We start from the raw sequence: 244,179 nt of genomic DNA, 5'->3' as shown, positions 1-244,179 counted from the left end.
TTTTCAAGACAGAAGAAGAGCCACAAGTATAACTCTAAATTATATAGTCTGGACAGAAGCAAGTCTTGACTCCTGGAGAAAATAGCAAACGTCATGCAGCACAGACAAGGCCTTACCAAACAGTCTACTGGTGTTCTATTTCTTTTGAAGAATATGGATTTTCCCTATAATACCTGTTAGATTCTTGCTTCTTGACTGTCCAGTGCTGCCTGGTTTTTGTTGTTGGTGGTGGTGGTGGTGGTTTGTTTTTGTAAATGAATAAAGCCCTAACACCAGTGTTAAATGGTTTTTTAAAACCATTTTTGACTGAATAGACCTAATCGTGCAAATCTTGCTTACCAAAACTGTATGTGCTGTAAATTTAGGCTATTTTGTAACAAAGTACATAGAAACATTTTTATTACCTAGACTTAGAAGAACCTGCAGGTTGCTAGTAACTTTTGCAAATTTTAAGCCTGTTGATATGTATGGAAACATACAGTGTTGGGTATCATTTGCACTGGTGCAGAACAAGTACATAGGTAAATCCAAAGTTTACACAAAGTTACGTTTCAAAGTTTATTGAACAGTATGTATGAAAAGAGGCATCTCCCATTGCAACACTTGTTTTAGAATGTCCGCACCAGTGTGTGCAGTCATGTTTAATGTTATTTTTTGCTAAACAAACAAAAGACATTCAACTATATATAGATATATAGATATATACCTAGATCTCTCTCCACACATACTTTTATAATAATGCACACAATCAATATTACAGAGGAAATACTGTCTACTACAGACAATCTAAGAATGATGAGTGGTGCTAAAACTCAAATACAAGATTAATATTTTGTAAGCCCACATATTCATTCATCAGTTTCTGTATTTCAGATATGGTGTATGTATAGACACCTCCAACGTTAGCATAACCCGAACTACATTTACCAATAATAAATAAATAACATCTTTCTGGGCACATAACATTATCAGTATCAGTTTCCTTCTTCTGCCCCCCATTGGTTGACTTGACTGAGGTTGTTGGAGGCACATAGTTTAAACAGTGTTCAGGCAACATGAAGGAATTTCACATAGCTATACTGTGTGCATCCCTACACTGAGTTCTGTGTGTACATACAACAGACAAGAGCATACAATGCTTACTTGTTTTAAGCTCTATAAATCTGTGATATGTTAGCTTGTGACCATGTCTGCCAAAAGTATGTGAAGATCCTTGCCAGCTCTTATAAAAACTTTTACTACACATGTCTATGAAAGCATGGGCCAAAACATCAATGGTGTTATCAAATAATGTGTTCAGAGGAGAATGTCTCCTAAAGGAATTTTTTTTTTTGAAAGAAAAATACTTCTTTTTTTTTTTTACCAAGTACTTTTAGCCAAATATTTAATTAGCTATATTCAGAAGGTGATCAGAAAGTTATGCTGTGAGATTTTCAGTTGCCAAGCAGGTGGATGCTCAATGATTAGGGATGTGGATTTGTGCCTCTCTCTGCTCTTTGCACACACTTTTGTGTGCAGAGATCATTTAATGCTGTGACCGCACAAATGGAGTATATTCCCTGGCTGCAAACACCTCACAGGAGGAGTATTTCCTAACTGTATTCTGTCCAGAAACACTGTTGTTTTTACATGTACCTTAATGAAACCTCACTCTCCTAACTGCAAGTACTTACATGGTGGTATGAATGAAAGTCAAACTTTTTCACTTAAAATGTAATTATTAATAGTGATGAATGTTGTCTGATATCTTTACAGAGGGAAATAATGTAGGGAGAGATTATGTACAAGCATTTATTGGATTTATATATCATTCCACTTGCTTAACTACTGTAGATAATAGTGTTGTCATAGCAGCTTACTGTGAGATTTCTACCTGATTAAGGTGTTCAGAAGTGAAGAAAAGGAAAACCAAACATTCCTGAAAAAATGAGGAATAATAAAACATAATAGATTAGTAAAATATAAATAAATAAGTAAATAAATAAAAACACAGTATCCTGACTGAAGCAGAGCTGTAACCTGTCAGTTTAATGTACAGCTACCTATATTGTTGCTGAATTAAGATTTTTCTCTTTTTTTTTTTACTACCATGTAGTAATCTTAAACTGTCTGTGTCAGTTAAATGCTCTTGAATACTCTCAGTTCTACAATGTAAAGCTTCTACTTTGTAGTTGACATGCTGTAACCTCTCTTGTATATACTTATTTATTTATGAGGTTAAATATGTCAAATATATTTAGCTCTATAATGATTGTTCTTGTTACTTTAAAGGTAAGCTTCTGTTTCATCATAAAAGAAGAGGGAATTCTTTTTTTTTCTTTTTCCAAACACCTTGTGAAACAATTTACTGTAGTTCTGTATGAGGAAACATGTCAACTTAATTTGTAATACTAGTCAGTGGAATATAGTGTAACTGTTTTGAAGAGGGACTAAAATGGAAAGAAACATTTTCAAGTAAACTTTCTTGATGTTAGTGTTCCAAACAATTAAAGTCTTTTAATAGTGAATCGTTGTTTTTTCTTTTTCTTTTTTAGTGTTTAATGGCAAAAATTACTCTGTGGAATTCTGGAAAATAATCTTCTGTTTATTAAGTATGTGAGGCAGGTACATGCCTAGCCAAAATGTTGGAAATAAATGTGCAAGACTAACTTCATTTTATCAGAGGAATTCATTTTGCAGAATATACTTTTCCTTTTTGTGATTAAATTGATGCGAGAGCCAGTGAATGATCAGAAAGTTATGCAAGTTAATTTATTTATGGTGAAAGTTATGTCATAGCAAGAAAGGAAAATCAAGGCAACAGACAATATGCTGGGTTAATATTTTAGAAGTAATACAAATGAATAATTGAAAACTCAGGAGTTATTTCTATTTATATGTTTCTTTCCAGCTGAATTTAGTCCTTCATTATCAATAACTGATTTAACTTGTAATCATACTTTGACTGATCACTGTTATAATATTGTAGTCAGCCAATCAATTAAATATTCACACCAATATATAAACATTAAATGTAACACACTAATGGCCTACTTTTGAATGTTTACCCTTGAAGAACATGGAAACCTGCTGAAATGTGTCAGATCTGCTCCCCTGTTCTTAAGGCTCATCTAAGAAAATGCATAGTATATGAAGATTGGGCAGTAATATTTATAGAAAGCAATGAAAACAAAACACATAATGTCAATGAGGATGCTGGTCATGCCTGTGGGCAATATGTCCTCGTGTGTGTGGACGGTGAACACTGCTCTTGGGCTTTGTACCTTGAACGGTGTAGGAGGACCCTCTGAGCCCAGGCTTTTTCAAGTGGGATCTTGGCAGATGCCAAACCTGTAAGGAGTGATTTGCAGCATTTGGGGGTGGATTTCTTTTTCTCCTCATTTCATCACTTTTTAAATATCAAGAACAATTTTATTTTAATCCTCTACCATTAACAGCTTCCTAATGTAACCCATTGAGTTACATAAAATGCCACTTCGTTTTGTTCTTTTTGAAAGGCTGATCTATAATCAGACACATCTATGTAACTACAAGGATATCTACCAAGTTACAGGGCATCAGTCTGTCATTCTTGGAGTGGTTTCAAAGATTTTTTATATGTTTAGTATATATAGAGATATCTAACCAATATGGCTCAGCAAATCAGGCAAAAGGCTTAGAAGTTAAGGTCAGGCAAACCAGTCTGTGGAACAGCCATTTCATTCCCAGTGCTACAGATACTGCTATGCTAAGGAAACTTTCCCCTTTGTCCTCCTTTTAGTTGGTCTTTGGCTACTTGATCCATGTAATTTGGAGTGTTCCTGGCTTCATCTTCACACTCCCATCCTCAGGACAATTATTTCCTGCAGTGCTGGGAAAGGGAAAGGGAAAGGGAAAGGGAAAGGGAAAGGGAAAGGGAAAGGGAAAGGGAAAGGGAAAGGGAAAGGGAAAGGGAAAGGGAAAGGGAAAGGGAAAGGGAAAGGGAAAGGGAAAGGGAAAGGGAAAGGGAAGAGATGTTGTCAAGGCCTGCTCTACATCTTCTTACACTTTCCATGTGATTTCTTGTCCATTCTCTAGGATATGCAGCCTGACCAGTGATGGAGGCAGGCCACTGGAGTAGGCAGAACATACTACAATGGCTATATGTGCACCTATCAATGAAAACTAATATTTTTTTTACTCCCCAGATTTAACCTGAAGATCTACCATGGTTCTTCAAGGTAGCAGCTCCAGTATTTCCATGTTTGGAGGGTGACCCAACAATAATATCTCTGAAGTTCAGGAAGATACTTATGCCACCCATGATGAGAAATCATCCTGACAAGCTTCAAGCACCATATCAGAAATAATTAAATAAATCTCTCTGAGGCTTTTTTCTGGAAAGGTAGCTCTTCCTCAGATACATCTGCTTGCTCAAATGCACTGCTGCCATTAATCTCAGATTTGGTAATCAAGAGATTCGCTTTGTGGTGCTGTCCATATGGGCTGTATAACCAGCACCACCTAATGGCACTTTTAATGATATGGTTTTCATGAGGAGAGATGGATGACCTACCCTACAAAATAAATGCCAGCTCAAATCTTCAGCACAGAGCAGCCAGCCAAGGACTCAGGCTGCTCTATAAGTCTGGGCACTTTGCACCCAGTCTATGCTAGTAAGAGTTCTCAAAAAACATAGTTTTAGACAGAAAATCGTTCTGAAAAATCCCAACTGTGTTCCGTATGTGAAGTGTAGGAAAAAGAGCGAGTGCTGATAACTCTGTTCAGATATTTCCTTCCACTGCCAGGTCTTTTCCCTTTTAGGAGCCCACAGAAACAGGGGAAGAAGAGGGCAATGGCAGGGCAGTGAATCATGCTCTGCACTGTGGGCAGAGGGCTCTTGTTGTCCTTGTTGTGTCTTTTTGTCCTCTGTATTTCAGCTGCAATGTAATATAACATTTAGGCAATGTTGTAACATTTTCAAAATTCCAGTCGTTTTCCTTTCCACTTGCCTGGCACAATTGCTTGTGATTTTCCAGCAGAGGGCAGTAGCATATTAGTAGACATAAAGCTGTTAAAATCAAGTGAAAAATGCAACAAGATTCTTCCATATGTAAGCACCAGCACAGAGATAAGTAGGAGAGTTCATATCAGGTTTGTCTATTATTTAGTAATCTGTTACATCAGCGGATAGAGCAAACACTCTGCAACTCGGGGAAGTGAGGGGAGAAAGCTGTCTGCCTGCATTTGGGCATATTTACTGGAAAGAATCATACAGAATGTCTCTGTATTTTCTCTTGCTGGTTGCTACATTTTCTCCTTTTTTGCTCTGAGAAGATGTAATGGAATTAGCAAATATTGCACTGCTGTCAGCTGAGCAAACAGTCAGCTCTCCATTTCAGACTTGCACGTTAGCTTGTTCCAGCACTGGGCAAGTGATTTGATCTGCTGGGCTGGCATCCTGTGACTCAGAAATTCACTGTATGTATAATTGTCTAGGGAGGAAAAAAAAACAGCAGAGCTCTGTTGATGGTGGCATACATACCCATACCTCCCTCCCACATTTTCCCCTCAACAACATCAGGACAGAGCTGCACCCAGCTGGTCCCTCTGCTCCACGTACTTTTTCCCTGTGTCACATGTGAGCAGCTCAGCTCAAGTGAGTGCAGCTATATTGCTGCCCCCAGAACTGCTCTCTCCTAGGGCAGGATTGACCAGAAAGCTGCTTCACTGGCAAATGACACCATGTTGAAATTAAAATGTCTCATCAGCAATTCTGGCAAGAACTTCAAGGGAAAAAATATGAAACAGTTTGAATCACCCCATCCATGCTTGTCCCAAGAGACTCTCTGGTCTGGCACATCCCTCTCCCCACACATGCACCAGCTCTTCTCTGCCACCCAGATAAGAGAAGGGGGCTGGTCTCAGGGAGGTACAGCAGGACAAGTACATGCCCAGTTATAGCCTCTCCTAATTTTCAGAGAAACACCATAGGGATGGCAGCCTTGATTGCTGGAAGAAGGAATGGTGGCATTGGAGATCCAGGAACAACCAAGACTTGTAAAGAAAGGGCCATAAGACTAGTATGATGGATGTTATGACACCATCACTGCTCCAAAACATGTTTTATCTGTGTTGCATACATTCAGAGTCACCAACTAAAGGAGCTCTCAAGGGACTTTTGTGCAAATTTGTAGCAACTTAGTATAGGATGGACACAGGTTGCGCTCTCCAGGGAGGGCAGCTCAGGGGTGATGCAGCTCCAGCAGCCTAGCTGGACTTTGACCCATGTATTGCTTCTTCGCTGTTGGTGCAACCTAGAGATGGTGGTAAATGTGAGGCAAGAATTGAAGCAGTCAGGCCAACACCTCTTGCAAGCTGATGGGATGTATGGAGCCAGAACTAAAATAGGATTTAGGCAGGCTAGACCTCAAAATAGTGATCCAAACCAGACCCCGCACCCTGCTCTGGTTAGGTGGCAGCTCTTGATGAAGAAGAGGAACTTACACTAATTTTAGCTACATTACACTAAAGAGGGGCTGGGGTCAAGGCTGCCAGTTCCCAGTAGGTGACTCTAAGGACTACCTTCTGGAGGAACTTCACTGCATTTTCAAATAAAAGGTGAGTCTGTGAAAGCCCCATACCATGTACCTCAGGGTTTTTGCACCAACCAGCCTCAGATAAAGGCATGGTGAAATGAGTCTTTGTTGTGGTGCTTCTGAGGTGGCTGAGCAGAAGGGAGAGAATATCTGAATACATACTTCTTTGCAGAAAAGATCAACTCAAAAAAGATTAACACAGGCAAAAGAACCTGTCCCTGTGAGTATGACTGTTGGATACTGTTGCTGGGTAACGGATAACTTTAACTCATCCCATTCTTTTATTCTTGTTTATTTTTAATGCCTCCTATGGGTCTTTCTCACTTAGCTTTTTGTTTTCACTCAGACTGATGTACTATGGTTCAGCAAATAAGCAATCCTGTGACTATTTTATCCTACCAAGTAATGTATATAATGTTATCTACATTCAAGCAAAGAGATCCTCTGATTACGATCAGGCTGGGCATTGACAAGAGAACAAAAAGGTCCTAGTAAAGGACCAGAGGACTTCCAGGACAGAGGGGACCCTCCATCACTGGAAGGGTCTCAGAACAGGCTGAACATGGGCTTTCTAAACCCACACATGTGGATGCCATCAGCAGCTCAGACAGCAGTATCAGGTAACACAGTCTCCTGCTCTGTGATCCTCTTTAATTTCATGTAACTATTTTTACTAACACACTAAACAGCATGAGGAGGAAGGTGTTCCTACAACAAATTAATATCAGTGCCCTATCTCCACAGCTTATCTTCTTCTCCTTCCTAATCTCTCAGCTGCTAGCCCTTTGTCCACAACTGCCTTATCCACAGCATAGCTTCACTCTCCCAAGCCAGAACCCTACACTCAGCATCTTGCATGCCACTACTGATCACCCCAGCCACCAGCCTCCCCTCACAGAGGCAACAGCCCCCATTTAACTTATCTAAGCCTCTGCTGTTGATTTAATGCAGAGATGGGGTATAAAGCCCCTCCTAGGTCTGGAGGAGTCAGTCACAGGTGCCATTGCCACCATCACCTTTCAGTCCTGGTGGACTGCAAGCATCTGTGTTAGACATGCATATTGCAGGGCTGATTTTGATATTGTTAAGTTTGCCTAAAAGTGGGGAAGAGAATTAAATGACTTCCTGAGAACACTTCTGGTTCCATTTTCATTTTTCACTATTATTCTACTCATATTAACACACTTTTAAGAGTGTTACCATCTCTAGTAGTCTCGTCAGGGCTGTGTATGCTGGACACCAGGGCTTGTGACCGGCACCTTTAAGTACTAGGTCAAAACTGTGCTGGAGGTTCATGTATTTGTTTTGCTCCTTAGCTTTTGTTCTAAGTTCATGCAGTTGTGTGAGCTGCTACTGTGAGCATGCTGGCCTGCTCCTTTACTGAATCTGCCAGCAAAAAGTGACAGGCCCTTTATCTCCCACATCAAGGAAATCCATCCATTACTGAGGATGCTGCAAAAGACATTTCAGTGCTTTCTTTCAGTGAGGCTGAAAAAAGAAGATGAGAAAGAAGCTTCAGGGACAAAGTTAATGTGAAGAAGTTTGACTCAGAGTGTTGACATTTGCCAGGGATGATTAGGATTAGCTCTGGTGACTTGGGAGTGCAGTCACAGAGGTTTCTGTGGTGCTCCCAGTTTGAGCAGCCATTTCAGCAGGTAGGAGTCAGTGGGATAGGAAGGATTTTTAGTAACAATGAGTATTGGTACCACATGTGAATAAGGAATATCCCAACACACATACATACATCCCAGACAGGTCTGAAAAACAAGCCGTGTGTTTCTTTTCTTTTTTCAAACTGCACAGACAATCCAGTGTAAAAGCAAAGCACTAGCTAATATTGTCCTGACATCCAGGATGCTGAAACTAACAGATAGTTTTCCAGGATATTTGCAATTAAACAGATCAACTCAGTTCCACATTTAGGCATTGAATTAAATGGCTCAGTTTTTGTTATTTTTCATACCACAGGAAAAAAGTTCTGCCTTTGGCAGACAGTTCTTCCTCCTTAGATCTCAATCTCTGCCTAACAGAGTTTCCATGTGCACAAAACTTAAATTGTCTTGGTGCATACAAATCACAAAGTTTTGGCTGCCTGATGATAGGAGCTGCGGTGACTTATTCCCGTAAAGGAGACATTTTGGTGTGTGTAGAGCAGTCCTATGATTGTGATTGGCATATGGCTACGTTCAGCCAGCTTGTTTCTCCCATGGCTGGCACAACGCCAACAGAAGCATTTTAATATTGAGGTGGTTGTGGAAAAACAGCAGATGCAATAGCTGAGGAACAAAATAAAATAAAATAAAATAAAATAAAATAAAATAAAATAAAATAAAATAAAATAAAATAAAATAAAATAAAATAAAATAAAAAATATTGCTTTATGAAGTGTTTTGGCTCATTTACCCAATCTAAATAATTACTGATGACTAAGTGCCTGAGTTCAGGAAACAAAGGTTTGGTTTGTCTTGCACAATTTCTTTTCTCCAGTTTGGGCAACTCTTTCAGAAATAATTTTCTTTATATCAGCTAAAATGACTAGTCTGCTTTAGCTCTTTTGCCACACACTTGTGATTTATTTATTAAACCACACTGTTTGGAAGGAGGATGAGGAGCATCAGCCTCACTCAGGCTGAATGCAGCCCTCTTTCTTTCTCTCCCCAGATTAAGCCTGAATAATCTCCCAGTATCACTGTTTTCTAACATGGATGTCCTTTCAGTGCAGCAGTCATTCTCCAGGTTTTGTTCACATATTGAAGCAAAAATGCACAAGATAACCCCTATGGGTTTTTTGCCTTTCTATTTTATCAGGTTGTCACTTAGCTGTACAGGAATGGCTTTTAAATTCAGGTAGTTATGATGTGTCATATTCTCTCTGTTGAGGTAGCAGAAGTTTAAAGCCACAGGGCTGATACTTGGCCATATGCGATCTCTTTGGCTGGCCTCTCACATCCACGGAGCTTGGCACCTTTTCTCCAACACTCAGCTTGCCCTTTCTATAAATCATGGACTAAAAAAAAAATAATAAAAAATAATAATAATAATAATAATTAATAATAATAATAATAATAATAATAATAATAATAATAATAATAATAATAATAATAATAATAATAAACAAGCTATTGCCATTCAGAAAGTTAGCCCAATCTTCCTGAGTCATCAGGACTGCCAAGGTGAACTTTCTTCTTCCACTTCTTTTTCACTCTGACATGTTTTACCTTACACTTGTCACAAGTTCAGAGTTGAGCTAGCTGTGTCCCTGCTCAGCCAAGGGATGCTGAATTGTCAGAACAGAATTATGTGTCTGCACCTGAATGCACTGATTTATTGAGTGTGATGTGTTACTAATGGCTTTTTGTTTTGCCTATGAAGCAGGGCGTAACCAGCCATATAAAAATGATAAACTGCTGCTTGTCTTTGTGAGGATTTTGGTTTTAAGAATAAATTATTTCAGAGAGGTTGAATGAGGCAATTCTATTCATAGCCTTTATAGCTCAATGATTTCTATATGTAAACAAAATGATTTTCTTAAAAAGAAGTAGTAACATCAACTTACAAGACCATTGGATAATGCTTAGTGTTTAAAATATCTGTATTTTTTAGTAGCATAAACTGTGACATGAAAAAAAAAAAAAAAAAAAAAAAAAAAAAGAAAGAAATGAAAAAAAGAAAATAAAGAAAAGGAATTCTCTATCACAGTGGATTTTTGGTATTTTTTCAGTAGAAGGAATGCTGCTTACAGGCTTATGGACTTTTAGATAGAAAGAGATTTCAAAATCCTGAGTAAGTAAAAGGGAGTCCCAGCTGGTCAGTCACTGCATCGGAGTGAATCAACAGCCCATCTCACACTTCCCTGTCTGGGAGGACAGAAAAATATTTGCAAACACACTTACTGAAACATAAATTTACTGTCTCCACTTGTCCTGATAAATCTATCAATTGCAAGAAAGTGTCAGAAAGTTTAAACTAAAAGTAAATTTATAGTTCAGACTCAGGAATGAGTCAAAGCTAAAAATTAAGACAAAGGGTAGACCCAAATTGTGTCACCAGTCTTCTGCAGTCATGAAGCTCTGGAGTAAAAGCCACCCCAAGTCTGGCCCATGAGACTGTCCCTCAGATGCGTGATGGGTGACTCCTGGATCATTATGCACCAGGTGAATGGACCTCTGGGTCACTCTGCTAGAAGAGCACCAGACTTATAACAAGACATCCTGGCTTGAGTGTGGTTCTGGTGAGAGAATGTTTATTTCCAGCTCAGCACAGAGCTTTGCATCTGGCCTGACCCTTGAGGAAGGGACCTGCTGAAGCACCCATCTGAGCTGCTCTTTTTCCAAAAAGCAAGGGGTGAGAATGGAGTTGAACCCTCAGCCCAATATGTGGATGCTGTGTGTCCTTCCTGAGGATCTGGGAGCGTTCCTGCATTCCGTGCCAAGACCAAGAGGAGCCCATCATGAGAGATAGGCACCAAAGCACTGATAGGGCAACGGAGCACTAACAGATCCCTAGTCCTGTGAAACCAAAACACTCCACTCAGTGGGAGTCTTTCCACAGGATGAGAAGCATTTCCCCCACCAGGAAGCTGTACTACAGAGCCAGACTCCATCTCACCTTTCTTTCTCATTCCTGGCCCTTTTCATCTTGCAGTCACTATGCTGTTGAAAACAGAACTCCCTCCTGACATTAAACTTTCAAAGCTCAATTTCTGCAAGTTCCTTAATGTAAGCTTGTCCTCAAACTCCTGGTGATTACTCTGGTGGGTAGTCCAGCACTTGGAGCACACCAAAGCTCAGAGGCAGGCACATGGGAAGAAAGAAGATAGTGCTTTCAAAGCACCCAGCCAGCAGTGTAAGAGCCTCATGGTTACTCTGTGACCCTCAGCAGTTTTTTTTTTGTTGTTGTTGTTGTTTATTTTTGGTTTTGTTTTGTTTTGATTTTTGCTATCTGTATTCCTTCATCTGTAATTTAGAGATGAATCTTGATAACAGGGTGCTATTCTTAGCAGGTGGCAAGGTGGCAGGTGCAGCCGTGGGCACACAACCACGTGTGGGAAGTCACAGATCAATGTGATCCACAGTGACACAATCCCACTGTGCAGCCCTGGGGGCTCAAACAAGTGGGGGGCACTCAGGGATGGGTGGGTGATTAAAAACAAGCTAAATTGGGACCACAGTGCTGAGCAATTACAGAAAATCCTGTCTAGAAATCTAGAGGAATAAACAGTTCTAAGCAACCATGGAGCAAGTTGTGATAAGCCACATGGATACCTTTACCACCAACCATACTGCTGTTTGTAACTCTAGCTGTGTTGGTGCTCTTTGTTGTCCTGTAATCATAGCAGCACCAGAAATAAAAAAGCAGAGGTTTTATCTTTCTTTGAGCTGTTTCCTTCCTGTGGAAAGTGCTGCTGTACATTTGGCTTTATACACCATGGCTGCATGGTAGCCAAATTCAACTTCTGTATGGACCACTTCATTAAAAAGCACAGTAGAAAGAAAGCACTAGAAAAGCAAATGTCATTGAGATTCACCAGTGACACTTAAGAACCACAGGGTCATGAACAAAGGAATTTGGATACAAAAGAAAGTGTTGGAAAGGCTACATATATTGAAATGTGAAATGTTTACAGATATATATCATTAATTCTTTGGCATCTTTTTCCATTTAAAAACTAAAAACAATAAATATGAAAAAAAAAAAAACCTGCAGACTGCCAAATGTTTTGGGTTTTATGCATTTATGTTTTCAATGAGAAAAACAATACTGGAAATAGTGGTCAAAATCAAATTTTATTTTTTTTCAGAAATCATATTTCAGCCCCACATTGGTTTCAAGCCTGTGTTTTAGTGCATTCCATTCTATGCCTGAACAGTGCTACCTGGCTGCAGGAAGACCTGAGGACACTTATTTTTCCCATTCCACGTAATTTATAGGATATTTCCTGCTTAATACAGGGAAAATCCCCTGAAATAAGAATACCCAGCAGAAGATCTAATAACTCAAGTCACCAGTATAACTCCCTTCTTAACTCATCCAGTGCAGCAGTCCGATAACTGAGAACAATATAGGACATTGAGGTCACAGTGTATGACTGAACTGAAAATACTTTCACTGTCTTTTGAGTGGGCAAGTAAGGTTGCTAGTCAATCTGAGAGCTGTCTCTACCTTATACCACCTCCTCAGGCAGCTTCATGAATGAGTTTATCTAGTTTGCATGGTCTCAGATGTCTCCATGCATGCATGGACTTTATTTCACATACTTTCTACCAAATAACTAAGTTACACATTGCACATGCAGATTTTAACTCCCATCACTCCTGCAAAACATCTGCCTGCATCCAGTTTCCCCATAGGGCCAAGGTGCTGGTGGGATCACCTGGCTGCCATGGTAGCACAGTACCAAGACACTCTTCAAACTTTCCACCCCCCAAATACACTTTGAATTGCAGAACATTCTTTAAGGCACTTCTCTTTGGTTCTGGGGGAGCAAGTCAATCCCCTGGCTTCTATCTGCTCTTGAATAACTCTTGGGCTTTGCAAAATTGCAACCTTCTCAATAAAAAATAAAATATCCTCAAACAATGACATTTGGATAGTGTGAATGAAGAACACCTGCAACAGAAATGCCTGATCAGTTTTAGCTGCAAAGTCCTTCTGCTTTGGTGCACCTGGCTGTGAATAGAAAGACCCCAGTGCCAGTTTTGGTGTTTTTTGATGTTCTTTAAGAATACTGGGCAGAGAAGAAGATTTAGATCTTTGTGACGTTCACATACTACATGCGCTATATGTCACATCAGCAAGAATTTCTTTACATTTATGTGGTTTCTGGTGCTTTTAGCATACCAAGTAGAAAGGTCAAGTCTTATATTTTATCTCCCTCAGTAGTGACCACAAGAACATACAAAGCCATGGCATGGTCACACAGGTGTTCAGCACAATGCTGTCACGCTCCCCACCTCTCTCCTGAGTTCTTCATTGCCTTTAGCCTTTGAGCTCACTCTCTCTCAGGTTTGCACTCTGAAAATTATGAGAAAATAATTGCCTCTTCTGCTTCTAGAACCCAGGGGAAAAAAAAAAAAAAAAAAAAAAAAAAGGCTCTAACAAGCAGGCATTCCCTATAGGCTGAGCCAGCAGTAAAACCATAGCTCAGTGGCATCAGCAGATCACCATTAAAGGTAAGCCATAAAAGTAAGAGAAGATTTTGATAGACTTTGTGCTGCTTTGTATCTGGCTGGTGGACAGAATTAATTCTCTAGTGTGATCAGGCCAGAATACTCTACAAATTCTAAATTCATCAAAAAAGTCCTTTTGAAATGAATAAGAAATCTGTAATTAATTTCAGTGTGGCCCTGTATTTCAAGACCTTTCTTTCTACTCATTCAGATGAAATAGGTTTCAACTATTTTGTTGAGAGATTTTGGAGAGAGGTATTTCTAAATTCTAGATTTAAAAAAATCTGGACATCTTTTTACAAGATGCAATCAATCAATTTCTGAAAACAAGTGAGATGTAATTATGTACTACATTCACTACATCTGCTACCATCAAACTTTCTAATTTTTATGTTAAATCTTTCTAACTTTAGGTAATTTTCACTTTCTTTTGGTACTTACTTGAAAGATACACAAAAACACATTGATATCATATCAAACCCCCATCAAATTCTCAAAATAGACTGGGAAAAAAAATAAATAAATAATAACGCTATTAGGTTCTCTCATACTTGTGTTCTGTTTCTTTGAACAATTAGATGTACTTACGTCTCAATCACTTATCTAGAAAAATGAGGATAGGAAATGAATACTTTACATTTTAAAAGCAATGCAGACTAGAAAACAAACCTCAGATCTGACTTAGTCACATCAGTGGGATTATAATCTATGATGAATCACAGTTTTAATCACAGTTAATAATCACAGTTTTTACCATATATTTTCTCATTCTCATTCACTTCAATTTCCTCCTCTCTGCAAAACCTACCTTGGTTTTGGATATGTCACTCTTCTCACTTCTGTGGGTCACTTGGAAGGGCAGGGTGGGGGAAAAACAACACTGGACACTGTCCTGGGAAAGCTGCAGTACATTTGGTGTCCATTTGTATGGGCCTGTTAGTCCATAAATTATTTTATTTTTTGCTTATTTATTCTGAAACATGATTTTTTTGGTAGTATTCCATAGCCAGAAATAATGTAATTGTTTAACTGTCTCTTGGTGCATAGTTGCCAAAGCAGCAGAGCAGTATTAAGTGAACGGCCAATTTTACATTACCCTTAATCCCTTTAAAACTGAGTGCTTCAATTTGTAATTTCCTACACCATACTACTGGTGTTTATTTTTGTTTAAATTTTGTGCTGAAAATATCCTATTTCACTTATTACAGTAATACAATACAAGAGTAATTTCTACATAGGTTTAAAAATTCCAATTGTAATGTAATTTTTAAGAGTCCAATGCTGTTTTATGGTCTGGCTCACTATATCTTTTTTTTTTTTTTTTTTTCTTTCTCTTCTTTTTTCCTTTTAAAAGAAGCAAATTCCAGTTGTGAGTTCATGAGCCGTAATAGAAAGGAAATAGATATCAAATCTTTGTTCTGGGCTCAATAAACTACAAGTGCAATCTACAGCTTATGAAGGGGAATTCTTTCCATAGTGTTTTTTTTTCTACTTTGCCAGACAGAAACAATTTTCTGATTTATTATTCTTCCCTTTCCAGAGATTCTGTTTCAGCAATAGACCAGGCTACACACACTGCCACACAAGGATCACAAAACACTTTCAAACCTTGAGGTTATGATTTACATAAGATAATGTCTTTCAAACATGTGCAGCACATTCCAGTGTAGAACTGATTACAGAGTCTAGGGGAAGAGCAAGAAGGAGCAATGAAAATTAAGAAACAGGAAAAAAATATGACCCTCAGTTGATGGCTTTGCCTGGCCAAGAGGGCAGAGCACAGTAAACAATCAAAAAAAAAAAGGGGGGGGGGGAATTTTAGGGAAAAAAAATAATATTCTCTATGATACCACCTTTTCATCTCTTTTTATCCCTACACTGTACATGGGCAACATCAGAAGGAAAGGGAGAGGTACTCCATCTCTTGAGGACAGTGCTGAGCCAGGACCCTGTCCCCATATCCAGATGGCTTTTGAAGGTCTCCAAGGTGAGAGACTCCCCAGCCTCCCTGGGCGACTTCTGCCAGTGCTCAGCCTACTGCACAGTAAAGTGCTTCCTGATGTTCGGTAAGAACCAACTCTGTTAGCAAACAGAATTAAAGTATGCTCATTTAATATCTTTCCTTTAAAAGAAACATTTCAGTATTTACATATACTTTTATTCATGAGTCCTATTACCTTTGCAACATCATGCTACTGTCCTCTGCTTTTTTGATTGCATGGTGAGAATAACACAATCTGTATATTGTGTAAGTAAATTCTGTCAATATTACAATATTAATGGTTCAAACATATTTAGATAAAATTGGTCATCATAGAGAGTGTAGGAGAACAGAAAACATTTAAGGCATGCTCGTGAAGTCTGCAGCTCTTCTCCATTTTTCATTCAAAATTCTTAATCACAACAAAATGCCAGATGGGTTCAGACTTAAGGTCCATTCAGCTTTGTATTTTGGCTGCCCAGTGGATGCCATCTGCAGATGCTTGGGAAAGAGTACAAAAAAACAAGCTACTTCTGAATTTGTTGCTGGAAACTAATTTTGATCCCACTTACTGAGTCTATAATTTTTCCCCTCTGTTGAGTATTTTACATTACAATTCATCTATCATCTTATTCCCCTGTTGCCCAATACTGTGATATCACATTCCAGCTTCTTACTGTCATCTTTACCACTGAGTGTCCCGAATCATCTTTAAACTTCATCAACTCTCTATTTTCCTCATATTTAACAGCAAAACCTGCTGTTATCTCAGGGGGCATCATGAGTAAACTTGCTCCATTGTCAAAAGCTTTTATTCTTTAACTTTTAGGAGTTACTTAGCCAAAAGGGCCTTCATTTTTTGGTGATTTTTTGAGTGTTTTTAGTTTTTTTAAGACTTATGAATGGTTTTGCTGAAAACTTGTGGAAAGTCCATATATACTACATGTGTCTAGATATGTTACTTACAAAGAACTCTAACAGATTTGTGGTCCATGATTCCCTTTGATTATATCCATATTGCATGTCACTTCCAATTATCCATTATCTGTTTATCTTACTCTTTATTATTATTATTTTAAACTGATTTTCCAGCATGAAAAATTAGACCATGGGTCAACATTTTCCAAGATCACTCTTTCAGTGACTGATGTTACCTTTATCAGTTTTCATTCCTTTGATATTGCTGATGGTTTGAGCTATGCATTATTACCGCAGGGTTAGCAGTTTTCTCTATTAGATTCTTCAGAAGTCACAGCACCAGCATAATCTAGTCCTGGTGATCTCTAAAGTTTTCCCAGCTTCTCCATAATTCTGAAATATAAATACCGCTGAAAAATTCTGTTACAGTTTACACAGCAGCCTGAACTTTTTTCCCAATGTGTTTTTGTTTCTGTTTTTTTTTTTTTTTTTTTTTTTTATTATTTATTTTAAAAAGTCTTTCTTTTGGTTTATGTGCAAGGCAGTATGTTGTCTTGCCAGCAAAAGGAAAATGCATTGTACGTTCTTTTAGGATCCCCCCTTTCTTTAGTCTGTGCTTTAATACACAGATGGGTGGATGTCATCAAAATGACAACAAATGGTACAGAGGGACAGTTCAGTTCTGGATTCCTCACTCTGTCTGTCCAGCCTTCTTTCAGTGGCTAACACCTCAATGTAGGAATAGTTTAATGTCCTTCTCTACTCATCTGAATGTTTTCTGTTTGGGCTATGAACTACATGGGACAGTGACAGTCATTTAACACTACACCTAAAAATATATATAGATCTATATATAATCTATACAGTTCAGCCACAGCATGAACTGTAACATCAATAAAGTCTGTGTCTGTCAAGTTCTGAAACTGGCCCTGTCCTGTCCTATTCTGCAGCTAATGGGGTACTGACAGAATTGTATTCCCTAACAGCTAATCGGAAATATCTATATTTATACATAATTTAAACATTCTCTATGGGGTATGTATCTGAGGGAACAAGATGTACAGGATGATAACACTTGAGGAGCAGGTGAAAAAAAAAAAAAAGCACTCAATTTTAATGAGAAAGGATAATGGAGCTTTCTGCTGGAGCAGGGCACTACATTCCGTTGCAATAAAATTCAGCTTCTTAATAGTTAATCTGGATTCCCACTTTCCATGGTAACAACTCCTAAAAATCAAGAGGAAGTTTAATAAGCTCATAGATATGGATTTAAGCAAGGCTAGATGAGTCATTAGAAACTATCATAAGAGAACACTTCTGCAGTGATAGCTCTGTGAATTAGACAGACTAACAAGATCTTTCTGTCCTTGAGTTCCACCTCTTAGCTAAGATTTTCCATAGTTTACTAAGAGCGTTAATTCACAACTATCCCCCACCTACACTCTCTTCTTTAGCAAATCTAATATTGGCTATGTGAGGAGAAGAATAGATATAAGGGGTTTTCCTGAGTCTTTGGCCTCATTCAGATTCATGTGATCCCTCTCCCTCAAAGGAATGAACAGCAGTCTGTAGCTTGACTATAGATGCTAACTACGCATAGTTTCAAACAACATAGGGGAGATAATTCTATACTTTTCTCAGCTTTTGTGTGTGTGTGTGTGTGTGTGCATGTGCTCTCCTCAATTTCCATGTCATTCGTAATCCAAAATTATCCAATTTTATTTTTAATTGTCCTGTAAACTCTCTTGCTTAGGGAGAAGAAATAATTCATGGCTGGTACATTCCTTAGTGTCTTTGCCAATCAAAACATGCATCTTACCATTTACTGGCAACATGGTTATCATTATTCAAGCCACTTGGCTCCTTTGTTAGATCTCTCTGGCGTGGAAAGGAAAATTCACACCAGTGAAGAAGAAAACCACCGAGTCATTAAATGTTTATTTGAATATTTAAATCTTTGGCTGCAAAGAAGTGTCTAGGGAGAGTTCCATATTTAACAAGGGGGCTTACTGAAACCATGCCTATAGACAACACTCTCAATTTGCTGACACATTTGCTGAACACCTCTCTGTCAAATAAAGATGGAACTCTATGTTATGAAAGATACTTAAATATAAACAAATACTTTCTAACTTGGGATTGTGAGGTGATGCTGGTGGAACAGTAGAATGAATTGCCAATCATATCACTTGTGGTGATGAGGAAATTATTCACCTCTTAGTCATACGAACTTTAGGTAACAAACTTGAAATCAAATACAATAATCCAAAACTTGACTAGAAGTAGACTGTGACCTGTCATGTCACAATAATCAACACGTTGATTATTCTTATACTCAGAATACTCATTCTTTTGGAGCTGTTTTACTTTGTGCTGAAACTAGCTCATTTTCAGGGAAGTCATGTTTGTAGAATGGGTTCAGTGACTGAAAGACGCTTAGCCACAGTGTTAGCAGCGCTACAACAGATACTAAGAACTCTATCTGTCACAGGTTCTGCCTGGTAACATGGTCCCTCGGTGTCCCTGTTCCTTGAGTATGCTATGAGCCAAAGCAATATCCTTTATATGCCATCTTATGTCACTGTCTCCTGTCATGAAGCAGAAGAGACTTTACAGGTCTATAAATAAATTAAAAGTGAGAAAATTAAAAACAAGAGCATCTACTAAACATGCAGAGCAAAGCAAATTTTTTTTTCCATATTTTGAATGAAAAATAGCTATTGTGTCATAAGAATTAACACTAAAAAAAAAAAAAAAGAAAATCAAAACCCAGATAGAAAATACAATAGAGAATTATTTTTTGATCCTTCCAAAAGTTTACCTTTTGAATGGGGTCTTAAACACACGAGTAGGCAAAAAGAATTGGGAAGGCCTTCTTATGATTCTTATGAAGACTTCACTAATTTATCTAGATGAGAAAGAATAATATTATGATGACATGAAACAGTCTTGCTTTTTTCCCTGTTTCCATGTAAGTTCTAAAATAAAGTTTGTTTCATACAATACTGAATGTTAAAAAGTTGTCTACATAAGCTTAAACTGACATGAGTGAGAAACAGGAGTCCCTTCCTGTGAGTTTTTTTCAAGACTCAAATCTCTTTTCCTAATAAGTGTCTTCTTACTAATAATGAGGAAACAAGTCTAATAAGAAAGCCTTTCCCTGAAATAATCAACACCCATTGGTTATGGTACTCAGTTATTCTTAGAAAATCAATCTTGATTTTCTAAGAAAATAGACCAGATGTTGGTCACTGGCACTAGTGAGTTCTTGGTCTCGCAGCTGACAAAGCCCACAGGAATTGTTAGTTTTGTGCTAGACTGACTGATCAAATAATAAAAATGCATTATTTTGAAGGACTCATTACCACACACTTAATCATATTTATAATGCCATGCTGGCACAGCTGTGTACCAACGCAAATAATGCCTTTCAAAAATTAAGTTAAAATAATAATAATAAAAAAGTCCCTCACTAAACAGAATAAAAAGTGTTTTTTTTTTTCTTTTTTCTATTTTATTTAATTCTTGGCAAAAGTCTAGCCTTTAGGATGCCAACAAATAAGTAAGTTTAAGTAAGTTAAATAAGCTTTCAAGCTCCTTAGTTTCTTCATCATTAAGGGCATAGCAAATTAAAATTGGAAAAATTCCTTGCTGCCCTAAAACATCTCATCAATCACAGACTTGTGTATGTGTTGACAACTTTTTGATTTTCCCTCTAAAGAAAAGAAGTTGGCTAAACAGAGCATCTGCCTAGAGCCAAACGTCTCCCCAAAGGAATCTGGTTCTTATTGGACTGAAATGAAACTACTGGTTTCCAACAGATATTTATGAAAGGGGAATAGGAATGAAAAAATGTTTAGCATAAAGTAATTGCTTGATCAATTAAATGTTTGTATAACCCCTCCTCTTTCTCCAAAATGGCAATAATTAAAACTTCAAGTCTCTCAGTAGTATTTCATTTCCCTTACTGCCTAACAATTCAGACTAAAAATACATTACATATTCAACACATGTCAATAATAATAATAATAATAATAATCTCCATCCATGAAAAGAACTTGCAAACATGTAGGGACTTAATTTGAAGAAAATGTGCAAAATACACAGGAAGGACACATATCTGTTTCATTCTGGTTATCCATTGCACTTGAAAGAGAAGTAAACTCAACTGGGGATGGGAAAGAAGGCTTAAGGATGTAGTATCCATCTCACTTGAAGGACCAAATTGTGCTAAGGAATCTAGGATCCTAAATGATTTTCTGGAGCTAAAAAAAAAAAAAATCTAAAAAATTTAGACAAAGATGAATCAGAAACGTAATGCCTCTGTCTTTGTGCAGGAAAGCACTAGAGACAACTAAAAATCTTTTTCTGTTGCTTCTTTTGAGTAAAGAGAAGAAATGACTACAGGCAATGCTGAGCACAGATCAGAGACATAAAGGCGTCTGCACGTCATTTTACATTTCCTCAGCTTTTGTCAGTTACCACCAGGGCCTCTAAATGTATACCTCTGGGCACTCCAAGGCTCCCCAGGCCTTCATCAGACTGAGTTTACCAGTACAGATCTCATTCCCAGGCCCACTGGGGTCCAAAGACAGGTGAGGCAGCACTCCATGCTGCATAGAGTGCAGCATGGCCCCCATAATCTATGTCTGCAGGGAAACGTGAAGGGCTCCTCGCAGGCTCTGACTCACTCTGGCAATAAAAGGACATGGAAAATGTGAGATCATGCTTCAAAGTCCTCTTGGCTTGCACAACATGAAGATCATTTCACTTCAGTCCATGTCTTCCCAGTACTATGTTACCCCAGGTTAGGAAATCTGAGGATTCTATATCTCATCCTGGAGCTTCCCCATTCAACCCATCAAAGTGGTTCACATCCTATTGCCTCCTTCCATTTCCTTATCTTTAATCTATTTCAGGTTTCTGTTTGCCTTTTCTCAGTCTTATGGCTATTTCCATTGGTTGCATACTCTACCCATAAAAATGGCTTTGTCTTCAGTACTCCAAGCTGTGGATGGTGGGGGATGACAAGGGACGGAGATGTTTTCTACTGCTGCTGTCAGCAGCCTGATCTATACTTTCCTCTGTCTCTCCAGTACCACCACCATACCTCCTGGTCTTATCTCAAAAATCCATCTCAACTGAACAATTGTCAGGGAGTTAGGATAACTTCTAGTTTCTCAAACTGAGTGCCCCATTAACATGTTATACTTAAATCTTTTCTCTGTGGACCTGATAAAGGCTGATGTACAGAGGATTCAGAGATTGCTTGTTGAGTTCAGTGAGAGCAACCAGCATGAGCCAGGACTTGGTTCTTTCTGGCCAAAAGTCTGAAAACAAATAAATCTCTATCCACTGATGAACTCATTGAGAAGTTCCCCTTCACATTTCAACATTTCTTGATAAAATCCTCATCATTGCTAGGTTCAAGTCTTTGGAGAACAGGTTCCCTTTTCCCTTTGCTATCAGAAAAGGGCCACCCCATGCCTCCAGGACATGAAAATACACACCGTGGCTGTCTTTTGACAACAGGATGTTAGTCTTGATGAAGACAGACCCATAGTGGTGGACAAAAGGGATTTCTGCCTCTACTGTCCTACCTGTAGCTAAACATCTCCTTTAATATTTTACTTTCCAAGGCTATATGCGTTTGCTACACATGGAGTACTGTCACTTCTCATGTGGTTTGACCAAGAGGAGATTGACACAGTGATCACAGATGACTAAAGGAGACCTGCAGGCATTCATAGTCTGCATTTCAGAACTGCTCTGGCATTTGAAAATTTCTGTGCCTGTCTTTCTAGGGCAGTGACCACAGCTGATACCCCTGTCAAGAAGCACATCCAGACCACTCGCTCTCTGGCCAAGCCATCAAGGCAAAAGCGCAAGTGTGTCAGTGCTTCAAAAAAACATTCCATGTAGTTTCATACCCTGATCATTAATTCTGCATGAGTAAAGGTCTGATGAGCTCTCTGTGAAGCATATTACTCTGCCTGTGTTGGCTGAGTTGAAATTTTCTACTTTATGATGAGGAACAGGTAAAAATTAGTTGCCTTTCTCACTGTGCTTTAAGCCAAGTTTGCTCTTTAGCACGATGTCTCTCTCACTCCAAAATTTGACAGTAAGGGTACTTGCCTGCACATTCATTTTCTTAAGTAGTACCTTTCCTAATCTCCTAGGATGTGTAGTGGCTTTGTTTGATTCAGTCAAGGAATTTGGAAGACCTCCAACTGCAAATGCTATCATCAAGTGACCTTTTTTAGGCACCAGTTGAAATACAGGTTATTCCATGTAAACATTAAAAAAAAAAAAAAAAAAAGAGAGAGAGAGAGAGTGGTGGTTTTCAATGTAAGGTTGACCAGAACCTAGATCACCAGAAGATTTTGCCAAGAGAGACTGTGGAATCTCTGTCCCTACAGATATTCAAAATCTGTCTGGGCATGACCCTGATCTCTCTGCTCCAGCTGGCCCTGCTCTGAGCTGTGGGGGTTGGACTAGTGGATTTCCAGAGGTCCCTTCCCACCTCAGTCATTCTGGGATTCTGTTTTACATGAGTCATTTCCTGCATATTGGACACAAGAAAATATTGTGATAGTCTTTCACAAACTATGATAGTTACTAAGAGTCCAAGATAGAGATTTGACTTTTGCTTGGTGTTGCAGCTGAGGCCTCAGTTGCAGTTTGGTACCAGGAACAGCTTCTAAAGGAACTGGGAGGCAGAGCTGTGTTACAACACAGTAACAAAAAAATACATAAATAAAACAAAATAAAAATCTGATGTAATGATTTCGAAGTCCCTCCTAAATCAGAATGTAAAGCATATGTTGAAGAAGTTTTAAATTAAATAACTTATACATATTCACCACTTAAAAAAAAAAAAAAAAAAAAAAAAAGTTGATTTGTTTTTTCCAGACTAAAAATGCTTTTCCCAATGCCATCAATGAAAAATGCATTAATTAAAATGAATTTCCCATCTAACTTTGATGCCATCTGAAAGTAAGAAGAGAAGTTACTGTTCCTATTCAGATTTTGGTTTCCATGACGCAAGCTGTCACTACTAATGATGTTATACTACTGATTCCACAGCAAGTATTTACAGCAAGTACATCCAGCAATCACATACTGGGTTGTAAAATTCAATGAACTCCTTCTGTATCCTGCACAAAAATGTCAGGGTCACTTGTATTACAAGAACACAATTTCAATTCCTTGCACATAGTTTGTTTCTGCATCTGTAAATGAAATGTAATTCCCCAACCCACACTTTAAAATGTCCACCAAGTTATAGGATAGTAATTTATACTCTTAATATAATATTTCTATTCTCCTGGAATATCTTTGGTAACACTCATATTTCAATGACCTGAAAGCACTTACAGTATACTTTTAATACCAAGCAAAGATGATCATCTTTACAATGAATAGCAACAAACTAGTCTTTTTTAGACTGTGTTAAGATGAGGACAATAATTGGTAAACAACCTATCACTGAAATAAAGTGAAACAGATTTCAAATAGATATTCAACAAGGCTAAATGCCAGGTGCTGCACTTGGGTCACGACAACCCAATGCAGAAGTATGGGCTTGGAGCAGGGTGGCTGGAAAGCTGCCCAGCGGAAGAGGATCTGGTGGTGCTGGTTGACAGCTGGCTGAACATGAGCCAGTGGTGTGCCCAGAGGGCCAAGAAGGCCATCAGACACGTGGAGACACATGGAGACACGTGGACATGGCACTAAAGGGACTTGTTTTAGTGGAGGGACTCAGTAGGCCAAGTTGATGGTTGGACTTGTTCATTGTTCACTGGGAAAATAGGTTAAAATATATTATTTGGTAAATAATCATTCCACCACCCCACCCCCTACCCTCATCTGTATATTTTTTCTCTTGAGTATGATTTTAAATATCTTTGGAAAAATATTTTCCTTCTGTTTATTTGCTTCCCCATCTGTGAAACAGAATTGCTGATTTTATCAGGATAAACTTCAGAACAAAGCTCATTAAATGTTAGCCTAATCTTGCAGTCCCTAAATGACTAAAGTTTCTTTTAAAATTAATGTGAGGTTTCTCTGTGAGAGGACTTATCATTATTATTGTATTGCACTATTCTTCTTTGTTCCAAATGCCATTAAGCACCGTGCACAAGCACATGGTGAAAAACTGCGGAGCATGGGGAACAAGTCCCTGAAAGCCACAGAAATACTTGACAGTGAAGATGCTTCACTCTACCACTCTAATAATCATTATAATGATAAGCACTTGATAGAAATGCTGGTGTATATTTTTTATTGTTAGGTTTAGCACACATCTAATCAAGAGTAATTTTTCCACTCTTGGGGGGAATAAATGCAAAAATAAATTATAAAAAAAAAAAAAAAAAAAAAAAAAAGTTTAAAAATATTAACTTAACTGTAGAAAGAAATAGTCCTTTGCCCCAGCAGAATAGAAAACACAACAGGGAACGGTTTGCGTTTGACACCATGGCATTCAAAGTTGAAAATGGGTTAGGATGAAGGACACATTTATTTACCTAGAGCACTCATAGCATGTAGCATGCTTGTTCCAGTGGGACTGAAACAAAACTTTCAGTAGTTTTCTAACAAATTTATACAAATAGCCCATGGTGTTCCTAAAATAGGATGACCTTTAGTTCCAATGTCTTAGGGTGTAATGAAGTCACCATCAGTGTTGGTGCTTCTCTGTTGCCCTTTGCCTTTTGTACTGCTGCCAGCTCAGGAAGCTGAGCTCAGATTTCAGTGTCAGAGCTCCTGTGAGAACAGTGGTTTTGTTCTGTGTTCTTTCCTCTGAGGTTGATGTTTAAATTGTTTAGATGTTATTTTGGCCCAGAGAATCTGTGCTACTCTAAAAAGTTACATTCTAAAAAGTACATAATGAGAAACCAGAAACCAAAATTGTTTACAAGAACAACTTGAAATTTATTTTATTTGATAATACTTTTATGAAAAAAGAATATTTTCAAGTTTTAAGTAATGCTATATATATTAAATGGTGAAATTACCTTTTATTTAGTAGACAATCCTAAAACTTCTATTCTAGAATGGGTATGGGTTGAAAATATCTCTGATCTGTAGAGTGGGCCGTAAGTCCTTGTCATTGTATTAAAAAGTAATTCTAAATGAAAGGAATTTGTCTCCCCATCTGCCTGTGAAATTCCCATGTATGAATACTTTATACAGCTCTGAAATTCCTGGATGCCATACTTTGATTTCACCGAAATATTAGTTTATGAGTCACAATCTTATCTGATTGTGAGGTATCACAATATCACAAAATATCACCTGGTAATTTGGCTCATTTTAAGATAACATTTTCTCTCCAATATGAATCTCAAGATAAATAAATAAATAAATAAATAAATAATCAGTGAACATACATCTTTGTGCCATTCTTGATGAGAAAACCCTCAGTTTTAAGGATATTGTCTCTTTAACTCATTAGTAGTCACATGCACCACCACCATACATAAAACTGTCCAATGACTTATGGATGAAATGTTACCTATACATATCCATTAAATTATATAACATTAATTTTATAATAAAAATAAAGGGGCTTTATTTTTATTATGGCAATATATATTATACTTGCCATAGAATTTCATAAATCAACACTGAATTAATCCCTAAATTAAAGTAAAGGAAGATACAGAAGTTTTCTGGTTAATCATTTGAGCTTCCAATTAGTTCAATACTACCAGAGGTACTGCTTTATAGTAGGTGCCATGATGAATTCCTTACCCTGTGGGGAAGTTAGAAAAGTTTATTCTGAAAATGCCTTACTGACAAAGAAGGTCCAAGGTCCAAGATAAAGAATTCAACATTTAATATTTTTCCAAGTTAAAGCTTTTATAAATTGATCCAGAGTCAGTGAAAACATTTAAAGTCCTTCCACCACCTGCAGAGGAATTGGGATCAGCTTTTACAACTGGTGTAAGGGTTATCAGAAGTAAGATTTCTTTCAGTAGACAAATGACAGATTGAGAAACTAGGAGTCAGCACTAATATGAATCTGTATTTTTTTCTAATAATTTAAATGGGAAAAGCTTTAAATGGGAAAAACAGTAATTAAACTTAAAACAGTAATTAAATTTAATAGAATAAACAGTAAATAATCTCATTATCAGAATCTAAGCCAAATATCTGATTTGCAAATTAATTGCAAAAATGGGGAGATAGATTTGTAACTGATTATTGTCACTAATTCCAAATTCTTGAACTGCTGCCTAACACATTTTGGACATCGACACTGTATTTTTGAATGGTTTGGGTTTTACAGTTACATAAGCATAACTAAATAAATAAATAAGTAAAAGAAAAAGAAAAATGTAAACTCTGCTAAAAAAGGCTGTACATAGTTTGAAAAATGGGATCAAAAGTTAGCAAATAATGAAGTCCTAGATCTTTTCTGATTGGTAAGCTCACACATAATGCAAATTGATTTTTATCTGTTTGGAACAATTTTAGTTATCATTACTTTTAACAGTCTTTTTACTACAAGGATCAGTTTACCAGTACTAAAAAAATACTTGTGCATTGTTGGGTTTTTTTTGCACAGAACATTTATTTGGCTTCACTACTATCTTCCCCTAGCAAGACACTAAAAAAGGCCATCTAAATTATTCAGGTGTTCTGCAACTGGAACCAGTGTTTTTTTCTAATAATTTCTGAAACTGAATTTCTAGGATATGCAGCTTCAGGATGGCCAACTCTGCAAGGGGTCCCCGGGTTCTCTGCCATGGAGACAGGTGTCTGGGAGACCGCAGACTTTCCTGCTAGCCAGAAAACCCAGTTTTTGGAAAAACAAACCTCTATTTTTGGCCAATTATTTTTAAAAAATAAATCAAAATAACTGACCACCAGAGTAAGCTCTGTCTTCTGCTAAAGAAATGAAGGTTCAGCAGAAACAGGTCTAAAGACAAAGAAAAACACACTTAATCAATACATTCAAATTTACTTAAAAAGTAGAACAGTAGACCTTCATCTACCCATTCTCTTGGTCTGGTACATCATCATCTGGGTTTGGTGAAAATGGGTTTGATAAGCAATGGCACGTGATTCAGTAGGGATTTTTTTTTTTCTTTGCAGTGATTGCCTTTGAAAAGATATCAACATGTATTGGAGGAATTGATTCGAATTTTCATTATGAAAGTTCTACTGCTTCTGAGATAACAAATCCCCATCTCTCTCATCTTTGCAGAAACTGAGATACAGGGAAGGAGGGATACCAAAATTATAGGTTAACCAGCAATAGCAGAATGAAATGATGCAGTTATAGAAGCTGTATGGGACATAAAAGAGTGAGGTAGTAATACATAACAACCAAGTGTCTCTGTAATTTTCCTCCAAAACACTTTCTGTTTGAGCTGGTTCATTGGAAAGAGAATGTAAAAGAAAGGGGCCTGGGTTTCCCAAAATACACTGTCCTTGTTAATAGAAATCTGGATCCTGGATCTTCCTTCCCTTTGCTGCACTTCTTTGTATGTACTCCCTCAAAGTGTAACTCTGGCTAACAGAACTCATTGTGTAACATTGGAGTGCAAATTCCCATATAAGAAATTCCCAGCTTGCATTTTCAGGTAAGACCTGCTAGCAGTGAGCCTTTTAAGGAGAACTGAGAGGCCTCCTTAGTGTCTAATGAAAAACATTTTGGAAAGGCTCTTCTCAATTAACAACAGCCCATATAATCTTAAACCTCCCCCCACCCTAGCCCTCCCAAAAAAAAGAAGAAAAAAGAGAGAGAGGAGAGAGAGAGAACAAAAGAGATCATATCTTGTAGTTGGATTGCTATGTTGGTCTAAATCTTCAGTGTATTAGCATTGCATTTATTGGATAGGATTATTTCTATTCTCACTGCAAAGTAACTCTTCTGAATTTGTTGGAGTTAGTGTAGATTTTTAAAAATATAAATGCTGGGAGAAGCCACCTAGTGGTTCAGTGTTCCAGAATGATAATTTTGTGTTTTAAGTTATTTATTCCAGGAAAATAAGGTGTATGAAAATTTGTTTAGCAACCTAACCTCCTGAGTCATTTCCATGGCATTGTTGATGGATGTTTCTCACTGAGCACTGTAGGAAAAAAAAAAAAAAAAAGAGGAAGAAAATATGATGCAGGCCCAAGAATGTTGCTTAGAAAATAAGTCTGGGTAAAAAGAGCTGTCAAAAGCAAGTGAAATGTAAGTCACAGCTGATTCTGATTCTTCAACCTTGCTGAAAATGTGTATGTGCAGTGCTGAATCAGAGAAAGAAAAACAGAAAATTATTTTATATTGCCTCATCTGTAATATGTTAGACTGCCAGGCTAGAGCATCAAATAACTCAGCATGACCAGAATTTATGCAATGGGCAGTTAAAGCAGATCTTGAACAGTCACTGGGGTGAATAATGAGTTTTGATCTGGAACAAAACTGTTTTCAAGTACTCTTTCTTGTCCACCTGACACAATTTCCTATCCTCTTTCCCCTGCTCCAAGTGAGCTTTCCAGCAGATTCCTTGCATAAAAGTAGATACTCTTGGTATAAAACTGTTTCTTAAATGCAATGAAAGTTATGGCCTTAGCTTCAAAGTAATCAAGACTTTCCCCTGAAATGATGTTTGGATTACTGCGGAAACTTGCAGTCTGGGATAGATCTGAAGCGGGTTATACATCTTACTGATGTCAAGGGAAAATATAAGACAAAATTATGTCTTGGATTTTTATTTAAAGTGTATCCTGCAGCATTGCTGTCTGAAGTATTTTTTAATTTTTTTTCATACCCATTTGATAAAGTCCACTTGTAAACAGAGTTGCAGAGAACTTCAGACAATGGCCATTGAAATGCATTTTAACCTCATTACACACAGCTGGTCACTGTGCAGAGGCTCTGACTTACAACACTGAACCGAATGGGATGAGAAGATGCCATGAGCTCACATGGCAATTATTTGTGCTTGGCTGATTGCAGCTGACTGCAAAGTGCAGTCAAGCTCCCCATCAAGGCTGAGTACCACTGCTGAAAAATACAGTGCAGTGTGTGAAAATACTGAAGAGCAGCATATATGAAAAGAATGAGTACAGAAATGGGAGATAAAAAAACACAACTGTTAATTCCCATTTGGTCTTGGATTTTCATGTTGATTTTGGCAGATTTTCTTAGCCCAGATCTTGATTTCTCCATCTGCAACGTAACAGTTTCTACCTATACCGTTTTCCCAGATGTCGCAAGGAACTCTTAATCCTTGTACAACACTTCAGAGGCATATTCACTTGTTTTATTTATGCTTTTTATTTTTTAATGAAGCTTGCTCTCAGCTACACTGTGTAGTCTAGAATTTTTGAGCATCTTCTTGCCATAGCACTGAATATGTAAAGAAGACCTCAGACAGTCCTCTGGAAATGTGCCCAGATTTGGTCATAATGACAGTCCCCGTATCACAGCTGCACTGTCTGGGAGACAGCTTGAAGGGGACTGAGCATGCTGCACTCCAAAGATGCATGGAGGGAATTGGCCCCTTCTCCAAGGGTATCCCAACTTTTTTGGTAGGAGACTGCTACGGAGACTACACAAGGAGATTGTTGTTTCTATCTTATATAGGACTCATAAAACTGCAATAACATGTTTTATAGAAGTCTGATTAATACATTTATGTGTGTGCATGTGTGACTGTACACACATATAGAGAGAAACAGGATAGATCAGTCTTTCTGAAGGTCTCGTAGCAAAAGAAGACCTACCAGGAAATGTATAGTTTTACATTCAGATTGTGATTTCATGAGCTACACGCTCACTACAACAGAGGTAGAACCACTGCTGAACACATCCACAGAAAAATAATATCTGAGCACACGATCACATTCTAATATAATGATATGGCAGATATAAAGGAAGTTGAACTAAAGCTGGAAGGCCTGTCTCAGGTCAACTATTTCCTATATTTTGAGATTTGCAGTCTTACCATTTATTTAACGAACTTTTCTCATTTGAAATAAATTATTTGCTTAGATAACATTATGTAAATGATTCATTGCAACAGACCCATCACTTTTATTTGTACTCAATATGCTGCCACAATTGCTTCATACAGGCAGCACTCATTGCCTCGTGTGTTACACTTTTATTTAAAGGTCAAAACAGAAGGAAGAGCATTATAATGGTTTGGCTGGCTGAAGTCAGATTTTATACTTTGCAGCTTCATTAGATGACATTACATCACAGGATACAGACAAGCAAAGCCTGAATTGATCTTACTTGACTGAATTCTAAATGAATGGAAAATGACTGCATGGTTTGCCAAGGAACAGAAATGATGGTATGACAAATCTGTGATTTATATAAAGATTTATGTCTTTATAGCACATCTTTTCAGTTTATTTGCTTCAGCTGTGGTCATGGAATTTGAAAAATGAGGACCCTTTTGCAAGATTTTTCAACAAATTGAAAAAATATATTGTTTTATTGGTGTGTAGCTTTAGAGTTTTTTCACTTCACTTCAAAAATTGTGCCTTATTGCAAGCACAAAAACCTTTTGGTATTTCATAAGTTTATTTAATTTTACTCATAATTGCCAGTTATCAAAATGTCTTCTCCATTGACTTCTTGAAAAAGATGGGAGAGAAAAAAATAAAAAATAAAATCAGGCATGTATGTCTTAGGAATGTACCTGGAGAAGATGAGTCCTTTAATGATCTAGTTTGCTGGACAAAGAGTCAGGAAACTAGTTTTGTGAACTTAACTTCACCATGAATTTGAGTAGTTCATTTGACCTTTAGTTCTGATTTTACCCTTACCCAGAAAATGTCATAGGAAGAATATTCTTGGAGAAGAAAATATATATATATATCTTCAGAGAACTTCAGAGGATGTAGATATGATACTGCATCTCATTTTACTACTATTACCACCATAACAATATGATTTTTTTAGGATATTTTGTGCAATAAGGAACATGCTATGTTTTCTTCACATGAACTCTTCAGTGTGTGATGAACAGTTTTCTTCTCCTCCACTTCCAGTCATATTTGACACAATATGGGAGATTCACTTGTAGAGAATTCCCTGAATCATAGAATCACAGAATGGTTTGGGTTGGAAGGGACCTTAAAGATCATATAGTTCCAACCCCCTGCCAGGGGCAGGGACACCTCCCATCAGACCAGGTTGCCCAAAGCCCCATCCAGCCCGGCCTTAAACTTCCAGGCATGGGGTATCCACAGGTTCTCTGGACAGTCTGTTCCAGTACCTCACAAATACACATACAATTACACGTCTGGATAGGAAAAGGCAGAATAAACACATCTTTTGACAAAACTCAGTCTTAGATAAAATCTTCCATTTTTATCTCAAGGAGAACAATAGCTTTTTTTGGAATTGAGGATGCAACACTTCCCATTCTCTAGGAAAGGCAGAGGCCAGTTTGGGAAAAATCAGCCGTTAAAGAACAATTTCACTGCCAAAAGACATGTGCTTGCATTTGTTGGGATTCGATAGTGTAAGATTTTCTTTGCTGGTCTCTCTTAATATATGTTTTGAGCAGCTTGGGTGAAAAGAAGGAACAAGATATCCTCTTGTCATGTTCGGTGGGTGAGCTTTTAATGGCATGGTATTTGTTAATATAAGAGTAATGCACTTTCTTAAACTTTCTTCCTGTTTCCATTTCTGATTATCCCATCTTCAAAACAGATTACTCAACTAGCCAGGCAAGTCTACACTTACGAACAAATTGTATGATTAAAGCAGAATCTGAGTCCACAAATCTGACTATCACTCACAAAGTTTCTGTCTAAGAATAAATTGAAAGGTACCATGACCAGTTGGAGCAATGCCTACTCTTGAACTGGAGAAAGGAGAACATGCAGAGTTGAAGGTGCCCAAGAACTGCACAGTTAAGCCATAACACGGCTAGCAAACGTGACGCCCATCTACAAGAAGGGCCGGAGGGCAGACCCGGGAAACTACAGGCCTGTCAGTTTGACCTCAGTGCCAGGAAAGCTCATGGAGCAGATCCTCCTGAGAGTCATCATGCAGCACTTGCAGGGGAAGCAGGCGATCAGGCCCAGTCAGCATGGCTTTATGAAAGGCAGGTCATGCCTGACGAACCTGATCTCCTTCTATGACAGAGTGACGCGCTGGGTGGATGAGGGAAAGGCTGTGAATGTGGTCTACCTTGACTTCAGCAAGGCTTTTGACACCGTCTCCCACAGCATTCTCCTCAAGAAACTGGCTGCTCTTGACTTGGACTGGCGCACGCTTCGTTGGGTTAGAAACTGGCTGGATAGCCGGGCCCAAAGAGTCGTGGTGAATGGAGCCAAGTCCAGTTGGAGGCCAGTCACTAGTGGCGTCCCCCAGGGCTCGGTGCTGGGGCCGGTCCTCTTTCATATCTTCATCAATGATCTGGACGAGGGCATCGAGTGCACCCTCAGTAAGTTCGCAGATGACACCAAGTTAGGTGCGTGTGTCGATCTGCTTGAGGGTAGGAAAGCTCTGCAGGAGGATCTGGATAGGCTGCACCGATGGGCTGAGGTCAACTGCATGAAGTTCAACAAGGCCAAGTGCCGGGTCCTGCACCTGGGGCGCAATAACCCCAAGCAGAGCTACAGGCTGGGAGAGGAATGGTTGGAGAGCTGCCAGGCAGAGAAGGACCTGGGAGTGATGGTGGATAGTTGGCTGAATATGAGCCAGCAGTGTGCTCAGGTGGCCAAGAAGGCCAACGGCATCCTGGCTTGTATCAGGAACAGCGTGACCAGCAGGGCTAGGGAGGTGATCATCCCCCTGTACCCAGCTCTGGTGAGGCCGCACCTCGAGTACTGTGTTCAGTTTTGGGCCCCTCGCTACAAGAAGGACATCGAGGTGCTTGAGCGGGTGCAGAGAAGGGCGACGAAGCTGGTGAAGGGCCTGGAGAACAAGTCCTACAAGGAGCGGCTGAGGGAGCTGGGCTTGTTCAGCCTGGAGAAGAGGAGGCTCAGGGGTGACCTTATCGCTCTTTTTAGGTACCTCAAGGGAGGCTGTAGCGAGGTGGGGGTTGGTCTGTTCTCCCACGTGCCTGGTGACAGGACGAGGGGGAATGGGCTTAAGTTGAGCCAGGGGAGTTTTAGGTTAGATGTTAGGAAGAACTTCTTCACTGAAAGGGTTGTGAGGCACTGGAACAGGCTGCCCAGGGAAGTGGTGGAGTCACCATCCCTGGAAGTCTTCAAAAGACGTTTAGATGTAGAGCTTAGGGATATGGTTTAGTGGAGGGCTGTTAGCGTTAGGTTGGAGGTTGGACTCGATGATCTTGAGGTCTCTTCCAACCTAGAAAATTCTGTGATTCTGTGATTCTGTGATTCTGTGAACATGATGATATTTTTCAGGATAGAGCCTGAAGAAGACAAAGGAATGCATATAGGTCAGTGGAAAAGAAATGTGGAACAGTTGGGTTAAGTAAGAAAAATAGGTTCTGAAGTTATTAATAAGCAAATAAATGGAAGAAGGAACTCTTAAACTTTGAACTCTTATGAAAAGGATTGCTTTTATAAAATATGGAAGAGTAGAAGTTTTATACTAGAGGGGATTGACATCAGAATGAAGGAGTAGGCTTTGCTTGTAATGGAGAGTAATTTTGATTACAAAACAGATTATAAATTTCAATCTGAATATAAAATGATGTTTGCCCTCCTTTTCAGCGCTCTTCTGGTAGCATCATTCAATAACATCAGTAACCAGAGCCTATTTCTGCGGCATTTGACTGTCTGTTGGTCAATACACATTTGCTGCAAAGAAGCCTTGAAAGGTTTGGGGGTTGGATTTGATTCAAGCAATCACCCAGAAGTCTGAAAGCTTATTCAATCTTTCTACATCTTTCATTTCTTGAAAAAAGAGAAAAAGCCCTTGGAAATTTCATGTAGACAACCCTTCTCTAAGATCATTGCTATATCTGATTCTGCACTTAAATGGAAAAAAATAGAAGGAAAATCCATGTCAAATATTTTAGAAAAATACAAAAACTTGTTTCTTCAAAGGTAAAGTTCTTTATTTTTTTTTCTCTAATTAACGCAAGTGAATGAGCCCATTTTTAGTGTTAAAGACACAAGCAGATGTGGGCAAAATCATCTGAAAAATCTATATCCTAGGTATCTGAAAATGAGGGGAAAGAAAAAAAAAAGGATAAAAATAGAACATTTAGAAAGCAGAAAAAAAAATATTATAAAGTAGATGTAGTTCAGTCATAAAAGGGATCCATTAAATGGGCTTTCTCTAATACCAGATCAAAAGCACTATGGCCACATGATATAAAAGTGGATCTGTTATAAACTCACTCATAAAAAGTCTCATTATTCAGATTTGTATTTTATTACAGGCCTCACTTCAGTCTGAGCATCAGACTTCAGCTCCATCTGTTCTCCTGCAAGTGGCCTGAAGCTGATGAAAAAGTCTCCAAGACAAGGTACAACCCATAGAATTTTATATAAATGAAATACAGCTATGTTCCACTGTCTAACATAGACCAAAACTGGTTGCTACAGTAATGCACAAAACAGATCAGAAAATGTGAAATGGTCAAATTAAGGAGAAAGATGATATGAGTATAAAATACAGAGAAGATTAGTAAAGTGGAAAAAAAAAAAAAAAAAAAAAATTTCCAAACACTAACTCCATCAGCAATTCCCTTTTCCTACTATTCCTCCATCAAATAAAATACTATCTTGTTAGGTGTTGTCAGCATGTCTGGAAAGCAAGCAGTACAAAGCTGTGGCATTGCATAGTAGCAGTCCATTTTCATAGGTGATGCAAGCTGAAATCAAGAAAAGACCTGAAGTAAAAGGTTTCAAAAAAAAAAAAAAAAAAAAAAGAGAAAACAAAACAAAACAAAACAAAACACTATTTTAAACAATTGTTAACTCTCAAACAGATCTGCACTTTCTGTGCAATAGGAGCACAGGTATACAGGTTGCTGTACATGTGGGATCATCCTACTGCTCCCAAGAAATGAGCAGAATACCTTATAAGAGAGGAAAGGGGAAAGGGGAAAGTCCCAAGATCTAGAAGCTGTGGGATTCCATTTTTCCCACAGAGAATATTTTCCACCTTTCCTCATGTTAAAGAAGACAAAATACATACAAGAAAAGTTTAGTCTCTTATTATATTGTCATGAATACAAAATTTTCCCCTTAGCTTTCCAAACTGGAACTTCATCAAGCCTTAAATATTTTTTGAATGGTAAAGTACCAATATGTGCCACCAGAAAATTATCTTATTCATTGATTAAGTCCAAGTCATGACAGCCGTTTTTACTTGGGTTGATGTTTAGTGGCTAACCTATTGCAGTTCAACAGACAAAGTCATTTTTCATGAGAAATCCCTAGCATATTGCTTTCTTACTATATTTTGAAGATGTTTACTTCTCTAGTTTTAACATTTAACATCTAGTTTCTGCCCAAAGGGAGAGATATGGTGATGAATTAGAGAGGCTGGTGGTAAAATATATCTTTAGAAGTTCTGGAAATAAATTCTGCAATACTTGGCTGAAGGAGTCTGTGGTATCAGTACACTGCACCAGTCCACAGAGCAAATATCTATCTGTGCTGAGCTGTTTCATGCCTTGCTGATGGGAAGATGCCACCACTGAAGTGAGATATACTACAGCCTGAATAAGGATTGAGGATCAGCCCCACATTTATGAGATCAGACATCCCTTAGTCTTGCTTTGTTGCTTAGGATGGACAATACAAGGAATACCAATACATTTTGCTGCTAGGGCATTGCAATACCTAAAAGACCCTCTGCATACTAGAGACTTTACCCTGTGTCAAATCTTTTTTGTTACCACCTAAAGTACAGAATACATTCAGCTGTGGTTTATCTCTACTCCAGCTTTGGGTACACAAAAGGAATGAGGACTAGGTTAGATAAATACTGCATCCTTAAGGGAGAATCTAGTATCTTGATAATGTCTGGAATCACTTACCTAAGGTTTCCCTCGGAAGAGCTGGCCAAGCTTTGGAGAGGCCAGAGCAAGGGATGCTGGTTAAACTGGGTCACTGGGCTACCAGTGATGGTAGAAAAGCAGTGTGGAGATCCTACTTTGGGAGATTTGGGGGGATGTTTTCTTCCTCCTCGTCTCTCACAACAAAGAGACTATGAATCTAAACCTTTTCCTGATAAACAAGTCCCTGGCCACCACTTTTCCCCACCCATAAATTATTCTTCTGTGTTCTCTATCCCTACTCAGATCCTCCTTCCTACTCTACTCCCTTCAAAAACTACTTCAAAACCTGACTACCAGGCATCCCCTTTCCATGTTCTATCTAGGTACCAGATGGGCCTTTGGATGTCATCATACAGACATTCAAGTGCCCTGCCAATCTCCCTTCTTCCTGTACAGACCCTCTATCACCTATCTCCAGCCCTTTCATCTGTTATTCATTGTGTAGTATCCTTTTCAAATTTCCAGGACTGGGAAGATAGTTGATAGTTGCCTATCTATTTTCAATCTTTTACCTGAGCTGCCCTGAAACACCTTATAGGTCATTAAACACGTAGCCCTCCAGGGTGTTCCTGCAAAATCACAGGAAACAATGGATACCTGCACCTCCTCCACCTTCTCACAAGATCAAGTGTCCTTCCACTGTTCAGGATATACCACTCTCATCCCTGAACAAAAAAGTTGCAGTACATCTCAGCACAGGGAAAGAATTGTTATGGATTACTAAAATATCTGGCATTACATTTGTGTACTGACTTAGTTTTTGTAATGATTTCTTTTCTGAACCCATAGTGATGGCAAGAACAAGAAGAAGTCTTTGAGTTCTCATCTAAAACATCACTTTTTTGGAAGGCAGTGTTTCCCTTGACAGTGACCAGGATTACTGCCAGCATAAACACAGACTTTATTCATTGGACTGTCTGCGTGTGATTCAGTGAAATGGATGTTGTAGTCTAGAGAGAATTTTAAAACATCAGCTATTGTGCTTCTAGCAGTTTCCTCATTTTTCGAAAGGAACAATCTTAGATTTAGGATTTTTTTACTTTTCTTATGAGTATATTCTTGGTGATGCCTTGATTACAAATCCAGACAAAGAATAGTGTAGAAATGTCTTGCTGATTTTTGAAAGGATTTTTAAAGTTGCAATTCTTTCAATTGTACAGGAAATACGACATATTAAGGTCAAACAACTGGCAGTTGCAACAGTGAGGGGCTCAAGGCACTTACTGTTCTGTGTACCTCAAATTTTTCTGGTGATTCTTGTACAGCAGTAAGATTCACTGAAGTCAGTGCAGTGAAAGGATGCTTACGTAATGCATAATGCATAAGGACAACAAAGTCCATATGGCAATGGTCAATAGTGTTTGATTCAGTGACTTGACTACTGGGTCTTCCCCGTTCATGGAAAAAAAACAAAACAAAAAACAAACAAACAACAACAACAACAACAACAACAAAAAACAACAACACTGCAAGTTCAGAACTTCTGCTTTGAAACAGCTAACCACATTTTCTGGTATGAATATGGTCAGGAAGTTTGTTACTAAGCAAACTGCTATAAATATAGACAGAAAAAAAGAAAAATGATCCTAATAGAATGTGGTTGTTAAATAAAACCAACAGCAGTGTTACAAGGATTACTAAGGAAACTGTTTATTAGAATCAATTGTAGGATCAGCATATAGTCCAGGCTGGAAGAGAACTTGCTCTCCACCAGCACTTACGTCCCTTTCAGCAGGGCTGCTACCCAGCCACATAGATCCTAGCCAGTGCTGTGCTCTCTGGTTGTGTTGTCCCATGTGTAGGACTTGTCTTTGTTAAAATTAATGCAGTTCTTTCTTAGCTGCTCTTCTAGCCTTTACAGTTTTCTCGGTAAGATGGTTTCTCTGTAATTTGGCCACTTCTGATGTGTCCTCACCACCCATTCTAGTGTCATCAGCAAACTTGGTAGGGGGACTTTCAGTCACATTATCTAGGTCATATATGGAGATATTGAACAGTGTGGGGCCAAGTATTGACACCAGAGGATCCTATTTTTGACTCCTGAGTAAAAAACATCAACCACCACCCCCTGGGCTGGCCCCTTAGACTATTTCCTTTCCATTTGAAGACCACTAATCCAGTCTTTATCTTGTCAGTTTGTCTAGGAGGAGGCTGTGGAAAACAGTGTCAAACGTTTTGCAGACATCCAAGTAAACAATACACATTGCTCTCCCCATGTGGGCAGAAAGTGTTACTTTCCTGTTCAAGGTAGTCTGGTTAGTCAGGCGTGATTTGTCTTTGGAAAATCCACATTGGCCTTTCCCAAATACCTGCTTCATTTGGTATCAGTTTATAAGAGGTGGCATTGAACCACTTGTATTAAAACATAACCTGTTTCATAGAGGGTTAACACTGATTTACCCAAGGCTTGCAGAGTTTACTGATTCATAGCTTTAGGTCAAAAAAGACACAGATAAAATATTTCTTCTTTAGTTCGTATTGCATTAAACAAGAATACGTATGCATTTATTTTAACTGACATGTTTATTTGATCAAAGGATTTTTCTGGGTCACATTAATTTATGAATGAGATTCCCATGATCCTTGAGCACTTATGTTAACTGGCTTAATGTAACCTTTAGATGACCTTTGAGCTTGTAAAGATTTTTATTTTTATTTTAGCAAAGTCTTTCTGTGGACTTGTCAGAAATGATTTATGTGTTTTGCACTTTATATGTCTGCTTTTAAGATTTAACATACAAATACCAGTTATGAAGATTTGTGTGTCTGGTACTTCAGTACTTCTTCATATAAGATAAGCAGATGAGATTAGCTCCTTTTTAAAATATGTTATAAACAATTTTGGGTATAAACATATATGTGTAAGTACAGATCCTGAGCTTGCTCAGTTTCAATTACTGGCAATCCATAAGCCCAGAGCAAGTCTTGCCTATGTGTACTTAATGGGTTATGAACTTCAGAAGCAATCAATAAGTTAATTGAACTCCACCAGATTAATTTTCTGGAGTCTTCTTCAATCTAGAAACATCTAATAGGTCCTATTATGATGATCATCTAACCCCAGCATTTCCAGCTTGTAAAAAGTTTTCCCACTGCTAGACTGGGCTGCCTTCAAAAAGCAAACAAACAAACAAACAAACAAACAAAAACCACAACTTATTAGATGATTATAACAGGTAGTGAATTTATCACTATTTACTTGATGAAAATAACAGCACAAGCTCACTGAAATCTAGCCATATCTCTGCATCTCAGCACATTAGTCCAGATGATATCATTCAGTAAGTTATTTCTGTGGGGACTGTATTCTGAGATCTAGATGTACCAGCAAGATTGACAGCAATTCCAGTTGGGTTCCTTTAATACTGGAATCCGGGCATGGTCTTCCAGCACTGTATCTTACCTCTACAAAATTTTTCAATTGTAAAACAGCCTGAACTGAATGCAATAATCTCCATACAGCATGTTATTGGCCAGAAATTGCATAATGATGCTTCTCTTAAGCTACTTGTAAGACTCGGGGAGGGTACTAGACTCTAGCAGGACTCTGTAACTGACCACTGACCAAGCATACGAAACAGAGCTGACAGGGTTGCAAAGTGACAGATCACCCACTGGAAGCAGGACAGATGGACATTCAGAAATGTTTACAACAAAAGATAAAGGTTAGGTAAGCGAAAAGATACAGAGTTGTACATATTACTATCAAATTTTGCTCTATATACTTTTAACCCTTAATGTTTTTTTTGAAAGGTGCTGTTTTGTATGACACAGTTAATGGTACATTAACACTGGTTTTCAAAGGAAATTCTTCCAATCTCCCAAGCTCTGATCATCTTTCCATGTCAATAGTATTCTGAAACTGCACAACACTTTGTATCATGATACTACTCCTTTTCCAGTTTCCATACAAATAAATGTGTCATGGCTTCACCCATAGCTTCATCTCAGTGATGGGATGAAGAGCAGGATGCAGAGCTACATACAAATCCAGAATCTGGAATTTGGTCACCCTATTCCGTGCTTCATTTTTCTGCCCATAAAACAGAGAAAGAATTTTTCTAACCAATCATGGTCTACAAAGGTAAGGTATGGTATGGAGTAATTCAGAGCCTCAATAACAATCATATAAATTAAGAGGGAAAAGGGGAAGAGGTAGTAGAACAACTATATTTACTACTGCGAGTACATTGATCTGGCACAAAAAAAAAAAAAAAAAAAAAAGTGTGATAAGCATGCCAGCTGAAACCCTTTAGCACTGATTTACCCTGCAGTAGGGTAAACACATATCATTCCATAGCTAAAGTAGCTATGATACATATGGTACCTGGGTACACAGGGCTAATTACATACACCAGGTACATGTAGCTCTGGTCTCACTTGAATAGCTACTATTTAATTGTGTCTTAATAAATCTACAGGAGAGATTAGTTATTTTTCATTTACTCGGGAAGCTTTGTCAGCTGAAAGAAATCACTTCATCCTATTAAACCATTTCACAGAGAATATGCACAAAGGATGCTAGAGACTATTTCAAAGCAATCAGCTAAACTGACTGACATCAGACCTGTCTGATGTCATCTCTCTGATAGGTGACACATTCCTTCTTGCAAGTTTCAGAAATTTAACACAGTGCGCAGATTCTTGTTTGATAGTTAGGTAATGTAGGTAATGTTCATAGATCCTAAGGGAAAGACTAGGATATCACACAGAAGGGGAAGTTCTTGTACACACAAAACAAGCCAATATTCAGATTTTGTCAGTATAAATGGGTTGATGTCTGTTTCCTAGTCTGTGGTAGGAAAGAAAAAAATATGCACACAGCCTCTTCTCTGTCATTTCTAACCTCCCCCTTTTCAGCTAGTCAGCAAAAGAAGAGGCAGTACCATGCACAGTGACCTGGACTGATTATTTATTTATGGCAATTGGTCATGTATTAAGCAGCCAGTATGCTTAAACAGTAAAGGTTACTTCCTTCCACAAAATGTTTACAGTCTGAATTAAATGGATCATAAAAAAAAGGATAAAAAAAATATAGTAAGTTTACATAATTTCCCAGTAAAGCTCTGTTTCTCAATGGCACTTAAGCATCTGCTACCAGTGAAAGAAGTGCCTTCCACTATTTACAGATACAGACCAAAGTTTTGGCACATGTACCAGAATACACACACACATCTTATTGGTCCTTCAAAGTAGCTCTCTTTTTAATGTTCTAGTCAGTTGCAATAGAGCAAAGGAATTCTGAAGAGTAGTTTGAATGAATCAAAGAAGGATGTCGGCTTATATACATGTAAGCTCAGCAATTCCTGCTGGAGAAAAACAAGTTAAGAATGAAGAGTTGGAAAAATTATGCCACCAAAAATGGTTCCCCTAAATGATAAAATGATCTCCTTCATCTTCAATTTGGTTTCTATTTCTGACTTTCTGACTCCAGTATGGACACTGAATGAGTCACTTCAGTTCTGCGCTAATTTTCCCCTCCACCTTTTCCTTTATTCAGTGTGGATTTCATCTCTCTCCTCAGGTTTGTTTTTTGGCTGAGTTGTCACACTGCTAAATAAAAATCAAGACAGTATTTACCATCAAATAGTGAGAAGTAATCAAGAAAACTATTCTGTAGTAAAGAGAGGAAATGTTCTGAAACATAGAGTAACAAATGTTCCTGAAAACTTTTTTCCCTTCCCTTCCCTTCCCTTCCCTTCCCTTCCCTTCCCTTCCCTTCCCTTCCCTTCCCTTCTTTTCAAGACAGAGAAAAACAGAAGGCACTCAGCCTATTGTTTGGGCTACTGAAGTCACATTCAGAATATGATGTAAAACTGACCATTAAAGCATAGTCCTTTAAGAGGAAGGAAAGCAGCACTAGATAATCAAAAGTACTCCAACATCTTAGGTACAAAATTAGAAGTTCTTTTGTACGTTCTCAAAGGCTTTATTCAGACAAGCCAACTATTTAAACTAAATTTGTCTGCTTGGAATTACATTTGATTTCATGAAGGTAAAATGTCTGCATGACTTACAGGCATAAGGGATTCAGATGATTACAGCTGGTGACTTCAGTGTCATTATTTTAATCTTCTGGGCAATTTCTTCTTGGAGCAGACACAGATCAAGTTTTCCACCAAAAAAAAAATGCTGGCACTTCAAGTACAGTGGCACCAGCTTCAGGCTGGAGACTTTATGCGGGATACCCTGTGCCCTTCTTTTCTCAATAAATTAGCATTTTTGTCTTTATTTCCAGAAATAATATAAAGTTCCCAAATAGCTGACAAATATTCTTAAGTCAGAAAAGGCCTTTCCACATGGAAAGGACTTCAAGATACATAGGAAAATCTCCTGCTTCCCACAAGGCTGGCAGCCAAGAGTCTCCAGAAGAAGCTAGGAGGCTGAGCTGAGGCTGTCCAGTTATTATTTGACCAAGGCAACAGGGGGGGTCTGTGGGCTTCCTGCACAACAGTCTCACATGTTTTTTCTGGATTCACCATCTCTCTGCTGATGTTTGACTCTGTGTTGCTTGGGTGGATTCACCAGGTCAAGGAGTTGCTTCTTGCTGACAGTATCTAGTTTGGTGCAGTAGAGCAGGAAGAGATACAGACATCTGGGGTTATTGCAGATACAGCTCCAAACCATGAAATGGGGCATAGCCACTCAGAATTCGTGGCTTATCCATAGAATAAATCACTGGGCTTGTAATGGCAAGAAAATCAGAGGAGCCACCCTGGAAAGGACAGCAGCTTGCTCTGGCCAATTCCATCTTTTACCAATCATAATAAAAGATCTCCATACATACAGGCTGTACTCTCACTACATGAAGTCACAGGGACAGCCCAGCCTGTAGATCGTTGACCAGGACAGTAGGCCAGTAGATCATTGACCACACCAGCTGGTGTGGCTGGTGTCTTCCCCAGCTGCAATGACCCAGTGACAAATAAATACATTGAATTTTCAGAAACTGAGTCTCCAAATCTAAATAGTGAGTTCTAAGGCAGGAACAAAGACTGAGAATTCCAGTGATCAGATTAGGTGGATTAATAAGAGAACCATAGAGAATAGAGCTGACCTAATTCATCCAACTGAATGTCCAGGACATTCAGGACAAAACTGTTGATAACAAGCTCATAATGTGTTGGAATTAACTTGATGTGGGGGAGGCAGCTGAGCTGAGCCAGAACTGGTAGAGTTAAACTTCAGGAACTCAGAAGATTTACTGTAGGTGGAATTTCATTACACACAGAAACTCATGGCTAGATAAGCTGCCAAGAGAAACAATAGACGCTACTACTTTACTTTAAAGACTTAAGAAAATATTTAAAAGAAATAAATATTTGGTAGTACATCTGCCATCTCAAAGGATACCTTCCTTTCATCCCTACAGCGTTCTGTATTCCAGCTGAAGTATATTCTTCCCCATTGCACTGCTAATTTTTCTTTCTCTCTCTTTTTTTTTTTTTTTTTTAATAAAAGAAACACCTTTTATCCTTTTATAAGCTAAGCCTAAGATCAGCATCCGCTACATTTTAAATTGGTTCTCTTTGCTCACTTGAGCTACCTTTAGCTCCACTCCTAGCAGAATGCATATGAAAGCAGCTTCACTCTGCCTTTTGCCTCTCCTCAGCTCTGGGACCAAAAAAATAGCTGTGTCAACCTTCAAACAATATCCTAGCAGGCTCAGAGCTGGTCTACAATGTTGTCTGGTAGCTATGGAATATAAGGCACCTCAACATCTGTTCCAGGCTTGAGAATATGCTGACACTTAGCCATCCATCTCTGCTTGGAGAATTACAAGTTGACCTGCAATACCAGAGTATGGCTTACATGTATCACTGACAGGCAATTCATAAGGAACATCATGGGACTGTGAAGGAGGACCATTTAAATGTCTAACCTCAGCTGCTTCAGAAAAACAAAAAAAAAATATTTTTTTATATATATGTATAAATGTAAGTTCTGAATTTGGAAGTCATGATTAATTTCTGTGTGGGGAAAGAGGATTACATATGTATTAGTTTCAACATTTGAGGAACATATTTTTGCCATTACCTAAGTAATGAAGCTCCAAGGATAAGAAAAAGAAACTTGGAAGCCCTATTTTTCCCATCTTGATCCTTGATTGAGCAGTGGGGGTCGATGCCTCCTGTGTCAACTTGTTATAATGAAGAGTTAGTTACTAAGAGTTTTTTCTACTTGTCAGCTTTCTGACAATTCTTGAATGTGGTAAAGGTGGGCTAAGGGATGATTAGTCACCACCTGCCTCTAACAAACATGTTCTCTTGAGTGACTGCTGTGAAATGTTTAACTATTAATATAATCATTTAAAGTGCCAGCTCTCCTGAAGGCTATCGGATGGCAAGCAGGTCCCATTTCTCTTCAGAGGAGTTGTCTTTAACACTGTCCCACAAAGCAGCTCCACAGTTCCAGTCCTGAGCATCTCCAGATGCAAAATGGATAAAGCAAGAGGTACACCAAGTGGTTGATGCTCAACGCGTTAAAAATCATTTTGCACTTTTCTTCATGTCCCATTAGGCCTACTTGGACAATTCAAGAGCACTGGGTACAAGGACCTGGACACCATTCTTTGACCCTCAGCAACTTCCCCATGCAAGGGAAAGGCATGTATCCCACCTGCAGGTGCCTACAGCTGTCATTCAGAGCTATGCCTTGCTTCTTGAATAGTGTAAGGAGCTTCATGTGCTCTTCCTGCAGATTTTTTGTGTGTGTGTGTGCCATTTGTGTTTCATGTATACACATTATGAAGAGGAACAAAAAAAAGAATAATACTTATCATCCTACTACTTACTGATCCACTTTAATTCCTCCTCCCTTCTGAAATTTTAATTCATTGAGTTCCTAGCCTTGTACTTTCAGTCCATTGCATTTCCTACTTTTTTACTCCCATCTCATCTATTTAAGTTCTCCAGTCCCACAGTCCCTCCCACCTATCAATGTAAACATATGTTTTTCCTTCAAAGCCTAACATTAAATTTATAGAGTACCTGAGCCTGTACACACAGAAAAGTACAGAAAGACATACCAAAAAGAAAACTTATGTGTGAAAAAGTCAATAAATATCTCTAGACTTCACACTTTCCTGGCAGAAAATGGTTTCCTAATTTTTTACAATACTTGTCTAATAGTAACATGTAGTCCAAAAGTCAGCCCACACAAAACATTGCAGGCTGAACTGCTGGTACCTAAACTAATTCTTATGCATATTGTGCCTTGGGCTGTATTCAAAAACCAAGTTTGGCAGCATCCCTTTATCATTTAATTTGCAGTGTCTCATTCCTTTCCTTTACTGGACTTGTCTTCTAACACATTTCAGAAATACACTGGGCACTAAGGGAAAGTTGGCAGCATGCATTCAAAAGACCTGCTTGAAAAGAGAGTTAAAGATGTTAATTGATGCCCATGTAAGACGATGAAGAAAAAGCCCAAAGAACAAATGTGATGATAAGCAAAGCAGTAAGTGGAATTAGCTATAAAACTGAGTTTAGTTGTAGTGGTTGAGACAGCAAAAGCTCTGTGTAGCACACCGTGCAGTGATGGCATGACTGTTTCCATTCACATTCATTTAAGATTGAGCTAAATCTTCATCATCCCCCTTCATGGGGAGGTAAACTGTGCTCTCTTCTGGGAGGGGACACATCAACCTGGTGTGATTTTGGGCAGCTTGTTATGTATCCACTTACCTGTATAAAAATAGTGCTTGTGTGGTGCTTTCCTTTCTGAGAAGCTGTTGAATAAGCTAGAAGACTGCTCAATAAATACCCAGATGTGAACTTTAGAGATCTAAATGGTGGGAGATATTCAGCTGTGAAAGAAGATTGTAAGTGTATCCCAGGTGAGAGAAATGACTATCCAAGCATAGGTGCAAAGAATTCACACAGTAAGGTACAAGCAACACAAGTTTCTGGAGGGCAGGCAGACCAGAACCAACATTGTTATTGTAACAGAATCTCCTAACCAGGCTGTTATTCACAGAGCATTTGTTTTGAGAACAAGACATGTTTTAGCAAAGCAGACCTACCCACTGAATATATATCCGGTCATTTGACACAGGGGTCTGCCCCTCATCACTCTAGCTTTTGATTCTCTCCCATTCAGTTCTCCCATATTTTCCTATAAGATGCTGAATAGAAAACTGCCTTCAAAATGTTCACAGTTCCCTGGGATGGCATGGTTTCATTTAAATAAAAAGGCTAGGTGATTTACAAGGGACAAGCAAGTGTCAAATATGCTTGTTGCTCCAATGCCAATTCTTTCTGAAGCACAAAATCTCACATCTGCTGTTCTAAGTTTCCACATCTGCTCTGGGCTGGAAGAGTGTTTTTAGATCATAAAGGAGAATGAATCAGCTAAAGAAGAACAACTTACATCTTTTGGCAAAGATTATAAATGCAGGGTGGGTGGAAGAAGTGGAAGGGGCAGAAAGCTCTATGCCAATTTTTCCATCAAGCACATTTTTATGCCTACCCCAGTCCCTGAAACACTTACCCATGAAATACAGTTTACCATTCATGTTCTGGGAAGCACAATTCTTTGATTACAACATGAAGGTCTGCTAAAAATTTGATGGTATGATTTGGCTTTTCTGTAAATGATTATCCCTTTATATAAAAAATATTTTCACTACTTTATGCATTCAGATCTACAATGGAGTGGGGTTACTGGCTAATAAACTGGACTTTGATGTCTGTGTTTAAATTCTGCAGGACAAGTTATCTGTGAACAATCTATGTTGCATTCATTTTATGACATATTGGGGCAGTTATTCATTTTAAAGGCTTTGTTTCCAGTTTTACCCCCATATAAGCAGACACAGCTGCCATTGAACTTCAAGGGCACATGAAAATCACATGATTTTGACACCCACCTCCCTGTAATCCATCCCCTATCATATAACACAAGACATACAAAACAATCATTGAGTCCACTCTGAGACTAGTCTGCTCTTGTTTTAACAGGCAGAACAATCTGGGTAGCTTTTTCTGAGACTGGACTTTGTATTTTCTAATACAAACAAACAAAAAATAATAATTTCATTCAAAGAAAGCCGACCAAAGAGAAGATCTGCTAAGACATCTTCCTTGCACTGATTAAAACTTTTTAACTTATTGATTTGCTGAAAGTTTCACAGATGCACTAGATAACAACCTAGGTCACAGTACTAGTCTACAGAACCATCTCTGAAAAGATGTGTTAAATAAAGCAGATGAGGTGCTTTCAGTGCTGGTGAAGGAGAATGAATTTGCATTTCTGCAAGCAAGAGTATCTTGAGAGTGAATGGGAACCACAAAGAGAGGAAGGAAAAAGTAAATCAAGAAAATGTCAGTTACAGTTTATCCACAAAAGCTGTGCAGTTTATGGATACATGATGAGTGCTGCAGAGCTAACTATATTCACATTACCAATGAAGCTTTCAAGTATAAAGCTGTCACCTCAGTCCTGGTGTCAGTGAACTAACTACAACAAAAAGCAAAGAAATTGGTTAACATATATAAAATATCACACTGTCCTCCTCTACCAATACTTCCAAGAGAAGAAAAGAAAAACAATCCGCAGAACATCTTTCCTCTCCTCTGTCATTAAGACTGAAAACATTATGGAAGATATGACAGGCCTGCAGGAAATCTTGACAATGAAATAAAATGTAGCATTTCTTTATATTCTACACATTAATTGAACTAGCTGAAGATGAAGAATAGATGAAAAGAATAGGTTTTGTTGAAGGCAAAGGAAGGAAAAAACCTTGCTCAAAATTAATTATAATTTGCAGGTCTGAAGTCTCTGTTTTGGTGTTTCTGACCTGAATTGTTGCAGCTCAGTTGTTGATCTGAAACCAATGCTACCTCGAGAAGAGCTAAAATATATTATTATTATTATTATTATTATTATTATTATTATTATTATTATTATCATCATCATCATCAATAATAATAATTAATTAATTATTGTTGGCTTAAAATCCACACAAAGTATTTTTTTTTCTTTACAATCAAAATATTTAAAGGGATTTCATGTTTCCATCAGAAATTTAATTTTCTTCAAATGTTTTTCATGCCTTAAAAAGTATTGCAGGAACTTAAAAGTAGCCAGTAGATGAGTCCAGGTGTCACAGCTAATATCTGTGAGCCTAGCTCAAAGCCACAGGCTTCAGCAATTTTTACATCTGACTTCGTAAAAGGACAGATCGGAATACAAGTCTAACCTAGACTAAAAGCTAAAGCACAACACATACAACTGGCCCTACACAGCCTTATATGCATAGTTGTATCATCATACTCAGAAATAACACACTAACAATAAATGTGCTAGAATTCAGACGTCTCTTTATTCTTCACCACCCCAACACACTGTGTGCACTACTCAGAGGTGATCAATACCTAGTCCTTGATGCTGAGTGCTTTCAATCTCAGCAGTTAGAAATGACATGCCTATATTAAAGGTGTGCCATTCACCTCAGCACTTTTTGAAATTGCCAGAAAACTGCCCAAAGGTGACAAACATGTAAATTACCTCATTTGCATTCTTATTACAGAAAGTCTCTGTGAAGCTGATTCAAAGTGGTGTTCTCCTCCACAGGGCCAATTTGTACAACAAAACAGACCAAATTATAAATTTTGTAATTCCTAAACTATCCATGTTTCCAAAAGAAGGTTCCTTTTTGTCTTTTTTGTTTGTTTGCAGATAAGTTCAGGATAGTGAGGGAAAGATTTTTTGTACCTGTGCTAGGAGTAACTGGACCCAAAAGACAACCTGATATGTCTGTGCTACAGTAAGACATTTCCATGGTATTTTTTTTCACTAAAGGAAGATGAGGATGGAGAAAAAAATCTTTCTGAAAACAGTGTCCCATCCAAGCCTAGTTAGTAGTGATGGAACAAGTGGCAGATTCTTGGTGGCATTTGAGAGAGTTTTACAAGCAACACAATTCATTACTGTGGACACAGTGTAGTCAGTTGTAGTGAGAGAGGTATTGTCAGTTAAAAAGCCAGTTTAATGACCCACAGAAGAAATCCTTTAAGAGGTGAGTGGTTGGCTGGAGGGAAATGGGGAAAGGGAAATAGTGAAGTCTGCTCTTCCTCCTTCCTTGCTGTACCTGTTTTGTGGATCAATGGAAAACCTGTTTCCAATTTTGCCAGTTTGCCATTTGTCAACCTGAGTAAACAGACCATTTAAAGAAACGTCATTGCATCGCAGGAACCCAGTGCTCGTTCTGCTCTGCTAGCTCTCTCGCATGCCAAGATTAACACCTGTGGTAGGAAAAGTAACATAACCGCTAACACTGTGCCTTGGCAATCTCACCAGCCCAGAACAGGCTCTTGCTTGGTATAGCCAAGTACTTTCTCTTTTCCCCCATCTCCTTCTCCACAGGAAGGAGAGATTTTTAAACATTCAGAGGTGGATGAAGACCATCAGCTAGTGCAAACTGGCATGGCTTCTCTGACTTTTTACACAAGCTAAGGAGCTGGTGCCAAGAGAAAGAGTTATTATCTGTAGGGAAGCAGGAGAATATAAATTTAATCCTCACACTCTGTTCCACTGAAGCTGGCATGAGAAGCCACTGCTGAGTGACTGCTGTTTACGTGTCCCACTTCCAGCTGGTTTTATGAGCATATGTTATATCTACAGGAGATCTGTATAGGGAGCGGAAACAGACACTACGGAGCGATCTGTCTTCACCAACTGGAGAAATGCTTAAAAAAGCACTTTTTACACATGAAATCAAAACTACCCCAGTGCTGAGGAAGTCAGGCAAATTTGGGGACCATGGGGACACCACTAGCAGTGAAACTGGTGCAGTGCTTTTGCTAGGGGTGGTGGAGCACAGAATGGGGATGATCTAACTCTGCCCTGTCAGAAGCCCAGGTTCTTCCATGGAAATCTCTTCTCCATCAGTTCACTACAGGCAAAAAGGTCCAGAAGGTGTGGAGGAGACCTTGAAGCTGCAGGATCTGCAAGGGGACCAGCTACACCTTGTAGCTTGTTGTGGGAGAGTGCTGGCCCCAAAACCCACACAGGTGTCAGAGCGTACACAGTGGTTTTGTGACCTCTACACAGAGCTGCAGGTGGGCCTAGAGAGAAAAAGCACTTTCACAGTCTCTGTGGTAGTGAGCAGCCAGCTGAGAGCAAGGTATTCTGTCTCCTTCCAAGGTCAAAGCTTGACTGCAGAAAAATCTCATTCAAACCCTTACAAGTCATATCAACAATTTTTCTTTCCTATTTCATTAAACTTGTACCAGAATCACTCAAAATTTCATAGTGTTTTTGTTTTCAGTGTTATTTGTCATCTGGAAGCTGGTAACATTTTTTATGTGGATTTGATTTGTATTGTGGTTCCATGGAAAATGGATAATTCACTCAGGATAGTTCAATTAAGATACAAGAATTCCTGCATACCTTAATAAGCCCAAATCAGCAGTTTCCATATTTCTTCACTTCTTATTCCCTTAAATCAGCTTCACAGTAACACAGAGATAAATCTTAAAGCAGAAAACAGTATTCATGTTGAGATCAAACACTTGAATACCACCACTGCTAAGCTCTTCTAGCATAAGGATTTAGTACTGATATCCATTATCCAGCAAATTTTTGGAAGAAGCTTAGGTGAATTTACTAACGCAATGGCTGGCTTCCACATCTTTTGAGCAAACCCATAAAGCACATTTTCAGCCCTTCTTCTCCCTTCTGCCCTCACCAGTGCAAATACTTTCAAGCCCTTCTTGCACAGAGCTAGTTCAGGATTTTGAGAGAGCTAGTGAAATGATTAATTGGGCAAAAACTCAAATGTGGATCCTTTACTTTAGGATGGATTTACAAATGCAGCAAGGGAACAGTGTTCAAACTTCAAAATCAGTGCAGACAAATAGTGCAAGGCAAGGAAAAGAAACAATTGCTCTTTTCTGACCTTGCTTTCCACTTGAGTGGAAAAAAAAACAAAACAACAACACCAAAACAAGGTTTCCAAAAGACACAGAACTCCCAGTCTCTGCTTAGATGATTAATGTAAGAACATTTTTGATATATGTAGAGAAAACTTGACAGATTTATCTTCTGTACCTTTCTAGCAATTGCTTCCAGATATGTAGAATGGCTACAGTATCTGGAAAATGAAGTCAAAAGTCGTGATCAACTGAAAAAAAAAAATCTTCTCTTTTTAAAATGGTTTGTTACAAAGTTCTCTTGCATGAAGATTCACATGTCCTTTAAAAAACCTCAGAGAAATAAAAATCCTGATCCAGGACTGGCTCCAAAGACCTTCAAAATCCTATTAAGGCCCTTACAGTCTGAAATACTTTCCCATACACAGCATCTTTTCTTTCTTCTTAGGAACAACTCCAACATTTCTGTCTACACCTGCAATTATCTGAAATAAAGTTCAACATGGAAAACTCATCTAGAAGGGAAGTATGTGTTTAAAAAATCTAATTCAGGTCATTCACATGCCAAATTTACATTCTCTAATACAATAATACGGTTCACAGGGGATCAAACTTTTAAGCTACATTTACAGATCAAAAGATCTTTTAGAAAACCCCACTTGGCATCCAAGTGCCTCTAGAAATGGACTCTGATATCCACTTTTCAGTGAGCATGAGGATGATTCTTTTGCCTATCAGATGAAGTAACCAGTGACCAAGTGCTTAATTTTCTAAACTCTTTCCAATGAAATGCATTTGAGCCAGAAGATTGGAGTGACAGAAATCAGCTATTAACCTCTGCTACATCAGCATTAGTCTGCAGCTCAGAAGAGTTTAACTCTGAAAGATGATACATCTGTTAAACATCTTGGCATTTCTGAAATGTTCTCTGGGACTGAATTCCTTGAGTCTGCTTCTAGGTACTCATCTTGAGGCTCTCTTAACCCAGTCTGGGTAGTACTCTGAATAGAGCTCATCTTCAGTGAGATATGTCCAGAAGCTCAAGAATGTGATGGAAAGATGTTGACCAAAGGAAAATAACACATCCTGCATTTCTCATTATGTAATTATTTAGACAGAAAATTAAATACTTTGGAACTCTATAATGTCCATGTGCTTCTTCTCTTTTCATATATACCTAGAAAGTAAAAATGTGAGCTGACATTCTCTCATCCTTCAGGATATGAATCACCTGTTGATAGATTTGGAAAGAAAAGTTCCTATACCAGGTATATGCAAATATCCTCTACTTTTTTGTGTGTGTGTGTGTGTGGGTGTGTGGGTGTGTGCTGGGATCCCATCTTATTATTAAAACCAGGACATTGGAGTAGGCAGACACAGGACTTGTCCAGTTTAATAGCTCACATCTTGCTACTGTCAGATGATGATCCACTCTTCTCTGTACAACTTTGCATATTCTCTTGAAAAACTAGTTTTACTTAATCTTTGCATACCTACCTATATTGAAATAGTAGGTATGTGGTTGGTATACTATGCCAACTATTTTTATGGTGTTTATTTAAAGCATGCAACTGGGAAAAAACTTTCTTGATGAAAAATATGGGGAACTCATTAGGTTATGGTCATCAAGCTATTTGATTTTCCACACATAAACCACTATATTGCTCATTTCCCCGGAACAGAACTTCAGTTGGAACCATTACATTTACCACAAGCAACTTGAAGAGAACAGGTGAAATCCTGGTCCTGCAACCTAAGCAAAAACTTACACTGTGTCGGAGGCCAGAACGTTACCTACTATTTCAGCCTCCACAGAGCAACCAGTCAGCAAGTCTTTCTGCTCTCTACTGGGGATTTTTATCCTAATTTTAGGATTGAACCTTTAAATTTCAGGGTAGAAAATAATTCTTAAAACCGAGAGAGTGAACTAAGAATTTACACTACAGTAAAGGGACTGTACTCCTGCCCAATATGACCATTCTCAAACCTGTCTTAGGGTGACTTAAACACCACCTAATTGCACCTCTGCAGGCTGTGGAATAGGCCAAGAACCACAAAGGTATGTGTCAAAGAGACTGCACAAGCACCATAAAGGGAGCTGCCTACGATCAGTCAATAGAAAACACCAGGCAAGCCTGCTGGCAGATTTTAGGATATCTAGATGTGGCCCTTAGTAGCATAAAGGTAGAAGTTGCCTACTTTACTTTCACATGCAGTAAACGAGGGAGGCCTAGACTCTAGCAAATTCACAGCTTGGCTTGCTCATCTGAACTTTGTGACACAAACAAGCGTTTGAAAGCTGGAGCCAGTGAAACCTCTGCTATCCATAAAGTCCATATCCCATAATCTTTCTGTGCTAATGGACTCACAAGTTATAACACATTACATTACTGCAAGATGTCAGTCTTGCTTTCCAACTTGTTATCAAAATTAGATGTAAACAGATTTCTTTTTTTTTTTTTTTTTTTTTTTTTTTTTTCCCCTTCATTACAAGGATCTGAAAGAGACCAAATGAGTAAAATGTATGTTTTCAGACCATATGTCTAAAAGCTCAGGCCTGAAGTAACTCAGTCACTTGCAGTCATCTGCCTTGGTCTTGGGTATGATGAGGCCTTTTATTAAGCCAGGTCTTCAAAACAAGTGTCCAGGATATCCATTAATGCAACAAAAGACTTAATAACATTTTCATTTACTTTGCTGTACGTTAAAGAGTCATTTAAAGAAAGGAAAATTCACATTTGCTCTCTGCCAATGCAGAAAAAACAGCAAGCAGGTGGGTCTGGCCCCAGCAGGGTCTTCTTTCTGCCTGGATGGTCCCCACCTGAAGGAGAGGGCACGTGGCCAGCTCCGGCAATCCTATGCTGCAGCTCCACTGGGAGCTGTACAAGCACGAAGTGTGTGTGCTCCTGCAGCCTGTGGCTGATGGATGGCCTCTGCAGTGCTCTGTGGTGCTGCTCAAGCTAGACAGCTTTTAAAACAACCACAGTAGGAACTTTCTTGCATTCATAGTGATGGTTCAGAGTCATAGTTTACTGATGGGTAGGTTTTTCTAGTTATACTTACTCTTACATACCTTACTCTTCTTACTCTTACTCTTACTCTTACTCTTACTCTTACTCCTACTCCTACTCCTACTCCTACTCCTACTCCTACTCCTACTCCTACTCCTACTCTATACTTACTCTTCATATACTTTACACTCAGTGTCCTAGGCTGCATGGCAGCAAATATGGCTAGCCCCCTACCATAAATCATGCTCACTGACAGGCAAAATCAATGCATTTTTAACCATAGACAAAATCATGGGCTGAAGTGTGAGTCCAGACACTGTGCTAGTATGGGAAAAAGAAATGCATTGCTGTGGCAGGTCATAGGACTGTTGTGTAATTGCTTATGGCTTCTTTCTCAAAGTGAAGGAATACTGACCATGTCTTCACTGCTGAGGTGAACCATTTGACTTGAAGTTAATGCCTTTCGGGCTAGCCTTGCTTGTTTGAGAGCACTTTGTGAAGTAACACCTGTAGTACACACAGTGGTTGGCTTTCTGTGCAGAGATTGGATTAGCAGCTGGGGAGCTGAGCTAATAAACTGTAGCTAATGTTCCCTTGTGAACCCACTAATTTGAGTTAAAAATGCCACCCTGCTCAAAATAAGGGGCTTGCATGTGGAAGGTATTTGTGACGGTAGAAACACTCAGGTTATAATGGCAAATAATCCTGTGGTGAAGACGACAAACTCTCTGACAGTTATTATGACCTTTGAAACTCTGGGAAAAAAAATACAATTAATAAATGAGGCAAGCTTATAAAATGATCTAAATCAGAGGTGGTGTGATATGCTTCTCTGAGTGTCTCTCAGAGACTGGGAGAAGGAAGGAGGAATTATCTTTATGCCACTGTTAGACCTCTCCAGATGAGCAGCCAGCTTGGGAAAAGGAAGGGGCTCAGCTGTTGCTGTCAGCAAGGCACAGCCCCATCTGTAACAGCCTCTCCGTCCTGAGCACCACAGAGCTGTGGTGACAGCCACCACCTCCTTCTTACGTGCTTCAGACACAAGAAGCCTGTAGATGAGAGCCACAGGAGTACTCTTCTGGCCCTTTCCTGCCCTGGAAACCCTACACTTACACACAAGCACAATAGAGGCTTTTCCAAAAGCCTGTTTCAACATCTAAGTCTCCTTGTAGGCAGTAAAGCCAATTTTTAATACTGTTCTCTGTAACTGAAGCCAGAAATATTTCTGTCTTCCAAGACCAGAAGTGAATGCCAGAAGACACTAAGTGTTGCACCTCTGGGATGCAGTGGCAATCCAAGTTTCACTTTACATTAAAACAGCAGGCGAAGTCCCATAGGACTATTCAAGTTCACACAGCATAGTAATACGCATCATACACAGCCCTGAAATGATGCCAACTAGGTCCACAACTGAAGTGGAGGAGGCTGCTCATACCAATCCCCGCTGACAGCACCGTGCTGCGCTAGCACAGCAGCTCCCAGACCCAAGACAGCACTGGACCTATCGCTTCGGGCTAGGACCAGGATGCACAGGGTGCAAAGGAGGCAGGATCAAGCCCACCCTTTGGGTCACTTTTGGGTCACCTACCTGCAGAGATTCCTAAAATTCCAGAACATATAGTGTTTTTTGGTTTTTTTCTCCCGATGTGATATCTTGCTTACCTGGTGTTGATATTGTCTGCTTGCAATTAGAGGATATGGGAATGCATTTATGCCCTTAGGTGAGGCCTATGATTAAAGCACAAAACAGCTTAAAAACATGAAAAAGGCTAGCTATCTTGTTATGCCTACCTTTCATTCACTTAAATTTCTATTATTTTTAATCTATTATTTTAATATAATATATATAATATATAATTTAATATAATATAATTAATATATTTTAATCTATTAATTAATTAATATATTAATTATTAATATTAATATTAATTATTAATATATTAATATTAAATATTAATATTAATATCAATATATTAATATATTAATATATTAATATATTTTAATCTATTATTTTTATCTATTGCTTTTCCAGAAATAAACCTACGTGACTTAAGCTTATTTATGCTCCTCACTTTAATTTCCTTTACTGGTAATTTATTCCAAATAATTGTATTTTTTTGAATTATAGCATTCTCAATTTTTCAGAGCAATTTATAAATTTGAGGTGTGGTCACAGTAGTGGAAGACATACCTGAAAAGGGAAAGCAGGAACTGAAACCAAACTATCTACCTTTAATGTTCTTCAGTTTGACCTCCTTCTGTTTTGTTTGTTTGTTTGTTTGTTTGTTTTTTGTTTTGTTTTTGTTTTGTTTTGTTTTGTTTTGTTTTGTTTTCCAGTGTATGAAACTTTTTTTGCAATAGCTATTGGCTATGGTGAGCCCAAGGTGGATTTTTATTTTTTATTTTTTTGAAACCACATACGTGTTCAGGGGAAAAAAATACCAACTTGGTAACAAGAGAATTTATAAAGACACCAGCCTCACATTTGTCTTTGCAGACATTACTCTTGAGATGTTCTTTGTGTTTCTGAGAGTAAAATGTAGGTGTCACTCATGCTTTCTCATGAAATGGTATATTTTAAAATTAATGTAATTTAGGGGCAGCTTCCTGTAAAGGGAATACAAGATTAGGATTTGCAGATCTCTTCATTTTCCATGCCTCTAGGTCTAATCTCCCAAGGTGCATTTGGCTTTTGGGTTCTAAGTAAAGCCAGTGAAAATATTTTCAGTGATATTTTCTATTTCCAGAATCTCCATTCTTCAAAATCTAGAATGTTTTGGTAATCAAAAAGATTTCCTACGGTCTATGATGGAAGAATGCAGAACAGCCAAAGGTGTTATTTATGAGGTCCTGACCATACCAGGAGTAGCTCTTTTTTTTCCATATGACAAGTTAATGCCAGGCTCATCTTTAAACCAAATTATTGTCAATTGCTTTCTCTCTCCTGATTCTTCTCTGCTTCTTTTTGCTAAAAGACACTGAATTTCACATTTTCATTCCACCACATGTGGACGAAAACCAAATTTCAAAACCTCAGAAATACTCACCAAAAGAAATTGCTGTTTTCTGGCCAGCACTAATCAACAATCCTAACTACAAATACCCTTAACACAATAATCCAATACAAAGTAGGGGAAATCTCAAAATGAGTGTAAACATTCTGCTGTTTGCAAGCCAGTCCCAAATGTATTTTCAAATACATTCCTCTGTCATTGCTCGGGATGCTGCCTAATGAGTTGACAATAAGCCAGTGACAGTCTAGTACAGCAAAAGTTTAGTGCTTCCTTTTTTGGACATTCATGTGTTCTCTATTGTTTCGAAACTGTTAGTAATGCTGCCTCTTTGCCTTTGCCATCCAAGTCCTTCTGTAACTGTGACTCATTCAGGTTCTGGCACCGTGTGGGATAATGGTGAAGCATTAATGGAAAATGCTTAGTGACATAGATAGGACGAGAACGGGGAGAAAGATGCAAGGCAGCATTCTGGCTCTGTTGCGTTTTCTCTAATTTGGTAAGTTATCCACTCTTTTTGGAAACTATACATGCCTAGGGTGACCACATTGTATTCCCTGGATAGGCAGAACACTGAGATCCCAAAGAGCAAAAGTTAGTGAACACCATGTTATTTCATGTTGTTCCTATTAAAAAAAATAATAATTTATTTCAGTGGTATGTTACTTTTGTTCTCCATGTTGCATCTTGGATTGTTTTGCTGTCTTCTATACAGTGAAGCTTCATAGTTATGGAGCTTTGCAGCTGCTGAGAAACTTTGCTCTTCCAGGGATCTCCTAGCTATCTGCTGGTCTGTAATGACTTCACCTCACTGGGGTGTACAAAATCATTCATTTTGAAATGAGATATGATCAGTGCATCTATACTGTGTGTAAAATCTTCTCACATAAAAGACAAGAAGAAAACTAATTGTCTTTAGCTCCATCAGTATTTCACTCTGCAAATTTTATTTTTTAGAGCTCCACGGGATAACTATCTTCTTTGTCCTCCATGGTTTTGGAGCCTTTGGCAAGGCAAATGGACCTCACTAAGAACATACTCTGCCTTTGGGAGTTTTTCTTCTTTTCTTTTCATATCTTCTCCATGCAATTAAAGAATTTAGTCCATTTTCTGCTCCCACATCAGCTTCACACCAGACTAATACTTCCATATTAAAGATATCTCTAATCTGCAAGTTGAAAGAAGCCCCAAAATACTAGTGAGAGAATTTTCAGATAATGTGGACCTGGTTCTCCTTCCTGATGGAGTGCCGACATTTTAATGGAGTCGTGTAGCTAATGGAGTAATATAACCCTGACATTAACAATCTAAAATTGATGCAAGTGTTCTGTATATTTTATTAGCTCTTAAAACTAAAACAGTAAAAGTAGTTTTGAAAAGAGACAGAGAGGTGAAGAGGTCTGAATAAAACTGAGAGGAGACTGAGTTCAGTTTATACAAAGCAATCATTTGCTCATGTATTTCTTGACTATATGTCACCCTGAACTCCTATGAAAAGCTTTTCTGTACTATTGTAGTTTCTCTCATTTCTGCTCTATAGTCTCTTAAGACACCCACTGAAAGCATGCCAAGGGGGGGTGGAAGGGTGGGGGTTTAAATATTTTAAATCTATTAAATAAAATAACACTTTTGAAATACTAAAAAACATATGGAAATGTGTTTCACCCCATATGGGAATTCAGCTGTTCCCAGGAACAGCCTGGGTGTCAGGAGACCAGAGCAACATATGAGGAATGTATTAAACAAATGATGGAAGGAGGATTGAATAGCTCGGGGAGTTGGAAAAAGATTACATAACTTTTCATCTTAAGTCTACCCCAGACTGACAGTGCAAATGAAAATCATTACACTCTAAAGACAGTTTGGTGGTCCATGTGGAATCACTTGGTGGTTTCTCTGGAGTTACTAATAGACAGCTTTCTACATCACAGAAACTTCCATACATTTATCACTCTTTTCAGCAATCTTAGTGGAAGCCAAGAATAAGGGTTTAAGAGAGAAAAACATTTAAGCATATGCTTAAGATTAAGCACCTGCTCAAGTACTTTGCTGGATGAGAGCCTTAAAAACTGCACTGCTAATACATGTGGTAAAAACATGAAGAGTAGAAAGGAAAGCTGGACTGTTCATGAGGTACCTGTTCTGGAAAAATGTTTTATTTTCATTAAATAGCTTTTAGCAACATCACATTGCATTAAAATAATAATAATTAAAAATAAAAAATCAAAGATTTTTTTACAAAGTCTATCAGTAATGGACTACCAGAAAGCAGCAAGCATATCAGTATCCTGTGCTCTCTCTTGAATGCTTCTCTCTCATCAAGTGTTTATCATTCCGAGCCCCCTCACATGCTTGCATTTTGATGTAGTCTCAATTAGTAAATCCCATCATATTTTCCATTTCTCTGTACTGTGCAATGTTACAAATATAGAGGTAACTTCCAGGCAAGTCAGTAGATGCACACAGCAAAGCACTGTACCAAAGATGTCACTTGTGTCCTACCAGCCAATATAATTGTGTTAACCCCAGTGCAGACACATCTACATTGCTTCCAGTTTTAAAGACAGCTGAAGTATTGCAGCTTTCTCTGCTAAGTGCTGCCTCGTGTGGAACAGATATATCTTCCTCTTCCCCTTAGGGAAGGGAATGGACTGCAGGGCCTCACCATAAGTGACAGAAGCTGAGTGATCATCTGTCCTGTTTTCAGAGATGCTCCCCTTTTTTTTTTTTCTTCTTTTATTTGCCATGTAATTGCAAGAAAGTCTGAATTTACCAATCAAGCTTCAGAAAGAGAACACTGAGAAATTTTGGTCAAACTTGCTTCTAGTGCAGAATTTACACTAACACCAAATGAGAAAAAAAAAAAAAAAAAAAAAAAAAAAAAAAAAAGTATTATCCCACTTATCTCACCCAAAGCCTGCACTTAATTACACTCCTGAAATAAAGCAGAAAGGAAAAATTTCAGTCCATGATTATTTTTTGATGGCACTGAAAATGCATTATGTGTATTTATAGAAGTATAAGTGCTGTAGGCCATTCTCTTACCTAAATTTTGTTCTTTCTGCAAGTTAACTAGCAAAAAGATATAACTGCTTCCACCTGACTACTGAGTTCAAATTCTATATTGTGCAGCTAAATACATTAATGATAAGACAGGTTTTGATAACCTTTCCTCACTTTCTCTGCCAAAACTATTTAAGAATCACAGGAGTTACTACATTTTGTCAGCCTGAAATGCATGGAAATATTGAAATATGTCTTGATTGGTTCTGTTCACATGTAACAGCTGTTATAAATTACATTAATGGAAAAATGTCTGCTACAATTTTAAAATTCTTTAAGGACGGTAAAAATTGAGAAGATAAAGCAAGAGAACATGTTTATATTTCTTTTATGATGTGTTACTTTTTTCTGATAACGTTCTAAAATTAGTCTGCTCCAGCATTGGATAAAATTTATGACCTAATACATTAATTACAAGGCAAAGCAAGGAACTGACGACAAATTCTCCGGCCATAAAATGTGATTCTTTATTTAAAAATACATCATGACAAAGCAGAAAAAAAAAGGGGGAGGAGGGGCTATGAGGGACTACTTTGTTAGGCATATATATCACATTTCACCTTCCTGCCTTTTACTTTACCTAAAAAAGTTATGCTATTCCAGGTCAGCCAAATTGTGAAGCATGAAAGAAGCTGAAAGCATGGTGTCACAGCTTGTCTTAAAGAACAAGTCTCGAAAACGTTTGCAGACAGTATTCAGAGCACACAGTCCTCTTGGGTCCCAGTCCAGTTCTGGAGGCTGGAGCATGTGGGTGCAAGCTTTTCTGTCTCCTTGCCAGCACACCCCTTATGCCCAATGCTCTTCAACTTTTTCCTCGTGCACCTCCTGACTCAGGCCCCTCATTCATCCCTGCCTGACCAGTGCATGGTCTACTCTCTGGGTTTCTGGACAAAGTCCTCTTCCCAAACCAAAGATGAGCCCAGCCCCAGACTTTCTCTCTGGTCCTCATCTAATCTTAGCTTCTCCACACCCTCCCTTCCTGGCTTCCCATCCCGGTCTCTTTGCCAAGCTCATGAGTCCCCACGCCGATGTCCCCAATGACATTCCTCCCTCCTTAGGTCAGCTTCCCACTTCCCCGGACTCCAGCTACTCATTTCATTACTCTCCCTGTCCTTATCTGCTCCTTTCCTCTCCACGTGAATTGCACAGCTCCCACCCCTCCTGCTGCCCTGGGCTGACCGCGGCAGGGGAATATGGGGGGCAAAGGCCAAATGCTCGGGGTTTCGCGTCCCGCCCTCCTTGGCGCAGTGCAGTGGGAAGCCGCCTTCACAAGGAAAGCCCAGCTCCTCGGCTGGGAGGCAGGCTGGGCTGCTCGGCACAGTCACTGTGTACTGGCTGCTGGCTCTGAGAGCCTCAGACCTGCTCAGGGCAGCTGCAGCATTCATAGCAGTTGCTGGAATTTATTTACAGAAAGTCTTTAATGAGCAGGCATGGGGAAATATTTATTCCCCCATATCTTACAACTTCACTGATTTTCATGGGGGTTTTACTTAGCATTCGGAATGGGCATGTTCCAGATGTGAAACGTTAGCCCTATACCAAATTTCAGCTTGCTAAAAAAACACCAAAGATATCTAAAAGAAAAAAATTACTTTTTAACAAAAGAGGTTTTATTGCTCATTTCCAGGAACATCCCAAGTACACTGATAGAAATTTTCCTTCAGATTCCTAGTAGCACTTGGCATGGAAAACTTCTCCCCAGCTGCTACTGTGGTGGGCTAACAGCTACTGACTAGAAAATCCTGTAGGTGATGCTACTGATAACGAACAGCCATTCCGGTTTAGCTGGCTATACCCTATGTGCTTGAAAAATGTTGCTTGAGTCCAGAGAACTCTACCAACCTGTCTGCTGCTGCATAGCTTCACGTGGCCAGTGTCCAGGCATGTCCATAGCTCCAGTCCTCACCAGCTTGCAGTATATCAAGGAGATATCCAGAATGGAAATTGTAGTAGGATCCTCATTATCTTCCGTAAACACTGTGACAAGTCTTCATGACTTTAATTACAAAGTCTGAAGCAAAACAAGCAATGCTCAGCCACTGCAGGCTACTCTGGAGGGAGAGGCATGACCACCTGAAGATGGGAAGCTGCAAGTTTCTGGGGTTCATGAGGAAAAGTGTAAAAACAAATAAACAAAACAAAACAAAACAAAACCAAAAAAAAAAAAAAAAAAAAACCCACCCTGATTCTGAACTGTCCAACCCCACTGAACTTTTCACTTTTCTCCTGCGGTTTACATTCAGAAAACTTTCCTGATGCATGCCTATGAGTACTGGAGTTCTACATACATTCTTCTGTAAAGAAGCAAAATGCTGGGTTTCAATTTGTAGATGTTGAAATTGATTATGACTGTCCCACATGAAGATTAATTTGCAGTTTTTATATTGCTAGAAGGGTGTTTGCGGCATTTATCTGAGTTAGCAGCAAAGGGATGGTAATCTCTGAGATAGCAAAGACTGATAGGATGTAAGGCAGTCAATTAATTCAGGCTGCAGATACATGCTTTTGCTACAAATAAGTACCCTATCCTTTCCAAAAAGCCTCATTCACAGAACTCCCCTTTTTGCCTGCCCTTGTCTTGAGAGAGAGATAAGGACCAAACCTTTCCCCAGGAGCTCCGTTGCACAAGCTTGAGGCAGAAGGTGTCACCCTCCTTATAATCACTGTTAGCTGTGGGTCATGTGCTACTGAGAACTTTTGCCAGGCAGCTCAGAGCCACCCAGCTTTTCCCAAAGAGGCTCCATTAGCAGCAGTGGCTTTACCAGCACAGCAAGCACAGGGCATATTCCTGTCAGCCAAGCCCTGCTGGAGTTCACTCTTCAGTTAATTTCTTCCTCTGGGCTTTTGTAGCTGATATTTTGAATGTAGTTTTCAAAACAAAAGACTGTCTTAGCCAAGCAGTGTATCATACCTTAAAATGAGACAGTGACAATAAATAAAGACCTATAGCTGTGGCACAGGATCTCATGGAGCATTTTGGCTTGCACTAGACAAAAATTCATCCACTTGTTTTTCTCCTGGAGAAAAAGAACAGATTCCACATCACTGAATCTTTTCTAAAGTTGAGTTATGTTTTTCTAAATTGTATCAGAATAATAAAACTTAAATTAATGCAGTGAACAATTTCTAAATTGCTTGGGCTTTTTATTCAGACCCACTTTTAATTTATATGTTTATTATTAAAAAACATTTGAACTGAAATATCTTTTGCTTTGAGTTCTTTTACTTTCTATTTGTTGAAAATGTTACAAAAAATATTTTAGATCAACCCACTCATCCTTTCTTAATTTCCAGAAAAAAAAAAACAACAGATAAACACAATGTTCTGCCTGAAATACACACACACTGTTCATAAGACCATGCCGCATGTACAAAATGAAGCTATAACACTACTAATATTAAAGACTGATTTTGCAGTCTTGCAGAATTTGGGTCTTTGGTTTCTCTCAGTTCCCTGGCATGACTCCTAATTTATTCCTGCATGGAGTCAAAACAAGGCAAAATGGAACATGCAAGTGTGCTATAGGCCTGCAGCAGAGCCAGGGATCTGCAGCACTGCCATTTCTGCTACAGGCACCATGTGCACATGATCAGTCAGTCTTCCCTTTCTCAGGCTTAACAGAGACCGCGCATCCTGCTGGTAGCATGCTTGTTTTGGGGGGGATTGTTCGGCACCAGGAGGTATGCATGCCAGCTCCTGCCTGTTTGTTCCCTTCTGTTTTATGTCAAGCTCTGCTGACCTGAACCAGCAGAGCTTCCTCTGGTGGACTGGAAGAAACTGGACTGGAGTTTTCAGAAGGAAGATGGGGAAAACAGTAAGGAAAAGAGTTTAATCTACTGCCAGATGTTAAGAGCACTTCAGCTGACATGGTCAGGTGACTTCCCTCTGTTTCCCTCCTCCAGGTCTTGCCTAAGGGGACAAAGAGTCAATGCAAGTCCCAAAGGAATCAGTTATGAGATATATTCCAGCAAGCTGGCATCCTTGGGGGGGGGGGGAAGGGGGGGGGGGGGCAGTATAATCCTGTGGGAGTGGGGAAGAAGGAACAGGAGCTGGTGAGGCTGGTGAGGAACCAGAGACCTTGGTCTCTGCAGCCCCAGAGGAAACCAAAGACCTGGCAGACTCTAACAGCTCCAAAAGGGAAAAGATGCATTCACAAAGAGGGAGCAATATGGGCCTGTGGGCTGTTTTGTTCCAGTCATGCCTTTCTGGCATTACAGAAATACAGGAAGGACTTTCAGAAATTGCAAATTGTTCAGGAAGGAGTTAAACACCAAACACAAGGGTGCCTCTAGTTTCACTCAGGACACTATGATTTTATTACACCCTTCTTTGAAAGTCTACATGCCAAGCACTTTTAATTTTTATTTTATTTTATTTTATTTTTTACTTTCTCACACACAGAAATTATCCTCAAAACTCTTTACTTTAAAGCTAAGTGCCAAAAAATGTTCAAGTGCCAGCCAATGACTCATCTTTTAAAAGCCTGGCTTTTGGAAGGTGGTTTTCATTTCAGGAACTTAGGATTGCTTCCTGGATACTAAACATTGTGGGATCAATAATTAGGCTAGAAAAATGTAGAAAAAGAGGTAGTTTAAATATTTAAACATCAGTCATCTTTGGGGGTTCTGCTAACTAGAGATATGTGGGAGTTCCAAGAAAAGGAGAAAACAGAAAGGCCAAGAGTTTGGCTGATGACTCAAAACGGCCAACATCCCCTTTATATTTTTTTAATACTAAAACATATTTTAAATCATTTTAATCTCTTTTTAATAATGGAACCAGACACATACATCACATTGCCTTGGAAAGAGTAGAAATATTATCTTTTTTTTTACGTGGGTGCAAATGGAAAGCATATGATGACATTCCATCTCTTCCTCCCTTGTGCTATGTTTCACCCATTTCTCAACATACAACGCAGACATACGGCCTTTATTAGTGCTGCAGTTACATGTCATCATTTTGCCATCATGCAAGCCAAACTTCTGAAGAGCTCTTTTGCTTCTAGGGATTTCCTTGTTTACACACCGCCTAAAGACTTATTTGCACCATGGTGGAGGCGTGTGGGAGCATGGAAGCCTGTACACAGGTGAGGCGTCTGTCAGTAGGCAGGAAGGAGGAAGGGCAAAATCTGCTTTTAATCCTGATGCAAGGATGGATCATTTCTGTCTGGAGGTAATGCTTCATATCAGCCCCAGCAGGACAGTGGCTGGGCACCTCAAGCAGAAGATTACTAGTAGGAATAAACTAAGTGAAACAGGAAAATTTGGAAAGCAGGGGAAAAAAAATGAGATGATTAGCATGTCAGAAACTAGATGTGTATTACTTCTTCCTATGTTTGATGCAGGTTTTTCAACATAATATTCAGGATAACTCTGCCTTTTTCTTCCCTTTTAATAAAGCTAACAATCATGACTTGTGTGGTGCTACTCTCAGAAGTTGCTTATAAACACAGTTCATATCTTATGCATATAACAATCTGACAGTATGCAGGTGCCCTTGTCCAGAGATGCTCTGGGTGAAATATATATAGCTATCTGGTTATTCTGGGATTGGTGACATCCTGGACTGACATTGCAATCTGTTAAGAAGCAGTTTTGAAAGAGTCTAATGGTATAGATTTTCCCAGAGCAAGAATGGCTATCAGAATTCTTTCCCACCTCATCTGCTCTTCTGTATCAAAGAGAAACTAGCACCAAAGGCTTCAAAGAAAGGTCAAGTGTCCTTGATTTAGCTGGTTGCAGAGCTAGCTGCTCCTAGAGAATTATTCCTAACTGCTCAGCTGAAGCATATGGATGTTTAGCAATTAAACTGCACACCACAATTTTGGGCCCTTTTTATTCATTGCTGCGTTGTAGACCAATTGCTAATATAACCATAGCTTATTTCTTCACACAAATCACACCTTATTTTTTCACAGGAATCAACCACAAACTTCTCTTATTCTGACTAAATAAATAAATAAATAAGAAACATTAAACCAACCAACCAACCAAACATACACTGCGTCCATTTAGCCACAGTCCAGTTTTAATTCCCAGAAATGAAGAATTTCAAATCATGCTACTGAGCATCATAATGCAAAAATCCCATGCTATTTTTTTTTCCAACCTGACGAGAGCTGCAGGTTAGGTAACTCTGATCTTTTTTTCAGCTGATATGTATAAAAGCATAGGCCACACAGTCTGTCCTCTCTGAAACCCCTCTGGCTGCCCAGGTCCCGGTGTTGCCATCAGGCACAGGATTGCTGCTTAGCTTCCTACACTAGATGGCATGGAAGGACCAGGTTTCTCCACCCCCACCACCATCCGACGGCACACGATGCTGCTGCACTGAGCCTTACTTGTGTTCTGCAGAAATGTTTATTTCTTAATTTAATCACTTGACAGAATTTTATCAGGCTAAATGCTGAAGCGCTCCTTTGAGGGGTTCCCTTGTGACCTCTCCATTCCATCTGAGAGCTGGGCTTTTCAATGCCTTTTGTGACTTTCCCTCTTCACTTTCCAATATCATTTGACTTTCAGCAGCCAGATATTATATATTCTAACTCTGTACCTTACCCAGTCGAGTCTCAGATTTCCCATTAGTCGTCCCCATTTCCCCATTACTCTACATTTATATATGCCAAGAAACAGCACTGACATCTTTGAACTTTTACAATTCACAGAGGAGGAACATGGAAGCCTGTGTCTGAAAATACTTTTAACTCCTCTGAATCACAGCACTTTAGATGTCTGAAATAGTCAGGCTTCTTGAAGAGGTCAATTTGCTTCTTACCTTGCTCAACTACTAAGCTGATTGCTGCAAATTATTGACCCTATAAAGCAACCAGGCTAGATCCATCAGTGCTGTGACTAGGAAGGGCAGCGTTGCTCAATATTGAGATTGCCTTACCAGCACAGCATGAGCTCTGCCACAGCCCTGCTGCAGCCCTCCTAGTCCTTACCCCTATCTCATGGAAGATACAGATGCATAATGGAGATCTTCTCTGTCAAGCCAGAATGTCCATCTGGCCCTAAATCATTTGGATGAGGAAAACTTCGAGCATAGTCATTACCTTGTATTATTCCCTCTCCACTGTCACCACAAAATACTTAATCTCTACCAGAGGGTTTCCAATCCTGTGTGCAGGCAAAGCCATTCCCATTACTTCACCATTCTCCCAACATGCTACTTACCAGCTTTCCAGCAAACAAACCCTGCCCATGCACCCCCCACCCAGCCCATATATGCAATCTGCCTTCCTCTGCCTGGGGGAACAGCAGGGCTTAGATTACCTCTTGAGGTGCTTTCCGTCCCTCTCTTCTATGATTCCCCGAGGAGAGGCTTATCTCTGAGGCAACATCTTGCAGGACTCCAGGGTTAAACTGGTGAGCATGTTAATGCCAGGAATGGGGAGGGAGGTGTTTAGCACTAATGTCAGAGGCCTGACTTTTCAAAGTGGAAGATTTTCTCATCATGTGAATGGGACTGAGTCATTCAGGTTTTGTCAGCTGGAGGTTCGGGAAAAGAGTTGTCCCAAGACCGTTCACTGTATTTTTTAACCTGATCCTGCAGTCCCAGCTATTTAACTCTGTATTGCCCTACTTTCTGCTTTGTTGTCTTCACTGAGGTGTTTTTCCTTCCCTTTCTCCCTGCTGCACTGAGCTGACACCTTCTCCCTTCCTCTTCGCCTGGCCCAAACCTCCATGACCCTTGCCAGGACCCAAAGAGAACCAGACAGACCACCTGTACCAAGAGTAGGAAAAGAAACCATAAAAAAAAAAAAAAAAAAAAAAAAAAAAAAAAAAAAAAACCACACTTGGAAGGAGGCTGAAGCCAAAGGAGGCTAGAGCCAGGCACAAAGCTCATAAGAACATTTATCCCCTTTATCCCCAGTTTTGGTTCAACGAGACGTCTAGTGAATATACTCCGTGGCCATTATAAATGCCCGTATTTCATCATTTGTTATACAATGATAAGCACCACTAGCACATTTCCGTTTCCATGGTATCCACAGAAATATACTTTCTGGAGGAAAAGAGTTCCTACGAGAAGCTATATATTATGGCACTGTCACCACTTGGCACAGGCAAACCCACCATGTTGCATGAAGGGGAGAAGGCAATGTTACCTCACAGCATCCTCCTGGCTGTGTACTACTTTGTGGTTCAAAAAGGGGGGTGGGGAGGGGGAGGGAAACTGAGAAACTTCAAGAAAGATGAAGGAACAAACAAAATGAAACAACAAAATGAAATTATGGTACTGGGGTGACAGGTGTTGTCCTCAGTTCCACCAGTGCCAGTGTAAATAAGACCTAAAAATTACACATAGAGCACAAACAAACATGACAATGTGAAATGCTATAAAGTTTTAATTGCTGCTTATGTGGTTAAGCCATTCATAACTCTCTGCTCATGAGTCTTTAGCAATGTGGTCATTCCATCCTTGGGATCATAAAAATTTACTGCATGCCTTCACGTGTTCTCCCTATATAGTTCCATTTTATTTCACTGGCAAAATGCAGCCAGCTGGAGTCACAGCTCTGATTAACTGAATGCTCAAGATGCAGAATACAGTATCCAGAATACATCACATTCGCAGCAATATTCTGACTGTAAAAAAGGCTTGACTTTTTAATCTGTTCCAGAGATGCAGATAAATGTAATGTGTCAGAAATAGGGACCACCTACACATCAGATCACACTTACAAGGATAATGTATGCAGGCATATAAAATTGCCAAGGAACACAAAGCCACCCAGAAAGGGGTACTTCCCCAGGCTACTGACTGGTTTATTCCACATTTCACAGACTTTATAAGGCAGCCTGGTGACATTTGGTTTCAGCATAGCCACCTGAAGGGATGAAAATGCACTGTTCTTGGATGGTCAGCACCAGGGACATTATGATTTTCAACAATCTTGCCAAAAGACAAAGCCAGGAGCAAACAGCATTGCAAATCAGAACCTACTTACTTCAAAATCATAAACAAAACTGATGAATGTTAGCTTCCCATTACAGACACTGAAACAGCTCCATTAATTGCCAATTATTAAGATTGCCAAAGCATTTTTAGACAGAGGGAACTGAAACATTTTCTGATGTTTCTAAAAAGGAGAAAAGGGGGGGGGGGGGGGAGAAGGAAGGAAGAAACACAGTTCTGTGACTCAGAGCTGCAACTGAGATAAGAATCTAAATGTTGGCACAAGTGGGATCACTGAAGCCCAAGGCAAAAATCTACATCTCGGAAATCTGCAGAGGATCTTGGAAGAATTCAGTGCTTTTAGAAGAACACCAAAATGAAAAGAATGTCAAAAAGATAAGTTGAGGATGAAACAAGATGGTGTATTCAGTGCTAAGCCTTCACCATTTCTCTAGTCCAGAGAGCAGTAAATACTGCTGAATATATAGCTTGGTATAGGAAACTTGTATTTCATGCTTATTGCTCTTGTTCCACATAAGAAGGAGGAGAAGAAAAGTATGGGCTTCCAATCATCAACATGCTGATATCAGACAATTTTTCATCTTTCTCGGTAACCTCAAACACTGTTCTTGCCTGGTTTCCCAGAGTTTATCTGAAGAGTCCTCAAACAAAACCAGCCAGCTTTGCTTAACTCAAATACGACCCTGTAGTAAGAAACAGTGGGAATTAGAAAGATATAGTAGCACGCCAGCTGCCACCTCAGCCACATATGTCCACCACCATGGACAGTGTTGTCCAGGTGGTCCATGTCAAATCTATAACCCACAGTTATTCTGGTGACTGAAACCCTGTAGAGTACAACTGTGTCATGCTTAAGCCCTGCACACAGAATTGTGCCCCTGTACTTCTCAGGTGAGTGCTTCCATCCCCTGGGAATTGTTCACAGTCTTGCTCTCAGCACTGACAAGGAACAGCTGCAAGAGGAGAGCTTGAAAGGAGCCACCTAAGATTCACAGGTGCCTAGAGGCTCAAATACTGCTGGGGAGCACTAGGGGCCCATTCAAGGCTCTGATGCTTCTATTAGGGGAAGATCTGAGCCTAGCTCTTCCATCTTAGAGATGAATGTCCTACAAAGCACTGTCAGGTCACTATAAAGTCAGGTGAGTCACCTTAGATACTCCAACTGATGTCAATCTATTTGGAATAAAATGCTTTTAACATTTGCTGAAGCAGAAGACAAGTGTGAAAATGACTCATGTGGCTGGGAAGTGGAAGTTTGGTTTCTAGAATGTGTTGCAGTGAATGCAAAATGCTGCACACAAAGTGGTTGTCTCATTGGAAGAGATCAAGGAGCAATGATCCAAACCTTGCATAAACACAACCAGCTTGCAGGGGACTAGTGATAACAATGTGCCGTGTGGCACATGCACTCAGATTTATTGGGAGAGATGGAAACTTAACTAGCTCGCCTATCCTTATGCATGCTCCAGGATACTTGGTAATATATCCTCCCACATCAGCTTTTGTGAATATAGCATTTATTTCATCTGCAAGTACCCAAATGAAAATCTTTTGAACACATTAGAAGTTCTGAGATTTTGCTTCACCAAGAAACACTTTTAAAAATTATTTTATTTTATGGTGTTGATTTGTGTGTGTGTGTGTCTTAGAATGAGGGCGTGAGTTGGCAATGGAGCCAAAAAAATCACTTAAATGCACAGCTCTTCTGGTGGCAGATTGTTCCCTGTAGGAGGTCACTGGTTGTTCTTCACATCTCATGGGTGTTGCAGAAGTAGTTCTCAGGGAGCTATAAAAAAACAGAAAGGAAGGTTGTTTGGCGTATTCAGAATAGAGTGTTCATGTAATCAGAAGAAAATATTGCGTTGAGTTCTGTGAATGGTACACAGATACTATGGGCAATTGGAGCCTTATACATTTATATAACGCATAATTACTTAATTCAATTATTCAAAGAAAATTACTTCACACCCCCACAAAATACCCTGTATCTTGCTAAGGAGACAGATATGCCTGGTTTTACACTCAAGTAATGTCACCTCCAGCAGAAGCTCATTTATTAAAATACCAGAATACTGCTGTATGATGCCTAGCGTAACACCCACCTCCCACGCACACAGGGCAGTGCGCGTCTTATAACAAAGGAGGCATTCATAGCTATTATCTTGAAAGGTAGTATGGGCGATAAATGCATTAAAGGGACCAGAGAAATGTTCATTTCACCAAGAAAAAACTAACATAGCTTAGTGGTGTTTTTACAGGAAGCTGAGGTACATCCATACTTGGTATCCCAGGATCAACTTCCCCACATGCTGTCAAAAGCTTTATTATAATTTTGAAGTTCACCTGTGTTTTACAGCTACCAAGAACCCCAAATCCAGACACTTCACCCTCTGTTCCCAAAAGGTCCAAAACTAAATTTGGGTTTCAGGTCTTTAGCTAAGGCCCTTTGGCTATGTCCGTTGGCAGCTTTACCTAGGCCTGTTACCACCAAGACATCACTGCCAGCTCAAGCTCTCTCACAGGCAGGAGCAGGAGCAGAAGCAGGAGCAGGGCTCCCAAGAGCCCCTTGGTTTGGGTTAGACAGACACTGGCAACTGGATTCACTGCTTCCTTGCAGAAGGGTGCTGGCTGCAACTTCTGCTGTTGTTATTATAACTACAACAGCTCTCAATCTATTAATATGCCTTTTGTGCAAAATCCAGTCTGGCACTTTCAAGAAGGAAAAGGTGGTAATGAAAGGAATCTCAAGTTCCTAAATTTACTCCAAACTATTAGAAATAAATAAATAAATAAAGAGAGAGAGAGAGAGAGAGAGAGAGAGAGAGAGAGAGAGAGAGAGAGAGACTGAGCTATAATTCTTGGAGGAGAACGAAAGGAAGAAATAGAAAAACAAACCAACAAACAAAAAACAGCCTCAGTACTACCAGGTCATTCTATGCAAAGTGAGTTCTCTGATCTTGCCCTGCTCCACAGCTTTTGCTGAGCATTTAAGAAACGATAACAGATTTCCAGTGCAGCAGAGGTCAGCCCTCCACATGGGCTAGGTGAAGTGCGCGACAACCTGCTTGCCCAGTTGGTGGCTGAAGGTGCTCAGCAGGTCTAACTGCAAAGGCGACAGCTTTGCTTTCCGAGCTCAGATTGTGTTATTCAGAGCAAACCGCAACCTCTTGTGTGTTGAAACTTGCAAAGCCCATTGGGACCAAAGCAGGGCACCAGCTGCTTCCAAACAGGAACGGCCAGATTTGGGGGGGTTCACACTAGCCACAGGACAGAGATTAGCAGTCATGAGGTTCATGCAGGTCAGACCTTCCCTTTCCCTTCAGCAAGTTTAACTCCTCAAGCACAGCAGGCTCACACTTTGTCTTCATGCCATGTCCTGACACTGCACACAGGAAGCAGGAAAACCTAACGCGTGCTATATAAAGCAGCACAAATATGCACATTGTGTAACAAAGGTCTGTTGAAAGGAGATAAAGAGACAGCCCAATTTCTTTCCCTTTTTCGCCCGTGTCCTCATTCCCCTCCGCCCTCCTGCCTGGCTGTCTGGGGGAGGTTTCACATTGCATTAGTGTTACCGCCCGTGCGTTGGCCTTTGCTGTGCCACCGCCGCCGGCTGCCTGGCAGCTGGGGCAGGGACAGCCTCTGACAGGCAGGATGGGGACCCCTCTGTGGTGACAGACCCTCAGCCCGAGGCAGATCTGCGGGGCATGGAGCAGCCGCGTGGCATCACCACTCTGTCCGTCACTTCCAGCTGCCTTCAGTTGGGTATCTGGGGCAGATTTGGCAACACAAAAAGGCTAATGTTTTGATGCTGATGGTGCCCAGTTAGTCCTTGACCCTCAGTATTAAAAAGAAGACATCTTTTTTTTTTTTTTTTTTTTTTTTTTTTTCCCAGGGAACTCCATCATACTGCGCAATGCCTCTTGTATCTAACCTCATTAAAGGAACTCGTCTAACTCAGCTGTACTGAGGAAACTCTCACCTCCCCCAAAGGCAATGACTCAAGATACTAATCAGTACAATGAGGATGTCTGAGGGTTTTTCCATCCACTACTTCAGTCTGGGCTATACTTTTCCTTCCTCCACTACTGCAGCCACAAAGGCTGTGCTCACTTTGTAAAGGAAGGCATCCAGCCACTTCTTGTGCTGACCACCTGGGGAATATGTAAGCTTAAGCCAAGTGCCAAACAATTAAAAGTGGCCCAGAGCACACCTAGAAGAGGCTATATTCTGCTTTACCATACCCTTCCCTCTTTACTGCTCTTTGCTTCTGCTTTCTTTGCTTTCAGCCATAATTTTGCCCTTGCAGCCCTTTGGGGTTTGAGCCAAATTAGTAAGTGCCATTTCTGAAGAAGACTCTTAGAGAAAATATTTCTGCTGCATTTGGCCCAGAAACATCTTCACAGCTGCTGACCATCATGGTTTCATCCCTGGTTATTGAAGAGATGAAATAGGAACACCCTCAGGATTCAGAAATATGTCTTCCTAAGGCCTGACCTAATAATGTAACACCACCTGAAGTTGCTCTGCTCACATCTCTGGAAATAAAATTGGTGGGTTCTGACCTTTTGGTGTTATGAGCAATGAAGCAACTGACAGGAGCCATACAGAGGACATGGGGATTTTCTAGAAAACCAAGGGCACCCCCACTGCCATTTACTTTCCCTGGCGGTGCATGCCCCAGTCCCTCAGGCCCACACAGCAAATCCAGTCAGAATTTACTGCTAACAACACCGAGCCATCTCTGAAAGGGTATTATTAAAAGTCATTCATTGCATTAATTCGCAACCCTAATTTAACGTCAGCAGACCTTTATCTTTTAGCCCAGGGGGGTTATGCTAGCTCCTGCAAGCCAAAACCCAATCATAACAAGTGTCTTGGATTGTAATTACAGGGTGATTTCCAGTGATACCAACTGCCTATTTTGCCTCTCTGTGTTTTCAAGGCCAAAGGTTGCCTCCCTATTACAATGCCTTTGTTGTCTATACCAAAAAAAAAAAATAAATCAATAAACGGTTGAATTACTGGAAATAAAATATGTAATGAATAAATGAAGTGGAGCACTTATGGCTGCACTTGATGCAGAAGAAGGGGAGTAGGGCCTTGCTGGGGCTGGAGCAGAGCTCTTGGCTGGCCAGTGAGGAGAGCACATGAGCAACTGGCTGCTCTCTCCTTTCTTTGGAGGGGAAAGGAACACTGCAACTTCAGATCACATTCCTCATTATGTTCAGGCTGGGAGGTGGAAATCAGTTCAGATTCCTCCCACAGCTCTCCTCCGCCACCACCATGCATGAAACCTTCACTTAGAAATAATGCCAGATAGTCCCGCAGCTCCTTCCTGCACCCTTCAGCTGACAAAGAAACTGGCTCGGTGAGGCACTTGGGCAGGTGCTTAAAGTTAAATGTGTAGTTAAGTGTTGGCTGGATCAGGGCAGTCCTACTTTGGAAAAATATGCTTTTGAAAGTGGTGTTTCAGAGATTTAGGATGCTGTTCTGTCCGAGTTCCTTCACAATTACTTAGCACTGAGCTAGAATCTCCAGACCCTTCAAAATATTTTTATTAAGTTCTTTTTTTTCTTCTTCTTCTTCCAAAAATAAATCAAGGTGAAGTAACATTTCAAGAAGCAAGCAAAGGAACTGAAGCATATTTTAATTCTGAATTTGTACATCAATTAATGATAAGTAATATAATAAAATCAAGACAGCAAAAATTAATTCCAGGGGGAGTTAGAGCGGTGGAGGGAGATATGAATTTAATCACTGCTGAAACAATTTTGGTGTACGTTTTCTGGTCAGGAAGAACCTCTATGTTTAACCTGGGACAAATTTCAGGAATGCAATCATTTCTATTGAAAATAACATTGTACTCCACATTAATTTTTTATGTTTATGCAAGTATTTGATGAATACACCACCAATGGATTACAAGAAAGGCAATATTTTACCTGGAGAAGGTGTGCTGAGTCTAAAACAAAATAAGTGATAATGAATGATTATGTTAGAGAGTAATTTATCTTAGAGGTTATATTCTAAAAATTATTATTTTTTCAACAACTTGTCACAAATAGTCTTGTATTCATAGTTTACAAATGTTTTTTTTTAATCCAAGCTGTAAGAGAAAAATTAAAAAAAAAAAAAAAAAAAAAAAAGAAGTAAGAGTAGAGTCTAGAAAGTGGAAATAATTGCAAGAAAATGTTGTTGTTAACTATAAGCATAAGGAATTTGGTCAGATGTTAGAAACACATCCGACAAGACGCTCTCAGACTATTTAAAGGTTGTGGAATGCATCTTTTCCTTCAAAAACACAACTGTTGACAAGCTGCCAAAACTCTGAATTGCAAATCCTCCAACCATGAATAAATCAAAGGAAATTCCAAGATATAACTAAGGCAGCTTAAATGACTTATTTTGCTATAGTAACTGCAAATTCTCCATGAAGATATATTGGATCTGCCACAACAAGTCAAACATATTTAAGCCACCCTCAGCGTGTATTATGACTCTGCTGGTAAAGACACGTTGTATATAATCCAAGCATGTCTGCAAGGACCTGATCCGGTTCCTGCTGAAGACAGTGAATTTTGCTTCAGACTCAGTAAGTTTATTAGAAGGAAATGGCCAGTAGGTTGCAGTGTTGATCTGGGAACACCATGTGCTTTTACTTCAGGGGGTATTTATTTGGCTGGGGAAAATCTTTTCCATCTAGGGGAAGGGACCTTGGGGAATACACTCAAGGAAGGGCATTATTTCTTATTTATCAGGATCTAGCAAGTCAACCTGCCTGCCACCATCCCAGGCTCTGTTTTGGCCTGAGCTGTTAGCAGTTTGGGCCTTGCAGATTGCTTCCATGGGGACAGCAGGCTGGCACAAGTTGTGCTTCTTGGGCGTTGACTGATTTATTTACAAAGAGGGCGCAAAGCCCTGCTTCACTTACAAGGAAAGAAGGAAATAATCAGGAGAGCCACGTAACCCATGAGAAGAAACGAATATGCCCAGTCCCAGAGGTGCAGTACTTGACCCTTATCTTGTGGAATGCCAGGGTGACTGGAGTCGGATGATCCCTTGGTTCTCATAAACTAACTGAATAATTCAAGGTTCAAAACCACCTCTTTACGTGATTTTAACAGAACTGGTCAAGAATTTTATTACTGTCATAGCTTCTTGTCTCCTTCCTGGACAAACTTCCAACCATTTTGTAAAGTAGTTGGCTGCTGACAGCAAATATTGATTGCATGCCTCTGCCTCAAGCAAAGGCTTACACACATCAAAACACAACAAAACAGAACAAAACCATGATCTGTTGATGATCCCATGAGATATGCCTGCACAAGGGCTTCTCTTGTCTTACACAGATCCTTTTCTGCAGCAAATATCACCTCTCCTTTGTCAATGATTTTTACTCTGCCTGCATCTTAGGCAGTCCTTTATGTGAAGGGAAATAACTAAGTAACCACATCAAATTTGCTGTCACTGACGTTTTTTAAACCAGGATGATGAGGGAGGCTGAAGGACAAGGCCACTTCCTACTTCGAAGGAAGACATTTTCATCTCCTTGAACTTTGCAGTTTCCTTATAGATGATCATTTACAAAATCTTCTGGCTCACTTTTTCTTTTTGGGAGTGTCATAGTTCTCTTCTACAACAGAAGTAAAATGTTGGTATGGACCAAAATTATTGCACAAACAAGTAAGAATCCATAATTTGTGAGAACTTTGGTAGCTGAAATCTAAAATTCATCTCTAAACCTGGACCTTAAAACCAGACTCAGCTGGTGACTGCTTTTTCTTTTTTCCACCCTTTGCTAGAACACTATTGCAATATACGATTTATTATGTGCTCTGCTTCCAGTTCTGCAGGGCCACTTTACCACAGCAAACTATTTGCCTACAAACTATTTGCTCAATCCGTTCACATAAAAGTCCTCTTTCCTGACATTTATGACACAACAGCAAAGAAATTCAGACAGCTCCTAGATCATCCGCTGCCCTAGCTATCCAGAGATTATTGCTCAAACTTCAGCAGTCCATTTTCCAAGTTTCCGTAATTTCCCCAGATTTGAACAGTTGCACAACTCCACACCATATTCTGCACCTGAGACTAACTGAAGGCTTCTTTTGGTTCCTTTATTCTCCAGTACTGCCCTGCATGACCCATTTCACTGCAGTCATGTCACATTTGAGCCAGCACGCTCATTCCTGTACAATTCCCAGGTGTTACTGTATCTCAGTTCTCAAATTCTCATTCTACTTTTAGTATACTTCATGTGTCCCATGTTTGCCCATTGTACAAGGGTATGGTTCCCTAAAGTGGCTGAGTGGCCCCCCACTAAACTCTTGGATGTTCGAACAGCTTCAGCCCCACAAAAGTCCTATTATGACCTATTTGTTTTTAATACAACTAGCTGATCCATTTACTTCAAGTTTCTGTATCATTACCAATTTCCATGACTTTACCAAGCAAATGTAGTGCTTTCTGAAAGTCTTCAAAAATATCACAGTCCAGTTTTGCATCCTCCCTTCCCTCATGTTTATTCAACAGAAAGTTGCACTTGTCAAGCTTGTGACGATGGGATGCTGTCTGAGCAGGGGCTCCTTTCACTTCCACTGAACTACTACTGGGATTCATCAATGCATTGCTCACACTGTGGAGCCTCTCTCACCTTCTTCTCACACCCTCTGCTCTGAAAGACAAATCTAGCTCAATACTTACTAGCTATCCAGAGGCTATTTATCCTGGAAACCCTTGCTAAAATAAAGGTATGATCTCTTTCTTGTGCACATGTATGCACTCCCTCATTCTCTCCAAAGGCTGCAAGCATTAGCGGAGACCTAGCCCCTTGGGAGAGGTTTTCCTGTGATGACAAGTATCTCACTCCCTGGAGGAGATCAGCAGCTACATATAATTGTTTTAAGTCGAGTGTATCTAGTGTGCACATCGGTCTCATCATGTCTGGAGCTGCTGTTGCAACATCTGGCACAGTGCACCTTGTCAGCCACATGAGAGATCAAGTCAGCTGCAGTACAGAATCCTTGCATGTCTTCAGCCTTTGGGGGGTAAAAAAAGAGTCCAGACACTTTACCTGTCTCAGGGGTTAGCAAAGAAGTAAATCTTCCCCCTAGCACTATTTCCTCAAGGTTAAGACCCCCCAAAAAAACAAAACAAAACAAAACAAAACAAAACAAAAAAACTACCTATTCCTGGGGTTCAGAGTTCCTAGAGTTTCACTTTTTCCGGAGTTTTACAGGAGAAGCAAACCTACTGGTTTATGTATTAAGTCACCAAGAATACAGATAATACATGTTACCCCATGTGTGCAAAAAAAAAAAACAAAAAAGAGGAGATGCATGAACGTATTTTTTCTTGTTTGTTGGTGGTTTTGTGTTTTTGTTGTTGTTTTGTTTGTTTGTTTTTTGGGGGGTGGGTATGGTGGTGGGTTTTTTTGTTGTTGTTTCTCTCAAATTTACTTGAATTTCAAGGACAAACATCTTCATGGAACAGCTTTTGTCCCTTGCCCCTTGGTTCATCCACCCTCTTGGACATCCCTGGTAATTCATGTGCATTCAACAGTGCTGGGAGTTTCCTGTCTGAAGGATTTCCTCCTGCAGGCTGTTCCTCAGCAGTATAAACTGACTGAGGTTTAAAATTATTCAAGAGGGTACATTCTCTGTCCTCTGTCAGATCAGATCTGATTCACCCTATCTGATGACGACAGTACCCTTGCCAGGTGACAGCATTGCCAAACTAAGTTATGCACTGATGAACCAGTTTGACTTGATGGGATTGCAATAGTATCACTAATTATTGTTGCAAACTCTGTGCCAGGTCCTCCTAGGAACGTTAGTCCAAGCCAGAGGGAGAACACAAAGATCAGCCTTCTGATAAAATAGAGCTTTCTATATCATACAAGTGTACAAGATCTATGGCCCATTAACTGTTCTTAGACAGTTTCCCCAAATCACCATGTCCACCATCTCCCTCCAGCATAACAAAATATTACAGTATTTATTATCTTGTATGTCCTGACTAATTTATCTCACTTGTCTCACTATAGTGCAGTGGATATTAATGTACCACAAATCAAGTGAAATATTCTAAAGAAAGGTTTGGATGTTTACTTCCTTTTCAACAGTAAATTTCTCTATCAGGAACTCTGAATACACCCAAAGCTTCCAAAATGCAACCCGCCCCAAATTAGAAGTTGGTTTCAAACCTTGTACCTGTCCCATTCTCAGAAGCAACCAGCCCCCTACATGCATCTCTTTCCTAGAATTCCTCTCTGCAAGTTTGGGTACTTGGGACCTGCTGCAATTTCATTGCTTCTGTGTGGGACTGATATTTGAACAGGGACATCATAAAAAATAACATAATAGGAACATAACCTTGTACAAGAAGAGATCCTTCTAGCATTTCTAGTTTTTGTTGTTGTTGTGTTTATTATCATTCCCCCCTCTTGCAGTGATCAGCTTGCACTTTAAAAAGACCACTGTCCTGTCCCTGACATTTGAGAAACTGAGCTTTGCCCTTTGTTCCTATCCTTCCTCTGGCCTGGGTGTTTGTAGCCTGGAGCTGACCCCCTCCAGGCTTCCCTGAATGGCCTCCAGATTTGTATGCTGATGTGAAGAAACACTCCAAAGCTTGCATTTTTTCCTGCACCTTATTGCCAGCTGCCAGCAAACCATCACTAAGCTTGAGCCAAAGGATAACCATGAAAAATTGCACCTGTGAAGCAACAGGAAAGTGCTTCATGATTTTCCCTTCATTGACTTAACAAACCCAGCTTTCAGCTCAGCAGCCCAAGGTAACTGAGAGAAAATGTTTTTTCATTCAAACAATAAAATCCAATTTGCCCAGTCAGACTGCCAGAGCTCTATAAGCCTGTGCAATTGCATGCTCCCTCTCACCTGAGCCTGTCAGCAAGTAGCTTGCTTCTCAGTGTGGGTGCTGAATTTTTCTGTGTCTAGTCTGTGTAACATAGCGGATATTTTGTGGGATTATTTTTGTATCATCTCTCATCCTAATGCTTCAGGCTGCTTTACAATCATTAGAAAATTTAAGCTTTCTGTGACACTGAGCTTGCAACACTGAGAGTTACGATAGCAGCCGTCATCACAATATTATATTTGGTGAGATGGAAACAAATAGATTTTAAGTGACTTTCTGACAAGGAAAGTCATGAGAATAAAACTGTATAGAGTTAGCTGAAGCCATGTATAGCATAAGGAGAGATATATTTGCTCCACAAAAGTACAGATATGGTTTTGGTTGCCATTAATACGTTTTGTACACACCTGAGAACCTCAGAAAGTCAAAGCAAAACTCAGTTCAAGGCAGCTTTTTTTCACCAGCTGCTCATCAAAAATCATGCACAATTAGGAGCCAAATACTCTGAATTACATCAAGAAAGTTCTGTTACAGGATTGCCACCAGCATATATGAGGCACTCTGGAGAGCTGCACAGGAGTTAAGTGCTCCCAAGCCCTCCATGGGCTCACGTCTCCTGCAGAGCCAGGAAGCACGCTCAGCACGGAAATTTGGCCTCCAGCATATGGTGGAGGGTTATCTAACCCCAGAGCATGGAAACAACCACCAGGTTTCCTGCACTATAGAAATAGGGTTACCCATTCCACTGCCACAAATGTTGTGCTTGGAAGGATGCACTGTCTGAAACAAAATCTTGGCCAAAGAGGCAGACAAAATCTTTGACTGAAAGAGCATACAAGGCTTAGACCATACAATGATTTTAAATAAGTCAATGGGGCCTCCCTGGCTGTGTAAAGTTAAGCATATACCTCCAGCTTAGTAGGACCAACCCCCCTGAAATTTCTCTCTGTGGGAGTTTGGTACAGAGACACATTTTTTCCATCCTCTCAGCCTTTTCTTCTTATGGAGCATTCGCACACAAAACCTCCCACAGCTCTTCCTGAGGTAGGAAGCCTTTGGAGGGCATGCTGCAAAGCTTGTTTTTTACTTCACAACATTCAAAGCAAGTACTATTAATGCACAGAAAGTAAACCCTTTCCCCCAGGAGCTGGGAGCTCCTTTTCTGGCACTCCCAGCTCTTAGCAAGCTCCATGCATTAGTCACAAGCATGAACTCCCCAACCCCCAGCCCAACCAGGGTGCATTTAATGCTACATAGCACAGCCCTTATTCATGTTAATAAACACCCGCTCACTTAAGTAATCCCATTGATGTCATCAGCATGAGCAAGAATTGCAAAATCTAGCTGCCTTTAAGTAGCACTGTGTGGTATAGGGGAGGGTTGTTTTTTTTTTTTTTGTTTGTTTGTTTTTTTTTGTTTTGTTTTGTTTTTTTCTTTTCTTTCACAGGCATAAATGTTATCCATCAAGATGGCACAACCTGTCTGGTCATCCAACTGATCTCTTGATTCCCCACCAAGGTGACAGATTTGGGTTCACCCCAGAGGCCATACAGTCTCTTTCACCTTCCCAGAGGACTTCTGTGCATGCAAAGCAACAGCCTTAGTAGCAACTCTCCCCTTATCCTCAGTCCCTGGTATCACCTTCAAAATTACTGACAGCCAAGTCTCCTGTATCAATAGAATCCCAGACATCAGCATAAACCAGGTGCAAAAGAAGGAAATAACATTCCAACTCAGATATGCAATCTGAATTCCTAAAATGCAAAGGGTTGCATGTATGGTGTAATGCAAGCCCTGGGAGGTAGTGTTTGCCTGTAGTTCGACTTTTCACTCAGATAAGGAGGGAGGAAGCATACCTCCAAGTTATGAGCTGAGCTGGTTTCCCCTCTTCAGCTGAGCCAGCCTGCTCGTATGTCAGAGTAACTGGGCAGGAGCTTAAACAACAAAAGGAGAGACTGGAGCTGGTATAACTACGTGACTGGACATTTTGGGTGGGCTATGGCCACGGAATGCAAAGGTATTTCTGCTGAGAGAGCCAGGTGACATATTAAGCTTTGTAGACCAAACGACGTCAGATGCTGTGAGATCTGATAACCACTTAATTAATACAGTAGTCTTTTTCTAAGTATACAAAAAGCTTGTCACGAAAAGGGCAGTGTTTCAAGCTGTGCTTCAAGTGCTGAGCTTCCCAGGTGAAGGACGTGAGCAAAGCCCCAGGCAGCTCTTGTACTTCCTGCTGGAAAAGGCCACTGCACAAAGAGGCTGTCTCACAAGATCTCCAAGGACCTTGCCCACCGCCCATCTCCTGTCAGGAGATGCAGCATGGCTGAGCCATGTGAGAGCCTTCACCTGTGCAACCCCCCCCCACAGCAGAGGATCCTTGGCAAAGGATTCGGGGAGAGCTGGGGCGAGGAGGATGCCTGCCGCAGGGCACTGCCTTCCAGCAGGGTTCATTAACACTGTGCTTTTGCTCTGGTGTCCACCACCGGCTAGGACTGATCTATAGCCTAACCTACAGCCTAATGCTTACACCTACACTGCTTGCATTAAGTGGTTTGTGTCATTGTTCAAGAGTATATGACCATTTCCCTCTACAGTGTAAGACATTGTTTCCTTTGCAACTAGGGCTACCTAGGCTTTGCCCCACAGAGATCTCCAGCGTATCTGTCTTAACTCTGTAAGAGGGGATTTTATGTGGGAAGGAATAGGATCTTGCTGACTTAATCTTTGCCAAAGTTCTTGACACCCATCCTTGGAAACAGGCAGTGAAGGGTTGGAGGAGTTAGTAGAGACACACAACAGGAACAGGGTAAATCATGGACACAAGGCTCTGGTGGAAAGAAAATGGTACCTATGGCTCAAGAGCCAAACTCTTAGAAACATGCGGGCCTCTGTACTAAAAGCACACATATTCTGTGGGTATGCAAGGCAGCAATGAGTGCACGTACATGTACATGCAACTTTTACTGTGGTTGCAGAGGGCCCTTTACCAGCAGCCACGCCAGCAGCCTCTGGGCGAAGAGCTGGCAGCCCTACTAATGGTGCACAAATGCCCACAGCCTGCTCATACCCTCTGCCATTCACTGTTCCTGTCTCCCTGTTTACCCGTTGCCTCACTACAGGCTGCCGGAGCTCTTGGCAGAAGATGATCCCTGACAGCTCCTCCACCCGTGGTGATTGTCATTCTCCTGGCACCCCGGCCGGCCTGTGTGTCTGCAGGCACACACACGCAGGCCATCTTCACAGATAGGCGCAGGGTGTGGTGGTGAGGCGTCCACGGGGTTTCTCCCCATGCAAGGACATGTTCCTGCCAGCCTGCATTTCCACAGGGAGCGGAGAGCAAGATGAAGGCCAGCCCTGTGTGTCAGAAGCAGCCCTGAAGGCCACCTGGGGTCTTCAGGGAGCCAGGAGTCAATGCTTGCGTAGGCCCACCTTAAGATATGAACTCAAACCAGGAGACAAACATCTCTGGAAGTCCTGTTTTAATAAGTCACAAGGACAAAATAACTTGTGTAAGGTATTAACCAGCAACAGGAGCAGAGTGAGTGGACCTATGCCATCTAAGGGCTTTGAAACAGACAGTCCGTGCTGGAAAAAAAACTGTTCACTAATATGCACATGTAAATTTTTCACAACGAGGTGGAAACATCAGAAATAACAATATCGGCATCTGCCTGAGGACAGTTGCTACCTTCTTATAACTATATTTTTTTGCATCTGGTTCCATTTATGACTCATACTTCCCAAACAAGCCATATGTTGCTGCAGAAGGCCTTTAACTTTGCTCGATTCGTATTGAGCTGTACTCCTGGCTGTCAGCCAAGTAAATGTAATAAAACCACTTTTTCCATCAAAAATAAAAATGAAATCCCATTTGCAGTGAGATTTAATTAGCAGCCAGTAAGTCATTTTGGTGTTGAAAGCATGCACACTCATGTTTTGTTATAGCCTGATTTGCACCTTCAAACTCCATTGTAGCATTTCAGGCGTTACAGCACAGAAAGGCCTCCTCTCCCTTCCCCCTATTCCTTTTGCTGCAGACTCTGTAGTGTTTGAAATATGGTGATTTTTTGGAAAATGTCACACCCTCTGAGTTCTTCTCTTTGGATGTCACATTTTGCATCACCTATTTAGAACATTGTGACATTGATGATTTTAACACCCCGAACACCAAGCTGACAACAGTAATTTCTGCCGAAATAGGCAGTCTATCAAGAAACTTGTGTATAAAATCAGGAGCTGGCATTCCATTAAAGCAGAATACAGATGACTAAATCATCGTCACTGCTGATGTTTCTGAAACTAACAGGCCAAAAGGGGGGGCGGGGGGGGGGAGGAGAGAGAGATTTATCCTACCCTTTAAAAATGGTTAGAGACTTGCTTCTTCAGTGCCCTTTTTAATTTAGTGAAATTCTCAGGTAGTCTGCATCGTGACAACATATTTTTGGTTCCTGCCCCATGTTCCCCCAGAGAATTGGTAATGTTTGGCACTGTTGGCATTATTTCAAATACCTTAATTTTAAGAAAAACAGCAAACCAAATTGTCAGAGGGTTTAGATTGTCCCCTTTCCTGGAAAATCAGACTGCAGGAGCCAGGAAACTTTGCGAGCTCCAGGACACAGCATTTCCAAATTCTCCTCGTGGGACACCAACCTGCCAGCAGAGCCTGAGCAGCGTGTCCCCCAGAAGCAGCCACCCTGGAGCCCCACACCAGCTCCCTCCTCACAATGCCCTGACCCATGGGCCTGCCCAGCCAGTGGTACCCCACCAGTGGCTCTCCTGGCACCATCAGAGCCAGCGCACAGCTGCGCGGTAGCAGCTAGAGAGCAAGCCCAGCCAAAGCTTAGGCTGCTCAAAGCAGTATTAACTCTCCCTTGGACTTCAACATGGAAATCCAGTGGGTTAGCACAGGGCAGCGCTATAGACGGTGGCTGATCCTTCACTCTTACAGCCTGGCTGCAATCCAGCACTGCAGAGAGACAGCGAAAATGTTTGGTGGGATCCTGTGGAGTGGGGGCGACATGGCGGGGGTGTTATTCCCCTCAGCTTCCCACTGCTGCCTGTGTTAAGTGATGGAGCAGGCAGCCAGGCTCTGCTTACAGCATCAGCCAGCCCCCTCCGCCCCCCACCCTGAGAGATCAGCTGGATCCGAATCCCTTCTGCTCACAGTAGGACGATAGGAAATACAGATGGAAAAAACTATTAGCCTATTTAGCTCATCTTCTGCCAGAGAAAGACAGCTTCCCTCAGCACACCATGCCTTTCCCTCACTTCTTTTTTTTTTTCTTTTTTATTTAAAAGCCCCTCTCTACTGACTGTCCAAACAAAACTTCTGAAAGATTTAAGATGAGTCCAAGATGTCTCTCTGCACCAGTCCCACATTTAACTGTTAAAATGTAACAATGAAATATGAAATGGAGAGGAAAAACTTTGTCACAAAACTGGTCAAATTCTCCACTTTATCATTTTCATTTTTCCTGGCAGCAAAATGGAGCAGGCTATTTGAGCCATGAAAATTTGCTCGTTATTTCATTCATTTGTTTGTTGCTTTTTTTTTCTTTCTTTCTTTCTGGCTAAATATGGATATTGTGGAGGGAAGGAAGATTGTGAGAAATAACAAATGGAACTGAAGTGCCAGACGTCATTAAGTTAGTCATTAAGAAGTTTCTAAGGGCCAGATTTTCCAGCATGCCCAGAATCCAGCAGTTTCTGCCGAGAACAAGTGCTCAGCACTTTTGAAAAATCTGACCACTTCATATGAGTGCCTCCATGAAACACCCCAGCTCTTCAGCAAACCTGGCTTGTGAAATATTTACCCTTTTGAAATAACCCATTGGAGATCACAAGTGTATATCTCTTTAGGAAGAATAAGCACAGAAGTCGTCCCCTAAGCCTTGCAGACTAGAAGATCTCCCTGCTCAGAGGGCCAATGCTAATACACCTGGAGGTTTCAGGACACCAGCACTCAGGATATGGAGAGACCAGCACCCTCCACAGCCTGGAGCTGCATCCCCGGCCCCTTGCCCTGGCAGAGTGCAGCTGAGGCAGGCGAAGACCTTCGTTTCTCTGGGAGCAGATGGGAGCGAAAGAAGTTGAACCGGCAAAGCGCCAAATGTTCTGACATCCCTGCAACTTTAGCAGCAAGATTTCTCATCACCTCATGGAAACAAGCCTTCAGAGACTGAATCTCCTGCTGTTAAAATGAATGTGGAAACTCCATTAGTTTCTATGGCATAGTGTCAGCCTCTTCTTATATTCTGGCAGGGTAGAGGGAAAGGAAACGCTGTTCTCTAGCCCAGAGCCGGAGCTGCCTCCACCTTGCTGGGTGTTCGTGGGGCTGTGTGTGCCGCCATACATATTCATACTGACTACTTGCTTAGCAATACTCCTGTCAGTTATGAGATGTCACTCATCAGGAAAGAATGCGAAAAGGCAGTTTATGTGGTAATACTGTTTTTGTTTTTGATCAGGCCTGCTGCTGATCAAGCTCCCTTCCTCCTGTCAGCTTCGGAATGAATATTCATACAATGCAGAAAAACAGGGAAACGCACTAGAGCAGAAATTTTTACTGCTTTTCAAAAGCACTTTTTTCTTTTTTTCTTTTTCTTTCACCAGCCTGCAAGCAGTCAAGCTTGTGCAGGTTATTTAAATGTTTGACTGGACCTCAGAGGTGTTAGGTGTGCTAAGTCCTTCGGCTGCTCTGCAGCAGAGATGTACTGGTAGCACTGGAGCTAGCTTGATGAGCCTTGGCTGAGGAGCTTGCCTCTAGCTTTGATGTGAGTGGAGAGGATTATACAACTTACAGCAATGCACGACACAACAGGAGGTCATTCTTGTTCCTTAAGCTGCAGGGAAAATGACACCAAGGCATGATGTGCAGCTAGGTGCCAGCACGGAGAACCAGCAGTCCCTGAATGCCATTTCATCCTTTATGGGGATTTCAGTGGTTCATGGTCACTGCAGGGGGCTGATCCCAGCAAGGGGTTTAATCCATCCCAGCCTCCTCAGGGGTCCAGCTCAAGATCATCTTGTATAAAGAAGACAGAGACATTATCTCTTGTTTAAAGTCAATCATGTGTAGTGTCTGCTTATACAACGCCACACATATGAACCATATGTACAGGATACCTCTATACTCACAAGTGAAAGAAACTCTTAAATGAAGTTTTTCTTCCCAAACACAATCATTTGGGAAAATAAATAAATAAATAAAAACAATAAAATTGATTTAAATAAATAATAAAAAAAAAAGCACAACACACTTCTGTACACACAACAAATTAACTGTAGGCATCACAGACAGTCAATATCTGAGTGTTTCACAGGGAAAGCTGTTTCCCACATTCCTGGTGGTATTGGGGGTTGCCTAATCCAGTTGAAAGCAGGTATATTAAAGATTGCAGAAACACAAGTGGCAGATGTAGCATATGTAAAGACCCCAAGAATAATTGCAGAACAAGTCAAACTATCCAGAAATTTCACTTTAAATTGAGCCTACAGTAAGCATGTGTTCAGAGTCCATGTTAGCATGTGTGATCTGTATTGAGAAAAGGGCACAGGGACATCATCACAGTAATAAACCTAATTAGTATACAGACTGCTGATTTTTTTCATGCAGGCAATTTAACTCAAAAAAAAAAAAAAAGTGTCTAGACTAAAATATATAATGTGCTGTGTAGGTTTTGCATTGAATATCCTGAATTTACTTTAGGGACATTCTTTAGAGAATATCGATTGGGGTTTTCAGAGGTGGCTAAATGACTTAAAAGGATAAGTCCCATTGACTTGTTCCACTGTGAAAGGTATTGAATCAATAAGGCTTGTTCTCTCTGAGCTATTTAGGGCAAAAAACAATAAAGGAGTCAAGCATTGCAGCACCTAACTTTTGAGGGCTTGGTCCTCACTCTGAAGCACAGTGCTGTAATGTAAGCCTGTCATCTGGCCTCCATTGGACGTGGGAGAGTCAGCTACCTCAGAGAGCAGCTGGGTGCTAAGCAAGAAGCATATTTGATACCACGCTTTAGAAGCTGTTCAGGTAGCCACAGGCAGGAACATGCATGAGCTCCAGTCCCTGTCCTTCAAAGCCTCTGCCACATCGCTCTAGTCACTGGCCTTCCAGGTGATTCCTTCCCACTGAGCAGGCCATATATTTACATACACTTCTCCAAACAACTTTTTGTCTTGGGGAGCATACACTACAGTCTTGCTGAGCCAATCAATCTTGAATTTTTGGCTTTGCAGTAGCAGAATTTCAACAGGAAAGCAAAGACTCTCCTACTCCTTGTGGGGGTACTTAGGGTTCTCCCAGGAGACTGAACTAATAGACTACCAAAGGAGAGGTTTATAGACAGAAATGTATTTTTAGATACCCAGGGAAGGGTACTAAGTCATTAGGCTAATCTATAAGAGGTGGTGACTGTACTTGTCATAAGTGCAATTCAACAGGGAGACTCATTTCATCATATGTGAGATATTTCCAAAGACCCACTTCAGCAGGGCAGGTCCCTTAGAGGATCTAGGCCAAGAAATGTGTAGTTTCTGGTGTCTAGGTCGGTCTGGGAGGAGAACAGGCCTCAAGCGGTCCTGAGAAGTTCAGCTCGTGCCCAAAAGCAGAACTCAAGGAACCAGCCTCAAGCAAGGTGGTGCCTCCTAAGGTTAGGTGTCACTGGAGTTAAATGGGAGCCAACCCCAGCATTCTTGGACTGAAATTTGTGTAACTAAGTAGCTTGAATCCCCTTTGGGCCTGCTTCAACTAACTGTGTCCTTTATTGGTACTAATTCTTACCCACAGCTGGCAATGTGTCCAACAACAGGGAAGTTCACACAATGGCATTTAACATGCGATAGAGTAGCTACCCATAGCTGGAATCTAAAGTTTCATAAGAGCGTTGTGCAGGCAGCTATGTGAGACTGATATGCTCTGTTTTGCTGACGCAAATAAATCCTGAAGTGACTCTGGTGACAGTATTCTGAGAGAATGGAATAAAGAGAGCTTGCCAGAGCATCTGTATCTCCCTTGTGCATTACAGAAGAGACATATGGATCTTCACAGCAAATTATAACCTCCTTGAACAATGTAATAGGTAATTATATTCCCAACTTAGAAATTCCATAGCATATTGCATATAAAAAATCCTCATTAGGTTCTGCAGTTTTCTAATGTGCCCTGTTAAACCTCCTGTGTTCATCCCATTTAAAAACACAGAACTTTTACAGCAGGGATCTCAAAGTCACTCTTCTTGGTCCCATCCCCCTGTTAAGGACAGAGGCTAGCCGTGAAGAATTAACCAGCTGCTGAGGATGAGAAGAGGCTGTTGCATGAAACAGCGAACAGGTCACTGCCAGCTGCAGTGGTACCAACCACGTTTGGGAACTGGGCCTTGGGGAACTAAGAGCCAGACAATCACAGCACTCATGAAACTCTCATCAGGCCTCTGTGCACCCACTGTAGCAAGTATTTTTGAGGAACCCTCACCCCAGCACCCTTGGAAGAGCTACCAGCACAAGCAGCCCCAGCAGGAGGTCATGAAGTTGTGTTACCGCAGCACTGAGCCGGAGTCTCCAGGCCCAAGGAAAGGTGTGTTAGCTCAGCACAGCGGCACACAAGTGCAGCCCCACACCTTCGTTACTGCTGATGGCTCAGAGCAGGCAAAACACTCAACTATCAATTACTGTGCTGACTTTGTCGGTTCTGAAAGCTGCTTGTGCCTGTGAAATCTTTGTCGGACTTGTTTGCCTTCCTCCTCCACATCCCTTCTAACGCATGAAAAGTAGTCATAATCAATGCTGAGGACTTGCATGAGAATGGTTTTTTTTGTGTTTTTTTTTCTTTTTTTTTTTTTCTAAAGCATTGTATAAACATTAACTCATTAAGGAAATACAATTAAGATTATAAATACCTGAAACCTCTTTAGGGTTGCTCCATTCTAACCCCAAAATATCACATGTAATTTCAGTGATATTTGCTCAATGATTACAAAAAAAAAAAAAAAAAAAAAAGTCCCAAGGCTGAAAAGGTGGATGGTAAATTGCAGCTGCAAATTAATTAAAATAATCAGACAAGCCAGCAGTTACTGCCACAGTAAGGGGGTTGCTTATAAAGGCAATGTTAATAGAACATTTACCATCAGGGGGTTAGCTTGGTTCCTTTTTAATAAAATATCTGTGATTACCTGATTAGCTGATCACTGTGCAGAGCATTCTGTTCTTAATACAGCCATGAAGCCAAGGAGAAGAGAGGTTTTTATCAGATAAGACTTGTTTATTTAAAATGTATAATTGACTTTTTTTTTTTTAATGGAAGCACAATCCAACAAGCTGCTCGCCTCCAACTACAGACACTGCTTCTCTCTCCAGCCTGAGATGAGCCAGCTTTCTTGCATGCACTTATCTTGGTAGGGTTACCATAACAATCTGAAATAAAGGTAAGAACACCCCAGTGGAGATAAGAAACTAATCTTTAATGGTTATAGCTGGTCACAGTCCATTACGGTGTTAGGCTAGTCGTATGCCATGGTGTTAGAATTATGACAACATACCAGTTCTGTGGTTCTGTCCCCACATGGTATTATTGGAGAAATAAACTGGTTTAGTCTGATAATATCTCATGAGGCCAAAATGCGATCCACAATTTAGCTGCTACTCACACTCTTAAGGGTGCTCCTTGTGCAGGAAAGCAGCACAACAAAGATCTTCTGACAATGTACTGGAACGCCAATAAACTTGGAAAATGCAAAGAACACATGAAAACTAGACACCTCATGCATGTAACTGTATATTTATTTCTTTTTAAAGAACACTCCTTAAATGTATTGTAAGTCAATATACAAACTTGGTTTCACAGAATTATAATCCACTAAATAGCACAAAATATAATCCAGATTGTTGGTTTCTTTCATGTGTATGTGTGTGTGTGAGTGTGTGTGTGTGTGAGAGTGTGTGCACACGCACGCATGCTGCTGGTGGTAGTGGTAACCCACCACAGATGTTCAAACACAAGCCTGGGCTCCTACTGACTTTCCTCTGGATCAAACCTTACACAGATGGAGACCCTGCTCTGGAAGACTGTGACTTTCTGGCCCATGAATCCTGCTCCTTGAAGATGCCAGGGTGGTGGTGCTGTCTGCTTAGCTGGAAGGGCCATCATGCTCCTCCATCCACAGGACGAGGAGCCTCCCCTACAGCTGACTCAGGTGTCGCAGTGGGAAGTGACCAGCTGCTGGTGTTCAAGTGTGAGGAAATGTCATTTTTCCCCCTCCGAGTCCCTTGCTCACACTCCGGGGCACCTCTGCGTGACACCTAAGCTCCACGCTCAGCTTGGGCAGAGGCACCGCAGATGCTCGCAAGCTGGGGACTGCTGGGGCTCAGTGTGGTGCCGTTTGTCCGGCTCCTCACCCAGCCCCATGCGGCCGTAGGGGCCTTGCCACCCTGTTTTTGGAGAGGGAGGAGCAGGTGAAGTCGTGGCCTGATGGCCTGCCTGCCTTGGAGCCAGTGGTGCCCCCACTCAGCGCCTGCATGGCACGGCCGACCTGGCGTGTGCGGGTGAGTTACGCAGCCAGCACCAGTGATGCACTTGTACATATCTACATGGGGTGGAATGTTTTCCCATAGCTTTTTAAAGGAGTATCTAGATCAACATGTTCACATAAGACCAAATACTTTTAATATATTTATAACTGTTTTATAAAGCTTTGAAAAAACTCACAATAGCACATTGTTTTACTTTAATGCTTTACGGTACTATCAGTTTAAAATCACAATCAGCACTTAAGTTATAGTCAATCCAGCAAACAAGAGACAAAAAAAAATTACAAGAGTTAAGAACTGACTGATACATCCTTTATCTTTTTTTTTTTAACTAATGCATAAGTGCAGAATAAGATAAGATACTCTAGTTTAAATATCTTGTTTTACAATATACATTTTGTTCTAATTACGCAACAGTAAATCCCATGCTTCACATAGAAAAGCAATCCACAACATTAAGAAAAAAATTTACAATTTATGAAACAAAGTAAATAAATATTAGTATTACAGAATCAGAGCTGTACATAAAAGCTGTTCAGTTTTAATCATATAAAAATATGTTTTAGTGCAACCTCACATATATTGATGCTGTTTTGCTTTACATCATTTAGATCCAAGTGTCCAAAAAAGGAAAGAAATTACATTTATTACAAAGCAGATACACAAATTCTAAAATATGTACAAATTACTGCTAAAAAAATGCTTATAAGAATATAAGCAAAGTAAAGAAAAGGCACAAACATCTGTACAATTTAAAAGTACCAGACCCAATAAGAATTTCAAATTTAATTTTGGTCAGGCTCATGATGACTTGTTATTTTATCTAATTCTTTTGATATAACAAAAGTATATATAATAGCAAACTACTGTAACTTAGAACAGGCATGCTGTAAAGTTGAATACTTCTTCTATCTCTAGAAAAAAAAGTGGGGTAAATGTATGGGTGAAAGTCTCCATGCATCTCAGATCAATGTGGCTTGCTCTTCTCAGACGACGGATCTTTTCTTTCCTGTGTGCTTGATGGGGGCTCATTCCTGCTGTGAAAGCCCATCTGTCGGATGTCCACAAAGCTCTTGTTGTAAAAGGTGGGATGGGCTAGCGCAGTCTGTGATGTACCAAAACTGTCCTGTTCACCACCGTGCAAGTCAGGATGGGTGGCTGAGGCACAGGTCTGGCCCGGCTCAGATCCACTAAAGTGTTTAATGCTAAAATGTGCACTTTCTGAGGGTTTCTGGTGAGGCTCAGAAGGCCTCTGTGGCTGCTCTGCCCCATGCAGAGCGGCTTCTTCTGTGGCGATTCGCAGAGAGGCTATGGCTTTCGTACAAGTCTGTATGTTCTCCTCCTGCTCCCCCTCTGTCGCTATTACACTGTCCTCTGAAGTGCTCTGTGTCAGCAACAGCAACGGAGAGGAGGGTGCACTGGAGGGAGCGGTCGGGTGCAAGCTGTGCGGAGAGGTACGCTTCTCGTGATGCTTAGAAACACCGTATGACTCTTTCGTGAGGATTTCTGCAGGTCCTCTTTGCTTCTCCTCAGAGCCCTCCCTCTGCAGGGCAAGAGTGGACGGAGGATGTAAACCTGAAAGGGCCACAGGTACTGAATGGACCATCTGAATACCCCCAATAGGCATCATGGGGATGGGTGCTCGGATTTGTTGCTGGGAGTGTAGTGGAAGGTGGCTGAAGACGTAGTCATTCGGACCTTCGGGGAATGGGCTAGACCCGTGGTGCTCCATAGCTCCTTTTTCTCCATACACGTTGAAGTAAGGCCCCTGAGACAATCCCCTCCTCTGTAACCAGAAAAACAAAAGAAACATCAGCGCTGCCACTAGCAAAATTCTTGTCACACTGCCAAACCACCTATCTGCTTTCCTGTGCAACACAGCCTCCTGTTCACACAGCACCTTTCATCCAGATGGATCCCAAAGCGTCTGGAAAACTCCACTAATTGCTTATCCAAACAACATAGGAGGTTTTGCTTAGCTCAGCCCTGCAGGGCTCTTGCCTCTGAGGTGAAATGCAGCAGCTAGTTAAGTGTTCAGCAATACAATGCAGCAATTTAGGTCAGGAAGTGAAGAGTATTATATTCAACTGAAACTGCAGAGAGAATTTGGGGTAGATAGAGTTTCATTCCCCAAGAGAAATTTGGCCAGGATATCCATCTTACCCTCTGTTTTGGTAAACTGCGCAAACTGTGCTGGTATTGGCAGTCTGCATTGGGTATATCTCTCTTTTCTGTAGAGAAATGCACATCTGAATGTTCCCTGTTTGCCACCAGTATGGGAAGAATCTGACTGCACATACCCAAATTCTTTCTGTTGAAAAGTCCTGCTCTGAAGCCCAAGGGAAAGGACTTCATCCTCCTACCCCCACTGTTAAGCTTTACCCATCCACCTCCTTGAGAAAAGAGGACAAGTATTTCCAGGGAAGTTCAAATATTTCTGTGCAAAGAAGACTCAAGATTTTATAGTCATTAACACACTGGAGCACCATTCTGGCCTATCTGTAAACAATAAATAATAACAAAAGCACAGACATTAACTGTGAGTGAAAGTGATGATTCTGTAGTTGGGACACTTACCCACTCATAATGGGATTAAGAAGAATGAAGGATTTTGTAATGGCTAATAAAAAACAATCGCACTGTACAGACTTTTTCAGTGTCTTCCCATTAGTTCCTGCCTTGGAAGAATGAATAGCTTCATCTCCACTCTGCATTAAATATGCCTTGGGCGTTTGGGTTTCTCTTTTTTTCATTCTTAACTTTTAAAATTTGTTTTCCATCTGATGATTAAGTATCATTTATTGTTGAACAGAGAAATAACGATGACAGAAGTGCAGGATGACATTTGCATAATTGTATGTGGGATTTGGCCACACAGCTCTCGGGGATGCCCATAGGAAATCAAATGAACACAAATACCCATCTCTGCTCTGCAAATTGACCGAACACCTATCAGTTGCCCAGAGCCCCAGTCCTGGTATGGCAGCCTAAGGACTGTGCTGCTAAATGCCAATGCACTGCAGTGGCAGCACTTCACTGCTGCGAAATCCTAGCTCTCAAAGCATTAAGCAACCTCTTGATCCCATCCTAGGGAATGGGTTTAGGGGGCAATTAAAGATTCAGTTTCTGTGCTACCCCGTGGCTGAATCTCACTGTGCTCAGATGCTTTGTCCTGTTTAATATAAATCAACGCTGAGACAGGAAGGGTGACCCATAATCATCAGACTTGAACTTAAAAGATGCTATTATTCTGAGAATAATCTAATTCTGGGAATTTTCCTATTCAGAAAGCAAGACACTTGAGTCTCATAAAAGAGAAACTGTCATAAGAAAGTACAGTGACAGCACGTTATACTGCTGAAAGGGGAAAAATTTACAGAATAAACTAGAATTGCCAAGCCACAAGACATAGTTCATTTACCCTGTCAGCCCTTCCCATCACTAACCTCACCTCTGCACAGTTATTTGCCCCCCTTTTTTTTCCATCTTTGTTCTGTCAACCCGTTTCTCAGTCATGTTGTCCTTTTGGCTGTTTCCTAAGCCATGACATTTATCACTATTGCATCTGATGTAAACTTGGGCCAAAGGAAATAGAGCAAAAGCAACCAAAACAAAAGGAGTAAAACTCATTGAAGACCAAACTTAGTCATACTCATATCTCTAATTGAGAAAGACACTGTCTTCACGTTGTACCCTGCCACAGCTTTGAAAGGGAGTAAGACATCACTCTGTCCTTGCCAGACAGAGGTAGTTAACATGATAGAAACTGCTATATGCTCCAAGATCAGCAGTTATCATCCAATGTATGTCTCATGCCTTACTTTTACAGAGACAGTGACAGTGTCCACTGGATGCCTTCCAAGCCTGCCTAAGCACGTATCAGATTATCTTTCTCTAGCTCTGGCAGATGAGTTTTGAAAGGGCCATCATAAATGGTTACAGGCATTAATAAGTGTTCACACCTTTCATCCTATTTTTAAAATAGTCACAGCCAACACGGGTTCATGAGGAGAAAGTCTAGTTTAATTAACTTAATTCTCTTTTATGACAAGGTTACCCACCTAGTTGACCAAGGGAAGCCAGCTGATATAATCTTTTGGGATTTCAGCGAAATTTTCAATACTGTTTCTCACAGTATTTTCTGGACTAATGTCCATCATTCAGCTAGGCAAAAACATAATGTACAGGTGTACAATTGGCTGATGTGTCTGGCTCAAAGGCTTGTAGTTAATGGGGTTACATTAGGCTGGAAGCCAGTCACCAGTGGGGTTCCATGGGGCTCCATTTCAGGGCCAGTTCTCTTCAGTATTTTTATAAATGACTTAGATGCATGATACAAAGGTATACTAAGTAAGTTTGCAGATGACACGAAACTGGGAGGAGCTGTTGATTCCCTTGAGGGTAGAGAGTCCTTGGTGAGCAATCTTGACAAATGAGAGACCTGGGCAATCACCAACCACATCAAGTTTAACAAGAGCAAGTGCTGGACTCTGCATCTGGGACAGGGCAACCCTGGATATATGTACAGAGTAGGGGACCAGAGGCTGGAGAGCAGCCCCACAGAAAGGGATCTGGGGGTTCTGGTTGACATCAAGTTGAACACGACCCAGCAGTGTGCTCTGGCAGCCAAAAGGCACAACCATGTCCTTGGGTGCATTGAGCACAGCATGGCTGGCTGGTCGAGGAAAGGGGTTGTCCTGCTCTGCTGTGCGCTGGTGTGGCCTCACCTCGAGTGCTGTGTGCAGCTCTCAATGGCGCCACAATGGATGGAAGGACGTAAAATTGTTAGAGATTGTCCAAAGGAGGGCTACAAAGATGGTAGAGGGTCTAGAGGGCAAGCCATATGAGGAGCAGCTGAGGGCCCTTGGTTTGCTCAGCCCACGCAGAGCAGGCTGAGGGGAGGCCTCATGGCGGCCTGCGGCTCCCTCAGGAGGGGAGCGGAGGGGCAGGCGCTGAGCTCTGCTCTCTGGGGACAGCGACAGGACCTGAGGGAACGGCATGGAGCTGGGACAGGGGAGGGTCAGGATGGGGGTTAGGGAAAGGGTCTGCACCCAGAGGAGAGTCAGGCACTGGGACAGGCTCCCCAGGGCAGGGGTCATGGCACTGAGCCTGCCAGAGTTCAGGAAGCATTCGGAGAACGCTCTCAGACATATGGTCTGATTTTTGGGTGGTCCTGTGCAGACCCAAGAGTTAGACCCTGTGATCCTTGTGGGTCACTTCCAACCCAAGATATTCTATGATTCTATATCCTTTACAAATATCTAACATTTTCATACATACAGACACACAGGGGGTTGTTTAGCCTGGAGAAGAGGAGGCTAAGGGGCGACCTTATCACACTCTACAGGTCCCTTAAAGGAGGCTGTAGCGAGGTGGGGGTTGGTCTATTCTTCCACGTGCCTGGCGACAGGACGAGGGGGAATGGGCTAAAGTTGCACCAGGGGAGGTTTAGGTTGGATGTTAGGAAGAACTTCTTTACTGAGAGAGTTGTTAGGCAGTGGAATGGGCTGCCCAGGGAAGTGGTGGAGTCACCATCCCTGGAGGTCTTTAAAGGACTTCTAAAGATGTAGAGCTTAGTGATATGGTTTAGTGGAGGACTGGTTAGTGTTAGGTCAGAGGTTGGACTAGATGATCTTAGAGGTCTTTTCCAACCTAGATGATTCTGTGATTCTGTGACATACACACATTCACAGGGGAGAGACTGAATGTTAGATGATCTCTTCTTTTAACAAACATTCTAAAAATCCGAAGACCTTATTCTCGTGGCAGTATTAGATCTCAACACTGACTACAGTAAGGAAAGTCATAGTATCTTTTTGCTGTACAGTCAGAATGGATTGCTATCAGCGCAGTGAGATGAGTTCCTCTCTTTGTCAGCCAAGAGGAATCCTTTTAATTTTCTATTAATTCTCATTTGTTGCAGCTTAGTGTATTTCCCTCCAACTCCGGGTGACATAATTTTCAAAACAACAATATTCTGTAGGAGCTTTTTACTGAGCTAACCTGATCATAAAGATAGACCTCCACACCACATGCCTGAGCAAAGCCATATCCAACTTCACAGAGTGCCTCAAGGGAAAAGACCAGTACATCACCTGATGACTGGTACATCACCCAAAACAGGCTATGGGGAATTAAGAGGAAGACCATATTTCTCAGACAAATGCCCTTCACAGACATCCTCTTGGTAGCCCCAGATCCCCTTTAGACTACAACTTGCAAATATACGGTGCATGAAAAAAACAACACTTTGATTACTATATCTTAACATACTTGAGTCTTTTTAAAGTTATAAACTAAAAAACATTGAACTTGATGTGGAAATTTGGTAACAGAGAACATCATTATCAATGTGCTTTCTAAAAGACATGATGCTCAATAAAGTGACTGAAATCTATGTGGACTTCAGTTTCAGGATCAACTTGATTTGCAGTGCTAAGAATGCACTATAGCAGGCGACATACATCAGTGGACCTATTTACAGTTCATCTGGACTTCAGGACTTTTATGCTGGCTTTCTGTACAGGAATGCATTTCACTCAAGACAATAAAGTATTCAGTGTTTGGGAAGGGATCTAATATCCCTATGTCTGGGATGATCAAAGGACCTTAGTCCTAGTGCCTTTCAAGTGTATATTGAGGTGCCTAATTCCCTTCAGCCCTTCTGAATATATTGAGACAGGCATCAGACTTCAAAATGAAAGAAAGGTGCAACAAAATAGCAACACAAGCAGACTCTAGATAAACTTACATCAATAAAGCAAATTGCATTAATTTCCTACTCAGCAACTGCTTGTGAAAACCAGCAAAGGAGGCAAAAAAATCCACTACCTCCTAGAAGCCAAAGAAGTTGCTAGTGTCAAGTATTTGCTGCTTACAGCAAGGTATATTCACAGTCTTGCTGTGGCTAGTCCTGGGACTGGAAGAAAAGGAAAGAGCTTTTGTCCGCATGAAGAGGTAATGGGGTGTACCAGGAGTGGGGAAAAGCAGGAGGAGAGTGAAACGATTGATGCTGCACCTATTGTTCACAATATGTGTATTGTGGGGTTGGAGAGGAAGATTAGTTTGGACTCACCCTATAGTCCCTTCTCACTCACTTGAATGCCCACTCACAGTTTAAGTGCACCTGGTGCACTCCTCGAGCACATTCTTCAGCTTAATGTCATCTGAAAATTATCCAGCTCACTTATTCCAAGAACGCTCTGTGATGTGAGTCAAAGCACAATAAATATGACAATAGAGACATTCACTTCCAAAGCACATTCCTATCCAAACTAAAATGCTAACAGAGATGCACTCAAGCTGAATAAAAGCAGCATTCCCTTTTCTCCTTTTTCCCTCACGACTGGTATAAAATAGACTAGAGAGAAGAATCATAGCCCTGCAATACTGGCACCAGCCTTCTCAGAAAGAAAAGAAACTTCTGCCATTGACAGAATAGAAGATCCCAAATGTATTTAGAGAGAAATGGTGATGTGCCTTTAAATTTAAAGATGGCAATTTAACTTGCCAAAGCCAAACATGCACTCACATCGACAAGAGCCTTGGGCTACTTTGGAGAGAGTATCCTATTGCAAGAGTTCATCTTGTTATTAACTGCCAAAGGAAAAACGATATTTTTCTGTATTGTTGTCTATAGTCTACAAAAATAGTTACTTTCCCATGCTCTTTTCCACTTCCTAAAGAAATAATTTCAACTGCTTTCTATATGGTGATTTCAATGTCAAAGCTCATTGCACAAGACCACCAAACAGCATGAACACTCAAGGTGAAGAAACATGAAGGGGAACCAGATAAGCACTGGCCGAAGAGACTAGAGTAAATACATCAATTTCAATGGAGAAGAAAGAAAAGTGGCTTCTTCTGGTAACTTCAGGCACCAGAACACAAAAATCCTCTAATTCCTACAAGGACTGGGAACCCAATGCAGCTCTGAAACAGGAAGCAGGATTGCAAGCTGGCATCTGTATCACTGATACAGTTGTTAATTATGTTCTGATTTGCTGGATTTCACTTCTCTGAAAGTGAAAAACATGCTTTATTCCTTTATCTTTTCTAACAGTTTCATTTATAGCAAGCTCAGGTGTTATCTGTCTTCCCACGCACTGAGTGCATTAATGTGTATTTCACCTAAACTCAACTTCTGTTTGGCTCAAGTATATCATCTGGAAAGGCTTCAAGAGGCAAGGAATCCATCTTTTTTTCCTCACTGTGTTTGTTGAGATGGGCAGTCATCTTCAACTCTAATTCCCTCATTTAAATTTGCCCAGGCTCCACTTCCAGTGACACCAGTGTTCAGGGTCTAGTGACTGTACTGAGGTCTAGGCTTCTCTCAAAACACTCAACATGCCATTGAGTTGCCAGTGCTTTCTGTAGGACAAATGCCTGATCGTACCTCAAAAATAAGGTAAGTGTTAAGAGCCCATCTGGCATGGTGAAGAGCAATTTCCAAAAGAAGGAGCTAAGGGTGCTAAAAGAGTCTTTGCAATGTGCTAAACGCCTTGCTGGAAGGTGTGCATAACAAGGCAAATATTACAGCAAGAACTGTCACATCGCCAAGGGTGACTGTTACATACCCTTTTGCCAACATCATCACACATCCAAAATCTCTACTACAGGATGACAGTGGAAGTGTCTTATGCAGGACATTAGGGACTTAAACTTTCTATACAATGTCAGCTGTAGCATCTCATAGTGTTAGGTCAGAGGTTGGACTAGATGATCTTGGAGGTCTCTTCCAACCCAGATGATTCTGTGTGATTCTGTGTGTGATATAATCCCTTCCACTCAATACTGAGGCATTATGACTCTTAAACTGGTGGCTGTTTATCCTTTTTTGTACTTACTTTGTCGATATGGCTGATAACTGCATTTGTATCCTCTCTCAGCTACACAGCAATTGTGCCTGGGAGAGCACAGCAGGGTTTCAATGTGCCCTTCCCCAAGGACAGCTTAGGAAGCCACCCCTCTCAGCTTCTCTCTCCAACAACTTACCAGACCATGATACCACATCTAAGATGAGGGAGAGGGACCAGATGTGAGGCCAGGAGGAGGTGGCTGGGGCAAGGATGGAGTTTGGTGACAGAGGCCTGATGTAGGCTCTGGCCAAGGGCAGAATAAGCTCTGCACAGGATTGCAGGAACCTATGTTGTTATCTCCTACATGCCTAGCCACTCATATTGCAACTTCCCTAACCCTCCTGAAAAGACAGAAAGCCACTTTTGGATCTGCCAAGCTGGCACTCCTCAGCACTGTTTGATCCATCCCTGCTCCAGCCACCTTGGCCCAGCTGTGTTCCTCGCTGCGTTGCCAGGTGCAGTTATCAAATCTGCCCAAGCCCAGCTTCCCCAGCCTATCTCTGTAGAGAAATTCAAGCTAGAGCTCTGGAAATGCTAATTCAGATCTTCTCCTCTACAGAGAAGAGCCATAATTACACAAAGAGTAAAGAAGACTGGTGACAGAGAGGAGAGGAGGAGGAGAGGAGGGCAGCCCTGTCAGGGGCTGACGTGGTGGCAGCCTGTCACAACTTCCCTGTATTGGTTCCGCACACCAGTTAGTGAGGTAGGCAGGGAGAGGGCAGCAGCAGCAGCAAACATGGCAAAGGAAGCATACTCCATATATAAATAAACGTATACACAGTAAGGCCATTTCCTAACTCCAAAGACCAAATTTACTTGTAGACAGAGTGCTTTGTGAATGCTAGGGCCTGTCAAAAGAGACGAGTCGGCAGTTTCTGAGAGCTTATTTACTGAACAGGAACAGCACAGACAGCAGCTGTGCAAGTTTTGCATATTTCCATTTCCACTCAGACAGTTGTGTCCCTGCCGAAACAGCCAGTTGTGATGGTGCTTTCTGCAGGGCAGACAGCTGTCTGCTCCTGTCACACAGTAATATCCTTTAAACTTCAGCCACAGATCCTGATTTAGATGGGCACCCTGCTTTTCAAAGGGGTTCCATTTATTTTAGTGTTTTTATTGCATTAAACAATACTTCAGGGATGGGCACCATACTGCAGTATAAGGGCCTTGAGACCTGATCTGGGCTTGATCCCATCTGACAGTCTGGGAGGTAAAAGGTTTTACAGTGCTGTAACAAGCCCCACACACCATGTAAGCTTCCTGGGACATTTTAAAATAAAGACAGGGGCAGTTAATGCAAGCCAGCCTAATTTCATTGAAGCTAATGGAACTACTCTGATGTGCACCAAGTGAAGATTTGACCCTTAGGCTGACTGTATTGCATCTAAATGAATCAGCGTCCTGACTTGGTCCCTGCCTATTCCAAATTTCTTGCATTCATTCCTGGATTTCCCACTCAAGTTCAAAGCTTATGCTTTCTTTTTTTTTTACAAAGCTGCCAAGTTTTTCAAAATACTATATGCAGATTAGGCAAGAGCACTGGTTTTGACAACAGGAGTAAAAATACTCTTTCATACTTACTGAATGCCCCACTGGAATAGATTCAGACTGTAAGTATTGACCCATGGACAACGCTGGATTATGGTATAAGCCCCTCCTGGGAGATGCCGCTCTAACCGAGGCCATGTATCTCCTCTCTCGCCTAGGAGACAAATCTCTTCTAACAGACGCATCTTTCCCTGGTGACATTGGTCTCCGTGGTGATAGGTGACGTCTCGGTGAAACGTCCCGTCTTGGTGATAACTCTCTCCTCAGCACAGCCTCCTTCCGCGGGGAAAGGTGCCTCATGGGTGAAATATCTCTCCGGGGTGACAGATGCCTTCTGGGTGATAAATCCCCTTTTGGCATTAAATACCTCTTTGGTGAGTTATCTCTATACGGTGAAGAATCATAGCCAGGGGATGACTGCCGACTGGAAGGTGAGAGGTCCCTCGGAGATGAACCGGGGTCTAACGAAAGCACATAATCCTCATCCATGCAGCTAGGTATGTCTAACTTGTCTTTGTCGGGCTCTGAATCAGTGCTTTTACTCTGGAAAAACCTCTGGTATTCTGTCATTTGTGAGTCTTCACAGGAGTCGCTTGGTGTTATAAGCTGAGTAACCTGAATGCTAGGTAAGGTGACCAAATAACTGATGAGGGAGGAGTGTCCCACGGAAAGAGAGCCCTCAGGGGAAGCCCCCTGCGATGCCCCAGCCGAGTTCACCGACAGGGAGGAGAACCGAGGAGGCTGCGGGCTGGTGCTTCTTGATCTGGTTTTTGGTGTTGAGTCTCCCTGAGTATCATCAAAGTCATCGTCATCTTCATCATCTTCATCGTTGTCATCACCATCCTCACCATCTGACTCCTCTGCATCAGAAAACTGATGCTCTGCTGACAGGCCTGCCAAGTTGCTACTCTTCTCTGCCTCTTGCTGCATGTCCTCCATGTTTTCTGAAATAGCCACGACAAGTCAAAATGGTGAGCACATGCAACATTTCTCACTCCTGCCACATTCACTCCCCACCCAGAACACCTGGTGCCATCGCTGGATGCTTTTCATCTGGGATGGCTAAATAAAGCCATTCTTAATGGTATCAAAAATATTTTCATATATAATAATATATGAATTATAATGCCTTATAATAATACCTTAAAACTCTACACTCAAATTTATCATGTGAAAAGGAAAGCATACAAAGCAATTTCATCATTCACCTTGTAACTCCACTGAATGTTGCCATCTCTCACACCTAAATTGAAAATACTTGGTACTTTGTATGAGATGCATGACAAATAAGAGGTCATACTTTTATTTCTAGCTTCTCCTCGTGTATCATAATAAAAAACATAACTCAGACAAATGGATCAGATTTAGTTTTTATACTTCCTGTTTGTTAGAAAGACGTCTCTTAATTAAAAAAATGCCCAAAATACTCTTAATATATTTTCCCATGCCAGCCACTGTGCTAAAGTGCAATGAGTCATTTGCATACTCCAGAGGCCATTCCAACTAAATTAAATCATTCTGACATACCTGCTTCTTCAGTTTCAGCATCATCTACAGATGTCATTGATACTCCAAGCTCCAGGCATTTTTTCATGTGTGCTTTAGACTTCATATGTTTTGTCAGATTTCCTATGGATCAGAGATGAGTCTAATTAACTGACAACAGCAAAGATCATTTTCCAACTCAGGTTTTGGTGTATCTTAACTCCATTATTCTGCAGATAGGGTTTTTAGTTTAAAAACTAACAAAAAATCAAGCAAGCAAACAAACAAACAAAACAACACAGACGGGGCTGATTCATCCAGCCTATTGCCCTCAGAGCCTGTTCATTAAGAAACACAGAGAGTGGGTTTTTATATCTTCAAAAAAATAATAATGTTCAAATATACTTAAACTCAGGGCCTGAGAGGTATGTAGGCATCTCTCCAATTTTCCACATTGCATTCAGGTGCCCCAGCAAGCTCAGAAACTCACTTTTCTATGTTATCTACCCCTGAGCTTAGTGTTTCTGATATGTACAGATTGCCTGGACATTGACGTAACACCAATGCACACCAGTTGTTCAGGGTTCAGCCAGAGTTTCACAGTGGCACCTCAAGCTAAGGACTCTCCCATTTACATCACATGTGGGTTCCAAACAATCGTTGTGCTTGAAGCATTTTGGAGCAACAAAAAAGACATTTGTGGGTGATTTCTCAGTGCAAGTTTACTGTCTGGCTGCCATCTCTGAACTGAGAGGAGCTGTACTTAAAGTACTCACCTGGGATGTGGTAAACCCAGGTTCAGTTCCCTGCTATGGAGTACGGATCTGAACCAGACACAGCAGGGATTTGAAATCAGATCTCCCATTCCCCTGAGGGAGCAATCTAACACTAGACTATTGACTTTCTGGAGTGTCTGTCTTGGTCTGTTTTTTCACAGATAAGAGAACTGGGTTGAGACTGGCCCCAAGAGACATTTCATGGCAAAGAACCCTGAGCGCAAAGAGAACAAGCCAGAAAAACAAGAATATCACTCTAATCCATTATCCACTTAGGCCATATCTGCAACATCCAACAGGGAAAGTGACAACCCAGACATGACACTTCTTACTTTAAGGAAAGCACTGAATGTACCTATGCTACTTTTGGGACCCTGACCAGATGGTATGGGTGGCACATGCAACATGGTGGGAGAAACACAGCACCACTCTCTCGGATAGTGAAGAAGTGCTTAGAAGCACACAAGTTGCTTCACTGATGCTCGGTCCTGGCTAGTTTATGTAATTCTCTTCCCAGTAAGTTTCTTATGGTGTCTGTGCACTGCATGAAAAGTCGAACACAGCTTCTGATGCCTCTAGGTGGCTAAACGCTCAGGGTGTACACTGAAAACCTAAGTATCTTTGAAGATCCGTCCCCTGCTGTCCTCAGCAAAATAGCAACAATAGTTATGAGGCTGACAACTGCCCATGAGCAGTAACACAACAGTTGGACACTTCTTGCACTTTGAAGGCTTAGTCTCTTCCTACTCATCCCCCTCTTGTGCAATAGCACGCCACCTCCTCCCTGTTTCTTCTTCTCTGCCAGAAATGCCAGCCTCAGCAAGCAATTTCACATTTATTTCCATGCCATCTCTTCTGCCTGGAATGTCCTCTCTGAACAGAGCTGCAAAACCACAATCCTTCTTCAAGTCTCTCCTCAAGACCCATTTCTCCTGCAATGTCAAATGTAAACAGTGATCTGAGAACAGCTCCACAGATGGCCCATTGGGACTACCATGAGCAGCTCCTTCTCTTTGTCTCTACACCCCGATGAAAGTTCTCATCTTAAATTAGGTTGATGGATCTACTACCATCCATCAGCTATTCCCATCTTTGGCAGAGGAAGAAGTGCTGGAGTCATGGAAACTATTACAATCCTCAATCCTCAAAACAGCCATGAAGCTGTGCTGGGATCTCAAGAGAAATTTCTTTCAGCTTCCTCTCTCCCCCTTAAAGTAAATTCAGTGCAGTGGGACCAGAATCCATTTCCCTTGCCTGTCAAAGGGGAGCTAAGAAACTGAGAACGTAAGGCTCATTTGGGCTGCGCTACAAAGAAATGCTATCAAAGAAAATGATTTTTTTCTTTTAAGGAGACAGCTTCATGGCAAATCCAAATTCCAAAGAATATCATTATCTGTGGCCTCAGGGTGACAAATGGAAGCTTTTTTCTGTGCTGATAAATACATGTGAACACAGGCTATCAGATCTCTATTCATAATTAATGCCGCAGTGGATGGACTTGCCCATCTGGGAGACATACATTATTTATAAACTTGAAACTGACCCACTGTAAAGCCTGTGAAGGCATGTTTTCCTCAGCAGCTGATGCTCTGCTTCTACATTATGTCATAATAAGTGTACTCTCCCGGTAGCATTTGAGTGTTGTTGCAATTAAAATTTGTACCACATAACAATTTTGGCAGAAAGTATTATTTGTAAGGGCAGTTCTTATGCTACTAGATTTTTTCTGCAGACAGATGGACCAGTCAAGAGCCAATAGCTCTTAATGAAACTATCCAAGGAGTCTCTGAGACTCATGAAATTCCTGGGCAAATTCAACAGGAGAGAACAATCTCTCTCATGGAGTCCTGTACCCATAAATACAGCCATTTTATTTTGAAGAAACTTCTTTCCTTGACGGAAAAGGGTGCTTGGATTCCAGATGGCAAAATTGCTCAGGATTTGTTTGGGAAGTGGCAAAAGTTCAGCAAAAAAGGTCAAGTACCTTTAGTTTTGAAGGCAAAATTGCACAACTTGCATACATAAGGCCGGACATCAGTATGAGTGCGGATATGTTTTTTGAGCATGCTTGGCTTTTTGCAGCGAATTCCACATTCTTCACAAATGTACTTTCCTCGGCCACGACCTCTGACATAGACATAATCCTCGTTTGATTTATACCTGTTGGAAGAGAATGAGCATTTAAATCATGCAGCCTCTAGGTAACACACATGCACAAACATTGCCTCTGTGTATCTGATCTGATCTTGTATGTATCTCAACACAAAGCTGCCACAGAATTCCACACAAACTTTTCATGCTGGAGCTCACAATGTATTTTCCTTTCAGGGAATGCACTGGTCCCAATGTGTTTGTGTATCTTAGTTATTTTTAATACAAGACCAAAGGGCTATAGTATGGGCATAGTGAAAACACCTTGTAAGGAAACAGATTATTCCTATAGACAAAGCACAACCTCAAATATGGATCTGTGTGTTGGATTAATTTGTACTCTTGTTTCACACAGGCGTCTACCACCACTGAAGACAGAGCCCTTTTGTGGCATGATTCATTTGACCTATTTTAGTATATTTATCCCTTGGGATCAGATAAATCACATCCTGTTTCTCTCCACTAAGCATAAAGGGAATGCAGATGACTAGCAAGTATGTACGTATTTACACTACAGATGTCTGAACTTCACGAAGATGGAACCCTCCTTAAGGGACACCGTGTTGATCTCATGCAGGTACTTGCTGCTCTACAAACAAAATTGGCAACTTCCAACCTGCTTACTTAGCAGAACACTGTTAAAGGAATTTTTCTCAGCACAGGCGTAAGCATTCCATGCTATTTTTGCTGATTACATTATCTGTAGTTAGATAATAAATAAGATATGCAAATCTATGTAAAGCTGTACATTTCCTTTACTGTTATGCTAAAACGGTAAGACTGAAATCTAAAAGGGCTGAAGAGATCTGCTCCAGCTATTCTGAGGTTTGAAGTTGCTGGGCATTCCCTAGAGGGAGAACTTCATCCTCATTCACCCAAAGTAAAATCCAGAAATTGCAAGAACTGAGAAATAATAAATTTTCTACCCTTTTTCCTCTGTTGTCCTCTCTCTAAGCAGCACAAAGTACTCTCAGTCACACTGTGGATGCAGAGATCACAAACTATCACTGGTACTGACAGTCAGCACTTTACATAAATAAGGGTTTGTGTGGAAGGTTCTATTAATGTGATGATAACTCTACAAGAAGCAGTGGCAATTTTGGGGTTATAGAGCTGAAACATTTTTCAAATCTGCTTTTCTTAGAGTAACACTTCTTCCATATATTCAATAATGCCACCAACAATATAAATACTGAAACTAATATATTACAAATACATAAAACACTGTCCTGTTCTCACATCCATCTCATTATCTATGAAAAACATCAGCTTGTCTTTCAAATGTGGGTGCCTAAATTCAGTTTTTCTCATCTTCTTTCTAATAAAGTTGGCTGTCTCCCTTTTCTTTCATTGTCCCTGGCATCACAGGCAAAACTGATGTAGTTTAATGATGTTTAAGAGCCATCTCTCTGGTACTTTTGGCTGCACATTTCTGGGATTCTGCTTTTCTGTGGGCCCCAGTTCCCACGTTCTCTTTCATCTTCACATCTATTGCTTCATCAGCCACCTCTAGGCCTTCTTTCACAGACAGAAAAAATATTCATTATTGCTTGAAAGACTGCCATCTTCTCTTCATCCCTCCTTATAGTCTGATTTTGCTGGGATGGAGTCTACCAAACCATCCCTGCTTGATACTGCTAAGAAAAATGTTGTTATGACATCCTCTGCCTGACCTCATTCTACTATCTTCTGTCACCTCTCAGGTCCCCCTGGGCACAAAGTCAATTAGACAGGAGTCATCTCTTTGTCACTCATATGCACAGTTCTTGACCACAATTGACCTTGACTCTCTAAGTATGCCCCACCAGCACAACAACTGCAAGAGAAATGACACAGACAATTTTGACATTTAAATATGGTCTGGTCCAAACACTGAAGCATGAGAAGTCTGAGTCTATGGTGAATACCTTTCCTAGCACTCAGGAATATTAGAGCTTTCTACTAACTTCTGCTTCTCTCAAATCATTCAATGACTTTCCCTTTCCCACTACACAACTTTCATGAGACTATGGTCAGTGGTACTCTGAGCTTGATGTGAATGGGGCTCCAGAGCTAAAAAGCATTCATAAACTTCATAGTCATGCAATTTCTACCTGAAATGCTATTTTATTGGGGATTTTCAATTAGAATCTATTACTGATAGATATACAAGAGCAAACATAAAAAAAACTGTGCAATCTTAAGCTGGTAAAGTCATTAAACAAGATGTCAGATGAGCGGGAACATTCTCTATCCCTCCTTTCTTTCAACTTCACACTGTGAGTATCTAACTACTGTAGCAACTACCAAACTGCAACTTGTTGATTTTCACTGAGGAATATTGCTTCACATTGCTCTGAGGTTTGGTAGTCACAGCTAGTGGAAAGATGATTTTGTGATTTAAATAATTTCATTTGAATCAAGCCACCTGCCAGAGGTAATAATATGGTTGTTAGCTTCTTCCTTCAAAAACCCCTCTGCTGTGATGCTTACAAACAGCTCTTGACTTTGGTGCAGCAAGTGATGTGGTGATGTGCTATGCCATCTACTTTTCTGCTGAACTCTGTTCTTTCTGTTACCTCACCTTCTCACGGATCCCCAGTCCCCAGCCCTATTTATTTGTTTTTTAAAACCTACTTGTACCTGTCATACATGCGCTCCACTCCCCTGGCATAGAGCATCTGCATGACTACACTTCCCTGTGTAGTGAATAGACTTTTCCAGGAACTGAAAACTGTGATGGCTGCAGGTCTTTCTCAACTGTGAATTCTGAATTGCCTTCTCCACATTTACAGAACCAAAATAATCAAGAACTATAAGTAAATCCACTCCTTAAGACAAACAAAAACTAGAGGAAAATACCCTGCTGAAACAAGATATCGCCACGCATGCTTGTCTGTCTAGGGGGGGGGGACATGAAACAAACACAACAGACATCTGCTGCATAGTTCAGTGCACTGCTTGTGTGTGCTCAGGTGACGCAAAGATGAGCTTGATGAAAGCAGAAGAGAACAGAGTAGAACAGAACAGCTCTACAGACAAGAGCAAGCAAGCGTGAAAACCCACCCATGTTAAAAAGCTAGCTTTCAGAAGTCACAAACAAAAACCTGAAGAGGAGGACAAACTCATTAGTCAGGACAGAAAATAATGAAAGACATGGTTATAACATGTAAAGGATATTTGATCCACTAAAAAAAAAAACACAACAGCAACCAAACTAATATAAGGAAAAAATCTACCCTTCCAGAAACAATTCCTATAAAATGTACATTAAAATGAAGATCTATAAGGAAAGGGTGGACTGATTAACACTTTATCACCGCATTCACTGAAGCTTTGAAGGTTATATGATCCTATTAGGGAAGTATATTGCACAGATTATTTTTCCCCCTCCCCTCCTCCAACTCTAGAAATTAATGTGTGTATCAAGGTTTCTCTCTTTTTGTTCCACTCTAATGAAGTAAACATAGCCAAGTATTACTAGGAGGTATGTCTGGCTGACGTGAATTATATGCCTTTACACAAATAGTTACATAAACCTTATTGGTGTACAAGGAAACTTAAGATGGTGTGAGTAATGTTCAGTTTCTTAAAAAAAATGCTAGATGGTAGAGTGATCTGTTACAGCCCATGCTAATCTGAATCTTTCTAAAAGTTGCTTTTCTTAACAAACTTTTACTCTTTTGACCTCTCATCATGCGCCTTAGTGCAGACTATCTTCAACTGACTGATCCAAATTCAGAAATGATACGTAGTGAGAAGCAGGCAAATTTTATTCTTCAAAGTGGGTGTGAATCTAAGCAACAGCTCTTTAAATTTCTTATAAACTTAGACTCACCCCTGAATTTGGGTCACTCTCATGTAGCCGCCTTACTGACTGGGGTATTAAGTTCTGTAAAGCTACAGAGAACAGCCACGATCAGGGTGTCTGGGTCAGCATACCTATAACAATCTCCAAAATAACATTTTCAGTCTTTCAAGCAAGATGTAGGCTATACCCTTCCATTGTTGCAGACTAGAAAGAAATGTCAATGTTCATTTCATGGAGACTATCCAAGGGTCCAAGAGGATTCAAAACACACGATGGGAATGAAGGACACCTGAGATTTTAGAGTATCAAATGATGGAGGAATGAAAGGCATGTACAAATTCATCACATCTCCATCCTAACCTATTTAATTATCCCAATAACACATCGCTATGAGACCATTTGGGTGTGGTAAGACTAAAATAAACAGCTTGTTCAGCCACCTGACTATTCACTACTAACCTTTGTCAAATTAATTGCATCTTGGCAGAATTCTTTAAAACAAAAAAACCAATATCTTACATTTTAGAGTATACTCCAAGAGAGGCAAACAACTATCCATTTTTTTTAATTTTTTTTTTTTATAACAAGCTTCATAAGCCTCAAAACATTGCTAATGGGCTTTCAGGTCTCCTTTTTCACTCTCTTTGTTAGTTGTTTCTATTATTACATGAGTAGTAGATGGCCATAGTAAAATTAAGCATTGTTTTATCAACCTTACATGACAGATCTATGGATTAGGTTTAGGTATCATAGATATCATTGCTATCTTGCTTTTACATCTCACATTTTATCTCCAGAATTCAAAATCCAGTAATGTAGTATTATAAGAATAAGAGTAAGCATACCTAGCTAACCCATGCAAGTAAGTGGAGGCACACAGAGTCTAAAAATGAAGGATGTCCTCACAGAAGCCATTAGATTAAAAAAAAAAAAAAAAAAAAAGTAAAAAAAAAAAAAGTATAGAAAATGACAAACTGTTAAGTGTCTATCCATTTATTTTTGACCTAAAGAATGAAAGTGACAATTTGGAGTGAGTGCTCTCACACAGATATTAAAAAATATAATTGTCCTAATAGCAAAGGTTGTGCCAAGAGTAACTAACTATACAGGTATCCTGTAGTTTGTTTTAAGACTGACATATACACAAAACAGAAAGAAGCTTGGGAGCTAAAATACACAGCAGAAATACAGGAGACTGTTTACATCCCAGTTCATTCATGTTCATTTTCAAATCTTTTTAAAACAACAGGCTGAGCTTGACATTTCCAGTTGCATTTTCTTACCCTCCTTCAAAGATTTTAATTCGTATCGGCTCAGTTTGTTTGGATGTAATGTCTTTATCTCCATGAATGTCTCCTTTTACTCTTTCTTTTATAATATTCCCCACTACTTTCTTTTCAAGCTTGCTGCCAAACAAGAAGAATGGCTCGTGTTTCATCTGTAGAACAAAGTCAAGGAACGGTGTTACTGCTGGAACACACAATAAATGCACACTTCATTTCAAGTACTTTTAACATTCCAGGTCAAAGCCAAACTCTCATTTTGGTGCAACTCTATACAACGAATTAATTTGTCCCATTCAATTTGATGGCGAATAAGAGAGGGGGCAGCATGGACAAATTTTTATGAGAGTCTTGACAGAAAAGACAGCACCATATCTTTCCCCAGGAAAAAAAAAATAATCATGGAAAATCGAGATGGAAAAGCCTTAGAAGGTAATTTATTGCTATTACAGAATTTTCCCTGGCACCATTATCTAATGCTTAGTTCATGAGGAAGAGTCAATATGTAAAAGACATTAAAATGACCTGAAAATCCTTATTCAATTTTAACTTAATCTTTACTTATGAACTTGCACGGATGTTTGTGTCTACTGTTTGAATCAGGACATGGCAAAAAGGTAGGAAAAATAAAAGGAGATAATGTATTGGGTTCTGGCACATGTGAAGAGAGGGCTTTAAAAGCCTCACTTTTCACAACTGATTCTCAAAATGGAGACAGAGGCAACAGAAGTATCAGAGTTTGCAGAGGAGTAAATTGAGGCTCATAAGTTGTCATGGGAAGATGTCAAAGCCTGATTTCTCAATGGGGATATATTTATATATATATTATTTTTTTGGGCGGGGGGAACCTTACATTTCATAGTTTACAAGTATTTTCTCAAATAAAGATATATTAATTTAATTTTATTAAAACCTCTTATTTACCTGAGCAAATTGCTTCCATGCACTTGATGATGTCAGTTTACCAGCTCCAGGTCTATGCATAGCAGCCAGAGTGTAGATTTCTGTGGTGTTTTTTTGCTTAGACCTTAGAAGTGCTAAAGTGGTCTTTGTACTTAGCCCAGATGGGTTTGGGTTACATGAACTTATACACCATGAAGCGTAAACAGAAGACTTGAGGGTTGGTTGCTGAATGTAATTGGGTTTTGTATAGTTTAAGAAACACCAGCTCACAGTTGTAGTAGTGCGAAGACTTGGGAACTGAAGGATCTGCTGAAAATCTGCTACATCTGTCAGGAGAATGGTAGAACCTGTGACTTTCCCACTGTTATTGGATGCCATCTGGACTAGCATCCCAAGAGGCATTTTCTGATGTTTCAGTTGGTCTTCCGGCTGAATTTCTCCTGGTGGCAATGAAGACCTCTGTGGGCTCATGCTCATATCTGAGGCTGTTTCATCCACATCCAGTTCTTCTGGCGAGTCTCTTCCTTCAGAAGGGCCACTGGACTTTTGCCCTGGTGATGTGGAATCAAAACTTGAAAGTTTCTCCCTGCTTAGTGGGAAAGCATCAGCTGTCGGAATGCTGACAGGTGGGTAATCTTGAGATGATGAAGATGACAGTGGTGAAGAGGATGACATGGATGGCAGACTTTCTTTTGGCTCAGTAGTACAGCTCTGCCTTACCAGTTGAGGCTTCTGCATTCTTGGAAAATCTTTCTTTATATCGGAGTTAGTTAACTCAACAGCACTTAGCTCCTCAACTATCTGCCCATACATTTTTTCTTCTTTGACTCGTTTCTGTTGCTTGGTCTCCATGAAGAGCTCCAAGCTACTGGCAGGTGAAAGCATCCGTTTGCCTCCTCCCAAGGTAGAAGCCATGTCAGAACTAGAAGTCAAACAGAGGGGAATCGAGGGCTCCAGTCCAAGTGATAGTGTCTGCGGCACTTTCCACAAAGGATATTTTTCCAGCCCTCCATGCTGGCCTAGCATCTGAGCTATGTTAAATCCAATTCCGTGCATTGTTGCATTGGTTGCCAATGTTCTTTGAGAAACAGTCTCATCAACTTTACAAATTACAATTGCGGGACTGTTGCTTTGTCCAAGGATCTGGGAAATGCTTGTGTACATGACACTACCATATGATGGCACATGGGTTTGAATCCTGACGGGAACAACTGTTCCTGGCAAAGACTGTACAGATCCATCAGATGGGGAGTCAAACTCTGGCTGAAGATGCTGTTCAGAGGAGGTATCGGTCGGTTTAATGCTATGATCTGACTGGTACTTCGCAAGAGTACTTTTTGAATACTGCCCAGATGTTCCTGAGTAATGCTGGTATGCTTGCTCTTTAGCATGTACATAATCAGCTGGTTTCTTTCCAATAAACTCTGAATTATGTTCCAGGTGATAACTTGGAGGAACGTCTGTTTGGAAAGGTGGCTTGACATAAGATTTCTGCAGCTGTTGTACAAAATGATGCTGGAAGTGTAGAGGTTCTGAGCATGACTGCCACAGGACTGGCTGCTGAGATGGTGGCAAGTGAACCATGCAGACAGTTGGATATGGGAACTGAAATAAGGCGTTATGAATAGGGGGAAATGGGACCTTATCCTGATGTGCAAATAGCTGCTGCTGCTCTGATGGATGTTTGCTGGAAATATAAGGTGCTTGTTGGATCAAGGGAGTCCTTAACATTTCTGGGCTATCTGCAAGAAGAGCCTGTTGCTGGGCAAGGTGGGATGAGCTATTACTAAGCTGAGCACAAGAGCCAACAGCCTGTTTTCCAGAGTCATCCACCTGAATGGGCTGAAGTACAGAGGAAGGGGAGTGATGCCAGGCAAGCTGGGAGGAGCGGAGACCAGCCTGTGCGTGTTCCATCTGTTCCTGCTTTATACTTTGTTCTGTGCTCTGATCAGTCTGGGAAATCTCTGGAAAACCACTAAAGGAAGCCTGGCGAACCAAGAAGCATTTCTTCCTTTCTCGTGATGGAGATAGTGCAGTAGTAGGTGTCCCAGCTGAAGAGGCATGAGACAGGTTCCCATAATCAAAGGATTTACTTCGGATCTCTGGGATTTCAGCAGCATGAGGACAGGGCATCTGTTCAGACGAGCAGCGTCTCATTTCCCTCTGATGGTGATGCCCAGGGACGGAAAGTGAGTAAGCACCAGCTGGAACTGTTAAAAACTCGGACTGTTTTCCAAACTCATCTTGTTTGGGAGGTGTGATGAACTTCATTGTTTCTTCTCTTTCAAAGGACATTGAAAAACTTGAACTGTGGGATAAATTGCTTTCTTGGCTAGGGCTGCGAGAGAGGCTTGTACCTGTGGACTCAAAGCTAGACTCTCCAGAGGAGTGCTCCATGTCAGCCAGCCGTAAGCGCTTCTTTTTGGGTGGTAGCTTTTCAGCTGGAAGTTGAGAAAGGGTTTCACTTCTCTGGGGCCACTGGAATTCTTCGGTGGGTCTCTCCTGCTCTTTGTTCTGCACTTCTTTTTCTTTTTCAGGCTTATCTGGCTCCTCTGTGACACGAATTTCAGGTACCTGTATGTTGTGCTGGCGAACCAATCTGGGCTGCATATGATACGGCTGAGGTTGCTGGGATGGAGGTGGCTTACTGGTGTCAGTATTTTCTGTTTGTGGAGCTCGGTCTGGGCTCATGGGGGACTCAGAAATCTCACTCTCACATGTTTCAGATGGTGAATAGATCTTATCCTGCTGGCATACAACATGTTCTGTAGATTCAGACCTTTCAAATGAGTTTGGCCTGCTCAGCGAATTTGTGTGCTGAATGACAGAGATGACATTTCCAGGGGGCTTTCTAGTTAGTGATTCTGCAGTCCTTTCTTGCTCTGCAATTAAGGATGAGTCTTCCAGAGAAGCTGCAGGACTTCCAGACTGCAAGTAAGGCCTGCACATTTCAAAACGCTCTGCATGGCAATGGGCAGAATTGTCTAGACCTTGAAGGGAAAATCCACTCCTTGGCACATCCTGAATTTGGGATTTGGGATCAAAGTCCAAAGGCTGAATTCCTCCAGTGGTGCCAGTTGTACTGCTGCAAAGCATGGGACTGTCCTCCTCATCTCCAACACTCTCCTCTTTCCTGCGCTTTCTGTTTTCAAAAGTTGTTCCAAGCATGGATGGCACTGCCTGAGACTGTCCGAGTGGATCAATGAAGTACTCTCCCCCCTTGTTTGCTCCACCTAAGGATGGCGAGTCCCTGTAGTTTTGCTTCTGAGCTTCATATTCTTCCCATTTTCTGTAGTGCTTTCCACTGGCATCATAGTCATAAAAGGTCTTGTCTCCTGCTTTCTTCTCTTTTGAGGATGGTCCTTTGTCACCTGCTGGTTGTCTGCTGGAAGCAATAATTATATTTTTCCCTGGTCTTCCATGATAGTCTGAATCTGAGTGCCCTTCCTGCACAGAGGGCAGTTCAAAGGCAGCCTGTCTTCTCAACATCCTTTGGTGGGATATTCCCACTGTGCCAGGGTAAAATACATCATCTGAGCCAGTCATCTTCTCATCAAATGAATGGCTTCCTCTCAGAGACGGGGGAATACTTAGGCTGTTTGCAGAAGAGGTTGGCATGGAGTTACTTCTAATAAGAGGAGAAGAATCTACTGGGGGCTCTAGAAGGACAGGCACCTCACCCTGCTGACCGGCTTGATACAAGTTGGATTCACTTTTGATGGATGATGCGGCCTGGGATTGTCTAGATTCTGTATTGCTGCCTGGATAAACTTGTGTAGATTTAATAGTGCTCAAATTACTGGAGTCAATGAGTTCTTCTTTACCTGGAGTAAGCTGAGAAATATGTTCCTCAAGCATCTTGATATCCATTCTGTTATTTAAGAGAGGTAATGGCTCTGCTTTACCCTTTCTACCCATTAAACTGTGTTCCTGATTTGTTGTGGCTACTGTTAGTGCTGTCCTTTGATTAATCCTATAAAACTTCCCAAAGATGATCTCTTCGTAAGACTTTGCATTAGTATTTGGTGGGCTTATTTGCTGCTCAGCACTTTCTGAGCGGGAAAAGTAGCCAGAGTCAGTGCTTCCTTTACTGTGTGGGCTCAGGAGGTTTAATGACTGCTCAGAATCTTGCCCTTTTTTCTCTGAGAGTCTTAGTGCAAGTCGCTGTTTAACTGTGTGAGAGTCATCAGACTTAGTACTTAAGGATGGGTTTTGCAACATATCAGAGCCAATATAGGGTGAACTCTCACTGGGTAACTGAATTCCACTTTTAGGGATAATCAAAATGGGCACTTTCATTGGCCCCACCAAGGACTCTTCCATGGAGGAGTGAAAATTGCCTCTGCTAGCAATGTCCAGGGGGAGCTGCGGAACAGGGCTCATTTTGTCAGACCCTTCCACAAGCAGTGAGCTCTCCTCATCAGTGTCTGTGCTCTGCTCACCATCTGAATGTATTTCAGCTTCCACATCAATGTAACTGGCATCTAGGTCCAATTTGGAGACTGCTGATTCTGTGAAAGGTACCAGTCCTGCTTTAATTGCATGGGCATGTGACTTCCTGTGCTTGTAGAGGTTGCTCTTCGTCTTGAAGGAGAAACCACAAGGAACACAAGGGTATGGTCGCTCCCCAGTATGAGACCTAATATGCTTTTTAAGTACACTAGGTTTGGCACAAGCCCGATTACAGTAAGGACAAATGTATTTGCCAGGCTTTTTGGGTTTGTGCTCCTTTTTGTGAGCATCTTCTGATTGTTCTAAAGATTTCTGTGAATATTGGCTGTACGCAGGGTTCAAACTTGAAATCTTCTTCCTGGAGAAACCTCCACTATGGCTATGCATATGAAAAGGAAACAAGTCCTCTGAGGCAACTGATTGCAAGTGGCTAGGAAACTGCCAAGGAGGGCCTTCCAAGCTCTGATGTGGCTTTATGTTGTGCAAGAAGCCTTGTGGCAATGAATGCTGTGGGAAAGAAAGTGAATGTTGACATGAGTAAGGAGTTGGACGATGCTGTGGATATTGCTTCTCCGTGACTTGCTGTGCAGCCTCATTCGATGATACCAGTTTCCCAGAACTAAAAAGTTGTGCTGATGCTGTGTTTCCAATTTGCTCGTGATCTATTTGTGGTTGCCTCTGTACTTCTTGATTGCCAAAAGTGCTCATCTTAATAACAGCTGAATGTTCTTGCCTCCATCTACTTGGTACTTTAGCAGTTTCTCCAGACCTTGAGGTAGCTTTTTGCCCTATAGCTGTGTCCCCAGAGTCCATTTTGTTACACAAGGTCTTAAGTGCTAGTTCACTTGAAAGCTGTGCAGACTCATGGAGTGTGTCCAAAGCTGTGCTTTTTAAAGTTTTGTTGCTCCCATTTTTCCAGGGCTGTTGCAAGTTCACAGACTTTTCTTTCTCTTTGGAACTTTCCACGCAGTAGTCTATAGGCATTAGATTTGTGTCTGTACACTAATGTGATTATTATACAGTCCTGTTCATTGCATGAACTTTCCTAAACAGTTTATTATACATTTGCAAAGACTTGTTATAGCATTTGGACATTTTCCATTGTTATTAAACACTGAGATGCAGAATGACGCAGAGATATTTGTGATCTACTAGAGCAAGGTTCTCTTCATCTCCTCCATGGTGACACAGGTATCTGTAAGGAAAAAGCAAAACAAAACAAAACAAAACAAAACAAACAAAAAAAAAACAACAGTTAATATAGCTGGGCAAAACAACATCATTACAGTTGGTTGTATTTTTATTTTTTTATTGAGCCTTTCATTAAAAATACCAAGAGACTTAAGTAAAGGTAACTGCATTTCACAAAATCCCATTTTGTGAGGAGACACAGTAAAGAATTGTTCCAGAGATTTCACACAAGTGTACTCACTACTCAATAAAAGCCCTAAGAATAGAAAACAGTGATCTACACTTTCCAACCTGAACAGTAATTTTTGAAGGCTTTCTCAGGACAGTTTAAAGAGGTTTGATTCTCAGAAAGTCTGACATCTACTTTCAAAGACCTTTCAGCAATCACTGCTGAAAATACTAATAAAACTCCTAATAATAATAATAATAATAAAAGTCCTAACCCCATCGGCAGGAACTACCTTATCCAGTATTACTCACCTGCAGTTCAGACATGCACTTTAGTCACCTGGCTTTCCTCTTAATTCAGAGGATGGTGATCAGTACTTCCAGAGGAGAAATCTTTCCATATCATAGTGTGTGCTTCAGACGTATGTGATGTCTATGCATATGGCCCTCAACTTTGGAGATGCCTGTTTCTCACTGTTGGCTAGGCAGAAATCCTAGATGACTACTTGGATAATATTCCAAGTTTTAAGATGGCTATAGTGAGGTACTTCTTACCTTATATCATCTTTTTCTTTTTTTTACAAGGAAGTCTTGATCACCTTTTTACACTACTTTTATACAGTCAAAAAAGACATCAGCTAAGCCTTCTGAACACAACAGTATTAGTACCTTTCCACATCTCCATCTTCCAAACCAAAAGGTAAAACACATATTAGAGGAATGAGCTCTGACTGTTTTATGTGCCTTAAGCAGTTTAGATTTCAATGTTCAAACATTTCTATCCAGCTAATACATGCAGTTTTTATGCTTAAATGCAACAGGATCCCAAAGTTCTTTTACAAAGAAGAAAACTTGGAGGTATGATGTTCACAGGTAAGTACAGCATTTGAATTAGAAGAACAATGCAGGCTTCCTGCTTCTGTATTATCCAAATAGAGGACATTTTCTGGATGAAAAAGTGCAAATTATAAAGTCGCTATTTTACAGTAGCAAGAAACAAAGGTTATAAAAAGAAGCAGTATTAAAGATACTTGAATATTTTTAATTCCTACAGTGCAAAAACTGAATTGGGCTTGAAGAAACATTAGAGAAGTACAAGAAAACAACAAGGGAATGAGAATATATGCCTTTTTAGGTATGAAACAATTACCTGCATCTTCTGAACATCTAATAGGCATGACTGTCTTCAGATTTTCTGTAGAAAAAAAAATACAGTCGTAAGAAGTTATTGATATAAAGTATAGATGCTGAAGAAAATTTTCTATTATTTACAGTAGAGGCCTGAAAATTTCATTTATCCACCCATTGGGAAAATGTCACATCGCATCTCAGAGATCTGAGCAAGCACATTTTGAAGAATATGAGTGTGAAGCTTTTTAAAGGTCTTTTAAGGATAACTGCAAATCTAAACTGATGTAGTCTCACGTTCCTGAATCGGTAAAAAGAGAGCTGCCCAATGTTGCTCTTCATTCCTACACCTTTGCTAAACCTGGATTATTCCTGAATCCCATTGGCAAATCCCCTTTCGATACCTCACTCCAGCTAATACTTTTAGGTCTTCTAGGCTTCTCATTAAATGTTTCAGGGACCAGAATGAAATCCTGGCCAGGATGTCACCATTAAGGTACACAAAAAAAAGTAGTGAAAACAAGTAAGCTTCCAGACCAGTTAACACCACTGGGATAGTGCTCAAGAATATGTGGCTTCCTCCTCAAAAGAGAAACCTACAGACCAAATACATATCTAAAAGACTTATGTACCTGCCATAATTTGCTACTGCTAGCTACTCTTTGCATTACAGAAAAGACCAGCACAGGGAATGCATCTGAAAAAGGAAAACTGAGCAGCATCTCTCTAGCTGGAAGATCAGTTCTCCCTTACAGTAAAACGAGGATTCTCCCTTGCGGTTTTCGACAAATCCAATCTTGAAAATGTATTTTGTTTTGTTTTGTTAAAAATGAGGTTTGTTCAATATTCAACATTTCTTTAGAAGACAAAAATCCAGGAGGACAAAAGCCAGAGCATTTCCATTTATTTTTATATAAAATCCTTAGAAATATTGTAAGTATTAGCTGGGATATGGGATAATATAATAACCTCCAATTAGAAACCGTCAGAAAAACTGCCAGTACTATTATGTTTTCTCCACTGAATAAAACCAACAGATGATGAAATAGTAAAGTGTATAAAAGAAAAAATGTATCTAAAAGTAAAAAAATTAGCTCTCTGTAATCACTTACAGTAAGTGCTAAAAATACTTATTTAATAACACTTTCAAAGAAAGAATGGACATTAGTAAAGGCTGATGATTTGATGTTAATAGAATTACTACTGTGCCACCAGTTATCAATTATTTATTTTATAACACAAATAAAGCTAAAAATGTAACTATAGAGGATTCCCATATAGTACAAAATAATAGCAATTTATTAGATGGAAACCACAATATTTTAGGTCATAAAGTCATTCAGCTTTGATGTGTTAATGGATTTTTAAATAGTTTTCTTGTCTGATCCTCCATCAGCAAAAAGACAAAATTTAATTCAAGAAAAACTTTAAATTTTCCTAATTTGCTTCTTCATATTAAAAGTGTCACTACAAATGTAAAAAATAAGCCTTATGCACTATATACAATATATGAGAATTGGTTACAATGGAGCAGATCTGCAGTTCCTTATTAGCAAATGGCAGGCAAAGGGCTAAACATTTTTGGCAACCGAGCTAAACCAAGTCTCATGTCAGCAGTGATGCTAACATACAAGCACAGAAGTAAAGGGAAATATAGCAACTGAGGAGCAGGAACAGGGACTAGAGGCAATGTTCCTAAGTGAAAGAGCATGAAGTTATAAGCCATCTTCAAAGAAAAATACTTTTTTCCGTATTAGGCAATTTTGCAAATGGTGAAGTAGAAATTTCTAGAGGGTGGAAGCATCCTTTCTGTTCCATATTCCCTCTGCCAAGAACATCTTCAGAGAAGAAATCTGCCAGTCACAGAAATGTGACAGCAGTGGTTTTATTTGAGCAAAAGATGATGCTAATATACTTCCATCAATTTCCAGTTCTGGACTGAGATATCTGCTACAGAGTTCAAGTCATTCTGTGGTCCTGCTATTTTCAGAGTGCTCTATATAATTTTTCAACCTACACTATGAAACAGGTATAGACTAATTACAGGGATTATTGACGGCTTAAGTTTGGTCAACGTCACTCTCCTGGGGAAAATAAATCCCTTTCCAGAATCAACATAGCCATTTCTGGTTTGGTTTGAACTCCCATCCATCCTGTGTCAAAGATTGTTTTAATATCCTTTCTTTCTTTTTATTTTTTTTTTCCCTAATGCTAAGTTTTACTGGCCTAAATGGAGAAATCCAACAGGAGACTTCCAAATTTCAACAGATTAATGTTACTCCTTTAGAAAACACTGTAAATATACTTGTCAGCATTGCTCTTTGTCAGAAATACCCTCTTCAATAGACAGAAACTCCCGATATTTCAAATGCTTCATATTTCAAAGCAGGGAACTACGGATGATAAAAATGTGCATTCCCTTTAAAACCTCTGGCACCGTTCGGCTTCTGTGGAGTGGCTTGGAGGAGCCCACCTAGGCGGATCAGACAGTGCACCGAGCTGGGCTGGGCTGAGCACCTCGCTCGCCATCAGCTGCGGAGGCCTCGCTGGATGCGGGCCAGGCCAGGTTCCCGTAGGAGCGCGGCCTGGCAGCCGGATCCCCCCAGCCCCGCCACGCCAACTGCACTATCTGCCTGCTTCAAGCCCGGGCATTTCACTTCTCTGCGGGCTTTGAACATGAGAAGATTACTGGGAGACTGGGAACTGTATTTATGTCAGATGCACCTACTAAATCAAGACTTTTAAAACTTTCTAGAAAAGGAGCATTATTCTGTCACTCCCGTTCCTGCGGTGCCTCTGTGAGTTGCGTGCAAGAGACATAGATCTGGCTGGCTACAGAGCTCCAAGATTCTTCCTTCCTTTCTTTTCTTTCCTTTTCTTTTAAAATTTTTGTATTTTATTTTATTTTTGAGACCATTAAAATGGTTACACTCAACAGCTTTAAAATAAAATTTGGCAAAATACAACTTTTACTACTTCTCAATTTGTAGCTCATATTACAGCTCTTGCAAGTGAACAAATTGGAAGCTTATGTCTTCCCGGCTAAATCCTGAGTGCACCATACAGAATAAATATTGACTCTAGAGTAAGGACTAAGGGTCAGATCCAGCCGTGCTTTAAATCTTTTCTGTCCAGCACTGCCAGCACAAAACTGGCCTAAAACCACCGTAACTGGCCCCTAAGGGATTCTTATTCTATAGGGCAATCGTTAGTACAGACAAGCTGCAGTGGCTCCTATAAAATCCCAATGCTCACTCACAGACCTCTGCCAAGACCCTTATTAGCCAAGTCTAGTTTATGTCTGGGACAAGCCCAGCAGCCAGCCAGCCTTACAGGGAAGGGAGGCCACCTCTGAGCACTTCCCCACCTGCAGCTGAGAATAAAACTCAGCTTCTTGGCCTTTCAAGAAGAGGGGAGCATACCTTTGGCTTGCCATCCTACCCCGTGTTTCCCTCTGTCCCACTAATGATATTCCCCAAAGAGCTGTTTGGTGTTGGCATCCCAGCGGGGAGGAAAGAAAAAAAGGGGGGAGAGGAGAAAGAAAGGAGAAGGAGGAGAAGGAGGAGGAGGAGGAGGAGGAGGAGGAGGAGGAGGAGGAGGAGGAGGAGGAGGAGGATTTGTCCATCCTTCTGTGTAAGGTTACATATTCATTTGTGTGCTGAGTTTGGTTTTGCACTGTAGCAAGGTAACAAAGGAATGTAGTCATTGGGGTATGTTGCTTTGGCATTTTGCACAAAGGAAAAACCAAACCAAACCAACCAAACAACAACAAAAACAAACACGAGACGAGCAAATTCACGCTTTTCATACTACTTGATACCACACTTGATAATGCCATCAGGAAGTGAACTCCCTTTCTTCACTTTTTGACCTATACTTACAAAAAGATAAGGAAAATGAAATGCTTCTTAATTTTCCCAGTTTTGTAAAAAAGGCTACCCACTCCTGACCAGAGAGATTCTCTTCATATTTTAGCAGTCCTTGGCTAGGGGTCCCTTCTGACTGTGGTTTTGTAGCTGGCCTTCTACCTGTCTGTTTGAACACCTCTAGGAATGGCTGTAAATTCCTTTGTCAACCACTGGCACTTGGCAAAATTTTGCTTTACTGGGAACGCAAAGATGCCCGTGCTTTTGCTGCAGCTTGGCAGGACCTGTGAGGCATCCTTTTGCAGACACAATTTCAAGAAGGCAGCCATTTTAAGATAGGTTAGGTGCATTTATTTTAATCTGCTACTTTCTGTACTGTAACTACTGTTGTTACCTCTTCATACTTGAAGACACTACTCTGACTTGATCATTTAATTCCACCCCAGATGTTCCACCTGCCCTCTGGATTTCAGTGTTTTATTGAATGCATTGCCATTTTTCAAAGCTAGCAAGAAAGTCACAGTTTTGAAAATATCCTAAAATATTTAGAATAACACAGATTTTTAAAATTGGACAGCTGAACTAATCTTTACAATATTTTTAAACATTATTTAAAAGTACTAGAAAATATAAAAACACGTACTGCTCAGCAAGCACATACAGTATGCTGTGAATTTACTATTAAATAATCAAACAAATTGTACTAAACTTGCTTAAGGAGAGGCTACAAGGCAGAATCTGTTACTGAGATTAGCTGTTACTCATTTCTTTGTTGGATAAACACTTCTCACACGGGTTCCCCATGAAGTCAGGAACCAAGGAGACTGACTGAGAAGATGAAGTTACAGAAGCATCCAGAGCAGAATATTCTGGCTCTTTGCAACTGCAAGCTCTCCACGATTGAATATGGTTTTAGGCTTTTACTCTCAGGTTTCTAAGAACACACTTTGGTGTCCATGGTACCTACTGGTTCCCAGAGACAGGATCTCTGCAAATAAAACTAGAAGCTGTAAGAAATCTGGTATCCTGATTTCGGTGACTATTATTTCAGTTATCATACTAAATCTGGCCCAGATTTTGAGAAATATTCCAGAATTCCAGCAGTTGAGTGATGTCACACAATGGCACATTTTAGTTAACTGTAGTAGTATTGACTATTTCATTCATATGAAGGCTTTACTAAGCTGCCTTTAAACTTGCTAATTCAGCTAATTAAGACTATTCTGAGACCATTTCCTGAGCATGCTGAAGAAAATAAATGAATCAGTCTGCCTGAAAGCAACCTGAGAGGTGGACCTGCCCATGGCAGGGGGGTGGAATTAGATGTCCTTTAAGGTCCCTTCCAGCCCAAACCATTCTGTGATTCTATGATTCAATGATGAAAACAAAGAAAGGAATCTGTTTTACTCCTGTAATCTTAACTGTAGGAACCTATCTTAGGCATTGCATCCCAAAGTCAATGGGTACATGCTGTGAAGAACAAGACTCTCCTTCCCTCCTCTGAACATGACCCCACCAAGCCAGAAGCCAGGCACACTGGTATAGCAAGATAGAAAACCTATATCCCTTCTGTGGTGACCTTACAGAAAATTCAGGCATGAAACGGGAGTCTCCCATTTCACTTCAGGAGCTTTGATCAGATATGAGGTATGCCTCTGAGTGAGGAAAAGGAAACAAATTATTTCAACAGCAGGTCAAAGTAAGAGCAAATTCTCACAGAATCAGGCATTACTTAGGTTTAGACTTTATCATCCTACATGTATATACTAAATATCTGAGGTTATTTATTACAAACTGAAAATAAACTAATCCAACACCTCTAAGATGTCCACAGAGAAATTCGTAATATGTACCACAATATATTTTCAATTACATGGTATTAAGAAAACACGGATGATTTTCTTTAAGAGATGCTGGCTTGCAGCCTAAATGCTTAGAGCACAGCTGCACTCAGTTTTTGCTATGTTAAGTATCTCAAATATAATCTTAAATTGCCACTCTCTATAGAAAAATAGCATCCCCCAAAAACTTAAATTCAAGTTGAGTGTATATTTTAAGAAGTCACAGAAGGAGCCTACAGCAGAAATGCCTTAACATTGACCTTTTCACTGCAATGACACAGATTGCTCACTTAAAGAACATCACTATTTCCTGTTTCAGCATCATACATAATGTACACATTACTACCGGATGGAAAAAATGTATAAAAAAAACTTTCACGTTGCCAAAGTCCAACTGAACACAGACTTATTTCCACAGGATGACTATAAAATAAAATAAAAAATAAAAGAGAGAGAGGAAAAAAAAAAAAAAAAAAAGCTACACAGGAGCCAAATTCATCTTAAACACTTCCTTTATAGGTAAAAGTTCTGAAACTAACCACAGCTCTTGAATTGAACAAATAACTGCTATCAAAGAGATGCCAAAACAGCCTACAGGACAAACAATCTTGTCAGTCAATTAGTAGCTAATTGATCTCTCTGAGCTCACTGCTTTTAACAGATCAGGTAAATATTTTGATTCTGGATGCCTAACCTTGCTGTGCACATAGGATTTTGTTGGAGGTGCTTCAACACGTCAGGTAATACAAAACCTACCTGTTCTGTCTGACCATGTTCAAGCACGGACAGATTAAACCTATTGTGACACCAAAGCAAAGGATTTGGATAATTCAGATACAAAACTAAACAAGAGAAGTATGTAAACTGTTAGTCTCCTCACACTGCTACTTATTTCCTTGGAGAAAACACTAAGAAACGAAAATGGACCCACATGAACCTTAAAATGTGATGGCACAGCAATGGCAGATCTGACAGCCCATACTTCCAGTATTATTAAAAATCTGGAAGGCAACAAAAAATACCACTGTCATTTTGTTCTTTTCCCCCACTTGTCTTTGAATCAGAGTATGTAGTGACATACAAGAGTAGCTCCCATGCAGAGAACAGTCAGAAACTGTTGTACACCACTGAGGCCCTCTTTAAACACTATTAACGATTGTTAAAGTTAAGTTGGTATGATGCATGATCTTGTTGGTCCCAATCTGTAGAAGAACGAATTTCACTCAAGGGTTAGATAAGTAGTCAGTAAACTGTATTTACTAAATGTGCAGAAAAGATGTATAACAGTATCTGAGAGGGTGCTGAGATACAAATGGGCTCTTAATTCTTGGGCTGCTCTCTTAATCAGCAGAAACTCAGCTCTATCTCACTTTCTTCTAAGCCACAGCAATTGAACAATGAGGATATCACACTAAACTGGAAATGCAAGACTCTATAGGGACTGCAATTAAGTTTTTGCATTTGCAAGAGCTGGTGAAAATTAGTGAGACTAAAGACCTTATTCTTAATTCAACACTTAGAAATGTGTTAATCAGAAAGGGGAATTTTATATTTAATAAAGGCCAGATTAACCAAACTATGAAGTTAGCAACATTTATGAACAATACAGTATATGCAACGGGCAAGGTTCCAGTGTGTGTGCGCTATGTAGTCTTTTCTAGATTCAAAAACACCATAAGGGTGTAAGAAGGGTCAGAGCAGTGCCACCAGACAGTTCAGACTGATAAGGTTGTCAGATATAATAATTTTCCTAACTGAAATTACATGCCATTTCTGAAATTGATTCTTCATTTTCACACAAGAACTGCAGAGTTGGGCAGCAGCTGGGAAGAACAGCCCAGTGTTGGTAAGATCCTGCTAAGGTATTACGAAGGATTTCCCCAAATTTTCCCAGGAAAAAAATATTTTCTTTTGTAAACATTACATCATTTTTAGGGACAAAATAATTGTTATTCTGTTGCCAAATGGAATATTAGAAAAATATTAGGCAGAGCCCTAGCATTTCCATCACAGAGGGAAAATACCACCGAATTTTCTGGGAAGTGATTTTTTTTCAGTTAAAGGTTATGCAATACTAATTATGCAATCACTGCAAGATTTGCAGACAGCTATGCTTCCTTTCATAGTGTGTCAGAAGAAGTCACCTGCACTTCATACAAAAGTATCAGTGTCTTTCAAATATTTTCCTGAATGGGCAAAGGCACCAACTCTGATGGATGCACTCACCCCAGGAAGAATTACATATGAAGACATATATAGTACCTGAACTTGCTTTTGTGTTTCACTCACACCAAGCTTATTATACAAGCTTATTTTAAAACCTTCCATTATTTACTAAACTCTGTGGTCACCACATGCCAAAACAAAAACAGATGTACACAAAGCATCAGTAGCATGTTCCTACAAATTTTTTCCATGATTTGAACCCAAAGTAGAGTGGGGTTTCGTGACGGCTTTATTTCAATCAATACTGAAGCCTTAGTTAAAATTCATCTGTGATCAGATATTAAGCCCAAAGCTCTATACATCACGCAGGTGTCACAACAGTCACTACCCTTCAGCCTTAATGTTTGGTTTTGATTAGTGACTGAACACAGGCATTTTACGGTAGCAAATCTGGTCACTTAGCATTGCCTGAAGACTAATGACCACTGTAGTGGTCACATAAGATACACTAATTAGACTGCACATTTAAGGATGATGTTTTGTTTATAGCCCTCAGGATGTTTAACAGGAGAAAAATAAAAAAGGAAAAAAAAAAAAAAAAGACAAAAAAAAAGCTCTTTTAAATTACCCTAGCTATTTTTTATAGTACTTCCTTCTTTTTATTGCATGAAGTATTGGAAGCCAGTATGCACAATATCCAATTGCATCAGAACACCTCTTAAAAATTTCAATAAAATATGCATACGCTTTCTTGCTGTGTTTTGTAGGTATAGGAGATGTTTCATTCTGTGCAGTTGCTACTTTCTACAAGACACAAATCAACTCTGCTTATTAATGTGATGACCACTCACCTGAGTGAACACTACTGAGAAGAAGAAGTTCTACCAAAAATGCCTGAATCTATATGCCATGCCTTTGTTACTCCACAGATTGATACTTGAGAGGGGAGTCCAAGCTGCCAGCTCAGTTACAGTCTCAACAAGAGAAATACACTAAAAAAAAAAACACAACACAACAAAACTTCTCTTGGGAAAGGCACTGTTCAGGTTTCACGAGGACTTGCTATCAGTCAAGTGTAGACAAGGGAGCATTATTCAGGGCCTCCCTAGTGCAAACAGCTCCTTAGAGTTTCCCATATCACACCAACTTTTGAAATGACTCCAAGGAAGCCTGCAATATGAAACCATTATCCTGTACTTCAAAAGTGGCACAACTGAACACCAAATCTCTCTTACACAGGAAAAGTCTAAGGACAGCAAAAACCTTAATATCAGCCACCAAGTGACACCTCAGCAGGGTCTAAGAGGACATTTTGAGAGCTAATGGTGCACTGAAAGGGAAAGAAACCACTGCTCAGCTCCAGAAAAACCCAGACAACTCCGTACAGGGTTCTCCTCCTACATCATGCTTGGCCCATTCCACCAGAATTAGTTTCTTTCCAGTGTCAGAAGTGGAAGTGAAATCAGCTGAAGATTTGACCCAGAAGTCTCCAAGGGTGCCTGTGATACACCAATGACACTTGTACACTATGAACAAAAGAAAGTACCATCAACACGAAGGCAAAGAGTATATGCACAGGCGTATAGGGCTTCATGTTTGCTAAGTTACAGTAAGACTGATTAATTGGTAAATGCTTCTTGAGATAGCTCTTAGTCTGAAAACCTCCACTGCAAACCAAAAGCACGTAAGCTATTTTCACTAGACTAAACTGCAGTGCTTTGGCACTCAGACCACCTAAGACAATCAACGCTTGCTTATTCAACTGAACTCTTTCCCCCACTTCTTTCTCCCTACCCCACTTGCAGGATTTGAGGACACCCTGTTCGCTTGGAGATGGTGAATCATTTCAAGCCAGAAGGCCCACACAGTTCCTCAAAAGACACAAAAGGTGTAAAAATAGCTCGTACTAATGAAGCAAGCACAGCGTCAGCAGCCAGATGAGCGTGGGTGATCAGATAAGGGTCTGCTGTTGCAAAGGGCAAATTATTAAGAGAATGCTTCTCTCTCTCTTTTTATTAAGCTTTGTTCACCCTTCTCTGGAATCAGCCCTCTGCAAAGTATGATAAATGACACCTGACAAGATTGACTCCTCCTGTAATTGCAAGTTTCATAGAGGCTCAGGAAGCTGTGCCTCACAAGAAGCTGAAGGTACAGTGGAGGTGTCACTAAAAAAAATAAATAAAGAGAGGCAAAAATAAAGCCTAAAAATAGCCAGGACTACCCACTGAGTATGACTGTGTAGGTATATTTAGCTAGTCTAACACCAACTTTACTTGTTAAAAACACAATCTTACCTTTATGCAAAACAGTTTCCTGTTTCTAAACATAACTTGAGAAACGAGAAGATGAGGGGAAAAAACTCAGATTTGGAACAGTCCCTTTTTCACTTAGATTACCAACAGATAAAATACAAAAAGACTGGGTAGAACTTCTACCTGGTGTCTGCATTCCAGCATCACATAATGAAGGGACAAGAGCTTGTTAACTAAGGCATCCTCCTTCAGCCGAAAGGACTAGGAAGTAGATTCAGAAGCAAACATGTTTTCAAGTACTTGCAAGTCTTCAAAACAGTATTGATGGGGTGGGCAGAGTTCCACCTGGGCCAAGACCTGGCAGCAGCACTGTGTTAGGCAGCTACTGTTCTTCAGCCCAACCTGCACCGTCCCCTCCACAATGCCTGAGCCAGCTGCAGCCACGCCACAACATTTGTGGGACCCTACTGCAAGCTGAACCACTAGAAGGATCTCAGAGAAAAGTTGTCTTAAAATTGAAGGGGGGAATGGTTTTCCTTGTTTGTTTTTTCTTCTAATCTGGAGCATTTCAATGACCAAGTTTACAACACAGTTCCTCCTCACCAGCACACAGAAAGCTTCTCCAGGGACCAGAAATGAGGCTCTGGGAGCTAAGGGAAGGTGGGAACTTGTCATGTCAGAGCCATTACCTCAGTCAGCATTACCCTGGAGAGAAGGCTATGCCCCACTAGAAGCAGACACGTAGGCCTGCATGCTAAAAAGAGGCTGTTGCACTTTTACAGCCCTATTCTGCAAATCTTGCCTACTCTGAGGCCAATTTACATCCCTTTTATCAGCACAAAGGAGCTGTTAGAAAGGGTGTAAATATAACTTACTGCCATTTTAAGCACTCCTACAGTGCTTAATAAAGTGGCACAAGTATAAATGACCATCTGGCCAAGTGATACAGTTTAGCATCTTATGAGGAATATTGAGAAGAACCACCAACCACACATGAATTTCTTATTCCCTGAGACCTGTATTTACAGGAATTAATGACTGTACCTCTCCAGTGTTGGTATATTTGTCACTGGGGCAGTAGCGGGCACACGTGGAGGAGTGGAGATGGGAGCTCAAACTCTCCCAGCAGCATCTGGTCCGTGCGCCCAGGAACAGCCCCAGCCCCGGCACTTGCTCATGATGCCATACCTGATGGTGTATAGTTACAGGATGACCAACAGCTAGGCAGTAGCAATATTCTGCAACCTCCGTTTCCGGAGCAACTTCACGCTTCTGCACGGCATTGAGTTTAACACAAAGGGAAAACAAGCCAGGCCCCAAGGACTCTCTGAAGAGTTTCTGCAACTGTTTAAACTACATTACTGCAACATTACTACTGGAAGTCATACACGTGCCAACTTTCTAGTGCTCCATTTGAGCTGTACAAGGAAATGGTCTTTTCTACAATTATGGTTTTTCTATTTAATGTTGTGACTCGTTTGGCTCATGCTTACATGAGGGTTTTGTTTCATTATTATCCATTCTTCCTGTGTGGCTCCAAAGACCTCACATCAATCACTCTGGGGCTGGGGTTACACAAAAATGCACAGGTTTATACCAGACCTTTCTTCTCATTTACAACAGGAAAAAAAGCCCACTGTAAGATACTGTCAACTTCACATGCAAGAGTCAATAAAAATGATTACTCTGGCATTACAATTTTTATTTTGTTCTTATTTTAAAACTAAAAAAAAAAAAAAAGAACACTGTAATTGAAGTTAATAAGATTATATTTTAAACATGAAGTCCAATGGGAAATTGCAAGCATGCTCTTTTCTTGATATGCTATGATTAATTCCCATTGATACAACCATCCTTTGTTCATCATCATAGCATTGCTTTTTCATCCTATGCCTTAGCAGTAAATTTAATAGTCACTGATTTTTTACCAGAATAGATAAACATTGAAGTGCAAGACAAATCAGTTGATACTATTATTCTTCAGACAATTTAATTTTAATCTGAAATTAAGAGTAAATGTTGTTCTACTACATGAAATATGAATGTAAAAATAATTATTAGTAGGTTTAAATACTGAAGACCATACGCTGGCAGTACATTTATATAAAGTTAATGAGGCTATATACCCAAAACCACCATGGGGCTCTTAAATTGTAATGCTAAAAGCAGAATGATCAGAGCCTAAACCTATCCCCCACTTCCAAATTTGGAAAAACTTTGTGTTTGAGTAATACACCACCTATCACCTATCCTTACAAATTTAAAGCTGAGGAAGAAAAAATTCAAAGGAGAAGACAAAATGCCCAATTCAATCTAAACCAAAGAAATGTGCTAACTTAGAAATAATCTGGGGGAAAGAAGTGCTACGTTCTCAGTCGGATCAGCCCCTGCCTGCCAGGGAGGGGATGTGGCAGCAGCTCTGGGTTGGGGAGGAGCAGGGCAAGGGGCTTCAGATTTAGCACGGAGATGGTGGGGCCATGGAGCTACATCCTACCGAATGCCACCTCCAACTCACAGCTCCAGGGCTGCTGGCTCACCTTCTTCTTGCCTCCTCTGCTACCCAAATTGGGCTGAGGGTCTGCTGGACTACTACAGAGCCCACCTATGGGGTGTTCAAGGTCATGAAAACTTTCTGCTTCCAGCATAACATGCAACAGTCACGATACAGGCGAGGTAACGAGCAGAAGTAAAGCAAGACAAGGTGTTATCTTTTCCTTTCGATAAGTTCCTGCTGTGGGATTTCTTCGTCAGCCAATGTTTGAAATGTGGGTGTTGGAAAGTTGTTGTCCTGCATGTAAGTAAGTCCCTAACTGTGGCCTACACAAGCACGTGGCACAGCAGCTCCCGGCACCCCGGGTCACACAGCCAGGATCTCCACAAACCAGCGGCAGCACTCCCGATTTTGCACGAAGGGCAGGCAAAGGCCAAGGAGGCCAAATGGAGGCTGCTGGCGCCACGTGCTCCAGCGAAGGAGAGTGAGGCAGAAGGTGACAGGAGCCATCGGGAGGTGGCAAGAAACGAGGCTGGTAGGTGAGGAGGGGCCGCGCTATCTCGCATCTGCCTGCATCCTGCTGCGAGTGCTCTTCCTGCCGCAGCCGCCCCGGCCGCCCCTGCGCGGTGGTGGCACTTTCACCAGCACCGCTCCCCTCCCACTGACCGGCCCTGAACGTGCACCCTGGTTTATGTCACCTCCCCAATGGGGCCAGGGATCTCCCAGCTGCCAGAGATAGATGCGGTTAGGATTAACGTTTTATTGGCATTTACGGCAGGCAAGCGGCGTGGCTCATAATGCAGTTTTTCTCTTGTGAAGACCTTAGGACGTGGGGGGCGGGTTGCCACCGGTCTGCCTGGTGTTGAGCGCTGACGTAAGGGCAGCTCCGGTTAGGTGCCGTGTGTCATTAACTTTCTGCTGCTACATCTGCTGATCACACACCCTCCTCCCAGCCTGTGTGTTTCGCTGACATCTGCAGGCACTGCTCTGCCGGGGGAAGCTGGCCCGCCAGCCTGGCTGTGGGGACAGGCCAGCTCTCCAGGTGGGATGGCCGAGGAGTTAGGTCGCTTCAGCTAGGATACACAAGTTAAAAGATAAGAAATAGGAGATATCTGCCCTGCCTGGTGTAATAATCACAATGTATTATTAACAAAAGTCAGGTTTCATCATTAACTTGACTCGGGTTTCAAGAACTGATCTCACCCTGATCATCCTCCAAATTGCACTTGGCGCTCTTCTCTTCCCTCAGAGCTGCACCAGTACCAGCTAGGAAGGCTGCTGGTAACAGTACGCGAAACAGAAAGCTCAGGTAAAAATGAGCCACAAATACCACAATGAAACAGGTGCAAAAAACTGCAGACAGATTTTAAATTGCCTGAACCCACTGCAACCTCACCACTTGGGCCTGATCCTGCCAGAAAAATGTGGCCTATTACTTCAAAGCGGTGGAGAGGAAAAGGGCTGACTGTCAGCAGGTGCTGCATGTGGCACAGATGACACAGCCCAGCCTGTTCTCCCCCAAAAGGTGTCAGGGAAGTCACTGCTCCCCTCTTGGATCTAAAAACACGAGAAGAGCCACCTACGTGTTTGCTGTAGTGAAGTAGCCAACTGTCTCAGTCACGACCCATCCGCTGCAACAAAAGGTCCTCGTTTGATTTTGTTCCTCCAACAAGCTCATCATCAGAGCTACTAAAATCTTCCAAAGCTTTTTCTCGACTTCGAAGTGTGAGATGAAAATGCCATTTTAATTGCGGATTAGTGAGGTCTGCTTGAATAAAATAACCCCAATCACTTGGATGAAACTGCATAACAAACATCGCTCTTCTAGCAGGGAGCCTAATTGCTCTGCTCGCACCAACAAAGAGCTGCTGGTTCATTAGAGCAAGCTAGAGGAGCTGCTGTTTGTATCCTTGCAAACTGGGAGTATTTGATTGCAAGACTGCTTATAGACGTTTGAGCCAAAATTCAGCCTCTGATTTCTGATCAGCAAAACTTAAAAAAAGATGCTGCCAGTCTGATTTTTTCTTTATAGCTTTCTTCAGTATAACAATTTATTTGTCACTTTAATCCATTCAAGGATGTCAAATCTAATTTCAAGGTAGGATTCGGACTTCTATATTCTGTGTAAACCCACTTAGCAAAAGACGTAGCAAGGATAGGACTGGTATAAACCTCATTGCTCTGTTTCACATGACATCTGGAAGATGCTGACAGTTACATTGCCATCCTGCAGCCTGATTGCACCAGAACTTTGCCAGAAAGTGCAAAGGGCAGAGGAAGGTCAGAAAAAGGCCAGCAGAGGAAGGCCATGGAAAGCTCAAAGGCAGCCACAGTTCCTGTTGGCTGCTCAGAGCAGATTTGTATGGGAGGGGACCAGGCAGATGGCATGGGAGATACAATTTTGTCTTGTCCAACAGGGTAAAAATTTGCTGAATCACATTAATGGGGACCATAGCAGGTAGTCTCACCATGATGTCCAGGAGCTCCCTTTGCCTGTTGCAGTTGCCCCCAGGTGCAGCCCTGTGCATTCATGCTGCTGTGCTTGGGTTTCTCTTTCCAACCACTTCTCCCCTCATCATACAAATCTGAGAAGCCATTGCTTTATACTTTAGGAACACGTATTTCTGTTTCTTTTCCTTCACCACCATGTTCAGACTGAATGTATTCTGAATGGAAAATATAAATGTAAATTGAGGCAAATACCTGCCTCAGTAAGTCTACCGAAAGCAGCTAATTCTCTCCAACTCATACTCCACATGTGAATGCATCCACATATAGGCTCAGCCGTACCTGCAGTACAGTGTTTGCCAATGAATGTTTGGCAGTCAGGGACGGCACAAGTGCACCCAGCTGGTTTTTATTTTTCAATAAAAGGTTATTTACATTTCTAGATACAAGGCATTGCTGGGACTGCTCATAAAATGTAACACACATGGATTCAAAAAAAAAAAAAAAGGAAAAAGTAAAGGTGCAAAAAAGAATTTTTTTTTTCCTTTTTTTAAAATGCAGTTTGATTCACTTTGTGAGAAAGCTAATAGTAATAGGCCACCAGTGAAATGGAAAGTGGATCAAAACAGCGTAATGTAAGCCTTCAAAGCAGAGGAAAACTCCACATGGGATGTTTTCAGGAAAACCGCTCAAATACAGTGCTACTAAATGTGATAAGGGTTCGGGAAGGTCAGGTCTTTGCACAGCCAGGACCATGCTCTGCCTTTCACCCAAGATGCTCATCAGGACTGGAAACCAAACCTATTTTCCTGACAGGTCATGAATTAAATAGCTGCAGCTGGTTTCCAGGATCTCTTTCCTTCTGCTAGCAATCTCACATAGAAACAATAAAATTACTGGCACTATGAATTAGTTCTAGAGGTATTTTTTTCAGTCACAAAGCTATTGTATGGTATTTCTTCTCTGGCACACATAAATTCAGTAAGCACAGAGCACCCACCAGTATTAAGGGAAGATCACATCTAAAACCACAGGTCCCAGTTATTGCAATGCTGCTTGTTACAGGAACTTCATCTATGCTAACACTCTGCTAGAGCTGTCCAGGTCATAGTAGTAATAACAAACAACACGGGAAAAGTTAAAGGAGAATCAATATAAGTGGGACAGAATTGTTCGTTGACATTTTTAAGCCCCATTACTGTCGATCCACCCATGAACAGGTCTGAATTTATAGCAAAGGAAACAATAAGTCCATGACGGCACTGTAGGAAGTTTCAATCTCAAAAAGTGTCTACCTGAAACTACCTGGAAATCAAGATCACGCTGCTGAAATTCCCACCAGTCCAATACTTTGTTTCATCCTTGGTTTTCTTTTTCCCTCTGCATTCAACTGAGCTGCTCTATGATTATTTTTCTGCAACTTTCAGCAAAAGTAGATACAGAAGGCACAATGGACAAGCACTGAGGGCATCTAGCCCACAGAAGACTTAGCCTTTGTCCCCCTTGAGAAATGGATACAATGCCAGCTTGAGTGGACTCTGAATCCTAGCTTTAATTTGACAGAAGGTGAAATCAGACTTACCTACCTCTTGCTTAAATACTAGTCTTTCCTCAGCGTCCCTCTGTTTTCCACAAAAATACTCTTCTTCCCGTTGGTGACCATCTATGTAGGCACAGGATCCAAACTCTTTCCCACCGTGTCCTCAACATCTGCATGTTGTCTCCCTCTCTATTGACAGCTTCCAATAAAAGCTTCCTTTAATAGAGTTGTCCTGACTCACAGGTGTGGGGGGGAGGGAAGCTGACCTCGCTGCAGCATCAAGAGTCTCTGACGCATTTTGGGAGGCTGTGGTTTCAGGTCTGAAAGAATTCAGCCTTGTTTTTGACTAAGTTTTAAAAGCTCAATTTCCAAAATACCACCCCATAGCTCCGTGTCCGTTTGCAACTCGATCTTGTTTAGTGGCTCTACTTAGCAATATCCAGGGCTTTGGACATACACTTGACAGATTAGCAGTGCTCACCAGCAACAGAGAGTTTCTCAGAAACACAGCCACCCGGCCTCCTCGCTAGCTCCACCTCTTGTCCGCCCACTCCCAGTTTCAGACATTTCACATTCCAAAACTGGAAGTGTCTATGCACCATAAGGTCACAGTATTGCACAACCAGCCCAGCTCCTTCTAAGAGCTACTGCATCCTCAGAAGTACACCAACAACAACAGCAAGAGGGCTGTTTACAGTGAATTTCTATCTGAGTGGGAGTATTTTCTCCAAGAATCTTATAACAAGGACATGAAGTGTATGGCTCTTCCCTGCGTTTGGTAAAATTGCTATTGAGATGGCACTTATTTAATGCTTCCACATCTGCATTCCTTCCCCTTTAAGCTGCCTTTTTAAAATTTGAGAATTAATTTTAACACTTCCCCTAAGTATTTCTGTGCTGGATAATTTTAGGACATGCTAAACAGAACAATTTCTGACTATCTTAAATTTAGAACTGAGGCCGTTCATAGTTTTCGCAATGCAACTGTGAAATACGACTGATTGTCACCAATGTGAGTTTTGCTAAAGGATTTATTTTCTTATAATCAAATGATCTGAATAACTTCTACGATCCCTCCTTCATATAGTCTTTAAATTCCAATAAGTAAATGAAAACTCTGGTTTCAGTTATCACCCAAAAACACCTTATCAAGTATAGCGGACTAAAAGTAAGACAAGTTTTTGGTTTTGTTTTTTCCCCCAAAGGACAGTACATTGGTAGAAATGGTGTTGTCACATTATGTTACCTCTGAAACTGTGTTCAGCATTTCAGCTACAGCTAAGTCTTAGCTGTTAGCACAGAAAATATATTTGGCTTTCCCTTGAATGCCAAAGAGCTGGTAACTGCCAAAGGCATTTTTTGACTTAATTAATTAAATGGCCAGTCCGTATGTGTCACTTCTTTCAATTCAGGTCTGTTCCCTTTTTCCCCAGCAGCCCAGGGCTGCTGAGCAGTAGAGAAGCAGAAGGGCTTGGGGCCACAGCTGCTCCCCAGCACTCTCAGGTGAGAATAGGGCTGCTGGTGGACAACATTCAGAAATCTGATTCAGGCCACTCAGTTAAAAGTATGATGGCAAAACCAAACCAGCGACAGAGCAAGAGGGAAAAGGAAATAGAATCCTGTAAAAGAAGCAGAACGAGGGACGAAGGAGGACCCTTGCTCTTCTCTGTTTCATTAGCTGCACTGGCATACTCTGCTGTGGGTAGCCTGGCACTTGTGTTCTGAGTCATTCATCTGGAAAATATAACGTGATTGAGAATCAACTGCCCTTCGTCCCACGGAAGAGACACTTAAAATGGAGCTAATGGTTTAAAGTTACTTAGCTCCTGTTTGGTCTCTGAGCAAGTAAAAGGTTAGACTGTAATATTTAACCACAACTCCCGTGCCCTTCTGAGAAGCACCGGGGAGACCGCCTGAAGGAAAGTCAGACATCTGACATGCTGTTTCCTGTGCACATGTGGTGGAGAAATCTCCAACAGCCTCCAGTCTCATGTAGACAGAGAGCTTCCTCCCGTGCAGCAGCATGGTCGCTGGTACAGCCCATTTCCTTCTGGGGGACAAGTTTCCCTCAGGGATGGCAGGAGCATGCCACCAGCCACGACCATCAAACCTGAGAGATGGTCACTATTCAATATCATCAAAGGTTTGGTGCATTCAGTATCATTGGCAACACGTCTACATAAAAGCAGGATGTGTGTCCCCACCCACCCCCAAGGAGGGACAAGAAGAAGATTAACAAAAGTCTGGAGACACAGTACTGTAAGGAGAACACCACATTTACTACAAACCTTGCTGAACTATTCAAACTGTTACTTGAAAAAGTAAAAGTAGTATTTGTGATATGAGCATTCATTCATTTTAAATGTTCATCCATAAGAGGTCACTGTGTGATTCAATGAACACCTTGGTGTCAGCAGCATTCCTCTCCCTTCCCACATGCTCCACACCAGATGTCCAGTCATCTTCAGTAATGTCCCAGCTATTATCCAGCTGCCTTCTGTAGGGAAAGCTAAGGCAATAAGGCAAGAAACGTGTAGGCGTCCGTCAAGCGCTTTGATTGTATGACCTTAGCCGATTTTACCATCACTTAAATGTACCTACTTTTCATTCATCATTAATCTCAAATGGATCCAAGAGTTTTACAACTGCTGTAGAAGTTTTAAATAACTGGTAAAAAATACATGAAAATCTGGGAGACTGTGTTTGAACAGCAAAGACAGAAGCTCACACAACAGCTCCTCTGGTTTCCTAGGGACTGTGGCCTCTGGTTTTGAATCTGGCTCACCAAGATACTGTTTTGTTACTAGCTGGTAGATGCTTTCACCACAGTGACTCCCATATACCATGGGACATGTAGGCCTGACAAGCTGACCTGCCCATAGGAACTTTTCAAGCATGAAGCTTTTGTATTGCCATTTGCCATGACATGAGAGGGAGTAATAGACAGAAGTAACTTAACGACAACTGTAACTATGTTAGCTCAGTTCAGCTCATCAAATATCTTCTTGGTGAATTAAGGTGACTTAAAGGGAAGTACTTCGTTCAGAGATTTCCATGGAAAAACAAAAGCAAAAAATAAAAATAGGCAATATGGAAATTTTCCAGTGGAAAACTTGTTCTTGTGGAAATTCCTCTTTCAATTGACAAATTGTGTTTATGGGAAGTTCCTCCGTAGGCATAGACCTCATGCTGAGAAGTTTAAAAGCAGCTCATATTTGACCTGCTGCTCTCGTCAGATAAAATGAGGGACCAGAGCCCTCATCTTTCCCTTTTGCCTATGCACTCCCTGAAGCACACATGCAGTCCCACCACCAACATATTGACTGCAGCCACAGTACTCACCTGGTTACTCAAGCATGTGGAGGGACTCTTGAAGAACTGATCCCAAATCAAGATTAATTACAGGTTCTTATACATAAGCTGTCCCTGATAAAGCTGCCACTGACTTCAGCAAAGTTTTGACCAACACAAGGGATTGCAGGCTTGGGAAAGTCTTAAACAAAGCTCCTTAGAGTTGACTGCGCCACAGACAGGGAACCTGGGCCTAACTTTTACATGATTATGTGAATGGACCTAAATCATGGATGGGACTTCATCACTATTAATTGTTTTACACTGGCTTAAACCAGTAAGAACTACACACTCCACAGCTAACCTTACAGGAAGTAAGACAAACATTTTTAGTGAGCTTCCTGAGGGTCTTCTAAATTTGCAGCAGGAGCACTGAGTAAGCGTCTCCTTTACAAAGTGATATTAGAAAAGCATAAACCATTCATTATAATGTATTTTCTTTCTATCAACCACGCTAGTATGAATCACCATACTGTGTAAACAGGCTAGAAATCATATTTATGGCAGGGCTCAAACTATCTCAGCATGTTAGAAGAAGAAAAAATCTGTTTGAGTAGGCAGGTTTGTAAAACCCCTCACAGTCCAGAAAGAGGCATCAAGTCCCTAAATCATTCACCTGAACTTTTGCGGTGATTTACAGTAGTTCTGTATAAGCCTTGTAATTTCACACTAAGGCATTTTTTACCCCAAATAAAATGTAGATCCCTTTGGGGAAAACCAGTTAATTCTACTGGCAATATGGGACTGAACTTTACAACTTACTCCCTGTGCATCTTGTTTCCATGCTGACTGAACGCTGGCCCATGCAGGCTATCCAACAGTATCTCTGAAACCAAGCCGAGTTGGAAGAGTTTGGGCACTGTGGAGCTGGGGCAGGAGCACCAGCCCCAAGGTGCTGCTGAGGAGGTTGCCGGCAGCTGGCTGCCTGCCCACTGCCATGAGGTGAAGGAGTGGACAGAGGCCGCTGCTCAGCTGCTACAGTGACCTTCAGCTATGCTGATCTGCGATGTGAATACACCCCTGGGCCACGCTCTTGTTTCTAAACCACATGCTTTCTTAGCGATATGCAATGCTACGTACACATACATGGTGTTGGGTTCACATATATAACCCCACATCCATACTGCGCACGAGGCCCGCAGATTTCTCACCGCCCCCAGACACAGAATGGCCAGCCCATTATAGCAGGGGATGCTCTGCACCGGGAGAACGCAGCAACCACACGTGCTCACTAAGGCGTGCTGTGTGGCTGTAAAAATCATATATGCTGAGGTCAACTTGCAAGCAACAAGAATTACAGAGATCAGTTAAAAAAAGATCATGTCTCTCCACCACAAAGAGTTATGCTTTTGGGACACTGCAGTAATAAAACACAGTTACAACGAAAATCTCACTCAATACACCCTTTTTTATTGAAGTGGCATGAAGGGCATTTATTTTCAGTCAGACACTCGAAGGAATACCCCACATGCTAGATAGATAGCGTCATGTCACGCAGCAAGTTGTCTCTTCCAGCATGTTGCAGAGGTCTACTGCACTGAAACGTATGTGATAAGAGCAAAGGGCCCAGGCTCCTTTTCATATTCTCTGCATACCTGTTGCTATCACACAGCTGCTCTCAAGTCTACAATTTCCTGTGCAGTACAAACTGCATACCACTTCCCCTGCAGAAAAAAAAAAAAAAAAAAAAAAAAAAGCCTTGCTTGTTCTTAATTGACGATGGAAATACTGTCATATTTTCCACTAGCCAAGCTTGAAACCATTACTGAACGAACCTTCATTAATTTTTCCACAACATTTTGCAGAAATGTCAGGAAACAGCTGCACCAGAAATGATTAACTGTCCTTATCACGAGGGTTTCATTGGCCAACTTCAAATTATATAGTTTTTCTTCTTTCAAAATTCTACATTCAATGATGTTTTTGTTATTCTTTAGTTGAATATCTCAATACACTACTTTCTTTTCAAAAGTATCCAATTACACAGGTTTAGTGGTGCACAGAAATTTTACGATCAGTGGAAGAATTTGTACAGTTTGGAGCTGCATACTTCTAGGAAAAGATTGCTTCCTGCAGATTGCTCAGCTGTGTCTTTCTTGGATCAAATTCAATGAAATTCACAACTTGAAGTCAGATTGTGTTTGCCAGTCAGACCGAATTCATTATGCAGACAAACTTTTCTTGCTGCGTTTTCTTTCCTCTCCCGTTCTACCCTTTTCCTTTCGCCTTTTCTCTCCCCACATTTTCTCTCTTACCTCTTCTTCAAGCTATACTATGCATCAAAACTTAACATACAATGCACAGTATGTTTACTGGCAAAAACAAGTGGAACAGTGTGTTTCATAATTCCAAACATGCAACCTTTGAGATGCTGAAGGCTTGGTACAAAATAGATTACAGCCATCTGGAGCTAACTGCTAGCACGGATCTGAGATTCCCAACTAACCAAAACTTTTCAGGCTCAGAACTTATTAGCAAAGCATCTGTGAGCAAAAGAATCCTCTAACATGGATTCGCACAATTGCAATGGGCATTATGTATTTTTTCCAAAATGTAAATTCTTCAGATTTCTCATAAGAATACAGCGACAAGAAGGAAGGCTCACAGGATTACTTTTAAAGATCTACATAATCCAAGTTTCTTGTTTGCATTTTGAAATATTTAATTTAGCATTACTACAGCATGACAAGTTAAAACAATTCTGTGTATTTGTCACCAGCAAATTCAAAACCACAATTGTTCATTCTATGTCTGCATTGAAGCTGTGAGCCTTGCATATGTAACCTTAGGATATATTTAGAAAGAGGGAAAAGTGTATGTGAATAGGTAAATGCATGTATTAGAAGTTACATAAAATGAATCTCACTGGGTGTGGTTCAGTGTTAATAACCTTATCACACCCCGTCCATAAAAAAAATAAATTGTCTGTTTGTTGAAATACAGTACATAAATGGAGGTTTATCTAGTTATTATGAAAGGATCCTTCTTGCTGCCTGTAATTCAAAATGATTTGCATTTCTTGCTTTTTAAATCGGTCCTTTCCATGGCAGTGTGCATTGTAGCACACGATTCACCAGCAGCTCTGCTCAGAAAGAGCCAGACGCTGATGCCCTCACCCTGTGCTAGGTCTTCGTTGTTTTCAGCAGGTATACAGCTGTCAGAACCTGACTCAGAACCTCTAACATAGCCCAGTATTACTATCAAATTGGCACAGTGCTGGTTACAAAACAGATCTGTTTTTAAATTACTTTACCAAGATATTTGTGGAGACAGCAGAAATTGCAGTACACTATATTCTGTTTAAAATAAGCATGAATATATATGGATTCTATTTACAATGTATGAAATACCGCCAAAAGTGACCAGTTTTTCTACAGATTCAATTTTGTAATATGCAATGCTGAATTTCTCCTTCACATTATCCTTATCTGTCTCTGTTCTAGTTTAAAAGCAGTAGCTTGCAGTGCCAGAGGATTTCAAGGACTGTGTCCTTCCAATATATGGCATGTTAATGCACTGCTTGCTATTGAATGCCCAAGGGCAGGGAGACTTCAAGTCACAACGTTCATTTCTGCCCCCTCCAGCTGTTTTTGAGCATCTTTCTTCCTACCCCAGACTGTCAGAAAACTAGCAAATAAATTTGTTATGCTACTATCCTGCTCAGCCACCTCCTGGACGTAGAAGAAACATGCTTTTCTCTCTCTGACTAGTAGTGGAACAAGAAATTAGTGTTCTTGTTTTTCCTTGCACTTCCACATCCTGAGCTCAAACCACCACCACTGAAGAACAGCCTTCTGCTCACACACAGTCATCAACAAGCAGCAGGATCTAAGGGCAATGCCATAACAAAAAGAGAGACCTTGAACTTGCTTTACCCTTTGCATGGTCATTTATATTTGGTCAAAGTGGATAACAGCTCCTTTAGCACTAGGGTAGTGGCATTTTATGCTCGCCTGGCATTCACTTTACCCAGGTATAAATAGCAAAAGGTTTCAGACAGTAGGGAATCGGAACCAGTATCTTCAGAGGATTCTCAGCCAAAATAAAGCAGCTAGTCCTCCACACCACAGCTTGTACAATCTCCCTCTGCTGCAAGAATCAACCCCTGCAGGGCGCCTGGGACTGCTGGTTTGGCAGCATTGCATGCTCCTGTCTTCAGGGAAAATGTGCCTTCCTATCTCCCCATATCTAGCTGTGGAATCAAACTGCAAGTTTTCACCTGTAAAGGAGGCAATATAGGGATCAGTTTCTTAATGGGAGTCTTTTATTAGCTCACATGGCATATTTACTACCCTACCAGTATTAAGCGCTTGCTTTAATATCCTTAGCACAGAAAGTTGCAATACATATTATCATAGTTGCAATGGCACCACTCTAAACTACATTAATTGAGAGCATCTATTCTAAAGTTCAGCTGTTCCAAACCACCATTACTAGGCTGACAAATTATAAGGGGAGTTCTCAGCATTCAAGAGAGCCACAGCAGCAAGGGCCCAATGCACAAAAGTACCATTAAGTTACACACTAATGAAACCTGAAAAATTTATGCTAAAAACCCATTTCGGAGGATGGCTGCCACACTCTTGTGTACCAAAGTTCTCAATTTTCCCCTTAAATCCTGCCTGGTGAGTCAGGACATGGCTAGGTTTCGGTACTCCATTACTCCTGCTTATAAATTTCACACACTGTTAATGCTTCCCAAACAGGGAACAGAGCTCAGTGCATGAGGACAGTTTGTTTCCCTGCTGAACTTTCACTGTAAATTCCACAGGACCTATGGCAAGCATGATGCGTAGTTTTTTGCAAGCATGTTCCCTGTTAACACGCCTGCTGACAGGCATTAATTTGCACTCCTCTCACCTAGCTCTGATCCCAGGCTGCATGGGAAGATCTCAGGTCTCAGACTGCAGGGGGGAAATAGTGCAATGCTCATAGACACAACCTCAATTGCAAGGACTTGCAAAAGGATGAATAAGAAGAGATATCCCATATAGCAGCACCATGGACTGCAGAATACTTGGGATCAGTTCCAGGTTTCAGCAAAGTGTCAAGGGACAGCCCATTTCAATTTAATGCCTGCCATTCCTTCCTTCAATTCATATATAGAATGAAACAGAGGTCCAATCCCATTTACAGTTCTCAAAAAAACGACAGTTTTATCTCAAAATACATTGCATATTTTCCTTGAACGCTTCCTGGGATCATGATATGGCATGAGAATCTTGTATCTTCTTTATATGCCTAGTTCTTACGGTTGCAGATAAATATTGAAGAATAATAATAAAAAAGCCAATGAAACATTTCCTTAACTTTTCACTATTTTAAGTCAGTCTTATTACATTCGGAAGGCTAACCAATACACAGATATTGGAGAAAAGGAGCTCCTCAGTGCTGCAACAAAACTAACTCTGTCTATTACACGAAGGCACAGTCTCTGAGACCAAGTCAATGTGAAATCTGTCCAACCTGTGACTAGCACCTTGAACAAACATGGAGCTGCAACAAGTAGCTGAAAAGAGACCTTTTCCTGAGAAGATAAACTGTTTTCTGAACTGTGTGTTACCATAGCTAAACTGCTACTGGGAATCCACTAACTTTAAGCTAGCTTGGGTATCATGATACTACAGTGTCATTATTTTCATAATCACAGTTTGCATGTACCCATGTGTTCAAGACCCAGAGGAAAAAATAAACCTTGATCTTAAGTATCGTCAACAATGCACTTGAAATGGCAAGATGGTCAAACAGAAACCACCAACTCACTCTTTAGGACAATTAAAAATGATAATAATAATAAAAGCAGCTCTTTTAGATATCAAAACCCCATCCACTTTTTTTTTCTTTGTATTTTTTACAAGTAAATTTTTCTGCTAATTTCTTTCAAAAAGTATGCTCCCTGGATTCTTCATGAAAGAACTGTACAAAGAAGAGAAAGTGGGAAACCAAATATACAGTCAAAGCAAAGACACCATTTCTGAATCACCAAAAACATAACCTGTCCAGAAAGAGAAATGCTTCTGGTTTCAGCAAGAGGTGAGTTCACTTGTAACAAAAGGACAAGTAATCAGTTACTATTTAAATGTGAGTGACTTCCAGTTAAAGCTTTCTGAGAACAAAAAGATATTCACCTAGGCCTGCTCCCCCAGCTCATTTCAACCCATTCTTTCCTTGCTTTCCTACCTGGCGGCTGCCGTCAAAGGTGCAAGTGAATAATGGTTCCAGTCAAGGCAATTCGGTTCAGCACTCCAGCGAATATGGCTGTTCACACTCTCCTCCACCTATTTAGAAAAATAAATACGAAGGATTTTTAAGGATTTTTGTCAAGTCAGCCTTGATTTTATAACCTATGTGATATATGCTGTGAAGCACAGATAACCACAGCTTGCATTGTACCCAGAGTTCTTTCTTCCAGGCTTCCCTGTGCTCTTGAATGCCTGCATGTGAGATGCCACTGCAGGCTACATGCCAGGGATGGGCAATGAGGAGAGCATCCCAGGGTGGCTGTGCTCCTGGAGAGGGCTGCACCCCAGGGGAGCTGACAGGGAACCACCTGACAGCACAAGGTCCCAGCAGGAGGCCCTGTACGTCCCCTCTGCTCTTCGCCCAGCCGTGCCCCGTGGTGCATGGCTGTGACGCTGGGCCCTGGCTGGCCGCCCTCGTGGAGCAGCTGGGTCACCGCAGCAGGGAAGGTGCCTGCTCCTCAAGGGCTGACGAGCACTGTGGCAGAGGAGCATGGCGGAGGCCTCTGACAGGAAAGTGCCAAACTTGGCACACTGGACTTGCAGATCGGTGGCCATGGCCTAACCAAGCTCCCACAGGAGTATGCAGAAAACCTTCCTGGACTTCCCCTGAGCACAAGGGCTCCTCACACTGCCCTGTACCCCAGACAAAAGCCTGACCACCACGCGGGTGGGCAAAGCCCCATGCTTCCACCATCAGCAGAGCACAAACACGAGCTGAGGGAAACAGGGTGCCAACACGTGAAGGGTGAAGGAGGCCTGGAACTAGTTAGTAGAAGGCATGTGCTTATGCTTTATGCTGTACTGTTTGCTATCAGCAACAAAAACAAATAGCAAATGATAATGTGTTACTAACCAGCAATGTCAACAGTGGTCTATACAGGCATCTGAGTATATAAAATAACATATGCTCTGGCTCCAGCCACTGACACTTTATCACATCAATATACAGCTTTCTAGGAAATGAATCTGGATGCGGAGCCAGGAACCACTTTTCAATCTCTGAGCAGACAAAGCCCAATACGTTTTTAATCTATGGGTGAAACTTTGGCAAGGCTGCACTCAAGGGCAAAATCCTGTTTTTAGCAGGGCCAGTATTTCACTCTTGATTTTTACAGCTAGCCTGAGAAAAGTTCCAGTCAAAAAACAAAGCAAAGCAATAAAGAAGTCACGAGTCTTTATTAGTCCACCCTTCACTGAAACCTAGGGGTGCTCCAAATTGCAGCTTGCTTTCCCTGTTAGTATATGGATACCCTCTAGCCCTCAGCCCTGTGCTTTATGCTTTCAGACAGGCCAAGCTGGCTTTAATGATGCTGGCTACACTTGCATAAAGTTTTTTCTAATGAACATGAATTGCAAATCTGTTTATCTTGCCCCCAACCCAAAGACAAGGGGCTCATTTAGACTAAATACTCTCGATAGCAAGCTGGGAGGAACAGAGGGGACTTCCATTAAAAGACAACAAAAACATAAGTGAAATATATCATTTATGACACAAACTCATACTGCTGTTCCAGCTTCAAAAAAGTCTTTGAACTGAAATCCATGAGGAATGCTATATCCTGTTTTCACCAATTTCTCTTTTAGCTTTTAACTGATGCGAGTCAGCATATTCACTCATGCGGTAGACTTCACTGTCTTCAGCGGCATTCCTCAATGGATACATTAGGGTCAGATCCAAGTGTGAAAGACTCCACCTGACTTCCATGAAAGTTGGGTCAGTTTCTGAGTATTTAAAAAGCTTAATCTTTACTTATAATTAGGTAAAATATTATCCAAAGTTCTGGTTAAGGACAGTATGATTTTGTCTAGACAGTACTAATGCCTTTCCTTACTAACTTAAAAAACTTACAGAAATGTTGGAGCTAACAAAGAATACATGCTCTGAGGGAACAGCCAACCGACAGAGCCTCTAACAACTCCAGATGATGCACGTGCCATCAAACACAATTTTACTGCCCAATTAAAGCTCCCAGAGGCTTTGTTGTGATACTAAAACCAGGAACTTTTAATTTGTTTTTATCATTGCATTCGTAAAAACTTGTGCAATCCTCGGTTGTTTGGAAATGAAAGAAGACGAGTTCCTTTAACAACAGCCCAGCAAAGAAAGGCAACAATGCAACAACCGTTGCAGATCATTTCCTAGCATTTGGTCATATCTGGTCAAGACTTTTAATATACTGCTTTTGTTTGCCAGCCATGGAGACTAAGATTAAACAAGCACATCAGAAGGGGAATGAGAGTATGAGAAGCATGGCATGATTTACAGCTCAGAAGACTTTTTTCAATTTGAACTTTGTAGCTCATACACTGAGGGATTAGCCTTTTACATCGGACTTGGAAACACAAAGGCAGAGGTACTCTGATGATGACTCTTACCATCTGCTTTTGAGAAGAGTGCTAGACTCTCCCCTGGCAGCTCCACTAATCACTCTGATTGTATAACTACACCTTCAGTAGTGAAACAAAAATGTAGCAGTAGGCATTGGCAGCATCTGACCACAAAGATTAATTCATTTCATGGATCAACGATAACTTTGTTTTGTGTTACTCCTTATATTTCTGTTACACTGTCACTGTTCAGTTAATTGAGGAGGTATGAGAGGAAGATTCTTGTGCACTTTACAAGGTAAAAATATATCAGAAATCTAATGTGTATTTTAATGAAAAACTAAATTTTAAGGAAAAACTGGCAAATATTTATTTTACTGCTAATTATTCTAAGGTTTTGAAATAGCACAATAAATGGGTGAAATTGCCTCAAGAGTACAAAGGGCAAATAAAGCCTTGCCTCTGTTACTCCTTAACTGGCTTGCAGCAGGTATCATTCCAGCACAGACTGTACCTTACCATGGGAAGGGAAATCACTTAAGGACTCAGATTGACCAGGTCTATAAGATTGCTCGTACCAAAGACGATCCACACAACACAGGTAGAAAAATTCGCACACTTCTGCAGCTTTCTACCCCAGGGCTCAAATTCATGGCTGGTAACTCAAAGCACTGAGGCAATAAGCAAATCTCCCACTTCTTTTCCATAGGTTCAAACCCCTCCTTTATATATGTGAAACAGCCCATATTGACTTTTCTCTTTGCTCTCTTTCTCCTTTTCAAACACAAAGTCCAGAGAATTCTGTGAATAAGAGTCCGCATTGGGAGGAGTAAGAAGTCTAGAACTTGCTTGATTGACGCTATGATGCATTAAGCTCCAGACATCAATCTCAGTCTCAGTACTTACACTCTGAATGGGCAATATTTTACAGTTATCGCTCTCTAAACAAAGCACAATTTATTATATACACAAATTGATATCTACAGCAGCTAAGACTAGAAGTAAAAATGCCTCCCTACTTGAGGAAGGTAAAAGCAATGTCATGCTTTAAATTGACTTCATATGATCAATGGCAGAACACAATCATCTGAGAAATGACGTTCACATCCTGATCAAATGCAATCATATCGTATGCAATTGAATTTGGAAGAAGTGAAAGAAAATTACTCCCATTACTATACTGGTGTTCTCACTTAATGTGTTCACACAAATCACCTGTGAATAGATGAATTAAAATACTTACAGTGCCTCTACCTTTACCCTCCTAATTCCAGGTCACTCTGGAAGCCTTTGATGCTGCAGAAATATGCTTTCCTACAAGCAGTTTGCTGAAATTAATGGATCAAATCTTGAACTACTTCCAAATTTAAAGGTATATATATATTTTAATCAAATGTCTCTATGCTGTAAACATTTTCATCTTCATTACTGAAACATAAATGTGAAGCCAAATATATTTTTTCTGTATTTATGCTTTCTTTGTTTTCCACATTTTTCTCAATAGGAGTGTGACAGCCCATTAAAATTTTGTGTTCACAGCTTGTCTTCATTTTGGTATTTTGGTTTCTGCATGCTAGCACCGTGCTGCAGATCTGAATGCAAAGAGCACCAAGAAAACTTTGCATCATTTTTCATTTGTTGAAATGTATTAATTTACAAATTCATATGCATGCAGATGTTTGCACATATATGCATGTATGTGTATATGTATATATGCATATGTATACATATTATGCAACTAAAGATAACCATACATACTAATGCATGTCTATGTTTGTGGAACTGCTTGTTACCTCTCAGGCTCTCCAGAAAGTTAGCAGTAACAAAATTTATCTAATAGATATATTATGCCAAGTGACTTTTGGAACATCACCTATGAATTTTGTTTACCTTACACATAAGTGATCCACTTTATGAAAATCAAACGCCTGATTTCTTTGACAGCATTATATGGAGCATTGGACCCTCTCTAGGTTATTTCTTTTATAGCCAAAATCCACAATGTGCAGGATCCTGTTTTGCTGCTAGTGCTGGAACTATGATTTTGGGTTACTTTTTTTTCCACTTCAGCCAGGAGCTAAATTAGCAAGAGCACATCCCCCTAAGTATAGGTCCATAACCTCACTGCAAATAGCAGTTTAGACACTGCCAGCTGAGATCAGTGCCCTCAGCTAACCAGGCTTGATGCTTTTAGACAATGGTCAGGCTGACAGTTGACACTGTGTCCACATACACATGTTGCTCAACCCATTTGTCTAGTCTGCTGTTGCCAAGAGGATCGTGCTGTTTGGGCAGGCAGCTTGCACAAAGACGTGAGTACCCTTCGCGATCATCTGGGAGGGGGCAGAGGCAAGAACAGCAGGTCTCAGCTGAGCCCAGGATAGGGTTCCTGGTAAAGCTCATGCTCTAAGTGATCCAAACAAGCTTCAGAAAAACCACCCTGAGGAACCCCCTGCACCAGTGTCTTGTTTTTTCTTCCCTCTTTGAACAACTGGGCAAGCTGTTCTAGGTGGCCGTTGCTGAGCAGGAGGGTGGGACCAGCAGGCTTCCTCCAGAGGTCCCTTCCAACCTCAACCATGCTGTGATTCTGTGACTACCCTGCTATGACACCCGTACCTTGGGGGAAAAAGATAAAATTTAAATTAAAAAAAAGTACAGCCCCACACACCATGAAGAAACCAAAACAGAGCCACTGATAGCTGCCAAGCAGGTGGGCTGTAATGCAGCAGGTGCCCTACAAGCCCATGACAAACACTTGGGCTGCCAGAACAATCTCACTGGAAAGACCATCCCCACAGGCACCTTGTTCAATGCCATGGCAGAGCACTGGCAGCAGCACTGGACAAGCTCAGCAGGATGAGTGCTCACTTGCCCCTGAGAAGTTGGTAACAAGGCAGACATGCAGGACAGAAGGGAATTGAAATGACTGGGAACAACAGAAATTTGTCAGCAGAGGATTCAAAGGTCTTGGGGTCTGTTTACAGAGTTTTGGTTGTAGTTACCTGCAAAATCTAGCCATTACTTTCTATAAAATAAAATTAAAACCTCAGCAAGGCCAGTGTTAAGTCAAAGCACAGACTTCATTCAAGGCACTCTGAGATCAGTCTCTGACACTGTGCTTCTGGTTGCAAAGACCTGTACAGCACAGCATGAACTACTGTCTTTTCAGGTCTGCGTCCACAGCAAAGCACCACCACGAGCAGGTGCATCATATGTTTAAAGCCACAAGGTTGATAAGAGGGCTGGAGCATCTCTCCTATGAAGACAGGCTGAGAAAGCTGGGTATGTTCACCTGGAGAAGAGAAAGCTCTGGGGAGAGAGACATCATAGCAGTCTTTCAGTACTTAAAGGGGTCTTATAAAAAAGACGGAGAGCAACTTTTTACTTGGGCAGATGATAGGGCAAGGGGGAATGGTTTTAAACTAAAAGGGGAGATTTTGATGAGATGTTGGAATAAAACTCTTTTCTTAGAGGCGCAGGTTGCCCAGAGAAGCTGTGGATGCCCCATCCCTGGAGGTGTTCAAGGCCAGGCTGGATGGGGCTTTGGGAACCTGGTCTGGTGGGAGGTGTCCCTGCCCATGGCAGGGGGTTGGAACTAAGTGGCCTTTAAGGTCCCTTCCAACCCAAACCATTCTACGGGTCTATGATTTGTCCTAGAAATCTGAATGGGCCACAAATACACCTCTGACCAGAATCCTTGTTAGCAGGATGCTGCACAACTTCTTTACAAGGAGGTGGGTGCATTCCTTCTCTGCCTCTTGCCACTTCCACACATCTAGAAAGGGAATGTTTAAAGTGTCCTCATTCCCAGTGCCTCCACACTGCCCCTCCAGGTCTAAAGAAAGACAGGAGAAAGAAGGCCGTGGAGTCCTCTGTCCTCCACTGTGAGGCAAGATCCCTCTGCGCTGATGTCACTGTGCTCTTGGTGCTCGCTCACTAAGTCGGTAATTTGTCATGAGTGTGGGCCCTATCCATACATGGCAGGCTGGAGGAGGAATGACCTCAAACTCTGTTTCTGATCCAGGGGGCGTTGCCAAAGCACAGTGTTTGAGTTTGATGCATGAAGCGCAGAGATATTTTCAGCTCCTGAATCACACTTCTGGCTCCACAGCTAACTTGAACTTCTTCTTAATTTTGTTTGCAATTTTTCACCTCCTGCTATCACCATGGACTCTCAGAAAAAGGAAAAAAAGGCTAGAAATATGAAGTTGTTTTTTTTTTTTTTTTAATCACTTTTATTTTAATCACTTCAATTTATTCCCCTGTATGTGTGGTGGAGTGGAGCTAAACACATTACCAATAGATTAGTGGTGCATCACAAATGTCTGGTGTTTTTTATTTTTTGGTTCTTGTTGTTTGTGTCTTTTTAATATGCTATTAAATACTGCCAGTAAATGTTTTCTAATGATTTTGGTGTCCAGCCCAAGAATGAAATGGTCTGAAAAATGAGGCAGCCCAATAGCAGTTAGCCTGGTTACAGCTATAGGAGAGCTTTGAGGGATCCAATTTATATATTCCTGCAGCTAAAGCAATAATGTTTTGCTATACTTTCCCATGAAACAACACTGATCTGACCAGAATTCAAGAGCATAATTTGAAATTGGCCATAACAAGAAAGAAAAATTTCATTTTACAATACAAAAGGACTAAGTTTTAATTGGCATATCCTGCCAATTACACCCGCATCACCTCTCCATCACCATGGCCTGATTCTACTCTCACTGAATTCAGTAGGAAAGCTCGAGGAAAATGAGCAGACAAATTATGCAACCTCAGTCACAGCTGAGCAAGTCATTTAAGCTTATGCTTAATTCCATCTCTAATCAGTAGAGCCAACTCAGCAAAGCAAAGCGTGTGCTCGAGTCAAAAGTGAATAGATGGCATGCATCCTTCTGAATATATTTTTTTCACAGACTCGGGATGTAACACCAAAAATTTTCTTCTGAGCTCATCGTACTGGAAGAAGGTCAAATTCAGCTGTTAATCAAACTGTCACCTACACAAATACTAGTCTTTTTAATTCATCCATAGATCGATTAAGCAAAACCAAAACAAAAAGTGGGGCATTATTTGGACACAGACAAACATGCACACTTCCCACAAATTGCAGGGAACCACAGAGGCAGGAGGAGATGATGCCTCCTTATCTACCAAAAGAAAAAGTAAAAATCATGGGCATATAGACTCCTCCATTTCCATTTCCCTCACATGAGAATGAGGAAAGAGTAGAAAAAAAAAATGAACACAAGATTTCATAAGGAATGTGGCTCTTTCCTAGATGCAATGAAGTAAACTGGGCAGTCTCTAAAGTCTTTTCTTTTCCTTTAGACTTCCTTTAGTCTCAGCAAGAAACATTAATCTAACAGAGACAACTTCCAGGCAAGCATGGATCCCCAGGAGCATTCCTCGACTGCAGACGAGGGAAAGGGAAAGCCTATTGCAAACAGCAGGGCTGCACCAGGTCACGAGGAATTTGCACTCGGCCGCAGGCTGTACCGCTCGCCTACTGCTGCCCTTCTCCCCAGATGGAAGGGCCTTATTTACCTTCATGTTTTGCCCTATCTCAGAGGTCACGAATAAATAACAAATGCCTTGGGGTTGCCTGAAATCATGCTTAGCTGCCCAAGGCTGCTTCCTCCACAGTGGGTCTCCCTGGGCAGAAGCCCAGGCTCTACCTGTCCTCCAGCCCCTCCAGGCTGCCGGAGGGGTGAGGAGCAGGGTCAAAGACCTGATTCACTCCCTGAGGTTACAGTCTGTCCTTGCCCCAAAGGCACCATGAGCCGTATAGTATAAATGTTTGCAGGAATTAAACAACTATAGCAAAACACACATTATGCAAACATCTCCTCTCTTTCGAGATGACACAACATAGAGCACCAAGCGCAAACAAAACCCAGACAAACAAAGCAGAGAGGCATTGTGGAAAAAAAAAAAGAAATCATTTAGTGAAGAGCTTCTCTGCTCTTCTTACAGCCATTAGGACAGCGATAATGCTGAAATGGCTGGCCAGCCCTGAAAATTGGATAAACTGAGACACAGAAGAGACAATTGAAAGCAAGGAGACAGACTGAAAAAATAAGTGAGACAACAGATGGAAAGCAGAAATGCAATGTCTAAACTGCAGCTGTAATTCTGCTAGTAGCAACCACGTTTAAGCACAGTTTGGCTTGCTTTCCTCTTTTGGGGAGGGCAGGAGTTTTCTTTTTTCTTTTTTTTTTTTTTTTTTTTTCAAAAAAAAAGAACAAACACAACTTGCTAGCAAAACTGCCATAGGTTCTCCCCAGATAGTTGTGGGTCAGGCAAATTATTTTCCTCCATACCTAGTAGCAAAATTATGCATCTAAGGGGCAAGCCTCTGACACCCTCTAGTTCCTCGTTACACAGTTGTCCTAGCACAGCTGGGGGCAAAGGGGGCCACCTCATTAAAATCTATGTCCACAGCTCCAAGAACTGTGTTTTAGTTGCTGCTGGCCAGGGGTCAATTAAAGGAATTGTTACAAGCTCTCCCTTGGCAGCACAGCTCTCTTAGCCTCTCCCCTTTACTAGCCTGGCTGTTACAATCAGACAGGAAAAGGGTCGTTATTATTCTAGCAACATTTTATAGACTAATTTGGCAGTTTTTCTAGCACGGTTTTAGTAGTTTTGATAGCACGCTAGTATGGGAAGGGAGGATTTCCACATTGGCCCAAGAAACAGTTGTGGCAAGACTACCTATTTTTAACACGGTTTATTCCTAGCACTATTTCAGACACAGCATTTTCTCTCCCATCTGTTGACACAGTTGTTTTGTTTCTTTAAAGACACAGTTGTCTGTCTCTTGGAGGAGGAAAAATAAAAAATAAAAAATTAAAAAAAAAAAAATACCTTCAATAGCTGCAGAGAAAAACAGGAGACTAAAACCCAATCAAACAGTGAACTGGTCAGATGCTGGCAGACTGAAATATAGAGCAATTCTTCAGGTGCCTCTTAAAAATTACATCAGGTTTTGGCCTCTGTGGTATTCTAAGTGCGACCGTGGATTTTTAAAATTCAAATCTGATATGCTGAGCAACTAACCGAGATGGTTTATTGATCTACGGAGCCTAACTGTGAACCTTATTGTCAGAGCGACACACCGGTCTGCTCAGGAGGAATGCAGCCACGAAATCATGGAGCAAGATGCCAGCACTTTCTTTAGAAAAGGAAGGAAAATGTAATGAGAGAAGCAAAGTGGGGGCAGAGAAAAACACCAAAAATTAATCAAATGATAAAAATTAAACTCTCATAACAGGACAAAACACTAAGCAAACCTTCTGATGCTTGGGTTGTCTGAGTGTTTTCTCAGATTTTTGATGGCAGTTTTTTTACCCCACTGGACTGCTGCAGTTCTGGGTTATGATCTCCCAGGCAATCTGAAAACCTTATCTCCTCTCAAAGGCATTTCAAGCAGCTTGAGAGTTTGTAGGTGGAAGCAAATATATCTGAAGCATGGCTGAGGTAGGACCTCTACAGATCACTCCAGCAGTAGTGATTCTAGTAGGACAGCCTATTTGCTGGCAAAGCTGTAATACGAAAATGTGATACATTAAAGGTCGAGGCTCCAATACAGAGCAGACTCATATGTATTGTGTTTTAATTTCTTTTTATGCTGAGAGGTGCCTAGGGACCTGAAGAGGTGACAGAAAGATAAATCATGCATGACAAACTGGAACAGAAGACAAGGCTGTATCCAGAATAGGATAGCTCGGCTGGTGCAGCTGTCCTAGCAAACTGTACTGACAGTGTGTTCCCGGCACAGGCTTCATTCGTACCAGCAAAATCATATTAGTTGCTGGCACAGCTTTTTTCTAAGGTCCCTCTTCCCTCATCCAGTAAGCCAAAAATGTTTCTGTAAAAATAGAGGTTTGTCATAAGTGTATGAACAGTGGTAGCTTTGCGTCAGTCAGGGATCACATCAAGGATCAAGCCTCATTACACCTTTGGCCGAGATAGTTACGACAGCAAAAATCTGTGGAACAGGAGTGTTATTCCTGTGACTGGAGTGAAAAGTCCTACATAAAGATTTCAACACTGGCCTCTGCTGCTAAGCAGGAAATCTTACATTCACGATTACATTTTGCAGAAATGCAGAGGTGCCCGGATCAGAAAGGTTACACTATTTCCACAACAAAAAGCAGTCCCTAGCATGCCTCCTACTGACCCTAGCTGCTGCTTGACCACCTTTAGGGAAGGGAAAGCTCCCCCCGGCCCTGCCCACGGCAGCAGGCACAGCCCAGGCAGCACACCCACCCTTCCCTGGGGTCACGGGGAGGGGGAAGTGGGGGGCTGTGTGGTTCTGCCTCCTGCAGCCTTCTCCTGTGCTGGGAAGGGAGGACCACCCGAGCCCTCTCTTCCCATCTGCACGGCGTACAGCAAGAAAGGACAAACTGCACCAAACCAAGCGCCTTGGACTATAGGGACAGCTTTAAAAAAACAACCACGTTCACTACGATGATGAAAAATACAGCTGACTTCAGATGTGTTTTCAAGAAATTATCACGTGGATCTGTTTTCAGGAGCTGTCTGAAAAGATATTTTCCAGGTGTGCTCTGTCCTACTGTTCACCATCACCCAAGTGATTTAAGATTTTAACACTGTCATCTATGATTTTTGTAAGAGAAGGGGCAGTGACTTTAACATGCCCTTGAGGAAATTAAGATCCGTGAGGGATCTGGCAGCCTCTACATATACAGCTTGCAGCCTGGTAAAAGGTCTTACCTGCCTTTGCTTTGGCATGTCTAGAGCTGCAGTCCTTGCCCACCCAGTATTATCTAATTTCTTTACAAGGCATGCAGTACGTATTTCTGGAAGGTTGGACCTAATCCAGGCTACTATGGTTTCCATGGGCAGGAAGCTTGAAGGTTTGGGATTAAAACAGCAGGAGGCTGAAAAGAAAATTGAGGACCTAGAAATAACAACTGATAGTCCTGACGCAATCATCGCCGAGGACACTGCAGCTCTCAGAAATGTAGTCAACAGCCTGGAGAATCTTCTCAGAGAAAAGGCTAGGTTTTGAAAGACAGTGGAAAGCTCCTGCAAATATAGTTACGTGACAGGTTCTGGTATGCTTTTGCTTATGGATTTCAACCGATTCTGCACAGCATCATGGAGGAAAATACACAATATTGAGCTATCTGATCTACCCCAGCACGCCTCATTTAAGGGAAAACTAGTGCTGCTAAGACCCATGACAGAAGTACTCTTCTTCCTCCAGCTCCTGTCCCCATTTGAAGGTGCTCCTGTCTCCACTGTCACTTCTTGCTGGCCAGAGGCTCATGTTCCTATTTCAGTCAGTCTGAGCACTCCACTGACCTTCAGTAGCCACTGAAGCCAACCCAGATGGCTTTGCCTGCAGTAAGAAACAGAGCCCTTGTGCGACTCTTTCAACAGTTAGAGTGGTAGAGTAGTAATTTCCAGCTAATTAGCAATGATGGTCCACGGACAGAGTGTCATCTTCAACCTCTGCAGCCCCATGCAAAGGCAATACCTGTCCAGTATCTGAGATCTGTAGCACAGATGAAGACTGATAGTAAAGGCATGAAGGAAAGTTTAAAATTCTGTATCATTACTGTGCTAGCTGAAGAAATGAACTTACCAGGAACCCTACTGAACTTAAGAGCCATAAATAACAATTAACCATGATTTTGTACTTGACAGTAGACTCATTACTTTAGGGCAGATAGACAGGTTTTATCCTGAATTTTCAAGACTTGAAAACATTGTTGTGGTAAAAGTACCACCCTGATATCCTTTTGTGATGGCTCAGACAACAGAGCCATAACAAAATAAAGACTATTAAACAGTGTACTAAAATGATCCCTCTCTAAACTACCTTTAACATCCCCCAAAAGGTCACTAAAACAACATATTTTAGAGAAGAAAATTATTTACCTTTGAAATACAAATGGCAATGTGTGTGAGCAGAGCCTCCTCTGAATTTATTCACGTCTCTGTCCAAGAATCTGATGCCAGCTCACACTGATACCCCATTAGAAACCTGGTTTCAAGCTGTCTTTGCTCTCTCTACTCTGTTCAGCAGAGGTTTAGTGCAGCTGCAGGCAAAAGAGTAAAGACTGGAAGGTGGCAATTCCACCAGGACTTGTCCCCTTAAAACCTCAAGGCTTCACTCTATGTTAGGGCTTCTGCTCAAAAATTAATAGAAAACAGGAAAATGGTAAGAGGCCACACTGACTGTGGAAAGTCCAACCAAGGAAAAACTGCCCTAGGAAAGGAGCCAAGAGCAAGCATGGGACCTAAAACACTTTCAGACAGCACAGTCAACATGCTAAACAGCAAAAGTGTTTCTGCCAGGAAAACATAATGCCACTGCTAAGAAACATAAGAAATCAAGTTAAAGGCTTCTCATGAGGAAAACAAAAGGCAGAACAAACAACAGTGATCATTCAGAAACTCAGACACAATTCAAAACTGAGGAAGAAGATAGGTTAGATCAAAAAAGGACAGAAAAGACCCCCACTGAATTCTACATCTCCAAAGAGTTATTCAAAGTCCCACTTCAGTGTTTCCAGAGATGAACACCACAGATTCTGATTCAGGAAGTGCAAATAGATATATTAAAATTCAGTCAATTGTATCCCAAACAGTTATCGTGCCATTCCAGAACCTTTGTGACCAGCAAAAACAGCTTAAATTATATTTATTAAAAAAAAAAAAAAAAAAGTAAGCATTCAGAGAAAATCCGCTATTATTCTATCAAGGCTACTTGATGATGGGAGATGAGCAGAGTCAACAGACACGAGGGGAAGGCTAGAGGCCAGCACACCACACTTGATCTTCCCAGCTGCATGTCCTCAGGATAGGTTAAAGCATCTCTCACTGCTCCTCTAAGTATTGCTTACTAATACTCCGATCCCCCAATACTTTCAAATGGGTTTTAAAGGGGTTAAGTAAACACAGTCATTATTATTCATGTTGGGGCTTCTCCTCTTTCTGACATATGAAAGAAATCCTTAACTTGAACTGCAGAGCTGTGTTTCTGCACCTACGTGCCAATGTTTTTCATATCATTTCATTACGACTAGTCCTGGCAAGGAGCAGTAAAGTCCCCAGTGGGTTTGCAGATCATTACAGCAACATGATTAGAAAGCTTCATCCAAATATCGTAAAAGTCAATGGAACCTGGACTGAGCCCAAAGAGAAATATTTTTTCCTGCTATGGGTGGTTAGCTGTACATTATGTTTCTCCTATTGGTAAAAGTGAGTCTTCCTCTATGCACCAATTTTAATTACTCAACAATACAACCTGCTTTTGAACAATAAACTGTCATGAAAGAAACCATAACCTGAAATAGAAAAAACATCTTCTGTGCCCTGGAATCAATCAAAAATCCCACTGACTACAGTAACAGTTGAGTAACACTACCCCACTATTACATATATTGTGTATACTACGTGTACACACACAAAACACACATGTGCGTTGACCTACTGATCTGTAGGTCCCATAAACCCTTCCCTGGGAGCTATGACTGTGATGAATGCTTGTAAGAGGAAAGATAAACTTCTATGGTCATAGGAATACAGAGCGTTTCTCACCTTCTGCATAATATTATTCACTAAAATTTTATACATTTCCCAACCTTAAAATAGCAATACATTTCTGTGGAAAAAAAAAAAAAAAAAAAAGTTTAATTCTAAGAGAGAAGAAAAAAATGTTTTTAAAAAATAATCTAAATACTTACTACAGATACAAGAGGTTATTCATAAGCAGTACCACACCACTGAGTTTACGTAATAATTACTTGGCATGTTATATCTGTTACAACAAGCAAAGTAATATTCATAATATATCTAGCTTATATGCTGTTCTTAGCACAGAGGGCTTTTTTGTCAGTAGGGCTGTAATAATTCACATCCTGACTGGAAGAACAAGCCAATCTGTCAAGAGTAGTACCTGAAGAGAACAAAAATCACATAAAACACTTGGGCTGGAAGCAACCTCTATATGGGTCGTCCTAGATCATCTATCATAGACGCGCATCTAGTCTAGCCATGACAGACTCCGCACCCTCCCATGGCAGTTTGCTCCACTGACCTAAATGTTGCACAGTAGTAACCCCTTTCCCATATCGAACGGTCTAGCAAAATACTCCCTGCTGCAGCTTATTAACAGCATTGTTCCCCCTTTTCTCTTTAACAACATCTGAGGATACCTTGCCCCATTATTTCCAACTCTTTTGGATGCATATGTATAGTTATAGTTCTGAATTACACCTTCTCCAGACTCAACATACCTATACTTCTTGTCTCAAACACTCTTTTATCTTGACTTTGGGCTCCCCCCATCTTGCTGAGCAGTTCTATGAATTGAGGTTACCTTTTGGTTCTTGATGTTATGGACTGAAGGGGATTTGAAATGTTTGCACCAAGTCTAGTTAGGAATTTATTTTATGAGGCTTGAAGTTACAAATGTGTCATTACACATCTCCCTGCTTTATAGTGGCATTTGTTCTTTCAAATTTAATATTGTACTCCCAAGAAACACCTGGAGCAAATCACGCATACAAAACCAATAGGCACAGTAATGAGATACTTGGAACTTAATACTGCTCTTCTGCAGGATGTGCTCCATAATTCCAGGGGGCTCCCACCCAAACTTGATCAAGGAGTTTTACCTCCTTACATAAACATACACTTCCAATTAGAGATTAGGCACTGCTAGGAGTAAAGCTGTATCAGCACAAAGATTATCTGAGCATTTACACAGAATATCTGAAGGCTGATGAGTACACACTAAGGTCCACTAGCAGGATCCAATTTACCTGCTTCCAAGCTGTTTCTGATATGACTAGTCAGGCTCCAGACATGGCAATGGTACCATATGCTTGGACACTCTCTTCATTTGGTGTATCGTTGTATCATAAAGCACATGCATTTAAGTAGAATTTGGGACTTGAAATCAATTACTTACCCATAACATAAAACAAATCAATGTTTCTAATGAAAATATATGCCTAAAGGAAGTGGTGAAGAAGAGGCTCTGATACTTGAAAACTTTTTTTTCTCTGTCTTGACAATGAAATTGGCAGAGGGCATCCCAATGGCTTACTCCGCAGTCATTTCAAACATCTGCAATACATTACCCATCCAACCTGTTTTCAGAATCAGTAACAAGAAGGTTTGTTTTTTCTTATTTTTCACCATTTCAGCAAACAGAGCACATCACTGCCAGGACAACCTTTGCCTGCTGCCAACACACAAAGCTGAAAACATGCTTAACAATAGCGTGGCACAAGCAACTTATGCATTGAAGAAATAGCTGTAAGATCTGATACGAACAGACAAGCGTTAACTCTCCAATATGCAGCTCAGAAAACCAGCTTATTGACCATAAATGAATTATATAACCCAACTTATATCATCTGAGACCTAGGTTAGGCCACTACCACTTATATGTATGTGGGTTTGCTTTCCAGACAACTGTCAAGTTACATTCCTTATATAATGCTGCTGCGTTGCTAACCTGAAGTGTAATGAATGTGCTCATTATAGGGTAATTATGAGTACTGAGATCAAGAGCTGTCAATAATTTGATTTGCTCCATATATGGTAAAAATTTATCTTTGCTATAAAGGGAATCCCAATTGCATCTTTTTGAAACAGCAGCAAAACTTACTGATTTCATTGGATTACGAGTCATAATCTCCCTCTAGCCACGTATGTAAGCCCATGCTTCAGCAGGTGCCTGGGACAAGGAAGTGGCGCTGCAAATTAAACTGCTGCCTGCACCATAGCTGCATCAGGCCTTGGCATACAATCCTCTGCATCCTTAAGCAAAACAACTTGGTACATAAATTTGCAGCACTCATGGTCAAATAGATTCAATGTTTTCTGTATAGAAGAAGCAGCTATGCACAGTACATTTTTTTGATTGTTCAGTCTAGTTTTTTTTTTTTTCTCGTTTTTTTTTTTTTCTGTCAATTTTGTGCAGCCTCTTAAAGATTGCAAACAGAAACAGCCTTCAGCAGGGATTTACATTCCAATCACACAATCTCAAATTTTTCCAGAAAAAACAGGTTATTGAACTGGGTCTACAGTTTTCAAATAAGTCAGGCCCAACTTGATGTTGCCTATAGGTTGTGCTTATGCATTGCCAGTGAATTGCTATTTAATATATTCCAAGGTAAAGTGATGCCTGGGTAATTAGGCTCCAAATTGGGCTACAACAAACTGATAATGACAGGAGTAGGTAAATCTCTAACACCTGTCCATTTATATGGAAGGTTTTTTGGCAATTTTTCAAAAAGACCTAAAGGTCTTATAAGGGTGTCACTGCTGATGAGCTGGGAGAGAGACTTCTTTTTTGCCATAAGTTCTTGTAGGAAAAAAGCAATGGTGTTCCTTCCCCACAGACAGCAGGACACAAATAAAGCCCAGTCAGTGGCCTGTTCACCAAGCTCAGAAATGTATCGCACATCCATTCCCTGCACCCCAATGTACAACCCAGCGCTGGCCAGCAACTCTTTCACCAAGTGACACGGGTTCACAGCTAGAGATGGGAGAAAGGTTGCAATGAAAGAGCAAATGTCCTCATAACCACAGTGTCCCGGCCTGTCCCCTCTGCTCTTCTGGATGAGCACTCTCTCTTGGGATCAGCCCCCAACCTTCAACATCCCCAAGCTCTTTTTTGGAGGCTGCCCATGCAACTGACACACGCTCCACTGCCCTTGTGATGATCTGTGAAATGATGAGCAAGAGAGACTATTCCTGCACAATCTGGCCCAAACCGTAGCTCTAAATGTATCTTCCAATTCTACTCACATATTTATAGGCTCCCACGCAGGGAGATTATTCTTTAAAAAATATTACAGGAAAATGCTGCAAGTGATCGTCATTAAAAAAAATCCATCAAAATTTCATTAAAAATTAACAAAAAGAAAGCATTAGTGTTGTCTTACTAACTGGGGGGGAGGTGTCATATTATTAAATTGAGAAGGGCAGCAATGGAAGGTCCTTTTAGATTGGTGTTTCCATTCTTTCCTCTTTTGCTTGGTTCAAAAGTCCTGCATAATTAATATCGCAGTACTTAATAAATGCTTATGAACCTACTACCTCTCTGCTCTTTCCGTTTAATTAGGTGATTGACTTCAGGCATACTATAAATTATAATGACAATTTAATTACTTTTTTAATGTGCACACTTAAAAGATTTATAAACAGGAATAGAGCAGTACAGTGCACTGAAAACTAGAAATACCATGAACATGAGCACAGCACAAAGTAATCCAGTCTGAAGCACCTCTCTGAGCACACATCTGAGCACCTATAATGGCTGAGAGCTCTGGTGTCTGCAGTGGCTGGCACAGACACGGACAATTCTCCTCTTCTCACCTGAACACCTGTGCATGCTCCTCTCAACTTTTTCTTCTGGTGAAACCCACTCAGTTTCACGGCAGGAGCCAAAAATAGTTCCAAGGAGAAGTCAGGCAATGGACTTCAGTGTAGCTTAAGTATGATGTTTGCAAAAATGAAAGAACCTTTCCCTTGTTTTAAATAAATCATAAAACTTCATTCTCATTTCATCACACACAGTTGTTAAAATTTGCAGGAGGCTGAAATCTCCCACGATATTTCAGCTGTCACAGACAAATTGATAAAGACCGCAGATTTCATAATGCCATGAGCAGGCCCTTCCTGGTTAGGAGACAGAAATGTGTGTGTGAAAATATTTCGTATCGTCAGCACCACATACTGCAACAATCAGAGTCAGCTCTTCTGATATTGCTGTTACGCGACCTAGGACTCTATTTCCCTGTCACTTCCATGAATGTAATTGGAACTAAATTCACAAAGCTAACAGAACTACACACACAGAAATATGTAACAAATCAAGTATGAACCAGGTCCTATGTTTCACATCAAACTAGTCCTCAGAAAAGTAAAAATAATAAACTAAAAATGAACTTTTAAAATTTTAAATAGTTTAAAGGACTAAGAGAAGAGTTAATGTATCTGAACGTCCAGGCTCTTCCAACCCCGAGTCAGTCATCAAAACCAAAATCACCGCTATTTTCTGCAAGTTACCTGTCCTCACCATAGAAAGACAACAGCACTGGTTTTAAATCCCACTCCGTGTTCTATTGGTGAAAACTTTCTCATATAAAAATGTCATTAAAATTTGGGCTAGAGGAGATGCTTTCCCATCTGGGAGCTGAATCTGGTTTGGTGTGACTATTCCTGTCTGTTAATTTAGCAGTATAAAGTACAACTGTACATTCTTGGCATACTTACTGAGGATGCTGGCATCTCTGTAACCAGAACTGCTTGAAGAGAGAAAAAAAAGCAAAGAGGCTGGGCAATTCACAGCATGCTGTGAACATGATGGGCCATTCACTGTCTTAAACCTCATCTATAAGCAGTGCTAAATAGTCAGAAGTGAAATAAATGTAAAGATATAGCCCAGGCTCAGTGTTATGATAATTGTTTCTGGTTTTCCTTTTTTCATATGGAAAAAAAACATCCCAGAGGTTCATCTCATCCACTCCCACAGCTTCCACGTGTGCCTGTATCCCTCGGCTGGTACCACTGGGGCCAGAGAAGGTGCACGTGGAGAAGACCCCGCGGTGCTACGCAGTGGAGGAATCACGAGGAGACGCTTTGTCCACGGCTTCCGCTTTCAGAGCAGCAGCGCAGGGCTGAAACAATGGATCTCCTACGGGGCTGGTGTTTCATCCACCCTTGCGTACCGCCGGTGATTGATGGTGGGTCAGGAGGGCAGCAGACTTTGGGTGCACAACCCTTAAATACTTTATCACAGATGGCAAAAGGCCATGCGCTACAATAACACGGCGAATACTTCCTTTCACTGTAGCACAGACAAATTCCTTCCTCTCTGCAGGCTGGATTCGAAGCTTTTGCTTCTCGGCGCAGAGCGTGCGCAAGTCCAATACTTGCAAAATACACACGTAAAAAGCTGCACTTTCAGTCGTGAGACTGTTTGCCTGTAAACATTCTCACCGAAATGGGGAGTCAGCCGTGTCCGGGCTGAAAGCATACGCAGTCGTAAACGTCTAACTCTAGGGATTCCCAGCCTCTATAGGACAGTAAAAGAAGACAACTCACTTCTCTTTAAAAACAGAAACTATACAGTAAGAATCAAGAAAATTTGAAAAACTGTGCAAATGATCAAAATTTTTTATGCTGGAAGAGTTTCCTGAATAAAACATACTGCTTTGGTAGAACTGAAAAGTTCCACAAAAATACAGATTTTGTCCCTGGTTTAAATGAAGATTTAGGAAATATATAGCTTTATGAAATAACACGTTACTTCAATACTAATATTTTACCAGTAGCATTGCACTACTTGATGAATTACTCCTTAATGAGACTAAGAGATGAGCTGGAATACTAGCATGCTATCACAATGTTTTTCAGCAAATAAAACTGAAGCAACCTTTAGGGAGTTCTGGACTAAGATGTCTTACTGCGTGAGAAGTCTCAAGGTTTTGTTCCAGCTCAGAGCACAGGTGAAGTATTCCAGAATCTTCTGCAGTTTTAAATTTTCTTCCAGTCAGCTTTTGCTTTCTGTTCCTCCTTCGCTGGTTCTCTCTCTGTTTAACCACCTCAATGTTTTTAAAAGCTGATCTAGCTGCTCTGAAGTTGACAGCATGTCCTAATGCCACAACAAGGATAGAAAGTTGAGGCCTTGGATTTTGTTTCGAAAGGCATGGGCACTCAAGAATCTCCAAAGAAATCTCCAAATTGGCTGTGATGATTTCAGCTCCCTCCTCAGCTGACTGGAGCTCTAGCAACACCGGAAAACCAACTAGCTGCCCACGCACAGGACTGCAGAAGCCAAAATAATGATAACCAATAATGAAATCATTGATTAATGACTACAGCAGCTAGCACTAGATTGTGACTTTTCAGTTTTGGACACTGAAGAGCCTGTTCAAACCAAAGGGGTGAAGCCACTGACTCGGATTTTGGGGCAATGCAAGGCAGGTTGCAAAGCGTCAGGCGACATTGTCACACAAGGATGTGCATCCACGCATCACTTGTGGGCACCCAGCGAAAGAACAAGCGGGTGGTTTCCCTTCCAGAGGTCTTACAGCATATTACGCTATGGCAATGGATTTGCATAATTTCAGTCAAATGATATATTACAAATTTCACCATAGATTTTGAGCTCAAATGCTTTAGAACTGAGCAAAATAAATGGTGCTTATCTTTGGAAAATTGAAAGTCTCAGGCTGGAGGTATCTCAATTTGTTACAGCCCTATCGAGCAGATTACAAGTAGGCCTATCATCTCCAATTCAACAAAGTCCAAAATTCAGATTTAAAATAAAAGTGATGTTAATTAACAACCATACTGCTTACTAAAAAGTTTCTAAGGTAACAAAAGCTTTTGCACCACTCATATTACCCAGAAACCAAAACTGCACATAGGCAACTTGTCCTTTGAGCATTTTCATTCCTTTTTCAGAAGAGTGTGAAGCTAACATTAGCATCAAACTGTGTCATATTTTAAACGCATTTTCCATATGAACTGAAAGATACTTGAGGAGCCACAATGATGTCACAGAGAAAAAGATTTTGAATATAACTTTTCAGCTACACCCACCTTCAGCTTGTGCCCCAGCACTCTGTCTGCTTTTTGTTCATGCAGGTAAGCAGAAACTGGCAGCTGGGGAAATTTATCTGTATTTGTGAATAGACACAAAACAGATAAATGCTGGCAGGCATAAATTCATGTTTTATCAATATATATTCTGGTACTTACTGTCAGAGTAATTTATTCAAAAAAAAAGGCTTTCAAAGGCAAACACCAGTTTAAAGAAACAACAAAATCCTTTAAGAGACAAATTCCAGTCCTGACTCATTCCTTGTCACAGCAGATCCAGGATCCCAATGGAGTGCAGCAGAAGGCAAAGCACCCTCACTGGGTTTCTCTCACAAAGCCAAAAGGGAAACCACTGTAATTAAGTGAAGAGCCTCAGAGAGAGTTTCTCCAGGCTGCTGCCTAAAACAGGTCCCCTGCAAGTGGGGCCCCTCGAGCTGGGGTGGGTGACAAGCACGGCATGAGGAAACACAGAGGCTCCACATCCGAGCCGCTCTTGTTTGGGGCAAGCAGAGCTGACAGTTTTGCATGCAGCATCCCATAATGACAGAGACTATCAAAATTACAACGCACTGGTTTTGCAGCTTGTAGCTGATGGACCTACGAATGCTCAGTTTCACTTCTCACAGTTATTCAAATTATCCAGCCCTCATAGGTCTGCAAACCTGAGTTGCAAGTCTCACACACAAGGGGATTTATTAAAAACCTGCTGGTGCATTTGACCGTGACAAAAGGCTAAAATAAATAAATAAATTAAAAAGTATTGAAACGCACTAAACATTTCTGAACCCCAGACTATGTTTGGCCTGGATCCAGTGGACATGTTTGTTTTCCACTGACTCCCCTATCATAAATTGCCTTCTCCCAAAAATGTGATCTAAATGCACTGCACACCAGGGGCAGGAAGGCAGTGGAGCACAAGTATCTGTGAGAGTCACTTATTCCATTAGTCAGAAATCAAAAATTAAAAGAAGCTCTTCAAATGATAACAGAACGCAAAACCTCATCACTTCCTTCAACGGGAGGGCACATGAAGACCTTATTCATAAGGTATCGATCAGTCAGAACATGTGCTGGGATAGAAAACTTCTGGAGTCTGTTCAGAGCTCTTAAATAGCACTGTCTGGACTTGGGCAAATGGTTTGAATTTTCTATGCTTTTGCAAAATAGTAATAAAAATGCATACCCACCTCACAATATAGAGGCTTCATCAATGTTTCTAGCTCACTCTCAGCTTCTTAAGTAGACAATCCTGCAAAAGTACAGAATATTATTATTTAGGTTTGATTTCCTTTAAAAAGTTTTAATCATTTCTTCCTCTTGTTTTTTACCAGGTAGGAACAACTGTGGATGCAAAATCAGCATGACTGCCTGGAGGGCAGTCTAAGGCTCCTGCCTCACGCACACATGTACATATATATCACGAGTACCCCACAATACATACCACTGGTCTATGAATAGGTCACTAGAACACAAGCCAAGCAATGCGCATCTAAATTTGAATGCTGAACAAACAAAAACGTGGGTATTTTTAAGATCAAAACTCCTTCCTAAGAATCTCACATGCTCCCTGTCCTGCAGTCCTGGTGCGACATGTCAGAGGCGGCTTTCTGAGGCACGGTGGTGTCTTCTGAATCACTGCCATTACCCGAGAAAACCCCAGGAAGTGGTTTGAATGAGAAGCTGGACCCGACTTGCGTAGGTATCAGCTGATGTCAGAATACACACAGCACAAAGCCGTAACAATAAGGACATTGTGAAACCAGGAATAACCTTCTCTTATCTCCCGCAGTTTGGGAAATCATTTCTAACCCGGTGACTACAGAGGAACAAGTCAAATGGTTAATTATTCACTGCGCGCTTCGTAATTAATCTCTGTTTCAGGCCAAATCATTGTATGCCCATAATAACATGAAGATCTCCAGTGAGGGAAACAACAGCATGAGCTTTTGGACCTCCTTCTGCAAAGCAATTCGTTTTTCCATAAACAGTTACTATTAAGCAAGGACAAAGCAACAAACCAGACAGCCATCTGTGTAAACCAATTTAAAAGGATGGTGATCTCATAAAATTTTTCAACCTAAAGCTCTCCGTTTAACTTCTGCCACCCCGTTCTGCCTCGGCAAATTCTAGGTTTAAGCTGGTCCTTGGGCTAAGGCCGCATTTCCACTTTAGGCAAGGCCGCTCCTTGAAAGCCAGAGTGACTTCAAACCTGTGAAAAGAGCTTGTCAGTGAAAATACCTCGGCATATATGGAAGCAGGACAACCTAACCAGCAGCCCACACACCACAGAGGGTGTTACCACGATGGTCTGGGCTGCATTTGTCAGCTGAGCTTCCTCGAAGTACGAGGTCAAGTAAGAGCAAAGATTCAGGCCACCGGCTGTAATGCAATTCCTGCTGAAGTGTGTTCTTTCTCATGACCCAGAGAGAAGCCAGCACTGAAGAAGCACTGATTGAGACCATATTAGAAGGGAAGACAATCCTGATAGCCTTAGAGCAATATTCAGAAATCCACAGATAGTGCAGCCATTCTATACACACCCAGGTTAGCCACAGCATCCACAGAGCCTTCTGCGTCTTTAGACTTGACTCTAATGAAGCTTCATACAAAACACACAAAATAAAGGAGAAAAAAAAAAAAAAAAGTAAAAGAGTAAAAAAAATAAGTAAAAACCTAGAGTGCAGGTAATGAGCACTCATGGCCTTGTCTTGCACCACATTACTTGCAGGACTGCCCTCTACTGAAGTCAGCTAGAATGCTACCTCACGGCTGCAAGAAGGGGACATCCATGAAGGTATTTGTAACACTACAGAAGGAAAAACACACACTGGTTTACAAAGGCACACAGAACACAAGCATTTTGGTATAAAAGCAGGTAATTGAAAAAATATATATTCTTTTCCCATTTCCAAGTTCCAAAACAACACAACAGTATATTGACTTTATTTAAGTGACAGAAGGAAGCGTTTGCTTCTCCAGTATGTAAGGATGACATTTCAATCCATGCAGTGCAGACATGGTGAAAAATACCTCCCACAGCACCAGGGCTTGTTACATTCACTTTTTTTTCTCGTTAGCATGCAGTTCCAAACACTCATTACTTTACTGCTCCCCTTCTGCAATCCCTGATATTTGTGTGCCTGATAGTTGTGTTTGCTTTAAAATAATATCTGTGAGGCGAGGTCAGCTGCCCTTTTGACCCACTGTGTAATTGTACATGTGTTTGTGCAGTAATAACCCGTCATACCCATAAAGTGACATTTCTCTAATTGGCATTTGCTGAATGCACAGGCACCCTCTGCAAACACAGTGGCTTTTTTATTGGCAACCTCCCCAACTGCCTCACCCTTCTCAACGTGGAATCTCCCTTCCATCATCAGAGAACAGCCATGGTAATACTATTTATTTCATGTTGTGTGCCAACAAATACTATTCAAGGTTAGCCTTAAAAGACAGAGTAGTATCAACAGCTGCCTTGGGAATTTGCTAGAAAAAAAGGAACAGATCTGACCTTTGACTCTGCGTTCCAGTGCCTTTCTGATACGCTTCAGAACAAAAGTTCAAGCTGTGCCTCGTTTCGGTTTGTCACACCTTGCTGCGTGTGAAACAGAGGACAGAAATTCAGGAGAAGCCAGGCTGGGGCTGCTCTCCCTTGCCTTCAGTCCTGCCATGTCAACTGACGTTGACACATGCGGTGATTTCTTCACTTCCTCCATCCTCGCCTTTTCTCTGTCACTGCTTTGAGTTCCTACCCAGCCACCTCCAACAGTTCTGCTGTTTATTGCCACATTACATAAAAACTCAAAAATGGCTTAGAAAACACTAAAATATCTGCACCGTCTTGGCAAGCAGATAATCCTGGGAGCAAATTCTACTTAAACAACGGAGTGTCCACGTCTCCACGTCTCCAGGGCCTACCAGCCCTGGAGATCTTGTGCCTCATCCAGCAAGGCTGGAAGCAATGCACAATGCTTTGTGGCATACCTCAGACATTCCTTTTCTACCATACAAGCATCTTGTTATCAATTTTTATAGGGAGGGAAAATGGGAAAGGAAATTCCTGGAAAAGATTACAATTGTCAAACAAGCTTTTGATATCTTTCAAACAGCTGAAGCATTAATTTTTTGGCGACGCTGTCAAAAGTCTATGAGGGCTTCCTGGCTGCAGTGGAAGAAATGGTACATTTAGTTCAACTACAAGCTGTACTTTTTAAAAAATCCATATGAAAACAGACTCATTATTCATTTTTCTGTTAATACATGTTTTTGACCTGCAGTTTCAATACTATTTTTGTGAGACCTTGCATTCTCAAGAAAGAACTTCAACTTAAAACTAACACTTTAATAAACTCTTGTTTATATTATGGTCAAACCAGAACAAAATAAAGCTACAAATGACAGTTTTATAGGAAGTCAAGAAAAAGATTCATGTGTCTGAATACTTTAGTTACAGTATGGTAGGCATGATTATTATTTCCTGTAAAGCCCAAGTGTAGCTTTAAAGAACTGGAAAAAGGCAACTGTGGGAGTAGAGCATGGATCTCTCTCAGGCCTCAGAAGAGTAGCTAGTGAGTATATGCCACCATAAAATTTTAATGCAAAACTCCCATCAGGAATTATGGGAATTTTACCCTAGAACAACAGCAAGAAAGGGCCAGGAGAGATCTGTTTGGGTTCTTCAAAATACTACCATGTTGCATTCCTGTAAATGTCTTCCTTTTTGGTGAAAAGTGCCAAAAAATTTCAGGAAGAGGGTTTGCAATGATACAGGCAATAGAATGACCTTTTTAAAAAGTGATCATAGAATCCCAGAAATTAGATCACAAAGGAAATGGACAAAGTTTATTAGATCATCTCATACCCAAATAAGAAAAATCTATGTGGCATATTTTACAGTGTTTTGTCCAGGTCACTTCTGAGTTACTCCAACTCATCAGCTCTTCTGGTTTCCATCAGGAGAACTGGCCTTCAACGTAACGATTTTTTTCCCAGTATTTGAGCTAATACTCCTTTTGCTTGTTTGCACCTTTTCACTCCTTTAAGACTGTTATAACCTTTTAGGTGGTCATGCCTATATATCTATATAGACAAACGCTATATCTAATTTAATAGCAATCAAGGTAAAAAACGAAAAACTAAAAAGAGCAACTGATCTTCTGATTCAGCAGCCCTGCTCCCTCAGTAGCCAGCAACAAATTTCCAGTGGAATGAGAAGTTAGATCTTGGTTAAGAATCAAGACTATGAAAAAAAACAACAGTGTCCCCACTGAAAGAAAGGTGCATTTCATTAGCACATGACCTGATCTTTACGGAGAAGACTTTTCATTTTTTAACTTGGTCACTATTATTTCTAACCTGCTAGGTAGCAACTGGCAGTTGTGCTTGAGAAGAAAGGCAAGACAAGTTTCTGGAAAACTCCTGAATGCTAAACGGCTGGTCTGCAAAGGGACAAAGTCAAGACACTTCGCAAACTCTTCAGCAATCTTGAATTAGTGCCTGTACTGCATTCATGTTATTAGTGACTTGCAGTACCATGTAAGTTCCTCCCATCAACGATATTTTTTAAGTACTCCTGTGCTGACAGGTGTCCTGACTTTATCAAGGCCCCAGAGGATGTCAGTGTGGGGCATTTCTTTCTCTCCACTTTTACATCTCATTTCCAAGCCAACCTGATCTTCCTGCGGAGGGCCAAGATCCGTATGGGGAAGATTTCAACCGGAGCTGGAAGGGAGGGAGCTTCTTCCCTCACCACCCCTTTGGGAACAGGACTTCTTTACCCGCAGTAACCCTGTCCCTAGCCTGCTGCTATCTCAGGCTTCACGTGTGGCTTTGCATCTGAGGAGCGGCGCCTGGTAGGAGTTGTGCAGGCTGCTACCAGATGGGCTGAGTCACTGGCAGCACACAACTTGCAGAGCTCTGTGAGGTCCTGCATGAAAAATGCTCACTTTGTGGCACTAAAGAGAAATACTGCCAAGTGCAAAAATCCATGCAGGAGTTACTGTGTTGTGTATACACGGGAAGCAGAGCAAGAGACAAAGAAAAGACTTCGGCACAGTTCACAGGAGCTGCTGCCAGGCTGCTGACATGAAGGAGGTGCCTTTCTGCCCGCCACAGCACGCAGACTTCACTTGCAACATCTTCATTCCTTCCTCTTCCCCACATCCAAACCAATGGGTGTATTTCTTCCAAACTAATCATATTCCAGGGCAATATTCACCAAGCTGTTAAGCTACTGACAGCCTGGTCCTGGATCCCAAACAGTCTTAGGAAAGTCACTGGCCACTTGCAGGAGGCAGGACTAAGCAGATGGGCAGAGGTTTCAGGACCAAGGCCCTTGTGGACCAAGTGCACAGGAAACATTGAAGTGTTATCTGAGTCCTTTCATTCCATTTATTCAGGGTTTTGTACAGACCACATTATAAAAAAAAAAAAAGGAAAGCTCTTCATTGACCTTATCAATTGGATTTTAAAAAATGAGATGCCACATAAATGAAATACCATTCATTTCTTTTTTCGCTTTTCCAACTTTTCTTTACGCAGTATTTTCCTTGTACAATTTCACTGCACTTCTTTTCCTCCTCTTGGCTCTTTATTACTCTACTCACTACAAACATCAACAATGAGTAGCCCCTTATTTTTCCCTGCAGTCAGAATAATGTCTAAATGAGACAATAGCTAACCTGTATTTCCTCCATGACACCTGAAAAATCAAGAAACAAAACCCAAACAAACCAATAAAACTATTCAAGCCCCTCCCCACAGAAGTGGACCAAAACCGGAGTTTCCTCCTATCTAGGAATTGGCCTGAAGATATCAATGGGGCTTTATGGAAACAGAAAGACCATCTTCAGAGACCAAATATTTATGACTATAATAAGACGATTTGACCTAACGCAATGCAAAGACACTATGTTCCCCGAAGCCGTGAAATCACTACCTTGCCTCGTATTTCAGAGCATTTTTACAACTTACAGCCAGCTCACTGCAGCAACATCTCTCAAACGACGATGTTTTTGCTAATGCCTGTGCAGCACCACCTGCTCCGTACAGTCACTCCTCACGCAAAATACTGCTGTCACAAGGGAACTTCCTATTAGCTTTGCATTTCTTCCCATCCCAGGGTGCGCCTTTGCTGTCAAGAGTATTTAGGTACTAAGAGTCCAAAGAACACAAGACGATAAAAATATTGATTCACTGCCGGTGAACCCAAATATCAGACAGCACAGCAGCGGTACAGAGCATGCAGTCACGGATGTTGTTGGCAGGGGAGAAATGAGTTGCACTGCATCTTTTACTTTGGCTGGCGCATTCAAAAAATCCCAGCGTGGAGCCCCTGATATTACCGCATCGGGTTCAGTTGCCATTTTCACTTCCAAAGTAAGGTAATTGAAACCCCATGCCTGTTGGGAATGGGATGCATGCTGAAACCCCAATGCACTTTGCCGGGGGAAAGAGAGGCTTATTATAGAGTTACTGGGAGATCCAGCAGCGGATGTCTGGACTTCCACTGAACCTGTGCTGCTCCCTGCTCATGACACCTAGTTATTTTAACTCCCCAGATGAAATATCTGGTGAGCCATTGTCCAGGGTGACCAACAAGATCTGAAAGGCGGCTACTGAACAGGCGAAGGCTGTTCCGGAAAAACAAGGCTTTTGCCACCGCAGTCATCACTCCTCAATTAAGGCTGTGCAAGCAGAACTCCGTGCCTGCATTTACTCACCTAAGTCAACAGGGTGTGGGCGTGTGGACCTGGGCATCCACCTGGCATGAGCTCACCACCGGGTGATCACCTCAATTGCTGTTTGTCCCTGGCATGACATCCCCGTCCCAGCACACAGGGAGGCACCAACAAACGCTGGCACACGTCCACTTGGACTTCATCCCTCAGCCATGCACGCAGCCCCAGTGCTGAGCACCAGGAACCAACGGGCAACCTGAGAACGCTTTTTCCCAGTAAACTATCACCTGGTCTGAACTAGTCTGAAGGTCTGTGGAGTCTTTCTAGAAACTTGGCGACGCTGAGCTGTTGCACAAACACTGTAAATGAAAGCTACCCCAAAATATCATCATTACTTAACATATAATCCCTGTAAAAGGGGTGGAAAGGAGGTCAATATTTGCCAAAAGATGTTGATGTGTAGCTGGCCGTAATGATTCCTAGAAAGCTGTGGCAAATCATACCCATAGCAACATCAATTGGTTCTCAAGGTTTATGCTTCCTAAGCACAGTACCCCAGGAAAAGTCAACAAATCGCAGTGCAAATGAGTCCAGACTCATCAAGCTTTTTGCACTGAAGCTTTTACAGATTTTGAATTATATAACCAGTTTGTCATGAATCACAAAGTCTTACTGAAGTGACTATAAAAAATATTATATAGAAACAAAGGAAGGGTATACCCATAAATGGCAATTCAATGAAAACCTCTTAATTCCCTCCTCTCTCTTGACTTTCTTTTTAGTCGCTGCTTCTCTTCCTACAACCTCTGTTGGACACAGCTCTTAACCAACACTTGACTAGCCGGAGAGCAGATCGGGAAACTTGATTCAGACCCAGCTCCTATGTTGCATCGGGCATCTGTCTGCAGGGAATGGAAAGGTATGTAGGTACCCTGCATCCCACAGAGCGAAGGCATCCGTGCCACAGCAGCACATACATTGCTCTTGGAGGCAGCTTTACATGAGCACTGTGTCAACAAACGCACAGACTTTGGTTAAGTGGCTCGTACAGGAAGTCTGGTTTCATTCATTAACTGTGACCGCTGGGGTAGTGCACGGGGAGGAGGAGACGGGCAGGCGAGTTAAACGAAGCTCCCCTCTTCCCTCTCAAAGTTTTCAAGTCTCAGCATCCCGCACGAGACGCACCGCGTCGTCACCTGAGTGAAAAACAACGGTGGGCACCGAGACAGACGCGTAAGAGCAGCGCGAGGCTTTGAAACCGCAGGCTCTGCGGAGAGGGCCACCTGCCAACAGGAAGAAGTGGTGAGGAGGAATCCTGATCCGGCCACTATCCTCCCTCAGCCAAACACTGCCGCGCGATAAACAGCAGTAAGGACTTTTTTAACCATCGGTCGCACCGAGAGCATCCACGTCTGTCATTCCGTTCCCCGGTTGCCAGGAGAAGGAGCGGAGAGACTTCTGAGCTAGAGTTCACAAAGAGCTGACCTTGTCCTTCCCATCACAGCCGTACCAAAAGCACTAAGCCCGGAAGAGACTGGAAGAACAGGAGAAAAAGAAGACGAAATGACACGGTGCCCGGCCGCGGGGCTGCCGCAGGGTGCCCGGCACCTCCCGGGGGCACCTCTCCCGGCCACCTGGCGCCGGTCCCGCAGCCCCTTCCCCTCCTCAGACCCCGGGGCGGAGGAGGACACGGGGATGCGGGGCGTCCTGCCGCCCCGGGGGCCGAGCCTTGCCGGGCGCGTCCCCGGCGTCGCGCCCGCGCTCCCCCCGCCGGGGCGCGCGCCCCCGGCGGGAGCATCCCCGGCGGCCCCGCACCGCCGCCGCTGTCCCCGCGGCTCCGTCCCTGTCCCTGTCCCGGTCCCGGTCCCGGCCCCGGCCCCGGCCGGCGGCGGTACCTGCGCTGCCCGGGCCTCCCGGAGATCCCCGCTGTCCGCGGCGCCAGGTCACGGCTAAAAGCCCGGCGGCGGCCGCGACTCCCATCAATCATCAGGCACTCGCTGATGGAGTGGATGGTAGGAGACCTACTGATGTAAGCTAGTCACCAGAGAAAATACCCACTGATGACGCATATCCAGGCACAAAAATAGTTACAGGGCCCCCAAAGGGATTATTCAACAGCCTACATTTAGATATTCTTGCAAGAGACCCGCAGTCGATTCGCTGCCATTAGATGGCTGGGGAGCGCTGAAGTTGAAGTCTCTTCGGCAGACGTAACCACAAATAGCTGGTTTAAATCAGCTCCCGCAATTACAAGCTGTTTTGTAAATTTTAACACGGCATTACGGGGATTAAACCTAAACAGAACCACTGCCTATAAAGCGCCGGGCAGCCTCTGTTTTGCCGCTCACCAACTCCTTCCGCGCGCTTTCCAACCCCCTCGGGCTGCCACCCCGCCAGGAGCACAGCGGCATAAACGAATTTGGGAGTGCTCAGCCCCTTGTGCTGCCCCCGAGCCACGCTTGCTTTCAGTGAAGGTGCCCATACAAGCGATACCTGGCAGCACTCAAGCACGAGCTTCATTCCCAGCTTTGTGAAATACTCCGGGTTTCACTTGCCTCTCTTCTGCTCTAAAAAGATCGGAATAATTCATCTGAATAATTCATCTTTCTTGCATAAATCACAGTCACACACAGGTGAGTTAATGACACACAAAGCCACGGACCTGCCTTGGGCAAGGGCCAGAGAGATGCCCCCCCTCCAGAGACCCCTTCTAGCCTAAGTTATTCCACAGTTCTCTCTAACAGGGTTTCTAGTATCGATATCTCGTTAAAAGCATAATCCTCCAAATTAACCAATCGAGTGCTAATCCCCCAGTAATCCTGCCCCCTTCAAGTTTCAGGATCCTCCACATGCCCTCACAGTAACCAAGCCGACCTCAGATGGGGCTGAGTCTCCTGAACGCCGCCGACAGCACAGCACCGACCGTGCAATCCTGGCACTATTAAAATCCGTATTTTTAAATCGCCTCATGCCAACATCCAAGTCCCTTTCCAGAAGTACTTTTGGTGCTTGGAAGTCTAAAAGTTAATGACTTTCTATTGCATATTTATAAGCTAAATATAGGAAAGTATTTTATGACTCCGATGCCTACTTCATTGACATACTTTTGGAAAGCATTACCTAGCCAAACAAACACTCCAGGATTTACAGTGTTTATCCTGTAAAGCGGGAGGAAGAAATGTCCCAGGCTACTAACTCCCACCTCGCTGTCTTTATCCACGACAACGTTATTAAAAATAACACTGAGCATTATTTTTAGCCCAACCGCCTTGCAGAGAGCCCTCACGTTTCTCCCACGCAGATGCTCGCTGGCAGCCCACATGGCCCAAGTGCCTGGGGGCTGGGGTCTGAGCCACAGGACCCGCACCCACACGGCGGCTGCCTGCAGCCTGTGGAGAAAAGCAAAGCCACAGCTTGCGGCTCCCTCCCTCCTCCCTGCCCCAAAGGGCTGGGGAGTCCCCAGGTGCTTCTGGCAGCTGCCCCACAGCTGGGCTGTGCCCCAGAGGATACTGTGGGATGGCTCAGCACTCATTGTGTGGACACAGCCCCAACCTCCAAGGAGCTATGTGAACAAGGAACGGTAAACCCCTTTGCTCGTGTACAACAGGCAACCTACTCCCTCTGGAAAGTGGCATTTTTGGCATGGTTTACTTTTTTTTTTTTTCCTCCCCAACAGCTGTCAGTTCTGTCAGTTCCTGTACAGTAGACCTAGCACAAGACTGGTTTGTGCAACTGCCTCTGGAAGCCAACCGAGTTTTCAAAAGCCTGTTTTCCTGCAACACAAAGGCACCCAGCAAACCTCGTGCAGAATAGGTATGAATGTGGGGACGTGACAGACGGGTGGCGAAGATGCTGCCTGGGGGGGTAGAAGGAGGTGAGGAACAGCGAGGGTCTGGTAGGAACAGCTCTCAGTGTTCCCAGTGGTGAAAATGCATTGCTTTTCAGGGCAGGGAAACAGAAAAGAAGAAAGGTAAAGGACAGAAGAGGAAGTGTGATGATAACTGAATGTGCCTGACTATATAAGCAAACACAGAGGTTCCCTGGTGTAGCAATGCTGCCTGATGGTTTTTTGAAGTATTTGAAGCAGCAGGCAGACAAATCCTCTTACTGACTCCAGTGCATTCTATTAGGAACACACATTAATGGGGTGTAGGCATATTGTTTATTAAAAATAGAGAGACTACCAGCTTTCCAAGGAGGCAGTAAAACAAAAACCCAAATAAGAAAATTGTTCTTAAAAGGTTTCTACAAATTTTGAAGCAAGGGGCAGTCCTGGAATAGATGTTTGGTTCACTGAGGACAGCACAGCGTGGAGCATTTACTCACTGTGGCATACAACATTACACAAACCAGGACACTGATGTCAGAAACATAAAAATAGTTATGCTATTCTCATTTTACCTGCACATCAACCTCTTCGGGCTTTTCCCCTAATGCTAGCATGGGCAAAACAGGTAATATTGATTATAATTGAAAAGTTAAAGTATTATAGAAGTAGAGATTTCTGAGGCTACATATAGATATTTTTTCTGTTTGAAAGTATGAATCTGGTATTTCCTTTGCATGCAAACACCCCCGAAGAAAGCTAAAACAAGTAATAATGGGTAGAGTGGTGGTGGAGGGACGTGAGTTTGTTTGGGATATTTAATATGAAAATCAACATTTCTGTTTTGGAGAAATAGGTATATTTACAATTAAATTTGAAGTTACCACTTTCTATGTAGCCATCTAAGCTGTTTCCATTTGGTAGCACCATTAGCAGTAAATAACAGTTTTTATGCCAAAGTTGCAAAGCACATCAAACCATCAGACTAAGGAAGTTGTTTCCTACACACCTGGAAACCAGATTTCAAAACTAGCACTTGATAGCAACAGCCTTTTCTGAAGCTGCAATAAAAGGATTGGAGGGTTCTTCCTTTCTCCATATTCAGTTGGTCTGTTCAATAACTAGCTCATTCACAGCTGAGTGACCGTAAGCTGAGGAAAACGTACTTTCCTATTCCGAGATATTAACTCAAAATACTCTTGAGATCCATTCTTCACCAAAATTCTTAAAATAAATTTTTAGAATACGGTGATGAAAAATAATACAACTGCAGGAGTCTCAGGAGTCTGCTCACACCGTATCTATGCCACCAGGCTTTAAGGGACCAAATAATGTTAACTGTCAAAACACAATAGGTTTATTCTTGTGTGCAGTTACCAGAGTCACATTTAGGAGTTACCATAAAGCTTTTTATTTCTTGGTGAAAAATGATAATGACTGCAAAAATCTGTTCTGAAATCACATCCATTTCAGACCGAAGTTTCATTTCAAATCTGCACAAACCAGCTTTGATTGTTCACAGGTGCTGACGATAAAAACCCAATTCTGAGTGGATACCGTTTGTAACTCCATCTGGAATGGGAAACACAGAGACTGGCTTGGGCTACAGAAAGCAGGGGGTGGAGAGGGACAGCAGAGGAATTACCCTCATCCTTCACCATCATGACCCCAGTATCCACTCCGAGGAGCCATGGGGTGCTTCAGACACTATAGGTGACTGCTTCATCCCAGCAGCCCCACCAGCACCCGGCACTTGCAGGAAGGGCAGGGGGAGGTGAGGGGAACATCCCAACCACCACATGAGAAGCCAGGCAAAGCTCGGCTTGTCATAGAATCACAGGGGTTTGGATTGGAAGGGACCTTAAAACCACCTAGTTCCAACTCCCTAACTGAAAATCACGAACGGTTTCCTCTAAAAGAGGTTGCTTCTTTTCCTCTTGCAAGATTTTTTCTGATTACTCAATAATTAGGGAAAGAAGACATGGATCAAACCCAGAATTCATTCTTTAAAAAAGTTGAATGTATTAATAAAAACACAATCACCAAATCACAATGCTTTGCCTTTCTTTTAATATATATATATTAAATATAATATATATTATATATTAATATATTAATATTATATTAATGCATTTATATATATAATATATTTATATATATTTAATATATATATTAAATATAATATATATTATATTTATATATATATTATAAATAAAAGCATCACAATGCTTTGCCTTTCTTTTAATATATATATATATTAAATATAATATATATTATATTTAATATATATATATTAAAAGAAAGGCAAAGCATTGTGATATATATATATAAAAACACCACATGATATAAAATCTTCAAGAGACTTTCCAAAGATTTATGCCTCAAATGACGGTGCCTCTCATAAGTCACATTCAAATCCCTTTCTTCCTGGGACTCCCTCCAACCATCAGCGCTCATTGTCACCTTTGGAATATGTTAAACTAAGGAGCAGCATGACCTTGCCTATTTGGCCTAAAAAGAGGGGGATTTCTCTTTGCTCTTATTGGAATGAAATTTTCTGGGTTGCTCACGCTCACGCACTCATAAATTTGACTCTTCCCTCACAGACGTGTCCTTTTGTTAAGAACAGTTCAAAAGTTCAGTTAGCAACAACCCAATTTCTTAGCTTGCCGAGCAGGTCCCTGGGCTAGTTAATCAAGAAATTAGAGGACTACAGTGCATGGCAGTACATAAACCACATTTGATATTACTAGTTGCTGTTAATAAGCTTATACACAAATGCCAACATACACTTATTTATGATTTTAATTATTTATAGCATGAAGAAGCAGCCTATCTGCGAGCAACCGGACTTATCCTCTAAAAGACTTCCTGCTGCAGAGCTGCCAGTCTCTCGGTGCAACTGTGGCCATTCCTAATTAAATAAATAATCTGCCCTAGACAACCTCACTGAGTGCCAGCCATGAGCACCGGGGCTGGGTGACAACAAATCACCGCAGGCAGAGTGCCAGTGCTCCTTCATGGAATCCAAAGAGAATGATGATTTCCCTTCAGCAAACGTTTTGCATAACCATTTGCCACAGTTTAATTGATCTTTGCTACAGCACAGTAGTAAAAACATCTCCATTTCTATGTGTTTTTGGAGAGTACTTCATGTTCTGTTGACTTCCTTCTCTCTGTATTTGGCTGACTTTTTGCATCAGTTGTGCAGCTTTTTGCATAGAATCATCTACCCCTCTTTTTTAATTTAGGGAGAAGTCCTCCTCATTATCTCTTCTTATTGACCCAGACTCATCCTTCAAAGACAGATTTAAGACTACGATCATCCCCCACTTTGATTTCCACCATAACCATATCAGCTATACCAGCCAAACTCAAGTTACTTCCTTCTCCACCAATCTTCTCTTATCAGTACACACAAAACCATTCTTTAATGTTTAACATTTACTGTACTATACAGCTATTTAGGCATTTTCATAACCGCGGGGAAAAAAAGTGGAAAATTCCCACTTTGTGCTGAGATATTGATCAATTTTAAAATCCATTGCAAGATCCCACAATCAATGTTATGGAGTGACTTCAGGACCTGACAGCAGCGTAAACATCAGCAAATTTTCATGGGCAATCAGAGGCATCTCAATTACCTGAGCACTGCCTCAGCTATCAAAAGGACAGCCTGACCTACTGGGTGGTCAATATCTTCCTATGTGCTGATGGTCTTAGAAAACCTACGTAGAAACAGGGAAGCTCTTGGGTGCTCTTGTGTAGAAAATTTCTCCTTACATTTATGCACTCCAAATGTGAGAGGTGAGTTGCTCCCTGCCATGCAAAGGAACTCAGAAGCTTTGGGGGGCCAGCAGGGGCTGGGGCTGAAGGGGAGCTCCCAGGCTCTGGCCACCTCCGGCTTCAGCCACTTCAGCCACCAGGCTCCCAAAGAGTTGGATGTGCGCTCCTCTCTGCACACAATTCACCTTAAGGTACATGAGCACCCAAGCAACACAGGTATTTCACAGCTCTCAAAACACCGTTTGACCGCCTACCACCTCTTGGACAGTTGGGCTGACCCATAAAAGTAGAAGAGCAATGATGGTTGCTGCAGAAAGGAAAGAGAGAGAGCAGCACATGCACTGACCATGCTCTGCGCGTGAGGACGTGGCCTGTGGAGCACGAAGAGCTTTCTCTGGTATGCCCTCGAGCCCGCTCTGCCACAGGGAGGGCTCCAGAAGAAAGAGGGAAGAGTACACGGAGAGAAAGAGCTTTACACTCACATCGCAGTCAACTTCCCTAAATTTCATCCCTCCTCCTTGTTCCCCAGTTTCCATAAATAACCTAAACAAAGGCAAGAACTGCAGAGGCAGGGAGCCTGAAAAGAGCTGCAGTTCAAAAATACAAAAAGGTGGCAAGGGAATTGAATAAAAAGACACGTTCCTTTTGGAAAAGAACAGTGACATCCTTCAGCCTGGTGGCACATCAGCATGGATGTAGGTCGGTACCTGGAAGCAGGATGTCAGGCCCCGGGGGCTGGTGCAGGAGGCACAGCAGAGGTGCATGGCGAAGGGATGGGAGCTCTTCAGCCTGCCTGAGAGGTCTGCACTGGAGGGAGAATGCCTTGGCCATGCCTGCCCTCACATGTTACAGCCCAGCAAATGGCTCCCGTCACTTCACATGCCTAGTATCAGAAGACACTTGACATTTTCCCTTAAAAGTAAAGGCGCCTTAATGTGAAAAACATCTCTTAATGACTAAGAATAGAGTCAGCAGCGAGCATTTGCACCCAAAGAACTCAGTTCCTCCCACATTAAAGCAATCTCCCGGAAAACTGATTACAAACAAATTAACAAACAACTAGTGTGTCTATCAAAAATAAGTGTTTTGCTGCTGGAAAAGAATTAAAGATTCACAGATCCTGCAAAACACACTGAGGGTTAAATCTGATTCCTCATTGCTGGACTGACGGTTAAGGTGAGGGAAGAGGAAAGAGCTCCTTGTGTCGTGCAGCTGCAGCTGCCTTGCTTGCAGGGCATCTGTGAGAGGAGTGAATTTTCTCTAGCAGCTGAAAAGTAAATTCAGCCACTGGTTGAGAGATTTTGTTTTTCATGAACATCAACCATCACACTTACACTTTGACCTGGCTTTGATTTCAGCTGATTCAGCATTGTGTGACAGCATCCCAAGTCCACATTTAATTTTTTTTGCTTCTGATTTTCAGCACTGATCAAAGTAAGTAACTATTAGCACATCCCTGCTTAACTGCAGTGTGATACAGGAATAGTCCTGCCCACTCCAACAAAGACAGCAAGACTCTGGTCAGTGTCACAAAGTCCGTTTTTACCAACAGACACATTGGGCCTTTCCAGCACTTGCTTTCTCTATGTTAGGATATACTGGTAAGGTAACCAAGTAAGCTCAGGTCCCCACTCTTCTACCAAAAATGCATCCGTCTTTATCGTATGTACTACTGCATACTGCAGAATATTTCAGGCACCGGTGTCCAGCAAGAGCCATTCCCTTTTGTGCAGAAAAAAGCACTCTCAGAAACAACATCTCTCTCCAGCCTTCACATCCACAACCTTCTCCTCCTTTGCAGGAGGACAGCTCGCAGTGCCACCGCTCACAAAACTGCTCCTGTCAGAGAAAGGGTGATTTCTCACCTCTGTGGTTCTGGAGCAAAGTTTAAAAACACAATTGCAAGTACAGCCCAAGACTTCAGAAAACAGGAAGCAGAAATGATTTGGAGGTTTGGGGCTTTGGGCTGGGTTTAAATCTCATAATTCTTCATATTTTACTTCTCTTTCACGCTTAGGTAATGATTTTCAAATGGCACAGCTAGCAGTGCCAATACTTATTCCACAGCAATCTTTTTCAGCCTTCTACCATGACGGAAGTCACCACAGGCTGAGAAAACATCCCCTGGCAAACGATGGCACTAGGTGGGCCAACCCATGCCTCCTTAAGAGAAACTGCAAAGCATCTGAGGGAGAAGCATTTTTGGGAGCAAAGCTGAGCAGAGTGGGAAGGAGGCAGCTTCACACAGCCTTAGCTTCTTTTCCCAGTGGAGCAGAGATTGAGAAGGAAAAACACCACAAGCCTCTCATCCTCTCCAGCTTGCCACAAAAGACGGATGTATTTTTCAGTAAGATCTGGTGAGTCTGACACTGAACTTAGCTCAAGTGACATGAAAAGTTAATGTTTAGGAACAAGGTAGGTGGAGAGGAGAAGGAGGAAAGAAGACATTTGTTATTTGATGTAGATTTCATTCAAAAGCTGCTTTTCACAGGCAGAACTAAAATTTCCATTCAGCTGTTTATTTCTGGTAGCCTAGATAGCTTGAACAAGTGAAAGAAGAGGGATCTAGAGGGAGCCCTTATCCCTGCCTTCCTGACAACTGTTCTTCCTCAGATAACTTAGAAGACAACCAGACACATTTTTCTGACTACCGGTCTCTAAATGCAGTTTTCCTGTTTGGCAAACCGAACAGTGGTGGGGCGTTCCTCCCAGAGAGGCAGGTGCCCCCACTGCACTGCTCTCCAGGGACAGAGGGGGCAGTGTCTCAAGCCCTGCAGAGAGAGATGGAAGAAGGCAAACATTGAAAACTGTTATGGTGTTTATTGCCAGCAGCGTTCAAGCATGGTACGAGTCTCAGGAATATTCACATTGTTGGTGTTAGGCTTCCCAAAGAGGTGCAGAGAGCAGCCGGAGAGATCAGCCTCCAGCCACCAACCGTGGTGCCTGCAGCAGCCTCCCAGCATGGCCCTGCTGCACCCACCGGCCCCCAAAGCCTCCTTGTGAAGAATGGCACAACACTCTGATGCTATGAACTTCGCAGCTGCTACTTGAAATTGGCTGGACAAAGTATCAAAAGTATCAAAGTATCAAAGTAATCCAAATGGTTTCTGTATCTTTTCTGTTCACCTCAGTCTGAATTTTCCTCCTCTGCACCTCTGACATCCTCTCCCACTTCATGTATTACGATTTTCTCACTCTGTTTTGTCTGCCTTACATCTGAAAACAACTTTTCCCTCATGCACACCAGAGCATCCTCGCTTTCCTGCTTTGTGCTCTCCCCAGCCCCCTGTTGTTCTGGGCTGGCCCTTCTGTCTTTGCTCTGTTTCCTCACTCTTTTCTCTTCCTGTCCTTGATTTCTCTCCTCCTTTCTTTTTCCTTTGATGTTTCCTAGTGCTTTCTCTTCATCCTTCCTGCCAAACTGAGCGAGGTACTCCACTGGGAGATGCTCACCAGAAGCAGCTGGCCTGTTCCGGAGGGCTGTGCTGGCTCAGACACCTACGCAGGCGCCCGTCGCCTCGCCCACTGCACTGCTTGCTGGAATTAATCCCGCTCTTCACCCAGGGTCCTGTGTACCACCCATTGTGAAAAGTCAGGAAAATGAAGGTGCTCTGTAACTTGAGGAGCATGTGCTAATTTTATATCCATGTTTTCAATGAGCTACGCCTGTTTTTTGTTCCGGGGGACTGCATAGAAAGCATGACAACAAATCTGGGGGACTGTCAAACGCAGCAGCAGCAGCATGTGGCTCATGCTCCCAGCACTGCCCTCTACAAAGTGCCTGCTTCAAAGCGACCCTTCCTTCCTGCCCAGGTCTGCCACCCCGAGGGTGAAATTCACCCTTTGCCGAGTGCCAGTGCAAGGTTATTTACTCATTTCAATCCAATTTATGCCCTTAGAAAAGATTTACTTGTGTCACACTGCTCTCCTGAGCAGGGACAACTTTCCCCTGACTGGAACCTCAAAGGCAGGCTTCTCACCTCAGTGAAAAAATGTCTTGTTTTTAATATTTTTTTTCCTGTTGTGAGTCAAGAAAAAAAAAAAAAAAAAAAAAAAAGATATAGATAAGAGAGAGATGAATTTTATTCCTCCTGGCACAGCAACAGGAAGCAGCCAACCAGCCTCCAACAGCAGGGCTCTGTTCTCTCTGCAGTCACACGGAGAAACCTTGCCGAAACCTATAGGCCAGATCCACTGATAGCTTCTGGCTGCTTTGCCTGTTTTAGCAATGCAAAGCAGCTGTAAATCCAGTTTAACTTGCCAGTTTCTGTCAGCCTTACTGTGCCAGCTTAGCAGTGCTGCTAGCCTCAGAAATCCCAGCAGCCGGAGGTTCCCCCCTCCCAGCCTGACTCCGGGCCCTGGAGGCTGATCCTTCTTCCACCCGCTGGCCGCTAGCACAAGGAGCAGGACGGCCTCAGGCATTTCTTCTCCCTGAGCAGAGAGCATTTGTCACACTCCCCTTTCCCATGTGCACGCAGCCAGCTGAGCAGATCAAAGGGAATCCACTTAATGATCAACTCCGGTTAGTCCCTGGCCACTTGTCCGCTTGCTCCGGATGGTGACTCCCGACCCTGCCCAGGAGCAGGTGCATTACTGGGGCAAGGCTGCAAACCCAGGCAGGCTGGCAGAACAAAACACCCCATTTCCTTGTACTTTTATAGTTCTTTAGAGGTCAGGAAACAGAGCTCAGGCTTGTTTCCTGCTCCTCAGCCAGGGAAGATGGGGGAAACTGGAGGTGGATGTAGAGAAAGGCAGAAAGAGGGCAGATCAAAAAGATCAAGGAAAATAATAATAAAAAGAAGACAACACTGCTTCACTCTAGTCTGTAAAGCAGTACACCTTGGAAAAAAAATAATCTCCCCGCAACCAAGCCTCTCTCTCCAGGGATACACAACAGTCTCAGGAATTAATAGCATTTTCTTGCAACATTCAAGTGCTGCTGCACTTACAGTCTTATAAAAAAAAAAAATCACTAAAAAAACAACCTCTTCTTTTGCTTCTTGCCTGAGAAAAACACACATGAAAAGAATTTGAGAGAATGTGGGGGAGAGGGCGCAATCATGTCAGTTCTGATTTTCTAAGAACAAAGCCTTTACTTTATATATAAATAAGTAAACTGGAGATGTTCGGCATGTCTTCTTTTTTTTCCATCTCACTCTCAGCCCCTCGCTCTGAATGCATTAATACATACACCTTAAGCACAATCGGGCTTGTCGTGTTGCCATGGAACTGAAACCTTTGCAGTTTGGATGGTGATGTACGCCAGGAAGCATACTGTTCTTACACTTCCTATAACAGAAGCAAAAATCACTGCATAGCATTAACTCCCTTAGTATTTAAGGCATTCAGTGTCTTTCTTGTCTGTTCTTCTTCACACAGAGTTTGCTTTTTCTATCTTGCCACATGCAAATGAAATGCATTTGACACAGCTATTCTTGTCTTTATGAAGTCAATAGCTCACACGCTGAGCACGCTGCAGAAGGTCCACAAGACGATGGACTTTCCCTTTTTAATAAGAGCTGTTTGCAGGCATGCAGCAGCTGAAACGAAGGCTGGAGAAAGCATAAGTAGATGCAACACACGTGGATACAACAATGTATATGCCAAGGCAGCATTTTCGTACACTTTGGAAACCTAGTCAAGCATATTTATAGCTAACGCTCTTGACGCTCAATGTTCTTTTGTCCAAACAGCCAAATTACAGTATAAAGCTCCTGCAGCAGGCGGCAGGTCTTTCTACACCTCTGTTTTGTAACTGATGTTGGTGGGCTTTCAGTGGTGAGCAGAGCTCTGGCCACTTCATTTACAGGAAAAATAAAGTCAGTACAGCTCTGCGTTATCTAAAGCTTCAGCCTACAACGATTATCTTCAACAGTTCTGAGGTTTTTGCCAAAGCTTCTAAAAATGGCTGTACGCACATTGCAAATAAATCAATTTTTATGTTCAAAGTAAAAACAGGGTATGCAAGTATCCAAGTTTATTATAAAAAGGTTACCATAATAAATAAATAAATAGCCATTCACATATATAAACGTTGGATCTGTACCTGCTGAAACAGCTGGAAGCCTGTCCATGATCTGAAGCCAGCCCGAGGCTTTTACCTCCAAAGTTAAATATTTGCATAGCATTAAGCTTAAAATTAAAGCATTTGCTGAGGAAACTTGCTGACTCGCATATAGGGAAAAACAAGAGGGAATTTAGCTTCACTACACACAGGGGCAGATTCTTTGGATGCCTTCCCCATCACATGGATTCCTGGACAGCACAAGGACGGACAGACTACCAGCCTGGGAATTCCCCCTTCGTTTTCCGGAGGATTTTGTGTGTGGCTCGGATAGAAAAGCAGTAACCCAGGTAGCTACTTTATGAAGAAGGCATTTGTGCTCACTCCTCATCCCTCGACCACCTGGTAACACTCCTTCCCCAGCGAAGAAGGGCCCCATTCACCCCACGCCTCCGCCCAGCAGGTTCCCGCATCCCGCTGCCACAAGCCACCTCTTTCTTGTCCACAGCTCCTGGGGCTGAACCGGCCGGCTCGCAGCGAGCGTTTCCTGCAGCAAACCTGCCCCCAGGGACGTGAGGTTGTGCCTGCTCATAAGGAGGCTTTCTGAGGCACGTTTTGCCCCTGTGCCGGCACAAGGCACAAAAGCGCTGCTGTCTGTATGCGCTTTCACAAACTGCAGGGAGAGTCTTCTCCAGCACCCTTAGGTCCCCTCTGCTCCCCTCTACTGATGGAAAAACCAAGCTGAACAGCACTGACAAAGCCTCTTTCCCTTCACTGGCAATGAATTTCTGCTCACACTACGCCCCTACCACCCCTGCCCTCACCTCTGGTTTAAGTCAGGCTCTCACCGTCGGTTTTCTTGTTACAGGAAAATGTATATTGTGTGACGATGAAAGGCCGGCGCAATGTCAAGAGCATTAAAAAGACCCTGGGGACTGATTAGAGTCAAAAGGGAAAGGATTTATGACGGCTAATAAAGTTAAATCTCTCAGAGTTCTGCTTATCCTTTGCAATTCCAGGTAACCAGATCTTATAGGAAAAGTTATTAAAATGTTGGAAGTTATTACTGTCCCCTTTGAAAGGGTTCCCTGATAGGGAAACCTGTGCTCTGACTGCAGGCACCTGGCCAGGACAGAGCCCGGCTCACCAGCAGGGCTGAGCTGACATCAAGGAGACAAAGAAGGGGAAACTTTTCTCTCCACCAGCACCGTGCTTCTATGTGGAAGAGCTACCGCACAAAGAGGGAGGCTCTCACCCTTCATTCCCAGCTTGTTTGCATATATGCACATGTCACTGGAGGATGCAATGGAACTGCACTCCACAGGTTTGCTCTGAGGCTTTTAAAACGCTTCATAATGTAATATAAAGTCAACATAATTTTATAAGATGTTAAATGATTTTCCACACTGAGATGATGAGATTGAGAGAGGGTGAATAGAAGAGGAGGGCCAAATTCTTTAAAATATTGGCAATTGTGTACCAATATCTAAATTACACACACACTTTACTGGATAACACATTTTCGTTTTCCTACCACTTAATAATCATAAATGTGGTACATATGCCCTTTCCATTTTCTCACTTTTGCTATAGTACATCCAATTTAATTTCCTGTGGAAGTCTGTAATCTTTACACTGTGCCTGCCTCGGAAGCCTTTCAGCAATAAGCAGAGTGCAGTCCTTCAGAAGGCCTATCTTTTATGAGCTTTGCTCCTCCAGATTAGTTTCCTGAAATGTTTGCAATGCTATATCAGAACTGGCCTAAGAGGAAAACAAAAATAATATCCAAAAGGAAAAACAACCAAGAAGACCTTCACTTCCTTCTGACTCCTACATTCAACAGTCAAAAGAAATTTCATTCTCTGAGAAGATGGCAAATCTGTGAAGGTTAATATTTCTCATCAGAAGTTCTCCCAAGGTGTGAGATACGGCACCCCCTGTTACACGGCTCAAAAGCGGACACCTCGCTGCTCTGCTTCCTCTTTGGTCCCAGTGAACACAGACACCTACAAGCAGTCGCCACTGTGGCAGCCATCTCTCCCCATCAGCTGGCCCTTAGCTCCCTGAGATATCTGCTCTCCCAGTGACAAGTCACTTTCCACCTAAGAAAAGGGAAATGTCAACCAAAACACATCCATCCTTCTTTTGAAAAGATTCCTGTGACAGCAGGAAACTTGCCTAGCTGGCCTACTGGGTCCTTCCCAGACCTCTGCCCCTGCACAATGCAAAATGCATTTTCTTCCAACTAACTTTCCTTCAGGGATTACCAAGGGTGGCCACAAAGACACGTTAGAAGCCCTTTCAGCAGGATCCATGCTCTCTCACTTCAGTGGGAGACATCATCCCCAAGGGCTTCTCGTATAGAAGAACCAGAGCTCAGCCAGGTTTGGCTACCTCTTCACCATTCATAACCTAAGTTACCTGAGCTTCAAACGGCGCTCCCAAAACAAACTGAATTGTTTAATGAAGCATGAACTTCCTTTCCCTAATCCCTGTAAGATTTTGTATTGCTTTCCATGTCTCACACCACTGATGCAGCAGTAAATCAGCCACATTTCTGACAAACATCTTCAAAACTTTACACAAAAATACAGCGCGTTTAATCCAGATGCATACTTTTGGAGCCAAGAGTTATCTCTCCTCATCATTTTATAACTCTTGAAGCTACACGTGGATTTTCATTGAGTCCTCTCCTATGTTATTTTGTCAATCCATTTCCTTGTAATTTTGTTTCATGCTGTATCTTTAACACTTAATCTTTAAAAAGTAGCTAATCAGAAAAAAAAAAAATCCCCACAGAGAACATTACTTAAACAAAAGTCTCAGATGCTACGTGCAGTGCAATCCAACTCCCATCAGCGTGAAGAAACGTTTTTCTACCAGCTTCAGTGGGAGTTGCATTGCAGCTATAAATCAGATGAAGATGCTCCATGCTAACGGCTATGTGGTGTGCTATAAACTGCTCCAGAACATAAAACAATGACATAGCCATTCTCATAAAAACAGTTTGCTCGTGGTTTACAGTACCTGAGTCAGAACAGTAGGAAATAAAAACATGCCAGATATTAGTGACTTGAAATTTCTGTCTTTGTAGACCATAAATTAAATAGCCTCCTTTCACAACATGTGGCTCAGTCTCCACTTCCTTTTACAGGGTGAGGAAAAAAGATTCAATATACAGATTTAATTCCTATCAAAATCTTATTCAAAGGCAGTGGGTGATGTAAAGCTAAACATCAGGGGAACACCTGCCATCATCTGGCTGAATTTGGTAAAATGGAGTTAATTTGCACTTCTTTAGGGATTCATTGGTGTGTGAAATTAATCGAATTCAGATTGGCCAGAAACTGAAAATGGAATGAAGGAGAAAAGCAATTAAAGACCTTTCCTAACACAAAAATAGTACTGCTTTAAATGCAATGATACAGTTAAGGTACAAAACCCTTCATGCCAATGCCACCACTGCTTCCTCCTTGAGGAAGAGAGTAGTAGGCTGCATATCTACACGCCATCGTTACACCAGGATAACTTCACCCAAAGAAAACATCGGTAGAAGGTTTCTACCAACAGCTGTAAATAAATACATTTTCATTTACTCATAGGTAAAACAGTTCACCGCTCTGCATATGGACCAGGCCTAGCAGATAAACATCTGTTGGAACGGCTCGGCATAATTGATTATACATGTGGCTTAACATTTACTTCATTGACTTTTAGCACCTTTGTGTTATTGTTCCTGTGCTGCTCCAACAAGCGGTGGTTAATGTAAGATGCAGAAGTTCACATACCGTATACTTATGAATAACTGGTTCCCAGAGATGTGGCAGTGATAACATTGTCATCGTATGATTCAGGGTTGCTCGCTGCAGATCACATATCAGGAGAGGGTCCCACCTGAAAACAGAACAAGTCCAGATATATTGTTCATCATAATCAGAGGTTTACATCAAGCTTTACTAACACATTTGTGCATTTTCACGTATTTCCCCTCTGCATTAACAGTATCTGGGCTCCTCCCAGGCTCATAGAAATCATTTTGCTGTTCACAATGACAAGCAAAAGTTCACTGATGTAGGCAAACCGTTTGGCCACTGCTCCAGGCCAGTTTTCAGGCATGATCTCAAGGCAGCGAAAACTAGTTTCCATTGATAACACATAAGCTGTAACTGTTTGGTGGACAGATAAAGATTTCCCATGTCAGGGATTTGACAATAATGCAGCGGTGAAAGGAATTACCTTATCAGTGTTCAATCTTGTGCTCAATCTTTTTAAGTTGAATGTCACCGGTTTAGAAGATGCACCACCAAAGATCAAGGGATCTTAAGAGAGCATTACTTTCCTATTGATGACTACAAGCATATTATTTGATCATCTAAAATCACTTGATAATTAATCTGTTAACAAATATTTTCATATATGCAGATATAGAAAATGAGTTTATACTAGCAGCATTGTCTCCAGTGAAAAGATAAGTGGCAGAAAACAAACTTTCCAAGAGCTGAAAAAGCTTTTTCCTGCTAAAACTAACGGCAAAATCACAACTGATGGAAACAAACACAGGCTCAGGCAACCTTAAAAGTCTACAGTCCTAAATAAACAAAAGCTCACCTGGGCTGTATATCCCCCTAAGTAAGTGTTTGAAACAAGAGTTAAGAAACTCTTGCACATAAATTTCATTGACTTATTCTGCAATGCATGAGGACGTGAATGAAGCTATAAAACACAGCTTTGACATCAAAGGCAGATTAATTGCGTTCTCTTTTATTTTGAAAATGTGGATAAAATGACTTACAGGATACCCAAAAATATACCCAGACACACACAGACGTACAGACACACCCACAGCGGTCAGAAGTCACAGAAGAGATAAAGCCTCCCCCAGAAGAAACCAATCTTCCTCCTGCTTTGCAAGCTGCTTCTCATCCTAGGGCAGGAGGTTTTCAGGAGGGAAGTCTGGTAAATAACAAAGAATTTTAAAAAAATGATGTTTTCAGATTTTACCCACAGTTTACATTTTTTAAATTACTCTAATGCTTCTTTGACTCTTCATACCTCCAAAGTGGCTTGGCTCTTTTTTTTATTATGCTTCACCGGCCAGCCACAACGTCACACAGCTCTCCAGCACCACATACTTCTGCATTTTCTGCCAGCTAAGCAAGACAGTGTCTCTGCATTTGGTCTTTAATAACAAGCTTAAGCTAGGAAGAACACATCCATGGTCCAAAACAAGAAGAAGATACTCACAAAGGGTACACTTCCCGTGGCACAATGCTAATATGTAATGCCTAGTGCTTGCCTGCTCAGGATCAGTATGAATACAGGTTGGCAAACAGAATCAGCTGTATATAATACATATAATGCCAAAGACAGAGGTGAGACACTGATTCCCAGCATGGGACACAGCAGTAAGGAGCCCACCAGCAGAGCAGAGACTGTCGGGGTGGCTGGGGGCAAGCTGCAGATGCGGGGCCCCAACATGCCCCTGCCCCGGGCTTTCTGCAGGGCTCCCTTCATCCAGGGACAGCATCGGTGGGCAGCCAGCGCCCCCAGCTCCATGCCTACACTGCCCAATTGCAAGCTACCAGGAACCTTGTGAATGTGTGTGAAACCAGCTGGGGACTGCTGGCAAATAAGTGCAAATGCTGGCTGAAGCACGGAGGGTGAGGTAAATTCACCCTGGTGGGGATGGATGGGAACATGATGTGAACGACATCGACCGCCTGCGAACGCTTTTGTTGAGGATAGAACGCTCACAGCAAAACTGACAGCACTCCCCACCTTACAGACAGAGGCTTCAGAGCATGAGCTTGTGAAAGCTACTCATCTGCCTGGGGAGTTTTGCCCAGAAACTACACACAGAGGGCTCACCAGTCCCTCATTTCCAGAAATGCCAAAACAGTAGCAGGTATCTGTATTCCTAGGTAGACATAGGTATAAAAGAACAAGAAAGCACCACTTTGTAAGTTAAAGCATTCCACCAAATACACTTAAGGGTAAATATTCTTTAAAAATTCTTTCTCTCCACATCCAGACTTGGTACTATAAAGGAGTTTCCCTAAAACACACATTTTTCAGAGTGTTGGACAGATCCTTTCTATTGATCTGCTTAAATTTTGCTTCCCTATTTCAGGCTTAGAAAGAACTTTCCCTCCCAGAGAAATCATCTGTAGCATCTTTGCCACAAAATGATGCTGCTAAAAATGGCCAGCTGTTTTCAACAGGAAAACACAGTAAGATATGCAACTCATTCTTTTTCTGCTTGCAGATTTATTTGGAGTCATTTAATCAATCTTTCCTTAATGACTGTGCCTAATCATTTAACTTGCATTACCTCATTTAGCTTTTCAAAAAACTGCTTGAACTTTTCAGGTGAATAAGTCATGTAAACTTTGTTGTTTTTGTTGTTGCTGCGTGTTAACGGTGCCCTTGGAAAATGAACAGTCTGAAATACAAGTCCTAGATCACCACAGGAGTAGAAAAGAACGACCACAAAATAGCTACATCTTCTACATCCTCAACACAAGTATATCACAACACGAGGCACCAAATGAAATGCTGTCTTTCATCTCTAATGAATTAGTTGAAAACTAATTCAGGCTGGTAGCAGTCAAAAGCCGTCATTGTCATCCTGCTGGTCAATGTTATCTATGGACTGAGTTTGGAGTTCTCCATTTAATTCTCTTTTGACCCTTTTGCCCAGATTCCTTAATGGATTCTCAATCCTATTCTTTGCAAGGAAGACCACGGTCAAGATTTTCAAGGCCACAGGGCAGGTACTGTACTCAATGCCTATTTCCTCTCTGCTCGCAGTTGAGATGGAGGGAACTCAGGGACTGTGCATGAGAATGCCAAAATTCCTCAAAACAAACCACTTCTGGTAGAGCAGGAGGCGCTAAGGAGAAGCTGCTAAGAGGAGCCCAAACTACTCATGAATCTGACAACTTTCAAGATCTTTCACAAAGATTTCTCTGGCAGAGACTTCCTAATGTCTTTCCCTTGGTGAGAAAGAGATAGCAAAGTTCTGAAAATACATTTTGACAGAAATTGCAAGTCCTAGAAGAGCCTCTTTAAAGCAAAGGCAAAGTCTTTCTAGGTGAAGAAGACAACTGGACACCTTTGTGAAACCTGAAAGTGTAAATTATATAGGAGATACATAAGTAGACAGCACTGGCAATTATGGAAATAGCTCGTGAAGACAGGAATACACTGGGGAACTGGCACTGAATCTGGGTGGGGGAAAGATTGGGAACTAAAGATACAAATCAATACAGCCTCTACCGAAAGAGAGAACTGTAAGAAAATACACACAGTTCTTTTCCAAGCTGTATATTTACTATAGTTGACAGTAGTAATCTCCAGTGCCAACAATTAAGACCTTCATTTTTATGAGCATACTTCTAAGGAAATGCAAATATCAGGCACAATTACTTCTCAAAACTGAGTCTATTTGTCTTAAAACAATCTTAAAACTGTATTTAAACATAATGAACTACAGGTAAGTTACTCTTTTGCCCCGAAGAACTTTTCTTACAGCACTGAAGAAGAAAACATGTAATTGTTTGCACCATAAATGTTCACATTACTGCATACAGCACATTCACACCAGAGCTGAGGAGATCTTAACAGACACAGGTGTTGAGAGCACGCCTATAAAGCACTGTTGTGCTCTAGGGCTTAGCAAGGTTTTAGCAATTCTTTCTCCACCTTCAACAAATACTGGTTGCTGGCTGGAAAAACAAATGAGGACTTATAAAATGGTCAAAGTATTTAAACCCACATGGTTAGATTGGCTAGATACAGGCACCAAATTGTTTTTTAAAGTCAAGGCTAAGCAATACACCTCAAAAATTCCTCCAATACATATATTTTATTATGATTCTCAAAAAATCTATAGCTACTAATTACAAAAAATACATTTGTGAATAAACTTTCAGAAAAATATATTCTAAAATGAAAGGAAAAATGTAACTAATGAACTGAAAACACATTAACTTGCCTGAACTACAAAACTTTCCACTCCTTTCCTCCTCAGAAATTTGAGGAATTAAGAAGGGAATTACAGTCCGGAGCTCGACTTTCCTGGCACTTGCCAGTGTCGGAAGTTAAGCGTTATGTCAGTAAAGGTGAGAAAGCCCCTCTTTAGTTCTCTCTGACATCCGAAGCCATATTACATACAACATAGCACTTGTATACCTTACTGGGCAACATAAAACAAGGATGAATCAGCTGCCTGTAAAATACGCCAGGCTGACATCCACACGCACACCAAAGACCTCCTCTCTGTGCAGAACAAGCACAGAGAAGCAGCAACGTGAGCTGCTTCCCGAACCGTGTTTCCAAACACTCTTTGGTTACATCCTGGAATGAACAAGAGCAGGAGTTTCTCAGTAACAAGGAATTACATGGCTGGTAAGAGCAATTCAGTTCAGTGGCTGTAATGTCCTAACACAAACAGATCGCATCAACGTGTAGGAGAGGAAGCAAGGAGAGAAAGCAAATACAGCTACAAACACAGGATGAACTGCTCTGCTGCAATCTACATGTATCCTCCGTCAGACAGCATCGGGGGGTTCCAAACAGATCAGACATGCTCCCCGGCACAAAGCTGCACAACAAGAGTGATGATGTGCCAGAAAAATAATGCATGAAAATCCCCGGAGAACCAGCATTTTTTTTTCCTTGGACTTTCTTTGATAACCTGCACAGAGGGCATTTAAAATCAAAAAATATCTACCAGACTGTCTTTGTCATGATATACTCCATCAGCACTACTTAATTAAGTGTATTGTTCTCTTTCCCACTGCGACTTGCTTTGACCTTTCTCTTTTTTTTTTTTTTTGACTAATTCTTTTTTTAAATTCTGCCCCTCATTTTCATGAATGTTAGTGATCACAAAATATATTGAAAGTGACAGGCGGTAACCATTACTGGAGGCTGTCACACTTGGACTGCGATGCAGACGATCATCCGGAGGCTGGTACACTAGTGCAGAGTGAGGTCACTCAGTAGCCATCCCTCCCCTCCAAAGAGCAACACTTCTGAAAAACAACCTCCTAAATAAACAGCCAACATCAAGAGCATTTCACAGCAATTTCTATTTCTCTTCCAGCAACAGTAAGAGAAGTTCCATATCAGAGAACAAAAGTCATTAAACGGAGCATGCTGTCAGACATGACAGCGCATGTTGGGGCTATGAAAGCAGCGGAAGCAACAGCCAGTCCCCCAGCATCACAAGTACAGGTGAGAGACACGCAGAAGAAAGACAGAGTCGGTCTGAAATGGCACAAAGAGATCTGATCACTAATCAGAGACAGAAACCCATCTGAGAGTCACAACTGTCTCTGCAGGCTCTGAAAGACAGAATTAAATTGGTTTAGTACTATATTCAAAAATGAATTTAATTAGCTGACATTAAGCAGGATAAGTTTGCGGTACCATGTTGTTCTGACAAGCTGTCTCCAGAAGGGTAAGTGGAAGGTAAAATCATATTTTTCAGGATGAGATTACAGACGTGCACTTAGAAGGTAACGGCGTGTCTGCCGAGGGCAGCTTACAGCTGGAGCTGGACACTTCGTCTCACACTGCAAAGGATGCTATGTGACAGATGAGCCAGGATTGCGAGTTTTAGATTCTGCACGTTTATTCTTATGGCTGCACAGCTTGATCTCTTTCTGATATCACCACTTACGTGAAGAATAAGCCTCAGCATAACCTCTGCCAGGAGGTTTGCTCCAGCTTCTCCCAGTCAGTCAGTCCCAGCATCTACTGGGAGCCACTGTGGAGCGATGGTGGTGGGGAAAATGAAGCAGACAGAAGCTGTGGCCATAATATGGGGGTAGAGAGCGACAACTCAAGAATCAAGGGTAAAATCCAAAGGGAATCCAAATCAGGTGCTTCCCTGAGGAAGACTTGGAAGAAATGGAATAACAAATTCCAGAGCAGAAGCTGCATGCTTGTGAAACCAAACCAGCATCTATTTTGCATGCCTCCTATTCAGTGATGAACTGAGCTCTGGTGAAAAGCATCTCACTGCCAGCACAAGAAACCCTGATGGAAATCCAGCAGATTTGCAAAGCAGGGCCACACACCCCAGGCTGTGACCACGGTAGCTACTGCTCACATCACTCAGTGAGGTCTCAGCTCTGATGGCAGGACCAAGCCAAACTCACTAGGCAAGACAGAGGAGCTTTGGCCACCCCATTAGCAGCGATCATTAGGGAGTTGCTGCTCTATCACATGCTGCAAGTGCACAGCAATATCAGCTCTCAGTTCAGCCTGGGAGTGCCCTTCCTCCTCTCCCAGCCCCTCTCACCAGACCTGCATTTAGGCTGTGTGACCCTGAGTAGCCATTTGCAGGTTTTTAGGAGCAAGCATCACACACCACATGCCCTTCTTCAGCACCACATGCATCGCTCTGCTTTAGTGGCTTCTTACACTGATAAACCCCTCCCCGTGTACCCAGCTGTCGTCCCCTCAGCCACATCTGGACCAACAAATTAAACGTGCTCTTTCCCATACCCTGTCTCTGTGACATCTGCCAGCAGGGGCAAAGCCACTGAGAACAGCAGCTAACAGTTAGGGATGAAGACTGGCAGGGGACAGAGACCCTCGTTTTACTAGCCATTGGATGGGTGACCTTGAATCTCTCATTTTATGTTTTCTCATGTTTAAAGAGAATTACCGTGTTGCTTTTCAGCTATACTGATAACCACAGATATGAGATATTACTTGCTACTTATGTATATCACCCATTACTATACATAACTAAAGAACTGCCTTCAGCTAAACAAACCTAGCTACAGGCACAGAACATATGATTTTGTAGTATTAATTCTTAATTATTTCACTCTCTTCCAGGAAACGCAAGTCCACAGCTGAGCATGAATAAAGACACAAGATCTTGACGATAAGAGAAGCAAAACAATGGCCTGACATGACCTAACTAAAGCACAGGATACTACTCCCCCAGGGTAGAAATCTCCTTACTCCAAAACTTCCTTCCAAGTGCTCTGAATATGTCACTAGACAAAGAAACAAGAAATTCACTTTTGCAAGACAACAACATTTTTTACAACAGCAGTATCTGACATTATTCCATAAATCTTCCAACAATCAATGCGCCTTATGTCAGAAGGGACCTTTAAACTTCAGATTAAAACAAATTTGGGGCTCAATCGCAACACAAAGATACATGTAATAAACTTTAAATATGTCCAAAGCTTCACTGGAAAAAGGTCTGCTGAAGGTTTAACAGGAGGCCCAAGGCTCACCCAGCTGACCTGCGTGCTGCTGAGCACCCCGCGGTGCTGAAGCGCTACCGACTGACAGGGCTGGAGCTCCCAGCGTCCCCGGGCATCAGATCTGACATGGGAGGGCATGTCACCAGCCATCTGTCCGTGATTCCTGTGATAACCTTTCTGCTCCCTCTTCATCCTTATCAGATACTTAGGTTGTAAATTGGGCGTGCCTGAAGACACAAGGTCAGGGTAGCCTACTTGTTCACAGAAGCCTTTACACAATACCACGGGAAAAATTGTAATCATAAATCACCTATATCTCACAATTCCAACATTTTACCATTTTCACAGAACTTCCCATACAGAAAGTATTCTCAAAGGAATTAATTGTGTCTTCCTCTCAAATCTCTTTTGTAGCCTTGTTTCTGGCCGCAGCAGCTGCTTTCACATCAAGGACCAGACCCTCACCTCCTTTTCTACAGTGGCGCAAACACAGTCAGGAACTGCATCGAAAAGACAGATGCTTATAGGAAACCGGGGTTCATGATTTCTGCTGCATACTGAAAAATTGGAGGTGTTTTCTAAAGCATCTGGTGGCTGCAGAACTGAAAGAGCAGAAAATCAGGGGAGTAGGAAGGCTGACAAATTTGAAACACTTAGCGCTTCCGCACAGCTATGCCCTGCTGACCTTCTGTCCCACTCTTCTTTCATCTTTGACCTGAATTTGGATGTCAATGCCACTAAACCAAGAAGCCTAAAGCCACCAACTGTGCTATGCCCCTGTCAGGGCTGTTTCTGAAGTCCAGCTTCCCCACCCCGCATGCAGCCCCTTCATAATGACAGCAGGTCAGTGCCCAGGCCCCAGCCTCCCTCCGGGTCCCTGCAAGTGGGGCACTGCCCAAAAATATCCCCCGAATCTGACATTACTGCAGCATAGCCACAAAAATCTGCTACTGCAGACGTCAGTTTGTTTCCTACAAACAGCCTATACCCAGTGCTTATCACACTTTTAACAACAGTAACCCATGCATGCATCTAAAGTTTAAAGCCTCTACATTCCAGGGACAAGTCAATAAACAACACATACAGCTTATTTTATACAAATGCATTTCACCCAGAAAGAACTGTGAAAACGCTGACTGCTTTACAGCTCTCTACCCCCAGATATTCAGGACTGAAATTCAGTGTCAGAAAGGTCCATCACACCTCCAGGCTTCTTTGAAAGCATCGGGTAAACATTTTAGACAATATGCTACTGGACCATGACTGTGTTAATTATATCTTGCCTTTAGAGGTCTGCCACATCTTTTTCATCTGCTATTTCCACCAGTGTTATATTCCTGTACCTTCCACCCATATGCCAGCAGCATCACAACAGAGGTTGTACCAAATGCTTGTCTAAAAATGGATAAAAAATACTTCTGCTTAACGTCCTGATAAACAGAAAGAAACAGTGTTGCCCTTTGACCCAACCATTTAAATTCAGAGGGTGGCTATTCACCTGCTGATGTCTGAAATCTGCCGTTCACTCTGTGGGATCACCCCTGGCCCAAATCTTGTCCTCAAAATCTTTCTCAGTGGCCAGAAACCTTCCACATTGAGTTTCTTCTGTGTGATTCACCTCCACCACCCAACCCCAGAAAGAGACCTCAGTAAGATTGGGCATCTGCAAATTGACATCAGTAGGGATCATCCTGGGCTGTAGAGAAATCGCTCGAGTTAGTCTTTGGAAATACTAAACCAGCAAAGAGAGACTGGGATAAGAGTCTAGCAGCAATACATATCCAGGCAAAATCAGCTGGATAGCAGGTACTTAATCATACATGTTTTGTGTTCTTCATACTGGGGAAGAACTGAACACATCTGGACACTGGCTAACATAGGGGTTGCTCTAATATCAATCACAAATCCTGACAGGGGACTGATGAGTAATACGGGCATCCATCCTGAACTTCTCATGAACATACGCCTATCCAACCGTCATGAGATGGATAGCTTGTGACCCATATCCTCTGCACAGCCAATAAAGGAAAAGGCCGTAGAGCTATCATCTAGTGAACATCTCCCCTGCAGAATACAGCACAGCATTTGAAAAACCAAAAAGCCCTCAGAGAGAAGTTACTGCTTCACAAACGGTGGAAGAAAAGCCACAAAGCTGTAGGAAATACAAATATATACATACAGACAGAAATACCTGAGTACTCATTACAGTTGCAAAGAAAGCCTTGCAAATCTGAAATGATACAGTATCACCTCTCTAGCTCTACAACAACTCACTGTTACAGATGTAACAACAGATTAAAATTAGATGAATTCAACTGCTGCCCTGTGCCAAAGCAGGGTATCTGTCATGAAATGCGTGAAGTGTGTTCCTGCCACTGCAACACAGAAAGCTGGGGTCAGCCGCAGGTTAATTATAATCAGCAGCACTGGAATCATCAGCTTAACTTTGCTGTAAAAATTAATAAGCAATAAAAAAATAGCTCTACTTTTATGCATTATGTATTTGTGTGTCAATTTATATTTAAATATTTATAGACATTGACGAGACTTCAAAAATATTATCAGTGTAATGAAAAATATGAAGAAACAACTTTTAAAGTAATTTATTTCTATTTCCACGTTTTATACGAAGAAAACAAACCCACAACGCAATTACATCAATTTACCTATTTTATGCTATCAAAACGTCTTATTTCAGAAGCAGTCACATCTTTCCACAACCAGTTTCTAGCATCCTGTTTCCACTTGTGCTCTTTAGCCAACTAGGAGTTTCGTCTGTTGGTGGGAGGAAAAATTTTGAGTGGCTAGAAGTAAGTGCAACTACAAGAAATGGCTCGTAGTTGAAAGACAGATGACAGCAGTATGGAGCGAGTAACCAGAATATTTTTGAAGTCTAAAATTTTTCTTCCTATTGATATAACATGGACAACAGATGGGTTTTTAAATGCAGCTCTTGGTACAACTTTGCATGTGAGAAGGAAAATAATTTGGAATTCGCGGGAATGGGAGCAGATTGTTCCGTGGCTCCAGTTGGTGTCATTCTACAGCCTTAAACTCTGCAGCAAAATACTGTAAGCAGAGCAGCAGGAGTCCCAAAATTCCCCACCCTGGCTCCAGCTCAATAAGCCATTTCTATTCACAAAGTGCATAAGCATATATCGAGAGCATGTGTAGGACCCAGGGATTTCACTACAACTTAGGAATCTGCTTAGAATTCAGGTTTCACTGAGGGGTTTTGCTAAGCAAGCACGAGATGTATCTGGCAGATATTTGGCCCAACACAGGCTCCTCTTTTCTCTGGGTCTGTATGCAGTGTTTTCCACCCGTCACAGGATTTTCTTCACCTGCTAAGCAGCATGCTCAGCGAACTCACAAAGAAAGAAGGGTGTAGCTGCACACAGGAGGCATCCCAGCAACACAAGGCAGGGGACACAATAAGCAGAAAGGACTGCCATCGGGCAGCACATCCTCATCAATACACCAGACTGGCAAAACAGAGGAAAGCAAGGCAAGCAGTACCAAGAGCCCAAGTTTAATTACTTAAATTACTCAGCGCAGCCCTCCCTGCTGCCTGCAGGCCCGTGGGTATCGCCCACTCGCAGCAGCTGGGGCAGGACAGGGCCAGGCAGCAAGGCCTGAGCACGCCGGCGGTGATTCACGCTTCTCAGGAACGTCCATCAGTGAGAAGCGTGAGCTGCTGGTAGATGAACTTAGAGAGGTGAGCTTTTAAGCACTCCTCACCACAGCCATTTCTGACACTCATACTGGTATTTACAGAGCTCAGTCGCAACATCCTATGTCAGGACAGAAGCTGCGCTAACTATGCCGTCCCCCAGCACAGAGGGGACAGGTCAAGGCACAGGATCATGGGGTGGCTGAGGCTGGAAGGGACCTCTGAGGTCTCCTGGTCCAGCCCCCTGCGCTTCAGTGGTTGCCCACGACCATGCCATCATCCGGGGTGGATTGGCATGGCTTTCGGGTGGCCCACGAGCCACACCTACACAGATGCAGCACAGTCTTCAGGAGAGGCCTGGGAGAGTCCCCGGGGGCTCCCTCCTACAGGATGCATTTTCTGGGGTTCTCAACAGCCACCTTACACCATGCTTTGCTCAGGTCAGCTACTCTCTGAATTGCCTACATACTTCAAAATGTGTATTTTATGAAATGGAAAAAAAGCCAGGGTGAAACTGGCAATTCTGCACTGCCCACATTCATCCTTTGAACGGCAGAAACATCTTTGCCCTCCACTCTTCAAAGCTGCTGTTCACTCTAACACCACAGTACAATGTCTTACATTACAAATTCCCACCTCAAACTTTACCAGTTTGTCTGGGAGAAAAACAACCTAGCCCAGCCATTTTCAGCCAAGAAAAGGAGACAGAACTGGAGTCTGAAGCAGTGCATGGCCCCATTTCTGTGAGACTTGTATGGTCTTTAATAGTGGTCTGCTTACAGTAAATCCTGTGATTATGTATATTGTTTATAGCTCAGAGAATGGTCACTTAAAAATGGCCAAAAAAAAAAAAAAAAGGTTCAAATCCTACACTCGGTTTTAGCACAAAACTACTGGCTTTCTATGGGTCAATAGCAAAACACAGCATCTGCCTACATGACATCCCTGTAAGGAAAAGAAGTGGAACTGACATAAGGAGAATATTGCACCACAAAGGTATTTTTGTGCGTAACTCATCCTTGTGGATTTAATTCACATGAAAACATTGTAAGATGGTGTGAATCTTACCCTAAACTCGTAAGCTGTGTAGCAGAACCAGGAATTGAACCTGTGGGTATTAAGTCCCTCCTGGCCAGCTACTCACTAGACCGCATTTCCTTAGGTAGAGCATTACAGTAAGTGTGTCACATGAGCAGTAGTACACTGCTGAGCTCCTGTGATCACACATGACAAATAGTAAAATTTGCCACAATAAACTAAAAGGCATTTTCTGTGCATGTGACACTGCCACTTCTAGTGTCAATGCAAAGCATTCAAATTCCAAGTGCAAACACAAGAATTAAAAGTAGTTTCACAGGTGAAACATAACACGCATCTAAGCAGAGAGCATTATTCTGGTTTTCAGAAAATCCTTTCAAAATGATTATAAAAAATTGTCACTACCATTTCAAAACTACAAGAATTACACATCAGCGGAAATGAAAAATTTCCTTCCTCACTACTGCAGCCAGGCACCTTGCTGCAGTACGCTAGCAAAACCGACTTGCTGCAGAATGAATTGAATTGGCACAACCACAACAGAAAGGAGTTTAATCTACAAGTGCTGCACTGTGGAAAGCAACTGCTCAAGCAAGCATGCTCCATGCAGATAAACTAAGTCTTTCATGCTGCACTTAGAAAAACAAATTCCATTCACAAAGCAAAGGCTAGCTACAAACACCTCCAAAGTTTGGGAAGTTCAAAGCCGGGGTCAGCTGAGGTAAAGAGAGGGAACATGCGCATCTCTGGGTGGTGACACAAGCTCTCTGAAATACAGAAGTGTGTTGCATTGCTGCTTCCAAAGAAACGTGTACCTTGGCAATAGCAGTTCAGCATAGCACGCACTTTGGTAAGACTGATGGTGCATCTGTCTCACCCCTGGGACAAGGAGCTCGGCCCATGAACTGCTCAGGTGATGTTAAACAACCTTCACTAGTACCCAGCCACTGATTTAACACATGCACGAGTTTCAGGGAGGCAAAATGTTTCTGTCTCAGCAACACAACTGGAAAAAGCATGTCTACTGTTTGGCCCCTCAGATCATACCAAGGCCTATAAAGTAAACAGAGTTAAGTGAAAGTAAGCCTGTGATAAGGAGATTTTATTACAGCTCTCCTATCTTAATCTGTTCAGACTAAAACTTCATTTTTAATTTGTCAGCCTAACTGTACAACAGTATTTTTTTCATAAAAAAAAAAAACTTCAATCTGCTAAGATAATTCTTCTTGCAGATGGACTGGTAATGACATACAAATAGAGCATTAAATATGAAAAAAGTTACACAACGTATTTTTCTCCTATACATATTTAATCTCATTTTGCACATAGCCACTTTCACGCTGAGCATCTCAAGTACTGAGTAATTAGTGTAAATTACATTTCACTTTTTCTTTTTTTCTTCTAAACTGGCAAAAATAGTGAAACTGAGTCGGTAATTATTTCAAGTTTTGCTGCAATATGGGAACAACTTGCTAATCTGGGGATACTTGAGAGTTTGAACCGATAAGACTGGCTTTTAAAATAGGCAAGGAAAATGAGACAATTGCATACAACAACTCACAGGGCAAGATATCCCTCTCTCAGTAGAGCGTTGTGACCTGGGCTATTAACCTCTGACAATCTCTTCAAGGACCCCAGGATGCGAGAGTTTGCTCCTCAGCGAGCCGCTTTCTGTGCGTGCACACACACACACACACACCACCACCCTCATAGGCAACAGCGTCACTCACGGCATTTTCTTTCACCCATCAGCCACCTACTTGCCCTGCTTTGCTCACTCAGGTTGCACTGATCTCAACAGAAAATCCACCAGAAATCAAGGGCAGCCTCTCTTCCGCTGCCCACACCTCCCACCACAGCCAGAGAGCAGCCTTGGCTTCTCATCCAAAAGGGCAGGGGAAATTTACGCAAAGGACACTTAAACCCTCCTAATTAACCACATCATAAAAATCGTGACCTGTAGTACTGACAACATGCAAAAGAATGCCAACAATTTCATTTGATGCCCCTACAGAATATTCATCTGCATTAAGAAGATCACACAGTTGCAGAAAGGACATCACTATTAGTCAATCAGAGAATATCACGGAGTCAAAAGGAAAGAGTATTGGGAGTCAAAACAACTAAAGAACATTTGGTGAACTCCGTATTTGTTTATAATCACGCAAATTCAGGACAGGGTCATTCTCCACCCACCAGATGCTGATGCCCTTATGAGGCACTACTTCTACACCTGGCTCTATGCTTCTCCCACTGTAATGGTAATGCATGACTGTACAAAACCAAGTCAATTCAGTACGATAAATTAACATTCTTCTGAAGGCTGAGTTTTCTTTCAAGTTCTCACAGCAAGTGCTTTCTGAAGGATGTTGCACTGACAGTCCAAGAGAAATCCTGCATTTGTTTGGAAAATAAGGACATAATGAGAGCAACACGGCCCGCTTCCTTAAAATGCCTTTTCGACATACTTGGCCATGACCTGAGTGGCCTTCTGTGTGAGAAAATACATGTTTTCATCTATAGTTGTTCGTTTCCTGTTCTCCAGGTTCAGATTACCAGCAATGGTAATAGTTATGATGGTGCTAGTTATAAAAGCAGTTTGTAGATGTAGCTACTTCTCCTTATTACATCTCAGCTGCTGTCTGTATTAATACATAATCAACCATAGTATACATAAGCACACAGCATATGAATAAAGACCATAATTATCAGCACTTATTTTTGCATATTTGTTACTAATAACAGTAAAATCTCAAAATACAGCAGTTTATGGCCCTACCCCACAGTTTACAGCTATTTCATCGACCGATGGAAAGGAAAGAAAATTACAGAATTACTTGGTCAACATGAGAGGGACGAGGACCCTCTGAAAAGGAATTCAAGAGCACTAAATCGTTTCTTTCCCAAACTGTCATCATTCCCATTCCCTTCCTAAAGGGCTATTACTTCCATTCCTTTATTTCCTATTATTATTATTATTTAATATTTGTATCCATGCCACCAGAGCAAAAGTTTATTCCCGTCTTAACATCTCAGTATGGCTTTGAAGATGAAAACTGAGTATCAGCAGAGAAAATTATCAAGGAAAAATTGTCAAAGACATGACTTAAAATCAATTTCTTTGATTCTAATGCATTCACATAACCACTTGCTTCTCCTTTTCCATAAAGTAGCTGTAAAATCTGTTGAGACAGAGGACTATTGTAGTGTATACATACCTAATGACCCTACAGGGGCATATTTAAAAGAAGAAAGGAGATTTATGTAACAATTTATAGGGGCAATCACAGCTCATCAAGTTATTTTCTTTCACACATGAAATCGGTCGGTCCCATTTAAGAGGCTTTTCACATGTATAATTCTACACTGCTTTTCCAGAGGAAAAACAATGGGGAGGGGGGCGGAATTTGGCAGGCACGGATACAAAACCCTCCAAGGACTGCACACGGCTGAACAAATTCGCTCTCCTGTCTGTTAAACTTTCCCATCTCAAAACTTTGTTTCAAGACATGCTCTCACAATGAATAGCTGGAACTTGCCTGTACGGCTGAGAGTACCAACACACAGTATTTAATTTCAAAACCCAGTCATATCCTATTCTGCAAAAGGCTGAATGCCATTATTTCTTTGCACATCTTGCTTTTCCCTGCCTGCAAGCATCTTGCCATGCATGATTCATGTTACATAACTCCAGCTTGTTAAAAACAACAGCTATTTTGCTAGGTAGTGCAATAGATTAATGAGGTAAATTCAGAACTTGCTTATTAGAGCCCAGACGAAAGCTGCTCCTCAAATAAAATGCCTCTGCAGCATTAAGCAAATAAATAAGCAACTGCACCAGAATCAGCTACATTCAAAGCTAATTCAATCTTGCAAATTCAGGACACTGTATTCTAGACTATTCAGCTCCTATTCTCCCACCACAATATGCAAACTCACCGGTGCGTATGCACCTTATTTTTAAAAGAGTGACACACACACGCACACACACACACACATTGCATACCCCAGGCATTAGAGAATACCAGTTGAATATTGAACCAATTAATTTCCCTCGCAAGAGCTCCGCAACGCTTTAATGTTTTGGCTGGCTTTGATGGGACAAAATCCTCTGCACTCAGCTAGCTGCAAAATGCTGGTGTTTCTCAACAACCATTCTTACTCATCCCCCTGGTTTGGTTACAAAGTATGAGAGCTGCAGCTGGAGAGGGTTAAACGGGCTTCCTGTCGCTGCTGTGCAAGAAGCAAGCCTCCGCGCTCCATCACGGCAAAGAAATCTCTTCAGGCCCCTCGTGCCCAGCATTACTCAGCACTATTTGGGCCGTATTCCAGGATCCCTGCGTGCCCACCTGACAGCGTGTCCTCTATATTATGCAAGTGATGTAGTCTCCCCACGGCAAATTATCACCTGACCATCCCGGTCTTTTCAGCTGAGGTGCATCCAGTGACGTGCCCTGCGAAGCAAGCCATTGCAACGTGACTGGATTCTCTTCTCAGCCCCTTCTCCGGGGGGGGGAAAAATAAACCAACCAACTACCCCACGCCTTGCATTGGGGCGAAGGCGCGCTGACAGCGAGCCGGCTGGCGGCCCCGGCGAGGGGGAGCAGCAGCAGCAGCAGCAGCCAGGGCCCCGCGAGCACGGCTCGCTGCAGAGAGCAGACCTGAAAGTAGGTCTCAGCCCGCCGCGCCGCAGGGGAAGGGAGGGAGAGAAGGCAGCGCTTTCTCAGAGCAGGAAGACGGGGAGGCCATGAGCGTTTCCTGTTGTGCAGCTGAAACAAGCAAAGACGTCATTACATTTACACTCCCTCAGGGTGTCAGCAGATTGAGGGCCAAAGTTCAGTCATTTCCAGCGCACGGCGAGGAGGGAGGTTTTGGGGGAGAAACCAGCAGTGGCTTTATTGCTAACAGCGTTCTCTGAGCTTGCATAGCAAAACAGTTGAGCAGCGTGTTACCAGGCTCAGCTGCAAAGTATTGTATGTGACTAGAAACAATATTTGCTCAGGAGCCATGCTGCTCTAGTTTTCCTTGTTCAGCTTGTGTAAGGAACATTATTACAATATAGAGATGCACTCAGCTCTTGCTACAGCCCATACTTCTGCAAGCATCTGGAGATGAAGCCTTACATATTTGGGGATCCTGTGGAGTAAAACATGTTTTGTGTATGCATTTGGGGGCAAAACTGGAGTGTAAAACTACAGGATTCACTTGTCAGAGATGGCTGACAATCCAGCAAAGTGAATACAGATGCTTCTTTTTGATTTCCCTCCCGCCTTTCTGAAGCGAGTAAGGGCCTGACGTAAGGAAAGAGTTGGAGGCGCTGGGGTTATGCCATGGGTGCTGAGCATTCAGGAACTGCTTCTCTCCAGGCTGACCATCTGACCCTAAGTGAATCGTTAGTACCCTTATCGAACAAGCGTAGGGAGAGCCTGGCTCACAGTCCTACTTACAGTCACTGCCCTAAAACCAAACACTGGAAGCACTTGTTGATGGAAACCATCACTCGTGACCCAAATGAGGGCATGTGGGAGGTCACAGGATGTCCGCTGGACAGCCACTCAAAAACCACCTGGGGGAAGCACTGTGGTTACTGCAGGCCCTCCCTTCAGCAGGGCGATGGACACACCAGCAGTACGCTCTCACTCATGGCACATGCTCTAGAGCCATTTGCATTAGTCTCTGAACAACATGTCCACACAATAAAGATTGTTAAGTGATAAAAACAGTTATTCCCCAATGAGCACGTCCCAGCAACATCCGCTGGGGGCTGGGACACCAGACTTTCCCTCTAGACCCCGAGGCAGACTGAGCAGCAGTGCTCTGGTTGATATAAACTGATATTTAAACAGCAGCCCTTACTTCAAAGTATTTTGATGAAAACAGTTAAGAGGAGTTTGGAAAGCGCTTGTCCCAACCTTCACCTCATGCTACCATCACTAGCTGAAAAGAATTTTTCTGTCTTTCTGCAATAACCACCCTGTGGTCACACCAGGAACTGAAGGCAACCTTTCAGCCCTGGTAATACAGAGCATTAGTGCTGAAACCAGGGAACCACACGTCTGTATCTCATAGTTGTAATAAATCACATCTTTTGTTGGACATATGCAATGCCATTGGCTTACCTAAACTGCTCATTTTACTAGAAGAAGGTGAAAAGTAACAATTTTACAATTAAACTTTTTAACTAAACATTTTGGCTCATATCCTACAAGGATATGAGCTGGTTTATTTTCTACCCTTTTCTTTTCAGAGTTGAGTTGTTCAAAGAGTATTTATCTTAAAGATTCATTGCCCAGATAGCATGAATAAACCTCTACTGCTTCTTGTTCTGACATTAACTTGAGGACTTAATCCTGAAATCTGGTGTGGCACTAAATCATTAGGACTCTTTTCAGTACAAGAGAAGGCAAAGAAATGAGTCTTTGGTATTGGCGATCATTTGGTGTACATAATACACAATCTGAGGGAGCAGAGCTGATTTTAATTTTGCAAACAAACAAAAAGAAGCATTAACTTTAGCGAGTTTAATCTGAAGTATTTCAATCTCAGTAAAGAGATCAGAATTTGGCCCCTAAGTTGTGGGTGCTAGATCTGAACCTGGCCCTCATCATACCCAGTCCTGGGCAAGAGATCAATGGGTGTGCAAAGCCATGTTCTCCTGAAAGGAGGGAAAAGGGGACAAAACCTTCCAAGTACTCTGAGGATGTTTCCACTGTGCACAGCATCCTAAACGGCACATAAGAAGAGTCATTAGATTTTCTGATATCTGCTCTTAAAGTACTATACTCCCTCACGATAAGCTTGATCAAGTATTTACAGCCCCATATCTGAGAACAAAAAAAATGCACACACAATTGGTACTTCTGACGGCACCAAGACTATCACACATGGCCCAAGAGCAGCAGGCCACTAGACTGCACAGCCATCCGGCACAGACACACACTATTGCAATAGGCATTTTCGATATGTATATGAGCACCTACTGCCATACACTGTCTGCTGAAGAACAGAGAATACACTAAGGAAGAGCAGCTCTTTGAAATACTCATCCCCATCCTGAAAGCTGATCTTCAGGTAACTACATCTTAATGCTCCATCAGGTGAGGAATGGTATTAAGCCATCTCTACCATGGTTTGCCAGGATAAAATGCCATCTGATCTTTGCAATATGCTTTATCCAAATTTGTATCCAAATATGACCACAATATTTAAAAAGAGCTGTATCTATTGCTGGTTTTTGTTCATTTAAACTCCGAAACTTGAAGCAATTGGACAGATGCAAAGTGTGAATTGCCCTTAGCACACCGATGAAAGTATTTGCTTTTCCACTCCAAAATAGAAACTGTTTGTGGTAAGTGCAAATATGTATAGAAAAGACTCTTAGAGTTGGCTACCTACACAGTATTTAACATCTTTACAGATTCCCACAAACTCGATTATACTTTTACCCTTTACAACCCATCCATGTAATGCTTAGAACAAAGCCACTATATTATATCACTAGGGAACTTAAACTACTGACAAGGGTTTTATAATTCTTTCACTTCCATTTGAAAGAATGTTTGAGAGGTGCAAATGGAAAAGCCATTATCTTGAGATTTTTTGTTGAACTGTCTCATCATTAGGGGAATTCTCTCAAGCAATCCTATAAATAGATTACTCCAATGTCCTTTTATGAGGAAAACAAGGCACATAAAGATGAGAGGGTCCAAACTGTCCAACACCTGTCAGCAGGGAATCGTTTACCTTCAAAACACTTGTGGCAGAGAAAAGAAGCAGGGGGCTTATTTTTCACCGTGCTTGGTGCCTGGCTAAATGCGGCACCATGAGGGACATCCTCCTGTAGAAGGACACAACCCAGTCAGGAGGCCAGGAGTAAAGCCTGGCCTCCCAGGAGTTGCTCAAGTCACCCCTCCTCCCACATACCTCAGCAGGTTTCCACACAGGAGGATGCACGGCCTCGCATTCAGAAGCTACTGGAAAAACAATGCGTTGCAAATGGAAAAATACTGCTGTGAGCGTGTAGTAAGGCCTGGGTACAGGATGAAAACATGACCCTCACCTTACAAATGGGACAGTCCCATACATTTAAGGTGTGTGTGCGTGTCCATAGACATGTAAGTGTATAAATGTGTCGTGTGTACACACATGCATATACATACTCTCATGTATACATACATATATGCATTCACACATGCATACAGCTGAATATATAAAGTGATTTGGCTGAATGGAACTAAACTCCTATGACTAGAACTATCTTTTTCAAGTATCACCTTATGGAGATTTACTGGGCAGAACAAATTATGTCCTGGCAGCTCGGGGGGGAAGGCAAGCGCTCATTTTGGGGCTTACTCAAATATTTATATTTTATTTCAAATGCCTAATCGTGACAAAGCAGATCTGAAACCCATGTTTGAGAACATGCAGTTTTCAACAATAGGTAACCTAATTTCAAGAAACCAAAAGCAATTGCAAAAATATTTATTGAAATTGCTTTCATGGAAACAATGAGAAAACACTATAAAAATGTTAAAAATATTAAATCAACTTGACTGCTGCTGTATCTCATGAATTCAACAAGATCCTAGGCAACAATAATATTTAGAATAAATATTTTTCTTATGGGAATAGCATTTTCCCCTCAAATTGACCAGATGATATCAATTAAAAAAAAAAAAAAACAACAACAACAACACAAAGATGAGATACAGAAAGTCCATCTTCTGACTTAAAACTGAAACTGTACTCCAATGAGTACAATGCTTGGTTAAGACATGTACTTTTGCTTTCAAAGATCTTCTTTCATAGGCTATTTTCCCTTAAAGTATTTTGAGCTAATTTCAAATTGACAAAAACGCGTTAACACTTCAGAAAGCAGGCGCTGCTCTGCAAAATACTGCGCACACACACAGAGACGTAAAAATCAATATAACAAATATAAATTGGACAGCAATTCCAAATTCTGCAATTACACTATAAGCCTCCCATGAAAAAAAAAAAAAGGGGGGGGGGGGGGGAAGGAGAGAAGGGGAGACAGTGAAATGAATAAATAAAAATGAGTGATACAAAAATACAGTAACTTTCTACGCAATACACCATCTGTTCCACAAGAAAACCATGCCGCAGCAAGCCACAGGGGCTACAGCTATGAAAAGCCCTTGTAGAGGAGCCAAACGCTGCAATGAGCAGTTTGAGAAGCTGTGGAAAAGCATCCCACCCGGTGCAGTATGGAGGCAGCATGCACAGCTCTCGCTGAGAAGTCACCATCCTCATCCTGTGGGCTGAAGGCACCCGGCTGTCCCCATGTCCCCAGAGCCCAGGGCTGGTGGCACCAAGGAGCGAGCACTCAGTACTTCAGGTGGTGGGGCTTCGCTGCCTCTCTTGTACAGGAAGATCGGATTTTTCTCCAGTGCTACAGGCATAGCACACTGGATTTTCCTAACTCCTCTGCAGACCACACCTCTGCTGATGCTGTTTCCTGCTCTTTTACTACTAAGCCTGGTGTCTTGACACAGACATAGTTTATGGAACACAGGAGCAGGCACCCTCATACGCCTGCTCCCCCTAAGGCTCATTAAAAATAGGAGCTGCTATCGTATGCCAGGTGCTTGCATGCCGTGCTGTGCCTTACAGCAAACCACGTATGAGTCTTCCAGCCACTCGGGCAAAGCAGCAGTCAGGAGAGACCCAGATCAAAGCAGCAGAAAGGGGTGCTCTGTTATGGTTAGGAGGGCCAATTAAGGTGTGCGTCCCTTTCCTTCCAGCTGGCAAAGTCTCAGGTACTTGGGATTATGTAGTAAGAATTTACTTCTGCCTCCTATTATTATTCATCGGGGGTGTGCTAAAAAGATCCCCTGCCTTTCCAGCCATTGGCTGCAGCAGCACACCAACTACAGGCTGCAGGGCAAGGTTGGATTTCCTCAAACCATGTTTTCGCTCCCCATCACCATGCCCGGAACAAACGATGGAATCGCAGAACCCTGGGCAATTAGGAGACCAAACCTGGATTGGAGAGAACTCAAGAGCCAACACATTATCATGGCTCTCATTAATAAAATAATAAACTGTGCAATTACAGTGGGTTGTGCACATACCTCAGGGTATGCAGTAAGGCACAAATTTAGAAATGGAATGTTTCCAACAACCAAACAACTTAAACAGGCAAGGATCCTTATCAAACAATTAGGTTACTCAAGAACTACTCCAATAACTGGCCCCTTTTGCCCAAGGTAACACATTTTAAAATCACGTCATAAGCCTTGGTTGATCTAGGTTTTTTCCCCACATTTATTTTTTATTTTCTTTGTAGCACATAAGAAAAGAAAACAGTCCACCTCCCCTCTAATCAACCAAGGGGTACAAGATTCTTTTAAAATTAGCTTTAAAAACGTGAAAGTGCAAAGAAAAACCCAGAGATCAGGGATAAACAAACACAGCTGGTGCCACTGGGTTTCAGGTGGAGCACAAACTACAAAGTACAGGTAGGTTACACTACAGTGCAACAGCATACTAGAACCTTGCAATCCTATTGTAAACAATGATTTCTTATGCCTTTTTTTAATGCTGAAGAGTACAGGAAGCAAAAGAAAAACAACTTGGCAATAATGCCAAACTAGAAAGTATGAGACCTTATGAAAAGAGGTGGGTTTCTTTGTCAGATGAGTTAAAAAATAAAAACAAAGCTGAAACTACAGCTCTAAACCACTGTCAGTTCCAACACTTGTACCTAAGACTTTACACATTTTATATTCAAATCACAATGGCAGCACCTTGGGGTAGGTAATGTATCTTTACTCTTTCTTTCCAAATTACCTTATACCATCTGGCAATGTAACAATCATTTCTGTTGAGAGCACCTTTTGTTTTTTATCTTCTCTGCCTCAAGTATCCAGAGGCTGTTTCCATGTAGACAGTTTTTCCAATATTCTCATCTAGTGTTCCTATATCCTCTGAAGAATAAACCTCGTATCATGAAGGTTTCCACTGACACGCCGACAGTCACGAGGAGCGCTACTTCAGCAGTACAACTCCTACCTATAACTATAAATCCTGGTCCCATGAAAATTAATAAAAACCTGCCATTCTGCACTTTTTTCAGAGTCAGGATTTGATGCAAAAGGGCGCAGTTTCTATTTTATTCACAAGAGATGGGGCAGTTGACAAGGTAACACAAGATGTGCTGAGCACAGTTTGGTGCCATCTCAGCTGTGGGGCACTGGTCAGAAAACTGGGTGATGAGGGTAAGATAGTTTTGAACCTGACAGAGAAAGTGAAGGTCAAGCAACAAGATGACGGGAGTTGGCATTATCAAATGTTTTTTTAATGGTATTTTCATTCACATAATCTATTTACACAGGCAGTCTGTTCACAAATTGACTTTCTACTCCCATTGCTCCAGCCATAAAGACCTGGCACCCCGCTAGTTCAGCCACGGAGCTGAATGATCTTACCAGCAGTGTGAGGGTTAATGAGCACCATGCACAAGTTGACTGCCGTGAACCACCACCAACAGGGCTTCAGAAATAATCCTTTAACCTCCTGACTAGACTGAGTGAAATGGTTATGGCCCTCAGAAACAAAAGGATATAAAAGGAATTCAAAGTGCCTCAATTTAGAAGGCAAACATCTTCAGGGGCTCACAAAACACGTTCTTGGTTGATCAGTCACAGGCAGTAAGAAGAGCTGTGCCCGGTTATCGGATGAATATTGAGCCTGGTGGCACCACCAATGCTGAACACCACTTCAGAAAGGTCACCTGGGCAGACTGCGGAGCCAGCCACCCCACAGGGAGTACACAGTAGGGTACAGAGAATGAATATGACTGTTCACTTGTTAAACAAAACGTGGCCGTGGATAGGCATCTATATGCAAATTCATACAATAACTGCTAATATTCACACATAAAACCAAACCAAGCTTGCTTAAATATTTTCTTTTAAATTTAAAAAATAGCAGAAGTTGAATCTAGATTAGCAGCAGGTCAAATCTTCCTCTCAGTGACAAATAAGCCAGACTTGCAACCAGAGGCTCTCATGAAGTTTCTCCTGGTATTCAGTAATACAGAGGAGACAGAACATGACTGGAGGCAAAAGCTGTGATCACATAAGGCAATGTAGGTGTATACACATGCACTTGTACATGCACGCTTAAATATTTCTTTGTGCAGCGTAGCAAAGCTCTTGAAAATAAACAGATCACACTAAAAAAAAAAAAAAATATGTGAAAACTAATTCAGGAGAAAAAAATGTTCTTTTTTTTTTTTTTTTTGGCTAAGAGAAACACAGGTATAATCCCATCATCTGGATGTGACACCACTTGAATTACACAATGAGACTGGGAAGCATGGCTGTCTGTTTTCTAGTGCACAAGTCTGTAAATAGCCACAAAATCTATTTATTACACTCTTGGCTTGCCAGACAACCCACTTGACAGAGAAAGAGTCTGCCCAAAATTGGTTAAATTTATTCCCTTGCTTGCTAGTTAACCATGTTGAACTATCGAGCAGGATCAAATGATACTGCAACTAAATTAAATCAACACAGCACAGAAGCAAATGTAAAGAACACCTGCAAGCAATGAGCAAGATAAGAAGGTGTACCTCAATGTATTCTGAGGGTAAATTATTTGTGGAGAAGTCAAACAATGGAAATAGAGATTGCTACCACTGAATTCAGTGACTTCTATTGGATCTTAGTTACTTGTCAAGACTGAACATCCCACAATTTGACAGGGGTTTTAAAAGCCACACTACTAATATTCTTTAGGTTGAGGGCTTAACATTAGAGGGAGACTTGATCTAATAGAAATAACTTCTTGTAGACAATTATAATCCATTGCCAGCTACATCCAAACCTCCCTCCCCATCTTATTAAACCTCCCCTCTACGCCTCATTCAACGTACATCCAAAAATGTCTATTTAGTAACCTCCTGGGTTTTGTGTTTTTTTTTTCTTTTTTTTTTTTTTTTCTTTAATTACTATGGCTGTGTGAGAGAGAGGAAGTAAATTAGAAGGTTTCTCTCATAGTCATTCCTTTTGTGGAAAATATGCTGCACTGAAGCTTTGGAGAGGCATGCGTAAAGAAGCTGCATTGTCCCGCACGTCTCTCTCTTTCCTGCCATGCAGAGGGTGATCTGGAGAGCAAGGCAAGGAAAATCAGGGTGCATCTCCACAAGGCTACTGCACCAGTGCTACAGAAGAGCAAGAAGAGATCCCAGAAAGACCAGTATAAAGTATCACAGAGGGGACAGACCAAAACAAAAAGAGAAGCTCTCTCTTTACACACTTCTTCTACAAGTGAATGCGCCCGGGTTAACTTGCCATGAAGGAAGGTTTGGGCTTATCAACTCTGGAAACTGAAATCTGTACAACCCAAAAGCAAAACACACATTACCATGGTGCTGTATAAACATACCCCATCCTTGCTCCAGAAGAGAGGTTTTGGAGGATCTAATACATGCCTATTTCCTTGCCTATTACTTTCTTACCTCTCTACTAAGCCTGTTTATAACAGCACCACACAGATTGTGGAATTCAGAGCGTGGATTAGATCACTAACCAATTTAATGGCATCACTGAACAGCTATACAGTAACAGTTTTCAGCTATTAGTGAGCAGATTGAGAAAAAAGAAAAAAAAGGCAGAGAAAATCAAGGTTCTGTGTCATCCCTTTGTCTCCTGACATTTGCGGACAGAAGTCCTGGCAACAACAAACCAAACCAAAGAGAAGTGCTAAGGGAACCTTCATACCAGTAAGTACCAGTTCCAACTCACAGCCTTACTCCTTCACAAATATGTGGCTGCCTCAAACACACACTGTTAATTACACCACATTATGTACTGGTTTTACTAATGCATGGCTGACTCTGAAGTTTTCTACCAATAATTAACATTACCCACTCTGATAAATTAGGTCAAAGATGAGTACAGATTTGTGTATTTTTTTAATTAGTAATTAAGTAAATCAGAAATTTAAAAAAATAAAAATGATGTGAACACTATGGAGCTAATATGGATCAAACATGACAGATAACTTATTAGACAAACTTTACTCCCTCTCCATCTCAACTTCATTGCCACCACACCAAACTGCTGGAGAGGTAGCAACACCGTATTTGGCACCATGCAAGCTCTAAAACAAAAACCTTCCTGTGAGTTTTTATTTCACTATCATGCTAACATTGCTTAACACCCTCTCACTAACATCATTTCCAACTCAAGAGCATTGTAAATGCCTCCTGTCCTCACACTCATCACAAATTTCTTCAGTGAATTAGCAACACCTTCGCAAGCTCATGCCAAAATTCAGCTGTACTTCCCAATTAAATACACATAGCCTACCCCTTATTTAAGCTTTAAGGAGACAGACTCTAGTCACTCACTTCTGAAGGAATTTTGCCATTACTGTAGGACCAAGCGCAAACTAATGGAAGGGGCTACAAGTTCTGTTTGACATAATTTCACTACGAATTTTGAAAGCAATTCTATTCACATAGCTTTGCAGAGATGTTAAAGCAAAGTCGCTTTGCTCTAAGAGCCTAGTATTGTGACCTCTCCTGGTGATCAAATAGACTATCACATCACACTGCATCCCAACATCTGATGCTAGGGTCTGAAAGCTCACAGTTACATCCTATCTTTACCAGAGTGTACAAGCTTTTCAAGAGGATTGGGATTTGACTGTAGGAATCTACGAATGCCTGGCCAATGATACGTAACTTCCTTATTAAATAACTATTTTGTCTCGACAAATGTAAGAAGAGACACTGCTTCATAAAGAGCTTCCAAAACTGTCTTCCCAAACATAGTTGATTTTAAACAGGAACAAGTCAAAAGCCAGTCTCTCTCTGTTGTGACAGAAGATGGCGAATTGGGTTCTCTCTCCTACAACGTCAGCAGAACAGTTTTAGAAATTCTGATTCCCCGGGGAACCGGCGCTCGGAGGTGTCACAGCGGATGCAGGTAGCGCTGTCAGCACGCAGACGGCAGCTACAGAGGGGCCGGCACCACTCCCTAGAGCATTTCTTTACCACCGCTGATGCGTGTATGGAAAGAAAGAAAATCGCTCCCAAACGCCACATAAGCTAACAGCAGTTAGAGCAAATAATGATACATTTTCCAGGTGATTAACTATTTGAGCTGTCTGTGAAAGACAAGGAACACAAAACTGCACACACCTGGAGGTAGGACCCTTGTGAAGAGACTACACTCCAGTGCCGTGCACTGAACTATGAACGCTGTTAACATGTGCCAGCAGCTCAGTCTCTGTTGAATACTGACTTTGGTCTAAACTAAATAGTTTTTGCTCTAAACTAAATACTTTTTGCTCTAAACTAAACAGTGTCATGCCTTGTTGTCAAGGACGGGTAACCCCAGTAATTATTTCATACTATTCTTTCTTGACACGCCACACGTGTTTTGTTTTAATGCAAACCACAAATACAAAATACATAAAAAAAGAGAATGGGCCATTTCTCTTATTGAGCAGAAAAAACAATACTCAAGAAAACTCCACTGCCTAATAAAACTAATTCTAATAATCCCAATCTGGTCCTATTCGCTTGATTTAAACACAAAGCTCCTTTCTGCTTTGCCCGAGCACGGATACTGCTTTACGGGAAAACCGCTCATCAAATAATCTTATTTCACCAAAATTAAACATTCTGCTCTATTACATTCTCTGAGATGATATCACATCCTACAACATGTAATTGGATATTTCTTTCAGCTTTTTACACTGCTTAGTAGCACAGGTCCCGTACTACTGCTGACTCACAAAGCACTGGATAAGGAGCAGGCACTTGAGCCTTGGCAGCCCAGCCGCGAGCCCAGCGCGGGGACATTCCAGGAGCACCACCAGGGCTCGGGAAAGGTCTTTTAACTTTATTCACTACCTTTAAAACGTCACCTGGCTCTGTAATTTCAATTCCCTTTAGCTCCTCTAGTTTTTACTCTTCTGCTAAACTGAACTATACATGCAAATTACCTAACTGCTTTCCTCTGTATGGAATTTACGATATACTACTATTTAAAAAATAAACTTTCCGTGGCAATCAAACCTGGAGATCCTCTTGGACAACACAACAGCAATTAAAGTGTGACTTGAAAAAAAAATACTGTAAATCCTTTTCTACCCTTTGGCAGTTTACACAAATCAGAGATTTCAGCCGGAGTTGCAGCAACTTCTTACAACTTACTAAATTGCAATGAATTAAAATTACATACAGATATTCTCTATAATCCTTTTCCTGCAAGCTGAAATTTCTTTCACATTCGAGTGGTATTTTTCAGACTTGGTGGCTTTATTAGGACAGCGCTGTCAATTGCAAGTAAAAATGAAAAAATGAGCCAATAAAACTATTTTCTGTTACACAAACTGAGGTGCAACAAAACAAACCCACGTGTGCACAAAATGACCACAAACATTACCAACTACTTTACTACCTTAGTTACAGTTTCCACATCAGTTTTAGGAAGAATTTTCCCATTGAGACCTAGTCTAGTCTGACAGAGACAGAACGTGCATAAACACACTCAGAAAAAATGGATATAATCACTATACAAACTAGTCATGCCAACGTAACCACATGCTGGGGGAATTTATATCAGATAATTACATCCACATTGGTACGCTGTAGAACTTGAAGAATAGTATCATGTAAGTGGTGTGTTTTCTGGAGCACAAGCCCTGAGATCTCCATCTAGGGAAAGTGAAGGAAAAAAACACGGATAGGTTTTTGCTTCCTCACACAAAGATCTGACAAAGTAAGAGGCAACATCCAATTTCATGAAACAGTAAAAGAGGCATGCCCAGGGCAGGAGGAGGAAATGCAGAAACACAAGCAATGCTGTGAGCATAAACAGTCGTGGTCCACACTCTGCTAGCATACAGAGAGCAACCGTTTTGCAGACATACAAAATGTACCTGAAAGACAAACGAAAACGGGTACCCAGAATCCACAAAGCAATGGATCCACAACCCTCCACAGCAAGAGGAAACTCTTATATTTAGACCGTAGTAATGTTGGAGAGAAATTCATCACAAAATAATAAAAAAAAAGGCTAAGAGACTTTTAACTTGACAGGCAAAGATACTTGTGTGTCCTCTGATTATTTCACATCAGGGATTTGGAAACAGCGCATCAGATTGCTTCTCCAACCCATACCCTCTCACCCCTTTTCCACGTCCACAGTGCTGTGAGAGAGATTCCTAGGGACGAATCTTACTGAGGGCAACCCACTACAAATGAGTCATTAGTTCAAGTCAACTGTTTAATTTACGAACAAAAATTCGTTATACTAAGACCAGAAGTATGCAGTGCTTCATTTGCCAATTTCAGATTAAAAAAATGCAAAGATTGATTGCTTCCACAGATTAACTTATCCTTTCAATTCACTGATGATTTCTTATGGTCTGAGTAGTGGCTCGCCAGTTGCTTATGATGGAAAAACTTCCAATACTTCTACTTGCAATGGATTTCGGCTCTTGGGCTGTCAGACAAGCACTTTTAAAAGTCCTAATTTCACTTGAGAAAGAAAAATACAGCCTCACTGAATTGCTTTTTAATATTTCCTGCCATAATATAACAGTTGTTGCAAAGTCTTATAAAAACCATGTAAGCTCTACAAAGAGAAACAAAGCTGTAGAAAGCTGCTATTTCCTAATAAAATGTCACAGACAGCTTGAAACTGTCATTCTTATGTGATAATTCTGTGCTACTTTAATTGAATGCAGCATCCAAAGTTACTGATTGAAACACACCAGTGAAAAACGCTATTCTCTATTTTCTGTCTAGCCTACAGTTTCTTTACTTGTTCAGGAACTGCTAGACAGTTCCTTCTACTCAAAAAAAATAATAATTAAAAAAAAAATCACTAAAAACCCAAGTAATTTTAAAAATAGTTACTTTAATCCATAACACCACTTCAGAGATGCTGCTTCAGAAATCTGTTAAGAAAAAATAACCTGCCTCTCCAAAGATTTTTAAAGCAGCTTCCTCATAACTTATCAAACTTTTCAAGTAGCAAAGGTATGCAGAGGCTGCATACAACACTTCTGTGGAGATCCCCAAGAGTACTAGCAATTAACTCTTGCTGAAGACTTGAACCCACCAGACCTGCTCATGATTTTGCAGTCCTCCTGCGGGGAGGACCAATGGTTTATAACCCAGCACTCTCAGGTTCGCGTGTCTCTTCCCCATGATTGAGGTAAGGCAGATGAAAGGTTCTCCCCTTCTCACCCTGTGAAGGCCACTGACGTAAGAACCAGCATTTGCTGGACTTGCACCAGGAGCTAGGACAGCTGGAGAAAGCTGGTGGTGCTCAGCTCTGAGGATTTCACCTGGAATCCTCCCAGGTGGAACCAAGCGCGGGTGCCGTGGCAGTGGTGTTCGCTGAGCTCCACCTGCAGAGCTGGGTGCAGAGCTATCAATACAGCCAACCACAGCGTGTTACAAAAACACGCCGTACTGAAATTTGAAAGATAGCTTGCCTCATTTCATAACATGCTACAAGCCACATAACTGATCTTCCCACCTACAGTATCACTCTTAAATAGCAAGCATTTCTCTCTGGATGGGTAAGTATCGCAGCATTTAGCCAAACCAAGCTCTTCTGCCGGACACGCAGCTCCTCTGCTCCTGTTACCTCACCCGGTACGGTTAAACGTCAAACGCAGTAACAGTAACTGCCCTGCCGATGACTTGAAAGCAACGAGGAGACGTGCAAAATGGCACTCGTTACTTTCATTTTTGTTTAAATCCAACTCGCTTTAATTCTTTTGAAAAGAAGCACCTCAACATGCAAATAAACCAGAAAGTTTGGCAAAACGCTCAACAGTAAATTTCACGCTTTAAAATCTTCCAGCTTGGTCGCAAACACGCGGACTAGCGCCCTAAGTTTATTCACACAACTGAGCCCAGCCGAGGGTATGAGAAACGGTTAAAAGCCAAAAAAGAATGGCCTTGCAGGGTGCCACCACATAAACTAAATACGATATACTGCCAAACACTCAAGCAGACACATGTACCATTATTCAGCAAGGACCACATGAATGCATATGGCTCTCTGTTTTGTCTTCATAGTAACAAGAAGGTTTGTAAACAGATCTCACATATGAGGCAATCTAGTCACTTGAGAATCTAAAAATCTGTCTCTCCAAAGAGGCGTTCTGCGCTGTTGCCACACCACCGGACTTGGATACACAATTAAAAGTCCTCTGCGTTTGTGCCTCGGGACAAGTGCTGCTCACTTTTGTTCTTAGCACAGCAGCGACGCTGTGGCACGCCACCACAGCCGGGGTGTATACCTGCTTTGCCCAGTAGCCACTGGAAAATAACAGCAACGCTGCATCCTATAAAACCTGAAGAATTTGGGTTGTTCCATCAATAAAAGCAATGATTCCCTGGCTTTGTACCATACCGTGGCTGTCCTTTGCACTGCTGAAAACCTTAAATTTATTTACCGAAGATGGTAGTAACTTTGAAAAACTTCAATGGAAAAAAAAAAAAAAAAAAAAGCCTCCCAGCCTAATCTGCAATGTTGCTTTTTTTTTTTTTTTTTTTTTTTTTTCTGTAAAACGAGGAATGCAAGGAAAAAAAAAAATCCCGCAGAAAGTTTCGGGTAATCCATATCTAAACTTTCAGAAGTATCTGCTGCCTGGAAGGATAAGGAAAGATTTAACATCTAGCTGTAAATAAATATAATCTCCTGGTTACCGTGCACCTAACCAAACACATCCGCACGCTGCAAGCCGACCAGGCAAAGGCGCTCCTATCTTTAAAACCAGCTGCACTTTCGGAGCACGCCTGCCTATCATTTTCACTATCAAAACACGGGATTCCGCACCGTGTCCTCACGGCCCGAGGATCGAACTCCTCCGGCAGCCGGCGGTAACCTACAAGGAGAGGATTTCAAAGCCGGGCCCACCGCGTTTGTTCCTCGTCGGTGCGGCGGCTCCCCGGGCGCAGCAATTACCGTAATGAGCCGGTGTCCCCGCGCTCGGGCGATGACCGGAGCCCCCTTGCGCCGGGAGCTGCAGCAGCACGGCCCGCCCGGGCTCTGCCTCCGCCGCCCTCCTGCACCGCTCCTGCTCCTCCCCGAGCAATCCCCGGGCAAGATGCAGCGCAAGTTGAAGTAAATTAAGAAATAAATAAATAAGAGCGACACCCTTGGCTGAGCAGGCATGTGTTTTCCGTGTTTAATAGCGTACAAAAAAAAAAAAAAAAAAAGGACCCGGGTTTTACGCCGAAGTTTACTTCATTGCGGAATGAGAGAAGGGAAATTAGCGAGCTGAACGCTCCTACCGAAATTCAGGACTATTTCGGTGAGCTTAATGCAAAAGGGTACTTCGGAGTTGCTGGAATAAAAGATCTTTAACGTCTGAGGAGAAGCTGAATTCCTGCAATTACCATATTAAGGAAACAAAACACCTCGCGGCAGCGTTTGACCAGCGCGCTGCCAAGTAACGCGCAAAGCGGCGAGCCCTTTTTTCCGGGAATTCCTCCCGGAGCGCTTTTATCGCGGCCCCGGGGCTCGCCCCGGCCGCCTGCCCGCGGCGACAAGGCGAGGGGAGGCGCCGGGACCCCGCCGGGGGCAGCCCCCGCGGCCGGGACGCCGCCGCCCGGCCCCCCCCGGCCATCCGCCGCGGGCTCCCCCGGCGCAGGAGCGGGCGGCGCCTGCCCGCCAGCCCCGGCCGGGCTTCCCCGCCCCGCCCCTCCCCTGCCCTCCCCTCCCCTCCCCTCTCCTCTCCTCTCCTCGCCGCCCGCCCCGGCTCTGCTCTGCTCTGCGCTGCTGTGCTCGGCTGGGCTCTGCTGGGCTCTGCGCGGCCCGGCGCTGCCTCCCGGGGCTGCCGCTTACATAACGGCGGCGGGCCGCGCGCCTTACATAAGGGGCCGTGCCCCCGGCAGACCCCGCGCTGCCACCGCCGCCACCACCGCCACCAGCACCAGCACCACCGGCGGCGGCGGCCGAGCCCCTGGCGAACCCCCTTCCTGCGGCGCTCACACGTCATGGAACATTCCCGGAACGGGCCCGCGGCCCACCCACTTCAGGGAACAGCCGCCGCACACACTCACATGCACACACACACACTCACACACACGCTCACACGCACACACACAGCCCGGCGCCGGGTGTCCCCCCGCTGCGCCCCCTCCCCAGCCCGTTCCGGCCGCCGCCGCCGTGCCGGGTGGCCCCGTGCACCCCCCTGCCGTCCTTTATCCCCCCCTCCCCGGGGGGCCGCGGGCAGAGCGCGGCCGGGGCGCCCCCCGCTCCCACCCCCCCCCGTCCCCGTCCCCGCAGCGGCAGGGGGTTGCGCAAGGCAGCCCGCTCCCCGGCGGCGTGCTCTCTGCTGGGTATTCCCCGCGTTCCCCGGCGCCGTGTCACCCGCACAGGCCCGGCCCCGGCACCCACGGGCCCCTCCGGCTGGATCACCGCCGGGTCGGCGATCACCTCCCCACCCCAGCGCCGCCTGTCAAGCGCCCCCCCCCCCCCTCCCACCGCAGCCCCGGTGCCCCCCGGCCCCGCGGGGCGGCTGTCAGCCGCTCACCTGGGAAGTGGCGGAGGAGGAGGAGGAGGAGGAGGAGGGAGCGGAGCCCTCCCGGTGCCCTTGCTGCTGCTGCTGCTGCTGCTGCTGCTGCTGGCGGCGGTGCTGGTGCTCCCGCCGGGCGCTCCGCGTGCCCGGAGCTCGGCGGCCCGGCGGCGTGTCTTTATATAAGGCCAGGCAGAGATATTCCAGCGGCCAAGGGGCGTCTGTCTCGCGTATTGATCTTAAGGGAGCTCATCGCTGCCCCTCCGCCGGGAACGCACCAGCATCACCGCGGCGCTGACGGGGGCGAGGCGGAGGCCGGGGCCGGGAAGGAGAAGAGGAGCGGAGAGGAGAGGAGAGGAGAGGAGGGGAGCGGAGCGGAGCGGAGCGGGGAGGCGAGGCAGGGCTCGCAGCTCGCAGCGCGGCCGGGCTATTCCTGGCGCCGCTTCCCACGGCACAAGTTACGGGGCGGCGAGCGCCGAGCCAGCGCCGGGAGCGCGCCGCCCGTGACGTCACCGGGTCCCCCAGCGCGGCGGCGGCGGCGGCGGCGGCGTGTGAGGGAGGGAGGGGAGGGAGGGGAGGGGAGGGGCGCGCCCGGCCGCGGGGTGATGGGCGCTGCCCGCGCGGCTGTGCGAGGGAGCGGAGCGCAGCGGGGCGGCGGGGGGAGGCGGGGCGGAGGGGCGGGGGCACGGCCGCGGCCTCGCCCCGCCGGGGGAGATCTCCGCTGCCCCCGGCCCCTCCCCGCGCAGGGAACTCCCCGGGGAGCCGGCCCCATGCAGGTCCCGCCGGGCAGCGCGGAGCCTCCCCGCGCGGCCGCTCGCCTCCCCTCCCCTTCCCCTCAGGCCCCCCTGCCCACAGCCGTTACACGGCCGTTATGTCCAACGGCCGCCGCCGCCCCCTCCCCACACACACACACGCACTCAGCCCCCCGGGGCCGGTTAACGGCCGGCGGGGCTCGCGCCCACGGGGCCGCCCGCAGCCAATCAGCGGCCGCGACGTCGTGCGGGGAGGGGCGGGGCCGCGCCGGGTCGGGCCGGGGCCGCGCTCCCGCCGCAGCCGGGGGCAGAGCGGCCGTGAGGGGAATCCCCCGCGGCGGGGCGGGGCGGGGCGGGGCGGGGCCGCGCCTCAGCATGACGGGGGCACCGCGGCCGGGCCGTTAATAACGGCGGGTAACGGCCGGCGACAGCGCGGAGCCGCGACGCTTCAGCAGCGGTGCCCGTCAGCCGTTTATGCAACGCCACAGGTCGTTCCCCAAACCTGTGTTTTGTTCGCCGTGCAGATAACTTACAATTTTCTGAAATGATGCCCCCTTCGTCGTATGAATATTTTGTAAAGCCCGTGAGTTCTGGGAAAGGGTTTTTAAATAAAATCCGATTGTTTTTACCCGCTTCCGTATTTCAGAGTCACTTAGCAGGCTGAATATGAAAATTCCCAATGCTGACCAGAGACTCAGCCAGGTGACCCACCGTGCGCCTCTAATATCCGATAAATGAGCCCTGCGAGAGCTGCCGCGAGATCCCCTTTGGCCATGTTTGTTACTATCACAGCCCAGGCAAGGTTCTGAAAGACCCTTACTTTTAGGCATGTGGGGAAAACACTTTGCCTTGCTAACAAGCAGGCCATCCTAGCACTTTGTTACCGCTTATTTCTCTTTAAAGGAGATGTAGGAGCTCCTACTGATTCGGTGTACTGCTCCCAGTCGTGTGTCCACCCCACCCTTCCTGCTGCCCCACTTTTTCTAGGAACAGCTAAAGTAAGAGCCTGCCAAAGGCACAGCATGATTTAGCAACTTTTGAGTTATATATAGCCTGAATAATTAAGTGACTTTATTTTCTTAAAAGCTTACCTATTTGTATTCCCATTAGACCTGGTAGCCCTTCGTTCAGCACTCTTCTCAAATAGGCGACTCTCCATCTTCTGTCATCTTCCAGTTCAAAGAAAGCTCAGGTGCTTTCGTGTATAGAGAATTTCCCATATGGACTGTGGAGAGACAGAGGGGCTCACCACCTTGGTGGTGTGCAGTGACACCTCGAAAATGGGGGAAAGGGAGAACATTTTGCCTCCTCAAAGTGGCAGAGGACACTTTGAGTAAGAAAAATTACATTGAATTGGAGCCGCCTAGAATTTGGCTGCATTAACCCATCTCCTTTATTCTTCTGGCACCTGCCCTGGGAGCCTTCCCAACCACACCGGTCGCCCTCTTGGTTTTACATCTCAGGAGGCTTCCCACAGGCTGGTGCCCCGAGCACCCTGCAGTAACCTTCGCTCACAACTGATTCAGAGGGAAGTGTGCCACCTACTGAAGGACCTCGGCCACTTTCTATATGCCTTGGACGTGCTTTAGTTTCTTTCCTCAACTTTCCAGGTCTTCACACCGGGGTTTTTAATTAGGAATTAGTTATTAGGAGCTAGGCTTATGAAAGCTAGTAAACTCAGCAATTGGAAGGTCATGAAGGTGAACATGAGGAAATGCGATCCAGGCTAGTTCCATCTAATCCATGCGTAAGCACTGTAACTTGAGATCAAAATAAATCCTCTGTCTGAAAGCAACTGTGTTACCCCTACACTGCCACTTTTGCCAAAAGTCGGATGAATATCAAGAATTGAGGCTATAACTTCAAGAAAGCTTAGATTTTAGGGGTAATCAGTACAACCAATGGATGTGTTGGTTACACTGACATCATGGTATTTGCTGTTTAAGTAGCAGCAAGGTGTTTTTTTTTTTTAACAAATGAGTGAACAACTTCCTTCACTGTCAGACAGCAGATCCCTTTGATAGCACACTCTCTTGAGTTAATCATTCAGTTGAACAAGCTCAAAAGAAACTTCAGAGAGTCGTTGCCATAACTTGTTTGACACACCTACACGGTGTCCTTCGGTTACCCATGTCTCATGTTATGAAGTTCTTCCTACAGGGGAATGCATCACTTCTGGAGTATAACTGAAATATCAACGAAGTTGAAACATTGGCCAGCATTGATTCCACTAGAAATCCATGTTGTAATAGCAGATGATAAATAAATATTTTAACAAGATAATGGCTTTTACTAAAATCTGTGGGACTAGTGACTGAAAAACTGGTTATGAGAGCCTTTCATATCAGAGTCTGATTTAAATTCTTCTCGCGTACATTATAGTAGATGATCAAAATAACTACAATTCTGATTCACTGAAACTAACATATAATATGTGTCTTTGAAGCTTATGACACTTCTGTATTGGGCGTATTTATTCCTGAGAAATCTTGTTCTGTTTCCACTGGAAAGTAAAAAATGAAATAAAATGTTTTAAAGTAAGTATCTTAATGTATTCACAGTCTGAAATGTGTATTATAACAGTTTGAAGTGTTTCTACTGGCTTTGTCACGTGCAGTTTTAACTGACATTTCATGAGGTACATTAAAACCTCTGTAGTGCCTGAAACTGTGCTGCTCAAGGTTTCACATATGTGGGAGATACAAGGGAAATAAAATTCATTGTCAGCAACCACAAACCAAGGTAGAAATCCAACTCTAAATATGCTGTAAGATTCATGGCATCGCTACTATCAGCGATCAAAAAAAGGGTCTAGGAGCCACTGTGGGCAGTTCTGCAAGAACATCAGCACGGCGTTCAGCAGTGGCCAAGAAGACAAACAGTTGTTAGGACAGTTACTAGTTCATACAGGTCTGTATGAATCCAGGATGGCACATAACGAGTGCAGTATCAACAAGAAAACTCTAGGATGGAGTTAGAGCAGGGTGACAAGGTCAACCTAGGGCAGCTTCCAAATGGGACTAAACAAACCAGAAAAAATGTCTTCAGACAGGAAAGGAGATGCCGGACGCAGTGCAGCAGGTATGTGGCACATAAGCCCACCTCTAGTTCTCCAGCACTGTCTCAGCTCCTGAGGCATGTCTCTAAGGCACAGGGAGGTTTTTTGTGGATTACAGGGGGTGGACATCCTTTTGGTAGCACCTATTACATTAGTCATGAGGAGAGCATGAGCTGGAACTGAATACTCACTAACACTCTCAAAGCCCAAAAGCTAGCAGGGTGTCCTGCCTCTCTCCAAGAGAAGTACCCAGTCACAGATTTAGAACAAGTGAAAAGAGGCACAGCACACCATGGAAGTGTAAACCAGGGGCAAAAGAAATCCCTGGGCTGCCCAAGTATGAACATCTTCATAAAGCGGTGTGCCCCATTAGCTGTGAGATAACCCGTTATCTCACACCCATATGCACACAGATGCTCAGGGGATCTGTACCCCTCACTGTCTGGCAGAAGAAGCTGTATCACAGGAAAGATACAGGAGACAAAAAGTGGGACTTCCTTCCTTCAGCACTGTAACTGGACACTCTTTGTGGGCAATAAATTACACAGAGCTTCCATCTGGTTGCAACAGTGGCAGCCCTTTTCTTCCTACTGATTTCTGGATTATTATTATTTTTTTTTTTCAGTCACCATTAGCATCTCTTTCTGTAGACATACTTTTCGGCTTTTTCATAATTTTCAGTTTCAAAGCTTATATGCAGAAGCATTCAAAGAAAATGTTGGCTCATCCTTGAACTGTTTTTCTACATGGTGAAAGAGAAATTGCAAAGCACATTTTATATTTTCTGCTTTAAAAACACAAACATATTAAAAGATCTCCAGCAAGATATCGATTTGTCATGATGCAATCAATCCTAATAGTGAAAAGATCAACATAAATTCTATTTCTAAACACCACAAGTATTCAATGTGAAATACCCAAACAGGAAACTTTGTATTAAATTTGTATATTTTGAACTTGTAATATTTTCTCAGACAGTATCACTCCAATTAGACGGTCAGCATGTGTTTTGCATTTTAGAATCCATATAGAACTCATCAGTAATAAAGAGATATGGAAGGGATATGAGTCATTAGTCATATTCAGGAAACATATTTCTGGAAAAAAAAAATTAATACATGACCAGTTGCCAGCAAGTAGCAATCTGCTACATATACGAATAAAGTATGTTATAAAGCTACATATTTTAATGATAGTCTTTAAATGTTAAAATTGTTGTAAACTGTAATGGAAACAACATTTCTCTAATGGAATATTTAATCTCACTTATGACCCCCTAAAGACTGCATAACGATTCTTACATCAATGGGAGCTGGGTAGAATTGCACAGTTGGTGTAGTACAGTAAAGTCTGAAGTTAAGCCGCTGCGTAAAGGTACTCTTATTGCTAAGTGCAGGAACAAACCCAGTGATTTTGGTGATGCTCTCTTGGGCTTAAGGTTAAACAAATGTTTAAGTGTTCTAGACTTCACAGCCCTGCGCCCTCCATCCTTTCTCGTATGGGAACACTTCTTACACACCTCTGCAAGTACAATTTAGCCCAAATCAGTACACTTAATGAAACAGTTTCCCTTCTTCAGAGACTGCCAGTATGTGTGTACATGGTTTTGCTACTTTTTGAGGATCACTGGCTTTTCCATGTGGGTTGGCACTGTTAAATTCAAAAAGGTTGCATTCCATGTTGATGAGTTACAATTATAATTGTGGTCTCAGTATAACTGCAAAGAATTACTGGAGGTGGGAAAAGAAAAAAAAAAGGAGTCACTTTGTCTTTGGGGTCAATAAGGACATTGATAGGTTGTTAAAAAATAAAAAGATATTTTTACCCTAAAGCTAAAAATTGTCATTGCCCAAGTAGTAACAATATTTTGCTATGGAACAGCTGGGGAAAGTCAGCTGGGGAAAGCCATTTGGTGGATAACAACACACAGAAACAGAAATTCACTCTTGGCCCAACAGCATCACCACAAATGTTCCTGTCTCAAGGTCCCTGGAATGTAGAGATTACTAAAAGAGCAAATTAAAAGTTCTGTGACATCTTTGAACTGTAATTACACTCATTTTTTAACATTCCATAAATGTTTAATACTACAGAGAAATTAGCAGCAGCTATCCCTGTGTGCTGTGAGCAATCAGCAGGGAAGCCTCATTCATGCACATATAATAACTTAAAGGCCACCTTTTTGTCTTATATTCTCTGTCCTAGGTAGGTATAGAGGTCTGTTAAACAGTTTAGGTGAAGTGCTTTTCTTCCAAAATATCAAAAATTCATTTTTGGTTTGACAGAAAATAAATAAATAAATAAATAAATGGCTAAAGAGTTTATGACTGTAGACAAAAGATATTCCTGAAGTGTAAATTAACTTGGATTTTGGTTAAAACAGATATATGTTATATATACATATATATATATATATATATATATATATATATATATTCCAGCAGATAAGACAGATATAGCAAGAAAGTGAAGGCATTCTGGGGAGAAAAAAAAAAATGTCATTGCTAGTCCTCTTCAGTGCTAGTCCTCCAGTATCATCCCAACAATTCTTCAGAAAGCGTATAGGCATTACCCATTTAGTTGAGTATAGCAAGTTATTGTCTGCATACACTGCATCATTAAAGCTACCACAACTGAAGAACATTCGTGGACCAAGTGTAACAAAGACCTTAGTCCTGAGAAAACAGGAGATTTCAAGTCTGGCTTCAGTGAAGTGCTGTCAGTGCAATGAAGAACAAAACCTTCTTCTGATACTGAAATAGTTCAGCCTACAAATCAGGTAGCTGTGACCTACACTTGTCTATAACTTGGGACCTCTAATTGCACTGTCTTGCACTGCCTGGCTCCCCTACAGTGCAGGACTTAAAAGCTTTTTATTTCCCCAATCTGCCTCCTCAAGGCCACCTGGGAACTGCTGAATGCAGACAGGACTGCAAGCAGAGGGCTAGCACCGTGCCCTAGTCCTGCTCTGCATGGCCAGACAGCTTGTCCGAGAGAATAGATGGGTGGGCAGCCGGAAAGTAAAGGGATAGCTGGCAATATCCAAGGAGGGAAATGAAGCACATATTGGCAGGGAGTGAAAAAATAAAATTATGCTGGATGGGAAGAGAAGTACTGAGAAGGAAGTCATCTCAATTCAGGAAGCTCTTAATAATGTATTTTAAGTTAAAGCACATGATTCATTACTTTCATACCAATATTATGTGTGACTCCAGCTAGGCATATATTTGAGCAACTTGCTGAGCTGGGGCTCTGCAGCAGTTTCACAAGCTGCTTGGGGTGGGGCAAGTCCACGGTGCCACTGAGAGGTGATGTTCCTCTTCCCACTGCCCCTCACCCTGTTGTTCCACCACCTCTCCTCTGCTGGCATTAGTACCTGGGCAAGTTGGGCTACCAACACCACCAGCTCACTCATGCAGCTGGTGCCAGCACTGGTGATGGAGGCTGGAGAGTATAAGCAGGAGAGACAAGGGTAAAACATCATTTTATTTTTTTTTCCCATTAAAATGCCAGCGACATATCCAGCAACATATCCAGCAGCAGGGGCAGGACATGACCTTCAGGCACTTGTTAAACTGAGCTCTGCGTGTCCTCATCTGCTCCTCTTTTCCTTTAGCAATGCTAAACAGAGATTTCAAGCTTATCTTGGATGGGGACTGCAAATTCCCAAGCCTTCACAACCTTTTTCTGAAGCAGTTAAATAAGCACCATATCTCCATGCAGACGTGGTGTAAGAAACAGATCCAGCTACGTGACTGGGAATAAATAAAAAATAATAATTTGCATTTTCAGAACAAACATTTCTGATTTTTTTTTTCCTGAAGAAGTATGTGACAGATGGTTTGAGTGAGTAGTGGTGAGGCATTCAGACACTACCAATTTCCTAGTGTTCTCTCAGCTATTTACAGTTTCTGTTGCATGCATTAAAAACTGAGAGCATTTTTCCCCCCATAAACTTCAACTTGTCCCTTTAACATATAAGAAAAAGACCTCTCGGCTGTCCCATACTGGGACATTGTAATGAGACTGTTTGAATTATTGGTCTCCATCATTCAATGTACAGTACATATATAGACATAGCTCATTACTCAGGGAGAGACAATAAAATAGCACTAACCATTTAAAACCTATTAATCTGGATAGCACAGTTAGCATAAGCAATACTTTATTATTACAAAATTAAATCCATTATAAGTATCCTGAGTATCCAATCAGTTTAGTAATACACCAACCAAAGCTATCTGCATGAATGGCTGTACTGCTTGATGGAATACGTTTGGTATTGCTATACATTAATCTGACTTTTACTGTGATGTTATTTATAACTCTGACAAATTGACTTTCATAACATGTAAAGCAGATAAACAATTTATGAAAGAGTATTTAGAGCATTTTTATAGGTTATGTGATGGATTTTTTTTTTCTTTTCTCTTTAGGGGCTACAAGATGTTTTCCAGCAAATCACAACTCTATCAGTCAGAAAACTCTTGATCACCACGAAAAATATTTTTTTCCCTTCAGATTTTACTGGACTTAGGTTAAAGAAAACAGCGATGAAGGCCAAACATATATTATCTGAAAAAGTAGGAGTTAGGATGCTGAGTGGGTGTTCCAGATGACAAGCCTACCAGGCTGTCCTTGCTGCCACTGAGGCAGAGCACTGCTAGAGCTGACTGAGCATTCATGGGCTGCTCTGCTGGGACAGGCAGAGATCCAGGCTGCAACACAGAGAGGCTACAGGTATTTAGAAGGGACAGAATAAAGTCAAAGACGTACCAGGGAAGATTTTAAAAATAAAGGTCCTTTTTATTAACTATGTAACCTAAACATCTATTTTTATCTTTTTAAGGATACAGATATGAGTATCATACCAGCTAACTGACTTGAATATTTCAAAAGCCTGCTATTTCTCAGTAGTGCTACATGTGCCAAGCAGTGATACATATACGTATATACACATACCTATACGTAATGCATGCTGAAGTGTAGGATTCAGGGGGAAGTCAGTTCCTGGCTCCCCTGAAGGTTTCACCAGCGGAGGCTGTCTCTTTATTGTGGCTACTGTTGCTGTAGTGTGTGACTGCTTCTAAAAAGATTCACTTTTTATTCTCCCAGGCCTTCTGTAAGAGGAGGAATATAGTCCTTTTCTACCGATGGGAAGCTGAAGCTAAAAGATTATGACTTCACTGTGTGCTGGCAGGCAAGAAAACGAGGAGGAGCAGACCCCCCCCCAGTTCTTCCTGTGACTTTCATATAGAGTGGCTGCAATTTCTTTCCTTTTGGTGCATTTCCACCACACAAGCTCTGATGGGTTTTGTACGTAGAATGTCAAGTGGAATCAAGGGCTCGATTCTATCTATCAGGAGTCAGACGTCAAAAGCAAGCAATCTGTCATTGTCAGCATTTGCCTCTCATAGAAAGGGGAGGCATGTATATACAGATACATATAACTCCTTCTCAGTGCTCTTCCTAGGGCAGTATAGCTAGGCTGCTGCAGGAGCAAAGATGGGATACGCTGCCCAATTCCCAGAGTGGGGAGATTTCTGTCACTGCCCTGGACTTTCCTCAAGGCACTGGGGAAGAATGTGGCAGAATCAGCATCTGATATAACTGGCCCCTGGTCTTGGTTGGATGTCTTGCTCCATGGATGGGGTCACAGGCAAGGAGCCAGAGCAAATACCCAAAGAGTGCAATACGAAAACATACTGAGAAAAGTACACTATCACAACTGAATATCGCTCAGTGATACAGGACTGACATTAAGATGTGCCCAGTGCTTTATGCTGGCCTCTTACTGATTTTTCCAAGGTTCAGCCATAATAATCATTATTCTGAAAGTCAGATTGCTTTGTGTAATTTTCCTAGGTAGCATGACTCAGTTGCTTAAAAGTCTTTGAAATTCAAGAAAGAAAGGATCTAATGGAGCCAGAAGCAAAATATACTGAATTTTAAATCTCAGGGCATCACTCAGTCTCACTTTTCTTCCTTCACGCTTGGATAAATAAATTTAATTTGAGGATAAGAGAAGTAGCTTTCTCCCACAAAATGAGCAGATTGAATAAAAGCGAATCTTTTTTTTTTTTTTTTTTTTTTTTTTTCTACAGTCCTTTGAGGAAATAGTTGTTGTTGATTAAACTGAATACACTTGCATCTGACCTTTCCTGCTATTGTTTCACTACGGTCGAATCCGTTTGTGCCTCTGTAGAGCCAGCCCGTCATTCACGCTCCGGCACACGCAGCTCCCAGGGCCGGCTCCGGTCAGCCAGCAGCCGGAGCTGGAGCAAACCTCACCAGGGCCAGTGAAAAAGAAAACCTCTCCTGCAGGAGGACTTTGTGGTACCCAAGATGAAGTTCAGCCTCTCTAGGAAGGTGAGATAAAGACGGGGTAGGGACCTTCTGGCTTATCTAACAGGGAGAGATTTTGGGGCTGGGGCTGTGAAGAGCCCCACCAGGGTGTATTTTCCAGGCAGTCCAGCTGTTTTCCTGAGCTCTCTGGCAAGGAGGTTCTTGTTACCAAGGGAAGAGACAGCATCAAGTATCAGTGCCATGACCATATCTGGGGACTCCTCTCCACCTAAGCAGAACATTATTATTAATGGGAACCCAAATCCTTACCTACATGGCTTAATGCTAGTGACTAACGTGTGCTATATCTTCAACCAAGGCAGTACATGTTCTGCATTAAACAACTACAACAAACATTAAACATAGGGAGGAAAAGGCAGCTCTGAGGCATTAGGATGGTTTTTCATTTCTTATTGAACTTTTTGTTTAAGCCCTGCCTATCAAGCTTTAGCCATAGACATTGGGAATATTCTGGTACTGCTGGTGAATAATGTTCTCCTGGCAAGCAATAATTGCCTAATTTTCAATAACAATATTCATCCCAATGTTTGGTTGAGTTCCAGTCGTATCAGTTTGAAATCTTCCTCATGATCTTCAGTTTTAATTTCTAATATTCTTATATTAGTACTTCTGCAAGATGCAAGTGCTGGCAAAAAGAAGAAAGAATCAGTTCTCCGACTAAAAGCCTTTCAAAAAATTTAATTTTCCATTTTGACTCTAGCAAAGACAAATGGACATGGCAAGATGTAATTCTTCTTCCTGAATAAATACCTTATAGTGGCAACTCTCCCTGTGAGGAATTGAATCTGGAAGAACTGTCTCAGTGTAAGTGGAACTCAAAAGATGTATCACAACAGATTACTATATTTCTGTTATATATTTACACAAACCTGACTAGTTTAAAGACTTAGCTCCTATGAAAATTGGGCTAAAATTAGTGCTGGAGACCTCCTGAAATCTCTGGCCATCCTGCACTGCTCTTGGCTCTGGTATACTAAGACACAAACGAGCTCTCTGTAGAGGTATTTTTCAAAGGGTATTTTCTCTGCTAGCGGTCTCTCACATGCTTAGGAAAGTCACACGTGCCCATCCAAGGAGAAAATCAGATAGCTGTGTCTATGTAGAATTCAACAAGTAAGAAAGGAATAATGGATTCAGGGAAAATGCATTTTTAATAGTCTTGAAATTATTTGCAGATATCTGTTGAAATGCTTGGATCCCTTTGACTGAAGGGTGCTTTTGGGAGGGGGGGAGGATTCTATTCATAGAGATGCAAAAAGAATCCTCTGTTTTTCCCTGCATCTTTTCTCCCTCTTGTTTAGTTAATAACTTAAAAGTTAAAATTCTTACCCAAGAAATAAGCAACACAAGTTCTATTCTTTGCTTGGAGAATAATCCAAATACAAGGCTAAAAAGTCATGGGTATGCATGAATGAGGCAGAGAGTAGATTCAGAGTAGCTCTCCCATTATCTGCATGTGACAGCCTTAATGGCTCAGCTATGGGATATAAGAATTTTCTATAGATGCCACTTTTCCCTTTGCATAAAACAAAAGTCGGCAGCCACAGTCATAATGAGCCTTCAGCCCTGCTTCAGAGATGAAACCTGACTCTTAATCATCGAAATAAAGAGTATTTTATTTTTTATTAAAATATATGGTCACCAAAAATAATCAGAAGCATCCTATCCCCATCCCAAACATATCTTCTAGCATATTGGAGAGAACAAGAAGTGGAACTACAGATTCTATTTTGTTCTGCTTCTGGGAAGAAGTGAACCAAACTTTCTCATATATCAAGTGACTGCTTTAACCACTGAACTATTCAGGAAAAAGAGTTCATCTTCCAGTTGCGTGTGTCCTTCCTTTCCTGTGCTTTCCTTCATTCATCTTTCCTACAGTATAACAGGCATTCTTGTCCTAATCTGTCACTGTGCCATACCTAACACATTGTCATGGGTCAAAGATGTCCAATTCACACAGAATAACAACAGTCACATCCGTCAGCTACTATCCCATTGGCAATGCTGAGGCACATAGTGAGGTTGAAACTGTGTTCCCCATTTCCTGTGTAAATTTTCTACTCTGAATCTCCTCTTTTACTTCTGGGATGCACCATTGACTACTGCAGCACCTCTAGTTCGCTTATCAGTCTTTGTATTGCGTGTGTGTGAAGCACATTGTTTTCCTTATTTTCCTGGTTTTGACTGAAAACTGGGATAAAAGTTGTGCAAATGAGGTGCAATGTGTTCTTCAAATGGCCTTTCCTCTTAAAGTAGACATGCTGACTACTTCCCAACAGATGATGTTTATCTGTGTGACCAGATATCTAACTCTGTGAGATGTTCTCTACTGTCTCATCAGGAATAGAGTCCTTTGTTGGTCTGTAGTTCCCCAGATCTCTTTAAGAGCCCATTTGGCAGAAGGAAGTTACGCTGGCAATCTGGTACAGTGGCCATTTCTACAACTGGTGAGGCACCTTGGTCAGCAATTCTGCAACTTCACATTTGAGCTCCTTCAAAACCTTGGTTGAACGCCAAGCTGTCCTGGTGTCTTTCTGATATTGAATTTGTTTTAATTCACTTTGAATCCCCATTCCTGTAACTCAAGGAAATGGGACCAGAGCTTTTAAATAGCTAGTCCTTGTCCTAGCCATCAGACAAAGCAGTAGCAATATTTAAAATGGAGATCTGTGAAAAGAAAAAGGGTCTTCTGATTCTATCTGGTTATCCACAAGTTGTCTGTATTGTACCAAAACCATTGGATAGAGCAGTAATAGCAATCATAAATGTAGTAGTGAGGCACCTTCTGATTTGCACATCTGTCATATCAGTGCCAATCTATTTATGAGGTAATAAAAATGAGCTAAATTAAGAATGATCAGGGAACCCCATTCGCATTATTGAAGCATCATGCAGTAAGTGCAAGAGACAGGTGGCATAAGTGCTAAAACAAGGACAGAGAGTATGTGCTGCAGGGAATCAATCTACTGCATTAACGGCTAATGGCACACTCAGTGTTTATCCATTATTTATCACATAAATGAGTATGTGCCGTCTAGACTGCAGAGGTGCTTTCATAACAGACTGACACTGATTACTGAAAATTAAAAAATGAGAGATGATCTTAATGAATTAATTGAAAATTAGCAAATAGTAACAAGGTCTACATGGTATATCTGTTCAGCCTAATAACAGTGGATTTTGTTTTGTTTTTATGAAAGTTATTTGATCCATTGCTATAATTTTAGAGTTTAGAGAATAATGCAAAATCTGTGAAAAAGGTAGAGGACTTAGGATGCAATCACTTTCTGCCACCATAACATACTTTAATTTGCATGCACACTTCTTTGTTTGTTTGTTTGTTTTTGAACTGCTTTTTGTTTTACTTTAACTTTCTGCTCATTTATTTTTTCCTCTTTTGACTTACTGGCATTTTATGAATACTAAGAATATCTGCTTATATTGAGAGAAAAATGTTATTCAACATGTATTGAGTACCAGTTGTGGCACAGAGACTACACTCTACACATTGTTTTGAAACTTTGAATGTTACCAGAAAACTGTCCTTGAATAAATAAGTTACATGAGCACTGGTTTGATCACCTATTATTATCACTGGAAGCTATATCATTAAATTCAGAAGAAGGTTAAAATTTTCACCTCAGATCCACTGAAGGTGTTAAAACTGAACACATATTTGGATGGTTAGTTGAATTCTTTAGTCTGTTTAAAGACTAATTCCAATAAAAGAACAAGGTTATTTAAGCATGCTAACTTATTCATGAAGGATAGAAGAACTCTACTGGACAAGTGGAAAAAAATATAGTATTTAAGCATCCCCATTATATTAATTATCTTAAAAAGTTGACCTCCATAAAGATGATTCGGTTCACAGAAATTTAGGTAACCAATTTAAATTTATACTAATACCGAATGTTAGTTGTTTGCATTCCCCTGCAATACACCCTATCTTTGTTACAAGCAAGCAAGTCCCAAGAGAAAAAACATCATATTACAGTTAATAAGGTTTTAACTAGCTGTGTTGGTCTTGGAAGAAGGAAAAGTGTGGATGTCTTCTGTCTGAATCCATCATACCCTATTCAGTTCTTTAATAGGCAGCATGCTGTTGTCCCATAATGAATCCTTTACTAGGATAATAGACACACTTGGATAAGTTTTCAGTGACAAAGCGAAAAATACCGAATTTCCCCAGTTTCCATCAGGAATGCTTGAAATTTTTAAAGATCCCTCTCTCTAATTGTTGCTCTAAATGTTCATATCATTTACGTTGACAGAAAGATCTCTCTTATATGACAAGGGAAAAAAAAAATACCCCAAATAAAAACACTCAAACTTTGGACTGCTTAGGTTCAGAAAACATGAAGAGAAAGGTCAGTTTTGTGACTCATCTAAACCAGTCCAAATTAAATGTAGTCTTCCAAGGATTTAGATTGGTTTCTGAATCCCAGTGTGCCACCTGGGCTGCTCATAAATGATAAAGCTGCTAGGTTAGTGGCTGCATAAGTATATGCAAGACTTGAAGATGCTTGAAATAGGCTATGTTTTGTGCATAATGTCCAGAACCAGAATTTCTGGACATTCACATAGACATTCTGGCACCTACATTCACATAAACATTTTTGAAAAAAAAAAAAAAAATTGAAATCTTGTGCATTTTTAATTATCCCTAGCAATTGCCAATTACTATAGTAACTAGTCAGATTTACTAGATAATTTAGTCAAAAAGGCACCTAAAGGTTTTTAAACGTATCCCATTTATCTCTGCAATTACTCACACAAATGACCGCCCAATTCATCCTCTTCTAGTTTATTCTATTGGACTTTATGTTCATGGTCTTACAGGATAAAACAAAGTTTAACTTGCAGAGGGGATGAATGAATTTCCAGCTCCCCCAAACTCTATTCCACTTATCTCCTGGTTGTCTCTGCTCCAGCTCCACTATAAAGTATAGATAGATATATACTGTAGAATAGCCAGTACAAAATGTTCAATTAGTAACTTCACCGCCATTCTTAAACCTAAACTTAAAACAAAATTAGCAACAATATTTTCAGCCATCAAGTAGCTCCAGAAGTGTTACACATTGCTCTTCAGACCTCACACAAATGTGTTCTTTCAATTTTATTCTCTTTTTAATCTATTCCTCAAATTTTATCATTTATATCTGTACAAAGTAAATATCCTTGATTTAAGAAAATAAAAATAGGGAATGAAGAAATAAAAACTTGACTGAATTTTTATTAGTGATATTAACAGTGGACTCAGTTACAGCAGTGTTTACCACGGATTTTGAGTTGAATCCTCCTCCAATACATGGGGTCGTTTATTACCTTAGTGATAGCTAAGGTAATAGAGTGAAGAGCCATATATTAAATACATACATACAATCTTAGAACATTTCTAAAGACTCCTCTGTCTTAGACAAAGGCAAGCTATTTTATTTTCAAAAATTGCCTGTTGATCTTTAACTTGCAGCGATGCCATTAATTTCACTTATATCCATTGCAAGAAAGCTTAATTTTTGCATCTCTTCTTCTGTGGCACTCACCCTCCCACACATCCAAGTACACTTACCTTGGCACAGTTTGTGCCTCAAATATTAGAATTGCAGTATCAAGTGCATTGCCAAGAACACACTGTGATGAGGCAGCACTTACCAATTTCCTATGAGTTCAAGCATGCATTACTGTGTATTATTCTTAGGAGGGAACTGCTTGTGGCATAATTCCTTGTGAACAGCACATTTCCATCTAAAGCAATTGCATAAGAGAAGGCAAAGGAGACACAAAAGTTTCAAAACATCTCTAAAAGATCATTCACCAGTGTTTTCCTTAACGCAAAATATAATGCTGTTCAGGAATTCAAATGTTGTTCATTTAAAAAAGAAAAAAAATAGAAACAAAATTTAAAAGAGAGAAAAAAATACCCACACAAGCATTCTCACCTGCTAGATGTTACATGCTATTCTCCCAAAGTGCCAAACAGCAAAAAATGCATTTTCTATAAACAAGTGGATGGGAAACCCACTTTTTCAGATTTATTTTTTTTTCCACTCAGTTCTGTGACATATATTCAGGCATCTTGCTTCTTATCCCCCATTGTACCTAGTGTTTCTTAATATCTTCCATCCCAGATATACCAGTGTGTCTGACTCTCTCTCCTTTCTAAACCCATTTTCCACCTCTACTGAATGAGGAGGATGATCCAAGTCAAACTCTCACTTTCAAACAAACTTACAGTATGTGACTTTGGAAAATTCAGTTGAGGCTTTTCACAATTTACAATTGGAAAAATGTATGATTTATTAAATATATGATTATCTGAAAAAAATCACAGCTTGGTACTGAATATCATATTTCACATTTGTAGTCTACCTTACTACTACTTACGTATATAATCAAAAATCTGAGATCTAAAGATATTACAAAATACGGAAAAGTTGCATTCATGTAGCAATAGAAAGGAAAAATTAGTAAATTACTAATTTTTACTTTGCTGAAAAACAATAAGACCAAATCTCACAGGAGAATAAAATCCACTGCAAATCCATTTCAACCACAGCCACAAAAGACCTTGCCGCTTCACTTCAATAGACAGGGAGTATAAACTCTGAAGTAGCACATAAAGGCTAATGGCAGCCTACAATCTAATTAGTCCTTATTATAATACTGTCCAGAGGTTCAACAGATATTTCTTTAAAAAGGACCCAGGCACAAACAGCCCACCCACAAAGGAATTCAGTTTCCTTTCAGAGGTCTAGAAATGCTTAATAAAGAGGAGTCTTTGACCAGGAAGAAGCTTGGCTGGGCCCGGCATGTTTGTTAGCCTGCCTTGAGATTTTCATGACTGAAGAAAAAAAAATAGGGAACAAAAGTGTTTATACATTCTGCTTTGTTTAGACTTTCACCTTGGATTACAAGGCCAAGTGAAGTTTTTCTTCGTGTGAGGTTAGGATTTTCTGCAAGTTTTGCTGAGATTTCTAAGGAAGATTGGAGAGTAGAACTGAAGAGCATTGAAAATGGGGCTCCAAAAAGTCTGAGTAATTTTTTTTTCTTTTTAAAAAAGTTTTAAGGATGCACAAACCCTGGGGGATGTTTAAAAGCATGTGACTAAAAGGCAAAATGGGAATGGTGTTTTTCAAGATGTGTTCAGCGAGTATTCATGTCTGTGGTACTGTATTAGTGACACAGAGGTGCACTTAGAGAAGTAGAGGACAGACCTCCTAAGGCTCAAGACAGCCCCAAATTCTTCATGTCTGAGACAGATCTCAAGACACAAGCGTGTGCATGTGTATGTATGTATGTACGTATGATCAGTTATGCTGTGGAGCTCCGCACGGTTACTTGTCTTTAAGAGCTTACAGAACTGCAGTGCAGTGAGACTCACACGCTGAGGGTGCCTCTACAGCAGCACTACAGTTCAGATCAAGAGTGTACTTTAGCAGTAAATCTCCTGATCATCTGGACTTATACCACGCTTTGGTTTGTAAATTGACATCCATCACATGCAGTTCAGGCATTGGGTTCTCAGCAGCAGTGCTCCGCTTGCACTGGGGCACACTACGGGTGCTATTAGCACAGGTGCTATTAGCACAGTCTCCTATTGTATTGCAGACCACTGCATTTCATCCAGTTACCTCTTACTGGGCCTTAAGATTTCATTGAAAGCAAACCCTGTTAGCCTGTCAGACTGTAAGAAGTATTTTAATACATACCACAGAATGCTTGCTTGCGGCTCAGAACTGACTGGTAAAATAACCTGAATGATCTGGTGGGAAATTTGTGCTCCGTGCTTCCACCAGGAGATTCTTTGACCAAGCCTGAATTACAATTCCTCTACAGAAGCAGGGGTCTTAAAGTGTCCTAATTTTGTCTAGGATAGCTGCTAGCACATGTTCTCCCAAATGGTTCTTTGTTTTAGCAGAACTTGAATGCAGCAGATACCAGATTAAGAGGCATGCAAGATTAAGATTTACTCATTATGCAACGAATAAAACACATTGCACAGTCATTGATTCAAATTTTTATTGTTCAAATATTTATTTCAGAAGACAGATGTATGGAGATGATATTTGTATGGAGATGGTATTTATAGAAGACGTCTGTCTATACAGGCTCAGGCATCGCCATGTGTTTTTACAACAACTTTTCCATATGGTGGAGCAATTTAATGTGTACCTCGCGACCAAGTACTCTCAGACCCTTTCCTTTTCGGGGTGCAGAAGTCCAAGCACAGGAACCTCTCAGTTGCTGCTGTCATCAATCTGCCTTCCACATCAAACCTCAGCTAACAGAAACTGGCCTTGCCCTTGAGCATGGTGATACCTCCTATCACAGGGGTGCTCACCTCCACAGGCACCATCTTGCGCTTGATTTCACACCTATGAGGTATTTTTTTAGTGCCATATTGTGTTTTTTTTCTGTTTTCTCCTGGACTAAAGGAAGAGGACCAGCTCTGAGGACCTGCTCAGACCCATGTGGAGATCCAAGAGCA

The 244,179-nt window shown here is 41.7% G+C and overlaps 1 protein-coding gene across 2 annotated transcripts; it reads right to left on the bottom strand.

The window, feature by feature from the left end:
- Nucleotides 1-90,802: 90,802 nt before the first annotated feature.
- Nucleotides 90,803-226,047, bottom strand: HIVEP2 (HIVEP zinc finger 2). Of its 2 annotated transcripts, XM_084284383.1 has the most exons (11): nucleotides 225,528-226,047; nucleotides 191,819-191,924; nucleotides 167,926-167,987; nucleotides 145,746-145,843; nucleotides 119,633-119,677; nucleotides 112,693-118,318; nucleotides 111,769-111,923; nucleotides 106,529-106,704; nucleotides 103,811-103,912; nucleotides 102,317-103,227; nucleotides 90,803-93,663 (listed from the first exon to the last, which is right to left on the bottom strand). In XM_084284383.1, the coding sequence occupies exons 6-11, from the start codon at nucleotides 118,105-118,107 to the stop codon at nucleotides 92,845-92,847; spliced, it is 7,578 nt and encodes a 2,525-aa protein (XP_084140509.1). In that variant the 5' UTR covers nucleotides 118,108-118,318; nucleotides 119,633-119,677; nucleotides 145,746-145,843; nucleotides 167,926-167,987; nucleotides 191,819-191,924; nucleotides 225,528-226,047; the 3' UTR covers nucleotides 90,803-92,844. The 2 variants fall into 2 exon arrangements, with proteins under 2 accessions (XP_084140509.1, XP_084140510.1); XM_084284384.1 differs by lacking the exon at nucleotides 167,926-167,987.
- Nucleotides 226,048-244,179: the final 18,132 nt, after the last annotated feature.

This window comes from Netta rufina (assembly GCF_964035555.1).
Source record: "Netta rufina genome assembly, chromosome: 3".
In the NCBI taxonomy this organism is placed as follows: Eukaryota; Metazoa; Chordata; class Aves; order Anseriformes; family Anatidae; genus Netta; species Netta rufina.
The sequence above is the reverse complement of the archived record's forward strand: the minus strand, read 5'-3'. Positions and strand labels throughout refer to the sequence as shown.

Bases quoted from the DNA above. Each gene is read 5' to 3' on its own strand.
- HIVEP2 (XM_084284383.1), bottom strand. From the start codon at position 118,107: ATGCCTATAGACTACTGCGTGGAAAGTTCCAAAGAGAAAGAAAAGTCT. The intron at 103,913-106,528 runs GTACTTGACCTT...TCTGATCCATAG, and splicing joins TTTTGCCTTCAAAACTAAAG to GAAATCTGACAAAACATATG. The intron at 103,228-103,810 runs GTATGTCAGAAT...TGGCTATTTCAG, and splicing joins TGCTGAAACTGAAGAAGCAG to AAAACATGGAGGACATGCAG.